The sequence below is a fragment of the Hemiscyllium ocellatum genome, chromosome 29 (assembly GCF_020745735.1).
Source record: "Hemiscyllium ocellatum isolate sHemOce1 chromosome 29, sHemOce1.pat.X.cur, whole genome shotgun sequence".
NCBI lineage: Eukaryota > Metazoa > Chordata > Chondrichthyes > Orectolobiformes > Hemiscylliidae > Hemiscyllium > Hemiscyllium ocellatum.
This window is the reverse complement of record NC_083429.1, coordinates 31,488,938-31,777,295: the sequence shown is the minus strand read 5'-3', so window position 1 is coordinate 31,777,295 and position 288,358 is coordinate 31,488,938. Positions and strand designations below refer to the sequence as shown.

Here is a 288,358-nt window from a genome sequence, read left to right as displayed (position 1 = left end):
ATACAGAGGGACCTGGATGTCCTTGTGCATGAATCACAGAAAGTTGGTCTACAGGCACAGCAAGTAATTAGGAAGGCAAATGGAATTTTGTCCTTCATTGCTAAAGGGGTTGAGTTTAAAAGCAGAGAGGTAATGTTGCAGGTGTATAATGTGCTGGGGAGCCTACACCTCGAGTACTGTGCGCAGTTTTGGTCTTCTTATTTAAGAAAGGATGTACTGGCACTGGACGGGTGCAGAAGAAGTTCACTAGGTTGACTCCAGAGTTGAGGGAGTTGGCTTTTGAGGAGAGACTGGGCAGTTTGGGATCATATTCATTGGCATTCAGAAAATCGAGGGGTGATTTTATAGAAAGATGTAAAATTATGAAGGGAATAGATAAGAACGAAGTAGAGAGGATATTTCCACAGGCGAGTGAAACTAGGGAAAGAGGGCATAGCCTCAAGATTAGGGTCAGCAGATTTAGGACTGAATTGAAAAGGAACTTCTTCACCCAGGGAGTTGTGAATCTATGGAATTCATTGCCCAGTGAAGTCGTTGAGGCTACTTCGTGAAATATTTTTAAAGCTAAGGTAGATATGTTTTTGAACAATAAAGGAATTAAGCGATACTGTGTGAGTTTGGGTAAGTGGAGCTGAGTTCACAAAAAGATCAGCCATGATCTTACTGAATAGCGGAGCAGGCTCAAAGGGCTGCATGGCCTACTCCTGCTCCTAAATCTTATGTTCAGGTGACCATCTTCCAAGGCGGACTTTGGGATACACAACAGCACAGAGTGACCGAGCAGAGGCTGATAACCAAGTTCAGTACCCATGAGGATGGCTCAACTGGGACCTTGGGCTACAGGTGACCCCACTACACTATACATGCTGTCATACACACACACACTCTTACATACTCAAACATGTATGCAGACCCTCTCTCATACACAGACTGTTTCTCATACACACATGCACATTTCTCCCCCAAACACACACACACACACACACACACACACACACACACACACACACACACACACACACACACACACACACACACACACACACACACACACACCTCTCACAGGCTTATACACCACCATGCACACAAACACTTTACCAAGCATGTACATATGCAAATGCATGCTACCTTGCATGCACTCACACTCACACTCTCTCTCTCTTTCTCATGCACGCACACACATATAAGTCAATGGAGTAAATTTGATTTTACAGAAGTATATTTGCAGATACATTCTATTTTGTTCAAAAAGTGTGTAACCTGCAGGCAGTCAATGCAGGCAGTCACTCTATGTAATATTTTATAAGTTCCTACTTTGGCAATAGAACCATCGTGACCCAAAACTGGGGTACAGACAGACTCTAACCTCCCACCTTTAGTGCATTGTCTGGGCTGAGATGTCACCTTTGTTTATGAAATCTTAAGTTATCTCAAAAATGTGACTTTTAAAAAAGTTCTAGCATTTACATATTAATGAACCAAAACCTGCAACTCTTTGTAAAAGATGAAAGACTTAACAGCAATCTATGTTTGTTCAATATATAATTTCAGTTCATGACATTGTAATCTTTTGCTATGAATTCTGTGTCTTATGATCCTTTCCCACAGTTACCTGATGAAGGAGTAGCGCTCTGAAAACTGGTGCTTCCAAATAAACCTATTGGACTATAACCTGGTGTTATATGATTTTTAACTTTGTCCACCCCACTCCAACACCAGCTTCTCCATATCATGTTCCCAAATACTAATTGTTTATTTACCTTCTCCATAGAACTGCTTAACCATCTACAAAATCAACATCGAGAGTATAGTGAAATTCTTTTAAATTGCTGGGATAAGTGCATCTTATCAATACTCAAGAAGTTTAACAAGTATTCAGGAGTCTGCTTGATCAGAAGCTTCTCCATTCTCTTCCTCCACCGTTGATGCAGTGTCAGCAGTGTGTCGCATCTATAGGGTGTACTCCAGTAACTCACCAATGATGCTTCAACAGCATATTTGAAAAATATGACCTCTAATACCTAGAAAGACAAGGATTGCCAACACCACCTGCAAGTTCCCCTCCAACTCACACACCATCCCAACTTGGAAATACAACTTCAGTCTTTCACGGTCATCGGGTCAGAATCCTGGGGCTCCCATCCTCACAGCACTGGCAACTTCTCGACATCCTAATGACTGTGACTGTTCAAAGAGGTAGGGCAACCATCAATTTCTCCATGGCAATGAGAATTAAGTGCTGGCCCAGCCAGGAACAGAGGAACACCCAATGAATGGATAAAGGAAAGTATTATGGCAGAGCCATGAATTGATTATTCTGCATGGATTTGCACCCAAAATACAACAGTTCTTCCTCTACATTGTGGAATCTAATTAACAGTCCACTAATGCATTGTCATGAAAAATGATAGATTGTACAAGAGTGCTGATTAATAATGCACTTTCAAACCCACCCAGAGAGGAAAACAAATGGAAAATGGAACAGTGAGCTTCTTGCCTCTTACTCACTGATTCACAGAGCCATGAACTGTACAGAACTCCTTAATTTACTGTCAGTATAAATAGTAATAAATAAGTAATAGTATATCTGAATGGCAACAAACCAGAATCTGCCATTACAGGAGTAGCATCAATTAATTTGTTTGTACTTTGGGTTATATTCTATAAGGGCTTGAATAACATGGCTGATCATCTTCTAGATGCTAACTGCAAGTGTATAAGGCTGGGACAAGCCCAGGGTGGGTGGGGTCAGTGTCAATTTGTTGAGTGAAATGGCATGATCCACATGTGCTAAGCTCTAGGACATCGATGGGGCATGTATATGAGGCATCTGTTTGTAAACTGCAACTGCATTTAACTTGCAATCAATTCATCAGATATTTACAGTGCACACAGAGCTGGTCAAAGGCAATTTGTACCATTCCATTGAACCCTGCACATTAAATATTGGTATGGGAGGTCCCTGATTTACAAACATGTGGCTTACAAATGCAAGTACTTATGTGCATGATCCCATACAGAAGAGTAATTTTAAAGATCCAATATACAATCCTTTCCTGTCCTTACAAATGGCTTTTTACATTGTCCTACATTGTGTTCTGACCTGCATACAAACCAACTTGTGAATAGACTCCAGAACAGACACATTTACAACCCAGGAACTGCCTGTATCTCAATGAGGTAGAAGTTAATAACCATGACTTAAAAGGATGTGAATGTTACACAAAAGTGACCCATTCATTATGAAACTTTTGATGGTGTAATGGAAGGTGGGGACAATCGTTTCATTATCTGTTTTGTAAGTATTGTGATTGATTCTGTTGAATGAAATGAAAAGTTAGATGATTGATTTGGGTGTGGGAAGGGTAGGCCAGAGGACAGCAGGCATTCCCATTTTGTTGTGTGTTGGTCACTCAGCTGGTGTGGCACCTTCACCAAGCTGGATAAATGATGGCGACATAGCCCTCATTATTGGACTGCTGTATGTGTCACTATGTGGAGGAGTTTGCAGCCCTCATCTACTGGCTATGCCACCATTGACTATTCTCAGAGCTACTAACCTGCTTTGTTCCTTATGTTTCCAATATCGGCCATTATCAGAAAGAGTCATGCACCAATTACTGGTGGGAAGTTGGTCACTGTGACTGCCTTCCTGAGAAGACAAAAGCAGATGCAGATGGACCCGGGCAGTTGGAAAGCCCAGGAGGAAGCAGGCTGACACCAAGTCTGAGAAGCAACCAAAGAAATGTGGCAGCAGCAAGGTACACAGCAGAGTTAGAGATTTTTGTCCCTGGTGATGAGCAAAGTGCAGTGTTAGCACAATCTCTGTTTGTCCCCAAGACATTGTGGAAGATTCTTGAGAGAGTCCTGAGGATGATTTGAGTGGGAGGCCATCCTCTCCCTGTGGCTATGAAAGTGACGACTGCATTGAGCCGTTATGTGACTGGCTCCTTTCAAGGAGTGATGGGTGGCCTGCATGCAGAGTTTTCAGTGATGCACCCACAAATTCATCAGGGCAATGATTGACACCATCTGTGCAAGATCACACCAGTTCACCATTTTCCAATGACAAGATTAGTGCTGCAGCCAGCAAGTTGGATTTGAAACATTAATGAGTCCCCCCCCACAAAGTTCCATTAGTTTACTGCTCCCAGGTGACCCATGATCACTATTACCACTTCCTAGAGGTGTGTGCCTACAACCCTAGCAGCTGCCATGACTCCTACATCTTAAAGCCCTTTCATGTATCTGATACATTTGAGGGTCTAAGTGCCTTAAAGACTGGTTACTGGGAGACTAGGATTACCCTCTGTGACTGAGCTTCATTACACCATTGTGTAACGCCCTGACTGATATGGAATGCAAGTTTAATTAGTGCTTGTACGGTACAACCAATGGCATGGCAGAGTGGACAAAAAGGCTGCTGATGATACAATTTGACCAGCCTATGGCTCTCCAGTTTTGTTCAGACAGATTGTGCTACGTTATCCTGGAGTGCTGTGCTCTGCACAATTGGAGTAAGCATCAACTCAATACATTGGATGCTGAAGATCTGGAGAACAGGAGATCTGAGGAGGATGATAAGGACAATGTGAAGCAGCAAGCTCTCCTTGTGCATGACAAAGCATTGGGTGGTATGAGCCAGACAGGACCTGATTGATACCCAGTTCCAGTAGATGAGAGGTACATGCAGCAGACTACCATGGCATGTAAAATAGTCTGGGAAAACCAATAGAATTGGTTATCATACCAACCTTTGGTTTAATTGTGGGGTGAACTGCAGACACTATTTGTTTTGATCATGCTTACTTTTCCTGACTGTAAACTAAACCTCATCGTTGGGATTGCCTGATTGCTACCCAGATGTGAAGTTCCCTTATTGGACTGTACACCTGCTATATTAGATGCACTTGCATTTGCTGAAGATGAGGCATTATTGATAGTCTAAGTTCAAAAGTTGCAGAAGATATTTATCTTGTGCTGTTAGATTAGAATTACACTGTCATATCAGTAACCATCTAGTCCATGTTTATTTGAAATTAGTTGCCCAACTTCTCTCAAGATAAAGCAAAACAAATGGGTGAAAACTTTTGTTCAAATAGGAATTTTAATAAAGAATTTTAAGCATTGTTCTGAAGTGTTTACCTTAGACAGAATGTTTGAGCACAACATTGAAGATACCAGATCGGATATATTTCAGATTCTACTTGCCCCTCCTCTGGTGAATATAAATCTACTCTCACTATTATTTAGAGAAGAGGAGAGTGGTTCTTCCAGAGACCAAGACAATTTATCATCACCAGACTGTCACTTGAAATTAATTAGGTACAATGATTTCACTATCTTTCCTTCAAACAATGCACTTCATGCAATTCTTTAATAAAAGTGTTTAAAGTTTTGGAAGAAGCAGAGTGTTACTGACAGTGGAGGCTTCCAGAACAAAGGACAGGGATCCAAGGCTAAATGTGAGCTTTAAAGCATGAAACAGAACAAAGCTATCTTACACTGAGTTATAGGGATGAAGAATTCACTGTCAGAGACAAAAGGTCATTCAACATTTGAGATTACATTCGTCAGGTGGATGAAAGAAAGTGATGAAAGGATTAATAAATATGATTAGGACTATTTTCTTATATAACATTAAACTTCAGTATGGAATAGTTTGATCAAATTGCCTGTTCCTGCGTTGTATTTTCTATATTTTTATTTATGTGTCTCACAGCTGAATAGCACTCCTACTGTGTGTAACTTGGTTGGAATGTTTACCTAAAAAACAAGAGTGTGTACACTTCAGAAGTAACCAATTGCCTGTAAAATGGTTCATAAATGTAAAGTGATGTTTCTATCTTGGAGAACAAGAAGCACTGAAAACATTTTAAGAGAGAAGTGGAGAATTCTTTTTTTATTCATTCAAAGGATGTGGGCATTGCTGATTGAGCCATCAGAGACTTTGCTTGAGAATATGTTGCTGAGCTAGTTTTTGGTGTAGATAGGCACACAATGTTGTTACAAAGTGAGTTCTCGGATTTGACCCAGCTACACTAATGGGGTGGCCACGTAGTTCCAAGTCAGGATGGTTATTAGCTTGAAGAGGAACTTGCTCCCATAGACCTACTGTCTTTGTCCTTCTAGATGGTTGGAGATGAAAAAAGAAACTGCAGATGCTAGAATCTAAGGTAGACCGGCAGGAGGCTGGAAGAACACAGCAAGCCAGGCTGCATCAGGAGGTTGAGGAGTCAACATTGCAGGTGTAATCCTTCTTCAGAACTGGGGATGGGTGTAGGGGGAGCTGCAGATAAAGAGAGTGATGGGGGCAGAGTGGTGAAGTGGGGGTAGGTGAAGACAGGAAGAGGGTACGACCTGGTTGGTCAATGGGAGGAATGAATCTGGTTAGTGGCTGAGAGGAGTGGAAGCGTCCAGGAGGGCCTGGGAAGGGAGTCAGGGGCTGGGAAGGAAGCTTATTTGAAATTAGAGAAATTGGCTGTCCAGGCAGAACATGAAATATTGTTTCTCCAATTTGTGGTTTAGTTCATTGTGCCAATGAAGGAGGCCAAGGATGATCATGTTGGAGAGTGAGTGGGAATGGGAATTAAAATGAGCATTGACTGGGAGGTCAGGTTGGCCCTTGGTTGGACCTCCCAGTCACCATCCATTTAATTCCCCTTCCCACTCCCTTTCCGACAGGACCATCCTTGGCCTCCTCCATTGCCATGACAAACCAAACCACAAATTTGAGAAACAACACCTCATCTTCCACTTGGGCAGCCTACAGCCCAGAGGACTCAACCTCGAGTTGTCCAATTTCAAATAACCTCCATTTCCATCTCTGTCTCCTTTCCCAGTCCTTCCCCCTCCCTTCTAGATGGTGGTAGCCAAGGATTTGGGTGATGGTCTATAAGGAGCCTTGACATTTTACAGCACATCTTGTAGTTAGTGCACATTGCTGCAACTGAATGCCGGTGTTGAAGGGGGTAAATATAGTGGATGTGGTGCCTATCAAACAGGTTTCTTTGCCTTATCTAGCTTCCTGAGTGTTGTCAGAGCTGTACTCATCGGGACAAATTGCAAGTATTCCATTGTGCCCCTGACTTATGCCTTGTAGATGGAGACAGGTTTTGGGGAGTCGGGACATGGGTTAAAAATTGCAGGATTCCTAGACTCAAACCTGCTCTTGTAATCCCGGTATTGTATTGTAGTCAATCCAGTTCCATTTCTGATAGCAGGCAATCTCCAGGATGTTGATAGTGGGAGAATCAATGCTCATAATGCAGTTTACTACCCAGAGTGATGATTGAATACCCACTTGTAGGAGATGGAAATTGGTTGGCACTTGTTATCCCTGAATATTATTTGCCACTTGTCAGCTTAAAATTGGATATTGTCCAGATTTTGCTGTATTTGGACATGGACTTCTTCAGTGTCTGTGGAGTCATGAATAGCATTGATCATTGTGCAATTATCAATGAATGTCCCCACTGCTGACCTTTTGGTGGAGGGAAGGTCATTGGTGAAACAGCTGAAAATGGTTGGGCCTGGGACACTACCATGAAGAACATCTGCAGAGGTGTCCTAGAGCTGAGATGGCTGACCTCCAGAAAATAAGCCAACTTCCGTTGTGCCATATATAACTCCAACCAGCAGAGAGTTTCCCCCCGATTCCCATTCATTTTGCTCGGACCTTTTCATACCAAGCCAGATCAAATGCGGTCTTGGTATCAAGGACAGTCGTTCTCACTTAATCGCTGGAATTCCACTCTTTTAGTCCATGTTTGAACCGAGGTTGTCATGAGGTCAGAAACTGAACGGCGCTGCTAGAACTCAAAGTGAGCATAAGTAAATAAATTATGAGGGTGGTTCCTGCCTTAAAATCAGTGGATTTTCTTGTGTCTGCCTTGTTGATTGTTTCAGGTCCATGCAAATTTGGATGGACCCATTAAGTGGGGAAAGAGTAACCATGCCTGAACAGCACTTCTTTAGTTATGTTATCAGTGGAATGGCACTCATTCTGTTCAGCTTGGCAACTTATGTTTTAATTGCTTTCATTAAGGGATGTCTGAAGATGAGTGACTGGACCCAAAATGTTGACACTGTTTTTTGTCCACAGATGCTGCCAGACCTGATGAGTTTCTCCAGCTAGTTTTGTTTTTCTTTCAGATTCCCAGCATCCACAATTTTTTTTATTTTGGATTAATTTTCTTGAGTGTATAGACATATAATGTTTTAGCATCGTTCTTCAGAGTGATGCTGTATTCAGCATTGTGCTTCCTTCATCTGTTGAATCATTCAGGGTATTTCTGTTCGTGAGCTCTTTGTCATCTGTTGTTAAACTGTTTTGACTTTTTGAAAAAAAAACTTAGGACAAGATATGTATTTTTGCATAGGGGTGAGATTTTTTATTTGTGAATTAAGTCTCCACTATCTGACAGTCCTTGTGTTGAAGAATTGCTTGCCAAACACCTTTAATCTTAAGAGCTAAATTTCCTGGAATATGTGTATATGCACTGCTTTGAGAAAGTGAGGACTGCAGATGCTGGAGATCAGAGCTGAAAAATGTGTTGCTGGAAAAGCGCAGCAGGTCAGGCAGCATCCAAGGAGCAGGAGAATCGACATTTCAGGCATAAGCCCTTCTTCAGGAATGAGGAGGATGTGCCAAGCAGGTTAAGATAAAAGGTAGGGAGGAGGGACTTGGGGGAGGGGCATTGGGAATGCGATAGGTGGAAGGAGGTTAAGGTGAGGGTGATAGGCCGGAGAGGGGGTGGGGGCGGAGAGGTGGGGAAGAAGATTGCAGATCAAGAAGGCTGTGCTGAGTCTGAGGGTTGGGACTGAGAAAAGATGGGGGGAGGGGAAATGAGGAAGCTGGAGAAATCTGCATTCGTCCCTTGTGGATGAGGTGCTCTTCCTCCAGGCGTCATGTTGCCATGGTCTGGCGATGGAGGAGGCCAAGGACCTGCATGTCCTTGGCGGAGTGGGAGGGGGAGTTAAAGTGTTCAGCCATGGGGCGGTTGGGTTGGTTGGTACGGGTATCCCAGAGGTGTTCTCTGAAATGTTCCGCAAGTAGGCGGCCTGTCTCCCCAATGTAGAGGAGCTATAATGCTTTGGACAGAATGTTTTCAATCGTGGTTCAGTATCTGATAGTTTAGTAGCCCTGTATCAAGCATAGTATTAGTGAAATACCCATTGACATAAATATCCTTTTCCAAAAGGTTAAACCTAGAACACCTCTTTCCCGGAAACCCTTAAGGTTTTTCTTCTGCTGGTATGATGTGGAGGTGCTGGTGTTGGACTGGTGTGGACAAAGTTAAAAATCACACAGTGCCAGGTTATAATCCATCAGGTTGGACTATAACTTGGTGTTGTAAAATGTTTAACCTTCTACAAGTATATTAGCCTACCTCAGTAACCTCTTTGCATAGATTGCTGTTTGTCTACTTACTTTTCTGCTTCTCTCCTACCTTGGTACATTTCTGAAAGTGATAACTTATATTACAGATTATTTTACCTATTATCACAGAACTGCATCATGAAGAAGAATCATTGGATTCAACACATTAACTCTGTTTTTGTTTTCTCTACAGGTGCTGCCAACATGCTGAGTTCCTCCAGCAACTTCTGTTTTTGTTTGTTATAAGCTCAACTATGCACCAACGCCATCGTTTTATAGCAGAACAAATCCAGAGAAATTATTCTTCCATATCAGTTCTTTAGGTTTAATTACATTGCTTCCCCTCAGTTCTGTCCTGTGAACTTTGAAGTCTTCTTATATGAACACCCAAAAAAAATGAAAGCTTCGACTTTCTCAGTCTTTTAAAACTCTACTGATTTCTAACCAAATACTCTGATCTTTTACACCAAGGTAACTGCATATTCCCTGCACTGACCTCTATTTCTTTCCCAGGTATAAAGTACATTTGCTTCCAACCTGAATGAGTTTACTTCCAAAAACCTGTCCTAGGAGCTTTCACCCTCTGCTTTCCAAAGCTATAATTAATCCTTGGTTATTCTAAACCTAAAGCAAGCTAATATTTTTCAATATTTACTCTCCTATTGCAAACCCTATGATTGTAACAGTAATATTCTATTAACTCACCAAGGTTTCTGAGTACCTATTCCCTGATGCACGCTGGATCAGGCCACTGTTCAAAACGAAAACTCTATAACCTTGACTTCTTTTTAAAACACTTCACAAACGTAACCGACACCCATATGCCACTAGTTTAAAATCTGAACTCAAAACACTATGTCACAAATCTTTCACCATGTATTACTATATATCTTAAGACACTTCACAAAAGTGAATAACTGACCATAGAATTCTAGCTGTGTGGAAGAGGGCCATTCAGTCCATCGAGTCTACACTAACAATCCAAAGAGCATATGCATCCCTGGACAGTATGAGCAATTTAACATAACCAATCTACCTAACCTGCACATCTTTGTACAGTGGGAAGAAGCCAGAAGAGCACTTGGAGGAAACCCATACATACACGAAGAAAACGTGCAAACTCCGCACACAGTCAGTTGCCTGAAGGTAGAATCAAACTCTGGTCTCTGGTGCTGTGAGGCAGCAGTGCTAACCACTGAACCACTATGCTACCTATGATTGATAGCTTAGAGTTTTTCTTGAAATGAATAATGAATGGACCTGATTTTTCAAAAACTGCTTTTAGCACTGTTGCCAGCAGAAGAATTGCAAGTGTGGACCCTTAGTTAAGAAAGAAAAACATGACTGCTAAAGATCTGAAATCAACACAGAATTATTGGAAATGAGCAGCTGTTCAGAAGTAAATTGGAAAGAGTATAAGCTATATTAATGGGCCAGAGTTTAAAGTCGACCAGCTATTGACTGAAACAAATATGCCCATTAAAGCTCTGTGACCATTTCCTAATTTTACTTTAAGACCAAGCTCTAGTCAAGGGAGTTTTCATATAGCTAGGAATGGTAATATCATAATGCAGGGTAAGCAGCTAAAACATTTAAATATTCTCATGGACAGAAAACAACAAATGACTTCTACTTTCAATTACATTTTACACAGAAAGAAATAATCGTTTGGGACATATGCATTAGAAATATACAAAACAAAGCAAAAAAATGTTAAGTAGATCTATCATTAATACATTTGTGAAACTTAACTTTCCACAAGCATAAAATTAGGCTCTCTGAGTGAGTAATTTCTCTTAGCAGTAATGATGAACTTACCATATGATTAAAAACACAATGACAGCTCAGTTAACAAGGAATAACTTTTTCAGGGATTTGTATGTAGAGACAAACAGCATAAAAGGGCTCATTCTCATCAGTTCAGAGATGTTTTCATTGATTACAATCCATAGGGATTTCAAAACCTCACTCCATAGTAAATCACTGCCAGCAACCTCAGGATTTCCACAATTAATCATCCACACTCCAAATCTTGCTGTCAACTTGTGGGAAGGAATGACAGCTAATATTGACAACTTCACAAACTTGACTACTGTAAATTCCAGTTCAAGCATTTGAGAATGATGCTTAAGCAAAATTCAGAATAATGCTTGAATTATTTGTAATTATTATGTAAATTCTGAGATAGTGTCATAGAGATGTACAGCATGGAAACAGACCCTTCAGTCCAACCTATCCATGTCAACCAGACATTCCAACCCAATCTAGTCCCAACTGCCAGCACCCGGCCCATATCCCTCAAAACCCTTCTGACTCATATACCCATCCAAATGCCTCTTAAATGTTGCAATTGTACCAGCCTCCACCACTTCCTCTGGCAGCTCATTCCATACACATACCACCCTCTTGGTAAAAAAGTTGCCCCTGAGGTCTCTTTTATATCTTTCCCCTCTCACCCTAAACCCATGCCCCCTAGTTCTGGACTCCCCAACCTCGGGAAAAGACTTTGTCTATTTATCCTATCCATGCCCCTCATAATTTGGTAAACCTCTATAAGGTCACCCCTCCTACGCTCCAGGGAAAACAGCCCCAGTCTATTCAGCCTCTCCCTGTAGCTCAAATCCTCCAACCCTGGCAACATCCTTGTAAATCTTTTCTGAGCCCTTTCAAGTTTCACAACATGATGTTCACTTCTATTCAGTTTGAACCAAAATATCCAAATTAAAAGCTTATGGATACTTCTGGTGATCCAGCACTTAACTCAATTGCTCTATTTATCATTACTGTTTGACATATATATTTAGATTTTTGTTCTGTTGCTGTATTGATTAGTTAAATTTAATTCAGACTATTAAGATCTTATAGGACCTGTAACTTTAATTGCCTACAAGTGGTTAGGAATGCTTATTTAAAGTTCATGTGCAACCCAAGATGGCAAATTTACTGTGCAGAAACATCAAATGCTTGAACTACTCAACTGTTCTGGCAAAATTGATAGGAAGAGAAATAAAGTGTCCATTCCATGCCTGAGATTGCTCATCACACCTGGAAAAGTTGGAGATTTAACAACGAGCAAAGGGGAAAGGAAACAAAAAGGAGTAAAGGAAAGCAAAATCTGCGAGATTAAATGGAAGACAGGAAAGATCAAATCGCAGAAATGATTGAGCAAGATAAAGTTGCATGGTAATGGGAAATATTAGCTGCATCTAGAGTTATAACCATAGGAACACACAAATTAGAAGCAGAAGTAGACCATTTAGTCATTGGATCTACTCCACCATTTAATAAAATCATGGCTGACCTGATTGTGGCCTCAACTCTACTTTCCTGTCTACTTCAATATACAACATACAATTTAGGAGCAAATGGCTAAATCACTGTCAGCTCTTGTTGTCTGACAAAAATGGGAGCAACTGTTACTTTCTGAAATTATTGCACTTGATGTTGAGATTAGAAAGCTTAAATTGCCTCGTCAAAATATGAAGTGGTATCCTATGAGCATTTTTGAGTTTCACTTGAACAACATTGGAGGCTGTGGATAGAGAGATTGGAGTTAGAGAGAGACAGAAAATTACAATAGCAAGTGACTAGAGACTCACCTGAGTAGAGGTTTTCAGCAAAGGGATGACTCAATTTTCACTTGGCCTTCTGGTGTTTCCCAGAATTCCAAGTCTAGGCATTGACATTTATATTTGTAACTTCAAATTGACTATCTTCTTCACAAAGAAAGAAAGGAAAGAAAATTTGTTGCTTGTTATCATGCGCCATTAGATTCAAATAGAAAAATAGTAAGAGAAGGAGATTTACCTATGAATACTTGTAGATTATGTGCTGAGTATAGTGCAACTTCTAAATTCATTAATGAGAAAATGTTGGTAGTCAGGGTAATCTGTATGCGGAAGACAGTGGTGTCAACTACTGCATGCCATGGAGTATTGCCTAAATAATTGATGAAATAATTATTGCAAGGCACTTTCTACTGACTGCCTTTAATTACAATTCAGTTGCATTAATTGAACCTTGCACTAAAAGCTGTCTGCCCACAGGGGTCTGTAGCCATTAGATGAAATTTGCCTTAAGGTGCTCCTATAGCACACCAGCCTATTAAATGTTACCAAGCATTTATGAGCAGTGGCATTTCCTGGTCATTTATATCTAATTTCCCAAACAAATCAGCAGCACGGTGGGGGGGTTACACCTTCATATTCATCAAGAAGAGTGATGACAGCGTTAAGAGAGTGGAACAAATGTGTGGCCACTTTATAGTGAGTGACAACGTGAAATGTATCTAAGCTCAGCAAAACATGAGGAGGACTTTATTTCCTTTTTCTCTAAAAGCAGAGTCTCACCTCACACAGACAGGACTGACACTTACATTTTACACAGAGTTTATCCTTTGGATTTTTCCCAATAGAGTAATTAGTACCGAAATGGTGGCCAGCAACATAGGTTAGTGTCTGCTACAAAACTGGCCGATTGTGCTGCACAGTGATAGCCCATGAATTCCAAACATTATAACTAGCATGGATTTCTGAGAGATGAGCAGCATGTTGTTTTTACAACAGCTGGCCAGTGGGAACAAAAGGTAAACTTGAATAAATTAATTGCACAACTCATTACCCTGTAGGTAGTGCATACTGTTCATTGTGAGTTTAAATTTCCACACAGTGCATTAAGATTAAAAATTACTCATATATTTAGCTATCAAATTTATTCACTTCCTTTAGTCTACAAATTGGAATGTGTAATATTAACACACAAAGCCTAAAGTTTTCATACTGAATTATTTTGTCTGCTGTTTCACCAGAGGTTTGCAGTTGAAGTAATTGTGTTAATGGATTCACTAAAAATAGCACTGAGAATAATAAAAACTTCCAGCGCTGGCTGACTCATCTGTGTCAACTCTTAGTCAGAGGAATTCAAACCAATCATAGTGTGCTCCTCTCTTCAGTCTATGCACTCTCAGCTTAGCTGTTGATTCATCACATTAGAGGCATGAAGCTTTGACACTAGAGTCACAAACACTAGGCACAATTTTACATTCTCCTATAGGGTAAGAAAGCAGGTAGGAGAAGGGAAATACATTGGGCACAACACCAGTAGCACAGCTCTAATTAGCGACCCAACCTCGCTTGCTCCCACAGAGATTTTACCTTTGGTCGGAAAGGCAATGAGCACTAATCAATTATGGGAAAGGCTGACTTCCAAAGTGGTGAGGGGGTGGGTGTTGTGTCCACCAGGTGAAACCAGCTCAAGTATTGACTGGTCTGGAGAAGGCTAACTCTTTTAGGGTCCTCTCAATCAATCAAAAGCCTGCCCTAAGGAAATCCCTTCCCTTGACAAAGTTTTCCCTCACCTCCCACTCTGATGATCCTGGTCACCTTGCCTTCGCCTGGCAACCTGGTCTGCGCAAGACCCTGATTTACATTCAGCCAGCCTCTCTGTGGCCTTTACCCTTGAGGGAATTGCTATAGGCCTGTCCCCAGTGCCACTGCTGGGACAAAAGAGCTACGTGCATTCAACTGGCCAGCAGTTCTCAGAGGAGATTCTTGATCCCTGATGATGGCAGATGTCCTGCTCACGCCCAATTAATAGCCTGAAAGCTGTTCACTCATTGCAGTGAGTCAGCTCCTTTAGGCTGGAGGGAGGGTGAGAGGTCATTGCATCCCCATGCTAACCTAAACCCACTAAGAGATAAACAGGGAGGGTAGACAATCGAAATTGACCAGATTACTCACTTATCCCAATTCTGCCTGCATATCACTAATCCAAATTTTAGACGACTTAATTGAGCAAATACAAGGAAATTCACCCAAAGCTAATTCTTCTGCCTCTCTACTTTTCTCTCGTTTTGTATTACTTCAGAGAAGCTTTTAGTTACCTGACCGAATTGCACCTTATGTGACCCATTGTTAAATTTTGAGCCATGGAATATCTTACTATGTTAAAAGTAAGATATATTATGTTGTTGATGTTGAGTCTTATATGGCCTCTGATTAGCTTGGGGTTCCATGAAGTAAGCGCAGTTTCCACAACCCTAATGGTGCTCAGGCTGGATGACGATAGGAGGATCTAACATCGGGAGAGGAGTAACAAGTGGGTTTAGCAACTTAAAAAGTGGATAAATGTGCAAGCCTGGATGTTGGTGGAAAAGTAAGGAGATAACTGGGGTACTGGCAATAATTTTCAAACCCTTTTGGGCCATAGGTAAGGTGCCACAGGATTGGAGGACTGCTAACATTGTCCCATTAATTAAAACAAAAGGAGAGAGATTGGGAAAATACAGACCAGTCAGTCTCTCTGAAGGGCAGAATGTAACTGCACTGAGAAAACCATAGATTAATCAGGGATTGTCAGCATAGATTTGTTAAGAGAAAGTCACCTCTGATAAATTTGATTGAATGTTCTGTGGAGGTAACCTGGAGTGTTGATGAGGCTAATTTAATGTAATTTACATGTACTTTAGCAAGACTTTGATACATTAGCTCATTGCAAATTATTCAAGAAAGTAAGATCTCATGGCATCTAAAGACAAGTGGCACATCAGATCCAAAGTTGGCTGAATGGCAGGAAGCAAAGGTACAAGGTTGTTTCTGAGATAGCACTGCCTTTTTTTAAGATTAGATTCCATGCAGTATGGAAACAGGCACTTCGGCCCAACAAGTCCATACTGACCCTCTGAGAAGTAACCCACCCAGACCCATTCCCCTACCCTACATTTGCCCCTGACTAATGCACCTAACACTGTGGGCAATTTAGCATGGCCAATTCACCTGAACTGTGAGGAAACCCACACAGACACAGGGAGAACGTTTAAACACCACACAGACAGTCACCCGAGGTGAGAACCAAACCCAGGTCCCTGGTGCTGTGAGGCAGCAGTGCTAACCATTGAGCCAGTGTTCCTCCATACTTTTGTAGTGGTAATCCACAGGACTCAGTGCTGGGGCCTTTACTGTAGACATGCATATGAATATTTTGGACTTAACAATGTGGTGTGTTGGCTATGATCACAAAGTTCAAGAATGACACAAAAGTTGGTTGATTGGCAAGTATTGAGGAGGATAGCTATAAACTGCAGGAAGTTATCAAAGGACTGGTAAGATGACAGAGCAGTGGAAAATTGAATTCAACTAGGAAAGTATGAGGCATGAACTTGGGGAGTGCTGACAAGCCAAGGAATTATACTGTGAATGCTCGGACCATGGAAAGTATTGGAAATGAGAGGAACTAAAAAGATGTGCATATTCGCAGATTCCTGATGATAGTAGGGCTGTTAGTTTTTTTTATTTGCTCGCTGGCTGGTCAGCATTTATAGTCCATCTCGAATTGCTCTTGAGAAGGAGGTGGTGGTGAGCTGCTTTCTCAAACTGCTGCACTTCACCTGCTCTGGTGCATTGACCTACAATGCTTTAAGGGAGGGAATTCAGAAGTCAGAATTCCAGTGGGTGGCATGGTGGCTCAGTGGTTAGCACTGCTGCCTCACAGTGCCAGGGACCCGGGTTCGATTCCAGCCTCGGGTGACTGTCTGTGTGGAGTTTGCACATTCTCCCTGTGTCTGTATGGGTTTCCTCTGGGTGCTCCAGTTTCCTCCCACAATCCAAAGATGTGCAGGTTCGGTGAATGGGCCATGTTAAATTACCCATAGTGTTCAGGGATGTGTAGGTTAGGTGCATTAGTCAGAGGTAAATGTAGAGTATTAGGGTAGGGGGATGGATGTGGGTGGGTTACTCTTCAGAGGGTCAGTGTGGACTTCTTGGGCTGAAGGGTCTGTTTTCACTCCGTAGGGGTTCTATGAAATACTCTATGAAAAAGTCAGGATGCTGAGTGGCTTAGAGGAGAACTTGCAGGTGGTGATATTCCCATGTATCCGCTGCCCTTGTCCTTCAATGTGGAAATGGTCATGGGTTTGGTAGGTGCTGCCTGAGATGGTAGATAAGAAGGTGTATGTGATATATGTTTTTATTAGCTAAGACATAGAATACAAGAGCATGGAGATTATGTTGGAACTGCATAAAATGCTAGATAGGCAACAACTGGGGTACTGCATAGTGACCAGGTTTGGTCACCACATTACTCGAAATACATGTTCAATTTAGAGTTTGACCAGGATGCTGTCTGGACTAAAGGGTCGGAGCTAGCAGAAAAGGCTGGAGAAACTGGGAATGGTTTCCTTTGTGCAGCTAAAACTGTGATGGGACGTGATACAGATGTACAAGATTATGAGGATTATGAGATTATTGATAGTGTGGATAGGAGGGGACTTTTAGTCACAGAGTAATAGAGATGCACAGCACCAAAACACCCTTCAGTCCAACTTGTCCATGTCAACCAGATATCCCAATCCAACCTAGTCATACCCGCCAGCATCCGGCCCATATACCTCCAAACCCTTCCTATTCATATACCCATCCAGATGCCTTTTTAAATGTTGCAGTATTAGTAGAGAAGTCAATAGCCAAGGGGCATAGACTTAAGGTGAAAGGTGGAAAGCTGAGAAGAGAGTTGAGGATAATTGTTTTTAACTGAGAAAATGGTGGGAATCTGGAACTCAGTTCCTGAAAGTGTGGTTGAGTCAGAAACTCTCATACTATTTAAACAGCATTTGGACATTCACCTGTTTTCCATAGCCTCCAGGCCAATGGGTCAACAACTAAACAATGGGATTAGTGCAGTCAGATGTTTATATTCTGACACAGGCATAATGTACCTTGTGTGCTGTAAATGTCCATGTATCTATGATTCAATGAGTCACACATAGGACCCACATAACCCCCAATCTGCCCAGTCTATTATGTTGAAAACTATTCAAAAAAAGTCCAAGCCAAGGAGTGTGAGCCTGTGCCCGGACAGGATGTTCTCAGCAGGCCTGAGTCCTCTAGTCCTAGCCAATTCTTCCGAGCCAATTGAGCCAGCTATGAAGCAGACTCACTCCATCACAGCTGTAGATGTCAGGACCACACTTAGTGAGAGGGAAAGGATGAAAAACCTATGTGGGCTCACGGGTGATAGATCATTGTAAGGTTTCTTGTAATTTTGTAAATATGTATTGACTTGCAATCTTAAAATTCTACTGTGTTCTTCTGACACTGTCTGACCCGGTGAAGTTGTACCCACATGAAAAAATGCCTTTCTGACATCTCAAGGATGAAAGATGTTGTAATGGCCAGGAACTGTAGACAACATGAGATGTGATGACTACTGCCAAGCTGTTGTACTTCGATGAGGACAACACTGAATCATCAGATTGTTACAGTGAATAAGGGGACTGTGTGTGTGTGTGTGTGTGCGTGTGCGTGTGAAAGGGATATAAGTTTGTGAGAGAGTGCATGTATGAATGTGGGAGTGTATGTGTGAACGTATGAGAAAGGGTCTGCACGTGTGTATGGGTCTGTAGGACAGTGTGCCCCCCACACACTACCAAATTCGTGCACGCGCCCGCACGCGCACACACACACACACACACACAAACACACACACACACACACACACACGTTTGTGGGGTGAATTTGCACTTGCAGAATTACATTTTATTTTGCTCAAAAACTGTATGAATCCATGTAAGATTCTGTAAATCTGTTTTTTGGATTAGAATCAGTCTGAACATTGTGGTACAGTCTCACACAGGGCAACTCAAACCTTAAATGTATTATCTGGGCCTTCATGATGCCAATTGTTAAAGTTTACTTTAGAATATAGCTTTTAAAAAGTTCTGCAATTTACTTATGAAAGAACTGAAACCAACATGTTCATTCTAAAAGGTGAGAGACTTAACAAACAACCCAGGTCTTTTTCAATGTATAATTTCAGTTATATCACACTGTAAACTTTTGCTGTAAATTCTGTGTCTTATGATCTTATATTCCACCTGATGAAGAAGCAGTGCTCCGAAACCCAGTGCTTCTAAATAAACCTCTTGGACTATAACCTAGTGTTGTGTAATTTTTAACTTAGGATTTACAACCTCACCTTAAGGAGGCCAATGATCTGTTCCACTGTTACTGTGGAGGGAGTGTGGGCAGCACTATATCACCATTCTGAACCAGTCAAAATATTTTGTAAAGACATCGCCAGTCATTTTGGAAAGGGAAGCAGTCTTCCAGTTTCCATCCCTATATGGCTTAAGGGCCTAAGAAGGTGGCAGGAACCTAACAGTTCTCCAATATGTACATATCATGAGATATCTGATGATAATCTCCAATGTCTAAAACCTGGCATCATTGCTTACAAACAGGTTGAGCTCTGACAAATCTTTTCAAAAGGTTGATCATTGACGGAGTGGAAGCCTTTTCTGTTAATGAGCTCTGCAGGTTGCTGATTGCACATTCTCAAAGCATACTCTGTATCTGATCGTTTTCATTTTTGCCATTTAAGAACATAAGAACTCAGAGCAAGAGTACATAATTTACACTCTTGATCCTATCATGGCCAATCACCTCAACCTGATTTCCAACTTTCTTGGCATGACCCATACAGCTCAAGGGAACAGAAATTTCCTAGTTTTGCATTTAATATATATATATATATGTACATATTAAAAACATGGGTTACAGTTATAATCTAGTTCAAGTATTTATTGTATTCTAACATGAATTCCATGTGTTTCTGTGAGCAATTTTTCTTTTTCTAAATTCCATTCACTGAACATGGTTTGGAGCTTTCAGATTCACTGAGAAATAATTAGAAGCTGGGAGCAGTTTAGATTAAATCTTCGGTAAATTTCACAGCGTTCTATTGTTATTATGTTGAACAGATGGCAGAGCTAATAGTAGTTTTGTCCAGTTTAACCTTTAAATAATGAAATTACATCCTGATGAGCTACTAACAGGCAGAAATGTCAAAAGGGAATGTTTTGTTTTATGATAAATATGAGTCTAGTGTTGGAGTCAGCAGATTTGGATTACATTGCGAATTCCATAGCCTTCCCTGACTAGGGGAAAATAACGCTCCGTGTGTTTATTGTAAAGGACAGATGGAAAAGAGACAAAGAAAAGTGTCAGCTGGTTCATTCAATCTGTCACTTCCAATCCTATTGGAATGACACAACATCATGATCACAATTCCTCATCCACTAGCAATCATGGATTGTACTGTTGTGAGTGCGATTAAAAATCTTCCTAAAAATATTCAAAGCCAATTCAGGAGAAACAGAAATCTATAAAACCCTCTCTCTCTTGTTTTCTGAAAGTCATCAGAAATGATTCCTAGAAGAATTTTTTAAAATGTTAGTTCTTGGGATATGGGTATCCCTGGTTAGGCCTGCTTTGTTATCGATCCATAATTGCCTGGAGATGGTAGTGTTAAATTGCAATCCTTGACAGCTGGAATCCTTGGAGTATAGGGAATCCCACAGTGCTGTTAAGAAAGAAGTTGTTTGCTATTGTAATTTCCTGTACCTAGGTCAATGTCAGGAGTTATACCTGGTTTCAGGATGGCAGTAAACACAATGTATATCCCCCATCTTATTCTATCTATCTTTTGTGTGCAACTATGTCAGTCTCCTCCAGGAACGTATCCAGTCTCCTAGTGAGTGCTTGTGATAAATTCTTGTTCACTGCATGAACTGGTTGCTTGTTCCAAAGGTTAATAAGCCTCCAGGGGGAGGTAAACTGCCTGACATCTAACCTGCCTCTGTTCCTGTGTCACTCGCACAAATTACCCTCTGTCACCATAAAACAATCTGCTAGATTTGCTTAAATTTTGATATTGACAAAAAAATGCCATTGAGGTTAGTTCTTTGGGTTTTTAAATTAAATAGAAATGATCGTGTATGAACAATATAAGCAAAGGACCATTCTGCATGTTTAAAAATGAAAAGAATTTATAAATTAATATATGTGTGACATATAAGTATTTAAAGAAGAATATGAAAGAGAGAACAATGGCAGAGTAGCAATGATATTCTAATGTGTTGAGCTTTTCCAAAATATATGTTATTAATCATTCAATAAATTAAGTTAGATGTGACCTCTGATAATATTACGTTTGTAATACATGATCATCCTTCATGAAAAGTCCCATGACATATCTTCAAAGGAGTTCTCCTCAATCTCCTGACCAATATTCATCCTGCATCTGGCATATAATAACAGATTTAATTGTCATATCTCAATGTGCATAAGATGGTGGCAATCTTTCCATCATTAAAGTACTTAATTCATGGTAAAGTGCTTTTGCCTGACTTAAGGTCTTTTCTCTTCTTCTTGAACTCACTTACACTTGCTTTTAACTTGATTTTTTTGCAGTAAAAATGCTACATGGTTTCTGGTGGCTGAGGGATTTTGCTGGTTGTATTACTTCAGTGCAACAGATTGGAATGAACCAACTCACATTTTGCTTTGTGTTTTGTACTCCTTTTTCTAGGTGATTTCATGAATCTATCCATGAATTTAGTATAAAACAGATTAGTCAAAGAGAACTAATTAGTCGGGGTGGCACAGTGGCTCAGTGGTTAGCACTGCTGCCTCACAGCATCAGGGTCCCGGGTTCGATTCCAACCGTCTGTGCGGAGTTTGCACATTCTCCCTGTGTCTGTGTGGGTTTCCTCTGGATGCTCCGGTTTGTGGGCGGCACGGTGGCACAGTGGTTAGCACTGCTGCCTCACAGAGCCTGAGACCCGGGTTCAATTCCTGACTCAGGCGACTGACTGTGTGGAGTTTGCACGTTCTCTCCGTGGGTTCTCTGCGTGGGTTTCCTCCGGGTGGTCCAGTTTCCTCCCACAGTCCAAAGATGTGCGGGTCAGGTGAATTGGCCATGCTGAATTGCCCGTAGTGTTCGATAAGGGGTAAATGTAGGGGTATGGGTGGGTTGCGCTTCGGCGGGTCGGTGTGGACTTGTTGGGCTGAAGGGCCTGTTTCCACACTGTAAGTAATCTAATCTAATCTAAAAGCAAGAAATAAAACCTATCTATAGTCTTGACCGTCTTTAAAACACTATTTATAACAAATGAAGGTAGAACACTACAAACATGGTATTCAAAGATATACAATGCACTAATCCTATTATTATATTAATGAAATACTATTCTATCAATGCTATAGTCAGTACTAGTCAGTCACTCCACAAACATATCTGTACGTGATTCCGAAATTCACATAACTAGACTTCAGGCTTTTCTTAGCTTGCCATGTGTTTTGCTCTTTCTTCTTGACTCTGCTCACATTGTACTATTTATGCCCACTGAAGAGCAGCTTTATGACATCATCACAAATTTGCTTTTGACTCCTAGAGTTCTTATACTGCATTTTTTGCCTGTCCATATTTATAAGACCGTACGCATACATGGTGCATTCTTTTTCCATTGTTAGAAAGGACACAGAATTTGTAGGAGTCAGTGAGGTCTGCAGATGCTGGAGATCGGAGTTGAAAGTGTGTTGCTGAAAAAGCATAGCAGGTCAGGCAGCATCCAAGGAGCAATAAAAACGACATTTTGGGCCAGAGCCTGATGAAGGGCTCTGGCCCACAGAGTTTGTAATACAGGTCAGGTCAGCTGACTCCACTGGACTCATATTGAACAAGCAGAAATTACAAAACTGATTAGCAAGCATAATAAGAGCCATTAAAATGTCAATGTTGTAACGATCACAATTTGGATCAAAGAACTAAATTTCTTATGTCCAGAGCATTTGTGATTAAATTTAAATCTGACATAAAAACAAAATTATCATCAACTGAACCAAAATGTCGTATAAATTGCTAATGTAATAATTATTGACTCATTTTATGCTGAGTGGAATAGCAAGGGAATTAATACTCATTCATTGAGCAATTATTCAGATAACAACTTCATGCAACTGCAAATGTTGAGTTAAATGTGTAAATCAAGAAGTTGCTATCCAAGTGCTCCTGCTCCTCCACAAGCTTCTCTACACATGTACCTTGCCAAGAGACAGGCATTCACTCACTTAAAACCATTACGTTGTGCTTCTTACCAGCAGATGTCCATATGCAAGCCAAAGGAAAAGACCTGTCTATTGTAATGTATTTGCAATTTCAATTGTGTGACATAGCTTAATTAATGTCAAAATGATGTTTATGTAGAGTCTCATGCTTTCAAATTTTAATTGCTGTTGGAGACTTCAAAAGCCAAAATAGTTAGGGATTTTTTTTGTTGTTTTTTTTTAATCACTTTGTTGCTCCTTTGTTTTGCTTTGGCATTGAATTAAATAGTCCAACTTACACAAAATCAAAGAAAGAATTGCGGATGCTGAGGACCTGAAGTAAAAACAGAAATTGCTGGAGAAACTCAGCAACTGTTAATGTTTTGCATCCAGTGAACACCTCTTCAGAACTCAAGTTGGTTAAATTTGTTTTCTCTCCACAGATGCTGCGAGGTCTGCAAAGTTTCTCCAGGAATTTCTGGTTTATTTCAACTCACATTTAGCCTCGGTGTGGCTCAGCAAGGATTCTTTCATTTCACTGGTTTAAGAAGCAAAGGTTTCAAATCTCCTGTACATTAACATCTGCTCCTGAGATTGGAGGAGTTTCATCCAAACCATTATAGCTCACTTAAAGCAATTAAAACATGAATAGGTATAATGTGAGACAATATTTGAAGTAACATGAAGCACTGTATCTGTACCTATATCTATATATACAGAAGAACCTCAATTATCCGAATATTGGATTATCCGAAGGAGATCTCAAGGTCCCGATAGAAACAATATACCGGCCACTGCAGCGGACAGCTGGGACTGACAACTGGAAGCGGCAGATTCAAACCACTATAAATGCCGGAGAAAAGATCACAGAAGCGCTTCACAGGAGGCTCCCAAACACTGAGGATGTCACCTAGACAGGGGACGAAACGTCTGCTACACAAATTTCCAGCTCGGCGAACAGAACCACAACAACGAGCAACCGAGCTACAAATCTTTGCACAAACTTAGAAACATTATGTCAAAAAGCTGTTTCAACCTTGATCGTGCCTTTTGTTCACAGGTACAATGATTAAAAACCAACTCGACTCACTGAAATGCTGCCAAGAACAGTCCTGGACAGTCCAGGCACCATTTCTAAATGACTAAGCTCCCGCCTTCTCTCTCTCTCTCTCCCCACACTTTCCTTGGTGTACTACGTAGGGGTGAACTCTAAACCTGACTTCCCCAGATAATCTCTCTAACATTGTCCTGTACAGGGCAGAAATGGAGCTCGTCACAAAAATTGCAGTCAAAGAGTGTGTGCGGGTGTGTGTGTGTGTGTGTTTGTGTGTGTGTATATATACGCACGCTATTTGACTATTATCCCACAAAGGCAGCAGCAGTCTTACTGTTGGTGAACAGTCGGAGGCGGGGGGGGAGGTGTCGGACATGGCGGGGAGGCAGGTTGGCCGGGGCAGGGGAGCGGGGGTGCAGATGTGGGTGGGGGCAGCGGTGTTGGATGGGTTGGAAGTGGATGGGAGGGTGGTTTTGGATGGGGTTGGTGCTGGAAGGGGTAGCGGTGTTGAGCAAGGTTGGGGGCAGACGGGGTTGGGAGGAGGGCGGGGCATGGATGGGGTTGGGGGGCTGGGGTGAGAGCAGACGGGATTAGGTTGGGCAGATGAGATTTGGGGCAGGCGGTGTTTGGGGGAAAGCGGGTTGGGGTGGGGTTGGAAGCCAGGCGTGGTTTGGGAGCAGACGGCGCGGTGTTGGATCGGGTTGGGGGGTGTCTCACTCGTGGTTTGCAGCTGCCTAGTCTTCTGAACAGGGAGCGCATTTAACAGAAAATTCCGAGCCCCAAAGGAAATCAATTAACCAAATAATCAATTATCCGAATGAAATTGTGCCTGCCCATCTCTTTTGGATAATCGAGATTCTTTTATTATTATTTAAAGGATTGAGGTAACTGCTAATCCCCAACCAACTAATACCACTAATTATTATTCAAGTATAACTCTTGACCATGAGTGTTGGAAGGCTATTCAACTGGAGTGATCTTTAGGATTAACTTTTGGAGGGCAATAATACCAGATAAAAAATGTCCATTGTTTATATAAATTCCCTCTGCTTGTGTTTAAGAATGGTTATAACCAGCCATATATGATACAACTTGATTTCACCCTTTGACTGCTGCCAGATGCTGTCATTATTTCTAGGTGACAAGCAAGGTAGGGTGCTATGTTGATTCTATGATAAGTCTCTGGTGGAGTGAAGTATGTAAACTAAGCTGATGATCTAGAGCAGTATTACAGTGTGCTGTACTGTCTGAGGTGAAAAATTGTAACTCCAGAGGGAGAAGGTTCAGGTAAGGGGTTTCAGGCTGCTCGAAGTTCTGACAGCTCAGAAACCAACATGAACCCGCCCACTTCCCATCCAATGGGACACATACTGGAGGCATTTGGGAAATCGCCTTTTATCTTCTGAATAAGTTATTTCAATATTTAAATAGGCAATTAATTGCAGTTTTAATTCACCAGTCAGCAGTCAACAACAGCTAAATGAAAATAACTGTGAACACTGTGACGAGCTATTGGTCAATGGAACTGACAGGCTGGAAAGACTTTAAATAGTGAAACTGCACAGCTGGTGGGTTGCCTGGAGGAAAGGCTTGTATTCACTGCACTTGATGTAAAAATCAGAATTCACCACTTCTTGGGTGCTTTACAACTTTTTTGGAACTGATTTCAGTGATTCTTGTCTTAACTCACCTTGATGTTTCAATTAACAATGTTTCACTGCAGCATGGGAACAGCATACACAGCTCCATTTGGTCATCTCATATTACTTCATTTACTCACAAAAAATGGGCATCACTGGACAGGTAGTGTTTATTGCTTATCTCTGGTTACCCTTGCGAAGGTAGTGGTGAGCTGCTATCTTCAAATTCTGCAGTTCCCACAAAGCTGCTACATGGGGAGATTTTGACCCAATAAGACTGAAGGAACGGTAATACTCTTCTAAGTCTGGATGGTGAGCGCCATGGAGGGGAGTTTACTGGTGGTGCTGATGCCATGTATCTCCTGGTGGTGGTTGTGACTTTGAAAAGTGCTGCTAAAGATCCTTGGTGAATTTCTGCAGTACATCTTACAGATGGTACACACTGCTGTCATTGTGCTTGACTGGTGGAGACATGTTTGTGGATATGCTGTGATCGAAACGGTCTGCTTTATCCTTAATGTTTCAAGGTCCTTGAATGCTGTTGGAGTTGCACTCATCTAGGCAAGCACTGAGTATTCCATCACACATCTGAACTTGTGTCTTGTAGATGGTGGGCAAGTACTTTGGAGACAGAATATGAGTTAAATACAGCAGAATGCCCGACTGCTGACCTACCCTTGTAGATATAGTATTTGAATAGTCAATGTAACAGTGCCAACTTGTGGAATCATGCACCTGGATAGAAAATAGTGGGTATCTAAATCTAAAAGATTTGACCAGACCACTTAAGAAAAAAATTGTCGGCTCAGAATCAAATTCTATATCAGTTGTCGATTCAAAGTCATAACAGTCGGTTTCTAGTTGAAAATCTTTCTCGACCATCTGGGCATATATTTGGTTTTATTGAGTTTGCACCAGGTTTCCAGGATATTGCAAAGCTTTTTATCAGAATGGGCGAGAATTTTTTTTTTGTCCTTCCCAGGCAGTAAGGTTTGACCCATGCAAATTGAACCAGATAGAAATGAAAGTTCTGATTTTTTTTTCACATTGCTGACAGTTGAGACAGAGTTATTTACAGAAATGTCAAGTGAAAAGATCAGGATAAAATACAGACAGAATGAACAACATGTCAACTATAGATTGCAAATTTATGAATAAATACATTTTATCATTGTCCAACATATTGAGTATTATTAGCTGATTGCTCATTCCACTTAAGTGCAAAGTAGAACATTACCTCAATGATCTAAAATTATTGTAATTCATTTCAAGCTAGTTTTAGAACAGATAATCCAATGAATAAAATAATTAATGTTGCAAACTGATCACCCACTTTTTTGACTTAAATTGGAATTTCATTATTTCACACTTTCTTATTGCAGCAGCAGATGTGATAGCAATGCTCCTGGTATACCACTGATGTCAGGAGAGATTTAATGCAATATCTTACTAATTTATTGCTTAGAAAGGCGAGTGCCATTCAAAAGTAGCAATTTTTCACTGCCAAAATAAATAAGCAATTAGGCAAACATAACAGCCTAAAATTGACTAATTCAAAAGCAAAAAAAAAACTCCTGCTGATATGGGAAATCTGAAATGAGTTATGATGCTTAACCATTGATTAAAGCTATGGTCTGGATTGTGTGTTGACCAGACAGTCTTTAATCCAATGATGACAGCTGAGCATGGGGTCCCTGCAGAATCCCCATCAGAACAGACTCTGAAGGAATTCCCCAGGAAACTGAATTTTCTGTTGCGCAATTCCCCTGCACCAGGAATTCTCAAAGTCTCCATTTAAATTGGAGACTTTGGAATGTTCTGCTGAAACTCAGTAAATAGTTACTAAGGAAATGTTAGATTACTAAACGCACAGTCTAACTCCCTGATAAGTACTAAATTGACAGCCCAAAATGCATCTCTCCCTCATCATATTATCCCCATGCCAGGACCCAAATCTTCCCTGCCCAGGGACTCAACACTCAATACCCTAAGAACCCAATGCCACCCTTTCCCTGCTGCCAACAGTGCCTCCAGGCTCAATGCCCAATCACCCATGTCCCATCTCCAACAATCTCTAAAACCACCACATGCCAGACTAGACACCAATCCTTCCTGCCCCCAACACAACCCAATTTCCTCAGCATACACTAGACTGGCTTAAACAGTGCAATCCCCACCTGACCGTCATGTCACTTAACATCCTACCCATTTTCCACTTGACATTCTACCTACTTGGCATCCTATCACTTACTCAGTTATCAATCTCTCCTGTAGCACCCTATTTACCTGGCAGACTACCTATTACTCATCAGGCATCATTCCCGCACTACCCTACTCCTTAACTTAATGGAACCTCACCAACATGATTCCTTACCCATCTGGCACTCAACTTACGCATTAAACTCATTAACTGACACTGTTGCCCTCCCCAGCTGGCAGTCTATCCACTTGATAGACTATTCTCCCAGCATCCTAGCGTCACAGTTACCTCATGAAATTATAATTTGTGAAAGTGGCTGTCAGGACCATTAAACTTCAGAATATAACAACTGACTATTGTGATAGCTTCAAAATTAAAGGGAGCAGATTTAGGACTGAATTGAGAAGGAACTTCTTCATCCAGAGGGTTTTGAACCTAAAGAGTCCCCTGTCCATGGAAGTGGTAGTAAATGTTTTTTAAAGCTAAGATAGATAATCTTTTGTACAGTAAAGGAATTAAGAGTTATGGTGAGAGAGTGGGTAAATGGAGCAGAGGCAATGCAAAGATCAGCCATGTTCTTATTAAATGGTGGAGAAGGCTTGAAGGGCCAAATGGCCTACCCGTGTTCATAGTTCGTATGTTCTTAAAAATGGGCAAGGGTTACCTTTTCTAGTTCTATGACAGGACTATCAGAATGGAAGCACTTGAACAGGATCTCCTCTGAGAAATGTTCAGCCTCTTTCTTTCAAAAAAAAGGAGTGGATGACCAATCTATATGAAATTATCATTCCTCAGAAAATGCAGCCCATTAACTATCCTTCTTCCAACATGATATGCAATCCAACATTTTCTGGTGCTCGCCTAAATATTACTGTTTATGATGTTGGTGTACACAAGCTTAAAATGTTTTGAAGATGTTCATTGCTCAATTATAAGAACAACTAAAGAAAACAGTGTTAATTGATCACAATGCTGAAACCAGAAACAGAAATTCTCAGATTAAGATTTCTTAATTAAGGGATAGCTTGGAATTCTATTGAAAAATTAACTCTCATAAGAGTGATAACATTTATCATTACTGACATGGATCAAAAAGTGCACAGATATGTGATACTGACCCTGTTGTGCATAGTGTTCAATAGAGTTACATGGTACAGAATGGCAAAACATTTGTCCTCACTTTGCAGATGTGCTAGTTGTGCTGTTACCACAGTTAACTGCAGTGGTGAAACAGTGCAAAATAATGAAATGGGAGTTCTTTCATAATTTAGTAAGCAATGTGTTTCAAAAATTAGATGTATCACTTATGTCATTCAACTTTAAACAAATTTTGGAAGTAGGAATATTAGTGTGACTGCACTAATTTTCATAGCTATGTTCCAATGAGAATTGATGATCTTCCAAATTACAAATATCATCTTTGCAGTGCCTGAAAGAGTCTACCACATCTTTATTATTTTGAAATACTGATCGTGAAATGTTTGGTCTCCTCTCTTCTGTCATGTTTAACATAATCATGTGCTATTTATTAATTGAAACATGGACTGTGTCCCTGTGGAAGCTTTAAGAACTGTCTTTATATTTTGAAATGGCACCAATGAACTGTCATGATGACTGACAAGAGTTAAGACCATAAGACCATAAGACATAGGAGTGGAAGTAAGGCCATTCAGCCCATCGAGTCCAGTCCGCCATTCAATCATGGCTGATGGGCATTTCAAGGAGAAAGTGAGGACTGCAGATGCTGGAGATCAGAGCTGAAAATGTGTTGCTGGAAAAGCGCAGCAGGTCAGGCAGCATCCAAGGAGCAGGAGATTCGACATTTCGGGCATAAGGGCATAAGGAATTTCCTGTTCCTTGGATGCTGCCTGACCTGCTGCGCTTTAACCAGCAACACATTTTCAGCTCTGATGGGCATTTCAACTCCACTGACCCGCATTAGATTAGATTTACAGTGTGGAAACAGGCCCTTCGGCCCAACAAGTCCACACCAACCCGCCGAAGCGAAACCCACCATGCCCCTACATTTACCCCTTACCTAACACTACGGGCAATTTAGCATGGCCAATTCACCTGACCCGCACATCTTTGGACTGTGGGAGGAAACCGGAGCACCCGGAGGAAACCCACGCTGACACGGGGAGAACGTGCAAACTCCACACAGTCAGTCGCCTGAGGCGGGAATTGAACCCAGGTCCCTGGCGCTGTGAGGCAGCAGTGCTAACCACTGTGCCACCGTGCCGCCCACATTCTTCCCGTAGCCCTTATTTCCTTGTGACATCAAGAATTTATCAATCTCTGCCTTGGAGACATTTAGCGTCCCGACCTCCACTGCACTCTGCGGCAATGAATTCCACAGGCCCACCACTCTCTGGCTGAAGAAATGTCTCCGCATTTCTGTTCTGAATTTACCCCCTCTAATTCTAAGGCTGTGTCCACGGGACCTAGTGTCCTTGCCTAACGGAAACAATTTCCTAGCGTCCACCCTTTCCAAGCCATGTATTATCTTGTAAGTTTCTGTTAGATCTCCCCTTAATCTTCTAAACTCCAATGAATACAATCCCAGGAGCCTCAGCCATTCCTCATATGTTAGACCTACCATTCCAGGGATCATCTGTGTGAATCTCCGCTGGACACGCTCCAGTACCAGTATGTCCTTCCTGAGGTGTGGGGACCAAAACTGGACACAGTACTCCAAATGGGGCCTAACCAGAGCTTTATAAAGTCTCAGTAGCACAACGGTGCTTTTATATTCCAACCCTCTTGAGATAAATGACAACATTGCATTCACTTTCTTAATCACGGACCTTTGTCTCAACCTTGTGTCAAGCTCCTACTTAACTAACTATGGATGGTGTTGTACAAGGGAATAGGGGTTTGAAAGGGTTAATGCTGAGGAATTCATTGAGTATCGCCCAAATGATAATGTCATATGGACCTGAGCTGGAAAATAGCTTTGGATGTCAAAAGATTAAGACCTATCTTTGAGATCTCCCTCAGCAACAATGATTATAGTATCAATGCCTAATATGGCTTAACATTTTTTCCATTAGAAAATGGTTACCTGAGTGAAGCCCTAATTAAATACCTGGAGTTTTTTCAGGGAGTTGTAGGGTCTATCAAAAGGACCAAGGTTACTTACATCTTGACTAAGGAGCAATTCCATGATTCTGCAAGGGCTGCCATTGCTGTTTGCCATGTGTGTAAAAGTAGAGGCAGAAATCAGGAGGCTGGAGTGCAAAGGAATCATTAAACCAGTCCAGTTCACAGAATGGGCAACACTGGCCATAATGCGAAGCCTGATAGGTCATTTCACCTTTCTGGGGATTTCAGACAAACAGTGAACTACTTTTTGCAGCTGGATAAATACCCACCTTCTTGCATGGCGTATTTATACACAAAACTAGTGCAGGGGTCTGTACTTCGTGAAGTTAGACATGAACCATCCATACCTGGAATTGCGATCAGATGAGGATTCCCAGAAGTATGCTATAATTAATGTCCATAAGGGTTTGTACCAATGTCGAGACTCCCTTTTGAGGTATCACCACATTATGCCATTTTTCAATGGATGATGGAGAACACTTTACAAGGTATACCTTAGATCACCATTTATCTGGATGATGTGCTAAGAAACAGGAAGACCAATAAAGAGCATTTGGAGAACTTGGACATAGTACTTAAACATTTTTCCAAAGCGGGGCTACACTTTAGGAGGGAATAATGTGTGTTTGAGGCACCTAAGTGACTACTTGGGCTTCAGAGTCAAAAAGAGTGGGTTACACCAATTCGAAGATAAAGTGAGGGCAATCAAAGGTGTCCTGGCTTCCATGTCTGTAGGTTTTTCCTTGGGTTGGTGAATTATTATGGCAAATTCATACATAACCTGCTCTCCATTGTGGCACCCTAACATTTGCTATTGATAAAGGGTCAGCCTCAGAAATGGTTTTGAAGGCAAGATATAGTCTTTAGGGAAGTGAAGAAGCAGCTCTCATTGTCTAAAGTGTTGGTACACTACTATCCCAAGTGAGATGTGATGCTGACATGCAATGCCTCCCTGTACAGTCAGGGTATAGTGTTGGCTCCCCGGTGGCCCAATGGAGAGGAACACCTAATAGCATAAGCTTCTCGGACTTTGTCTGTTGCCAAATGAGTATATTTCCTTCCAGGTAGAGAAGGAAAGTTTGGTGGTCATCTTTGGAGTGGGGAAGTTCTACCAATACATTTACAGATGTAAATTTGTAGTATTAGCTGATCACAAATACCTGTAGGGGGCTACTTAAAGAGGAGACGGACATGCCACCACAGCTTCAGGTCGAATTCAGCAGTAGTCTCTTATTCTGAGGATGTCCACTTACAAGTTGGAAACTATCAGAAGGCCAAGTGGCAAATGTGGATGCATCAACAATATCAACTGTGGACACAAACAGGTTTCATCTTGGAGGAGAAAGTGAGGACTGCAAATGTTGGAGATCAAGGGCTTATGCCCGAAATGTCGATCCTCCTGCTCCCTGGATGCTGCCTGACCTGCTGCGCCTATCCAGCAACACATTTTTCAGGTTTCATCTTGGGAAAACTAAAACCACCGGTGGTGGTGGTGAGGGAAATGAAAGAATTGTTGCAACCAGTACCCGGTGAGATCAGATCATCGTAGAGGATGGCATATTATTACGTGGAGTAAGAGTGACTGTCCTGAGCAAAGGTTATTACTATTTACTAGCTGAACTCCATCAGGGTCATCCAGAGTTGTGCAAAATAAAGATGTTGGTGAGAATTTATGTCTGGTGGCAAGGATTGAATGCCAACATAGTCGCATCGGTGGGGCAGTGTCCAGAGTGCCAACGAGAACAAAAATTATTGCCAGCTGCTCCACCACCTTGGTCCTTTCATGGGCTCTATGTCTTTATTAATTGTGGACGTCCATTCAAAGTGGTTGGACATGTATTTGGCCCAAAACATTGATTTTCCTGTTCCTCAGATGCTGCCTAACCTGCTGTGCTTTTCCACTTTGCTTTCGTGAGTCAGCTTTGATTTATGTGCACATGTGAACCTACAAGCTTCTGACTCAGAGCACAGAGTGTGGAAATCTGAGCCATGGCTGACAAATTGATAGGTTTACAGTAGAGTTACAGGACAGAGTAGAAGTCCCAATTCACTGTCACCTCACATAGACAAGAAAACTCAACTTTTAGGTTTTATTGGATGTTCCTTCTAAAAGAACAAGATGGTATTTGGTGAGTCTAATTCTATCCTGCCATGTAAACACATGTTAACTTTATAGCCTCCTCACTGTCTGACTTCATCCAGTGTCATCGATTCCCTGGATGTAACAATATTTAAAATTCTCTCTTCCATTATCCACAGCCATGCTCCTAATCTTCAAAAGCTCCCTTCACCACAGAAAATCCCTAAAACATAGAAAATGGTTAAATGATTTGTCTACACCTGTTATATATACCTTTTACACATTACTCTGTTTTCATATTGCAACAGCGGCACGGTGGCTCAGTGGTTAGCAGTGCTACCTCACAGCACCAGGGTTTCTCCCCATGCCTGCGTGAGTTTGCTCCGGTTTCCTCCCACAGTCCAAAGATGTGCAGGTCAGGTGAATTGGCCATGCTTAATTGCCCATAGGTTACGTGTGTTAGTCAGAGGGAAATGGGGTCTGAGTGGGTTACTCTTCGGAGGGTCGGTGTGGTCTTGTTGGGCCAAAGGGCCTGTTTCCACACTGTAGGGAATCTAAAGAAAAATCTAATGTACTGTCAGCAGCTTATTAATCTACACCAAGAACAAGCAACATGGCAGCATGCTTATATAATACAACATAATGGCTGTGACTTGCAGCAATTTTAAGCTTGATAAACACCATCCTGGATGCTGTTTTGACTGAATAAATGAGATCCTTAAGGTAAAGAGGGAGAATAGATTGGTCATAAAGGTCTTGGATTTCTGTCTCATTCTGCACCACCATGCTGGGTCAAATAGTAATGATGGAGTTTTTGAGGTGCCTGATAACATCAAATGTGCTGTTTTAAAAAAGTGTTATCAGCTTGGGTCAGTGATAACACACTGACCAAGTCACAGAATTTTAGATCCTGAATCTGCCTCAGTACTTCAACATTTATTGTGGGCTGGCACTGTTGGGCATAAGATGAGGAATGCTTCATTAATGAAGATGGTATCTGTTCAGGTAAATGATCACCCAGCAAAAAGCAAAGAGAGTTCCTCTGTTATTTTATATCCCTCACAATGAATAACTAAAACAGATTTACTGGTTAGTTGTCTTGTTTGTTGTAAATGGAACTTCTGATTACATTGGACCTGGGACTGTCCTGGTCTGTAAGTCTCTGCACTTCACTATCTAACAAGTTAAGCCATTGGGAATATTTACCCTGAGAATAAAAAAAAGAACCTAGATTTTCTGGTAGCAACAATAGTCAAACTATCAGTGCTTATTATCAATGCTTCTCTGACACTGACAGCAGATTCCACACATACATCGTTTGTTGCAAAGGTCTAGAAATTGCAGTAAATGGTTTTGTACTTCTTCAGAGAGTGTACGGTTGATGTCGCTCTCTGACTGTAATCTATTGAATAAATCTGAAATGACAAAGTTTCACTCTTATGATATTATATCAGTCTTCTGTAAAAGCCCTTGGAAAAGTTGTTGATTTGTGGTTAAGCAGTTATTCAGTTTTTAGCAAGGTAATGTATGAATATATTGGGATGGGTGATGGCATAGTGGCAATGCCACTGGACAAGTAACCCAGAACTCCAGCATAATGTTCTGGGAACATCAGTTAAACTTTCACTCCAGCAGATGATGAAATTCGAATCCAATTATGGATTCTGGGTAATCCAAGATGGAGGATGGGAAAAACTTCTGGCTGTAACAGACTGCTCTTTTTTATTGTGGTATTTTAGGTGTTGGAGGTGATTTCCTCGAATTCCAGGAGCAGCAATTACTGTTTTATATGTTGTTGCATTGTTTTAGAACTTTGGAGAAAAAAAGAGCAGTAGTGAGAAAAGAGAAATGGCTGAGACTGGAATTAAAATCATCAGGTGCATGGATAAGGTAAATAGACAAGGTCTTTTCCCTGGGTTGGGGGATTCCAGAATGAGAGGGCATAGGTTTAGTGTGAGAGGGGAAAACTTTAAAAGGGACCTAAGAGGCAACATTTTCGTACAGGGGGTAGTGCATTTACCTGTATAGAATGAGCTGCCAGTGGTGGAGGCTGGTACAATAACAACATTTAAAAGGTATCTGGATGGGTATTTGAATCTGAAGAGTTTAGAGGGCTATGGGCAAAGTGCTGGCAAAGGGGACTAGATTAATTTAGGATATCCATTCAGCATGGACAGGTTGGACCAAAGGGTATGTTTCCGCGTTGTATTTCTCAATGCCTCTATGGTACAGTTGTTAAAGGAACCAAGTCTAATAATCAAGGTAGACAAGACTTTGGCATAGAATGAGATAAGAGATAAATCAAACTGCATTGATCTCAATGCAAGAGGACAGGTCAGGAAAATTAACTTAGAGCATGTTTGGGAACATGGGACTGGGAAATCAAGCTATTAGAGAAACGGTGGCTCAGGGATGGACAGGACTGGCAGCTTAATGTTCTGCATGAGAGATGTTATAGGGAGGATAGAAAGGGAGATAAGAGAGGAGGGGGAATGATATTTTTAGTTAGAGATAAGAGCTAGTGTTTTGGGTGGCACAGTGGGTCAGTGGTTAGCACTGCTGCCTCTCAGCACCAGGGACCTGGGTTCAATTCTGCCCTCGGCCAACTGTCTGTGTGGAGTTTGCATTTCTCCCTGTGTCTGCATGGGTTTCCTCCAGGTGCTCAAGTTTCCTTCCACATTTAGGTAAATTGCCCATACTGCTAGGTACATTAGTCAGGGGCAAATATAGCATAAAGGAATGGATCTGGGTGAGTTACTGTTTGGAGGGTTGGTGTGGACTTGTTGGGCTCAAGGGCCTGTTTTCATACTGTAGGGAATCTAATCTAATCTAATAATATTATGGCAGATCTGAGGGAAGATATTCTTAGGTGATTGTCCAGTGAAGTTAAGTGGGTGGAATTGAGAAATAAGAAAGGGATGATCACCCTGTTGGGATTGTATTATAGGTCCCCCAACAGCAGGAAACTGAGAAGCAAATATGTAAGGAGATCTCATATATCTGTAAGAATAATAGGATGTTAATGGTAATGGGTTTTAATTTTCCAAACATAGATTAAGACTGTTACCTTGCTAAGGGCTTGGATGGGGAGGATTTTTTTAAGTGTGCACAAAAAAACTTTCTGTTTAATATGTGGGTGTACTTATTCGAGAAGGAGCAATACTTGAACTACTGGCAGGAAAGGCAGGGCTACTGAGTGATGTGTCACTGTTGGTGCACTTTGGGCAAGAGTTCATTATTCTACTAGTTTTAAAATAGTTATGAAAAAGGATAGAACTTATTAAAAAGTCAAAGTTCTATATTGGAGTAAGGCCAATTTTGACAGTATGAGGGCAGCATGGTGATACAGTGGTTAGAACTGTTGTCTTATAGTGCCAGGGACCGAGTTCAATTCTACCCTCGGGTGACTGTCTGTGTGGTGTTTGCACTTTCTCCCTGTGTCTTTTTGGTTTTTCTGGATGCTTAAGTTTCCTCCTACAGTCCAAAGATGTGCAGGGTAGTTGGATTAGCAATACTAGATTGCCCATCGTATCCAGGGATGTGCAGGCTCGGTGGATTAGCCATGGGAATTGCAGAGGTATGGGGATAAGTTAAGGGGTGTGTCTGGGTCGGATGCTCTTCAAGGGTCAAGGTGGAGTTGACGGACTGAGTGGCCTGCTTCCACATTGTAGGGATTTTATGATTCTATGAACTTTCCAAAGTTTATTGGAGGAGGCTAATCACACATAAAGGAATATTTGGGAAGTGGAGGCCTTTAAAAATGAGATAACAAGAGTCCAGAGACAGCATGTTCCTATTAATGTGAAGGGCAAGACTAGTAGATATAAGGAATGCTGAATGACTAGGGAAATTAAGGTTCTGGTCAAGAAAAAGAAAGAGACATGTATCAGGTTTAGACAGCAATCCCTAGTGGGGTATAGGGCAGTAGGAGTATACTTAACAGGGAAATCAGAAGGGCTGACTTTTAATTCCAGATATTTAGAGTCATAGAGTCACGGAGATATACAACACAGAAACAGACACTTCAGTCCAACTCACCCATGCCGACTAGATATCCCAGCCCAATCTAGTCCCACCTGCCAGCACCTGGCCCATATCCATCCAAACCCTTCCTATTCATATACCCATCCAGATGCCTCTTAAATGTTGTAATTGTACCAGCCTCCACCACTTCCTCTGGCAGCCCATTCCATACACATATCACCTTCTGCATGAAAAGTTTGCCCCTTAGGTCTCTTTCATATCTTTTCCCTCTCACTCTAAACCTATCCCCTCTAGTTCTGGACTCCCCCCACTTGTGGGAAAAGACTTGTTTAATAATCCTATCCATGCCCCTCATGATTTTATAAACCTCTACATGGTCACCTCTCAGCCTCTGATGCTCCAGGGAAAGTAGCCCCAGCCTGCTCAAACCTTCCTACCCTGACAACATCCTTGTAATCTTTTCTGAAACATTTCAAGTTTCACAACATTCTTCCTATAGCAGGGAGACCAGAATAGCATGCAATATTCCAAAAGTGATTTAACCAGCCGCATCATGACCTCCCAACTCCTGTACTCAATATGTTGACCAATAAAGGAAAGCATACCAAACACCTTCTTCACTATCCTGTCTACCTTTGACTCGACTTTCAAGGAGCTATGAACCTGCACTCTAAGGTCTCTTTGTTCAGTAACACTGTCGAGGACCTTACCATTAAGTATATAAGTCCTGCTAAGATTTGTTTTCACAAAATGCAGCACCTCACATTTATCTAAATTAAACTCCATCTGTCACTCCTCAGCCCATTGGCCAATCTGATCAGGATCCATCGTAATCTGGGGTAACCTACTTCACTATCCACTACACCTCCAATTTTGGTGTTATCAGCAAACTTACTAAATGTACTTCTTATGCTCAAAAAGTAGAGGACCCAGCACTGATCCTTGTGGCACTCCACTGGTCACAGGCTTCCAATCTGAAAAACAACCCTCCACCATCATCCGCTGTCTTCTACCTTTAAGCCAATTATGTATTGAAATGGATAGTTCTCCCTGTATTCCATGAGATCTAACCTTGCTAATCAGTCTCCCATGGGGAACCTTGTCAAACGCCTTACTGAAATCCATATAGATCACATCTACTACTCTGCCCTCATAAATTCTCTTTGTTACTTCTTCAAAAAACTCAATCAACATTGTGAGACATGATTTCCCACACACAAAGCCATGTTGACTATCCCAAATCAGTTCTTGTCTTTCCAAATACATGTACATCCTGTCCCTCAAGATTCCCTCCAACAACTTCCACTCTGTAAGTAGTCTAATCTAAACTTGCCCACCATTGACGTCAGACTCACCAGTCTATAGTTCCCTGGTTTGTCCTTATCACCCTTCTTAAACAGTGGCACCACGTTAGCCATCCTCTAGTCTTCCAAACCTCACCTGTGACTATCGATGATACAAATATCTCAGTTTGGGTCCCAGCAATCACTTTTCCACAGTAAACACTGATGCAAAATACTCGTTTAGTATCTCTCCCATCTCCTGCAACTCCACACAAAGGCCACCTTGCTGATCTTTGTGGGGTTCTGGATTAGTGGTGCTGGAAGAGCACAGCAGTTCAGGCAGCATCCAAAGTGCAGTGAATTCAACATTTCGGGCAAAAGCCCTTGCCCGAAACATCGATTTCGCTGCACTTTGGATGCTGCCTGTACTGCTGTGGTCTTCCAGCACCACTAAACCAGAATCTGATTTCCAGCATCTGCAGTCATTGTTTTTACCTCTGATCTTTGAGGGGTCCTATTCACTCCCTAGTTACCATTTTGTCCTTAATGTATTTGCAAAAACCCTTTGGATTCTCCTTAATTCTATTTGCCAAAGCTATCTCATGTCCCCTTTTTGCCCTCCTGATTTCCCTTTTAAGTGTACTCCTACTATCCTTTTACTTTTCTAAGGATTCACTCGATCTCTCTTGTCTATACCTGACATATGCTTCCTTCTTATTCTTAACCAAACCCTCAACTTCTTTAGTCATCCAGCATTCCCTATACCTACCAGCCTTTCCTTTCACCCCAACAGGAATATACTGTCTCTGGACTCTCATCTCATTTCTGAAGGCTTCCCATTTTCCAGCCCTCCCTTTACCTATGAACATCTGCCCCAATCAGCTTTTGAAAGTTCTTGCCTAATACCATCAAAATTAGCCTTCCACCAATTTAGAACTTCAACTTTGAGATCTGGTCTATCCTTTTCTATCACTATTTTAAAACTTATAGAATTATGCTCACTGACCCCAAAGTGCTCCCCCACAGACACTTCAGTCACTTGCCCTTATTTCCCAAGAGTAGATCAAGTTTTGCACCTTCTCTAGTAGGTACATCCACATACTGAATCAGAAAATTTTCTTGTACGCACTTCACAAATGCCTCTCCATCTAAATCCTTAACACTATGACAGTGCCAGTCTATGTTTGGAAAGTTAAAATCACCTACCATAATTATTCTTACAGATAACTGAGATCTCCTTACAAATTTGTTTCTCAATTTCCCTCTGACTATTAGGGGTCTATAATATAATCCCAATAAGGTAATCATCCTTTTCTTATTTCTCAGTTCCACCGAAATAACATACCTGGATGTATTTCCGGGAATATCCTCCCTCAGTACAGCTGTAAGCTATCCGTTTTCAAAAACGCCACTACCCTTCCTCCCTTTCTGACTTTCCTGTAGCATTTGTATCCTGGAACATTAAGCTGCCAGTCCTGTCCATCCCTGAGCCATGTTTTTGTAATTGCTTTGACTGATAAAGGGCTCCTGCCCGAAACGTCGATTCTCCTGCTCCTCAGATATTGCCTGACCTGCTGTGCATTTCCAGCATCAATCTAATCTTGACTGCCTTCCCTGGTAGGCCTCTTGCATTGAAATAAATGCTGTTTAATTTATCAGTCCTACCTTGTTCTCTGCTTTGTTCCAGCCTGTTCTGACTCCCTTGTTTTCTCAACTGTACCAGTCTCAGATTGATCTCTTTCCTCACTATCCTCACTATCTCTCTGGGTTCCACCACCCACTTCCCCCACTCCCCACCACCTTACTAGTTTACATCCTCTTCAGCAGCTCTCGCAAATTTCCCTGCCACTATATTAGTCCCCTTCCAATTCAGGTGCAGTCCCTCTTTCTTGTGCAGGTTACTTCTACCCCAGAAGAGATTCCAATGATCAAAAGATGTGAATCCTTGTCTCATATACCAGCTCCTTAGCCATGCATTCATCCGCTCTGTTCACCTATTCCTGCTCTCACTAGCTCGTGGCACCAGGAGTAATCCAGATATAAGTACTCTCAAGAACCTCCTTTTAAATTTCTACCTTACACTCTGTAGCCTCCCCTCAGAATCTCATCCTTTTCCCTTCCTATATCACTGGTTCCAATGTGTGCAATGACCTCCTGCTGGCCCCTTGTGAACATTCTGCACCTTCTCTAAGACATCCTTGATCCTGTCACCAAGGAGGCAACACACCTTTCTGATTATTTGCTTCTGCCACAGTGACGTCTGTCTGCGCTGTGGGCTGGATACTCCACTAACACAATTGATCTCCTGGAACCCGACATACCCCTCGTTATATTAGAGCTAGTCTCGATATCAGAAACTTGGCTGTTCATGCTACATTCCTCCGAGAATCCTTCACCCCCTATATTTTCCAAAACAGCATTCTTGTTTGAAATGGGGCTAGCCACAGAAGACTCCTGTACTACCTGCTTACCTCTTTTACCTTTCTTGGAGTTAACCCATCTATACGACTGCACCACTCCCTTTCTAGTTATAGCTTCCCGAGTCACACTAGCCAATCTTCCTACCTTCCAATTCAGGTGGAACTCTTCCCTCTTAAATAGGTCAATTCTGCCCTTAAATATATTCCAATGGTCCGACAATGTGAAACCTTACCCCCTGCACCAGTTCCTTGGTCTCGCATTCATCTGTTCTATTCTCCCATTTCTATTCTCACTAGCAGTTGGCACCGGTAATAGTCCAGATATTATTACCCTCAAAGACCTACATTTTATATTCTCTCTGCAGAAACGTATCCCTGTCCTTATCTATATCATTGGTATAATGACCTCCAATTGTTCACTCACCCCTTTCAGAATATTCTGCACCCTCTCCGAGGCGTCTTTTACTCTGGCATCAAGGTGGCAACACACCATGCTGATGTCTCACTGATGACTTAAATCATGTATATATCTTAACCTTTCTTTATCTGTGTGTAAATTTTAAACTCATTCTTCAGTGAAGCAACTCTCGATCCACCTTCTCAAGGACAAGTAGGAAAGGGCAATAAATGCTGGCTGAGCAAGTGATGCCCACATCCCCTGAATGAATAACAAAAAAAGTGAGTGAAAGTTTTCAGTGGTTCTACATCCTGGATTGCAGTCTGTGAGAATACTGCAAAACGATTGGTTATGTTGCTTGGTGATATCATTTTTGCTGATTGCCAGGAGATCTGAGACATATAAGATTATGAAAGGATTGGACACTCTGGCAGCAGGAAACACGTTTCCGCTGACGGGTGAGTGCCGAACCAGAGGACACAGCTTAAAAATACGGGGTAGACCATTTAGGACAGAGATGAGGAGAAACTTCTTCACCCAGAGAATGGTGGCTGTGTGGAATGCTCTGCCCCAGAGGGCAATGGAGGCCCAGTCTCTGGATTCATTTAAGAAAGAGTTGGATAGAGCTCTCAAAGACAGTGGAATAAAGGGTTATGGAGATAAGGCAGGAAGAGGATACTGATTAGGAATGATCAGCCATGATCATATTGAATGGCGGTGCAGGCTCGAAGGGCTGAATGGCCTACTCCTGTACCTATTGTCTATTGTCTATTGTCTATCTCCTTTGAAATGCCTGATGTATACTGACATCAGAAAAGGGCAAGTCCCTGTCACAGCAACAGCCATATCTTTGTGTGCAGTTTTCACTACTCTAGATCAGCAGAGAGTGCCACCTTTAACCATAAAATCCAAACATTCACATAATTTGATTCACTGTTGGCAGACTGCAGTCTGAATTCAGGAAATGTGGCTACCTTTATCTTTTATGTTTTTAGACAGTGACTTACAATGCTGCCATATGGAATGACAGGCACAAACATTAATGCAATTTTGAAAAACACACAGTAACATAGCATTATCCAGGATCTTTGGTATTTATACATAAGAAAAAGAATTATTACAACACAAAAAGAATTAAAGCACCAGCTGTTCCTATCTCAGAAAAGAAAATCCAATATTGAAACTTCCCTTTTACCTAATCTTAGACAGAGCAACTTTGCAGATAAAGCTGATATGGACGATTTCAGTCTTAATCCAGTCTGGAAAATATATTGAAATTAAAGGATATGAGCACAGATTTAATGTGGATACAAATCAGGAGATCGTACCATGAAGCTACATATTATTGCAGCATCATCCTTATTTATATTGCACAGGATCCAAATGTAATGGTTGGATTATGAGATAAAGAAGGGATTTGAGAGGTAAGGCAAGCAACCAATGGAGCTGAAGGTTTGAAAACAAAACGTAAGTTTAATACGTAAACTATTTTCCAGGCTGCCTTTGGAACATGTGAAAGCGAGGATTAACTTGCACAGGTTTAAATATGACATTTTGAAATAGCAATATGCTGTCTTATATCAGCTGCAGGATATTTCCAAAGACCTGCTTATATTACTGGCCACACACGAATAGTAGCCAGAGATATAAGATGCCTTTTGACAGGGTGGTGTATTTTGACAATTGAAGAGTGTTACCTGGAGCAAGTAGTCCCTCTCAACCTTAAGAAATTCCATGGTCTCAAGGAGACCATCAGCGGACATTTTGAAACTTGGCTTTGCACTGGAATGGAGTTATAACTTGAACTCTGTGAGATCACCTATCAGATATAGTTTCAGAACTCATTTTAATGCAATCTAAGGCAAAATTATCAATCTGACTCGAATTATTGTTAACTTTAAAAATAGAAAACAAAGCATCAATGGCAAAGAAACAGGCCATTTAACCCATCTTTCCTGTTCACTGTATATTCACGTTTTTTTAATGGCACAATTAGGTTAATTTCAGATAGTAAAAGGTTCCAGAATTTTATAGAATTCTGTCGAGAGTTTTTAGGCACTTTAAACCACTAATGAAAATCTTTCAGGATTCCAAATGATTGTCAGAGACTAATTACACTAATAGAACCAACTGCTGAAGATGCAGTTTTCATTTTGGCTGCAGTCAAAGGATTGAAAGTGCTGAATATTGCCAAGAAGAAGCATAATAAATGTTTAGGGGTATGAAAAGACAGATTGCTCTCCTGTGTCACAAACTTCTCTACAGTAATGCTAATGTGAACTCAACAACCACTTTAAAATTCATACAGCTCTTGATAAATATTACTTTGTCAAATATCCAAAGTAGTTTCCAAGACATTAGTGCCAGTCTGATCCACAATGGAGATTATAAACAAGATTACAGGACACATTTTATCACATATTTGTGTTTGATACTAAAGAGTGCAACATCACATGGGCAGCAGTAGATTGTGATTGACAATAATATTATTACAAAGTTCCAACAGCCAGTAATAAGATCTTAATTAACCTAAATAATTTAAATATGCTAAACATCTACAGAATGTAAACTAAATAAACAGTGGAACATGCAAAACAAGTTACACGATCTTCAGTTCTAGGTAATCAACAAATTAACAACCTTGAAACTTTGTTGCAATGTGTACATTTGATCTAAAGGGCTCTTGTGGTGCAGTAGTAGAATCCCTCCCTTTCAGTCAGGTGAGTTGCTCCAGAGATATGTTGTAATATTGCTGAACAGGTTGTTTAAAAAATGTCTGTGCACACTTGTTCTTTGTCCATTACGAACATGCTACAGTAAATAGCTTGTTCGAAGCTTTGTGGTTACTCTCACTTGACTTCTAAAATGGTGGTTCTTAAACAGCAGTATAAAAACAGGTCAACTTGCAACTGTAAACAGCAATGGAACAACAGCTTTGAAGAAAGTCCATCAAAGTGAAATATTAACTTAAAATCTCTCTGTCTTTACAGCTGCTGACTGAATTGTTCAATATTTGTTGCAGTTTTTGCTTTCAGAGTCATTGTTATACATCATGGAAAAAAAAACCCTTCAGTTCAACCCATCCATGCCAACCAGATATCCTAAACTGTTATAGTCCCATTTGCCAGCATTTGGCTCATCTCCCTCCAAACTCTTCCTATTCATGTACCCATCTAGATGCCTTTTAAATGTTGTACTTTTAGCATCACTTCCCCTGGCAGATCGTTTCACATATGTACCACCCCCTGTGTGAAAACATTGACCTCCAGGTCCTTTTTTTAAATATTTCCATTCTTATCTTAAACTTATGTCCTCCACTTTTGGACTCCCACACCCTGGGAAAAATTCTGTATCCAAATGGCTAGATTAGATTAGATTACTTATATTGTGGAAACAGGCCCTTCAGCCCAACAAGTCCACACCGACCCGCCGAAGTGAAACCCACCCATACCCCTATATTTACCCCTATTCATGCCCCTCATGATTTTATAAACCTCTGTAAGGTCACACCCCAGTCTCCAATGCTCCAGTGAAAAAAGCCCCAGCCTATTCAGCCTATCCCTATAGTTCAAACCATCCAATCCTGGCAACATTCTTTTAAGTCTTTTCTAAACCTTTGCAAATTTAAGAACATCTTTCCTGTTATAGGGAGACCAGAATTGAATGCAGTATTCCAAAAGTGGCTTAACCAATGTCCTGTACAGCTCCATCATGACATCCCAATTCCTATATTCGTTGCACTGACAATGAAGATAAGCATGTCAAATGCCTTCTTCACCACCCTGTCAACCTGCAAGGAGGTATACTTGCACCCTTAACTTCTCTTTGTTCAGCAACACTCCCCAAATCCCCACAATTAACTGTGTAAGTACTACCTTGCTTCGCTTTACCAAAATGCAACACCTCCAACTTCTGCTCCTCAGCCCAATGGCACATCTGATCAAGGCCCAGGTATTTCCTGAGATAACTAACTTCACTGTCCACTACACCACCAATTTTAGTGTCATCTACAAACTTCCTAATCATACCTACTATACTCACATCCAAATCATTTATAGAAGTAACTAGAAACAGTGGACCCGATTCCGATCCTAGGAGCACACCACTGGTCAAAGGCCTCCTGTCCAAAAAACAACCCTCTACCACTAACCTCTATCTCCTATCTTCAAGCTAATATTGTATCCAATTGGCTAGCTCTCTCTGTATTCCATGTGATCCAATCTTATTAACCGGTCTACCACATGGAACCTTGTTAAATGCAACTGAAGTCCCAATAATCAGCATCCACTACTCTGCCTTCATCAATCTGTGCAGTAAGCATTCCCCAACAGACTTTAAAATGGCAACAATGCCTTTCTTGGATGATATGGGTGAGAGGAGAAGGTATCAATAATCAAACAATGCTTGCAATCTCCTATTGTATGCACATAAATGGCTTGAGCCACATAATAAGGTCCCTGTCTGATCGATCCTTTAGGAAGCATTCTATGGCTCTCCTTGTGACAGGATAGATTGGGTGAATCCTTCAAAGAATATAAAGGCAATAGGAGTATCCCTATGAGGGAAATCAGGAGGGCAAAAGGGGAAATGAGATAGTTTTGGCAAATAGAGTTAAGGAGAATCCAAAGAGTTTTTACAAATGCGTTAAGAACAAAAAGGGTAACTGGGGAGAGAACAGGCCCCCTCAAAGATCAGCAAGGCTGCCTTTGTGTGGAGCTGCAGGAGATGGGAGAGATACTAAATGAGTATGTTGCATCAGTGTTTACAGTGGAAAAGAACAAGAAAGATATAGAATGTAAGGAAATAGATGGTGGCATCTTGAAAAATGTCCATATTGCAGAGGAGGAAGTGCTGGATGACTTGAGATGCATAAAAGTGGATAAATCCCCAGGACCTAATCAGGTGTACCCTAGAACTCTGTGCAAAGTTAGGGGAATGATTACTGGGCCTCTTGCTGAGATATTTATATCATCGATAGTCACAGGTGAGGTGCCAGAAAACTGGAGGTTGGCTAACGTGGTGCCAATTGACTTTTTTGAAGAAGGAACAAAAAGATTGATGAGGGTAGAGCAGTAGACATGATTTATATGGACTTCAGTAAGGTATTCAACAAGGTTAGATCTCATGGAATACAGGGAGAACTAGCCTGGTGGGCGGCATGGTGGCACAGTGGTTAGCACTGCTGCCTCACAGTGCCTGAGACCCGGGTTCAATTCCCGACTCAGGCGACTGACTGTGTGGAGTTTGCACGTTCTCCCCGTGTCTGCGTGGGTTTCCTCCGGGTGCTCCGGTTTCCTCCCACAGTCCAAAGATGTGCGGGTCAGGTGAATTGGCCATGCTAAATTGCCCGTAGTGTTAGGTAAGGGGTAAATATAGGGGTATGGGTGGGTTTCACTTCGGCGGGTCGGTGTGGACTTGTTGGGCCGAAGGGTCTGTTTCCACACTGTAAGTAATCTAATCTAATCTAGCCATTTGGATACAGAATTGGCTTAATGGTAGAAGACAGAGGGTGGTGGTGGACTGGAGGCCTGTGACCAGTGGAGTATCACGATGATTGGTGCTGGGTCCACTATTTTCTGTAATCTATATAAATGATTTTGTTGTGAGCATTAGAGATATAATTAGTAAGTTTGTAGATTACACCAAAATTGGAGGTGTAGTGGACAGCGAAGAAGGTTACCTTGGATCACAACGCGATGGACAACTGGGCTGAGGAGTGGCAGATGGAGTTTGATTTAGATAACTGAAAGGTGCTGCATTTTGGGAAAGCAAATCTCAGCAGGACTTATACACTTAATGGTAAGATCCCAGGGAGTGTTGCTGAATAAAGAGACCTTGGAGTGCAGGTTCATAGCTCCTTGAAAGTAGAGTCACAGGTAGATAGGATAGTGAAAAAGGTGTTTGGTATTCTCTTCTTTATTGGTCAGTGTATTGAGTACAGGAGTTGGGAGGTCATGTTGCAGCTGTATCGGACATTGGTTTGGCCACATTTGGAACATTGTATACAATTCTGATCTCCCTCCTATCAGAAAGATGTTGTGAAACTTTAAAAGGTTCAGAAAAGATTTAAAAGAATGTTGCCAGGGTTGGAGGATTTGAGCTACAGGGAGAGGCTGAACAGGCTGGGGCTGTTTTCTCTGGAGCGTCGAAGGCTGAGGGGTGACCTTATAGAGGTTTATAGAATCATGGACAGGATAAATAGAAAAGGTATTTTCCCTGGTGCGGGTGAGTCCAGAACTGGAGGGCATATGTTTAGGGTGAGAGGGGAATGATGTGAAAGAGACCTAATGGACAACTTTTTCATACAGAGGGTGGTACGTATATGGAATGAGCTGCCAGAGGAGGTGGTAGAGGCTGGTACAATTGCAATGTTTAAAAGACATCTGAATGGGTCTATGAACAAGAAGGGTTTTAAGGGATGTAGATCGAGTGCTGGCAGGTGGGACTAGATTGAGTTGGCATATCTGGTCAGCATGGACAAGTTCAACTGAAGGGTCTGCTTCCATCCTGTATATCTCTATGACTCTATGACATTAAAACATTAGTTGTGTGTGATATGAATGCTTACTGTTTACACTGCTAAGAACATGGTCTATTTTTGAAATTCGTCCCACATGATTGACCATGTTATCATCTTTGGAGCCATGAAGCTATGAAGGTGCAGAGAAATTGAAGAGAAACAAATGCATTGATAAGTCCAAGGTCAGCAGCAACCTCCAGCTGCTAACAAACAGCCTCCAATGAAGAGGTTAGTTCCCCCTCAGGATGCACAGGAGGTCCAGCAGGTCTGGAGTTTTTCATCTTCAATGCCATTTCCTCCAAATGAGCAAAATGTAGTCTTACTCCAGACTGATGATGTCCCAAGACACTGTCAGAGAACTATGCCAACAGCTGCAGCAGGACCAGTAACCTGGTGAAGGGGCAGCCATCCTATTGGATGGGCATCAATGTGCAAACTGTGCCAACCTGTTATGGAATTGGTCACATCCAAGGATCCACTGGAATCTTCTCAGTCCTCAACACATTAATCTCTCAACACACAACCCACAGAGGCTGTTATCAATGCAATTTGTTGTATAGCACACTGCTTCATCTCATTGCTCTTGACAAGGTCAGTGCTGGAGTCTGGGCAGAAGCTTGCCAACATAGTTGGTACTCTCCAAGTACAGGGCCTGCATGGGTTACTCTTCGGAGGGTTGGTGTGGACGTGTTGGGCCGAAGGGCCTGTTTCCACACTCCATTAGGGAATCTAATCAACCTAAGAACAATGCCTTTTCTGTAGAGACTCTAGAATAGTGTTCCTCTACCATCGATTACAACATAGGCTCTAGATAAAGCAAAAACCTGGGAGGACTATTCAGTAACCACCTCAAGAGACCTGTACCTAGTCCTAAATGTTGGTAGAGGTGGCAAATACCACAGTGCCAGTAGAGACATCTTGGAAAATATCACAATCTTCCACTTCATGTTTTGTGATTAATACAGTAGCGCCTTGACTTACAAACTTAATCCATTCCAGGACCCGGTTTGCGAACTGAAAAGTTTGCGAACTGAATCAATTTTTCCCATTGTTCTGATAGCGTAAGAGTACTTGGACGTAGCAGCAAACGCTGTTCACAGCGCACGCACCAAAGACAAACTGAATGAAATCATGCAGTGCCCCAGAGCTTTTGCATTCAACAAGCGTGTAGCAAAGCAGAACAATAAAACCACGTGGTCGCACACGGGCTTTTTGCGTTCGTACCTTCGTTCGTGCCTTGAATTTCGTACGTACGTTGAAGCAAAATTTTACGTACAATCCTGTTCGTAAACCGATTTGTTCGTGAACGGGGTCGTTCGTATGTCAAGGCGCTACTGTACTATTAAAGGAGATTTTCCTGCTGATGGCTTTGTGAGCTGTACTGTTGCCTCTGAGTTATGAGGTTCAAGCTTCAGGTCCCACTTGAGTGATGGAGCCCAGACTAAAGGATAATGCTCTAACACCAAACTAAGGGAACACAGCACTGCCAGAGGTGCTATTTTATTGGATGTGAATTTAAAACAATGCTGAACCTGACTGCCTGGGTCAATATATAAGATGCCATGACACAATTTCAAAGAACTGCTGGGGGGTTATTGATGTGCTGACTCTCAATCAACATGATGAAAATCAGTTACCGTTATTATACTGCTGTTTCTGGGAGCTTGCTGTACACAAATTGGCTGCCGCATCATTGACCTATCATCAATGATTACACTTCAAAAAGAGCCTGTCTGGCTGTACCACCAGTTATACTCCTGCTGTTATCCCCTTTTTGATATAGGATGAACAATGATGATGTTGTATTCTCTTCTCTAGGTGCTGTGTTTGAACATAAACTGGCAGCTAAATATTAAGACGTTCAAGATGTAGAAAGGACAGGATAAAATGAAAAGGAGGTGGTGTTGCACAGATAATAAGAGATGGGATTAATAAAGAAAGATCTCAGATCTAAACACTGAAGAATTTGTACGGGTGGGAATAAGAAACAGCAAAGGGCAACAAAAATCAGTCACAGTTGTTTATAGGTTATCAAACAATAGTGATTGTATGAGACATGGTATTAATCAGGAGATTCGAGAAGTATGTAATGTGGATAATATGGTAATCATGGGTGATATCAATCTGCATACAGACTTAGCAACCTTAATGCTGTGGAAAGTGAATATGTTTTGGAGTATGTTAGGAATCACTTTCTAGAGCAGTATTTTGAGGAGGTGAGAGCAGTATATTTTAGATCTAGTAAGGAGAAAAGGCTAATTAAAAATCTTGTAAAAGAACATTCAGGGATGAATGACCATAACGTGGTATAATTTAACATTCCATTTGAAAATGAGGTAATTGAATCTGATGTTAGGGTGCTAAATGATAAATAGTATGAAGGGAAAGAATCTGAGATTGCCAGTAAAATATATTAAAATTTAAGAAGGTACTGAAATAATGGATTGCTCTTAAATAAATATTACAACATCCACAGCAACTATATGGTTTTTCAAGGTGTGAAAACCAAAAAGGAATATCAGTCATTCTGACTAGTAAAAGAAATTCAGGATTGTATAACATCAAGAGAAGATGCCTTTCACATTGGCTGAAGTAATAGTAAACCTGAGGACTGGAAACACTGTAAAATACTGTAAAAGAGGATATAACAACAGAAGGGAGAATAGAATATGAATGTAAAGCAGATACATGCATAAAAATGTACAGTAAATCAGATAGTCTTATGGTATTGAAATAGCTTTGGCAAATAGGGTTAAGGAAAATCCAAAGAGATTGTATAAATACATTAATGACAAAAGGATAACTAGGGAAAGAATAAGACCCCTCAAAGATCAACAAGGCAGCCTATGTGTGGAATCACAGGAGATTGGAGAGATACTAAATGAACATTTTCCATCAGTGTTTACTATGGAGAAGGACATGGAAGATAGAGAATGTGAAGAAACAGATGGTGACTTCTCGAAATATGTCCACATTACAGAGGTGGATGTGCTGGATGTGTTAAAGTGGTTAAATCCCCAGGACCTGATCAGGTGTACCCGAGAACTCTGTGGGATGCTAGGGAAGTGATTACTGGGCCCCTTGCTGCTTTGGATCATTGATAGTCACAGAAGACTAGAGATTGGCTAATGTGGTACCAGTATTTAAGAAAGATGGTAAGGAAAAGCAAGGGAACTACGGACCGGTGAGCCTGACATTGGTGATTGGCAAGTTGTTGGAGGGAATCCAAACGGACAAAATTTACATATATTCGGATAAGCAAAGATTGATTAGGGATAGTCAACATGGCTTTGTGGGTTGGGAAATCATGTTTCACTAACATGATTGAGTTTTTTTGAAAAAGTAACGAAGAGGATTGATGAGGGTCGAACAGTAGATGTGATCTATACGGACTTTACTAAGGCGTTCAACAAGTTTCCTCATGGTAAACTGGTAAGCAAGGTTGGATCACATGGAATACAGAGAGAACTAGCCACTTGGATTCAGAACTGGCCTGAAGATAGAAGACAGAAGGTGGTGGTGGAGGGTTGCTTTTTCAGACTGGAGGCCTGTGACCAGTGGTGTGCCACAAAGATTGGTGCTGGGTCCATTGATTGTTGTGATTTATATAAATGGTTTGGATGTGAACGTCGAATGTATAACTAGTAAGTTTGCAGAGGACACCAAAATTGGAGGTGTTGTGGACAGTGAAGAAGGTTACCTCAGAATACAATGGGATCTTGAACAGATGGGCCAATAGGCTGAGGAGTGACAGATGGAGTTCAATTTAGTTAAATGTGAGGTGCTGTATTTTGGAAAGGAAAGTCAGGGCAGGACTTATACACTTAATGGTAAGGTCCTGGGGAGTGTTGCTGAACAAAGGGACCTTGGAGTGAAGGTTCATAGTTCCTTGAAATTGGAGTTTCAGATAGGTTGGATAGGATAATGAAAAAGACATTTAGTATGCTTTCCTTTAATCATCAGAGCATTGAGTATACGAGTAGGAAGGTCATGCTGCAGCTGTACAGGGCATTGTTTAGGCCACTTTTGGAATACTGCGTGTAATTCTGGTCTCCGTCTGATCAGAAGGATGTTGTGAAACTTGAAAGAAAGTTCAGAAAATATTTACACAGATGTTGCCAGAGTTGGATGGTTTGAGCTTTAGGCAGAGCCTGAATAGGCTGGGACTGTTCTCCTGGAACCTTGGAGTCTAAGGGGTGACCTTATAGAGGTTTATATATCATGAGGGGCATGGAGAGGATAAATAGACAAAGTTTCTTTCCCCAGAACAAAAATGCATAAGTTTAAGGTGAGAGGAGAAAGATTTAAAAGGGACCTAAAGGGCAATTTTTCACGCAAAAAGTGGTGCACGTGTAGAATGAGTTGCCAGAGTAAGTGATGGAGGCTGATATACTTACAACATTTAAAAGGCTTCTGGATGGATATATGAATAGGAAGGGTTGAAATGAATATGGGGCAAGTGCTGGCAGACGGGACTAGATTTGTTTAGGATATCTGTTCGGCAAGGGCAAGTTGGACTGAAGTGTCTGTTTCTGTGCTATACATCTCTGTGGCTCTATGACTCTAAACACTTCTGTTGGAATGTGAAAAGGAACTGAGACAAATGTGTGTCTATTGTAAGCAATCAGGAGAACGTGCAATGAAAATAGAGAATTGACAAAGATGCTAGATGATTACTTTGGGCTGAATGTTTTTTTCCTTTGACTGAATACAAGTAATGTCAAGTTTCTTGGAGATTCACACTGTGAGACCCAGCGAGACTTTTTGTCATTTTCAGAAATGTCACTCATTGATAATCCAAACTACTCCTCTGGCATTCCTCATCTTCAATCTGTCCCCATTTTATCATGTGCTGTTCACACTCAGCAGTCCTCAGTTGAGGGAGCAGACATCTTGCTGTCAAATGGACTTTATGTGCAGCAAGAAGCAGCCTTCTCTCAATGTCTCAGAGGACTAGGCTCCACAAAATTCCATGGAGATGCCCATCAGTCAGAGGATCCTGGCACAGTACGTTAAGGGTAGCCTGCCACAAACGTCCAGGTGGGTGTTCTCAGTCAGGGGGTCCGTACTTCTGCCGTCCAGGGAATTGTACATGGCCATTCCATAGCTCCATACCAACAAGAGGGTAGGGCTAATACAGCTGGCGAGATATACAGACATCAGTCATGTACTGACATGGTTGTCTGATTAAGTCACTCAAGGATGTAGGCTCCTGTCAATCAGAAAAACTAAGGGGTAAGGGCAGGATTTGGTGAGGAGACACATTCTGGAAGAGTCTGTTTTTTAGGGTTGGGAGCAGTATGCTGAAATGATGAAAATATTGAATGAGAACAATAGTTTCTGAAGGGTAGGGAGGAGGGTAAAGCATGGATTGAAGTGGGATCATGCAGGAGGGGGTTTTGTCCATCATTTGTCCATGACGGTTAGTGTGTGGCCAGAACTGGAAAGGAAATGTTATATCTTATCACATCACATGTGGCCATGGGTTGGGGAACAAGACAAACTGCCTGGTTGTATGATTGCACTACTTGGGATGGCAAGGCCAGACAAGGCTTCTGAAAGTATGCAGGTAGGCACTAAGTGAGCAAGCACGAAGAGAGCAAGAGAGCAGCCCTGAGATGCAGCCTGGTCCAATACACGAGCTGGGTGCCTGTGCCTGCACAAAGACCTTACAGCAGTCTTTCAATGTTCATCGCTGGTGCACTTTGAAATTCAGGAACATATTTCTCACATAGTCTGAAAGCGTATCAGAGAGGTGTCATGATGGTTTTGAGTGGTTGACAAATGTCTAATGCCATTGTTCAATGATGAGGAATATTTGCAGCCGGTGCCCAGTAATGTTGTGTTGGATGCTGTTTGATCCCAAGCAATTCAGAGGCCCATCCAGGCAGCTGTCAGTGAACAGGCCAGGATTCACTCAGATGTCTACATTGATAATTTTGATGACTGGATTGTATGGCATATTTGGTAAGAGAGCAAGTTGCATATTAATTAGTTAATTCTTAGTGTTAAATTAGATGTTTAACAAACTGTAATTCCTCTTAATCAGCAACTCACTGCTACTTGGTGAGAAATTCATCTGGCTCCTTGGAAAAGCATAAAATACCTAGTGCAATGCTCTTTTCATTGAGATAACTCTTGTCAGATTTCTCATCCAATTTTTCCACAAATGTCATCACAGCCCATGTAACCCAGACTGCTATAATGTTCCATCCTTTGAGTTCCTCTCACTGAGGATGATATAAGAACTCTTCCAGAATTACAGATCTAAGGATCTTTACTACAGACTACTATGACTACTAGGACACATAACAGCACACAAACCAACTGCCACTCTCAGACAACAACTGACCAGGACAAAGGACCCGATACCCAGCCTGATCAAAACCAACGTAGTGTACAAAATCCCATGCAAGAACTGCACAAAACACTACATAGGACAAACAGGAAGACAGCTAACGATCTGCATCCATGAACACCAACTAGCCACGAAGCAACATGACCAGCTATCCTTAGTAGCCACATATGCAGATGACAAGCAACATGAATTCAACTGGGACAACACTACTATTATAGGACAAGCCAAACAGAGAACAGCCAAGGAATTCCTAAAGGCATGGCACCCATCCACAGATTCAATCAATAAGCACATCGACCTGGATCCAATATACCAGCCACTGCAGCGGACAGCTGGAACTGACAACCGGAAGCGGCAGATTCAAACCACTACAAATGCCTGAGGAAAGATCACGGAAGCGCTTCACAGGAGGCTCCCAAGCACTGAGGATGTCACCTAGATAGGGGACGAAACATCTGCAACACAAATTCCCAGCTCGGCGAACAGAACCACAACAGATCTAAGGAACTAGGGAGAATAAGCTGTTGAAGGAAATTAGAATGAGTAAGAAGATTGTGTTGTGGAAATTAATGGAACAAAACATAGATAATTCTCCAGGTCCTGATATCCTACAACCCAGAGTGTTGAAAGAGCTCTGCATCTACATAATAAATGTGTTGATGATTATGTTCCAAATTTCTGTAGATTGTGGAATGGCTCCTGCAAATTGGATGGTAGAAAATGTCACCATACTATTTAAGATGGGAGTAAGGGAGAAAACAGTATATTACAGATCTGTTTACCTTACATCATCAGGAGAAGGGTAAGTGCTAAAATCTATTCGAAAGGATGTGATAAATGGGCACTTAGATCGTAATAATCTGATCATGTTTGGTGAACTTGTTGGAGTTTGATGTTACAACGAGGACTAATATAAGCAAATTCATGGACACAGTATACTTGGATCTTCAGAATCCTTTTGATAAAGTTCCCCTCAGGAAGTTATTTAGCAAAAGTAAAACACATGGGATAGACATAATATACTGATATGGTTTGAGGAACGACTAGTTGAAGGAAAATAGAATGGGGATAAAGGTGTCATCTTTGCAATGGGATTTTACCAGGGAGATACCACAAGACTTAGTTATTGAACAACTCTAGTTGTTGAAAACAGATCTCGATAATTTAGGAACTAAATGTAATATGAACACGTTCACAGAAGACTCAAAGTTGGGTGGGAACATGTGCTGTGAAGTGCAAAGTGGTTTCAAATAGATTTGGACAGATTCAGAGAATGGGCAAGAAAATGGCATGTGAAATATAATATATAAAAACATGAGGTTTATTCACTTTGGTAAAAAACAGATGTGCAGACAATTTCATAAGTAGTAAGAGTTGAGAAAGTGCAGATATATAAACAGGCCTGGAGTCCTTGGCAATAAGTTACTGAAGATTAGGATGGTAATGCAGCAGGAAATTAGGAAGGCAAATAATATGCAAGCCTTTATCTCAAGAGGATTTGAACACAGGAGTAGCAAAGACTTGCCAAATTAGATAGAACTTTAGTCACAATGCACCTTGAATATTGTGTGCAGTTTTGGTCCCTTTACTGTAGGAGAGATATAATTGCCATTGAGGGAGGGTAATAAATGTGCAGCTCCTGGGATAGTGGGACACCCTATGAAGAGAGTTTGGTTACACAAACCTGTAGTTCCAGAGTTTCAAAGACTGAGTGGTGACTTCATCAAGAATTACAAAATACTTAAAAGATAAGGCAAGTTCATGAAAGATGCTTCCCTTGATTGGACAGCTCCGAATCATAAGAAGATACATTCAAAATAGGAGGGAAGCCACTTAATACTGAATGTAGGAGACTTTATCTTTATCAGAAGGTGTGAACTTTTGGAATTCTCTGTCCCAATGGGCTTTAGATGCTTCATCATTAAACATGTTTAAGGTAGAGATTGATAGATTTCTGACTACCAATAGCATAAAGGAGTAAGTTGGCAGTGTTGGAAAAAGGCATGGAAGTAGGTGATCAACCATTATGATATTGAATGGCAGAGCTGACTTGATGGGCTAAGCGGCTGACTCCTATTCCTACATTCCTACACTTTTAATGGGATTGATGTCAGATTTCAATAATAATATTCCTTGGGAGAGCACTTCGCGACATTTTCACAATTGAAGATGCTTTTTTATCAGCTCTATCATTACAGCAATACTAATAAATGTAGGCAGAATACAAATGGTTAAAATAGTAGAAGTATATCAGACAGACCGAAGGATTCAGGTACATAATTCTTTGAAGTTAGTGTCACAGACAGACAGGGTGGTTATGAAGAAGTTTAGCATCCTTGCCTTCATTGCTCAGGCCTATGAGTAAATAAGTTGTGACATCATTTTGTGGTTGTACAGGCCATTAGTGAGGCTTTTTCTGAAGTACTGTGTGCAATTCTGGTTGCCCTGTTATAGAAATGTAATATTAAACTGGAGAGGATTCAGAAACGGAATACTATTGGGAATGGAGGGCTTGAAATAAAGAAAAGGACTGGGACTTTTTTCACCGGAGTGTAGGACATCAAGGGGTGGCCTTATTGAGGTTTATAAAACCATAAAAGGCATAGATAAGGTGAATGATAAAGGTAGTTTCCCGAGAATGGAGTCCAAAACAAAATGGTAGATTGTTAAGATGAGAGGACAAAGATTTAAAGTAGACATAAAGGGCAGTCTTTTTTTTATATACATAGGATGGTTCATGTATGGAAGAGCTACCAGCGAAAGTTGGAGATGCGAAGACAGTTACAATATTTACAAGACATTTGCATATGTTCATAAATCAGAAAGGTTCAGATGGTGAAGTGCAGGCAGGTGGGACTGGTTTAGTTTGAGAATATGGTTGGCATGGACTAGTTGGACCAAAGGGTCTGTTTCCATGCTGTATGATTCTTTGACTCTATGGCTATAAGCAGAAAATATGAATGCAGGCAGCAGCTGTGTTAAGGAAAAATAAATCACGTATCACTAATGTAAATATGTCAACTGACTGATGCTGATGGTGGCTTCTGACTCAAGAGATAAAAGAAATAAGAAATAACTAACCTGAAATGGAGTTCTTTAATAAGTTGGGCCTTTACATTGAATATTGCCCAGAAAGAATTCTTTCTAAAATTAGTGTCCCTCTTGACATCATATGACTATGCTGAGGTATGCTGAGCCTCATTGACACAAGAGAAACCATGACCTGAAAATAGCTGAGAGGTGTAAATTAAAATGAAATAATCAAATTTCTCCAGCCAAATGTAAAAAGTATGAGAATTTGCTGACAGAGAAAAAAAGATTAGTGCATGGATATTCAAATTAATTCATCAAAGCCACTGCAGGCTCTAGGAAGTGAGTGAATAATAATTTCTATGCTGCCTGCAATTCGAAGTGTGTATCCCGTTTTGTAAATATATGAGCTCTTTAGCTTTAAATGCTTTAGCAAAGTCTATTGTGCAAACTTTAATGTTGTCACCGAATCTTCTTTTTTCTACCTTTATGCTCCAAGCAGAAATTTGATGTCGCCCTATTTTCTGGATTGAAGTACAGGAAAAAAAGTGCAAGTCAATGCAAACTTGAAAGTTTCATATATATTATCTCCAGAAAGTAAATTCAGTGACCTTGCATTGCCAGTGAAGGGTCTTAGTTTAAGGAAACACACTTGAGAGACTCGATATTGAAGTTATATCATTGAACCATAATTTCTTCGTGAATAGCCTCCAACATTTTTATTGTATTCAGCGGTGAGGGTAGGTTTGCATATGGGGGCTGGAGGATGAGGAGCGGCAGACATGACAGAATAGAATAGTAACAGTTGGGAGTAGAGCAGGATGTATGTGCTGTGCAGAAGATCATACCCACTGCAGGTCTTCAGGGACTTCTACCTCAACATCAAAGCAAGTGACAAAGACCAGAGCTTCACCAGTAAGGCAACCACTATAAGCTTTTTTTGCTGCAACATCAGTGGAAATTGCACACACTAACACTAAGAAATGGATGCTACTGCTGGTAGCTGTTACAATCACTTGTGGCCCTTAGTTTTTATGTTCTGGGCACATATCAGCTGTACTTACCTCTGGAGAGAAGGAGGGAGGAAAGTGACCTGATCGAGGTATACAAGATAATGAGAGGCAATAATAGAGTCAATAGCCAGAGACTTTTCCCCAAAGCAGGATTGATTGGCACGAGGGGTCATAGTTTTAAGATATTAGGAGAAATATATAGAGGAGATGTCAGAGGAAGATTCTTTATGCAGAGAGTTGTGAATGCATGGAATGCGTTGCCAGTGGTGGTGGTGGAAGCAGAGTCAGTAAGGACATTTAAGCGACTGCTGGGCATGTACATGGAAAGCAGTGAATTGCAGGGTGTGTAGGTTAGGTTATTTTATTTTACATTAGGATTAATCCTCAACACAACATCATGGGCCAAAAGGCCTGTTCTGTACTGTACTTTTCTATGTTCTATTTATGTAACACCCAATCTAGCCTCAGGATATCTCACGGTGCCATAAAGCCAATGAAAAATAGACATGGTTGCATGTAAGGAAACCAGTATGCCAATTTGTTTAAAACGAGAACACACAAACATAGAAAGCATAGAAACATTAGGAGCAGGATAAGGCCATTTAGCCCTTCAATCTGCTAAATTCTAAAAATTCTGGCCCAGTCAAACCAATTTCCCTTTATACGACAGTCAGATTTAGATTAGATTAGATTTACAGTGTGGAAACAGGCCCTTCGGCCCAACAAGTACACACCGACCTGCCGAAGCGCAACCCACCCATACCCCTACCTAACACTACGGGCAATTTAGCATGGCCAATTCACCTGACCCGCACATCTTTGGACTGTGGGAGGAAACCGGAGCACCCGGAGGAAACCCACGCAGAGAACTCACGGGGAGAACGTGCAAACTCCACACAGTCAGTTGCCTGAGTCGGGAATTGAACCCGGGTCTCAGGCGCTGTGAGGCAGCAGTGCTAACCACTGAGCCACCATGCCGCCCTCGCTGTGAGGCAGCAGTGCTAACCACTGTGCCACCATGCCGCCCTCGCTGTGAGGTAGCTGTGCTAACCACTGTGCCACCGTGCCGCCCTGTCCTGCCATCCCTAGTATTAGACTAGTGAACCTCTGCTGTGCACCCTGTGTGACAAGTGTGTTCATTATTAGGTCAGGATACCAAAACTGCATGTAGTACTCCTAAAGTGTTCTCATCAAGGCCCTGTATTACTGCAGTAAGGCATTCCTACTCATGATTGAAGGGTGACCTTACTAGAAGTTTATAAATCATGAGGGGCATGGATAGGGTAAATAGCCAATGTCCTTTTCCCAGTGTACGGGAGTCCAAAATTAGATGACATGGGTTTAAGGCGAGAGGTTAAAGATATAAAAAGTACTTAAGGGACATTCCTTTCATGCAGAGGGTGTGTGTGTGTATGTGTACGTAAAGGGCTGGTAGAGAAAGTGGTGGAGGCTAGCACAATGGAGGGATATGGGCCAAATGCTAGTAAATGAGACTAGATTCATTTAGGCTATCTGGTCAGCATGGACAAGTTGAACTGAAGGGTCTGTTTCCATGCTGTACAACTCTATGACTCTATACTCAAATTTTCCTACAATGAAGGCCAATATGCTATTTTCTTCCTTAATTGCTTGCTGCACTTGCCTGTTTTATTTTCATTGGCTGGTGGACAGGACACCCCAACCTCTTTGAACATCCACATTTCCCAAGATATTACCATTTCATATAAACACAAATTCAACAACAACTGGATAATGTGTTTTGTGGATTGTCCATGCCATCACGAAAAATTCACTCACTTTTTAAAATAGTGCCATGCGATATTTCACATGAGTAAGAGAAGGCAGGCAGAACTTTAATTCATTATGTCATTGAAAAAACAGCACCTCCACATGATAGAACTCATTCAGTTTTGCACTGAAATATCAGTCTGAATAATGTGTTTAAGTCAACCTTTCCCAGAAATCCAATTGCCAAGTCAACTTTGGCAAGTGACCATTTTGCAGTCAATTGAATTGAATTTTATTGTCATGTGTTTTGTCATGTGTACGAGGCACCGTGAAAAGATTTGTCTTGTGAGCAATACAGGCAGATCACAGAGTTAAGTAGCATAGATAAGTAACTAATAGGTAAACATTGGCAAAAACAAAAACACAAGCAAGGCGAATGTCAAGAGTTTGTGAGTCCATTCAGTATTCTAACAATATTAGGATAGAAACTGTTTTGAAACTGGTGTGTGTGTTCAGGCTTCTGTACCTTCTCCCCGATGGCAGAGGTTGTAGAGAAACATTGCCAAAGTGGGATGGATCTGGCAGCCTTTCCTTGACAGCAGGCCTGGTAGATGGATTTTATAGATGGGAGGTTGGCCTTTGTGATTGTCCGGGCCAGGTTCGCCACTCTCTGTAACCGTCTCTGATCTTGAATGGTACAGTTGCCATACCAGGTACTGATACATCCAGGCAACATGCTCTCCAGTGCAAACTATAAGGTGAAAATTCTCCTTTTGCTAATTGTAGCCAAGTCATTAACACAGCATTCCCAATCTCTGGTTTGTTATAATTAGATGTTACCCAAATTGCCTCAATTAGATTATTTTTAAAAAAGGAAGTAAATGATAAATAGTAAAATGATTAATTGAATCCAATAATAAGTAAATAAATATGCTCATTTCATGACAAGTTCCTGTCTGAAATAAAACAGAAAATTCTGGGAAAAAATCTACTTGTCTGTCACCAAGGTTTGTTGAGTGAAATAGGGTTGATGAAGGTCACAAATACTTCATCAGAACTGGACACAAGTTTTAAACAAATTTAGATTCAGAGAAAAGGATAGTTTTGAGGTGTGGGTCTTAGTGGAGGAAGAGGAAAGAACAGAGGGAAAGGAATTCAAAAGGAAATTTTTAGGTGATCTTACCTTAGGCTTTCCTTATTTTTACAGCGAACTCTACTTTCAAAGTTGCAAGTTGTTTATTACTTGTTCATCGTGATGTTTCTGTTGCTTTCTATCTATTTCAAACCTCAAGACTATACCTTCTATCTCTGTACTGCTGCACCCGTGTTGGTATTCTGTAAATCATAATTCCTGCTGCTACTGGAAGTTATCCCATGTTGTCTATAGTTTATTACAGACCCAAGAGTGGGACAAAAGCCAAACTTTGCTTTGAGATAAGACCTCAATACTGTTTTATCAACAGTCAGCTCATTATGTTGAGCTGCTGATCCTGATGAAGATTTGCTGCCATTATTGTCTGTAAGCATCAGAAACTCCAGGGCCTGGGTGGTCTAGTGTGATAGAGGAAACCACTTCCTAGTCTAGCTAGAAGCGTCTTTTGTAGTGAACAAGTTATGATTTATTGAATTTTAGTAACTAGTTAAAGATTACAATGATATGACAGACATTGTTACAGAGAATTTGAGGAAAACATGATGTTAGGTCTCACTACTTTGGGATCCCTTTCTGCATGTTCTGCCCACATCATAGTGGGTGACCTGATGGCATTCCATGGTATTCGACCTCTGTATGAAGGTGTGCGTGTACTGTATCTTTAAGGGAATTAAAAGCTAGCAGTGACAGCACAAAGTGTTCAGAATAAAATACTATGTAACACGTGGTCCAGTTATTGGGATAGCTAGGGTAGCTGGTTGCCTGGAGATTCAAATCACGCCAATCAGTTTAAATTATACCCCAAAAAAAACAAATTCCAATCAAGTTTGAATTTAGTTTACTGAGAACTGCCAAGCCAGCTTGTAGAGATTGCCTGAAAAATAGCTCTCTTAAAGGTACCTTTATCAATAAGTAACCTGTGAAGGAGAATCCCTAAGAAAAAGAAAAGAAGACCAGAATACAGAGCAGAACCAAAAGCTGCCTGGTTTTGAAATAAGAAGTTTTGTTTTGTAAATCTTAATTGGGGGGTTTATCAGACGAGTATTGTAGAAAGGGAGGTTAAAGATAGGTTAGAGGAAGGAGTTGTAAATAGTTGTTAGTTAAACATTATCTGTTATACTTTAAGAAATAAAGTTGATAACTTTTACTTTACATAGTTCTTGGCCTATCAAATTTTCACAGATTACTGCCTGGGATAAATCTTTTCTTTGTTGCTGGTTTAAATTAAGCAGGAAAGTTTATCCCATGTTGTAACTGTTTGGAGGCTCGTCCGGGATTTGAACTAGTTTAAACAGATTTGAATACATTTGGAGGTACAAAAATTCCCAGCAGATTTCAACACTTGCAGGTTAGTGTCCGAGATCTTTAAATAAAATGTAGGTGAGGCAATTTGTTTACTTTTGGTGACTTGTGGTTGATTAACTTAAAAGTGAAAGAAATGGCTCTTAAAATTGCTAAAGAGGTTCTGGGATTTGAAGATGATTCATAAATTTGCCAAGAAAGTTTAGAAAGAAAGAAAAAGGCCATTCTTTTAGAGTTAGCAAGTAAGTTAAATTTGGGTTTAACCAAGGACAAAAATAAAGCTGAAATTGTCAGGGAATTACTCAAACACTTAATTGTGACAGAGAAACAGACAAGTGCAACAGAGGTAGGAAAAATTAAATTACGATTGAGGAAAATGAAGTTAGAAGACAAACAAAGAGAGGGAGAGGAAAGAGAGGAGGAGAGAGAGGAAAAAGAAAGCGAGAGAAGGTTCAAATTGCTACTTAGTCAGCAAAGTCAAGTTAACAAGATAGAGAGCAAAAGAGAACATAGTAACATATATAAATATGTCAAAACTCTGCCACATTTTGACGAGAAAGATGTTGAAGCCTTCATTATTTCATTTAAAAATTGGTAAGGCAGATGAATGGTCCAAGGGTTTATTGGTACAGACTAAACTGGTAGGCAGAACTAGTGAGGTATTTCATGCATTATCAAATGAGGGGTCAAGAGATTATGAAGAGGTTAAATAGGCTATTTTAACTGCTTATGAATTGGTGCCAGAAGCATATAGACAGTGGTTCAGAAACACAAAGAAGAACCAGGTCAGACTTATGTTGAGTTCAAGAGGAATAATTGGAGGTGTAGTGGACAGGGAAGAGGGTTACCTCAGATTACAACAGGATCTGGACCAGATGAGCCAATGGGCTGAGAAGTGGCAGATCGAGTTTAATTCAGATAAATGCGAGGTGCTGCATTTTGGGAAAGCAAATCTTAGCAGGACTTATACGCTTAATGGTAGGGTCCTAGGGAGTGTTGCTGAACAAAGAGACCTTGGAGTGCAGGTTCATAGTTCCTTGAAAGTGGAGTTGCAGGTAGATAGGATAGGGAAGAAGGTGTTTGGTATGCTTTCCTTTATTGGTCAGAGTATTGAGTACAGGAGTTGGGAGGTCATGTTGCAGCTGTAAAGGACATTGGTTAGGACACTGTTGGAATATTGCATGCAATTCTGGTCTCCTTCCTTCGGAAAGATGTTGTGAAACTTGAAAGGGTTCAGAAAAGATTTCCAAGGATGTTGCCAGGGTTGGAGGATCTGAGCTACAGGGAAAGGCTGAACAGGCTGGGGCTGTTTTCCCTGGAGTGGAGAATGCTGAGGGGTGACCTTATAGAGGTTTACAAAATTATGAGGGGCATGGATAGGATAAATAGACAAAGTCTTTTCCCTGGGATTGGGGAATAGGTTTAGGGTGAGAGGGGAAAGATATAAAAGAGATTTAAGGGGTAACTTTTTCACGCAGAGGGTGGTACATGTATGGAATGAGCTGCCAGAGGATGTGGTGGAGACTGGTACAATTGCAACATTTAAAAGGCATTTGGATGAGTATACGAATAGGAAGGGTTTGGAGGGATATGGGCTTGGTGCTGGCAGGTGTGACTAGATTGGGTTGAGATATCTGGTCTGCGTGGACAGGTTGGACCGAAGGGTCTGTCTCCATGCTGTACATCTCTATGACTCTATGACCCTAATTAAACATAGTCATTTAAATCAATGGATGCATATTTTGAAAATTGATAAGATATTTGAGGCTCTCAGAGAGATTATTCTGCTGGAGGAGTTTAAAAACTCACTTCCAGAGATGATAAGAATTCACATGGAGGAACACGAATTTCAGGAATTGAGAAGTGCAGCAGAATTAGCAGATGAGTACATGTTCCTACATAAGACAAGCTTCCAGCCAGAATTTCGTCATGTGAGTGATAGAAATTGGAGAAGAGGAGATCCTACACTACTAAACCAAGAGTAGAGAGCACTAGTAAGAATTTACCACAGGATGCAAAAGAGGCCCAAGACGGTGAAAAGGAGGTGAAAGGCATCAGGTGTTTCCACTGTGATAAAATGGGACACGTAAAGTCACAGTGCTGGTCAGTAAAGAAAGGCGCTGTGGGAAAGGATGTGGTAAAAGTAGCTAAGCCAGTGGCATTAGTGAAGGTAGGAAAGGAGACCCCAAGAATACCCAAGGAAATGCAGGAGAGTGCACAGCCTCGACAGGGCTGGGTATGGAGTTAGTACCTGATCTCTACAAAGAATTCATCTCTGTGGGTAAAGTTTACTCAGAAAGAACAGGGAGAGAAGGACAACAAGTTATAATTTTGAGTGATACAGGATCTAACCAGTCGCTGATAGTAAAGAGATGTGTGAATATGCACTCTTTCTAATATGTTACCCAAGAGTGTGGTAATTTGTGGAATAGATGGACAGAAATTTAGCATTCCCCTATGTAAGATCAAGTTGGAGTGCCAACTCAAGACTGGCAAAGTAATGGTGGGAATGATTGACAGAATGTCAGTTCCAGGAATTCAGTTTGTTCTTGGGAATGAGTTGGCAGGATTGAAGGTGGGAGTGACACCCCTTGTTGTGGAGATGCCCAAGGAAGATCAGGAAACGGAGGAGTTTAAGTAGAAATATCCTGGTATTTTCCAAGACTGTGTGGTAACCAGATCCCACTATCATATATCATAGCATGAAATGAAAAGTAAAGAGAAGGATGGAGGACTTGAGTTCAGTTAGCAGATACCCTGTTTGACATAATGGTGCAGGAAAAACCTGAACAGGCAGAGGGTCAGACAGAGGTGTTTAGCCCTGAAAGGCTAAGGGACTTGCAAAAGCAAGACAAGAGAATAAAAGATATATGTGTGGATACGTACTCTGAAAAGGAGGCAGAGAATACTCCAGGGGGTTATTACCTGAAAGATAGAATCCTAAGATGGAAATGGAGACCCTGGCAGGTTAGTGCAGAAAAGAAATGGGTTGAACTGCTCTGGATTGTGTTGCCAAGAGCATACAGACAGGAGGTGTTACGGGTAACACATGAACTACCTGTAAGAGATTGCCTATGGGTACGAAAGACTCAGGCTAAGGTACAAACACATTTTTATTGGCCTGGAAAGCACAAAGATGTGGTTAACTTCTGCCGTGTGTGTCATACATGCCAAAAGGTGGGGAAGCAACAGGCTGTAATAAAACCAACACCTTTGTTGCCAATTCCCACATTTGAAGAACCTTTCACGCGAGTTATAATTGAATGTGCAGGACCCCTCCTGAGAACTAAAAGTGGGAGCTAGTACTTATTAACCATAATCGATGTGTCTACCAGATTTCTGGAGACAATTCCATTATGGAGTATCAAGGCAAAAAATGTGGTAGAGGAGTTAATAGCATTCTTCACATGGTATGGGCTACTCAGAGAGATTCAGTCAGACCAAGGGTCAAATTTTAACGCTAGTCTGTTTAAGGAGGATATGGTTAGCTTAGGTATACAGCGCTTTAAATCTAGTGCACATCATTCTGAATCCCAGGGAGCTTTAGAAAGGTGGCATCAGACGTTGAAGACCATGTTGAGAACATACTGTCAGGATTACCCAACTGATTGGGATAAAGGTATCCCAGTCATATTGTTTGCCATTAGAGATGCTGCAAATGAATCTACTCAGCTCATTCCCTTCGAGTTAATATTCAGGCATGAAATGAGAGGCCCTTTGAAATTAATTAAAGAAAAATTGACAGGACCAAAGTCAACGATCTCACATTTAGATTATGTATTGGAGGTGAGGGAGAGATTAAATAGATTAGATGAGTTAGCTGAACAGCACCTAAAGAGGGTACAGCGTGGAATGAAGCAGGTGGCAGACAAAAGCTCTTAAACTCGCATGTTTTCTCAAGGGAATGATGTGTTGGTACTGTTACCAGTTATAGGACATCCCTTCAAAGCCAGTCTTGGTAGCTCCTTTCAAATAGAGAAAAAGTTGAGTTAGGTAAACTATCTAGTAAAGATGCCAGATAGATAAAAAGAAAGGTATCCGATATGTCATATGAGCATGCTAAAACTGTATTATACTAGAGAGAAAGAACTGGAGAAACAGGTGTTAGTTCCTGCCCGGCAGAGTGAGGAATCAAATCCAGATGATGTGCATTTTGATGTGCTTCAAAATATATTAAAAATGAAGAAGTCCTTGAGGTATAGGATAGATTAGTATGTTGTCTGTCTCAGGAGCATAGAATGCAGTTGAAAGATTTATCACTGCAGTATAAGGACATATGTAAGAATCAGATGGGGAGGACTAATGCTATTGTACAAAAAGTAGATGTAGGGAAATGTAGGGAATACAGCTCCAATAAAACAACATCCCTATTGGCTTCATCCTTTGAAAGTCAGACAGTTCCAGGTGGAGGTGGAGGCTATCATCAACAAGGACATCATCAAACCAAGCCAGAGCAGGTGGAGTTTGACGATCGTCTTAGTTCCCAAACAGGATGGGACTCAAAACTTCCGTGTGGATTATCGGAAGGTCAATGTCATTACAAAATCAGACTCATATCCAATTCCTAGATTGGAGGACAGTATCAAGAGAGTCAGACAAGCCAGTTACATCACCAAGTTGGACTTACTATGCAGTTACTGGCAGGTACCTTTATCAGAAACGGCAAAAGAATTTCTGTGTTTGTAACCACAAATGGGTTTTTTTCAGCTTAAAGTGATGCCCTTTGGATTGAAGAATGCACCTGCCACATTCCAAAGACTCATGAATAGTGTTATGGCTGGGTTAACAAACTGTGCAGTCTATTTGGATGATGTAATGATCTTTAGTAAGTCCTGGAAAGATCACATGGTACAGTTGGCAGACTCTTTGAACACCTACGAGAAGCAAAACTGGTAATTAACTTAAATAAAATGGAATTCACTAAAGCAGAGGTAACGTTCTTGGAACATAAATCGATCATGGAACGTTGACCCTATGGAATACAAAGTCAAAAGCCACCGATGAATTTCCACGACCAACCTCAAAGAAAGAGGTGCTTCAATTCTTTGGACTCAGCAGATTCTCTCGGAAGTTTGTTCCAAACTTCAGCAGTGTAGTGACACCGTTAACTGATTTTCTGAAGAAGAACACAAAGGTTTGGTGGACAGAAAGCATTCAACCATTTGAAATCAATATTAACCACCAAACCAGTTTTAGCTACAGCAAACTTTTCAAAGTCTTTTAAAGTCGCCATCGAATGCTAGTGGCATAGGAGTTGGAGCTGTACTCCAACAGGAAGATGAGGATGGAATTGAACTGCCAGTTAGTTACTTTTCGAAGAAGATCAACATCCACCAGGGGAAATACTCCACAACTGAAAAGGAATTATTGCATTTGGTACTGGCCTTACAACATTTTAATGTCACGAACAATGTGTCGGAGACAGTGGTGTACACGGATCACAATTTGCTTACATTCTTAGAACGTTTTAAAGGCAAGAATATGAGACTATTTCATTGGATTCTTATGGATCAGACTTTTAACTTAAAAATCATACATGTTGCAGGTCGTAAGAATATAACCACAGATGCATTATTGCAGATTTAACTGATAGCGTTTAGATTAGATTATTTGTAGTTTTGTGGGAAGAAGTTGAGGTGAACTTATATTGAAGTTATCTGTATGTTAGCATAATGTGTTTTAAAAAATAGAAAAAAAGGAGCCATCTTTTCATCATGATGGTTCATTTTTTCTTATGGGGGAGATGTTATGAAGGATGTACTGTACCTTTAAGAGAGTTAAAAGCTAGCAATGACAGCACCAAGTGTTCTGAATACGATGCAGTGTAACAGGTGCTCCAGCTACTGGGATAGCTACGGTAGCTGATTGCCAGGAGAGAAAAATAGATTTGACTTAGGCCAATCAGTTTGAATTATACCCCCAAAAATACCAAATTCCAATCAAGTTTGAATTTCGTATATTGACAATCTTAAAAGCCAATGACATAATCTGATGCTTTGGGGGTAAAAGACCAGGGAAACTTGACCAGATGGGAGAAGAATTGCAAAGCCAGCATGTAGAGACTGCCTGAAAAATAGCTCTTTTAAAGGTACCTTTATCAATCAATAACCTGTGAAGCAGAAGCCCCAAGAAGAAGAAAAGAAGACAGGAGCACAGAGAAGCACTGAAAGCTGCCTGGTTTTGAGATAAGAAGTTTTGTTGTGTAAATCTTAACTGGGGGTGGGTGCAGGGTGTTATCAGACTAGCATTGTAGAAGGGGAAGGTAAAAGACAGGTTACAGGAAAGAGTTGTTATTAGTTGTTAGTTAATCATTCTCTGTTGTACTTTAAGTAAAGCTGTCAATTTTTACTTTAGATAGTTCTTTGCCTCTTGAATTTTCACAGATTACTGCATGGGATAAATCTTTTCTGTGTTGCTGGTTTAAATTAAGCAGGAGAGTTTACATCGTGTCGTAACACCTCTTAGACACAAGTACAACAAAGCCTATTCTAAACATCAATTATTTGCATTACATCACTCTGAAATTCCATTTGGTTACCATTCAGCATTGGATTAGGGGTGGGCAGAGTGACAGGTTTGGCTCGCCAGTATCATCAATGAGAATGCCTTGACGGTCTTGCAATATTTTTGTTGAATTGGGATGTTTTTGGAGTATTTGCAAACTCTGCTAGGTAGCTTCCCATCTTGGTTGGGGCTAAAATCCAACGGGAGAGCCAGAGCATGGGGAAGTTCAGAAGTATAAGGGGAGAAAGAGTTAATAGAGATTATTGACAAAAAAGGGCATGAGAGACACAAGGTGAATGCAGTTGAGATAATGCTGAAAGCTCAGAAGTTTCATTAATCAAATTGCTTCAAACTGTCTCTTTAACTACTGCTGGTTATAGCCTTCTGTAGAGCAGATGAAGGCACAAATTAGCATCGAGCTGCTAACTGTGGCATAGACCCCAAATTCCATCCACCATGTTTCTGCTGAGAGGGCTGGCCAGTTGAGGCCTGTGTAAAAGGCCTAGAATGAATAGTCATGGAGAGGTTGTTTCATTCCTTTCTTATTACCTCATGAATGTACCATCCATATTTTTAAAAGAAATAAAGTGGTAGAGAGACAAAAGAGGGGCCCTTGTGTGCTGCAGCTGCACAAACTGATTATGGAAGCAATTGGTTCCTTGTATCCATTAGGGAAGGCATCTCTGAACATCATCTGGCCTGACCTATGCATGATGCCAGCTGTCCACCAGTGGATTGACTCTGAGTACCTTCAAGGCAACTGAAAATGAACAAGAAATGTTGTCTTGCTAGAGTCGCCCATATCACAACAAAAAAAAACACAGAAATTAAAAGAACACAATCATATTGGATAGCTTTCTTTCCAATAATCAGATCATAACGCAGCACACTAACAGAAGAAGCTGGTCCAGTTGCCTTCAAGGTGAGATAACTACAACAACTGAAGACAGGACAGGAATGAATGGAATTGAGAAAATAATTATCACAGCTGTCAGATAGACACAAACACCCAAAACAGAAGTTTGTGTACGACATAGAAATACTTATGAGCTGATGAAAATATTCTTCAAATCTAATTCGTATAAAATCATATGCAAGCAAAGTAAATATATAAAAGTGACTTAAGTCACTTCATAATCTCAGCCCGTGGTTTGGCATAGTGATATTCTCCCTGCATCTCAGTCAATTGAATCCCATTCCATTGAAGAGCTCTGGCCACTCAATGCTGGATCATGTGTCTCAGCCATCAAAAGGGATAATTGTACCTGATATGATTCCCTACTGCCAATTCATCACTACCCCCCACCATGCTCGTTTTAGCAAACCAAATTCCCTAGATCAGGTTAATATGTTCATATAAGTAAGGACTGTTATTGTGGATACAACCCAGAGCACAATGTGAAAGCTGGAGAATGAATGAGTTGTCTCATGTGTCATTTGACATGGCAAAAATAAAATAAACACTATACTGCATTGTGTGAAATTAAGTTATACTTAGTTTGAAACAGATAAATTGACATCCAATGGCATTCCCATCACTGAATCTCCCATTATCAACATCCTGGTGCTTGCGATTGAACAAAATTTGAGCCAGAAGAGACGCCATCCTACAACACATCCACTTCATCTTCAATCATATTGTCTTCATCTTCGACAACCAGTTCTTCATCCAGACACATGGAACAGCTATGGAGACCAGATATGCACCCCAATACATCAACATTTTCATGCACAAATTCATGCAAGACTTCTTTGCTGCACCAAACAAGTTATACACCAGATACATCAACGACATTTTCTTCCTCTGGACTTACAGCGAGAAGTCACTGAAATCAATATCAACAAGTTTCAACCTGCAATCAGATTTACCGTGGACTACTCTTTAGAATCAGTCTCATTCTTGGACACTCACATCTCTATCAAGGATGGACACGTCAGTACCTCACTCTACCACAAGCTCACGGATAACCTCACGCTGCTACAGTTCTTGAGCTTCCACCTTAAACATGTTAAAGAAGCCATCTCTTAAGGACATATATACAGGGAGAAAGTGAGGACTGCAAATGCTGGAGATCAAAGTTGAAAAGTGTGGCACTAGAAAAGCACAGCCAGTCAGACAGCATCCGAGGAGAAGGAGGATCGCGTTTCAGGAATAAGCTCTTCATCAGGAATGAGGGGGTGGCCCAAAGGGGCTAAGAGATAAATAGGAGCAGGGTGGGGCTGGGGGGAGGTAGCTGGGAATGCGATAGGTAGATGGAGATGGGGGGATGACGGTGATAGATTAGAAAGAAGGATGGAGCAGATAGGTGGGAAGGAAGATGAACAGGTAAGACAGTTCAAGAGGGCAGTGCCGAGTTGGAAATTTGGCTCTAGAATAAGGTGGGGTGGAGGGTAAACGTAGAAACTGGTAAAATCTACATTTCTCTAATGTAATTGGAGGATTACAAGGCGGAAGGTGAGGCGTTCTTCCTCCAGGCATCGGGTTGCTAGGGTTGAGCCACTTAACTATCTTCCATCTTTATCCCACCCATCTGCTGCACCCTGCTTTCTGACCTATCACTATCACCCCCTACCTCCATCTACCTGTCACATTCCTAGCTACCCTTCCCCGAGCTCCACATTCTTCCCATTTATCTTTCAGACCCCTTGGACCACCCCCTCATTCCTGATGTAATGTTTAAGCTTGTACATCGATTCTCCTGCTCTGCGGATGCTGCCTGACCAGCTGTACTTTTCCAGCACCACACTTTTTGACTGTGTACATATAGGATCTGCTCAGATAAGGAAGAAAGATGCTTAAAGATACAATACAAGAACAGGATACAATACTCAACTCATCGATCACCAGTTGTGACATGCCATTGCAAACAACCACAATGACCTCCTCAGGTGACAGACACAGGACACAACTAACAGAGTACCCCTTATCATCTAATATTTTCCCAGACCAGAGAAACTATGCCATGTTCTTTGCAGCCTTCAACATGTCATTAATGATGACAAACATCTTGCCAAGATCATCTCATTTCTAGCCTTCAAACAACCACCAAACTGTGAACAGACTATTGTTCACAGCAAACTACCCAGCCTTCGGGCCAAAATCGACTACAACACCCCACAATACTGTCAGGGAAACCTCTGCAAGACATGTCAGATCCTTGACATGGATATCAACGTTGCACATGGGAACGCCATCGACCACGTAAACGGCAAATACTCATGTGTCTCAGCCAATGTTGTGTATCTCATAAGCTGCAGGCAAGGATATCCCAAGGCATGGTGTATTGGCGAAACCATTGGAACGCTACAGCAACAGATGAATGGACACTGCACAGCAATCCCCGTAAAGAAATGTTCCCTCCTAGTTGGGGAACACTTCAGTGGTCAAGGACATTCAGCCTCCATTCAAGTGTCCTCCAAGGTGGCCTTCAAGTTACGCAACAATACAGAATCGCCAAGCAGAAACTGTTAACCAACTTCTGTACCCATGAAAACAATCTCAACTCATCTTGAGTTCATGTTTCACTACATGCAACTCCACCGTACTGTTCTGTATCTATGAAACCTTTCTTACTGTCCTGTTTTAACACCATATCACTGATAATTTGTTATGATCTCTCTGCCTTAATTAGTTTGTACAGTTTTGGATTACTTGTTATTTTGCTTAGACCCTCAGCATGTGATCCTTATACCCATCATGTTATTCCAGCCATTTGGTTTGACTCCAGCATGACCTTATTTTCTGTAATTATCTGTCTGCCTCAATTAATTGGATTATAGGTCATCCCTTTCATTTACTATTCAGCTGTTGACACTTTATTCACAACGTCTAATAATTTTGATCACCTGTAGAGACTTATTACTCAGCCTGTCAACATTCCACTCACACCACTTATATGAAATTTTGGTCTCTCTGCCCATTGGTCTCTCTGCCAATAAATTCTACTAAAAATCACACAACATCAGTTTATAGTCCAACAGGTTAATTTGGAAATACTAGCTATCAAATTGCTACTTCATCATCAGGAAATTAGTGCTTCCAAATAAACCTGTTGGACTATAACCTGATGTGTGATTTTCAACTTTGCTCACTCCAGTCCAACTCTGGTACCTCCAAGTTATAAATTCTGTGTCTGTGTGCTTTTCTTCATTACACTCGATGAAAGGACACTTCTGTGAAAGCTTGTGATTTCAAATAAACCTGTTGGATATCACCTGGAGTTGTATGACTTCTGTTCTTGACTACCCCACTCCAATAACAGCACCTCCACATCATATCACTAGGAGGACAAGGACAGCAGATGCATGGAAACATCATCACCTGCAACTTCCGTGCTAGCCACTCATCATCCTCACTTGGAAATATATGGCTTTTCTTTTATTGTTGCTGAGTTAAGTTCCTTGTACCCAGCACCGTGGAAGAATGTAGACTGCAGCAGTCCAAGGTAAAGATCACCACCCTCTTCTCAAGGGCAATTCGAGACGGGCAACAAATGGTCTCCTAGTTAGTAATACTCCGTAAACATTTCAAAAGATCATAAGATCTATCCACGATTTTATGGAGACTTAGCAAATTCCAGTAGGGTTAATTTGTTTGAAGAGGAGCAAACCTGAATGTGTCTCTGCTTGTTATCTGCTTAGAAAATTTGTATAATTATACACTGAGTGTGATGCCTTCAAAGGCTACATTATCATGCATGAAAAATGCAATCCAGACGAACTGTGCATTGTTAACACCTGCAAAACCGATCCCTAGAATCAGGACAATAGGAGAGGAAAGACAATAAAAGGAAAGATGGAAATGTCTTAAGTTGAAAGCATGAGACTGGCTAGAAAATACAAGGGAAGTTTTACTGGGGATCCCCTTAGAACCTATCTACAGTAAAGATGAAATATTGCAACTTGAGGAGATAGGTTGTAATATGACTTCAAGTCAAAAAGTATTTAATAAAATATAGTGGCAATCATGCAGTGTATTTGATCCACTACTTCATAGGGCAAGTAACTTTAAATGGGGTGTTGATTGTCGCAAAACTGAAAGGGCGGGAAGCCTGAGGCAACATTTCCTAAAACAAAAGCACAGCTGCTGTGTCTGGTTAAATTTAACTGCAACCTCCATCGCTGTCAGAAGTGATCTGTTTAGCAGCAGAATAACGGGCAAGAGATCGATTTGTGCCAAGGGCTATGCATCCACAGTCAAAGGAACGTTTGATTTAGGAACAAGAAACAATCTCCCGAGAGTTTGAAGTTGCTTGTAACTTGTTGAAAGATATCATTGTATGGTACAGCCACATTGAAAGCACCTTAGTTTAAGAGCTGATCTGAATACATCTTTACAATTAGGAATGCTGCTCAATGAAACTGACTTGTGTATCAAAAATCAAAGGATTTCTAACAAGTGTCGGGTTAGTCTTTAAAACAGGGACACAAGATAAAAAGATATTCGGAATGGTGCTTGTACTCAAGCATGTAACTGTCCATTGATGAAGTCCTAAATCCTAAAGTAACAATGTATCTGAGGTGCATCAATGCTCCTTCCTACCTGGTGAATTGTAGAATCATTGAATGGTTGCAGCACAGAAGGCCATCTCTCTGAAAGAATAACCCACCTAATCCCACTCCCCTGTCATTTCCCTGTGGCCCTAAAGTGTTTTTATCTTTAGATGATGATTCAATGCTCCTCGGAAACCCACAGTTGAATTTGCCACCACTCCTAACCTCAGATAGTGTATTCCCTACCAACCACTATGGAAAAGATTCATTTTTCTCATGTTGTCATTGTTTCTTTTGCAAGTTAATCTTTAAATCGATGTCCTGAGGCCATAAAATATTGCAGAAGTAGATGATTCAACCTGGCCATTCACTGAAATCATGGCCGACCTAATAATCTACAACTCCAATTTCCTGATTTATTCCCACACCCCTCAATGACTGATTAAAAATCAGGTTATCTCAGCAATGAATAGACACCAACAACCCAGCCTAGATGGCTAGGCAAAAGTGAGGATTGCAGATGCTGGAAACCCGAGTTTAGAACAGAGTGGTGCTGGAAAAGCACATCAGGTCAGGCAGCATCCGAGGAGCAGGAAAATCAAAGTTTCAGGTAAAAGCCCTTCATCAGGAATAGAGGCAGGAAGCCTCCAGGGTGGAGAGACAAAGGGGGGGGGGGGGGGGGGGTGGGGTTGGGGAGAAGTTAGCAAAGAGTACAATAGGTCAATGGAGGTGGGGATGGAGGTGATAGGTCAGAGGGGAGGGTGGAGCGGATCAGTGGGAAGGGAGATTGGCATTCAAGATGGCTGCCTGTGGTAAAGAATTGCTACATTGTTGAGAGCAAGCAAATCATCTAGTTCTTCATGTTTCTATGATTGGGAACACATTATGCTCATCTTTTTCTCCAGGCTATATATATTGAAATATACCTCAAATGGCCCTGCATCCTCTCAACACCAGCTATTTCCATGTCTATTGGCCCATTACACACTGTACAGAAGTAATGAACATCATAGTAACAGTAGGATGTGAAAAAAAAGGCTTTTTCAATGTTATCAATGAAAGAAGTCAGTCTTTCATTGATAACTTGCCATTATGCTTTCTTAAAAAAAATGAATGTTTGTTACAGCTTAATAAAGTGATAATCATTCCAACTCTTTTAAGTGAAAAAAAAGCTGAAGATGCGAGCACATGAAATCTTGTTCACATAAAGCAAAGCATGTGTAATAAAATTTGTGAAATTGACAGCAGGGATCATCAGAGACCCCCAACCTCAGGCAAGCCGCACTCAGGTGTTTCAATAGTGTGATGGATTTCTGGGCTGTCAAGCAAGCCCGAACAAGTGTCCCTGACTGAATGGGTGAGGGATATAATGGATGACGGCCGAGATCCATTTTCTTTTAATTGTAGGTAGGAGAAAACCCCATAGCGGATAGGTGGTGCTTTTCAATAGCCTCCCTCTGCACTCAGTAACCCATGACATCCTCTGAACATAGTCCTGGGTCAGAAAGCCTGACTTTGGCCCACATTCTGTTCTGGAATTATGAAATTTCCATGATTGTGAGCAATCGCTCTTCATAGAGACACAAACTTTCCTGACCCCAGCTACCATCTCAAGGATGAAGGTGCAGGCCAATGTTGAATTAAGGCCGAACTAATGGTTTATACAGCTTCAACGTAACCTGCTTACTTTGCACTCCATGCCCCTGTTAATAAAGCTCAGAATCCCCTATGTTTTATTAATGGAAGCAATTATTAAATGAAGCTATCTGATGTGCTAATTTTCAGCCTCATTTTAAAAGAATTCCATGTTGACATCTGTGTGCAGCCATGCATAATTAATTTGATTATCTCCACTGTGTTTGCTTTTTTTCTATAACTGTGCTTCCACTTGTTTTTCATTAAAATATTCAGAGTCGTTGGAGAATTCCAGGATTTATGTGGATAAATATCAGTGAGAGGAGAGATCCTGTTTCTGGGGCAAGTGGATGGAATAGTGAATCCACTATTGGCCTTTCAGCTCTGGGGTCGAAGACCAAGTCCGGCCTCAGCTGACGGCTTAATGGGTCCTTGGTGAAATGAATTTGAATGATCTCAATCTAATTCTGAGTAGTTTAGGCCTACAGTACAAAACTGATACTAAATGGTTATCATACCCAAAGGCCATGAAATGACCGGTGTGGGAAATGAACAACAAAGAACCTTCACTATAATTGACCTAAAGATGCTTGATGTTAACACTGAGTGACACTTCCAACACAGGAGGGAAAACATCACAATTTTTTTTAGCAAAGTTGCAATCTCATCATATGTTCTCTGGAGAATAGTCTTCAGAAAATAAAAGAAGATGCTTAACTGTTCCTTCATCCAAACAAAACAAAATCCATTTTATTGCTACATCACTCTATTGTGTGAGATTTTCTGAGCTTTAAAGTGGGTGCTCTAACCACCTACATAATACCAGTTACTACTTTTGTATATGTAGAATGAGCAATATGAATTATGTTATAAAATATTGTATTTTCTCTATTAATTTTAGCAAAATATACACAAGTATACAATATGAAATACAATTTAATATTCAAAGCTACATTTTTACCAATGCATGTTAAATCGATTGTTAATCAGAGATTAACAAGTTAATGTGTGAATGATAAAATGTCAATGTAGAATGAGCAGCCTTTGATTTAGTTTAATTTGATTTGTTATTGTACCAAGATAAAGTGAAAAGTTTTGTTTTGCATGCTAACCAGATAAATTATACCTTACATAGATGTGGTGGCTCAGCGTCACAGCGCCAGGGAGCCGAGTTCGATTCTAGCCTTGGGCGACTCTCAGTGTGGAGTTTGCACATTCTCCCCACATCTGGGTGGATTTCCTCCGGGTGCTCTGGTTTCCTCCCACAATCCAAAGATGTGCAAGTTAAATGAATTGGCCATGCTAAATTGCCCATAGCATTCAGGGATGTGTAGGTTAGGTGCATTAGTCAGGATAATAGGGGAGGGGAATGGGTCTGGGTGAGTTACTCTTCGGAGGATCAGTGTGGACTTGTTGGGCCAAAGGGCCTGTTTCCACACTGTAGGGATTCTATGATTCAGGAATGTAGAACAGAATGCAGAATATAGTGTTACAACTACAAAGATGGTTCAGAGAAAAATCAACTCCAATATATGAGAGGTCCATTCATAAGTCTGATAATAGCAGGCAGGAAGCTGTTTTGAAATCTGTTGGTATGTGCTTTCAAATGTTTATATATTCTGCCTGATAGAAGAGGGTGAAAGAGAGTATTATTAGGGTGGGAGGGGGCTTTTACTATTTTGGTTGATTTCCTAAGGCAGCAGCAAGTGTAGATAGAGTCATTGGAAGGAAGGTTGTTTTTTTGTGATGGACTAGGTTGCATTCACAACTCTCAGTAATTTCTTGTGGTCTTGGGGAGTACAGTTGACAAACCACATTGTGAAGTATTTGAATAGGAGATTTTCTATGAGGCATCTATAAAAACTGGCAAGAGTGTATGTTGTTTATGCATGAATTGAAACATCTTTCATGCATGTGAAGCTAAGAGTATTATATATTCACAAATACTACTGTATTTCACAAATTTTGGTTCAGCAATAATTCTGTATTTCATGGAATCTTATTAAGAGAATGCATGCATGGTTTATTTTGAACTAAAAAAATCTCTGGGTGATTTAAATATGATGATTATGTTGATTGAAATAGTGGATTACATGGATAGATACAAGCATTTTTTTCAACAGTGCTCTCTGGAACAATAAGACACAACATTATGCTTTTGGAATGATATCAGGAAGTATACTCTCTCAAAGTATAGCAAAATCTAATCTAATTATGTGATAGAAAAGGCTCAGGGTGGGTTCAATGACACTAAAGTGAACGATTTAATCACAGTATCATGACAATCTTTGAAGATAATATGTTGTCATCAGAAAGATGCAATGGAAAATGTTAAGTGAAATAACAAAATATGCCTTGCTTATAGATATCAAAGCAATCTAACAGAATCTACTATATACTGTAGTAAGGGACCCCATAGTGATCAGAGCATGGCTTATTAATTCAATCCAATCTTCTATTCACAGATAGAAAGCTGTGCATTATTTATTCAAATTCACTAGACAGTGGGGGCCAATCATTGTGTTCACAATACAAAGCCAGCATTTAGTTCAATAAATTTCAACTTGCAGCACAGGATAGTACTAATTTGAGCTGAAACTAGAAAAACAAAGTGACAAGCAGGTAAAATGCTTTGCCGGAGGAAGGAAGAAAAATTAGGAATTGGTGTCAATAAAATTGATTATGGGATATTTCTCAATGGGAGGCATCTGTCAGCTGGAAGACAATGCATGTGACAAGATCTGTAGAATATGTGGAAGCAAACGGGGAGGAAATCAATGCTAATTGGCTTAAAATAGCATTTGCACAAGGATATCATTGTGATATTTACCAAAATAAAGATATAACAGAATAATTACAAGATATCTGTTAGATATTGTAGATGGTTGCAATTCTCCAATTTTCATTGTACTGCAATGACTATACCTCAAAAGTAGTCATAGAGTCACAGAGACATATAGCATGAAAACAGTCCTTTTGTTCAAAACAGTCCATGCCAACCATAATCCCAAACTAAACTAGTCTCATCTGTCTGCACTTGGCCCATATCCCTCCAGACATTTCGTATTCATGAAATTACTGTAATGCCTTTTAAATGTTGCAACTGTACCTGCATCTACTATTTTCTCTGGAAATTTATTCCACAAGTGAAACCATTCTCTGTGTGAAAAAAAATTGTCCCATCTGTCTTTTTTCAAATCTTTCTCCTCTCATGTTAAAAATATGCCCCTGTTTTTGAAATTCCTCATCCGAGGAAAAAGACTTTTGCTATTCGCCTTATCTATACCTCCCATTGATTTTATAAACCTCTATAAGGCCATCCCTCAAACTCCTATGCTCCAGTGAAAACTGTCCCAGCCTATCCAGTATCTCCTTATAACTCAAACACTCTATTCCCTGTAATATCCTGGTAAATCTTTTTTGAACCTTCTCCACCTTAATAATATCCTTCCTATAACAAAGTGACCAGAACCTTTCACAGAGGCCTCACCAAAGTCTTGTACAACCTCAACATAACGTCCCAACTCCTATACTCAAAAGTCTAAGCAATGAATTCAAGTGTGCTAAACCACCCTATCTATATGTGAAGCAACCTTCAAAGAATTATGTACCTGAACCTCAAGGTCTCTGTGTTCTAGAACACTACCCAAGGCCCTTCTTTTAATTGTGTAAGTCCTGCCCTTGTTTGGTTTACCAAAATGCAATATCTTGCACTTATCCAAATTAAACTCCTTTGATCACTCTTCAGCCTATTGATTCAATTGATCAAGACCTCTTTGCAAACTTAGATGACAATAATAATGCTAATAATCTCTGATAATCTTCATCATAGTTTATAGGCAGTGAAGTGTTCTAGAATGTTGTAGGTCATGAAAAGTACATTGTTAATGCAAAATTCTTCCTGTCCTTCATGACATATCCTTTTATTCCCATTAAAGAGACTGGATTGAACATCACAGAGTGGGAGACCACAGAAACAGAAATGGTAGAATCTTCCCAGGCATGGGATGATGTGATCAACGGTGAGAGAGTTGGGAAATTTGCATGAGATTGGCAATAAGGAAGTTGTCAAGCAATGAGGGCTAGTCCTACTTAGCCAGTTTCCAATTGTCCCATGTACCAGATAGAAACTGGATAGTAACAATGCCCAGCACAAATGGTAATCTGATGAAGCCTAATCAGGCTATGCACACTGGCGTAAACACCATATCTTTTTTATTTTTCTGTGTTTTTGATTGTGTACTGAAATGGGAAAGGGGTTGTGTTTCTTTACAAAAAATTGTTGAAGGATTGTTATACTTTTTAAAAGCAAGTTACTGAAACTAATTGTAAATTAGTTTTGTTCAAGCAGTGGGAATCTATGCTGTTTTGTTCAAGCAGTGGGAAAAGTTGCTTGATGACAGTCTAGCACGTGGTGGGTGTGCATAAAGTCAGATTCAGTTAGCAACAAATAGCTGAGTGTTTTGTGGTGTTGTGACTAGCTGTGGATAACAAAGGCCTTCAGCCTGCCAACAATTACATGCTTGGCATCTGGGTAGCTCTGTTTCCAGAATCTTGGAATGTTGAGAAGGGAGGAGATGTGTATCTTTGCAGTCAATAGCACCCGAAGCCTGAATAATGCCAGTTATCCTCTCCCAGATGCTATAAAGGATTATTTTTGACCTATAAGCAAGAGATTTTATTATTTGTGAACCAGTCACCCAACCAGTTACCTCCTCCAAGGAAATGAAAAGTTACGAAGAAAAAAAATTTAAAACAGCCATTGCAGGAAAGCAAAAGTGTCATCTTAGTGAACCCTATGAATTGGGTAATTGAATCACTTTCCCAGTACTTTTTTCCCCATGACCCAATTTTTGTTTTGTTTTGTCAATGTCTGTCTGTAAGTGTGTTTTATAAAGGGGTTAGAGTGCTGACTATTCGAACACAATTTATAGATGTTTACTTGCAGCTAATAATGATGTCGTCCTTGTTAAGTAGAAAACCATGATCCACAATTTTTTTGTTTGCCAGGGTTGAGTGGGTCTTGATTTCAAGTGCACTACATCAATGAGTTGTGACATTGGCACCAGGTATCAACATCTCAGTACGTGCTCCCCAAACGACTGCACACGTCTTCAGATCCAAAAGAACCTCCATGTCTACATCAAAAAACTGGGGTGCCAATTTTCCTCTAACAGCTCTATGAAAACTGACAGGAACTGTATGAGGTAGCTGCAGAGCCCAGCACTTGATTGACTGGATTTTGAAGATAGTGACGGTACCAAGAATCTTCGGAGGTCCTGGTGGAGAACAATACTTCCACCTGTGACAAGTGAGAGAACATTAATGAGCAGGGTTGGTGCCTAAGTGGTGAAGTGAGTAGCCCTTGCAGAGAGAAACCATCCATAAGACTCATCAAAGGTGACACTTAGCCAATTTGTGGTGAGATTCATTCCAAAGATTTGGATTATAAGTAGGAAGCAAACTTGACGAATGTAATGATTTTCAATAGATAAGTTAGAAACTAGTTTCAAATTATTGAATTAGTCTATGGCATGGTGCTCAGGAATACGAGATGACTCAGGAAAGCTATCATTAAAGAATTATTGAATATAAAGTGGGGATCAAATAGTAGGCAACATGACATCTAAAAATATGTTTCAGATTTAAAAAGGAAACTCAGTTTGGGTTGTAAATTTTAATGCGGTTATTTTATGAATTGGTACAAATTTAGATATTGCTATACGCATATATATGGTATAGTATAGTATTTAAAAGAAATAAAATGCTGTATAACCACTGTAAGGAGTCACAAAAACCTTACAGATTCATGAATGTTTAATTTTCAGAAAAGGGAACAGATGACTCCTACATTGTCTGAACTCCATGAGTCCTCAGTTTACATAATGGGGTTTATACTTAATCTCTATCAAGAAGGACCATCACTTTTCTCATGTAAAAACAAAAGGGGAAAGATACATGGCATCATCAATATCAGCACATCATGCCATCAAATTTAAAGAAATCTCACAACACAGAACTTCATCGATTAGTATTCATGTTGATGGTTTTGATATGTAAAACTACTTGGTAAAATAGACTAGGAAGACCATTGACACAGTATAAATGGGTTAGTGTTTCTTTGCTTGAAAGAAAATGTGTTAAAATCCATGGAAATGAAAATTGACTGGCATTAACTATGGGGTGGTTGATCTGCACTGCCAACTTTATGCCAGGCAGTACATTAAAAAGCTGCCCCCAGGAGCTTGCCAGGTTAGAGCTATTGGTGAACCTAGCTTCCTACCGCACAGAATGTGTTGAACAGAATGTCAGTACATCCCAACTCTAGTGCAACCCTGATATGTACTACTGTTATACAAAGCTGTGTCTCAAGGGCACTAATTTGTAATGTCTAGCTTGCTGTTCCTAATTACAAAATGCAGGCAACTGTAAATTCTTATCTGGGTCAAAAGTAACCTGCAGGGTGTACAATGATGATCGATTTAAATGCCAGTCAGTGGATTAGACACGAGGCAATTTTTTATGACTGAAGAAGTAGAATAATTGCTTGAAAATTCAGTTTGTTTATCTAACTTTTATCATTGTTCTGTACAAACTAGCACCAAAAATCAATATTGGTCTTTTTTTGTAAATTGCAAGAGGTAATATTCATTTAGCTGATGAACTAATGCCTTTCCAGTTGAACAATCATTGTTAAACCCAAAATACATGTTTTGATTCACACTTCCCCCAAAAAAATTTCAAACGACAAATAATACTACCTTAATAGCATTATAAACATTAATAATGATAATTTCTAATCTGCATTTTTCACTTTGTTTTTGTAAAGCTCTACAAAACCAATAGGATTTGCTTGAGGTAAAAAGTGAGGTCTGCAGATGCTGGAGATCACAGTTGAAAATGTGTTGCTGGGATTTGCTTGAGGGTTGTTTACAGGAATATTGGTGTCCACTGGCTCTACAAGTTAACTTTGAGTTTCAAACTTACCAGGTGAAGAGAAGGATGTTCACATATTCCAATGATAGATCAACACTCAACTGAACTCTAAGCATTGTAATATGGTTCCACCATACTCCACGGCCTCATAAATGTAGCCTCTTAATGAATATTATGGAACAGGAAATGAGTGTGAGGGAACAACACTGTTCCTCAAGCCTGGAAATACCAGATGGTCACATAAGAAAATCTAAAAAATGTGATGTTGAACTACTGAAAATGGCAGGTCTCAATTACGCTGAGAAGCTTGGGTTCCCAGAGTCACATTATGACCCACAGAAAAAAAAAGAGTGGCATTTTGTAGACTACTTCAATCAAGGCAAAATACTACACATGCTGGCAATCAATAAACAAGGGAAATAATCAGCTGGTCCACTGACATCTGCCCAGAGTGAAACAGAGTTAATATTTCAGGTCAAGAACCTTTCTTCAAGAATGTTTTTTGAACTCCTTTCCTGTTCTAAGTCAGATTGTGACTTTAAACTCTGAAGTACAAATACAACTTCTGATAATAAGGTAATATCATGAACAGATCCTCTGATAGGAAGATTGTCACTGCTGAAGGGTAGACTGGAGTTGTTTGTTGAGGCCCTGCGGACTTCCTGATACAACTGACTTGGTGAGAATTGCCCACATAGTTGAAACACTCAATGGGCGAAAGTGAGGACTGCAGATGCTGGAGATCAGAGTCAAGATTAGAGTGGTGCTGGAAAAGCACAGCAGGTCAGACAGCATCCAAGGAGCAGGAAAATCAACATTTAGCGCAGAAGCCCTTCATCAGGAATGAGGCTGGGAGCCTCTGGGATGGAGAGATAAATGGGAGGGGATTGAGGCTGGGGAGAAGTTAGCAAAGAGTGCAATACGTGGGTGAGGTGGGGATAAAGGTGATAGGTCGGAGAAGAGGGTGGAGCGGATAGATGGGAAGGAAGATTGGCAGATGGGGATGGGCCATGAGGACTGTTGCTGAGCTGGAAGGTTGGAACTGGAGTAAGGTGGGGGGAGAGGAAATGAGGAAACTGGTGATGTCCACATTGATGCCCTGGGGTTGAAGTTTTCCGAGGCAAAAAATGAGGCGTTCTTCCTCCAGGTATTGGGTGGTGAGGGAATGGTGATGGAGGAGGCCCAGGATCTGCATGTCCTCAGCAGAATGGGAGGGGGAGTTGAAATGTTCAGCCATGGGAAGGTAGGGTTGATTGGTGCGGGTGTCCTGGAAATGTTCCCTAAAGCGCTCTGCAAGAAGGCCACCAGTCTCCCCAATGTAGAGGAGACCACATTGGGAGTAACGGATACAGTAAATGACATTTGTGGAAGTGCAGATGAAACTTTGACGGTGGTGGAAGCCTCCTTTGCAGCCTTGGATGGAGGTGAGGGGAAAGGTGAGGGTGGAGGTGTGGATGCAGGCCTTGCAATTCCTGCGGTGGCAGGGGAAGGTGCCAGCACGAGAGTGTGGGTTGTTGAGGGGCGTGGACCTGACCAGTTAGTCACAGAGGCAACAGTCTTTGTGTAAAGCAGATAGGGGTGGGGAGGGAAATATATCCCTAGTGGTGGGGTCCGTTTTTAGGTGACGGAAAATGTCGGTGGATGGTGGGGTTTATGCTAAGGTTGGTGAGGTGGAAGGTGAGGACCAGAGAGGGTTTTGTCCTTGTGCAACTGGAGGGGTGGGGTTTGAGAGCATAGGTGCAGGACGTGGATGAGATGCGTTGGAGGACGTCTTCAACCATGTGGGAGAGGAAATTATGGACTTGAAAGAAGGAGGTCATCTGGTGTGTTTTGTGGTGGAGTTGGTCCTCCTGGGAGCAGATGCAGTGGAAGTGAAGGTCCTGGAAATACGGGATGGCATTTTTGTAGGAGGTAAGGTGGGGAGAGGTGTAATCCAGTAGCTGTGGGAGTCGGTGGGTTTGTAAAAAATGTCATTGTTGAGTCGGTTGTCATTGATGGAGATGGAGAGGTCTAGGAAGGGCAGGGAGATGTCAGAGATGGTTCATGTGAATTTAAGATCAGGGTGGAATTTGTTAGTGAAATTGATGAACCTCTCGACCTCCTCGTGGGAGCACGAGGTGGCGCCGATGTAGTCATCAATGTAGCAGAAGAAGAGGTGGGGAGCGGTGCCGGTGTAACTACAGAAAATGGACTGTTCTACATAGCCAACAAAGAGACAGGAATAACTGGGGCCCATACGGGTGCCCATGGCTACCACTTTGGTCTGGAGGAAGTGGGATGATTCGAAGGAGAAATTGTTAAGGGTAAGGACCAGTTCAGCCAAACAAATGAGAGTATCAATGGAAGGGTACTGGTGGGGACGTTGGGTGAGGAAGAAATGGAGGGCTTGGAGACCCTGGTCATGGCAGATGGAAGTGTAGAGGGACTGGATGCCTATGGTGAAGATGAGGCGTTGGGGGCCAGGGAAACGGAAGTCTTGGAGGAGGTAGAATGCATGGGTGGTGTCCTGAATATATGTGGGGAGTTCCTGGACGAGGGGAGAATAGGACAGTATCGAGGTATGGCATGCAGATCCTGGGCCTCCTCCATCACCGCTCCCTCACCACCCGACGCCTGGAGGAAGAACACCTCATCTTCCGCCTGGGAACAGTTCAACCTCAGGGCACCAATGTGGATTCACCAGTTTCCTCATTTCCTCTCCCACACATTACCCCAATTCCAACCTTCCAACTCAGCACCATACTCATGACCTGTCCTATCTGCCAATCCATAAATGATATCAGAATAACAGCATACAGCACGCATAAGGCACGTCACTCTTCTCAATTTCTTTCAATCATCCTGCTATCATGGTTATATTTTATTTTCTCCAGCTGTGTAGTTACATTCCCCTCACAAACCCTTCCCAACATTTTATTATAACGAACAAAACTTTCTGGATTAATCCTTTCTTCTTGCCATGAGATCTATTGATAGCTGAATTTCATACATTCCTTCTCCAAGCCAGTTAACTCACCATGTGCTGATCACATTGACAGCCCTGAACACCAAGGTGCTCAAATACTGGAAGTCTGTTCACCACACATTTCAGTGAAGGACACTTACATATCTCTGATACAGAAACAGAAGTTGATAGACAAGCTCAGCAAATCTGGCAGCATCTTTGGAGAGAAATCAGACTTACCATTTCAGGTCGAGTGCCATTTTCTTGGACTGTCAATAATCTGATTACTGAGGATGCCAGTCCTGTCATGATTACCGGCTTTCCAAGTTTATTCAAAAGAATCATTGTAAAGAAGTGAAGACTTTCATTTCTATTTTCTTTTTTGACAGAATAAAATCATTTTGTGTACCAATATGCCTTATAGCTCATACCACTTTACGTTTCTATTCTCCTAATCTTGATACAAAGTGTTTGGTGCAAGATTAAAAAAAGGATAATTTGGTTATTTCAGAGAAGGAAGTTTTAGCATTTATTTTTAATGGATGAATATTTACATTAAATAGCAATCAAAGTTATAAAAGTGCCTACAATATATATTAATTGAAGTCAATAATGACAATCACAAGACTAAGTTCAGTGGATTGTTATTTTTGGAGGGAAAGCGAGATAGCTCTAAAATGAGAAATCCTGGTGAAGTTTCTGCAATACAAAGATTATCTCAGATATAATTAGAAATATAATTAATATTCATGATCTTATCAATCAGGTTTGGTTGCCAGATTGTCGACAGAATCCTTCCAGGAAAACACAACAAGGTAGGGGGTATATTGTTCCACTTGTGTAAAAATTAAAGCAAAAAATAGAAGCAGAGTTGATTTCCCAACAATTATAACTAAACACATATAATGTTCACCCTTGCTTATGAATAGCAATTTACAGTGTCAAATAGCAATGCTGCAGATCATTAAAAGGAATACATGCTACAGGGAGGGAAATTACTGTCTTCTCCTCTCCCCACAAGTCTTCAGATTTGTATGAAACTTGGAATGATTAAAATAAAACTGTTGTCGCATGTCTCCTGTTTTTCACAAAAAAGGAAATGCCATTTATAGAAGATAAAATAATTTTCTCACATTATTTGTACCAAATCAACATTTTTTTCTTCATCAATTAGATTTTAAAAAAAAGGTCTTCAAAATATCCCTGGGTCATTGATGCTTTTTAACTTTTTCTTATGATTAAAAACATACATTTCAGGATATTGAATTTGTGTTGGATAATTATGTGGATGGCACATATTAGCTAAAAGAAAATGTATAATGCCTTGAACTGTTAGTTTAGTGTAGTGTTTGTGTAGGCTAATTAATAAAAATGAAGGAATTAAATTATAGATATTGTGATCTAGTGTATCCTGTGTAAAGAGAAATCCTGTCTAAATATGCACAACCTATGATTTTCTATTAAATTAAAGTGACTAGATCTGTATTGTTAAGGAGCCTCCCCTAGTTAGTGCTTGGGATCAAACTTGTTCCTTAAAAGTGTGATTAGGATTATTGTGGGATTCATTCATTTTGATATAATTGATTAATTGCCTTCTTTATCACTGTAGAATGTAAGTCAACAAGGAGGGAACAATTTCTGCTGTATACTGGGTGTAGCTAAATGAAAAAGCCTTGCCTAACTTGCTATCCATGGTCAGAGAGGAACATTAGCACAAACTTCACAAACCATTATTCAGGGATTTATCCTCGTTTCCACATATTTACATCAGGTGCTTCCACTTGTCATCACAACAAATGCTAGTCACGCTCTTGCTTCAGATGGGTTATTTTACGATGTGGAGGTGTTGGTGTTCAACTGGGGTGGACAAGGTCAGAAGTCACACAATGCCAGGTGAGAGTCCAACAGCTTTATTTGAAATAACAAGATTTTGGAGCATTTCTCTTTCATCAATCAACTCCACCTGAAGAAGGAGCAGTGCTCTCTAAAGGTTTATGATTTCAAGTAAACCTACTGGATTATAATCTGATGGCATGTGACTTGACCAGGGATATGTTAGGAGTAGCATTGTAGATCAAAATTTTTGATTCACATATACTCTATGTAAAGATTGAAGCATCCCAACATGGAAGCAATGTTTCCATTTGTGAGCAATTCCAAAACTAAAAAATTATAAAGATAGAACAGTTGCCAATAAATCCAACAAGGACTTCAGTTGTTCCTTCTTGATGCAGAAGACATTTAACATGTGAAACGTGGAACCACATAGCAGTGGTTAGCACTGCTGCCTCACAGCGCCAGAGACCCGGGTTCAATTCCCACCTCAGTTGACTGACTGTGGGGAGTTTGCACATTCTCCCTGCGTCTGCGTGGGTTTCCTCCGGGTGCTCCGGTTTCCTCCCACAGTCCAAAAACGTGCAGGTTAGGTGAAGGCGTAAATATAGGGGAATGGGTCTGGGTGGTTTGCTCTTTGGCGGGTCGGTGCGGACTTTTTGGGCTGAAGGGCCTGTTTCCACACTGTATCTAATCTAATCTAAAAAAATAGTAGTTGAAATATGAAGCAAAAGATGTGAAAGCAGATAAATGGCTAATGAATGAAATTTACATAAGAGTTAAGAGGTAAGAACATGTTCATTTGGACCATAATCACGAGCTCATTCCAGTGGACTGTACGTCAGTATTGTTCATTCTATGTATTTCTAAGAATTGAACTAGCAAGCCAAACAGTTCAATCGTAAATATGGAAGGTGAGACTAGTATCTTGTCACCAAGTCAGCCTTTATTTACTTCTACATTGGCTGTGGCCAGCCAGCTCAGAGTCAGTCATAAAGACATACAGCACAGAAACAGACCCACCCTCTGCATGCAAAGTTTGCTCCTTAGATGTCATATCTTTCCCCTCTCACCATAAACCTATGCTCTCTAGTTCTGGACTCACCAACGCTAGGAAAAGACTTTGTCTGTTTACCCTATCCATGCCCCTCATGATTTTATAAACCTCTATAAGGTCACCCCTCAGCCTCCTACATTCCAGGGAAAACAGCCCCAGCCTATTCAACCTCTCCCTATAGCTCAAATCCTCCAACCCTGGCAACATCCTTGTAAATCTGTTCTGAATGCTTTCAAGGTTCACAACATCCTTCCAATAGGAAAGAGACCAGAATTGCACGCAATATTCCAACAATGGCCTAACCAATGTCCTGTATAGCCACAACATGACCTCCCAACCCCTGTACTCAGTATTCTGACCAACAAAGGAAAGCATACCAAACACCTTTTTCGCTATCCTATCTACCTGCAATTCCACTATCAAGGAGCTATGAACCTGCACTCCAAGGTGTCTTTGTTCAGCAACACTCCCTAGGACCTTACCATTAAGTGTATAAGTCCTGCTAAGATTTGCTTTCCCAAAATGCAGCACCTCACATTTATCTAAATCCAACACCATCTGCTACTATAGCCCATTGGCCCATTTGATCAAGATCCCATTTTAACCTTCTTCACTATTTACTACGCCTCCAATTTTGGTGTCATCTGTAAACGTACTAACTATACCTCATGCTCACATCCAGATCAACTATATATATGACAAAAGGTAGTGGACTCAACACCAATCCTTGTGATACTCCACTGGTCACAGGCGTCCAGTCTGAAAAACAACCGTCCACTTTTAAGCCAGTTCTGTATCCAAATAGCTAGTTCTCCCTGTATTCCATGAGATCTAATCTTGCTAACCAGTCTTCCATGGGGAATCTTATCGACTGCCTTACTGAGGTCCATATAGATCACATCTACCACTCTGCCCTCAATCCTCTGTTACTTCAACAAATACAAGCTTGAGACATAATTTCCCATGCAAAGCCATGTTGACTATTCCTAATCAGTCCTTTTTTTTTAAACTGAGGAGTTTAAAATATATGAAACCCCAACACTACCACCTAACTGCGGTAGTGCTTATATTTTCCCCAGCACCCATGTTGTGTGTGTGCAGGTGTGAGACACAGTGAAAAGACACAAGGTGCACGAATCTTTATTCAAATTTCCACCACCAGGAAGAAAGGAAACACCTGAGTGGCCAGTGACAAACAGTGTCCTTCACATCAAAGGGTAATGCTGTGTGATCAAACAGTGAAGGGGAGGGAAGGGATTAAATCAAAATAGAGTTGGAGGGGAACATCCTGGTTATTTTTTTACCGAGTCTCCCTTTATTTATACATGGAGAGTCCTTGACACTGGTCCAGCTCCCTCAGAGCCAGCTCTCAGAGTGAACAGGTTGTTTGAAACTCCTGGTTTTTTTTTCTTTCTTTTTCACTCTTTTTTTCTTTTACCGCCTAACTGTGGTAGTCTTATTTTTACTCCACACCCATGTTGTGTGTGTGCAGGTGTGAGACACAGTGAAAGACACAAGGTGCACAAATCTTTATTCAGTTTCCACCACCAGGAAGAAAGGAAACACCCGAGTGGCCAGTGACAAACAGTGCCCTTCACATCAAAGGGCAATGTTGTGTGATCAAAACAGTGAAGGGGAGGGCAGGGACTAAATCAAAATAGAGTTGGAGGGGGAAATGATGCACTCCACTCCCTGCGGCACCCACCTCTCCCTGAACAACTCCAGGGTGTTGGTGGACACCGCGTGCTCCTTCTCAAAGGACACCCGGGCCCTAACATAACCGTGGAAGAGGGGCAGGCAGTAACGTCCTGGTTATTTTTTCTTTTTTTTCGTTTTTTTTTTCTTTTTTTTGCAGGTGTGAGACACAGTGAGAGACACATGCCTGACAAATCAGCTAGCACTCTTTGAGGAAGTAATAAGCAGGTTAGACCAAGGAGGGCCAATGGATGTTATAGGGCCCATGGTGTTAGAGGCAAGATGCTAGCATGGATAGATGCTTATCTGTCTGTCAGGAAGTAGAATGTGGAGAAAAAGGGGTTCTTTTCAAGATGGCAGGAAGTGACAAGTGGTGTTTAGCAAGGCTCAGTGTTGGGATCACAACTATTCATTTTATACATTAATGATCTAGATGAAGGAACTGAGGGCATTCTGGCTAAATTTGCAGATGATACAAAGATAGGTAGAGGGACAAGTAGCATTGAGGAGGTGGGGAGGCTGCAGAAGGATTTGGACAGGTTAGGAGAGTCGGCAAAGATGTGGCTGATGGAGTACAATGTGGGCAAGTGTGGGGTCATGCACATTGGTCAGAAGAATACAAGTATGAACTATTTTCTAAATTGGGAGAAAATTCAGAAGTGTGAAGTGCAAAGAGACTTGGGAGTTTTCGTCCAGGATTCGCTCAAGGTAAACTTGATGGTTGAGACAATAGTTAGGAAGACAAATGCAATGATGGCATTTATTTTGAGAGGACTTGAATATGTACTTATGAGGCTCTATAAGGCACTGGTCAGGCCATATTTGGAGTATTGTGTGCAGTTTTGGGATGTACTCAAGGAAGGATGTACTGACCTTGGAGCGTGTTCAGACAAGGCTCACAAGAATGGTCTTAGGAATGAAAAGCTTAACATATGAGGAACGCTTGAGGACTCTGGGTCGATACTCAATGGAGTTTAGAAGAATGCAGGTAGATCTAATTGAAACTCACAGAATACTGAATGGCCTGGACAGAGTGGATGTTGGGAAGATATTTCCATTGGTAGGAAAGACAAGGACTTGAGGGCACAGCATTAAAGTAAAGGGAAGACCTTTTAGAACAGAACTATGAAGTAACTTCTTCAGGCAGAGACTGGTGACTGTATGGAATTCATTGCCACAAAAGGCTGTGGAAGCTAGGTCAGTGAATGTATTTAGGACTGAGACAAATAGGTTCTTTATTGTGAAGGGGATCAAGAGTTGTGGGAGAATGGGAGAAACTTAACAGCCATGGTTGAATGGACAAGCAAACTAAATGGGCCAAATGGCCTAATTTCAGCTGCTACGTCTTATGTTCTTCTTGACATTAATTATGTTCTGTTTAGTTTGCATTTTGTGCTCATATTGGTTGTTCACACTTAACAGTATTTACTAAACTTCATCCATGATAACTTTATCTGGCTTAATTTCCCATTACTTAATGATATTTTTATCTCTTTCTCTTTAACACAAAATATTGCCATGTATGTTGCACAAAATCAATCTCTCCACTAGGTTTGCTTTATGTGTTAATCATTTCATTTGCAGTTTTTGTACCCTGGTTCTCTTGCACCATCTAAGTTTGTCTCATTATCTCATATTCTGTAGATCTTGCATTCCAAGTACTCAAAACTTCTCTCAGTTGATTAAAGCTAGTAAAGAAATTTGTCAAGATCACTAAATTCTCACACATTAGTTGATAATTATTTGCTAGCTGTGTCTCTGAGCTAGTTATTTCACAGTGATTTTTCAAAGACTGCCAGGTCTTGGAAATTATCCAAGATGTCATTTGAATGCAGCAGTCCAAGTATACCTGGTTCACTGGATTTTCTTTGCTCCTTCACTTTTATCCCATTTAAGCACAGATCTTAAGTCCATTGGCTAAAATAGGTGTTTTTTATTCAGAATTCAAGGAAAAATGTAACAACCTTCATCTGTTTGTCTGAACTTAAAAAGCCAGCATTGTCAATAGTTCTATCAAATATTTTCAAATAGCAAAAGACTGGTAATATTCAGACGTCATCCATTAGCTGTGTTAGGGCAACCACCAATAAGATAGCAAAATATACAAACCTGTGGGAAGTTGGTTTTGTCTGATGAATGCATTATTACAATTATATTTCTTTTACATCTTTGCTTGATTGCTAAAATTGTTAACTTCTATCACAGAAAATTAACCTTAGATTACCCAATCATTAACCCGAAAAATTAAGGAGTGATTCTCCTGTGTACATCACACAGTGGTAAAGTGTTAATTCTCAATCAAAATCAGTTATTTCTGTGTTCAGGACATTTATTCAATTGTTCACACACCATCTTGTGTCTTGTTATATTGATCAATTCACAGTATATATGTACCACAGGAGAACATTCCACCCATCAGACTGTACCAGCTCTTTGAAGCAGCCTGGAATTCACTCCCGAAAACAGTCAGCCATGCTTCAATTCTCTTGCCCTCTTTCCTTACTCCACTCTTCCAGTGTTCACAGTCAAATCCTGCTACAGAAAGCAGACTTTTTTATTGTGTGACAAGATGATTAGATGCATACTTGTGGCATTTTGATACATTCATTGTTTATTTAATCTCCTGAATGATGTGACAGGAAATAAGAGAGGCTGCTATGGGAGTGATTGAATCCAGAAGACCCTTCCGCTTTTCTCAGCACATTAACACACCTGAGTTAAAGAGGGTTTCTGCAATCTCGTCAAGATAAGTCAGGGTACAATTACTCACCTTTCACTCTACAACAGTCCCAGTTGTGTCTTCAAAACAATCATTTTAAGTGAAACAATATTAAGTGAATCAGATTTTCCATGTAAAATCTAAATGAAGTTAAGTTCTCCAGTGAGCCCCTCCTCCAATCTCAGCCAGTTTCTCCTCAGTCCTCTGTTACCTCGATGAATTTTGAATGAATTAAATCCAATTCGATTGGTTTTTGGAAACTTAAGGGAATCAAGCAATGTGGGAATAGCATGAGATGGTAGAAAAGCATCCACAATTTTACTGAATGGCAGAGTAAGATCAAGGAGCTAATTGCCTCTCCCTGCTCTAAGTCCTATGCTGAAGACACAGTCTGGTTTATAAAAGACACGAGATTCACTGAAGTGAATATTCAAGGCAACAGAACCTGAGCCTACACAGTGTGACTAACGTGGTAAAAACAATGACTGCAGATGCTGGAAGCCAGATTCTGGATTAGTGGTGCTGGAAGAGCACAGCAGTTCAGGCAGCATCCAAGAAGCAGCGAAATCGACGTTTCGGGTAAAAGCCCTTCATCAGGAATAAAGGCAGTGAGCCTGAAGCATGGCAGTGGGAGAGGGACTCCCTGAGATTCTTGTAGAGAAGGAGGAAAACTTTTTCAAGGCAGGCAGTGTGACGAACATCCAGTGTTAGCTATGGCTCAGCTCGGACTGCCCTCATGTCTCTGTGGTATGGCAGGTCCTACTTCAGGGCTTAAGCACGATGATCAAGGCTGATACTCAAGTGTTGAACTGAAAAGAATGCTGTACACTGGCAGATGAAATGTTAAACCAAGGCCTGAGATGCCTGCTTAAGTTTAAGATCCAATAGCATTCATTCAAGAAAGAGCAATGGAGTTATCTCTGTTGTCCTGGTCAATATTTATCCTCAATAAGCTTCACAAGAACAAATTTATTGATCATAATTAGTGGTTGTTTGTGAGAAAATTGACTACCATACTTCTCATATTTCAAGGAGAAAGTGAGGTCTGCAGATGCTGGAGATCAGAGCTGAAAATGTGTTGCTGGAAAAGCACAGCAGGTCAGGCAGCATCCAAGGAACAGGAAATTCGACATTTCGGGCATAAGCCCTTCTTATGCCCGAAACGTCGAATTTCCTGTTCCTTGGATGCTGCCTGACCTGCTGTGCTTCTCATATTTCAACACTGGCTGCCATAATGATTGTCTGATGGTGGTGAACATTTCTATATAAGTACAAGTCTTTCATAGAATCATGGAATGTTGCAGTACAGAAGGAGGCCATATGACCCATCATGTATAGATCAGTTCCCAAAAGAGCTACCCAGCTAGTTGGTTAGTTGCTCTCTAGTCTCTTCTAACAACTTAACCACTTTCAAATACATATGTAGTTCTCTTTTGAAACCTGCTATGGAAACATTAGTAGACATTCATTCCCTAAAATATATTACTGAGCCAGATGGGTTTTTACAGCAATTAGCAATGGTTTCAAAGTTACTTTTACATGTTTTTAGAACCATGAATATATCTCTGCTTAATGTTTCCTACTCTAATTTCACTTTCTCCAGTCCATCCAGACAATTGAAACCCCCCATTTCTGGACTCATTCTAATTAATATCTCCAATTAAAGTTGTTATAGGTATCTAATCAAGTTAGTCAGATAGCCAAGAAAATACATGGACCTTGGTTCTAAAAATACAGGCAGAGCGTTAAAAACAAAATGTGTATGTGGCCAATGTTTATTAGGTGGGAACACGTTCACCGAAGCAAATAACATAACGGAAAAGAGATACATGATATGATGTCATGATTAACTCGTCACTGTGACATAACTGTCAGTGGGTTTGGCTGTTAGTAAAAGGGTGGTGTTTCAAGACTATTTTAGGGATTTTTATTGTTCTTAATGAACCAACTTCTGGGCCAAGACATCTGGATTCAAGTCCCACCTGCTCCAGAGATGTGTACAACATGTCTGAACAGGTTGTTTAAAAATATCAATATTATCATGACAATAATCATAACCTCAATCACTTGTAGTCAAATTAAACTTGTAAACAAGACCCTTTTTCCTTTTTTCTTTTCCTCTTAGCAGACAACATGTCAAACCTTGGAATTCACAGACAAATCCCTTCAGGCATAAAAATGGACAAAAATTTATTTATTCTGGCTAGTAAAATGTAAAGCTGTATCAAAAGTTTACATTTGGTAAGTACTCCAAATAGATCGAATACTGCAATTAAAAAGTGAACAAATCAAATTAACTATTTCAGTTGAGGTTCTTTACAGCAGTCCCTAACAACGAGGCCTTATCTTAAATGTTCAGATAACAACCTCCTTAAAAGAAGACATTTTAGCACACTTGCGTTCAATGCTCAGACTTTAGAGTAAAGGAGTTGGGATGTCATACTGAGCTTCGTGAAGCCTCTTCTGGAGTACTACGTTGTAGTTCTGGTTGCCCTGCTATAAGAAGGATATTATTAAATTGGAGAAGGTTCAGAATAGATTCACATCTATGTTGCCAGGAATGGAGGGTTTGAATTATAACAATAGGCTGAATAGGCATGGACGTTTTACACTGGAGCATGGGTGATTGAGGATTCACCTTATAGAAGTTTATAAAATCATGAGGGGCATTGATAAGTTGAATAGCAAAGTTTTTTTCTGTAGGGTAGGGGACATCAAAAGTAGGGGATTTTTTTAAAAGGGAGTGGCGCAAGTTTTAAAAAGGACATGAGGAGCAATTTTTTACACTGAGAGTGGTTCATGTGTGGAATGAACTGTCAGAGGAAGTGATAGGTTTAGGTACAGTTGCTTCGTGTAAAAGGCATTTAGATAAGTACATGAATAAGAAAGCTTTGGAGGGATATGAAACAAATGCAGGCAAATGGGGCTAGCTTAGTTCGGAAAACTTGGTCAGCATGGACTAGTTGGACCAAAGACCTGTTTACATGCTGTATGACTCTATGACTCAATGGTTATTATACTCCAACTGACAACATTTTAATCTTAAAGAAAACATAGCCAGACTCTCTTAGTCAAACTGCAAATCCAACTGTCTTGTGTTATGCCTTTTGTAATCTTGAAACACTGAAAAATTTTATCTAACACAACTAAAAATGGGATAAAGTTAATCAATTTAGCTATATATTGATAAATCTTTTGAGACTGAATACAAAAATCTGTTGGCCTGAAAGAAGAAGTCACATTGGTCAAAGTTTAGATATCCTTATCATAGTATGATTTTTAATGTTGTAAAGATCCAAATTGTAGCTGACATACATCGTACCTGAGCTGAAGCAATCAGATATTGACGGAGGTGGGAAAAAGAGGAAGTTTCATTTACATTGTTCAATCAGCTCCTTTATTGAGCAGATGTACTTACAATGCTTTCATTGTAGTTCTTTCAACTCATTAGAGAAGATTGTAATAAAATGTGAATTGGATGATTTCTGTCAGGTCACATCCATTTTATTGAATCATAGTTTAATAAATGTATTCAAAAGCATCTGATCTAAAGTTAGTTTCTCATATCCATATAATCTGCTACAACTGAAACTAAAATATCAAGATGTACAATTCAGTGAATAATACAAATATAAGCTTATCATGCAAAGTAATGAATTGATAACCAATTTAATTTATGGAATTGAATATATCACGTTAAAAGTAATACACTGTTTAAGAGAGTCCCATAAAGCATATTGTTGATGGGAACAGCATCATCTCTCTCTTTCTCTATTGCCTCCACAGCATACATATACTTTGAAAGAACATAAATCAGATGGGATTAATGGAAGCTGTTGAACTATGAAAAGGGCCATTTAGACAGTGAAAATTTAATGAAAACTTGACTAGCAATAAAATAGATCAAAATGCATTACAATGAATGGCACTATTCAGTTAAATGTTTGAAATCAGACTGTTCTGATCCTGCAATCTCATGGCAAAATGATGCTGGGATGATTTGATTTATATTTCAACTATGTCATCTAGTTTTATAAACTTGCCCCTTCCTAGTTGCTAAATAGGGATGACAGATGTCAGATGTCAGGTACCCTTAAAATAAATCATATATAGCATTGTGCAGTCAGTCAGGGAGGATACCACAGTCTACAAATCGCATGCTTACAACGTCATTTAGAAAGAAATCTGAATTTTAACCCATAGTGTGGAGATCAGGTCTTCTAGCTCCTATTTATTAGCCACATTACAAACATAACAAAAATACTTTAATCATTAGTTATTATAAGCAAAGTCACTAAATATCTTCTTTTAAAATACTTTGAGTCGTAATATTGGCTTACAGCAGCAGAACAGAATGCACTCCACATGAATTATCAACTCACTCTCAACATTAAGATTTTGCTTTCCATTAATTGAAAAATATCATGAACATTCTTATTGACAAACCCAATAAAATTAACAATGAGACAAGAGAAGATATTTGCAAAAATGTTGAACAAACATGCTGTGAACGTCAGTGAAATGAAGATCTCGCCCAACGAAACATCAGTCATTTCTTTACTGTTGGGAAAGACCAATTTCATGACCTATAATATCTTACCAGAAGTAATGAGAACAGGAAATTTGAAGTATTGAAAACAAGTAGCAACTAGAGATCTCACACTTTCATCTGAATATTTAAAAATACTTTCAAGATTAGAAAACAACTCACTTTCAGCTGAAGAATGCTCAAGTACAAAATAGAATAAATATTAGAAGATAATTAAGGACAAACAAAACAATTTCCTTTAATTCTTCTGATAAAGTAGGAAATGCTATATGTGTGTGCTTAGAATTTAAAAGCTTCAGTACACTATGCAGAAGAACATAAAGGTCTGGGACTCAGTAAAATTGCAAATGCGAGGTCTAACACTTTGGAAAAAAGAATACAAGCATGGACTACTTTCTAAACAGTGAGAAAATTCATAAAGCCAAAGTACAAAGGGATCTGGGAGTGCTAGTCAAGGATTCTCTAAAGGTAAACATGCAGATTCAGTCCGTGATTAAGAAAGCGAATGCAATGTTGTCATTTATCTCAAGAGGGTTGGAATATAAAAGCACCGTTGTGCTACTGAGACTTTATAAAGCTCTGGTTAGGCCCCATTTGGAGTACTGTGTCCAGTTTTGGTCCCCACACTTCAGGCAGGGCATACTGGCACTGGAGCATGTCCAGCAGAGATTCATAAGGATGATCCCTGGAATGGTAGGTTTAACATACCGAGGAACAGCTGAGGATCCTGGGAATGTATTCATTGGAGTTTAGAAGATTAAGGGGAGATCTAATAGAAACTTACAAGATAATACATGGCTTGGAAAGGGTGGATGCTAGGAAATTGTTTCCATTAGGCGAGGAGACTAGGACCCGTGGACACAGCCTTAGAATTAGAGGCGGTAACTTCAGAACAGAAATGCGGAGACATTTCTTCAGCCAGAGAATGGTGGGCCTGTGGAATTCATTGCCGCAGAGTGCAATGGAGGTCGGAACGCTAAATATCTTCAAGGCAAAGATTGATAAATTCTTGATGTCACAAGGAATTGAGGGCTACGGGAAGAATGCAGGTAAGTGGAGTTGAAATGCCCATCAGCAGAGTGGCGGAGTGGACTCGATGGGCCGAATGGCCTTACTTCCACTCCTATGTCTTATGGTCTTATAATTATCTTCTTAAATCAAAATAAGAAATATTTCCAATAGGCAATAGATGGAAAAACTAAATAATGCATTATTAAAGCCTACTTTATCAAGCCAACTTAAAAATAATATCAACTTCATAATCTCCACGAGATTTAGGAACTGGTTAAAAGCTTTGTTGAAAACTAATTGTAAGGCTTGAAACAAAAAGGTAGACATGAGTGTTCACTGCCTGAATAGTAACAGGGTGCAATAGATATTTTCTAACCAACCTGTTCAGAGATGTCATTACACTCCTCTGGAGTAGGCGGGATTTTAATCCTTGCCTCTTGGCTCAAAGGTCTATTACTGACCACAAGAGAGAATTATCTGGTATTTAAATAATTCACCTGTTCTTAATTCTTAATTTCATTGAAACCACTATAATGAGAATCAATCCAGTTAAATATATTTTCTTTTGCTTTCTTTTTATTTTCTTTTATTTTCCAGTCTATCCAGAAATACTCATAACACAAAATTGAATGATTTTTTTTATTCCACATCACCAAATCAACCCTGATACATTTTTTCCCCCTATCTATTAACCACCAGCAGCAAATCATTCGTGTTTTCCAATTACTTAATTTAAGACCAAAGCCCATTAAGGGCAATGCCGGCCATCAAATATGAGGAAGAGATAGGGAGAGGAGAAGGGGACTAAATCTAGATGGAGTTGGAAGCATGGATGAAGCACTGTAGTGCCTACCTCTCTCTAAAGACATCACAAATATTGGTGGACATCGTGTAATCCCTCTATAAGGCAATGCAAGCAAAAGCATAGCCATGAACTATGGGCCGACAGTCAGCAACTATGACCAACCATCAAACCAAGTTATATAATCGATGTGTTACTGACATAAGCTGATTGCTGTTCAGATGGTAAAGTATCCACCACAAAGGGAGGGAATTAAGACAACTGTTGGATAATATTAAATTATAAAGTACAGAACTAAAGGCGCCGTCCACGCTTTAGATTTGTACAGGCAGCAGAGGCTACAATTTGGTGTTAAAGGTGACTCATTTGAAAATAACTTCAGTGGGGCCTAGCTTTAGCAAGACTGATAAACTTGACATACTTGGACTGAAGAGGTTAAGACAGCCCTAATGCGAATTAAAAGTAAAATACTGTGAATGTTGCAAAGCTGAAATAGAAACAGGAAGTGCTAAAGAAACTCAACAGGTCTGGCAGGATCTGTGGAGAGAGAAACAGAGATATTTGAGTTCAATGGGTTTTTCAGAATAGAATCTGTTTCAAAGAACAATCGTTGGACTTGAAGTATTAATTTTGTTTCTCTCTGGAGGCTTTTAGGTAATAAGAGTGGAATGAAAATTAGATATGTACCTGCAAGGTACCATATTCTTGGATTCTAAATTCAAGCATAATCTTAATTCATTGATGAGTATTTAGGAACAGCCATGAGGGAAAATAAGGCTAACAGTCTTGTATCATTCCTTTCCACTATTCATACATTCTTTTATAGAAAAATCATTCATTAAAAAGATTCTGAAATACATTATTTATGAAATACAATCTTTCTCCATTCTGGGATTACCAAATTTTCTAAAGTGATAATTTTCATAAGATCTAAGTCCAACTGTATTCAGTTTTGTTAAAGATTGTCAACATTTAAAATTTGCAATACATTACTCAGAAATTCAAATAACAATTGTTCTGTCTCTTTTGTTTCATCCAACCATTGCCTGTTTCATTCTCCATCCCTACAACCCTCAAATACCTATGCTCTTAATATTGGACTCTTGTACATCACTAATATTCACCACCGCCACCATCCCCCACCCCTCCATTGACAAGAAGCGTCTTCAACTAAATTTATCCATCTCCTCCTTGCTCTTTAAGATGGTCCTGAAAATCTCTGGTATTGACTAGGCTTTGTGTCATCTGCCAAACAGCTACTAATTTGGGCGATACTTGGTATGAAATGTTATTTGATAACACTATCATGAAGCACCTTGGTTTGTTCCACTACATTACAAGTGCTATACAAATGCAAGTTGTTTTTGTCGTTATCACGTCACAGCGGTTGTGTTCTACATAACACTTCTATTGTTATTCTTCTTCCCAGGAATTCAGAAAATCAACAATTGCATAAAAGAGTCATCTAAGGTGGTAATGTCCATTGAGGTAATATTCTGAACCCATTCATTTGTTGTCATTTTATATAATTCCAGACTTTCTGACATGACCATCCTGATGTATTGTGTAATGGAATGTTCCCTGAGCTTTCATCCAGTGTAGCAGCCACTGAATTTGACATATTGATATCATGGAAAGTATATGTCCCTCCACAAGTAGGGAAGCCAAAATGTGTGCAATACTCTAAATGTGGTCTCATAAATACCTTCTGAAGTTGTAGCAATAAATGCCAGGTTTGCTCGATGAAGCCAATGTTTATGATTCATGTGGAAAAACACCTGTGTCCATTTGTACAGTATGCATTTAAATAACATACGTGCCAACTTCCATTGAGCCGTCTCTGAATTCATTTGAAACTGGAGACAAAGTATCTATTTTGCAGCTTGTCATGTTCAGACTCTGAAAAGAATAAACTACTTCAGTCCAATCCATGTCTTTGCCACAGCCTACAATACCAAGAGAAATGTCAATATTAAAGCAATAGTAACAAAAGCCACTGTTTGAAGTAGCTGTTTCACTCCTCATGTATATCCCAGTGAGATGGAGAAATCAATGCTTTGAACTGAAATGCTAGCTTATCTCAGCCACTGACAACATCGATGAAGAACACTGGTCCAATTACTCCCCCAAACCCCTACAAAACATTTGGCTGCTGTCCCTCAGGTGGTAAGGCATTGGGAAAATTTTAACTCCCAAAAAAGGTGTAAGTGGGTCAGATGGAAAGTTATCATGTTAAAATGTCATCAATCCACCATCTTGGAACCCTTCCACATTTAACAGAGATGGCAATGAGTCTTCACTCAGGAAGTAGTTAGGCTTCAAACTTCCATTTTAACATGCTTTAATTACTGTTGGCTGGGCTTCCTAGATGTCAGAAAAGAAAGAGGCAAAGTGCAAGTAGGGGAATCTGTATCCATAAGATCAGAGTATTTCTGCCATTGCTAGTAGGTTAGGAGGAGGAAGGCTTTCCTCGAGCAAATTTGCCCAGCACTCTCAAGATTACTTGTCTGATCTCTCAACAAAACTCCATCACAAACTCCACCCTACCGACATCCTCTCTCACTATTCTCCCTTCCTGCCTTACGATCTAATTCCTTCAATTTTTCCTTGTATGATCTGTCATACGTCATCTGTCAGCCTCTCTCACCTGAACTCCACTGCACAACCACGAGACCTTAGCCATGGCCTTTAGAATTATAGCATCCCCACAGCGTGGAAACAGCCCATTTGGCCCAACGTTATCAGTCAACTTCCTGGTCCACCAGGTAGCTAAGCCTGCCAATCAAGCTGCTTGTCAGACATAACGTATGGACCACAATCAACAAAAACAAAAAAAAAATCGCATGTATCTTGAAGATCCACACCATTTCTCCTCCAGCCTGCAGCTCAAAAACACTGCCTCAGTAATTAACCTGATGATTGCCTCTGCGCTCTTTTGGGAGGAAATGATTGTTGGTGTTTTAACCTGCTTGTCTTCACAATCCCTGCTGAGTTACAGGTAGCTAAAAATCTGTCTTCCCAGGTGACTGTGTCCCATGATAACTTACGCAGGCTTGCAGTTATGTTGTCACATCCTTCATTTCATCTTTATGAAAATGTAATTCTCAAATTGGAAAACGAAATCTCTGAATCTTTTACCAGTTAAAGATGAGAGAAAACTATGGGCCTTGTTTCTAATCAGATGATGAGGGATCAGGCAGTTCCCTTATTTTCCCTTTCCTTCTTTGGCCACAACAGGTATTTTAATATAGAATATAATTGCCAAATCTTTGTTTGTTTAAGTACTTAGATGCTGTGACCATAAAAAACATAGTCAGTCAGGTTTTTTGGAGTTTTATTAAATAGGAAAAAGAAATAATTTATTATACTTTACACCCACATATTATATGTTTTATTTTTTAAAGCTGGGTAAAATTAAAAAGGCAAAAAAATCCTGGAAAGTTGGTAAATTGGCTAGTTTCAGGCAGCATGTTGCCGATGTTTTGACAAATTATTTATCTGTTCTTCTGGAGTTAGTAGTGTTGGGTTGAATTATTCTAAAATCTCAGCACCAAAGTAATCAAAATTAGCAGACAGGATTCAACAACTTGTAATTTAAATTGGGGGGGGGAGAGAGAGAGAGAGAGAGAGAGAGAGAATAGGAAGAAATCCATCCAAAGTCTTGTTCTTTCAGTGCCTCAAGTGCTTGTTCTGGCTTGCAGAGGAAACAGGTGCTTAAACACTTGAAGTTAAATGATGACATGAACTTCTTTCTTCAAATGCCCAGTAACCTAAATATGATCATGGGGTACAGCATTTCAATGTTAACTTGATTCGATAAACCAGGGTCCGGTTATTCATGGTTAGTCTAACTGTTGTCAACACACAGTAGAGTATCCAAGATTATCTGGTCACCTTGCTGACAGGTTCGGAAATGGCTCACATTGGTCCACTTTTATGGTTGTTGTTCCAGTTGTGACTTGCCTTATAAGATGTAGTAATTTCAGTGGCTATTGGAATTTAGATGTGTAGCCATCTTTGATTGTACAGTAATCCCTGGTGTCTGGAATGTGACTTCAGTCTATTTTTAAAATTCCATTAATGGTTTCTTGCCAGTTGATTCAATTTTATATATTTATCAGCATAATTTCAGAACAGATAGAAATGGCAATTCATGCTAACAATACTGTTTGTTGCTGTTAGAATTTTTTCCATTCAGGTTAAGATGGAGAATTTAAATGGGAATTCATCAGAAAAAAGAAAGGAAATATGCAAGTGTAGGAAATCAATTTAAATGAAAAGTAAGATTAGATTTTATCAGTTTATTGTTACAAATATGTGACGAAAATAGGCCAAGTACTCACCTCATAAAAATCTTTCAATTGAAGGAAGAAGAAATATTTTATTTCTTGCACATTGCAATTTTTGAACATTGTTCAATGTATTGTGTAAATAGTGTCAAATAAACTTTTGTTGCTACTTCTTTACTCTTTACCACTCATTGTCTTACCACCATAGAATATACTATTGCCTAATTGTGCTGTGTTGTATACTGCAGCTTTCAACAAGACAGTTTAAAAAAGATACAATGTCATTGCTGTGTAATTCTGAAATCATAATAAGCTGTAAAATCTGATTTTTCCAGCTAATGGGTGATAAACATCTCACCTGAAAACATCCTCCATCAAGTGATCCTTAGTTTTACACTTCTACAGCTAAAGTCACATTAGATAGATTAAGTATCTGATAAACCAATAAACTCATTGTAGAAATTGATTACTATTAATAACAGATTTATATAAAAAAAACCATAACACACTTTCACCAATGGAAATTCATGGAGGGAGAATCTGATATAAGCCACATATTAGAGAAAGTTCCATATCAAAGGCCACAGTCTATCACCAAACACTGAAAGTGAGAGGTTTTTGTAATTAGCAAAGACTTGACTGTTAAGAAACTGACACTTCCAGACAAGCATGTATATTTTCCATTTGATAAAAAAGATTAGGAGGCTATTCAAATTTCTGTGGAATCAAAGACACTTTTTGAAAGAGGCTATCTGGTATCTTGTGTTGCTGTTTGGTCCGTATCAGAGCTATCTATCCTAGTGCTGTTTTTCTGCTTTTCCTCATACCCTTCCTCAGGCACTTATCTAATTCACTCCTAAATGTGATTGTCACAGCTTCACCAGTCAGTTCTTCCATATGCTGACAACCATCTGTGTGAAAAATCATCCAAACTCCTTTCATCATTCTATTAGTCATTGTAAATTTATGGACCTTTTTGTCAATGCATCAACCACTGTTAATAATCTTTCAATATTTACACTGTCAAGGTCTTTCACAATTGTAAACACCTATGTTAAAATCCCCTTGACCTTCTTTGCCTTAGTAAATGCAACTTTATTCAAATCTGTCATCATGGCTATATCCTCTTATCATTAATACCAGCTTAATGAACTTATAGGTTCTACATGGCTCCACTTTCTATTTAAATTAAAGGGGGCAGAATATTACAGCTTGTGGCCTATTCAATGTTTTAGCACAGGTTCTCATCGTCTTGTAGCTTCTGTATTCAATATTGCCATTTTTAAAATCACAGAAATGCATTTTTCCTTTAAAAAGGCACAACATCTTATATTATTGCTATTTTTTTCTGGGAGGCAAATAGTAAAGTTTAATCTCTATTAGTTGAATTAAGCGCAGAAATGCAACCTTGATCTCAAAGGAATCTAATTTGTAGGTGCTGTTGTCTTGTATACAATTATCAGGTGACACTGTCTTCAGCAGCAGTGCCACAAGCGAAGAGTCAAACTTAATAAAGAAACTATAATATGAATGTTGACAACATTTTGTATTGTCTAATGTGCAATGGAGTCGTTTGGGCCAAGTATATTCAGTTTCTATTGAGTGATATATCAGTTAACAACGATATAGTTAGCCTAAAGAGAGTATGGAATACAAAATTCACCGGGGTTCTAGTTCTAACACAACCCAGTGACCCCTGCTGGTCAGTGTGTGTGTCTCATTATATGATAAGGAAATATCTGGGTTCACGCATGATTCTTCCTGTGTCATAACTTTTCTGTACATCACTTACGCATGTGTGCTTATCCATACTTATGCATTCACACACCCTAGTAGACACAATCTAACGCTGAGATACACACACACAGCCACACCATTCACATGCGTGCGGTTCATTGTACAGTACCGTGCTACAAATGAAGGACTCTGATTTGGGCATTACACCAAGGGGTTGCTGCCTTTTCATGTCACTGCCTTTGGGTAAACTAAATTGGAGGAAATATATTGATTGTTTCTGACCCGTATAACTAAAGTACTGAATCACATCTTACGTATGTGTGAGATATTTGACAGAGACAGAGCGGATGAGAGGGCGACCACTGGTTCTATTGAAGTTTGCTTTTCAGGGTTTTAAAATGTTCATAAAACTCATCACCAGTACAATGAACACGTAATGCTTGAATTGCAGATACTGCTACATTAAATATAAAATCTCTGTATTTGTGTAATATAGAAGTCAACAGATTAAAAACAGCACATGCCAACATCATAGTACTTAGTGCATTTTCTTTTTATTGATAATCATCATTTCACTATTCCAGGGAAATAACAGCCAAAATGATGCAGCGTTCAATAAAGCTGCAGTATCAGACATTGTTGCTCCTACAAGAACGAAGCACATTTTGTGGATTTATATTGCAACTAGGTGAACTGTTTCCTGTTAGGTGGTAGGAACCATTCTTTCTCGGGGATAATTGAGAAAGACTTCACTGATTTGCATGCAGCTGTTACTGTGAGGGTACTAGCAGCCCACCCTGGATACTTGTTTCCTTTGGTACGGACCATTCGCTGGATAAGTCCCATGCCCCCATGGGGGTGGGCTCTCGGGGTACCAGGACTGGTTTCTCTATTCAAAAACACACAGATGTTACTCCACGCTTCAGATCATTTTGCTGCTGCTGGGCAGTTTCATTCGCTGAGCTGGATTGAAGGAACTGTGGGGTGGCTGGGTTTATGTAGAGCGCTTTTTCATGGGCTGCATTAACTTGGGGGGGACTGAAAGCAGCTGCAGGATTAGATACAGAGATGCTTTGAATTCTGCTTCTATGCTTAAAGAAAGGGATTATGATTGAATGGAAGTCAGCTAACAGCATGTGGTGGGAATCTCAGACCATTCACTCTCCAGACCTGAGGTACCTTATTCTTTTTTCAAAGTCTCTATGATTTGTATACCGTTTATGAGACTGCTTGTGCAGCTTTAGAACCGTGGTATTAGATGTTTAAGTAAGTCTTTCAGTCAAACGACTGCAGTATATATTGCCACGGATATATTGTATGTGTGTGTGTGTGTGTGTGAATGGAGCTCATCGCTAATCCTTAACTCTTTGAAGGGCTTATTTTCTTTCTAAGCAGCAAATGCACCTTCCTTTACATTGTACAAAATTAACTGTTTGTCAAATCATACTGGACAAAAGACAGGGAAAACGGGACCAAGGAACATTTCTCAGAGGTATCTTGATGAGAAGCTGATTTGGAATCATTGAGCATTATAATGCAAAATTTACATTTGCAGCTATTAAACTGTTAAAATATCTCTTCCCCCCCCCCCCCCCCCCCCCACGTTTTTGATGAGGTGCTGAAGCAATTGCTACCGCCTGTATTCCTAGTTATCGCTCTGAATTGCAAAGTTGGAGTGTTCCGAGTATTGTGCTCCCGAGTGAACCGCAGTATCTTGTTTGGAATGGACGGTAACAGTCTGAAAACAAGAGCTTTCTTTCAGTGTGAGAGCCTTTCTATTAGCTGATTTTAATGGGTAACGAGGGATTTACCAAGGCTTCCTCGTGCTGAAACCACAGATACCCAGATCTCCCACACCAAATATCTCGAGCATTTTTTTTCTTTCAAGTCTCTTTTACATAAAAGCTTTTCCCACTAACGAGTGAAATGATTCGCATAAGGTTTAACCTTTTCACCACCGCTTTTTTCCCCCATTGCAACTTTCCAAAATAAATGTTGGATCAATTTGGAAAAAAAACTCTCTGCAGGCACAGGCCACTCAACTCTGTTTCTCTGAAGAGTGATGTGAAAACATACTGCTTTCAAAGGTTTGCCTGTATATTTTGATGCAACTCGCTGATTGAACAGTGAATGTGCCCAGTTGCTTTAATCTATCGGCATCATTACCAGATTAAAGCTGTGTTTGAGATACATTACAGTATGAGGTTGCAGAGCATCTGGATGAACTTAATTGCCAGTAGCCAGTACCACAGTTACCAGCTAGTGACCCACTATATGGCATTTTGCACTCATTAAGGGCAGCTGTTATCCTATCTCAATTCATGGTTGGATATCCGTTGCCTGATTCCGGCATGCTATTTTCTTTTACTTGCAATTTTCCGTCAATGCCTCACAATGGTTTCCTCTCATCTGTTTAAGAATCTACATTTAGGGCACTTAAACTGCACATGAGAAGTTGTATTTCCCCGCATTTCTTATGATATATTTTATGCAACTCATCGCGAAGCCACTGAGTACGGTCTACAGGATATGAAAAAGATTTTGTTTTGGACAGTGTGAAAATCAAATGAGCCACAGTGCACTAACACAAATGTGTGCAGGGTTTCCTTCAAATGAAACTTGTGGTGTGAGTGGGCAAGTAAACGAGGAAAATGTATGGACAAAAATATCCATCAATATTTGATTCTATAGAAAAACAAATCTATTTGTTAAACTGTCCACTCACAGCAATAGTCACATTGTTGTTATGCAGTATATTATGCTCACTGTTTCTCAATTAGCATTTTGTAATCAATAAATAAACACCATATAAATCTCTCATGTAAGTGTTTCAGGAGCTGCTGTTATGGGAATTTATTTAAAAAGTGCAATAACACTCATCTGGTCATTCAGACCGGACTAGTCTATATTGCATGGCAAAAGTAGAAAAGGGTGAAATATGCAACTTATATGTCATTGGGTGAGCAGTTGTAAGCTTATTTAGATGCATGGTTAGATCTACTTCTATAATTGATAATAAAAATGGAACTATAACCAATAAAATGAAATTGAAGAGGTGCTATATTATGGTCTATCTTGAACAGAACTATTAGAGGGAATCTGGACCATTGCCAATTCTTGTCATTGTCAGGGGCGAAACTTCTTTCCAAGATATTGACACATGAAGATTAGTTCTGCTGATTTACTTTTTAATTTACCCTGCTAAGTATTTTACTAGTTGACAGAGAGCACTCATTGTCTTGCAATTAGGGCTCTCACACAGGAAAAGGTGACTGTGGTTTGATGATATTTTTCTATCCTTTTCAATAGAAATTGGATTGTATGAAAATCCCAGTATCAGGCACAACCTGTTATAAATGTTAAATATCGATGGCTGGTTTGATGTCTTGAGTGAAGATTTATAAATAGAAAGAAATGTCCAAGCAACCTCCAACCATGACTATTAAATCTATTATAATAATATTGTGCCATTTATTCTAAGAACTCATAACAAACGATTGGGTAAGCCACAGGTCACCACTGATCGGCTTGCTCTATCATTGAAAAGCTGCAACTTCAACTTCATCAGACAGCATATGGTGCAGTATTCTATGCAGCAGCTTGTTAATACCAAAACTTATATTAGTTACTGTGAATTGTTAATAGTGTTATTACTTTCGTCAAGTCATGCTTTTAAACCTTCACTTGAAGAATATGCTATTGACTTATCTTCCAACTTGACACAGCATGTTTCCATTGATTTCCCATTTCACATTAACCCATCCCTAATGCAATCCCCTGTTTAGAGATCTCAGTATCCTGCTCCTCTTTTTATCCTCAACAGATTTGAAAAGCAATACATTCTTACCAGTTTTATTTTGCTCTTCCAGAAGGGGTGATATATGCTGGGATTCTAGACCCTTGGTGATGAGCACACCTACCCCGACTGTCTCATCCGACTGGCCTCCCTTCACATTTGAGCTGGCAAAATTGTAAATAACAGTGGTGCAGCTGGACTGCTAGTACATCAGATACCCCTTTTATACTGCACTCAGTAAGATTGATAGAGAGAGAAAATATCAGGCATGGTGTAAAACCCACTTGCAAGTCACTATCAGCTTCTTTAATTTTACCAGCTTTGGAAATATTACTAAATTGCTCAATTGCGGGATGTTCACAGTCCCACGCCAATTTACTACTAAGTCAACAGTGAGATATGCTCAATTTTCAACGGGTTCACTGGATAGTGAAGAATTGCAGAAACCTGGCCAGTTTTACTCTCCGTGGACCAGAAATGTTGACGTGAATCAGAAAACCTTCATCATGTATAAATATTTAGCCACAGGCATTGACTCTGTCTGTGATGGGATATAGCTATCCTTTGTTAGCCAAATATTTAGCATTGTTTCTGGAAATATGGAATGAAATTAGAAAATTTAAATTTTTGGGGGGGACGTGCGTGTTGCAGCATTTCATATCACCCCTTTGCCCTTGAGAAGATGGTGCTGAGCTACCTTTTAGAACAGCTGTGGTTGTTATGATTTAGAAATGCTCTCAATGTCATGTTTGTTATAACACGTTGATATAAGAATCCAATATTTCTCATCATGTTTTGTGCCATCAGTTGTTTTTTATGACTTTGTTTCTTGAAACTAATGATAAAATAAGAAAATGTCTTTGGTTTCCTTATTCCAACATCTAACTTGTTTTCAGTAAGATTTCAAATGTCCCTGTTTTTCTGAGTTATTCCATAGTGTAATTGGGTAAGCTCCCAGAATAGGAAATGGTCCTAGCCTGGCTCCGTTTGTTCTCAATTGATCATAGTGTGCTCCATTCTTTATTCTCAGATTTTAAAAAAATACTGTACATGGATTTGCAAATGAAAATTGTCCTTTGACACATGTATCAATCATGGAGATCTCTATCATTTGAACCAGGAGTTGGATGACAATTAAGAGCTCCAGTTTGAACCGGAAACTAAGCTAGGATGTTTCTTTACTCTGACCTCTGCTGTATAATGTCAAAAATGGAATATGTCACATGTACCTACTGCTGTGTTTGAACATCCCAACTGGTGCAAATGAACCAAACAAGCCAAACTTTTTGTCGCTCAGCAATCCAATTTTTGACTTTCTGGTGAAGAGCTAGGTATTGGAGGTTTACTCGTCTGATACCTGGGATAGCAAACTGTCCTCTGAGGACAGATTAGAGTGGTTGAGCCTAAATTCTCCGCAGCTTAGAAGGTGGAGAAGGAATCCGATTGAAGTATATAAAATTGCAAGATGGCTGGACAGACTAGATGCAGGGATGACATTTTGCTTGGAAATAAGCCAGACAGCCTCAGGATTAGGGATAGATCATTTGGGACTAAGCTATAGCAAGATTGTTTTCATCAGTGGGTAGTGAGCCTGTGGCATTCTCTACTGCAGAAGGTTGTGGATGCAAACTCATTGAATATATTCAAGAAAACAGTGTTTTTTTTTTAAGATCTTTTTAAGCACCTCAATGAGTATGGGGAGAAAGCAGGAATATAATATTGCAACCGAGCATCAGCCGTGGTCATACTGAATTGTGGAGCAGGATCAAAGGGATAAATGGCCTACTCTTGCTCCTAGTTGCTCTGTTTCCATCTGACAACAACCAATATTAAGCAAAGTGTCAGTAGTTATTTTTAAAATCTGTTTCTGATGGAATATGTGCAAATTAATGTATCCTTGTTATGGGACTTGATGCTTTCGTGTCAGGTTAACCAATCCTGGTATTAGCGCAATTATTGGCCATTGTCATAAAAAACAGCATCTTCCTGCATATTATACCTGCAATTTTTATTGTGTGTCAGTGTGTGCTTTCCTTCAGTGTAGGCATTTCACAAATGGCTCCACCAATCCAGAGTGGCCGAATTCGTGGGGAATAGGGACAAGGAAAGGGTAGTATGTGTCACAGAGTTATCAAAATAAAGGTAAAACCAAGGACAAAGATGAGTCAGTTGGTAAATTCAAGATCCAGCTTGTCATAGTGGAATTCTGATCCAGTAACTATGGACAAAATATATATATGAGATCCTTGTCACATCCCCATTGCTCAGTAACTTTTGCTGCTAGGCATGTCAAACAGAGTGAACATCTACAGTCAGAGTAGCTTTATGCAGCTTCATTATCCATATTTAAGGGAATTAAGTCAGAACAAGATTCTCATTCTTTATCAATATCCAACCAAATAAAACATGAAGGGATGATTCTTTGCTCAGTGAGGATTAGTTTTGATCATGCTTCCACCCATAATCAAATACCTTGGCACAATTTGCATTTATATAGTGTTTGTAATTTGACACCAAGGCATATAATGCAATATTAAGGTAAATAAGAAAGATTTGCATTGATATAACATATTTCGTGACTTCATGAGGTCCACAGTCATTTTAAAGCAGATAAGTTACTTCTGAGTGTAGTAAATAGTGTAATTTAAGAAACTGGACAATAAATCTGCTCACACCAAGCTCTCAGAAACAGCAATGTGCTAATAACTAGTTAGTTTGATTTTTCAATGTTGATTTGAGAGATAAATATGAGTCACAACACAAGGGATGACTGTCCTGCTCCTCTGCCATTGGGATCTTTTGTGTTGACCTTAGAGATCAGATGGGATCTTTGTGAAACACTTCACTCTAAAAGCTGGCATCCGTGACAGTGTGTCATTGGTGGTCAGGCTAGAGTTTTGTGCTTAAGTCTCTGAAGTGAGACTTAATCCCACAATTTTCTGATTTGTGGGTATGCATACCACAAAGTGAAACATAAAAAGATAGGCTTTAAGGAACATTGCAAAGGAGGTAGAGAATTGGAGAGCTTGGGGAGGGAATTCCATCGTCTAGGACCTTGGCAGCTGAACGTATAGTCAGTATCAGTGGACAAATTTAAATTGGGATTAAAAGGGCAGACATAGCACAGATATCTTGGAGAGTTGTAGAGCTGGAGGAGGAAGAGGAATACAGAGATGGGGCTGGCAAGTCATAAGGATTGGAAATATGGATCAGAATTTCACAGTCAAGACATTGCAAACCAGAAGATCAATTAGCACAGAGAGGATAGATGAACAGGATTCTGTGTATATTAGGATATGAGTGACAGTTTTGAATTAGCTTAAATTTAGGGTGGTCAGGGGCTTGGGTGTTGGCCTGTAATACATTAGAAAAGACAAGTCCATGGTGTGAATTTGCCTCCAACAGGCTGTTGCTACCTGATGTGGCAATGCTAATATTAGTTGCCATAATTAAGAATCAGGCCATGAAAATGGATATTGAAGAATCTGTCAAATATTTGTGAGAACTGACTTCAATGATCAAACATTATATTCTTCAGGCACATGTCCATCCTATTAATAAGCTATTAGTTTGCAACAGAGGAACTACCAGTAGAGTGTCATGCTTCAAGTCATATGACATTTCAATTTGCTCAAGTCACAGCCATGATACAGTGATGATATATTGCATGTTCCTTAAACATATATTGACCATGAGACCTAATGCAACATTCCCCTTTTTCCAGAGATAAAACGTATCCAAATTAGATATACATAGCTATACAATGACTTGTCAATTCAATAATTGTCCAAATAGAGAAAATATATATTAGAAAACTACTATTTCAAACTTCACTTTAATGATTTTAAGGTTTGACAACCCTCCCAATGTGGTGATCATATACCCCTCTGGAGAGATATAAATTGTTCTCATGAGGTACTGCATTTTGGAAAGTCAAATCAGGGCAGTACTAATACACTTAATGGTAAGGTCCTGGGTGGTGTTGCTGAACAAAGAGATCTTGGATTACAGGTTCATAGTTCCTTGAAAGTGGAGTCGCAAGTAGATAAGGTAGTGAAGAAGGCATTTGGTAGGCTCTCCTTTATTGGTCAGAGCATTGAATATTGGAGTTGGGAGGCCATGTTGTAGCTGTACAAGACATTGGTGAGGCCACTTTTGCAATATTGTGTGTGATTCTAGTCTCCCTGCTACAGGAAGAATGTTGTGAAACTTGAAAGGGTGCAGAAAAGATTTACAGGAATGTTGCCAGGGTTAGAAGATTTGAGCTATAAGAAGAAGCTGAATAGGCTGGGACTGCTTCCTTGGAGCGTCGGAGGCTGAGGGGTAACCTTATGAAGTTTTATAAAATCATGAGGGGCATGGTCACGGTAAATAGACAAGATCTTTTCCCTGGGGTGGGGGAGTCCAGAACTCGAGGACATAAGTTTTGCGTGAGAGGGGAAAGATTTGAAAAGGACCTAAGGGGCAACTTCTTCATACAAATGGTGGTGAGTGTATGGAATGAGAGGAAGTGGTAGAGGCTGGTAAAATTATAACATTTGAAAGGTGTCTGGATGGGTATATGAATAAGAAGGGTTTACAGGGATATGGGCCAAGTGTTGACAAATGTGATTAATTTAGGATATCTGGTTGGCATGAATGAGTTAGACTGAAGGGTCTTTTTCCATGCTGTACATCTCTATGACTTTATGCCTCTTGAGTGACATTTTGGTCGTATTGCTGCTGGCTGCTATCACTCAACATCAGCAGATAATTAGAATGTTCTTCCACCTTCTCTTCATGCATGATAGGTGTGCTATACATCGATCTGAGCTGGATTCTGGTCCTTTGTAATGCAGCACCATGATCAGTGATAACTTTGTATGATTTGGGTTAATTGCATATTTTAGAAATCTTTATGTTATTCAACATATGTCTTTGTATTTATAATACAAACTTGCATCTTAGTACACAATTTTGGCAGTATTTTTTTAACCTGCTCACTCATCATTGTCTCTTTAATTTTCCTCTGTCTTTGAAAACAAGATGTCCTATGGTTAGACAATTGGTTGGTGGGCAGGTCATTGGAGTTACCTTCTGTGTAGGAATTGTGCTGGTAATGGTTATCACTCCTGCTAGTGGTGCTGTATTAAAATATAGCAATGCAATGTGAAAATTTTGCTTGCTGCTCATTACTTGATATTCATTGATTTTGCGGTACCAATCATATTTTGCTAGATCGGTAAGTGTGGATGGGTCACTCCAGCGATGACCAGTAAAATGGGTCATTTCCCATTCAATATACATGTTTTGAAATTGATTGCCAGTGTACTTTTGGCCATTGTCAGGTGCTATTTGATCAAAGACACGGAATAAACGGAAAATAGCACTTCTCATATAAAATATGATCATTGTGCTAAGTTGTTGAATAATGGGAAACGTAGAAAAGTAATCCATCACAAGGATGTAATCTTCCATATGCACTGTGAATAGGTTTACCACTTTCATCTAAGGAATGGCTGGAACATTGTGTGGATGTAGAGGTTCTCGCTATTGTTGGAAATATTTGTCAAGCCTCACATGTATTCACAGGTCATTAAATATCCTGACTCTCCCCCGGACTTTGTGCATTCGATATCATGTGTCCCTTGTATAACATGAGAGTAATATCTTATTGTAAAGCTGTTTATATTAGGACTTCTTTGCCCTTGAAAATGACTTGCTATGACAAACAAAGCTTGTCTCTGTATGGTCAAAAAGAACAAATCTTCTCAGGTATTTCTTTAATAAGGTGAGACCATATTTGGATGGTCTTTTGCAACTCTTATAGTTTATCTTCAGAAGGTGCCAATTGCGACTGTTCACACTGACTCTGGCCAACGTGTAACAGATCAACCGTAAAAATCTCTTCAACCTCATAGTCCAGGGAATAAACATAAAAATCATAAGGAATATCCAACTGGCTTTTGTGTAAATTGGGTAACCTGCTCAGTGTAACATCCTGGTACCTGGCTTATATGTCACTTCAAAGTCATATCCTTGGACCATGATAAGTAGACGCTGCAAATATGGTGATGCACTCATTAGCAGTTTGTAGCTTATCACTGCCAGTGGCTTATGATCTATTCAACAGTACGTTTCTTGCCAAATGAGTATGTGTGAAACTGCTTGATGCCAAATACCAGAGGTCATGTCTCTCACTATAATGGAACAGTTGGTTTGTGCAGGTGGCAGGTATTCAAACCAAAGGCAATAGATTTTTCATCTTGCAAAATATACACACTTAGGCCTTTTAGCAACATATCCACATCAAGAATTATGCATAATCTTAGAATTGTGATATTATGGTAAGTAGATGTGGCTGACAGAACCTGCATGAGGCAATCGAAGGTGTATTAAGGATCATGCTCACAAACATAGTGGATGTTCTTCTTGAGCAAGTTTCTCAGCAGAGATACCTTGCCCATTAAATCAGGAATCTATGGTAATAGGAAATTTTAAAATGGAATGTAATGTCACAGATCCTCTTTGTCATCGTGGTTGACATTTTTAAAAATATCTCAAGTCTTTCCAGGATTGGGACAGTTGATCTGCCTGACATTGACCTGGCACTTCACACTTCACACTGTTAAACCAATCCTTGTTAGTGTTCTACTATCATCAATAGGTGAAGGTTATGCTCATGACCTGCCTTTACCTTATTCAAGACTACAGTATTGTCAGTTATACAAATACAGCTAGGTATATTCCCATTAATCCCATCCCTGTATTGCTGACTGAGAAGCCAAATGGTAATTTCTGGATAAAGTACTATATAAATGATTCCTTGATTTCTCTTGGTATTCTTCTGCCAAATGGACAGAAGACAGCCTATGCTTTGCACCCAGCTTGGAGAGAATCTTGCTCCTAAAATTTAGGATTTAAATTTTACAGCATCGGTATTTTGTGTGGGCATCTTTTTAAGTGAAAGGTTGAGGCACCTTAAGTCTAGGCACACTCCAGAGTGTCATTTATCCTTAAGACATATATTACAGAGCACTACCAATTTGTGTGGTTGTTGACCATCCAAATTATATCATTTCACTTCATCTTGTTCAGTTCCACTATTCTTCCCTTGATGATCAGTAAATAGGATTGCATCATTTTTAAGATGTAATACTGTATCACCCTTAAAATTATCAAATACATCCGGATACTGGTAAATTGAGATCATTGACTGATTCAATAGCATCATTTTGTTTTGTTCTGCCACAGTGAGTATGTTTTGAATTTCATGAATTGTGACTATACTGAGATGTGTGCATACTTGTAGTACAGCCTTTGCTGGACCCTTGATATCTACCAGGTAAAATAGTTTGAAAACCAAGATAAAGTTGCACATTGGCTCAGTTGTGTGATTCTGCCAAAGCACAGAATTGGTAATCCCATTAAATGTTGTGAGATAATCTCTTGTTGGCTGCATCATTGAGTACCTTTGCTCAGGTACATGTCTTTCACAATGTATTGTGGTATTATGTTGGCACTAGTACCCGTGTTGATTTTAACTTTTAATGTGTACTGTCCTGTCTTTCAGGTCATAAAATATTAATGGATGTAAAAACTTTATTACCAACAACATGGTGTGTGAGCTTAACAATATGATAAGCTTGGTCATCCTCTGAACTTTGCCTTTCACTTGGTTGACCCTATATGTAATTTATAGTTTTGCATTTGCAAATCTTCTTAACACTTTTCTTGCTGCTAGTCTTGTGGTGTTCATCACCTGGCTTTTATTCTGGGATATGGCTTGGCCTTTAGAACCAGATTTCTTGCATGTGTGTGTCCAATGACCTTATTGCCAAACATTTAACAGACATCAAGAAATGCTGCACAGTTGTTGGTACATGCAACAAAACCTTGCACAGTTGCTAAGGCATCAGATTTCCCAATATTTAATAAAATTAAATTTCTGTTTACTGGGTACTTATTGTTGGATAGGCAAACTAATAATTGAGGAGTTAATTGAGATACTGATGAGGTATAGCTGGATGTTGTCAATGTGTGTGTAAAAACTGATGTGTTTTCAGATGATATTGTCAAAAGGCAGCATGACCTTGGTAGATTGAGGTCAAGGTTATATACTTGGATGAAACAGGAGGTAACAATTGTGGGAAGAGGGTCATGTTTGACTAGCTGTGAAAGGACATACAACAAGGGACGTTGAATGCAACACCACTCAGCTGGACATTGGAGGAGCAGAAGGCACTCTAGTCAACCGGGTTAAAGACTGTAGACAGGATGAGATTGATGAGGAGCAATAGTTTCCCACATCACATGGATGCCACTTGTAACTTTGTTAAGAGCTATTTTGGCAAGGAGAGAATCGATAAGAAGGATTCTAAAACAAAGAAACAAAAGGTATGTGCAATTTAGGAAGATGATAGCACATTCAAACCTAGAAATTATTGATGGCAAAATTAGTGAAAGAGTATACAATTGCTACTCTTGTTTTATCATGACTGTGTTGATACCTTCACAAATAACATACATTGACAATATTTCACTATCCAGCACACATGAAGAAGGGTGACAAGAATGAAGTGGCAGAGTTTGCTTACACCTTTGAAAGCAAATTCCAGGACAAGGATGGAAAGAGAAACAAAACTAGAAGTTAACCTTTGGTTTAACATTTCCATTGCTATTGTCCCTTCTCCAGGGACTTTTGCATGTTTTAAGCCATTTTTTTAAGTTAATTTGCAGGACTAATTGTAATTACCACCCTATAAATCTTTCCGATTTCTGTACAATTAGTCTTGATTGAGAATTATTGCTCTTTGTCATTCCCTGCCAAAAAAATATCGTAACTAGTTCATCTATTTTTCAAAGCACTTCCTTAAATATTGTGCAACTAAAACTTAAAGATTCTGAAGTAAAATGTTTTAAATGTATAAATGTCTTAAAACATCAAAATGCGTGAGCAGTGATGGTTTTGCACATAACAATATTGACAGATAACTGAGATTACTTGATAACATAACAATGTAGAACAAACCAGGCCTCATTGCAATGTTTCATGAGTTTTATATTGTTGGTGAGGAAAGATATTGCCAGCTATCTAATAAGACATATGGGAATACCCTAGTAGGAGTTTGAGCTGTGTCTGAACTGAATAAATGACAATATAGAATTCAGCCCAGTCTCATGTTGGCAAAAATAATGCATTGGAGTCTAGAATTCAATCTATGCAGAAAGTCTCAATTGACTGGAGGGAGCAGAGAGCTCACAGACTAACTGGTTGATGTGTGGAGTATTTCAAAAGAGAGACCATGACAGCACGCAGTGATTCTTTCATTTTCATTTTCTAGAAATGAAGCAATAACTGAAACGTCTCTCTCTACTTGCACCAGTTGACATTAATTCTTTGTTTCAGCACTTAAACATTGTGCATTACTTTTGTCAATTCTGTTCCAAAACACGTACATTTTATTATCTCAAAAGCTACAATTTTTAATGTAAAATTCATACAATCCCTACAGTGCAGAAAGAGGCCATTTGGTCCATCAAGTCTACATTGATCTTCCAAAGAGTATCCCATCCATACACCTCATAACAATGCATTTACCATGGCTAAACCACCTAACTTGCACATCCCTGGACTTTGAGGGCAAATTAGCATGGCCAATCCACCCTAACCTGCACATCTTTGGGCTGTGGGAGGAAAGCAGAGCAGCTGGTGGAAACCCACACAGGTACGGGGAGAGTGTGCAAACTCCACACAGACAGGCGCACAAGGCTGGAATTGAACCCAGGTTCCTAGCAAAGTGAGGCAGCAGTGCTAACCACTTTGCCACATTGCAACCTTTTTCTTTCTGTTTGTAATCCCTCCTGGATGCACCGAACAAATTCTGCCCTACTTAAGCCCCTGGCACTAAGGGAGTCCCAGTCATTACTGGGGAAATTAAAATCACTCACTCCAACAACCCAGATGATTTTATATCTTTCCATGATCTGCTTACATATTTATTCCTCTAATTCTAGCTGGCTTTTGGGAGGCCTATAGGCCCAGAGATGGTACTTGAGACTCGACACCCTAAATTCCATTGAAGACCCTAGTTTTCACGTCTTAACAGTGGCTTACAGTTAATAATTCAGTTGTTAAACTGTGTATAATGCAATACTTTGTGTTCTTAAACTTGGTAACAGATAACTGATGTAATAGATAGTGGTAGAATGACAGCACGGTACCATCAGAGGTGATGGTGTCATGATATACAGTCGGGAGGGAGTTATACTGGAAGTCCTCAACAATGATTCCAAATCCAAAGTAACGTTCATGCCAAACAAGTGCAAGGCAAAGATTATCTCCAATGACAAAATCTTTTTTCTTCCCTAGACTTGCAATGGAATTACCATCCTTGAATTCCCCCATTTTCAACATTTTGGACTTACCATTGTTCAGAAGCTGAAATGGACCAGTCATATGACAGTGTTTTTAAAAGAGCAGGTCAGAGACAGGGAATTCTTTGGTGAGGAATTGAATTTCTGACTCCCCAAAGCCTGTCTACCATCTACAAGACACAAGCCAGCAGTATGATTGAATACTGTCCACTTGCCTGAATGAGTCAAATTCTAATTTAGAGGTTCAACACAATCCAAGATAAAATAGTCCCTTTGGCTTGAACCTCATCCACCAACTCCATCATTAAATCCCTCTGCTAGTGGTGCATCATGACAACAGTGTGTACCATCTACAGCATGTACTGTGGTATATCACCAAAGCTCTTTCAATAAGTGCTTTCCAATCTTGCTACCTCTTCCACTTATAAAGACAAAGGCAGCAGATGTATGTCAACACCATCATTTTTAAGCAACACATATGAATTGAAAATATACAATCATTCTTTCACTATTTTCAGGTCACAATCCTGAAATTCCCCATTGGACAACACTGTAAGAACACCCTCACCACAGGGAGAGCAGCCAATGGCTCTTCACCATCTTCAGGGTCATTAGCAATTGGCACTAAAAGTTGTCTCTGCCAGTGACATCCACAACAAATGAGAAAAGAGCCTAGTACGATGATGTGCGTGGGGTATATCAGTGCAGTACAATGAAGGGTAGGGATATATCTGAGGAGTACATATCACACTGCTACAAGTGAGGGATTTGGGACACTCCTGGAGTGATTGGATATTGCTAGGTGTTAAATCAAATTGTAACAATGAGGAGTGAATAGAATTTTAGAGCATTGCAAAGAAAAGGGTGTGGTATATGAGTGCAGTGCATATGACATTGTTATGAACCAGACCAAACTCCCTACAAATATATCCGAGAGTTAGTCTCGACTCTAACTTTTGTTTTATTTAAGTGCAAGAGTAAGGTGCTGTGTTTCAGATACAATTTGATTGGTCACACTACTTGGCTTTAAGCAAAACACACTTTATTCTTTCCTCAAATTAAAATGCAAACAAAAGAAAGAAGAACTGGCATTACTTTAACTCTTTTGGAAAACTAACAGACTATTAGATTAATTAACTACAAAACAGCAACTGTTCCAATATAGTAACATCCCATATAACCGCACCCTTGGCGAAGGAGAAGTCATTAAAACAGATTGCCTCACATGCGATTTTGGCAGCAGAAAGAGAAGCAAGCTTTTAGCTGTAACATTGAAGAAAGATGTATCAGCTTCCACAGCCATCTTCAAAACTCTAGCAACAACTGAAAGGTAAACTGAAACCCTGGTTCTGTGGAACCCTGACTGCACCCATTCATGCTGCTTCTATTGTACCAACCTTTTTAAAAAATCCAATGCCTCACCAGCTGTTTATGTTATTGGATTGGAACAGACCACTCAGCAATTCTGTCTCAATTTCTCTTCATTAAAAAAGAGGATACAATGCTCCTTTTTAAAGCCATAGCCTTGCCATAAGGGGTATGGAGCATATCCATGTGTTATTGTGTGGAGTGCAGGGTATTATACTGTGTTACAGTGAGGGTGTGCTAAATATCACTGTGGTACAGTTAGCAATGTGTGAGGTAAATAACTCCCCTCTTCAGCCAAAGAGAGAATGGGGCAAAACTGCAGAAACTGTGGGAATTGTGGTTTAGGTGGTAGGAAGTGTCTGAAAAGTCATGGATTTAGGGTTCAGAGATGTATGACAACTTGGATTAAATTACCCAGTGAATGCTTATTTTTCATTCACAGGAAAGTTTATAAACAGTAATAAACTTTTTTTTATGAGACTAGATGGAAAGATGATTTTTAAAAGGTGCTAATGCAAACTATGGAAAAAGTTTGACTCCAAAGTTGGACTTCAAAATTATGCAAAATAAATGCAGCAGCAATTGGAAGGTCAGTAAGGAAGACACTCACAATTCATAACTCAGCACAGATTTGAGCAGGTGAAACATCCTTGATTTTATTAATGGTCTTCAAGTTGAATGATAATCTGATAAAAAGCCTGCTTGTCTTTCTTCAGGAGAACTGCTGGCAGACAAAGAGCAGCTCTGTCTTCCTTCTTCATTCTTTATGGTCACTAAGCAGACCTTTCCGTGATATGACTTTTCTCTAAACATGCGTACCTCCACCCCTCCTGCCTGCCCACCCCAGCATTACCACTTACCTCTGTAGACACTCACACATATGTATGCTGGTGTAGAAATGATTACTGCTGAGATCCTTGTGGGATGACTACAAATATCACTTCTTCAATCTTGAAATTATGATTACTTCAAAGTAGGCAGGTAGTGAAAAGCACTGCAAAATCACAAAGCGCATTATTGTCCTATTACTGTGAAACTCATATTGCCGTCACTCGATCCAGAATAGAGAGAGCTTCTTCACATTATCCAGGGATGGTTATGTCTTTATGTAGTGTGTTCTTGTGAGTGCCTAAATTGACAAAATAAGAATAAAACAGTCATGAATGAGTGATTCATTTCCTCCCAATTAAGGAACAATCTGCAAATATCTTAGTTTATATTTAACATATGTATGTATGTATGTGTATATATATATATAGTATATATAGACAGGTAGAAAAAGACCTGCAATCCCTGTGAGCCTTGCGTACATGATGATATCAGTACCTTCACAGCTAAACTCTTCTTCCCACCCCCCCCACCCCCCCACAGGGCCAATGTTCTAGATCATTCCTCACCAACTCCCTCAGCCTTACTTTCTCATACCTTCAGCAAGAGATTGAAAGAGTTTAAGGAGCTAGCAACAAATAAGGAATTGAAAGACTTAAATAGACTCAATGCCACCTTCCTAAGGTAATTAAGAGTGAGTGATAAATGTGGAATGGCAGCATCACCCAGTTCTTGAAATTAAATTTACAATGCAGCAGGACCCACTCTTTTATCACGACAAAATGCATTTCTTTCTGACGGCAGGCTGAATGCTCAGCAGACTGATCATACATCTTCATCTAAACCATCAAATGTTTCATAATCCTTCAGTTTGCTGCATTTGAAAGTAACATAAATTACTTAAATACAATTGACACTGTAATACTCCCCCAATAAATGAGCCAGAAACATATGAAAAATATTGCTTCCAGTAGCATTTCAGCTTCTTTGATGCCCTTGTAAGTTATGTAAGTTCTGTGTTATGTAAGACCACCTGTCGAGATCAGAGAAGTCATTAGGATGAAGGAGCCGCACTGCATTTTAATTGGCATTCATATACCAACCCGGTTTATGGTTTGCTTTACAATTTATTCTGGAGATGTGAGTAATTTTAGGAAGGTTAGTTTAGGTCTTCTGTCCCTAATTGAGAATTTGCTGGTAAGTTTTTTTTTCTTAACTACCTCAGTCCATACAGCTAAGGCTCCCCACAATACTGTGAGGTTTGACATTCCTGATTTTTAACCTTGTGATAATGGAATAATGGTGATATATGTCAATGTCAGAAGGGTGCATGCCTTATATATGTTAGTATGGATCTTATATATGGTAGCACTCCATTTTTTTGTTTCCTTTGTCCTTCCAGCATTATGGTTGTCATATGTTTGAAGAAGAATTGTGAACTTACTGTCAAGTGACTGATCTCCATTAAAAACATTAGGGAAATTGTTCATGCAGTAACCAATTAAGTCTCAACTTATAAATTGTCCCAACATATGCCAGTGTCTGGCAACAAGATCAGGAGAGGATGCTGGATACCCACACGATGGAAAGAAATGGGAGCCTCTATACCAGCCAGAACTCCAGACTGCAATATTCAGGTAAAAATACATGTTGCCACAGCAACTCAGGATCTTCTGAGGGTGGTGTAGTGGAATATTTGGTTCAGTTAGTTACAGAGCAGGTGTGGACTAGTTTGGCACCAACAGCACAGATTCAATTAGCTGATCCCTGTGGTATCCCACTAGTCATTAGCTGCCACTTGGAAAGGACCCATTTATTCCTGTTCTTTGTACCTGTCTCTGAACCAATTCTCCACCTATGTCAATATTCTACCTCAATCCCATGAGCTTTAAATTTACATGTTAGTTGTTATGTAAGACCTGATTATAAAGCCTTCTGAAAGTCCAAGTAAAGGACATCCACTGGATCCCCCTTATCAACTACATTCTTGAAAAAAATCAGTAGAATGTTTTCCTTTTCATACATCCATGCTGACTCTCTCCAATCCTGTCACTGTTTTCCAAGTGCGTTGCTATTTAATCTTTTATAATGGACTCTTGCATTTTCCCTATTACTGATATCAGTCTAACCAGTTTTTAATTACCTGTTTTCTCTCTACCTCCTTTTTTAAATAGTGGGGTTACATTAACTCCCCTTCAATCCATGGGAACTGTTCCAGATTGTATAGAATCTTGAAAAGTGACCGCCAATGTATCCATAATTTCCAGGCCCATTTCCTTAAATACTTTGGGTTATAGATCATTAGGCCCTTGGGATTTATTGGCCTTTATTCCCATTAATATTTCCAATTCTACTTCCTTGCTAATATTGATTTCCTTCCGTTTCTCCCTCTTACAACTTCACCAATATTTTTGGGATGTTATCTGCATCTTCCTTTCTGAAGACAGAACCAAAGTATGTATTCAACTGTCCTTTCACCTCTTTGTTCTCCATTATGACCTCCTCTGTTTGACCCCTATTGAGATGATTGGAATCAGATTTCACCTTTTTTTAAAGATTAAATCAATAGGAATGCTAACACTGGAGTCAAATCTCAATGAAAAGATTAAAAATTTAACAAGTTGGAACAGAGACGATTTATGGAGTTAGAAGGATTTTACAGGGAGTGTTCCATGGATTGCACCTGCGATAGCTAAAGGTTTCACTCCTGTTGGTGAAATAGAGATGGAGGGACACACAGAAGACCAAGAGGTAAAGAGGTTTGCAGTGGAAGGATAGGTGAGGCTGTGGCAAACCTATGAAAGAGAAACACTCTAGAGCCTTGAGAATGAGCTAAAGAATTTTGACACTAAATTACTCTGAAGTGTATCATCGGCCAACACAGTAGCCATTTTGTACACTCACCAGATCGCACAAGTATAAGTAAACGAATCACCAAATGATCTGTTTTGACAGTGTTATTTCTGGGAGTTAGCGTGGCCAGGCACCAGGAGGATACTTGGCCTTTCTTCAGATAGTGCCATGCTGTTCTTTTTGTCAACTTGAGCAGACAAATGGAGGCCTCGGTTTTATATGTGAGCTGAAAGATGGCATCTCCAGCAATGCAACACTCCCCCTGTATAAAATTTATTATCAGGAGGGAAAACAGATTCTGAACCTTCTGACTTAGAAGCTGTCGAGGAGAAAGAAAGAGAGAAAGATAAGCGTTATCATAAAAATAAAGTATAAGACAATAAAAGGATTGTAAAATAATGACAAAGCATTGTAAAATGCAGGTCTGTTTTTGTGCAGAATAAATTGAATGGTCGACTATAGTTTGCATTTTATATTAAAGCGCATGAATCCTATGTTGACAGATTGAATTCAATACATTCTCAGTCATTTGCGTACTATTGATGAGTTTTATAAAGCAGTGGATTGAGCGATCTTGTACAGTATTCGGTACATATGTTATTTGTTCTTCTCCTTAATTTCAAAAAACTAGGGTGTGATTTTGAGTTCAGTACATCGGAGGAAACACAGCCAATGTCAGTCAAAAAGTACAAAGGTAATGGGTAAGAAAGACAAAAGACAATAACAGAGGAGAAAGTGAGGACTGCAGATGCTGGAGATCAGAGCCCAAAAGAAGGGCTTATGCCCGAAACGTCGGATCTCCTGTTCCTTGGATGCTGCCTGACCTGCTGCGCTTTTCCAGCAACACATTTTCAGAAAAGACAATAACAACCTACATTTATGTAGCTGCTTTTGTATGCATTCACAGGATGTTGTTGTCAATGGCTAGACTGAAATTTATTGCCCATTCCCAATTACACTGGAGAAAGTGGTGGTGACTTATTGAAAAATTGTAGTCCATTTGATGTTGATATACCCACAGTCCTGTTAGGAAGGGTGTTGGTGGATTTTGACTGGGCGACAGTGAAATAATGGCAATATATTTCCAAGTCCGGATGGGAAGTGACTTGGAGCAGAACATGGTGGTGATGGTGATCCCATATTTCTGCTGCCCTTGTCCTTTTAGATGACGAAGGTCACAGGTTTGGAAGGTGCTGGTGAAGGCAGGTTCATGTATTTCTGAAGTGCATCTTGCAGCTGTACATCAGTAATGGAGAAAGTGAATGTTTAAGGTGGTGGATGTGATACCAATCAAGTGGCTGTTTCGTCCTGGATAATGTCAAGCTTCTTGACAGCAGCACTCATCAAGAAACTAGATAATATTTCATTCACACTCCTGACTCATACCTTGTAGATGGTCAACAGGCTGTGGGGAGTCAGGGTGTGAGTTACTCACCTGAGAGCTACACTACTGTTTAATTTCACTGTCTTTGGCTAAAAAGACAATTTTAGTGCAGATGAATTTTCTATGTTTCACACTGGTTTCACAAAGCCCATCTCAATCTGCTACCAGGTAATCATATCGGTAGTTGTCATTTATTGACTAACTATTTTACTTCATGAAGGCATCAGCTAATAAAATCAAATGGCACAAGTTGAATATCAATAGTCCATTCATTAAAAAGTCCTTTCACATGATGAGGGTATTGCTGTCAAGGTCAGCATTTATTGCCCAGAAGACAGTTAAGATTTAACCACATAGCTGTGGGTCTGAAGTCACGTGTAGGCCAGACCAGGTAAGGATTGTAGTTTCCTTCCTCTAAAGGACATTAATGAAGCAAATGTGTTTTTTCTAACATGGATTCATGGCCATCGTTAGACTCTTAATTCCAGATTCTTTTCCAATGGAATTCAAATTCCACCATTTGCTGTCGTGGGATTCAAACCCAAATTGCTAGAACGTTATCTGGTTCTCTGGATTAACAGTCCAGCAATAATACCACGAGGCCATTACCTCTCCAGTTTACCATTGTCATAACACATATGGCAGCTGGTGGGAACCAATTTTAAAGCACTAGCATGGCATGCACTTTCATTAAAGATTCAGATTCAGTTGTATATTTACAAATAAATCAGCAGCAAATGGAAAGCACATGCATTCAGTTTCACACAGCAGTGAGATGGCCTTCCTGGTGGATCAGGAGTGAAGATACGAGCAATGCTTGATGTATAGGAATCTGTTGAACCAGTGAAGACGAGGCAGAACTGTTGCATTAAGCTCAGTTGATGAGTACCAGAAGGCCAGGGCATGGCCTTCCAAGGCAAGGAGCATCTTAGTGAAGAAGGTCATAGTGGGCAGAAAGAGGGAGCTACTCAAGACAGTTAAGAGCAATCTCTACCAACAGCCAAAATGTGTTGGGGGGAGATCAACAGCAGTTGAGGACAGGTAAAGGTGGGGCTGGGAAAGTCAAGATTAACTGAGGCGAAGGGGTGATATAGTGAAGATTGAGCATGATTGGTCACGAATGCTGAGAGACTGGACTAGGATGCTGAGAGGCTGCTTTCGGTTTACTGAAAAACTCAATCAAAGGGTCACAGAAGGCAAGGATACAATTAGAGATGGAATGTTAAGCTTGATGCAGGAAAGATCATAGATGACAGAAGGAGGGCAGAAGGGTGACAGAGGGTAATGGCTTGCAGCTCCTCTTATCTAAATGTGGCAGGTCTGGAGGAAACATCAAGTTCAGAATCCTGCTTGCAAATAGGCAGAATGATGCTGTTGGCTTGCCACAGATGGTACTTGTCTGGATACTATTTATCTATGAAGGTGCATGTTCGACCACTGTGAGGAAGTTGATGAGTATTTCTGTGGCTATGCTGCACAATTGGCCAAGCCCCTCAACTGCGGCTAGTGATCAGGTGATTGGTTGTGAGCAACCATCCTACCTCAGAGTGAAGGTCCTGCTAGTTTTACTTTACAATTAGGTCACATAGAAAGCTAGTACAAAGATGCAGCAGGTACTCAGAAGGCTAATGGAATGTTGGCCCTTACTTCATGAGGATTGGCATATCAGAGTAAGGAGGTCTTATTGCAACTGTACAATATTGTTGCGGTTGTGGGTGTGTTCGCTGAGCTGGGAAGTTGATTTGTAGACGTTTTATCCCCTGTCTCGGTGACACCTTCAGTGCTTTGCAGCCTCCCTTGAAGCACTGCTGCACTGTGCTTTTTGGAATTTTTTTTGGTTCCGTTTTTGTTGCTTCCTATTACTGACTCATGTGGTTCATTGTAGTGACTGGTATATTGGGTCTAGGTCGTGCTTGTTGATGGATGAGTGCCATGCTTCTAGGAATTCTCTGGATGTCCTCTGTTTGATTCGCTTTATGATTGTTGTGCTGTCCCAGTCAAATTTGTGGTCCATGTCATCTGTGTGTGTGGCTACTAGTGATAGCTGGTCATGGCGTTTAATGGCTAATTGGAGTTCATGGATGTGGATTGCAAGATAGGGAATGAAACCTCTGCAAATCAACTTCCCAGATTCTAGATTCAAGTGGTGCTGGAAAAACACAGCAGTTCAGGCAGCATCCGAGGAACAGGAAAATCAACATTTTGGGCAAAAGCCCTTTATCAGGAATAGAGGCAGAGTGATGTCTGATGAAGGGCTTTTGCCCAAAACATCGATTTTCCTGCTCCTCGGATGCTACCTGAACTGTTGTGTTTTTCCAGCACCACTCTAATCTAGAATCTGGTTTCCAGAATCTGCAGCCCTTGTTTTTACCTAAATCAACTTCCCAGCTCAGTGAACATCCCCACAACTATGATAAGTGGTACCCAAGCTACAAATCTTTATACAAACTTTGAACTGTACAAGATGCTGGTGGGATCACATCAGGATTACTGTGAGCAGTTCTGGTCCTCTTATTTAAAGAAAAATATAATTTCATTAGAGGTAATTCAAAGGAAGTTCACTATGATAATCCCTGGTATGGAGGAATTGTCTTATCAGCAATAGGTTGGGATTCTGTTCACTGAAGTTTAGAAGAATAAGAGGTGATCTCCCTGAGGCATAAGGGATTCTTAAAGGACTAGACAGAGTAAATGCTGAAAGAATGCTTCCCCCTATGGGAGAGTCTAGGACAAGAAGGCATACTTTCCAAACAAAGGGACGCCAATTTAAGACTGAGAGGAAGAAGAATTTCCTCTCTCCGAAGTTGAGTTTTTGGAACTCCTTGCCATAGAGAGTGGTGGGGTCAGAACCCTTGTGTACATTTGAGGCTGAGATAGATTCTTAATCAATAGGGGAATCAAGGGTCATGGGGATAGGGCTGGGAAGTGGACAAGAGGAATGTTGGATCAACCATGATCCTATTGAAAGAAGCAGAGACTTGAGGGGCCAGAGAGCCTGCTCCTCTACCTGTTTTCTATACGGCCTTATTGCCTTATACCCATCAGAACCAAATGAGATGCCTTGGGTTGATCCACTGCCATTAATCCTTCTTATTAATATTGGCTTAAGTTATGATACCAAATAAACAAAGGTACTCCGAGCAGAAGATAGGTTCAGTCATGATAAACAGAATAGGTTTATTGCTTAGTACTTCATAGCTACTTACATTATGTCTGAGATAGATGAGATTCCATGTTAGTCCATGGGCTATACTTTAGTGTAACTACACATTAACACAACTGAAACACACTCGTAGAACCTAAAAACAACTACTACCCAAAAGCTATTCCAGGAACAAAGTTAAAAATCACACAACACCAGGTTATAGATCAACAGGTTTATTTGGAAGCACTGCTCCTTCATCAGTTGGTTATCCAGGAACAGTTCCGAATCTCCTGATGGTTGGAGCTTATCTCATGATGCAGTTAATGCTTTCACGTGTAACTGTCTTATCCATTATCATTCACTCTTGTCTCACTGTAGGGACACATGCCTCTATTTTGACAGGGTTCCCATCAATCTTCAGATAAAATTTTGACAGCAGATGAGAAGAATTCTGACAAAATTATAGACCTTCATGTTTTGGATAGATAAATATAATTATTGACATCTCCCTTCTATGGCTCTTCCTGGATAGGACAGTATTCTCAGGCACCATCTTCTAATGAGTCCTCCTCGGCATTAAACGGAGTTGAGGTTAGAGTGGTGCTGAAAAAGCACAGCAGGTCAGGTGGCATCCGAGGAGCAGGAAAATCGACATTTCGGGCAAAAGCCCTTCATCAGGAATCATAAACTGAGTTGGTCAGCAGAATGGAATAGTTCAACAGGGACAAGGACAGTCACAGGAAGCCATAGCAGAACTGAAATTTAGCCTTGATGTACATCAGCAAACATTGATATGGGACCAACTTTACAAAAGCTGACATCGTGAAGTGCTGTGTGAATGCTTTAACCTCAATCTCCTTGTAGTAGCGGTAGAATATTTCCATTGCTTATACCACATTTTGTTGTATATCGCACTTTTCTGCTGAGTTGTATTGATTTTATGACAGCATCATATTGTGACCAAGTAGCAAGTGAGAACTAGATCCATGACCAATGCGACTTGTTTCAAACTGAAATCATTTTTTTTTCAATTTCTATCTCATCCTGATGAAGTCTCATTGCAACAGCATTGTCATCAGGGAGATTGGCAAACTTCTTCCAATTTCACTTTACATTCTTCATTAGAAGGCAATTGATTCACTCACTGGGAAACATTTGCTTTCATTGCTCAGTGTCTCCTCTACTTCTAAAATTAAGAACTAACTAAATGGGGTAGAAATCGAGGCCTGTGATCTGAATCTGTGACTCTGTAATGCAGAGTACCAGAATGCTAATACCAATGCCATCTAGTTACCAATATTTAGACATTTAAAAACAACTATTTTCATATTCATTAGTAGGCTAATACCCAAGGTAAAAAAGGAACACATAGCCAATGGATAGAACAATATATTGTCAGAGTGAATTGCACAGCATGTGTCAAGGCAGGCTTGAAGACTTAAAGTTATCGAGTCAGAGAGAAGTACAGCACGGACCCTTCTCTCCAACTCGTCCATGCTGACCAGATATCCTAACCTAATCTAGTCCCATTTGCCAGCGCTTAACCTATATCCCTTTCTATTCATAAACTCATCCGGATGCCTTTTTAAATGTTGTAAATTTACCAACACCCACCACTTCCTGCGACAGCTCATTCCATACATGCACCACCCTCTGAAAAATAAATTGCCCCTTAGATCTCTGTCAAATTTTTCACCTTTGCCCTCTAGTTCTGGACTCCCCAATTCTAGGGAAAAGAGCTTGTCTATTTATCCTATACCTGCCCCTCATGATTTTATAGACCACTTTAAGGTCACCGCTCAGCCTCTGGCACTCTAGGGAAAACAGCCCCAGCCTGTTCAGCCTCTCCCTGTCGCTCAAATCCTCCAACCCTGGCAACATCCTTGTAAATCATTTCTGAACCCTTTCGAGTTTCACATCACCCTTCCAATAGGAGGGAAACCAGATCTGCACACAATATTTCAAAAGTGGCTTAACCAATGTCCTGTAGAGCCACAACATGACCTCCCAACTCCTGTACTCAATGCTTTGACCAATAAAGGAAAGCATACCAAACGCCTTCTTAACTATCCCATCTGCCTGCTACTCCGCTGGTATACTGGATGACAATGGAGATGACGTAATATTCAAACAGTTCCATCTGGATGATGGTAATGCACTAGACAAGTAATTCAGCAGCCCACAATAATGCTGTGAGGATGTGTCAGCTAATGAAGTTCAATTCATAAGAATTTGGACCTAACATCCAGCTTGTGCAATAATGCAATTTAGCTAGCAACATGGTTGTGAAAATCTCTTTTTAAGGAAAGAATTCTGTCATCCTTACCTGGTCTGGCTTGCCTGCATATGACTTGAGCTGCACAGCAATGAGGTAAAAATCGACCATGACCCCACCCCCCATCACCAAACCATTATCTCCCAGACCATACAGAACTTTATCACCTCAAGAGATCTCCCACCTACAGCTTCCAACTTCATAGTCCGGGAACCCCGCACTGCCCGGTTCTACCTCCTTCCCAAGATCCACAAGCCTGACCACCCTGGCCGACCCATTGTCTCAGCATGCTCCTGCCCCACTGAACTCATTTCTACCTACCTTGACACTGTCCTATCCCCCCTAGTCCAGGAACTCCCCACATACGTTCGAGACACCACCCACACCCTCCACCTCCTCCAAGATTTCTGTTTCCCTGGCTCCCAATGCCTCATCTTCACCATGGATATCCAATCCCTCTACACCTCCATCCGCCATGACCAGCTCCAAGCCCTCCGTTTTTTCCCCTCTCGACGTCCCCAACAGTAGCCTTCCACCAACACTCACATTCGTTTGGCCGAACTGGTCCTCACCCTTAACAATTTCTCCTTCGAATCCTCCCACTTCCTCCAGACCAAAGGGGTAGCCATGAGCACACGTATGGGCCCCAGCTATGCCTGTCTCTTTGTTGGCTACGTAGAATAGTCGATCTTCCATAATTACGCTGGCACCACTCCCCACCTCTTCCTCCGCTACATTGATGGCTGCATTGGCGCCACCTCATGCTCCCGCAAGGAGGTTGAGCAATTCATCAACTTCACCAACACATTCCACCCTGACCTTAAATTTACCTGGACCATCTCTGACACCTCCCTCCCCTTCCTGGACCTCTTCATCTCCTTTAATGACAACCGACTTGACACTGACATTTTTTACAAACCCACCAACTCCCACAGCTACCTGGATTACACCTCTTCCCACCCTACCTCTTGCAAAAATGCCATCCTGTATTCCCAATTCCTTTGCCTCTGCCGTATCTGCTCCCAGGAGGACCAGTTCCACCACAGAACACACCAGATGGCCTCCTTCTTTAGAGACTGCAATTTCCCTTCACACGTGGTTACAGATGCCCTCCAACGCATCTCGTCCACACCCCGCACCTCCGCCCTCAGACCCCACCCCTCCAACCGTAACAAGGACAGAACGCCCCTGGTGCTCACCTTCCACCCAACAAACTTTCGCATAAACCAAATCATCTGCCGAAATTTCCGCCACCTCCAAAAAGACCACACCACCAGGGATATATTTCCCTCCCCACCCCTTTCCGCCTTCCGCAAAGACAGTTCCCTCTGTGACTACCTAGTCAGGTCCACGCTCACCTACAACCCACCCTCCCATCCTGGCACCTTCCCCTGCCATCGCAAGAATTGCAAAACCTGCACCCACACCTCCTCCTTCACCTCCATCCAAGGCCCTAAAGGAGCCTTCCATCAAAGTTTTATGCGCACATCCACCAATATCATTTATTGTATCCGTTGCTCCCGATGCGGTTTCCTCTACATTGGGGAGGCTGGACGCCTCCTAGCAGAGCACTTTAGGGAACATCTCCGGGACACCCGCACCAATCAACCACACCGCCCTGTGGCCCAACATTTCAACTCCCCCTCCGCCGAAGACATGGAGGTCCTGGGCCTCCTTCATTGCTGCTCCCTCACCACCAGACGCCTGGAGGAAGAATGCCTCATCTTCCGCCTCGGAACACTTTAACCCCAGGGCATCAATATGGACTTCAACAGTTTCCTCATTTCCCCTTCCCCCACCTCACCCTCGTTCCAAACTTCCAGCTCAGCACTGTCCCCATGACTTGTCCAGACCTGTCCTACCTGCCTATCTCCTTTTCCACCTATCCACTCCACCCTCCTCCTTGACCTATCACCTTCATCCCCTCCCCCGCTCACCTATTGTACTCTATGCTACTTTCTCCCCAACCCCTCCCTCCTCTAGCTTATCTCTCCATCCTTCAGGCTCTCTGCCTTTATTCCTGATGAAGGGCTTTTGCCCGAAACATCGATTTTACTGCTCCTCGGATGCTGCCTGAACTGCTGTGCTCTTCCAGCACCACTAATCCGAACCTGCACAGCAATGAGGTTACTGTTAATTGGCCTCAGTAATGACTTAGACAGACATTCAGTTCAAGGGCCATTTAGGGATCAACAACAAATTAAGATCTTGTCATTTACACCCACATTCCAGCAAGGAGTAAGTAAGTAAGCCATGTAGGCACAACAATAAGCTTTTCTCTTGCACTTCTGAGCACTGAATACTAGTAATCTCAATGAGGTAACAACCACTTCCTCTGCATTGGATACTGGGTGCTCATACTAGGCTACATATACAAGAGAGATTATTCACTTTATATGATTAGTAACAGGAAGGATGAGCTTGCAATCCTGTACAGTTTAAGAGCACTGTTAATCAACATTCTGTAAATTTTGTTTGCGAGCTTCCATACCTCTTTCTTCAATGATACAAAGATCAACCAATGTCCTGCAGAAAATCAGCTCCTTTGGTCACGTAAATTTTTTTTTAACGTGGTGTTGAGTTAAAATTCAAAAAAGAGTAGCATTTTCCTTTGTTAATTTAGTTGATCTCCAAATTCTATCAGCTAAAGCAACTGCATGGTTTTATTCTGTAGGTGTGTCAGCATCAGAGACAGACATAATTATCCCACCAACACCTTTTTAAAATGAATATGTTTAACGATGACAAGGTGACCAGCTTTTATTCTAAGATGATGCTTGAGGGTTAGGATTAGCCAGGATAGAGGACATCTCTCTTAGTTTTCTTCAAATTATTGCTTTGGGATCTTTTACATTCACTTGCAACAGGTAAATGGGACTTTGCTTTACAATCTCATCTAAAACATGCACTTCGGGAAGTGTGGCTGATCCTCAATATTTCACTGGAGCATTAACCTTTGCTTTTATGTACTCAAACACTGTAGTGGGATTTGAACCAGGTACCATCTTCTGGTTTAGAAGTGACAGTGCTGCCAGTTGAAACCACAATATATAGCTTATCTTATGTATTGAAATGATGTATATAAATATATATGTTATAATAGCATTTAAAATAAAAAGTCATCTGACGAAGTAAAGTCATCCATGTTAACCTATAGTGGGTTATATGCCCTCTGCAATTTTCAGTACAGGCATGCTATCTGCTTAAAAGCATCTGCACAAAATAATTTCCATGTATTCGTAATCCTTAATATACAATAAAAGTGGAGCTGCACAGTGGGTCTTCATTGACACTGACTATAATCTTCTTACATATAGTATTTCAATCTGGTAAAATAATGTTGTCTTGCCTCTAAAGGTCAGTTTTGTTCAATGATGTAGACTTTGCAAGTGCACATGCAGATAACATTGTCAAAACAGGCTGCTTTGCTGCAAACCACAAACAAAATCTAGTCCTCCAAGGATTCTGTAGACTACATTAAATTTGTTTCTGCCATATACCACTGGTTTGAGTGTCATGCTGCTGCTGAATCATTAAACAGTGTAGAGAGGCTCAGACAAGTAAACTGAACAGAATGTGAGGCTTGAGAACATTACAAATTGTCCTAATCTTTGACAAGTCCCATCTGTGGACTTAAAACCATTGAGCAGATGCTGGATAAATTATACTGTTGTCTGGGAGGAAGCCTGAGAATACAGCAAAGAGTGAGCAGATTACCCATGACACAAACCGCGGCTTGAGGCCACTGACACGAAGCTGTACTTCACAACAGCTTTTCAGAGTCACTGGCAGAATGGTTACCTCCTTCGGGAGGCATTTAACCCCAGCACCATGCCTAATGTCATGAAACAAAGATGCCATCTCTGAAATATAAAAGCAGCAATTTAGTGTTCGGGGTGAGCAGGGTTGCAGTGTGGGGGAGGGGTCATTCTGTTTTCATAAATCAAGGCTGATAATGACTAGAGACCGTGCAAACATTGTCACCATTCTGAGGAGAATAAAACCTCAACTTTCCAAATTAATGAGGAAAGTAAATGAACTATTCCGCTTCTTTTCTACAAAATAAACAGTACTACAGACCTATCATCGACAGTTTGATATATTTTCATGCAACCTAAGTCCCTACAAAAGCCAGATTACAGATGAATTGAAAAAAATTCAGACAGTGCATGGTCTGCTGTGAGACATTTATGCAATTAAAATGTCTCTAATTCAATTATCATTTTGGAAGTCTTATTTGTATCTTTAATTTCAAGTTGAAATGATTGAATCAACAAAAAGAATTGGAGATGCAAAAATTTTACAGCAGTATTGATCATTCCATATGTTTTGTTGCTTTCAGACCTTCCCACATTTAGATTAGTTTACTTACAGTGTGGAAACAGGCCCTTCAGCCCAGCAAGTCCACACCATCCCTCCAAAGAGCAACACACCCAGACCCATTCCCCTACACTTACCCCTTCACCTAGCACAACGGGGCAATTTAGCATGGCCAATTCACCTAACCTGCACATTTTTGGACTGTGGGAGGAAACCGGAGCAAACCCACACAGACACGGGGAGGATGTGTAAATTCCACACAGACAGTTGCCTGAGGCGGGACTCGAACCCAGGTCTCTGGCACTGTGAGGCAGCAGTGCTAACCACTGTGCCAGATTTCTTGCAAGATTCTAGGAAAAATAATAATTTGGTTGTAATCAGATAATATTCAGAATCTTAATCCAACCTGCATTCACTCAGTAAACAAGAGTTGTCAATGTCTACTTCTAATCTCATCACAAAATCATTAGAGAATTTGACACTGCAGGTAGCATCTTCAAAGTACAATCCTTTTACCACAGTGGGAACAGTTAGAAGATGTGTAATAACAACTCAGAAAGGCTGCCCTAGACAGGACTTTCCAAACTTTCAGCCTCTACTATCTAGAAGCATAAGGGTAGCAAATACATGGGAACACTACCTCCTACAAGTTCCCTTCCAAAAAACTCACCTGGATCTATATCGACATTCTTTCAAACTTCCTCCTTAGCAATGGTTCAGGTAGACAGCTCACCACCACCCACACAAAGGTAGCTGGGGGTGGGCAACAATAGTTGGCCTAGCCAGCAATGCCCACGTCACATGAAAAAAAACACTCAGCCCATGCAAACAAATACTGAGACTATGGAGGAAGTTTTACTCACAGAAGAGGCCAGCACTAGGACAGCTGTCCCACTAAGGACAGCAGCTGCCTCTTAGAGCTGTAATTCCAATCCACGCATTGTCAGCTTAATAGCCTCGGCAGTGTTACCAATCAGGGTGGCTGTTACTGAAGCTACAGCAAGAACAAGGCGGGGGGGCAACATGTTTAGTCACCATCAAAAAGCAGGCAGTGGTTTTTAAAATATGCTGATATCTGGAATCTTTAATAACTATTAAAATGACCACTAACTTAGCTCACATTGCCCCAATTATATCTCCCCCTGATTCCCTAAATCCCCTTACATCGGACTCGGACTGGACAGCCTCCCAACCCTGCTGGGATCCAATATTCCCCTCTCCGGATCTCATAGGTTCTGGTCCATATGTGACATTCCTGCATTATAGACTCAATCGCTCCCCCACTCACTCCTTCTTCCCCACCCCTTGTTCTGGGCGTCCCTTCCAAACTACCATTCTCCTGTGATCCAAAATCAAAACTCCTGTCTTGAGACCCAACCATCCACCATCACAACTTTTCTTCCAGGACCAAACACCCAACCCATCTGAACTGAACACTACCCCTCCACTCTGGACCAGACCTCAGACTCCTAAATGAACCTGACAACCCCCATCATTCAGAACCTGACACCACCTCCATACCTCCTGCTGGACCTGAGATCTCCCGCCTAACCCCAACTACCCTGTACATACCATTGCTTAAGTGGACCTCTTGCCACATTGTCAACCATATCCACCTGGCACCTTCACCCTTATACACTTGTCACCATACCTATCTTGCAACTTACCTCAGCACATCCTATAAGTGCATTACTCCTACCCACCTGACACTTTATATACCCACACTGCCCTCCTGTCATCTGAATCTCACATACTGTGTGTAATTAGACTTGATAGTAGACATCAAAACTGGCCTGCCTGAGCTGCTGGACCTTTCAATTACAGAATAAAGCAATGGAGTGCTAAAGAGGAGGGCATGGCTTGCCTTCCCCCAATTGTTCTATGCTATGGGGCAACCTGACAGAACGGAATAACAGCTCCACATTTCTGAAGGAGTCCTGGCCAGAATCTCCTGTCAGAAATGTGAAGCTCTTTCATGTTAAAATTAAAGGAGCAGAGTGACCATCTGTGTGCAATTGCCACTCCTGGGAAAATCCAGTCCACTGTGTCCATTTCTTGAATTGATAACTCTCAATCCGTTGATCAATCATATTTGGTGGATCATCAAATCAGGTATTCCCATTACTTTGGTATTTAGGTGTGTGTGTTTACGTTCCACAAACTGAATCTTTTTAAAATTTCTGGCGTGTGTTTTTGGAGCTTGTTTAAGGTTTCAGCTTTTTTCCACCTATACAGATCAAACTTTAATTATACCACTGACACTAATTGAGGGAGGTGGGGCTGAGATTGTTAACTTTTCATTTTGACAGGTGTTATTGCTTGTTTTGACATGATTTAGATTTATGTTCATTAATTAATAACAAGTCATAAATTAAAATTGCATGCACCCCATATCATCATTTTTCACATCAAGTTTTTCCATTAGCCAATTAATTAAGTTTGCATCTTTAATTCCCTTAATGGTAAGAAGTGAACAGATTCTTCATGTTTGTCACATTCTCCACAATGATGAGTTTGAGAAGGGGACATTCTTATTTAAATAATTATTATTTTACTGCTGGTACTGACTGTCAGACGTGACACAGCTACAAGAATGCAAATTATTGTCCATTGTCAACTGAGCGTAACAACCACAAGGATTTCACATTCTACTCTTATCCTGCATGGAGTCTCTTCTGTTCAGTAGTGTGCATGAGTTACAAATGGTCTCTTGACTAGCACAAGAGACAACTGGCTTCCTATTGTACATTCTTGTTTAGTATGTATAGAAAGTATTGGGTCTAGAAATGGTGCCACTCAATGTCAGATACCATTCCCATTCTCAAAAATAATAAATAGTAACTTGGATGAAGTATTGGAAAGTCAAGGCTTGCTGAAAAAAATGAAGAAATCTAGACCTGCAATCATACATGCCTTTTACAACTTCAGGACATCTCAGGTTTTTTTTTACAGAATGGGGCTTCGTCAACCAGGCCCAGCTTCTAGTGCCCATCTTTAATTCCTTGGGAGAAGGAAATGGTGAGCTCCCTTCTTGAACCACCACAATCCAAGACATGTCGGGACATCCATAGTGCTAATAGGAAGGGAGTTTCAGGATTTTGACGTCATGACAATGAAGGAGCAGCAATATTTTTCCAAGTTAGGGTGGTGTGTGGTTTGCAAGTGGATTTGCAGGTGCTGTATTCCCATTTGTCAGCTGCCCTGGTCCTCCTAATTGGTAGATGTCAGAAGTTTGGAAGATGCTGCCTAAGGAGCCTTGGTGATTTGTTGAACAAGTGTAGATATTTGAAGTTGGTGGATGGGATGCCAATCAAATTGCCCAAATTGGCCTGGACAATGGCACAATTGAGTTTTCTTGCTTTGCAATGGTGCGCATTTGAAAGTTCCTAATGAGGGCAGGGTGAGGTTCCACAAACCAGATACAGGATAAATACAGGATAATCTGTTTTTGGGCTGTTGTTTGATGGATAGGAATTGGTCAGAACAGTAATGACAATTCACTTCACAAATAGTGTAGTGGGATCATAGGCCTGATTGAGCGGGGAGAAGGAGCCAAATTTAGAAAAGCTGGCATCCCCATGAAAACCATAGTCTCTTAATGTTGCACTGCAGTATCAGGCTAGATTTTGAATAGGACTAATGTCATGTCTCTTACAAGAATTGAGGATCACACCATGCTCTTTCACGTTTTCAGATCAACAGACAAAAGATTGCACATTGATCGACTGTAGTTATTCAAACATAGTGGCATTGTGGTAATATCAGTAGCAATCCAGGCTAATGCTTTGGGAACAGGGTTGCAAATTGCACTACATCAACCAATATTTAATTAATAAAATTCTAGTGACCATAAGTCAATCATTGCATCTTGTAAAATCCTGTTAGGTTTGCTAATGTACTTCAGGAAAAGAAATCCACTTCCTCGCCTGGCCTGGCCTACATGTGACTCCAGATCAACAGAAATGCACTTTATTCCTAACTGCCCTCAGTAGGTTAGCAGATTACAGAAGTTTAGGACAATTGGAATGGATAATAAAATCCGGTCTTGCCAGCGACTCTCACATCCCATGAAAGAATAAATAGGTTAAAAAAGACTCACAGCGAGCACTGTCCTCTGGTGGTTGCACAATAATATTGAGTTTGTATTCAGGACACAGAGAAAGAAACAAAGCCAAAACATGTCATATTATTTAGATGCCTTTTAATGAATCTATAAGGATAACATGCAGGAGAATTTACAGTCAGTGCAATTGTATGGTAAGCCACAATTGTGTAGCAATATATTTGAATCCAGCAGTGAGTACTGCAGTAAGATCTCAATATCTACTAGCTTGTGTGCCTGTGCATTCAGAAATACATACCAGAAATGTAATATGCAGATGTACTGTATATTAAATGTAAGAAATGGTAACATTTGGCATTTTTCTCTGTACTTGTTCTCAACTGTTTTTGCACAGACAAAATTCACTATTCAGTGATGTAGAGCTGCCCGGTATTGGAATGGGGTGGACAAAATTAAAAATCACACAACATCAGGTTATAGTCCAACAGATTTATTTGGAAGTACAAGCTTTTGGAGTGCTGCTCCTTCATCAGGTAACTAGTCACCTGGTGAAGGAACAGCAGTCTGAAAGCTTGTACTTCCAAATAAATCTGTTGGATTATAACCTGGTGTTGTGTAATTTTTACCAATGACTATCAATGCACCCTAAAGCACAATAGTATGCTTCAAAAGAGGAAGTATGTTTCAGTACAAAAGTATAAGATTACAGTGCCGGTCTTTTTTTTCTTCTTATTTGCACAGGTTGGTAATGTCAGATTGTACTAAGGTAAATGCCTTATGACTCCGACAAAGTCAATACTTACAGCTTGGGCTATTTTTCAAGTACAAATTCAAAATAGATCTCTGTTCCTACTCTACCTTCCACTTCAACAATGCAACATTGTCCATTGCCCCATGACCCTAATTTAAAAATGAAAGACAGTGAACAGAAGCTTCGGAAATTGGAGTAAATCCAAATGGATCAAGGACTGAGTTTAGCTAGTATGAAATTCTGATCAGGAACAGAATCTGGCCCTGGTATAGTGAATTAACAGTTGAAGTTCATTCTTTAGCTTAGTGTAGGCTAAATACCTTGTTATGCTAGGTGAACAATTACCTGATTTTACTATCCAGTTCAATGCGTTTTTCCAAATAGCCAAAAACAAGACATCAATAAACTAGTTACCCCCAAATACAGATTACTCTGATAATGTTTCATTTAAAATAAAATGAGGATTAGCAATGCTTTTAATTCTCGTGTTAATAATGTTCTTTTGATTCACAATTTGTTTTCAAATTCCAAGATTTTATGTTAACAATAACACTGGGGCTAACAGTGTTCACCATTATTGTGGACAGCAGCCTCTGGCAGCCATGAATGGGCTTTTTATGCATGAAAATTTATGAGATGTTATCAGAGATACCCAGTCCTCCACAGGATGCATTATATTAGACCTCACTTACACACTCAGCACTAAAACACATGTAATGTCATCAACATTGGATTCCTATCCACTAGTTATAGAGTCATAGAGTTGTGCAGCACATGAATGGGCCCTTCAGTCCAACTCATCCATGCCGACAAAATATCCGAAGTTAATCTAGTCATGTTTGTCAGCATTTGGCCTGTATCTCTCTGAACCCTTCCTATTCATGTAGCCATCCAGATGCCTTTTAAATGTTGTAATTGTACCAGCCTCCACAATTTCCTTCAGCAACTTATTCTATACACACACCACCATCTGCATGAAAATGTTGCCCCTTTGATCAGTTTTATATCTTTCCCCTCTCACCTTAAACTTATGCCGTCTACTTTTGGAGTCCCTTATCCCTGGAAAAAGAACTTGGCTAGTCACTCTATCCATGCCCCTCATGATTTTATAAACCTCTATAAGGTTACCCCTCAATTCCATGTTCCAGAGAAAATAGCCCCAGCCTAGTCAGCTCTCCCTGTAGCTCAAACCCTCCAATACCAGCAAACCCTTGTCAATATTCTCTGCAGCCTTTCAAGTTTAACAATATCCTTCCCATAGCTGGGAGACCAGAACTGAATGCAGTATTCCAGAGGTGGCCAAACCAATGTCCTATATAGTCGCAACATGGCACCCCAACTCCTTTATTCAATGCACAGACCAATAAATGCAAAAGTACCAAATGCCTTCTTCACTACCCTATCTACTGTGATACCACTTTCAAGGAACTATGCAGTTGTACACCAAGGTCTCTTTGTTCTGCAACACTCCCCAAGATCTTACCAGTAAGTGTGTAAGCCCTGCCTTGATTTACCTTTCTGAATGTCATGGTATGGAGGAGCTGGTGTTGAAAAAGTTAAAAAACACACACCAGTTTATAGTCCAATATATTTGGAAGCACAAGCTTTCAGAGTGCTGCTCCTTCATCAGGTGGTTGTGGAGCAAGACAATCAGACACAGAATTTATAGCAAAAGATTACAGTGTCGTGCTACTGAAATGATATATTGAACAAACCTAGATTTTTGTTAAGTTTTTTATCTTTTAGAATGGAAAGCAGGTTTTGGTTCATTAATATGTAAATCCCAGTACTTCTTTTAAGTCACTTTCTCGAGATAACTTAAGGTTTTATAAAATAAGGTGATAACTCAGCTCAGACAATGCATAAGGTGAGGTCTGTATCCTAATCTTGAGTCAGACTGGTTCTATTTCCAAAGTGGGATTTACAAAGTATTACATGTATTAACTGCCTGCAATTACTGCCTGCAGATTATGCATTTTTGAGCACAATAAAACGTAGCTGCAAATATAATTCTGCAAATACAAATTCGCCCCATAGACTTATATGTGTGTGCACATGCACAAGAGAGAAAAAAAAGAGAGTAAGTGTCTGCATGTGTGTGTGTGAGTGTGAGTGCACATGAAAGAATGTGTGTTTGTATCTGTTTAAGCTTGGTAAAGTATGTGTGTAAGTGTGGTGGAGTTTAAGACTCTGAGAGGGTACATGCATGGGTGTGAGTGTGGGTGGTGTATGTGTGTGAGAGGGAACATGTGTATGAGAGTGTGAATATGTAAGTGTGTGTGTGTATGTGTGTGAGAGAGAATGTATACAGTAGTGGAGTCACCTGTAGTGTGACATAAACCCAAGGTCCCAGTTGAAACTATCCTCATGGATACCAAACTTGTCTATCAGCCTCTGCTTGGCCACTTAGCGTTGTTGCCTGTCCTGAAGTCCGCCTTGGAGGATGGTCAACCAAAGATCCAAGGCCAAATGTCAGTGACCACGGAAGTGGTCCCCGACTGGGAGGGAACACCCCTGTCTGGTGATTTGTTATGTGGTATCCATTCATCTACTGTCGTGGTGTCTGCTTGGTCTCGCCAATGTACCATGCCTTGAGGCATCCTTGCCAATAAACCTATTGGACTATAATCTAGTGTTGTGTGATTTGTAACTTTTTCCAGAATGCAACACCTCACATTTATCTAAATTAAACTCCATCTTCCACTCCTTGGCCTATCTGCCCATCTGATCAAGGTCCCATTATACTCTGAGATAACCTTCTTCACTATTCACTACATCACCAAGTTTGATGCTATCTGCAAACTTACTAACCATTCCTTCTATATCTGTATCCAAAACATTTAGATAAATGACATAAAGTAGTGGATCCATCACTAATCCTTGCGGCAAACCTCTGGTCACAGGTCTCCTGTCCAAAAAACAACCCTCCACCACCATCCTCTGTCTCCCAATTTCAAGCCAATTTTGCATCCAAATGATTAGCTCTCCCTGGATTCTGTGTGATCTAATCTTGCTAACCAGTTTACCATATGACACCCTGTCGAATGCTTTGCTAAAGTCCATACAGACAATATCCACCACTCTGCCTTCATTAATCTTGTCACTTCTTCAAAAAAACTCAATCAGGCTAGTTAGTTAATTTGGCAAGTTAGTTTGATGATGTTATAAATAGTTAGGACTGGTATTCAGAAGAAAGTGAAATGTTAACAACGTGGCAATTAATAATTATTGCAACATAACTTCATTGTCTCTTTTTTCGGATGTTGATTAGTGGTGAACAGACTTCTAAATTCACAAATGGAAGGAGTTGTTTTTACTTTGTCTATCTCTATTCTCACTCTAGCACATTGCTTTTTTAATCACAATCTTTATTTAGTTTATAAATTCAGTTTTTATATTCACTTTGTATTTTTTGGTTTGGACTCCATTTGAGTGAAGATTCCTCAATTTGCTTGATCGAGGAGTCTCACTGCTACTCTCTAACTCATAGATTCCCTGTAAATGGTGCAACATGGAATCAAACAACAACTGAAGCACATCTTTGTTCTTAAACCCATGAAATCTGTATTGATAATTATCAGCAAGGTAAATGGTAAGAGCCATTCCTTTACTACAGCTCACAAAATCCAAGCCATTTTCAATTTCAGATCTCTTCTGTTGTTCATGTGATAAATGTACTTCATTTTTCTTGTTTAATTGCACATATCTCTTTTTTTTTTAACTTTGAAGAATTTTGAACAGTTAACACACAGTGAAATCTTTGTATACGGGGCATATTACTTTGAATCAAATTGTCAAGTGCCGACTCATTAGATCCGGTTGCATGGGTTTATGTTTGTTCAATACCACTAATCTTTGTATTAACAAGAAACACAAATTAAAAGCTCAAACTTTTTTTTGAGGTACATCTTCATGATCTGTTTAAGAAACCCAGAGCCAGAGTTTCAGAAAAGGTCCTGTGAGAATTCAGCAGAATGAAAACAGAAAAATGAAAAGGCAAAATTTTTTAAAAATATAGAAACGATCAAACATACTGGTTTAGGAAAGTAAATTGTTAAGTTGATGACATTCTTGTCCGGCCTGACTTTTGCCATAGAAATGGAATGTGTCCATCGGACAGTTCCAGATAGTCTCACACTGATTAAAATATCTTGCAATCACCATAAAATCTGTACCACTAGCTCAAAATGCCATAACAATTTACAAAAGTTCCTTTGATGCTGGTCAACCTTGAAAGGTGAAACTGAACAATTACTGCAGTGATAGAATATGGAAAAATAAATTATCTTGCACCTTTCTATTTCTTATTTAATTTATTTCATCAAACATTGGTTTGAATCAATAAAAAGTATACATTTCATTTCGAAGACCAGTGAAAAATGTGGTATCTGCCTAATCCAGTTTAATGAACCACTGGTTTGAATTATTTAGGGCTGTGTCTTACATTCACCATAGGCGAATAAATTAGGCAATAAACTAAGGACATGAGAACTTCAGAACATGTCAAATTTATCTTCATCAGCTACATCATTGAACACTGGAAAACAAAATAAGAAGCTGTTACAGTCCCCCTAAAATAGAAAGTTAAGATCACAGCCTGCCGAGAAAAGGCTGGTCATGCACTATTTACCATTGTTTGCCTTCATAGGTTTATTCCCAATGCCCTCACCATTATCTCATTCCTTTGTTGTGTAGATGTTACCCAATGGCTGAATCTACAGTCTACCAATGGAAAGAGCACTTTGTAGAATCACTTTTGATGGAAACTGATAGATAAAGGAGGCATTAATCGACTACTTATTAAAAATCATCAGCATAATACAAAGCACTTCTTACCAATTCAGACTTTTAGCTTGTCACTGATTCTCCTGACTAATTATTTGACTGCCTTGCTTTTCTTGGCTTTAATAAGTAAATTCGGATCAGTGAAAGTAATTACTGGATTTGTAATATGATTTAGTGGTGCAACAGCAGCAATAGAGTGAATATTTTAACAATATTAAGTCATGATTATACTTGCCCTTTGCAATTTTATATCATATTTATTAGAAATTGCATTGCACTTTAACATTGCTTTGGAAAAGCAAATAATTTGTTTGCTATACCTTCCAATGAATCATGTCATCACTGCTTTCTGCATTGATAACATCTCTAAACCATCTTTCAACCTTTAATCAGTGACACAGAAATTCCAGAAGCAGGGAACCTTACTCACCTTCAAATCCTATTACTCTTGATTAGCAAATTGTTCGAATTACTCATTGGCAATGGGGTACTGAGAAATTCAGAGCATCTGGCATCTCTTGAACTCCAACAAGAATGGTCTATCTTTTTAACCTCTGAATTTAAAAGCAGGGAAAGTAGGAGAAGGAAAGGGGAAGACACTAATGAGTGATTCAAAATCAATATAAATGTATAAAGAGAAGGAAATGAACATTGGATTGAGAGAAAGAAACAAACAGGTGAAAGAAAAAGTAAAAAATTAAAATAAAATGTTAATAAAAAACTCCAGGAAAAAGTCATTACCAGGAGTGAAAATCTAGAGCTTCATTTATTTTCCTTTTCAAAAATGAGTATCATGACAGGATCATAAACTAAGTAATTAGTAAGGTCCTCACAACATCAATTAACAATGCTTAAATGTCTTCAAAAGATTCATTTAAATTTATGGTACAAATACAGCAATTGAGACTCACAGGAGGATGTTGGTAAGCTGCAATTTTTTACAAAGCTGATGTAGGAGTGATGTAAATTAGCCAAAAGTGAATGGCAATTGCAACTGAGGCATGACTCTTGTGTATCTGATATTGCTGATTATTGATATGCATTAGCAATGGGTTGGCATAAACTCTCGACAACATTTCTTGTGCCAGTGTTTCGGGGGGTTGTTTAGCCTAGTTGGTTGCATGACTGGTTGGTGATGCAGAGCAATGTTGACAGCATAGAGTCAATTCCCGTACTGACTGAGGTCTCCATGAAAGGCTTTTCTTCTCAACCTCTCTCCTCACCTTAAGTGAATTGATTCTGAAGCTTCTCTTTCTAATGAGAGAACGATCCATAAGGTCTGTTAGGACTATGGTAACTTTACCTTTGATTAATTCAATTTTTATTAATATTAAAGTCACTTTAGTGATACCAAGGTGCAATCTGAAAGAAAAGATTGTAGATGGTAAAAAAAATCAAGTTAAACCTATCATTTTATTGTCAGATTGGAACTTTTTAAGATGTCATCTGACTCTTCTTTGAATGACAACATTATTATTCACTCATAATCATCCATAGTTACTTACAATAGAAACAATAGTCCCAGTGACATGAAAAGCAATAAAGTGAGCTGACTTGACATTGACTGAAGACACAGAGAAACTACAGTGCTGAATAATATCACAGGAGGATTCAACACATAGACTAATGTATGTTTGAACATGAATAACAGCATATAATTTAATTGAGAGCTTCATAAGATGTTACAAGAGAATTTGTGCTGTTTGTGTTTGTTACAAAATCCAGGCACTGATTTGTACAAACACTTGACTGTGAAATTTATTGTCAATATCATTCAATAAATCTGTAGTAATCTTATTACAAACATTAATCCTTGAGGCTGGACATTGTCATACATCAACTGCTTGTAAGTCCCTGGATTCTGGCATCCATCTTAATACAGGAGTCTGACGGAAATAAAAGAGTGAAAATCAAATAAATTAGTCTGACTCCTTGCCCGATATATTCTATAGAATTAATAGATCATAGGGAATGACTTGCAGGCAGTAATTTCATCTTGAGCTGAATGCTTATTAAAGATGAAAAGAAAGCCTTGCATTTGTACAGTATAGAATGTAATACATCTCTAGGCCACACTAAAAAGTAGTTCACATGCAGGAACAGAATTTCTGAATTAATACTACAGGTTAGTGCAAGAGAAGAAAAATAGAAACATTTTAGTACAGAGGTTAATATCCAAATTCCCAATATGCGCTCTCATTACATGCAAGTTCTGAGCTAACAATGCAAAATTGTAAAATCTACTCCATAAGAAATTATCTTGAAATGCAATAATTGGCTGCCATGTTTCCCATTGTAAGATCGCACAATTAGTAAATTGTGGCAGAATCTTCCCAACTCTTGAACAAAATGGCCATTGGCAAGTCATTGGAGAAACTATGGTTAGATCTGCAAAAATGAAATTCTTAACGTAAAGGGGAAAAGGTCAGATTCTCCAACCAATTTGTGAATAATGAGATGAGAATCTTGTTCGTGAGGGGCATTTTTGTGTCCACTTAGATGTATCAGCATGTCAGAATTACCTAACCTCACCTCATTGATGTGCAGTTTTCCCATTCTCATAACTGCTAGATAGAAATGAGATGGTGAAAATCATGAATGTCAAGGAAGATACCTGACGACTGGAGATCACTGTGGCTCCTCCTGGTCTCCATCTTGGTCACTAGTCCCCAACATCTTAGCGAATGAGTAATGACCATTCCTATTCACAGATGTTGACATAGGACACATAGGCACATCTCTGACCCACTTATACCAATGGATCTGCACAAGTGCAGTGGTACCTTTCATTGTAATGCTGCTACCAGGACATTGTATATAGGGTAAAACACCCATTTCATAGATGAGTAGTATGCACCTCAGGCCATCTTATTGACTCTCATTGTGAATACTTTAACACTCACAGCACCTCTGTCTTACTTTGTCTTTTTTAGATTTTGCCTCTTCAGCCAAAGTTTTAAGGTTCACAGCACATCTGTCTTGTTTCGCAGTTTAGCACAAACACAATGCCGGGCAACTGATCGTGGTTGTCAGCAATGATCAGTCAAAGGGAGTGGACATGTTCCTGTATGGCACCATGCTACATCAAACTCACATCTGCAGCAAGTGCCAACAACACTCCATATGTGTTTCAGACAACAGGTATGTCTCAAAGTCTACAGGAAATAGTTTTCAGTCCGGCTAAGGGAGACAGCCTTCAGTTAGGGTGTCCTGATCTGATCAAGATATTTAAATGATACAACGATTTGAAAGGTTAGGTTTAGGGAAAACGGTGGGTGGCACTGCTGCCTCACAGTGCCAGAGACCCTGGTTCAATTCCCACAACGGTCTGTGTGGAGTTTGCACATTCTCCCCGTGTCTGTGTGGGTTTCCTCTGAGTGCCCTGGTTTCCTCCCACTGTCCAAAAATGTGTAGGTTAGCTGAATTGGCCAGGCTAAATTGCCTGTAGTGTTAGGTGAAGGGGTAAATGTAGGGGAATGAGCCTGGGTGGGTCGGTGTGGACGTGTTGGGCCAAAGGGCCTGTTTCCACACTGTAGGGAATCTAACCTAATCTAATTCTTGACTTGGGGAAAGTACAAAGTGAGACAATTTTACTATTAGATTTGTACCGTTTAGAAGGAAAATCATGAAGTCCGTTTTCTACACAAAGTATAGACAAAACTTGTAGCTCTTTCCCTGGGACTGTGGTGCTGTGTCAGTCAGACCTTTATGATTGAGGTAGATATATTTCTTTTAGCAAGGGTATCTTGATACACACCAAAGTGGGAAAGATACGGTTGAGGTGCAGATCAGTAAAAGTCTAACTGTATGGTGGAATAAGTTTGAGGAATTGAATGTTGTTAGCCTTTCCTTATGTTCTGAATGCTTCTATTAAAATAAAAGTCAATTTCAAGACACTGGAAGAACCCATCAGTCATGCTGACTTAGCTTTATTTATATAATGTATGCTACCTCAACCTTTTATGAAACTTCTGAGAGAAGATCACAGCTCCTTAATATGCATTTTAAAGTGGTGTTTCCCATTCTTGTTTTGGAATATCAACGATAGGTTTTGAAGTGTAGGAATTACAGATTGACGTTAGAATTGGACTAGTCAATTGACAGTTGGTTACATTAGCACAGGCATTCTATTGATTAAATAGTCCAACTGGCTGTCACAACATAATGGAGTTATTATTTTCACAGCTGTAAACCAGTATTATGAGTAATTTAGGAAATCCAGTATGTATCACATATCTTAGATGGCATAGCTTCAAAAACCACAGTGGTACAATATGCTAAAACTATCAGTTTCCATTTACACTGCTCCTGTAATACAGATTATCAATGCTCTGTGTGAAATGTGAGTTCTTGACTCTAACTAGACACAAGGGCACTCATTAACGTTTTACTGAGGGCCATATTCATATGTGGTAACTTAATCAAGCTGCTCTTCATAAATCTATGAGAAAGATGTAATTCTTTTAATTCAGCTTTCCCACTAACACAGGCCTCAGTGTTAACACTCAAATATATCCTTGGAGAGAAGGCTCAACAAACTTTACCTTTCTCACCTAATGACTGTTGGAAATTATGGGGTTCACACATTGTTCTGCTACCTGTGGTAAATGAGTTTGAGTTTGTGTCAAACAACTGAAATGAAATGTTTACATTCATGTAAAAGTCCTACATAAAGCCAATGGTTTTGATAGCTTTAATATGGAGACGTAGATGTACAACATAAATATTGCCTGTTACTTCATGCAAATTGCCACTAGATAGGCAATTCTCTCAATGCTAGACATGTTCCTGATCTATGTGCTAATATATATAAAATATAGTATTGACTGAAGGGTTTTTTTTCACTTTATTTTGTAATATTGTAAATAACAATATTTTTTTTCGATTCATTCTTGGGATGAGGGCAACACTGACAAGACCAGCTTTTATCATCCATTCCTAATTGATCTCTGAATAGCTTATTGGTTCAACTGACGTTTACAAAATAATGGCAGGTATAAATAGAGTTGATGGTAGTTGTCTTTTTCCCTCGGTTGGGGACTTTCAAGACTGGAGTGCATATTTTTGAGGTGAGAGAAGAGAAATTTACAAAAGATATAGGAGGCAAATTTTTGATACAGAAGGTGGTTCATGTATGGAATAAACTTTGAGGAAATGATGGATGCAGTTACAATTGCAATGTTTACAAGACATTTGGCTAGATATATGAATAGAAAAGGTTTGGAGGGATATGGGCCAAGCGCAGGCAGGTAGGAGTAATTTAGTCTGGGATTATGTTCAGTGTGGACAGGTTGGATCGAAGGACCTGTCTCCATGCTGTATGACTTTATGATACTCTGACTCTATGCGTTGTGATGTGGTAGGCATCACAGAGACTTGGTTACAGGGGGGTCAGGACTGGCAGTTAAACCTCCATGGTTTTTCAACTTATCGAAAAGACAGGGAGGTGGGCAGAGGGGGTGGGGTTGCCTAGTTAGTTAAGAACAAAATTAAATCTATGGCATTGAATGACATAGCGTCGGATGATGTGGAATCTGTGTGGGTGGAATTGAGGAACCACAAAGGCAAAAAAACCATAATTGGAGTTGTGTATAGACCTCCTAACAGTGGTCAGGACCAGGGACACAACATGTACTGGGAAATAGAGAAGGCATGTCAGAAAGGCAAGGTCACAGTGATCATGGGAGACTTCAATATGCAGGTGGACTGGGTAAATAATGTTGCTAGTGGATCCAAAGAAAGGGAATTCATGGAATGCTTATAGGATGGCTTTTTGGAACAGCTTGTCATGGAGCCCACAAGGGAGCAGGCTATTCTGGATCTCGTGCTTTGCAATGAACCAGACTCTCTAAAAGATCTTAAAGTAAGGGAACCCTTAGGAAGTAGCGATCATAATATGGTAGAGTTCAGTCTGGAGTTTGAAAGAGAGAAGGCAAAATCGGATGTAATGGTGTTACAGTTAAATAAAGGTAATTATGAGGGCATGAGAGAGGAACTGACAAAAATAGACTGGAAGCAGAGGCTAACCGGGAAGACAGTAGAGCAAAAATAGCAGGAGTTTGTGGGTATAATTGAGGACATTATACAGAGGTTCATCCCCAAGGAAAGAAAGATTATCTGGGGAGGGATTAGACAACCGTGGCTGACAAAGGAAGTCAGGAAATGTATTAAAGAAAAGGAGAGATCCTATAAAGTGGCTAAGAACAGTGGGAAATCAGAAGATTGGGAAGGATACAAAAACAAACAGAGGATAACAAAGAGTGTAATAAGAAATGAGAGGATCAAATATGAAGGTAGGCTAGCCAGTAATATTAGAAATGATAGTAAAAGTTTCTTTCAGTACATAAGAAACAAACGACAGGCAAAAGTAGACATTGGGCCACTTCAAATTGATTCAGGAAGCCTAGTGATGGGAGATAAGGAAATAGCAGGAGAACTTAACAAGTACTTTGCGTCAGTTTTCACAGTGGAAGACATGAGTAATATCCCAAAAATTAAAGGGAGTCACAGGGCTGAGTTGAGTATGGTTGCCGTTACGAAAGAGAGAGTGCTAAAAAAGTTAAAAAGTCTTAAAATTGATAAATCTCCTGGTCCTGATGGGATACACCCTAGAGTTCTGAGAGAGGTAGCTAAGGAAATAGCGGAGGCATTGGTTGAGATCTTTCAAGAGTCACTGGAGTCAGGAAAGGTCCCGGATGATTGGAAGATGGCTGTTGTAACCCCCTTGTTCAAGAAAGGATCAAGACAAAAGATGGAAAATTATAGGCCAATTAGCTTAACCTCGGTTGTTGGTAAAATTCTAGAATCCATCATTAAGGATGAGGTTTCTAAATTCTTGGAAGAGCAGAGTCTGATTAGAACAAGTCAACATGGTTTTAGTAAGGGGAGGTCATGCCTGACAAACCTGTTGGAATTCTTTGAAGAGGTGACAAGTAGGTTAGACCAGGGAAACCCAGTGGATGTGGTCTAACTAGACTTTCAAAAGGCCTTTGATAAGGTGCCACACGGGAGGCTGCTGAGCAAGATGAGGGCCCATGGTGTTCGAGGTGAGCTGCTGGGATGGATTGAGGATTGGCTGCCTAACAGAAGGTAGAGAGTTGGGATAAAAGGTTATTTTTCAGAATGGCAGCTGGTGACGAGCGGTGTCCCGCAGGGTTCAGTGTTGGGGCCACAGCTATTCGCATTATATATAAATGATTTGGATGAGGGGACTGGGGGCATTCTAGCGAAGTTTGCAGATGATACGAAGTTAGGTGGACAGGCAGGTAGTACTGAGGAAGTGGGGAGGCTACAGAAGGATCTAGACAGGTTGGGAGAGTGGTCCAGGAAATGGCTGATGGAATTTAACGTGAGCAAGTGCGAGGTCTTGCACTTTGGCAAAAAGAATAAAAGCATAGACTACTTTCTAAATGGTGAGAAAATTAGTAAAGCCAAAGTACAAAGGGATCTGGGAATGCTAGTCGAGGATTCTCTAAAGGTAAACATGCAGGTTGAGTCCGTGATTAAGAAAGCGAATGCAATATTGTCTCTTATCTCAAGAGGGTTGGAATATAAAAGCAGAGATGTGCTACTGAGACTTTATAAAGCTCTGGTTAGGCCCCATTTGGAGTACTGTGTCCAGTTTTGGTCCCCACACCTCAGGAAGGACATACTGGCACTGGAACGTGTCCAGCAGAGATTCACACGGATGATCCCTGGAATGGTAGGTCTAACATATGAGGAACAGCTGAGGATCCTGGGATTGTATTCATTGGAGTTTAGAAGATTAAGAGGAGACTTAATAGAGACGTACAAGATAATCCATGGCTTGGAAAGGGTGGACGCTAGGAAATTGTTTCCATTAGGCGAGGAGACTAGGACCCGTGGACACAGCCTTAGAATTAGAGGGGGTAAATTGAGAACAGAAATGCGGAGACATTTCTTCAGCCAGAGAGTGGTGGGCCTGTGGAATTCATTGCCGCAGAGTGCAGTGGAGGCCGGGACGCTAAATGTCTACGAGGCAGAGATTGATAGATTCTTGTTGTCTCGAGGAATTAAGGGCTACCGGGAGAACACTGGTAAGTGGAGTTGAAATGCCCATCAGCCATGATTGAATGGCGGAGTGGACTCGATGGGCCGAATGGCCTTACTTCCACTCCTATGTCTTATGGTCTTAAGCTGTTGAGAGAAGGGTGTCATCCTGGACCAATTGTAGCTGGCTGAATTTGTTTTTTTCTCAAAATAGTAGTATAGATCTTGAATTTTCCTTGAGTACTCTCCACTTGTGGTGATGAGGTCTTCCAGTTTTTTCAACTCATACATTTGATGGATGGTGCTTCAGGGAAAGAGAAAGGCAAGGTCCTTTGCTCCTAAATTAAGTTATGAGACTGATTTTCTGCATTCACAACCAATATTTTTTATTGCTCTCAACTGGAACATGTGACTTCCCTCTGAAAGTGTTGTAGATTTAGCATCACAATCTAAACAGTTTGTACCTTACAAATGCAATGTTGTTTCTGCTGTTCATGGCATATTTTGCTTTGCAAATAATTCTTCCCAGAAAGTTCAAGAGGTGTATAATATATAATGTTTAGTCAATAATGTTATTAATTCATATTTTGTTTAACACAGTTTTATAGCTATAATAAAGAATGGTTTGGAGTCACATATAAAGCATATAAAGTGAGGACTGCAGATTTCCTTCCCTAAGGACGTTAGCAAACAAGTTGGATTTTTGTGCTAAATTGAATATTGGTTATCAAATTATAGCTCTTATCTGATTAATTTATGTGTTCAAGTTGACTTTCTTTACCCAGCTACAACTAAATGTAATCAGTTAATTTAACAGATGTGGGGATTGTGATATGTGATTAATCTGCACCAATTTACGGTGAAACAGACAGTGCATCAGATTTGTGCAGCCTACTGTCCTAATCTGTCGGAGACAAGGGGAGATGCAGTGTAGCTGGCAACATTGCTGAGTGTTTCACGAAAAAATGAAATCTAAAGAATAGTTGATCATGTGAGCAACAACGGGAATTACCGATAATCTGCTGTAGGAGACACAGTGTAAGAGCTAGAGGGAAGTAGATACACCTTTTATCCTCCATGGGGTGATGCAGAGGGACTCTGGAGGCCCTCCAGGCATGTTTTCCAAGAAGATGTTGCAGTGCAGGAAGGAACTCAGAGATCTGACAGGTGTTGTCAAAGTGAGTGACTTCATCTTCAAGTAACATATTCTGGACAGAGATGAGGTTTCCTTTGGGTGGCATGGTGGCTCAGTGGTTAGCACTGCTGCCTCACAGCACTAGGGACCCAGGTTCACTTCCAGCCTTGGGTGACTGTCTATATATATTTTGCGCGTTCTCCCCATGTCTGCATGGGTTTCCTCCCACAATCCAAAAATGGTTATGCTAAATTGCCCATAGTGTCAGGTGCATTAGTTGGAGGGAAATGGGTGTGGGTGGATTACTCTTCGGAGGGTTGGTGTGGACTGGTTGGGCCGAAGTGCCTGTTTCCACACTGTAGGGAATCTTTTCTTTTCTCTTGGAAAATTGTGAGCCTGTGGAACTTTGTTTCCCAGGAAGCAGTGGAGGCAGGGTCATTGAATATTTTGAAGGCAGTGGGTAGATAGATTCTTGACTAAACCGAGAGTCATGAAGTATTGGAGGTCAGCAGAAAAGTGGAATTAAGGCCACAGTTAGATCAAACGTAGTCTTATTGAACAGTGGAGCAGACCTGTGAGGTCAATTAGCTACCTCCTGCTTCTAATCAGTTCTGCAAGAAAAAGGGATCTGTGTAATTGATTGCTGTTCAATATGTTTTAGTGATGTGATTGTCATGTTTGAATAATTGGTACAATGCATGAACATGTGGGTGTATGAGACAAAATACATGAATTGAAGAGGTGCATACTGATTAATAGAGATTGCTGTTAGTTGAGTGAGGGGAGCACAATGACTTAAACGATTGACGTGTTAAGTTGTGCAGGTGATGGGTTCTGCTATTTGCTGATAGAGCAGGTTATATGAAATAATTAAACTTCTTCCTGGCACAGCAGCATGTTCTTGGAGCTGTAGCCATGGTACCAGCCTTTGCCCTTTTTGCTTCTCATACCTTCTTGAGCAAGTGCGTCCTGTCGACATGTGAGTTTTGAATTTCTCTCCTTCTCTCCATCATTTCCATTAACATCACTAGTGGATTATCTTTACATGTTCTTCCATCCTTCAAAGGATCAGATTCAGCTTCCAAAGCACTCACACAACTTTTTGCACTCACAATGAACTGTCCACTAAGAGCTGTACGGAGCCTTTAATGAGTCACTTACATTATTGGGCCCGTTTCTGATTTTTCCAGCCTCAGTGCAAGTAGAGGAATCACCTGCAGCATAGTGTGCACCAACCTTATCGAAGGCCACCTGCCTCATCTATGGCCAAGCCTATGGCTCCAAAATTAGACCATTCAACTACCACAGAACCCACCCCACCCCCTCTAGATTGGAAGAAAGTCATCCTCCTCCCTGAGAGACTGCTAAGGAAGAATAATGTGTGTTAAACATAGACAATGATGCTGATTTCCAGGACATTATCCAATTTGACTCTCTATACCTGTATAGGAACTGACCCAATTTCTAACAGTAGTTTAAATGGAGAGCAAGTGGATGTGTTTCTTTGCAGCCATGTACTCTGATCTGCCTGACTTATCACTGCATTCACTGCACTGAGAAGATCCTCTGTTCTGTGTATAAGAAAAAAAATCTCCATTTAAAACACTTTCAACATTTTTTCAGCTGTTTCCTAGTGTCTGAAAACCTATTCTTCTCACCTTTCTGTTTTATCTTCTCACAGAGTATCTGCTTTCCATTTTCTCTGGTTGCTTTGAATGGGTTTTGACTTGCTTTTCTTCCTCATCTGGAGCTCCCATCTGTCTGGTTTTGACGACGGTCTGTTTTTTTGGTCTGGCTAAAAATTTGCAACATGCTAACCAGACACCAGTTGTCTGATTTTTAAAAACGTAGTTCCTTTTCCTATTGTCGCAGGTTATGATTATTAAAACTATTTAGTTCTTTATAATAATTTTCAGCAACAGGACACAAGACTTCAGTGAACAGATTATTTGATCAGCTGCTAGAAAATTATTGGGAAACTGGTCAGGTCGATAATATGAAGTCTCGCATCTGATTCCTTTACTTCGGATTTTCCATCTAGTTATGCCATTGCATCTGACCCCAATTACATATTGCAATCTCAGTAAAATCCCAGAAGTCATAAAAAAATTTAAATGAACATATGGTGGAATTTTCCTACCTTTTTGTATCAGGATTGTGCTTTTAGTCTTCAAAGCCCCCTTTTTTGAATATACAGGGGGAGGACCCTGTGTGAAATGGAGCTTTAATAGTAAAAAGAACCTTTTTAATTAGTCTTTGAAATATTTCCCATCCCTATTTGGCACTGTGTTGCATGATCAGAAGGTTTTTGTCAATAATTCTTCGATAGTTATTAAGAATATAATGATTTTTTGATGGACAATTTTAATTTTGTGATTAAATTTGTTGTACATGTTGCTTACAAAGGAGTTCATCGTTGTCCATTGCTAAGCGAGAAGCATTATGTATTTACATGACTACATGGAAATAGAAGCAGATGTAAATATTTTTTCTAATCTTCAATTTTAAGGTAACTGAAAGTATCCCAAGACCTTACAGGTCCAAGTTGCATAGTTAATTTCTGGAAAAGTAATTGACTTCATTTCTCCTCTACTGTTCCCACAAATCCTCTGAATACTTTACCCAAATATATGATCAATAAGTTTAAAAGTAAATTTATACATTGATTAAATAGCATTTTAATTTTTCCAACAGCTACCAAACCTTTGACCTTTACCTGATCATTGCTCTTTGATCCGTGCCACGAGGGGTAATATTCTAAATCTGCACCAATAGTGAGGAACCTTGCCCCTCATCAGCGCACACTGACAAATTGCAAGTTACAATGTTTTGATGCACCCTGGTGTTGAGGAAGGCTGGATGATACCAACCGAGACAAAGATGATTACTGCCAGTACTCAATTTGTATTTTTTTTAATGTTTTTGACAACGTTTGTATCCATTTTTTCCAAAGTTTGTGTCACAGCACTTACTTTAAATGTCAAATTATCTCCAAACTTGCCTTTGTATTTTTTGTTTATTCTCAGATTGGTCATTAGTCATCACCACTAGCGATCGGTTCAATAAAATAGGCCTCTTCCTCATGACGGCATTTGGTCTGGTCCCCAGTGTTTTGCTGACTAAAACATTTTAAACACTCTGCAAAAAACTGGGAGTTTAAAGGGCTGAAGAGCACCGAAATGTAGGAATTACACCATAAGAGGAGACTACACAGTCCATTTTTAATGTGACACCATTAACTGCTCATTGGGGATACCCAGTGCATCTCATTTCATGCCTTCTATCTTTTATACATATTTTTAATCAACCTGTTTAGAAATATTATGATACACCTTTGAGACAACTTTAATCTGGACCTTTTTTTCTGAGAGGTACAGACACTACCACTGTGCAACAAGACTCATTCCTCTATATGTTTATATTCTTAGTATTACTAATCCTGATCCATTTTAACTGCTGCTCTAATACTTGGCTAAATATCCCCTTTGTGATAAAAATGTTTTCATTTAATAACCTTTTATGTACAGATTCCTTTTAGTTTTTGTTTTGATTATGTTCCTTACAGATCAATGCTGATGCACAGCCCCTTCCACCCACATTATTATTTGCCAAATATTGGATGCAATTGATCACTGTTTACCTTCTCAAAGCACTTCAGAAAATCTGAAGCATCCATCATATGATGGCTTAATCTTTCTTCTTTCAGTGAGAGAAGATTTTTTTCTTTCATAACCATAACTCTTCATTATAATTACGTTGCATTTTTGTTACTCCTTTTCCATATCTTTAATATCCTTCCTATAATGGGGTCACTCAATGTTAATCAATAATGGCAGTGTTAAACCAAGCAGACATTTCTGGCTCCCACTGTCCCAGTTTTTGACCTAATTTCCAGGTTCCTCAGCTCCCGTTCCTGTTATTGCATTTTCCATACCTATTCTCAATGTCCTGCCCACAATCAGTTAAATTCAAACTCTTAACATCTGTAACACTGGCACATTTGAGCCACACATAACTAACTGACAATATAGCATTCTTCAACTGGATCTATTTTCTTCACCACTTCTTTGAAAAAAAAATCTACTATTCAGAAGGGAATAAAACAGAACACCAAGGAGAAGCTCAATGTAAGTTATGGTAATGTGAAAAAGATATTATCGCACTCCAGTTTGCAAAAGAAAGTCAGTTCTAATTGAAGTAAAGCTGAGAGGCTAAGTGTAGCATGTCTCCCGTGTCCTCTCAGTTACGTACATTTTTGGTTGCAGGATCATTTTGCGCTAAGCAGACAATATTGCGTCTGTTTTTCCGACAGTTGGGATACTTAGTGTTACCCGAGCAGAGGGGCTTCAGTTTCACTGCATGACTCTTAGGGAAATTCAATTTTTCAGAAGAAAAATCAGAGCTTCTTTCTTCAATTCCCAGTGGGTTGACATTTGGTTGATTTCAGGCTTGACAAATATTTAACTCCTCAGGTTAAGTTTTGTTTGAAATAACCCACTGCTCATATTTTTTGGAAATAAAGTTAGAAAAGTGGATAATTTGCAAATGTTACTGAGGCAGCCATGCTCAGTCGGTTGCATTCTCATCGCTCAGTGACTTTATTGTGAGTTCATGTCCCATTCCAGAGACTCAAGTACTAAATCACAGATCACACACCAATGTTGTACAATTGGAGCGTTGCACTGTGGGAGTTGCTACTTTTTAGATGGCATGCTAAACTGTGGCTCCGTCTCAGGTGTTTGTAAAAGATCCCAGAGAACCATTTGAAGAAGAGTAGCAGAGTCACTTTGGTGTCCTGGCCAAAATCTATTCCTCAAATAACATTATCTAGCCACTATCTCAGCGCTGTTTATGGGAACTTGCTGTGCACAATTGAGTTGCCTCCATTAGTTTCCTAAATCACAACAGCTATTACACTTCAAAAGTACTTCATGGTCTGTGAAACGTGTGAAAAATGCAAATTCCTCATTTTTTAGTATTGCTCATTAAATTTAACCTGATGGAGCCCTTTATATCCCAGGGCTTATGAGGGGAGCAGTCAATCAGGGCCCTGACTTCTACCCACTATCCAGTGATCCCTGGTTGGAAAATAAAACTGATGAACATTGGGTAACAATAACATTTAGGGAGCTGATTTCATTGATTGAGTTCATTGTTTGGGGTCAGACTTGGAAGTGATAACTCGGCTATACCACTGAGAAGCACTTGGCATCCATGAAATCACATTGCAGAATGAGAACTTTCAGCAGACGACAGAAGTCAATTGAAAGGTATAGGACTTTTTTCAGAGAAGCATATTTTTCGATCAGCATGGATTGACGTTGAGTGGAGGTCAATGGAGGTTCTCCATTGTGGAGGAAAAATATAATGTCAGACACCTGGGTTCACTGTTCAATGTTTTTGCTTGCTTGGAATGAAATTTTTGTAACAGGTACACAGCTCATAATCTATGATTCACAGGTGAGTGGTATATTGATACGAGGGATGGAGAAATACTTGTTTATTTGCTCAATCAGGCCATTTAGTGGCTCTTATTAGGGGACCCCACTTGACACTAGTGAGCATCCCTGACTGGGATTACTTTTCTCAAATGGGGAGGCCCTGTTTGCCATTGGATAAATCCAGTACTTTCTGAATGGGGCTCTTAAATTAGTGTTAATTGCCCACTTAAAGGTCTCAATAGTGGTGGGATGGGAAGGCCATCCACAGACCATGCCACTGATCCTGCCATAGTGGAGAAAACTAAATTAGATTTACACATGTTGACAGCACAGAGGGAGGCCATTCAGCCCACTTACCTGTCATCAAAGATCTAACTACACCAATCCCAATCTCCAGCTTTTTCCCCTCGTCCTGGATGCTACGGCAACACAAGTGAATGTCTAAAAGTTACTTAAATGTTACGAGAATTTCAAACTCAACCACACATTCATGGAGTGAATTCCAGACTTTCACCACTTACCATTCTCCCCAACATTTTGTTCTGCAGCAGTGGTTTCCAGAATCAGAAATTGATGTCTTTGCACAGCAACTCTGTGCGTTGGCACTGAGAACAAGTAACCTCTAAATGGTTGTACAACTACATAGCTTCAAATAAATACTGCCCACCACTCTCTGGTGAAAACATTTCTCCTCACATCTCCTCTTAGCCTTCTATCCCTTACTTTACATCCATGCTCCCTGATTATGGATTCCTTTACTAACAGAAAAAGTGCCTTCCTATCCACCCAATTAAATCACCTCATAATCTTATACCCCTCTTTGTATTCCCAATCTCTGTTGCTCCAAAGAAAATAACGCCAGACTATCTAATGTTTCTGCATGGTTCATATGCTCCAGCCCAAGCAGCATCCTAATAAATCTCCTCTGCATGTTCTCCAATGCAATCAGATCCTTCCTACAATATGATGAGAGGAACTGCACACTGTACTTCAGTTCTGGCCTAACCATTATTTTACCATTCTAGCATTTTATTGTATGTAATTCACTTTTGTTGCTGCACGTGTATTCTTTGCCCTGGCTAATAAAAACAAGTATTCCACGGGCTTTCTTAACCTACCTGCCTGCTACCTTCAAGGATTTAATAAAGTACACACCAAGGTCCTTCTGATCTTCAGTGCTTTCCAGGGTCCTACTCTTCACAGTGTAATCCTTAACTTGTTAGTCCTCCCAAGTGTATTACCTCACACTTTTCCAGACTGGATTCCACATCATTAATATACGTCACAAACATCATGTGCCCCAGCACCAAGCCCTGCTGAACCCACTGGAAACAGACTTCCAGTCACGAAAACATCCCTCTATCATCCTCCTATGCTTTCAACCAATACTGGATCCAAAGTGCCACTTCACTTTGGATCCCATGGGTTCTTACTTTTTTGACCAGTCAACCTTATCAAAACCATATCAATACTCCTGGTTACCCCCTCAAAAAATTCAATCAAAGCTGTCAAAAATTTAGCAAATCCATGCTGATTATTCCTGATTAATCCATGTGCCTCCAAATGCAGATATGTTCTATCATTCGGAATTCTTTCTAACCAACTTCCAACCATCAAAGCTAAATTTTGACCTATGACTCTAACACAATTAGATTTTAATGTTGGTACAGAAAAATCTCATTAGAATTCAAATTACTTATGAGTCACTAGTCAGTAGAGATTCACATTGAGCAAACTAGTTAGAGCACATTGTTTGAAAGTTTGCTGAACAGGCAGCATTTACATTATTAAAAAAATAATTTACCCATCTCTCAAAAACATTCTCATTACAGATGTATTGTGTATTTGAGTTTTTGTAGTAGATCAATTGTTCAGTAAGTAATTCTAGATTGTTTTTGGTCTCCCTGAAATATTTTTTCACGTGCCATCAATTGTGGCGAAATGTTAAGTTTTAAATATTTGGTCCTTTTTTACTAATGTTCTGTTACAACTCAATATGTTTTTAATATATTTGCACCTTTTATTTGCTGAAAGATATCTGTGGGGTCCATTTTCTTGTAAGGTTTCGATAGGCAAAATGTTTCCTTAACCTCCATCTGCCCTCTGGGTATCTGATGAATCATAAATCCGTTCGAGAAACATTTGATCCTTTGACAGTTGCCTTGGCAGCTTTGGCCCTCTTATACATCAAAAGAAGTGACTGTAGTTATTGATTATTGAACTTCTCTCATTTTTTTGTGATTTTTTTTATGTTCGCAGGGGTGATATTAGTCATGGAAAATAGATCATTGTGCACCCATGTGTCAAAATCAAATAACCACATTGAATTTTTTAAAAATCGAAAGAACTGTGGATGCTGGAAATCAGAAACAAAAACAGAAATTGCTAGGAAAACACAGCAAGTCTGGCAACATCTGTGGAGAGAAATCAGAGTTAACAATTTGGGTCCAATGACCCAGCGACAATAAGGCCTGGAACGTGAACTCTGATTTCTCTCTACAGAAGCCGCCAGATCTGCTGAGTTTTTCCAGCAATTTCTGATTTTTAATCACATTGAATGGTTTAATGGATGCTTTCTACTCCGTTCCAATAATGTGCTTCAGCCAGATTGTCCAGTTCTCCATTGTGATATTTTTCCATTAATCAAACCAACCATCCTGTGTTTCCGAGTGAGATTCACAGTGTGCACATTGACCTGTACTCTCCTGTACCCGTGCAAATATCAGGCAAATAAGACTTTCACCCTGTCTGCCTGAGATAGATTTGAACTAAGATTCTGGAGGTAAAAACACCAGGGGCTAACACAGAATGGCCAATGCCCAACTGGGATTCCATGTAACCTGTGTGGAGGATAGCCATATTATCTAATGCAAAACATGTTCCAATATGTATGGACACTCTGCAGTGCTGCATTCCCAATGTAGAGCTTTATAGGATTAGGGCATGGGTGGTAGATTCATGGTTACAATATTGAAGTCCTGTCTAATAAACGGTCTGATGCTGGCAGTGCAGAATTGGTAAATTGAACTGAAGTAGTAATTATGAGTACAGTAAAACAGGATGAGACCAATGTGCAGAATATAGGAAATCTAAAATATATTACTTTTTAAAATATATTGCTTTTTAATGAGGCAGTCAAAATTCACACTTGAACAAAAGTGTACCCAAATTAATTTAAAGGTCAGTCAATTTCATTCACTTTATCACATGATCATCAATGCTTGAGTGAAAGCAGTAATATTTTACACTACATCTAATAATATACTTTAATTATAGTTTTCATTTTGAGCGCATTGTGAATAAAGAAATGTGTATGCTCAGTGATTTGGCCTTATTCTGTTCCTGTGACAGTCGGTCTCCATTTATTTCATTTGGCAGTGAAGAAACAGCAATGAGGAAACATGAAGTCATCTGTTGTATATCATGTTTGAGCATTAGGCAGTTGACAAGCAAACTCCAGATCTGAGTCTCAGTCTCAACTGGTATTCACACTTACTTCTCTCAAGAATTAGTGCTGAAAAGAGCCCTTATTGAAAGGAAGAGAAGAAAATTGCCTCATAGAAAACTTGCTCAGTGCTCTGAGCTTGAATCTTCCTGATCTACATAAGAACAATATTACTTCCTGGATTATAATCCTGCCATATGTTTTCAGATGACTATAAATAGTTCTTGTGCTCCCAATTCCTGTTCAAACTATTTCTTTTTCTAAACTTTCTAATGCATTTTCTGTATTACCACAGCTAAATCTAAAAGAATGAAGACCCAGATAGGAAGGAATTTATTCTCGAAGGAGCTTTTTGAATAATAAAGATATAACTCTGCCATTATTGAGCAATTGCAGAGCTTGTGGTGCAATGGTTAGTAATACTGCCTCTAAACCAGGAAGTTTTATGTTCAAATCCCATGCCAGGGCTAGATGGCTAAGGGAGGTATTTGCATGTTTTTGCCAAACAGGATGAGTATTAGCTTGGAAATCCTTTCAACACACACCAATGACAGGCAATTAAAGTTTCCTGTATAGGAATGTGAAAATTTAAAGCTTCTAAAATCACTGTCTATGGATCCAGACTACAACACATAGAGTGCACGTTCCCAGCAGTTGGCTACATGGCTACATTGATGATCTGCCTCTGTGTCCAACCTGTGCTTGGAGGCTGCAGTGTCACAGCTCATATATGTCAATATTATGCTTTAAAACTGAGCATGTGGTCAAGTAATCATGTCAGAGGAGTTAACACTCAAAAGCAAGTAGCAATCTCTAACTGTGGAAGTCACAGCTGGACTTAAAATATTAATACCACTTATGTAATAAAAAATGGCTTATAAATAGCAACGTCAATCTCAGTTCACAGCCCCAGAAGTTACTGAGGGTGGGTTGACCCTCATCACGTCTGAGGTCATGTGGCAGTCTTTTGGAAATGGAAGACTGAAGGGTGATCTATAGATGTATTTAAAACTATGAAATGTTTTGGTGGAGTGGATACAGAGAGAATGTTTCCTTTTGTGAAGAAGAGCATAACTAGAGGCATCAATATAAGACAGTCTCAAAAAATTGCAGTAGGTAATTCAAAAGAAACATCTTTACTAAAATTGGAACTCCCAATTATAGTGATTGAAACAAATAGTAAAGGTGCATTTAAGAGGATGTTAGGCAAGCATCTGTAAGAGAAGAAAATAAGTGATTACATTAATAACTTAGATCAGGAAAGGCAAGACGCTGCTCAAGTAAAGTATAAATACCAGCAACTACATGTTCGGCCAAAAGATTTGATTATGTATCACAACCCTATGTAAGTCTAAGTAATTTGTGCAATAGTGTATAAGTATTGATTAAATACAATATGCTCAAGATCTAGTGTGGTGTTGTAATTCACATTGTATTTAACCTCTGTCAAGCTGCACAAATCTGAGCTCTCATGTGCCAATATATGGCCCTGGAATTGGTACTGTCATGTGTCAATTTAGCAAGCAATCGATATGCTAAAGCAGAGTACCACTACAGTGGGAACCTGTCTTCTCGGGCACGGAGATGTTTTGCCTTTCCAGAGGCACTTTGATTGTAGAACGTGCCCTGTATGTTGAAAGCAAAGTGACTAGATGCTCCTCTTCTACTCCATAAGGGTTATATATAAAAAGGTTACATAAGAAATGGAGATGCTTGGGGTTAAATTGGCTGATACTGTATCTGTGTTCAGGCTCTGCACAGCCTCCCATGACGCAAAGTGGCAGGCATGAAGCATACCTCCAATCAAGTTAGAGCAGGAAAAATAAGAGATGTCTTTTACCCAGGCATAAACCAAGTAATGTACCATTTATTGCTGTAATGGTGATTTGCCTGCAAGACATGAAACTTATGCGTTATTGATTTTATTTTAAGAAGTGCCCAACAGCATCACTTGAACCCACTGTAGGTACTACTAGACACCCCCCACCTACCCCCATCCCACCCCAATCCTATCTATTGCCGTCCCCCTTCCCATTTCTCTTTTTCTGTAAAAATTTTTATTGAGGAAAAGATTTTTTTTTACAAAATTACAAAATCACGACAAAAAGTATAACAATCTTATGATATTATAATAACAGTGAACAAATCACTACGCTTCTCCATAAACCAGTGAGGAGAGAGGTAAAATAACCAATGAAAACAACAATTCAATAAATAACTAAAAAAAACTAGATTAAACCAACTTGAATCAAGGTAAATTAAATTACATTCAGTTAAGTTACCACACTTAGCACAACGTCACCAAAGCTATCTCACTACCGGCAGGCAAACCCGTATTTGTTTGGAATTCTTCCTCTCAGGGCCCCTGGACCACCAGACACAGCCGTCATGGCTGCACAAAGGCCCTGACCAGTCTGCGTGTATATAGTTCAGAAAGGGCCGCCAATTCTATGAAACAGTTCAGTTTTCTGGTGCACCATACTCGTAAGGACGTCGAGGGGATGTGCTCCATAACGAATCTACAAGACCCTGAGAATCCCAGGGGGATTCTCTGATACCCAGCTCATTCAAATGTTTTTCCTGTCTCAGAATGAAAGAATATTAAACAGTTTCTTCCCATGTGCATTCAAAGAAGGGAGATTTAGCAAACTCAAGAAGAAGGACCCCAGATCCACCTTGACCTCCGTTCCCAAGACCCCTTCCAAAACGCTCGCTGTGGCACCACAATACCAACGAAGCTTATGGCATAACCATAAACAATGAGTAAAAGTGTCAACCTCTGTCTTACATTTGGGGCACATTGGGGATTCTTAAATTTTGGAAGCTGCTCTGGTGCCAAAAGAGCCCTGTACAGTACCTTCAATTGCATAGCCGCCAAATTGAAATCTTCCTTATGTTCTGCCAAATACCCTCCCGTGCCTCTGATGAGATCTCCACCCCCAATTCTTGAGTCCAAAATCCACACAGCCGCTCAATGTCTTTCAAGACATTACCTCCCAACAAATGATAGAGGGTGTTGACTGAGAGAGTGACCATGGACCGGAGCGCACTCCTCTCCATATCTGACTCCAGTACATAAAAGAGGTATAGCCAATCCACCCGGTCAAACGCTTTCTCTGCATCTAAGGAGACTACTAAGCCCGGAATCGACCTTGCTGGCATACATGTTTAACACTCTTCTAATATTATTAGCAGACCTACAAGCCTTAACAAAACCTGTCTGATCTTTCTTTACAACGGAGGGCAAAACCCTCTCCAACCTCAACGCCAGCATTTTTGACAGAATTTTAAAATCCATGTTCAGTAACCATATGGGCCTATACAAAGCACAATCTTCTGTGGCTTTCCCTTTCTTGAGAACAAGAGAAATATTTGCTTCTGTCAGAGAGGATAGGAGGCAGTCCTGACTATACAGGTAATTGTACATATCCAACAATAGCCCAGCCAGCGGGTCTATAAACTCCTTGTAAAACTCACTTTGAAGTCTGTCTGGGCCAGGTGCCTTACGACTCTGGAGTTGCCTCACCACCTTTTGTATCTCGTGGATTGTCCGAGGGACATTCAAAAGAGACACTTGCTCTGAAGTTACACCTGGATGGTCCAGGGTCTTAGAAAAGAACTCCATCTTTGCCAGTCTGTCCTCACAGCCCTCTTACCGGTTCAGCTCAGAATGGAACTTCCTAAATACTGCATTTATCTTTTTGGCATCGCAAGTAAGAGTACCAGCACTCTCTCTGATGGATGTGATAGATTGGGGGGCATTCTTCTTTCTGGCCAGGTACGCTAGATATCTACTCAGTTCATCACCATATCGAGTAACCTCTGTTTTGCAAAGGAGATTTCCCTCTTTGTTGTCTGGGTGAGCGCAGCATTCAAAGTAGCCCTGAGGGCTGTAATCCACTGTAACTTAGTTACAGACGGTCTGTCAAAGTATGCTGTCTCAAGCACTGCTGCTATCCCTTCTGCCACTTCCATGTCTCTGAGTAAGAAATATTCAAACCCCTTGCGTAGGCTTTGGCAGTCTCCCAGAGCACCGATGGATTACTGGCTGTACCCAAATTAATGGCCCGAAAAATGTTTAAATTCCCGCAAAAACATACACAATAAACTTGCTATCCTTCAAGAGGAAAGGGTCCATGTGCCGTGACCCTGTCCCATTACCACTGGCCTTGACCTCCATGTACACTGCCGCATGATCAGAAATGGCTATGTTTCCGATTCTGCAAGACAGCATTGAATTCAAAAAGGTCAATGGGGCAAAAAGACATGTCAATCCTAGCATAGCAATTACGTGGTTTAGAGAAAAAAGTGAAATCCCTACCCTCAGGGTGAAGACATCTCCACACATCCACCAACCCCAACTCCCTGCTCAGCTCTGCCAGCTGCCTGGATTGTGGGGCATGCCCGCAAGGTCCCTAAGCATCTTGTCCACTTTGGGGTCAATAAGTCGGTTAAAGCCTCCCCCTATAATTGTAGGCTGCATCCCAAGGGCCATCGACCTGGAAAGTGCATCTGTTAAAAATTTGAGGGAATGTGCTGGGGGCAATATACATTCCAGATCCCATACTCCTCTCCATATATTAAAGCTCTAAGGATCATAAACTGCCCATATTCATCATTAATTTGGTCTAACAGTTGAAATGGGATATTCTTCTGGATAAGTATAGCATTTTTTCTACTTTTCGAGTTAAAGGATGAGAAAAACACCCATCCGTACCCTCCCTGCTGTAATTTCAAGTGCTCCTTATTGATTAGATGTGTTTCTTGCAACAAGGCTACATCGACCCCCTCTTCTTTTTAAGGCTTGAAAGTGTCTTTTTTCTCTTAATTGGTGAATGACTCCCCTTAACATTCCAGGTGCACCATTTAAATAAACAGTTAGCCATAGCCGTCCAAAATAGTCCATGACCCTCTGAGAGGAAGAACCCCACTCATAATGCTCAGAGTGAAAACAGCAAACAGTTCATATGAACTTAAAAATACAACTGCCAAAGCTACCAAATGAAAACTTCTAACAACTACTTCTACAACAAACCAACATGTAACACAAATGAAAGGAGACTTTCCCCCCTTGCCCACAGGGGGCGTTCATACTACCCACTAACCCTTCCATGGCTCCTTCTAGCTGAAGCCACGCCCCCACCCCAGACAACACAAAGTAAGAAAAGTTACACGCGTTGTATACCAAGAAAATTAAAAGTGGGCACTCAACCTGCCCTATCCATACATTAACACTAGGCACTCCTTGTAGAGAAAAAAACATGTAACCCTCCCTCCGCCTTTCCAACCGCTCCCCCACTGCATCCCATCCCATACAAAAGGAGGGAAACGAAGAGAAAGAAAAACAAAGGATAACAGAAAGGGAGAGAGAAGGGAGGGGAGAGAGAAAAAGAAAAAACAATTAAGACCCCCACATATTAAAATAAAACCTGACAACCAATTAAACCAGGCAAACTACAGAGAAATAAAAAGTAAACATTATTGGCCATATTATTTGAGCCAGCCAGTCTGCTTTAAGGTATGCAGGTCCTTTGCCTTTTCCAATAGGTAAAAGTTAAACACGGACCCTCCGTGGCTGAAACGTAATATTGCCAGATATTTTACGGAGAAGTGAATATTCAAGTCCCTCAGCTGCCTTTTTAATCTCATCAAAGGCGTTCCTCTTGTGAATTGTGACCACAGAAAAGTCTTGGAAAAGCATAATTCGTGACCCTTTGTATATCAGAGCCTGTGGATCCTTTCCCAGTGCTCTAGAGGTTTCCATCACCATCTGCTTATCTCTGTCGTGCTCTAGTCACACTTGCACTGGACTGGGGCGCAGGTCCGACCGGGCCTACGCACTGCCACCCAATGGGTCCGCTCGACCCATACCCAGCCTGCCTCAACTTCCAGCTTCAAAAACTGCGGGAGCCATTGCTCTAAGAAGCTGATGAGCTGGCCTTCCTCCTCCCATTCCGGCAGCCCAACCAGGCTGATATTCTTCAGATGGCCTCGATTTTCGAGGTCGTCGACCTGCTCTTCCAGGGCCCATACCTGCCGCTCCAGGGCTTGGACCCGACCGACGAAATTCTGCCATGGTTTCGGAGACTGCAGTTCATTGTTCCACCTCCACAATGTGCTGTCTGAGATGCTGGATCTCCTGGCCATGCTTTTGCAGCATGCCCAAGATCAGTTCCAGCCTGATCCGGGTCTCCTTCTTTGCTGAATCGATCTTCCCTCGGAGTTTCACGAACTCAGAGTCCAGGCTTTGCTCCACAGGTAAGTCCTCTGGGATATTCACAGACGTTGACACCACAGCCGCGGGCATGTCTGGTACTACACAGGAACGCCTTGCTTGTTGCGATCCTCGCAGTTCTTTCCCTTTAATCATTTTTCTAACACACAGTAATTCTGGGCATCGAGAACTAACAACTTCTACCAGAATGGGTAATACAAGGAGGGTGAGTGCACCACTTTGTCTGGGTTCTGGTGCAGAGCTCAGCAGGGCAGACCCACTGGATCGCTGCAATCTCGAATCCCTCCCTCTTCCCATTTCTGATAATTACAACCCTTCAGTGTCCTGAGACTCCGATGTCCCTCCAAGACTGCGATCCTTTAATCCCCTAATTTAATTACCTGATGTTGCATTCTCCTATAATGTGCCTTTAATGTGTTGAGATCTGAAGTCCAATGGTTGGGGCCCCTTCAATGTCCCAGTTTGTGGTCAGGGGAATACGTCTGTACTTTAGGGGAATGGGGTAATATGTCCTAAACTAGATGCTCCCTAATTTAGCCAATACATATTCTGTAAGATATTCACCTTCCAAGTATACACTACTGTTTTCCGGTAATAAAGTTCTTGCATTGTAAACACGTTTCTTATTAAGTAAATCTATTCTTGTCACACTGTGTATAATCTTCGAGGAGAAAGTGAGGTCTGCAGATGCTGGAGATCAGAGCTGAAAATGTGTTGCTGGAAAAGCGCAGCAGGTCAGGCAGCATCCAAGGACCAGGAGATTCGACGTTTCGGGCATAAGCCCTTCTTCAGGAATCTGACCTGCTGCGCTTTTCCAGCAACACATTTCAACACTGTGTATAATATCACACTTGTATTCATTGCATTCTTATCCAATTTCAATGAACTTTGTCTCAGTTACACAGATGTTAATCTTCATCACTGAAGAAGAAACCACATCAAGTTTTGTCTTGGTGTTTACCGTTGCCTTGCTTCCACGATTATTTCCTTCTCGGGGCTGCAGTGTTCATGATATGTAGGATGTAGGCTGAGGCTGCACAGTGTATTCATAAAAGGGATAATGGCATTTCCAACTCAGTGATGTGTACAACTTAATTGGGATTAATTAGAGCACCATCCTTAGATGGAACAATTTAATTGGATCAAAATTTATTTTAATCACAAAATTAAGCTTTTGCACATCAATACTATCTCATAAAAATGAATGATATTTTAGTTATAATTAAATGATTTGGCTGGGGGCTCAACCTGGCCTTATTATCCACTAGAAATAACTTTTCATTTTTTATGTAATCATGGGTTGGGTCATGAGTGTGTCTTTGACCTTCACTGAATTATTGTATCTTAATTGTAATTGCAAGTTAAGAACTGCAAAGGTAAAACTACTTCTGTGAGATCAAAACAGAGGTGAAAGCAAGGCAGCAGAAACTACTTTGTCGGGACTTTGTCTCTTTTTACGTAGGCTAAAACTTTTTCTGTTCCCCAACTCAGAGGCGAGATGCAAGACCTGTGCTTGCAGTCCAGTTAGATAACAGATTAGACAAAGCTGTCACCCAGCTCATTTCTCCAATCCACTGAGTGCACCCATTGAAGAACAGTCAAAGAATGCCGCCATTATGTAGGCAGCTCGCTACCATCTTCTTAAGAGCAGTTAGGAATGTTAAGTGCTGATGAGTGATGCTCCCATCACAAGAATTCATTTAACAAATTGTAGTTGGTGCCTAGCTCCTGCTGGTAAAAGAAATCCGTACCGGTCCCAGTATTGTCCAACTCTGAGGATGCAAGACATTGTCCTTCCCCATTTGTGATCTAACAATATTTAGACGCCTCAAAGAATGTGTGTCTGTGCTCTACCAATTGTCATAAGGTTTAATTCTGGTAGCCAGAGACTTGTTCACATCAGTTGCGTACTTCTCTATTTCTCCTGGTTTCACAGTACTTATGGCATTTTGGAGATGGATCTACATTAGGGGTGCTCCTGAGCTATATGACTCAAGGCAGGAAATTTGATACCCTGTTCAGGTGTCGCACGCTTTCCACTCCTGTATGGTGCAGCCATAGTAGAAATAATTTTAAAAAGTACATATCATAAATCATGGAATAGAAGTCAACCTGATATGTAGGACAAATTCAATTGTCTGCCCCTAAAGATCATGTTTTTCACATGTTCTTGTCATATATGTTGGCTGCCCTAAGCCATAATGTGGTATACATGCATTAGTTGTCAGCTTCAATATTTCACATCACAAATAAATGTTTTACTTTCCAATACCTCAGAACTAAGTTCAGAGATCAAGTAGGTGTTACACTTAAGATGTGAAGATACAGGGACGTTCAGAATGGATGTGTTCATTGCACCAGAAGCTGATTACATTTCAAAATGGCAACTACGCACAATGATACTAGTGATTCACTTTTATGGCTGACCTCCATTTTTTGGAAGGATTTTTAAAATCTTTAACGGTCAACTTAGGCACTGACAAGCACTGATAGGACTTCATTGGTCCATATCAGGCATTGTCCTCCTGTATATAACTGCCCTTGTTGTCAATTAACTACTTCTACATCATTCCCGATAGAAAGAAATATTTTTTTTTCATTCACAGGACATGGCATTTAATGTCTATCCCTAGTTCCCTTAAGAAGGTGGTAGGAAGCTGCCTTCATGAACCATTGCACCCCACTTCCTATAGATTGACCCTAAAACACTGAAGACAGTTCCAGGGTTTTGACTCAGAGTATTGGAGAAAAGACGATGTATTTCCAAATCAATGTGGTGAATTGGCTTGAAGTAGAAATTGCAGGCGATTGTATTCCCATTTATCTACTGTCCTTGGCATTCTAGATGGAAGTGGTCATGGGTTTGGCAGGTGCTGTTTATGGAATCTTGGTAATTTTCTGCAGTGCATCTTGTAGATTGTACATGCTGTTGTTAATGAAGGTCAGTAGTGGAGGGATTGAATATTTATCGATGTGATCCAATCAAGTGGGCTGCTATATCCTGAATGATGTCAAGCTTCTTAAGCTGCACTAATCCACGCAAGTGAGGAGTATGCCATCACATTCCTGACAGGCTTTAGGAGTCAGGGGGTGAGTTACTCACTGTATGTTTCTTAGCATCTGAACTGCTTTGTAACAACTGTGTTTAAATCGCAAGTCAATGTAAACTCCACAAGTTGAAAAAGGGTCTCTAGTGAATGTCAAGGGGCAATGGTTTAATGCTCTTTTGTTGGTGATGGTCATTTTCTGGCCATTTTTATGGTGTGAATGTTAGGTGCCACTTGTTAGCTCAGGCCTGGATGTAGTCCAGATTTTGTTGCATTTGGACATTGCCTGCTTCAGTATAGAATGAATCACAGATAGTGCTGAACATTTTGTAATCATAAGCAAATATCCCCACTTCAGATGGAATGAAGGTCATTGTTGAAGCAGCTGAAGATGGTTAGACCTAGGACACTACGCTGAGGAATTCTTTCAGGGATTCCTGGCATCATACAATGTTTAAAAAAGCCACTGTGCACCCAACCAAAAGCTGACAGTTAGTTGGTTCGTAGCTTTCGTCCCAGACATGGCAGAGCAGGGGGAATTGGTAAACAACTTTATGGACAGGAAACTGATGGTCAGAATGGTGCAGAGAAGGGATATTCTCTTCCCCCAGGATTGGGAAAGGAAGTCACATACCAGAAATTGCCAGCCTGCGTTGAGGTCCAGAAAAATACCCAACATTGCCAGATGGATGTCAATGGCCTTCTACATTCCACCAGGGTAAGTCCCAAAACTTTTTCCCTGCTACCTCAGTAACGCTGTATCTCTGCCACTGCACCTACTTTCAACTCATGCTCAAACCCTACCACTCTGCTTTATATGCAACATATTTTCTCACTCACTTTTCCCCACTCCAAACTTCCACATTACTAACCCTTCATTGTCGCTGCAACTCCTACTCAGTCACATGACACATCTTACCAACATTTCCCCATATTCACCAGCAGAAACAGCTGTGACACACACTTTCCTCTCACTCAGTCCCTCCTTTTCACATATTCCAGGAACAAATGGCCTCAAATATGGCTGATAGAGTGAAGACAAACGGTGGGATGTTCATTTTACTTGACTGAGTAGTACTCCTCTTCAACTTTGGGACATGGCCATTTCATTGATGCGCATACCATGTCTTTGCTGGATAGGTTTCTGGCTTATGCTGTAGGTGTGCCTTTGAGATAGGACAGTGCCATTTAGCAATAGGTCCACCCGCTTGACTGATGACTGCTGGCAACCATGACATGCTGCTGGGCTTTGTGTCTGCTCTGAGCAGCAAGCCATGTCAGAAGTATCATAAACCTTTAAGTCCTGGTGGAGGGGGAAATGCACAGAAAGGCAAGACAAGACAAGAAATGGCAAGGCAGGGACACAGTAAGCATCAAAGTAGGCACAAAGTGAATGGGTACTACAACAGCAATCGAGCAACCCTCAGATGCAGCATGAAACAAATAGTGAGCTAGGTGCCTTCTCTTGTTCTCAATATGTCCTTGCAGCAGCATTCCACTGAAAGGTGTCAGTGTCCCCCAAGGTGCAAAGTAAAAGTAGAGAACTGTATTGTCGTTTGATCAGAAATGTGTCACGATGATGAAGAGGTGTCCAGTGGAGCAGCTGTGTGTGAAGTGTGTCCTGTGCTACTAGCACCAGTCCAAAGTGGATCTTCAGAGGAGCGCACAGCGAGTTGGACTCACCAGGTATTTAGAGTTAAAAAATGTGGTGCTGGAAAAACACAGCGGGCCAGGCAGCATCCGAGGAGCAGGAAAATTGACGTTTCGGTCATAAGCCCTTCTTCCTGAAGAAGGGATTATGCCCGAAATGCTGATTCTCCTGCTCCACGGATGCTGCCTGGCCCACTGTGTTTTTCCAGCACCACATTTTTCAACTCTGGTGTCCAGCATCTGCAGTCCTCACTTTCTCCTCACCAGGTATTTACTCAGAATTTCATGTTGGGAATTGTCGGCACCTAGTTTCTGCCTGACAGATGGGGAGTTGGGAGATTGCGTAACCATGAGGTGAGATTAAGTATTACTGAAGATGATACTGAGTGATAATCCATATGAATAGTCCACTGAGTGCTCACAAGTGACAATCTCTTCTCAACATGCAGAACCCGGTTGAAAAATGCAAAGGTTTGGTATCAGCATTGAGAAGGACCTTGCTGGACATCTCACCCAATTTTCCAAAATTTCTCGAATAACCCTCACCATGAAGTTTCCGCACATCAGAATTTTACACAGAATAACAGTGAAATCCACTTGTTTGGAGACCTGGACCTTCAACCTGAAATTTCCTAGCTGTTAGAGGTGAGGATTCCCATTGCTATTCATGTGGTAATTGCGAAAATATGAGGTAATGTGGAAGAGTAATTTGACAAGGTAACTAGTCAGAAATCTCACCCATTCACTTGATTTATAGCAATGTAAGGAATGTTACGATGAGTTGAGCTTCTTGATTGCTTTAGCTATCACTGCCTGTGCACAAAGATCAATACTAATCCTCTGATCTGATCAGGCCCGTGTCTAAGGGTTAGTTGCTTCTTATTGATTGGTGAATCAAGGTGAAAGTGCATGACGGATATAGTTATTAAGACACTCATGGAAGTGCTCGTACACATTGTGACTCGTATATTATTTCTAAATGCCTTCATGCTACACATAGCATGTCAACCTGAATCAAAACCAGTCGGTGAATTAGAAATCAAGACACCTTTCTTTGTGAGTAAAAAATGAGGTCTGCAGATGCTGGAGATCACAGCTGCAAATGTGTTGCTGGTCAAAGCACAGCAGGTTAGGCAGCATCTCAGGAATAGAGAATTCGACGTTTCGAGCATAAGCCCTTCATCAGGAATAAGAGAGAGAGAGCCAAGCAGGCTGAGATAAAAGGTAGGGAGGAGGGACTAGGGGGAGGGGCGATGGAGGTGGGATAGGTGGAAGGAGGTCAAGGTGAGGGTGATAGGCCGGAGTGGGGTGGGGGCGGAGAGGTCAGGAAGAGGATTGCAGGTTAGGAGGGCGGTGCTGAGTTGAGGGAACCGACTGAGACAAGGTGGGGGGAGGGGAAATGAGGAAGCTGGAGAAATCGGAATTCATACCTTGTGGTTGGAGGGTTCCCAGGCGGAAGATGAGGCGCTCCTCCTCCAGCCGTCGTGTAGTTGTGTTCTGCCGGTGGAGGAGTCCAAGGACCTGCATGTCCTCGGTGGAGTGGGAGGGGGAGTTAAAGTGTTGAGCCACGGGGTGATTGGGAACCAACCCAATCACCCCGTGGCTCAACACTTTAACTCCCCCTCCCACTCCACCGAGGACATGCAGGTCCTTGGACTCCTCCACCGGCAGAACACAACTACACGACGGCTGGAGGAGGAGCGCCTCATCTTCCACCTGGGAACCCTCCAACCACAAGGTATGAATTCAGATTTCTCCAGCTTCCTCATTTCCCCTCCCCCCACCTTGTCTCAGTCGGTTCCCTCAACTCAGCACCGCCCTCCTAACCTGCAATCCTCTTCCTGACCTCTCCGCCCCCACCCCACTCCGGCCTATCACCCTCACCTTGACCTCCTTTCACCTTTCTTTGTGAACAGTGTTTATTAACTACTCAGTCTTACAGCTCCTTCCATCCACAAGTCCCAATTATTGCTGCTATCCAGGTAGTTAATTAATTAACCACAATTTTCTGCTTAACTATTTGCAATATTAACTTAGCACAGCAATTTATATTGAATTGTTATAAGTGTAGTTTTGTAATGAGTTAAAGAAGGGTGAAACTATGCATGGTAACCATCCTCAAAAGTTTAGATTTATAAAAACATTGTAAAGTGAGAGGTGGGAAAACCAAATGTTGGCAAATGGATATCCAACTGAAACAAAATTGTTTATTTATTTTTAATCTCCAAATATTCAGTGAACGGTATTCATATGTTCCATCACAGAATGAATAGGAACCATTGATTTTTGTGCATTTCTGTTGGGATGTTGTTATCTGGCATCAAATCATGAGAGAAGAAGTTAAGAGGGAAAACTCATATGGCCAACACAGCATTATTGCTTCATAATTGATGTCGATTAAGACAGTCAAGTTTCACTTAAGTTGGACTTCCATTTCCTTTTGAATAGTGTAGTACTTTTGGAAAATACCAGCAAAATGTAACTAATGAATTGGATTAAGCAACTAGTTCACAATCCCAAGGTGAACAGAACTACAATTCAGGCCCCGAATGCCTCCAGTCTCGTGAACAAAGCACTGAAACACTTTCTCAATTCACTGAGACATTCTTAGTAATGCCATATTCAAGCTCAATGCAAAAATTATCATTGAATTAAGGTCTGTTATATGGCCTCTTCACTGATGAAAGAGCCATAAAGAATTACTGAAAAATAAAGGGTTGACAGGGAGTTATTAAATGGTAATTCAATTGAGCTATTCAGAGGAATTTGCAAATTGAGGTTTATGATCAACAATGGAACTGTGAAGGATTAAATTACTATTTTGAACATTTGTTCATTTAATTTGGGTGTTTCTTTCTTTCAAAAATCTTTAAGTAATTTGCAAATAGATGTGAGTTCACAATACAGGAATTACCCTGATTGGGTACTTATTGAAATAAAAGTGTTAATTATTGAATCAGGCCAGTGCAATGACTCATGTTGGGAAATGGAAACACTCACATGAAGCAAAGACATCCATTCTTCATAGAAAACATGGAAAATTGGACATCACTTAAAAGGATAACATTTAACTTTGGCAGCATTGACAATCCATTATGCATGGTGCCTACTGTTCTTTTCCATTAAAATCAATGATAAGAACATTAAGCAGCTTGGCTAATCCACAAATGAGCTATTGGTCAGCTATCGTAATCTTAGCAATTTCTAGTCCAGATTCATCAAATTCCAACATGACAAACCAACAGAAAAGAAACACAGCAGCAAAAAAAAATCAGTTTCTGGTTCCAAAGAAGCTGCTTCAGCAAAGCAAAAATGAATGGAAACATGGACTGTAAATTTGAAATGCACCTCTCAGGGCTCCATGCTACGGACCGTGTAAAAAGGTTATGTATCCCTTTTCTATATAAGAATGATTTTTTTTTCATTTTCCAGATAAGTCATCCTTTTGGTCTCGAATTCAATTACGAATTATCTTGCCTTAGCTTTTTGTTTACAATGAAAGGAAGTGCAAGCACGCAATGTTGCATATTTGGTTTAAACAATGAAACAGAAGTTGATTATGCAAAATAAATTAAGAAAATAGAACAAATGAAACCATTTACATGGAACGGAAGTTTAAAGATTCTGAATCAAATCGTAAAATACAATACATTAATCCCAACAGAACTCCTTCATGGTGTTCCCACCAGAGAGAAGTGTCTTCTCTATCACATCTATAACATTCAATTTAACAGTGCTTCAGAATCTGATAGCCTCTTCCTTGAGTCTCCATTCAGCTAACTCAGATTTTCTCCACTGTAGAACCAGACTTTTTCATACTCAAATAATCCCTTCAGGAATTTAACCAACCCTTTCCAGTCTAGAACTTACAAAATAAACTTCTTACACTAAAGTAACATAATTAGTAATAGTTCTAAACTGTCTCCCTTGTTCAGGAGCAACTGACTTACATATCCATCTCGTGAAGACTTCTGCAAACCTGAAACCTGAAGGGTTTTCTTCAGCAATGGTTGTTTTCTTTAAACCAAAAAACAATTCCAAACATCCTAACAGAGGCCAATTGTAATGTAGGGTTTTTATGAGTTCACTTGTGAAACTCACCCAATGGAATCAAGGCTACTTAATTCTCCATTTCTTTCATTCTGTGAATTTTACAGGCAATTGCAATGGCTACAGGTTATTTAGAAGTTAATCATTTAAACCCCATCATAAACTAAGACCAAACACACATGCCACCAGTTCAAAATTCAAACCCAAAATTAAATTATATTACATACTTTACATCACATTGGGATAATAGCTGTATAATGGACAAAGAAAGAAATAGTTTCTTAAAGTGCTCAGGTGAACTTTCTGGATCAGTAGGAGAACATCTAAGAGACAGTGATTTGTGGTTAAGGCAATCCTGGTTTAGGTTAGTCAGGGAAAAGTACAAGCAACTATCTGGAATGAAATTGGAGGTGAGTCAATTTAAGTAGGGTGAAAACAGCTTTTTCTCAGTTATGTTGGAATCAAGTTTTAAAAGCTCCAATTGGAACAAAGCTTTATGCAGCCTTTAAAAAGGAGTCTGTTCAGGTATAGTTGAAATGCATTCCCACAAGGGAGCAGAGCTCCCTGAATGGTAAAATAGCTTGCGAATAGAATGAAGCAGGAAAGTAGAAGTCTTATGGTCGGTGTCATATTGATGATCCATGAAAAATGATCTGAAAATAAAAGGCTCAAAGAGGAAGTGAAAAATAGAATGAAAGAGTTTGAAAAGAGCCTGGCAACTAATATTAAAGAGAACCCAATATTCTTCGATAGGCATATCAATAATACAAGGATAGTGGAAGCAGTGATGGGACCAATTTGCGACTAAAAATGAATCTACATATGGAGACAGAGGAGCATTGTTCACAAGCTTTGCATCTGTTCTTGTCAAGGAAGAAGATTCTGCCAAAGTCATAGAAGAAAAACAATTCTTTGAGATGCTTTTATTTGGCTGAAAAGAGATATTTATAAAATGAATGTGTAAAGCTAACTCTGCTTCAAATTGATCAGAGACCAGAACCTAAGACATAATACAAGATGCTAAGCATTGAAATTGCAATAGCACTGGTCCTAATTTATTGTTCCCCTTTAGATATGGATTGGAGGCAGAGGATTGTCATGATTGTTATACTGCTGTCGAAAAAGAATGTAAGGATAAACCGTAGGTCAGTTAGTTTAACCTTGGTGCTTTTAGAATTGATAATCCAATATATATTTCGTCATCACTTGGGCAACTGTGGATACTGAAGGAAAATCAGGAAGGCAAATTACATTTGACTCATTTAATTAAATTTACGAGGTAACCAAGAGGAGTAATGGGCACAATTCAGTTAATGTGATGTGGTTATTTTATGCCACATAGCTGAGACTGGTAGGACCTGAACCTGGACCTTTCTACCCAGAGATAGGGACACTGCCACTGTATCACAAGAACCCTTGTTTTCTGTGGTGCATATAATCTTCCTGAAGGTGTTTGATAAAGTGTCTCATAGTAGACTTCCCAACAAAATTGAAATGCATGGAATAAGAGGGAAAGTGGCTGTATGGAGACAAAATTGGCTGGATGATACGAAACAGCAACTAATGGTGAATAGTTACTTTGCAGATTGGAAGAAACAATGGGGTTCCATGGAATTATTGCTTTTCTGGATATATATTAATGACTTAGACTTGGATATATTGACATAATTCCAAAATTTACAGATAGCACATAACTTGGAAGAATTATGAATTATGAGGGTGGATATTGATAGACTTCTGTAAGGCAATCTGGGGGAGTAGGCAGACATGTGACAGGTAAAAATTAATACAGATAAGTCTGAAGTGATATATTTGGCAGGAAGACTGACGATGTGCGATGTACAATAGGCAATACAGATAAAAGGCTGGGAATTCTGTGGGAGTTAGCTCACCTCTTTAAAGCCTCTCCATCATGTACAAGGCACAAACAAGGAACATTTTGGAATATAACCCAAGATATCCAAATCATTGCAGCTCCAAAAATACTCAAGAAGCATGACAAAGCTGATTCTTAAATATGTTTCAGAATATTATATACAATATGGATACTAATATATTGGTGGTAAATCAGTAATGCAGCTAAAACGTTCAATATTCACTGTCTCCATTATTGACACAGAGTGGTAACCATGTGACACCTTTACAAGGTACACTGCAAGAAATCACCAAGGATCCTTCGACAATATCTTCCAAACCCAAGTTCTGTGCCATCTGGGAGGTGTAGAGAGATGGGAACACCATCACCCACTCATCCCTCTCCAAGTCATGCACACTATCTTTGCCATAAAACTTTGGATCTCCCGCTCGAATAGCATTGTGGGTATACTTACAGTGGACTGCAAGGGACTGCAGTGGTTGAAGAATAAATGTATATGAGCTAATCATTGAAAGTGGCAGTGCAATTTGAGAAAATGGTTTAAAAGGCACATGGCATATTAGCCCTTATAAAAAGAGGCACTGAGCACAAAAGCGGGAAAGAAGTCATGAACCTTTATAAAAAATAAGGAAAGCCTCAAATGGAGTATTGCGTCTTGTTCATGAGGCCACACTTTAGAAATATGGGTGAAGAAAAGGTTTATGAGAATTCTTCCAGGAATGAGGGTCTGGATTTATAAGGATATCTTCAAAAAGATATAGTTATTTTGAAGAGAAAGAGGTGAGGAAATTTGAAAGCGATGTTCAAAATCCTGAGTAGATAACGACAAATTCTTCCCTTTGGCAGAGGAGTAGAAAAACAAAGGGTAGTGACTTAAGGTAAATGACAAAATAACCAATGGCGACATGAGGGTAACCTATTTTTTAAGATTAGTATTTGGATTGCACTGTCTGAGAATGTGATAGAGGCAGATTCAATTGTGGTTTTAAAAAGCAAATTGACAGGAACATGGAGAGAATAGATTTTCAGGAATTTAGGGAAATGATAAGCAAGTGGAAACAGCTGAGTTGTTTTTGCAGAGAGCCAGGAAGGACAGAATGACCACCTTCTGTGTAGTAATCATTCTATGACTCTGATTATAACTGTCAGGGTTGAAGAGGTTCATCTGAATTCCTTACGTATACTCATGCTGTGAAAGATGCTCTCCATAAGGCTTGGGTTAAGCCACTGCATTGGAACAGAGTAAGGGAGCTTTACTTTGAAGCTCATTATACTTGCCTGGCCTGGGAACACTGCATTCGTGATCCCCTGTTACAAATTGATAAAAGCATTCTGCTTGTAATATTGACGTCCTTCACCCATATGAGCAGAAACTTTGACCTTAAATACTGGAAAGTGACACAGATGCTATAACGTTGCGTTTAAAAATCCATTGAAGCTCTGTTTAAAAAAAAAGCTGATTCTTAAATACGTTTCAGAATATTATATACAATATAGATACTAATATATTGGTGGTAAATCAGTAAGCCTTGTGTAAACAGATACATGGTCTGAATATTAACAGCAACATAATAATTGAATCATTGAAATTTGATAACATCATAAAACAAATGAACTGTTATTGATGAATAGTTATTGATTGTTATTTTTAGTATTTAAACAAAGTGAAATTTGGCTTTTTAAAATAAATGCTAATGATCATCGGGATTGTACAAACTAGTGAATTGTCCATTATGATCAAAAGAAGTGGTACATCACGGAGTCAGGAGTTGAAAAGGAAAGAAACAAAATAAAAACAGGATGTAATACAAGATATTGTGAATAAAGTGCCTTCCACTGACTGGACTTCAGAGGCCATACAATTGAAGAAAATGTCAATTGTCTTTTTGCTTCATTATAATCTAAATTTATTTTAGACATGCCATTGTCATGCATTTACACTTAGCAATGTATACGTTTTTAGGACTAAGGCACTGAATTTTGGAAAAAAAAAATGCAGATTAAATACATCATCTCTACCTTTTACTTAAAATAATTTATTAAATATATTTAAATTAATGCATCAACTAAATGCATCAAGAGCAAACGCTTCTTAATTACTTTATCGTCACCAGTTAAAATAATTGCAAATGACTCTGATGAGTGCAGAGAATTATTTTGGTAAGATGTAAGTTATATTTTTGAGAAGTTGTAATAGAGCAAATGCATTTCCTTTAAGGTAAAAATAATATTTTTTTTAAGCAATTGATAGCTGAAACAAGATGCTATGAAACTGTTGGTCCACTACTGAAGTCTTAGGAAATGACACAATAAAAATCGCTGGCCTTATGATTGTGACAGGTTACTGTAAATAGATTAATCAATATTTACAACATAGTTATTTATATTTGTCACACCACAGTACACAGTTTTACTGCTTGGGGTGACACTAAATGAGGGTTAAGCAGGAAGGGGCAGAGAATATTGCAATAGATGGTAGTTGTTCGATTTGTCACATTCTCCATACGTACCAGCACCTTAATGATCAATCCCAGGCATGACAAAAGACAAAATGTCAACAAGAATTTCTCATGTTACACAGTGATATCAAGTAAATATTTGTGAAATTAACTAAATTAAACTATGAAAAAAGAAAATGCGAAAAATGTATTGTGTTTTAAAAATAAAGTGCTAGAATTTACAAAAATGAAGAAAGTAGAAAGTAATAAATACTTGAGAAACAGGTAGATTATCATCATTTTCAAGAACCTGACCAATTAATCTTGACAATCACCTCAAACCTTCCATCCCTTTCGGCTCTCCAACTGTTGTGTTTCATAAGTTTCTTGAGTATGTCTCCCTCAGGCATATGGGAAACGGGATGGAAAAGTAGATTTGAGGTAGAGGATTCCTCTTACTTTATTGTGGCAGAGCTGGGTCAAGGAGTTGAATGGCTTGTTTCTGCTCCTCATTCAGAAGTGATCTTGCAAAATATTTTTAAATTTCTTTTGCCATAAAAAGTATGGTTGTTGCTGTAAGCAGGACATATCCTTATCCTCTTTACCAATCTGTGTCATTTCCCTGGGTGAAAATAGGAGAAAATTCACCCACTCCTTGGCCTGTCATACTCTGGAACCACATGCAGGAGCAGCAGAGAAGAGTATGAGGTGAAGTCATTCAGCTTGTAATTTCCCCTGTCACTTGATTGAGAAGTACTGGGCATCCTTTAGGAATGGATATTGTCAGGTGAATTACCATCACTGCTCATCATATTTGTATGATCCATCGGGTAAATTTGCTGCTGCAATCCTCTTTCCTCGTAGGCATCGACTGGGCTTGTTTAGTCTAATGTGGTACAGGAAAACCATTTGACAATTGAATGTGGAGAGGCACTTGTCTTAAACATGATGCGTGATACCACCGAGGTAAATGATGGGGATAATATGATGGGGATAACCCAGATGTGGAGGTTCTTACTTCTTCAAGATCTTAAGCTGTTCTTCCACCAATTTTGTACAAAATCACCATACAAGATGGCCCTTAAGGCACTTCTCGGTATTAACCCTTTCAGACTCTCACACTATTGTACAATGGATTAGATTCCAAATGATAAGTCCATGTAGAAGAAAATTAGTCCTTTGACATATCATTTTTGTTAGTGTAATACACATTTATGGGAATGAGTGCAATAATGGATTTATCTTTTTGTTAATTTTTTCAGATATTTTATGCAGTTATCCAAACAGAAATTATACAAATGGGCTGTACTAACGTGTGGTTTATAATTATAATTCCAAGTGATGAACATGTGGAAGGACAGTTCCTGGTTGACCTGTACCATAACTGCTTCAAAAGAAAATTCTGATCTAATGAATGTAATTTTTCCTGTTGCACTGTTGAGTATCGCTTCCTCCTCCAGGGCTTTCTCTATTAAAATGAATTACCATTTTCCTGATAGATGATATGTTCACATGATTAATTGATTTCAAAGACAAAATGAGGAATTTAAAGGTCACATTAATGCAAAAGTAATTTCTAGGGGTGAAACTGGTCTCTAGAAGCAGTGCAAGACAAGTTCTTGGTGAACTACCAGTTGATTTTTCATTACAATAATTTTTATTTTCCACTGATTTGTAGAACATTGCAAAGATTTTTAACTTCAAAGCAAGTCATTTAATGGTAAGACCAGGATATGAGTCTCCAAAAGGGGGTTGAACTGTGGAAAGACTAATTGTGGTGAAAAACCAACCACAAATTGTCACAGATCCACTCTATACTGCTGGTGTAGACAATTTCATCGCCTTTATGTTTGTTCTCAGGGCTCAATCTGACAGTTTTTTTGGTGAAATGAAAGCCATGTTGAGTTTGGTGGAATGATTCTCTCTGCAAGGCAGAGCAATTTTATCACTTTATTTTACCAAACTCGTTACATAAATTGGTGCATCAATCCACAAGGCAAGTATCATGCCTAATAATCACTCCATCCCTTATTATGCTTCGTTCCCAGAAAAATTCACCACTCACAGAAGATCCTGGAATTGACTGGTATTCCTGGCACTGCCAGCAGATTTAAAACGTCATTGTGTTCCAGGTCAAACACTATTAGTCTGGAGCTGCCCTGCATAGTTCCTGACATGAACATGGCAAATAGGGGGAGATCAGCTTTGCAAGCGTGGTCCTGGAACTCCTACTTAGTGAGACAATGCACAGACTTTCTCTTCCCCCAGGATCAACAGAGGAGGCCACAATACCAAACCTTGCCAGCCTACCTTCAGCTTGTCATCCAACAGTCTCAGTTGCCTAGACATATACACAGCATTGTAGGAAGAAGATCAATGTCCTTCTGCACTCTGCCAGGGTAAGGTTTTCCCTCCACTACCTCACAGTCTCTGTCTCTGCCACTAGACCCATCTCTCACCAAGGCTCATGTTCCACAACCTGCACTAATGTGTGCAACATCTTCCCTACTTGCTGTCACCCATTTCAATCTGTGACACCACTAACCCTTGTATGTCCTCTGCATGTTCACTCAGGAAAGTCACTCAGGAAACATCCCCACTGTTACTAATAGCTGTGTCGTCCACTTTTGTCTTCTGTAATACCTCCCTCTCTCTCATTCCAGGACCACTGTAGCCCACAATAGGGCAGAAAGAATCAAGACTAGTGATGTGCTGGTGTCATCTTGATGTGCTGGTGTCATCTTGATGTGCACCCTTCATCAGCAGAGGATCCTAACTTTGATCACACAGGGCTGGTCTTGAATTGGCATTGGATGCTGACCTTGGCTTATTGTGTCAGAACTCTCTGTTCACCTTGACTGAACTGAGGCCTTCTGGCAATTGTGACAAACTGCTGGCTTTGTGTCTGTGCTTGATGGCATGGTGAGATAGTATTAATAACCTGGCAGTTCTGGCTGAGGAGAAAGTGAGGACTGCAGATGCTGGGGATCAGAGTGGTGCTGAAAAAGCACAGCTGGTCAGGCAGCATCTGAGCAGCAGGAGGGTTGACATTTCGAGCATAAGTTCTTCATCAGGAATGTCACACTTTTAAAGTTCTGGCTGAGAGGACAGTGTGCAAAAAGACAAGGCAGTGCAATGCATGGCAGGGATGCTATGAGCATCCAGATAGGCTCAGAGTGAGTGAATACTATGAGAGCAAGTGAAGAACCTGAAGATGCAACCTGGTCCAGTCCATGAATTGGGTGTGGATCCCTGAATACAAAGTGTCCATGCTAAAGCATTACAATGAGTGTTGCCAATGCAGACCAAAGTACAATATTGAAGTTCAGAAGCATTCTATAAGTGGATCATAGAGTGATAGAGACATAGAAATGTACAGTATGGAAACAGATCCTTCGGTCCAACTTGTCCGTGCCGACCAGATATCCCACCCCAATCTAGCCCCACCTGCCAGGACCCTCTCCATATCCCTCCAAACCCTTCCTATTCATTTACCCATCCAGATGCCTTTTAAATGTTGAAAACATGTGCCATGAGGGTTCATAAAGAATGGCACATATTGATGGCCAATGTCCATGGATGTCACATGCGTGTGTTGTATGACTGAGATGTTGGTAACTGATGTCCAGTTTGAATCTACTAGGAACCCGCTAAGAACGATCTCTGATTTCTATGTCCGATGGCTAGTTTGTATGGCAAGATTGGTGAGATCACAACCAGTGGAGAGTTGAGAAGTTAACAAGGTATTTAATAAACAATAATCTGAGTCAAAGGGACCTTTCCGGTTGGATACATCTCAAACCTTAGTAGATTCCCTTTGATTTTTTGGTGCTGCCAGTTTTCACCTAAAGGTTAACATGGGAATAACCTTTGTTTTATTTTAAACCGCTATTTTGAATAGCAATAAATTTACTGCATGTGTTAAAAGTGATTATTGATGAGGAGGGAAGAAAATTAGGCAGAAACATTTTTTCTTCCTCTGAGGAGCAATCTGAGCACAGTCTGCAAGACTAGTTTTCTGCATGTAATGAAAACCAATGCATCAATCTTGCAAGTTGTCCCTGCACAGTGAGTAAAAAAACCATTGCACAAATTTACTTTTAGGTATCAGAGTGAAAAGGGCTGGATAATTCTACTCAGCAGCATTTTAATGCAAACACCGAGGTTACCCCTGAAACAAGTTTGAATACAAAACTATGTTGGAGATTTATTCTTTTACTATAAATCAAATATCCTGCTTGTCTGATGCAAGCATTTGAACAAGCAACATTTGAAGTAAATGTTATTTAAATTTATTTTAAAAATTATTATTAACAATTTGTTTTTTTTCTGTACGATAGTATCTTTGTAATATTCATTCTGAGTGTTGCTTTTGAGAATTCTAATTGCACTCTCTGTGTAGCACTGCACAAATGTATTACCTCTGTGTGTGTCTGTGACTAAATCATCACTTTAAGTTGATGCTGGAGATTGAAAATTAATATGCATGTGTGAGATGAGCAAAATTGGTCATGCTAGCAATAACATCCAAGATGATCATTCTGTGAAGGTTGGGTTAGCAGTTTGAGTCCAGTTTCCCTGCTGTGTCCAATTCATTCATAAGCCAAGGTAGTGTGTAGAATTTTTAGCCACTAACCTTTTCCTTTGATACTTGCAGTTTTTGAGACCTGATTTTGTTATTTTCTGCTTGAATTTGTGACCTTTCAACACTCCTGTCCTTGCAGGCAGTAACTCAGGTGATGCTTCTGGTACAGAACTCCTTTGGTAGTTGCCCTAGTTGTCATTTGGACAGTAAGAGTCGACAATGTATTTGACTGCGATTAGCAGCACAGCTGAACCTGAACCTGTTTACACCTGATGTCTGCACTCATTCCCTGCCAAGAATCAGTGGAGAGCAATCAGGGATCCTGGCCAATATTGTCTTTTTCCGAGTCTGGTGTTGTTCCAGTCTGTTGAGGGATGGGTGGAAGAACGGAGAAACTGGGACATTTTCTGGCACCAGAAGTGAGAGAAGCAAAATTCTGCAGCATGATGTTTTGTGCCAGAAGTATGCTGGAATTATGCACGACACCACTTTGGTCCAAGTGCCAGATATATATCATAGTAAATGTAAAAATGAGGCTTCTGCATTTTTGCTGAAATCCCAACATGTTTGAAATGTCATTTCCCTTATACTTATTGATCAATGTGTTATTACACACTTCAAGGGCAGGTGGAATGTGAATGCAGGTCTCCTGGCTCAGAGTTAGGGGTACCACAAAAGCCCTACAAATTACAGTTAAAACAATTTTCTGAAGTATTTTTACTTAGTATGTGATTGGTCATTAAAGGTTTCTTGATTATTCCAATCGCCACCAGGACAGACCCCACTGGTCCTCACCTACCACCCCACCAACCTCCATATACATCGTATCATCCGTCGTCATATCCGCCACCTCCAAATGGATCCCATCACCAGGGATATATTTCCCTCCCCTCCCCATCAACGTTCCGAAAAGACCACTCCCTCCGTGACTCCCTCGTCAGGTCCACACCCCCCACCAACCCAACCTCCACTCCTGGCACCTTCTCCTGCATCCAAAAGAAATGCAAAACTTGCGCCCACACCTCCCCCCTTACTTCCCTCCAAGGCCCCAAGGGATCCTTCCATATCTGCCACAAATTCACCTGCATCTCAACACACATCATTTACTACATCCGCTGCACCCGATGTGGCCTCCTCTATATTGGGGAGACAGGCCGCCTACTTGCGGAACGTTTCAGAGAACACCTCTGGGACACCCAGACCAACCAACCCAACCACCCAGTGGCTCAACACTTTAACTCCCCCTCCCACTCCACCAAGGACATGCAGCTCCTTGGACTCCTCCATCGCCAGACCATAGCAACACGACAGCTGGAGAAAGAGCACCTCATCTTCTGCCTAGGAACCCTCCAATCACAAGGGATGAACTCAAGATTTCTCTAGTTTCCTCATTTCCCCTCCCTCCATCTTGTCTCAGTCCCAACCCTCGAACACAGCACCACCTTCCTAACCTGCAATCTTCTTCCTGACCTCTCCGCCCCCACCCCCACTCCGGCCTATCACCCTCACCTTAACCTCCTTCCACCTATCGCATTTCCAACACCCCTCCCCCAAGTCCCTCCTCCCTACCTTTTATCTTAGCCTGCTTGGCACACCTTCCTCATTCCTGAAGAAGGGCTCATGCCCGAAATGTTGATTCTGCTGCTCCTTGGATGCTGCCTGACCTGCTGTGCTTTTCCAGCAACATATTATCAGCACTGATCTCCAGCATCTGCAGTCCTCACTTTCTCCTTGATTATTTCTGAGCCAAGGTTTGGACAAATGTTAGATACATTTCAGAGTGAGTTTATGGAGGATAAGTGTTTCACAGTGAATTTTCTTGTTCTGAATTGGAATTCTGTGGAGCTTATCCTTAAGGCTCTGAAGCTTGGAGGTATAGCAGGAAGACAGACAGCAAGAGCTGACGCAGGAAGGTGATGGAGACAAAGGTGAAGGAGGTCTCTGTCCAGCTACTAAAGCTGTGTTTCTGAGTTCATTGTTATCCCATTGGAGATGCATAAGTAAAAGGAAAGAGCTAGGAATTTTTCAACAATGCTGGGATCCCTAATATCATGGATGGTACACATTCTCAACTGGAAGGACAACCATTCACTTCATTCTTAAACTGTTAGAAATCACAGATAAGACACATATCTGTGTCTTATCCAGGCAGAAGCTGTGATATTTTCATATGATTATCCTTGCAGGTTCCCTTCCCATTCCTTGCTTCAGAGTCAAATGTCCAAATGACAGTTAGCCTTTATGACACAGGTTCCTTTCATTAGAAACCCTCTCATGGACAGATCCAACTCATCCCATCCACATTCCTGGAAATGGGATGCTTCAATCTCCATGAATGAGTCTCAATTAAAAACCTGTTCCTCAACCATTTGCGTCCCTGACCCACAAACTGTCCCATTGTTAAGGCAGAGCACAAGTGTTGAAAAGTCTACCTGATGGTTCCATTGTTTGGATGTCTCAGGATATCCAGTATCCCTCAGAGTGTGTGTCAAGATTTATTGATGTTGACTGTACATTCCACAATTCACAATTCAATTTCACAACTTAGAGGGGAGTTGCCTTTGAGCTTCCTGAGACAAAAGATATGGACCAGAAAAATAATAAAGTGAATAAAAAAGTAAACAATAGAGAAAAGAATATGTAGGAATACTGTGACTTGACAGAGGAAGAAGGCAGCAAATTCTAACAGAGAGATTTTCCTGAACAGTCCCTCTCCAGCCCAGAGCACCATCATTTTCTCTTTCCATTTGATACTGATTCCTTAAATACCTTAACTCAGAACAGCAAAGCATTAAAATAAATTTCTACTCAGTCATTCTCAACCTATCAAAGTGATCACTGCCTAGCTGCACAATGAGTTGACCCTTGGATCTCTGGTCTCTAGAGTTTCTGAGTAAGGACATAGGGCATGTCAAAGCCAATATCAATTCCAAAGTAAACTAAACTAGTTCAGTATGAACTTGGTCTTAGTTCCCTCTCAAAAGCGAAAGAAAAACTGCTCCCAGCAAGGGTCAGATTCAGAAAATGTTTAACTGCTGAGGATAGCATTACATCTCACAAACTCAAACAGATGTGTGATATCTCTACTTATTCTGACACCCTGATGGATAATTGATTTATGTGCTGTCTTGTTAAAGAGCATTTAAAGGGCAGCCCATCAGTTTGAGCAGACTACCATCAATCAAATTTGAACGCATCATGATAACCAGTCTGGGCAACCTTCTTTCAAATGTACTCTGCTAACAACTTAGGTGAGGGCTTTGGTTAGTTGCCTCAAGTTGTAAAATAACAAGAAAAGAAAGAGAAACAGAGAAAGTTCAAATAAATTTTTAAGGGTTAACAATGGTAAGGTTCCCATTTCCAAATCAGGATATCAGAGATCACAAACATCTCCATTGCATCCAACACTGACTGGCTAGCTGGAATTACACGCTCTATCTAATGTTGTTTCCACTTTCACAATGGGGTTTTGTACTGCCTCACGTTACCTCATCCAATGAATTAAATAATTATTGTCACCCAAATGAACAATTCCAATGTGGCACATGAAGTTTTGATTCAAATGCCAATTGAACATCACTGTTAGTGGTAGTGAAAAGTGAAATAGATACATTTTCTCCAGAGAGAAAATTACATCTCAGCAATTAAATGCTGGGCAGGAAAATTCAATATGGCAACAATTTAAGTCTTTAATTAAATAATTAATAGCCAGCTAAGGACCTCAGCTCACCATCTCCTCAAGCATCTATCTCCCTAATGGGGAAGAAAACTGGCTAGTTTCCAAATTTGGAAACCTGCAATGGGGTTAGGGTTAAGGTTATGGTGAAGCTTATGGTTAAGATTACAGTTCGGGTTAGGGTTAAGTTTAGTGACCAGCCTAGTTGGGGTGTGGCCCTCATTCTGTTGAGAGCCAGAGGCATGGGTGGCAGGCAAGGAGACGGTGTCTGAAAGCCACAGTCTTCCAATGCCTCCCATCCTCCGAGTCCTTTTGTGAACTTTACAATACAAGAAGGAAAGTAACTTAACCCTCTCAGCACTGGATCCTCTGATTAGCTAGTATCTTCTGATGATCTGGTTGAGAAGGCAAAGATATTAATCCTTACTCACCCCACAACTCTCAATGAGTTGTTGGGTGGGCAATCTAGTGACTTACCTCACTGATTAAATGTCACCTAAAACACTTGTCCCCACATCTTATGAGAAAGGAAAATCACATCAAATGGGTCAAAAATTAATGCAACCATGAAAATTTGTCCTTGTCCAGTTAAATTGTTGGAAACTGCATGGTGCTACAAACATCAAAACAGCATTCCCAATCCACTAAAAATATGGAAATCATATGAAAGGGCATGTAAGTGGGCATCTCATTAACCAGGGAGCAGGAGAATTGACGTTTCCGGCATGAGCCCTTCTTCAGGAATGAGGAAAGTGTGCCAAGCAGGCTAAGATAAAAGTAGGGAGGAGGGACTTGCGGGAGGGGCATTGGAAATGTGATAGGTGGAAGGAAGTTAAGGTGAGGGTGATAGGCCGGAGTTGGTTGGTCCGGGTGTCCCAGAGGTGTTCTCTGAAACGTTCCGCAAGTAGGCGGCCTGTCTCCCCAATATAAAGGAGGCCACATCGGGTGCAGCGGATGCGGTAAATGATGTGTGTGGAGGTGCAGATGAATTCAACCCAACCACCCCGTGGCTCAACATTTCAATTCCCCCTCCCACTCCACCAAGGACATGCAGGTCCTTGGACTCCTCCATCGCCAGACCATAGCAACACGATACTTCCTCTCCACCCCCCCACTCCGGCCTATCACCCTCACCTTAACCTCTTTCCACTTATCGCATTTCCAAAGCCCCTCCTCCAAGTCCTTCCTCCCTTTATCTTAACCTGCTTGGCACACTTTCCTCATTCCGGAAGAAGTGCCCGTGCCCGGAACGTTGATTCTCTCGCTCCTTGAATCCTGCCTGACCTGTTGCGCTTTTCCAGCAACACATTTTCAGCTCTGATCTCCAGCATCTGCAGTCCTCACTTTCTCCTATCTCATTAACCAACCAACTGAAGAATTGTTAATAGGTCGTATAGCGCCTGAATTAGGAAATTGAAATTGGATTAGTGCATTCAAACCTGACAAGTCCAATATAGAAAATGAAACAAGAAAAAGGAGAAAAGGATCAAATTAAGAGCCAGATATCGTAGATAGAAAGAATGCTTTTTTAAATGTCTTAGATTTCCAATATGAATAGATGGTCACTATTGAAAGTTTCTTTTAGCTTTAAATAGGTTGTTTAGCAGTATTTAAGGATTATCACATAATTAGAAAGGCCACTTACGCAGACAGCTTATCTTTCCATGGCAATTGTAGTCTGGATCTATAATGACAGAATAGGTTATAGGTCACCTCTTTCGATATGAATAGGGAGAATGGGCAAGATGCCATTTTTGTGTGCTTTACAATGGATTGACACATCTTGGGTAGTCATTTCCAGATTTTCATGCTGAGCTATGCATGAGGGCTTTGCTTACAGGAAGGTGTTTGATTTAAAGAGAAATAAGTGAGTGCTGTCAGTCCTGTGTTTCATCATTATTATGACAGTAATGTATGTCCCATTAACCATAGCTCAGGTTCTCAGCAAAATCTCCAGCAAAAAAAGTAAGGAAATTCTTTGGATGAGAAGTCAAGGAATATTTAAAACTTGTTATAGAAAGGTCAAATATCTCTCAGGTTATCATGTTTATTTATATCATGTTTAATCCCCCTGCTTTATGAAATTTCAGAATGACTTTAGCTCTTTTAACAGTACATTTAATTGAATACTTTTGAAATACAGCATTTTTCTCTCAGGACAAAGATGCAAATGATCTCAGTGAAAATAAAACCATCTCTGTAGTACTTCAGAGCCCAAAATCAATGGTTCCGCACATGTGCCAGCATTTCTGTTATCAAAATAACCCTTGTAGCAAGCTAGAAATTCTGCTTCATCATTGTGGCAGATATTACCTTGCACAAAAATGCTATTATATTACTTTGCATTAATTATCCCTCCCCCAAACCAGTTCTGATCCATGCTATGTGAATCAAAGCATATTGATGTGAAGATTTTCAGGTCTTATTAGTTCCAATGCATAGATGAGGAATTGAATGTTAGACTTCAATCCAACTCTTAGTTGGTAATCGATCTGCTACTCTCTGGCCCACTTAAATATCTTTCAGTTCCTAATCTGCTCTGTCAGGCAGAAAGACAACAGATGCTTGCAATGATTCTGGGAGGGAATGGCAGCTTTTCACATTGTACAAGGGCCACAAATCTTCCTTTGTATTGTGAAAGCCTAGCTATTTGCACATGCTAAATTGCCAGGAAAATGAAGCATCAGCCAAAACAGATTTGACAGCAAGCTGAGGTAAAGCTGGAAATATGTTGTATCAGTTTGGTGACAATCTGGGTTCAGTGGAATACAGAATGGATAAAAACAAGGGCTGCAGATGCTGGAAACCAGATTCTAGATTAGAGTGGTGCTGGAAAAGTACAGCAGTTCAGGCAGCGCCTGAGGAGCAGGAAAATTGACATTTCAGGCAAAAGCCCTTCATCAGGAATAGAGGCAGGGTGCCTGCAGGTGGAGAGATAAATGAGAGGAGGGTGGGGGTGGAGAGGAAATCGCATAGAGTACAATAAGTGAGTGGGGGTGGGGATGGAGGTGATAGGTCAGGGAGGAGGGTGGGGGAAGGTAGCAAAGTGTACAATAGGTAAATGGGGGTGGGAATGGAGGTGATAGGTCAGTGAGGAGGGTGGAATGGATAGGTGGAAAGGAAGATAGGCAGGTAGGACAGTTCATGGGGACAGTGCTGAGCTGGAAATTTGCAGCTGGGGTGAGGTGGTGGAAGGGGAAATGAGGAAACTGGTGAAGTCCACATTGACGCCCTGAGGTTGAAGTGTTCCGAGACGGAAGATGAGGTGTTCTTCCTCCAGGCGTCGGGTGGTGAGGGAACGGCGGTGAAGGAGGCCCAGGACCTGCATGCCCTTGGCAGAGTGGGAGGGGAGTTGAAATGTTGGGCCACAGGGTGGTGTAGTTGATTGGTGTGGGTGTCCCAGAGATGTTCCCTAAAGCACTCTGCTAGGAGGCATCCAGTCTCCCCAATGTAGAGGAGACCGCATCAGGAACAACAGATACAATAACTGATATTGGTGGATGTGCAGGTAAAACTTTGATGGATGTGGAAGGCACCTTTGGGGCCTTGGATGGAGGTGAGGGATGAGGTGTGGGCAGATGCTTTGCAATTCCTGCAATGGCAGGGGAAGATGCCAGGACGGGAGGGTGGGTTGTTGGGGGGCGTGGACCTGACCAGGTAGTCAAGGAGAGAATGGTCTTTGCGGAAGGTGGAAAGGGGTGGGGAGGGAAATATATCCGTGGTGGTGGGGTCCGTTTGGAGGTGGCAGAAATGACGTCAGATTATTTGGTTTATGCGAAGGTTGGTAGGATGGAAGGTGAGCACCACGGGGGTTCTGTCCTTGTTACGGTTTGAGGGATGGGATCTGAGGGCGGAGGTGGGGCGTGTGGACGAGATGCATTGGAGGGCATCTTTGATCATGTGGGAAGGGAAATTATGGTCTCTAAAGAAGTAGTAGAGAATGGCCATTCTTTCAGAGGGACCCCCATCTCTGACCTCAATTTGCTGTTTTCTCATATTGTAATGCACAGCACACATATCCAATGCCTATTTGAAAGCAAATTTCTTTTTGTAATCATTTACACCAGTGAAGACATGCTTTTGAAGTGAAATCTTTTCAGCTTCATTACTACCAGGAGATAGCAATGCAACGTCAATCTCTGGTGACATGTACCTTCCAATAATCTCACCATAGCAATCAGTGCTGTAGTCAGTGATTGACAAATAGCCACTTTGAAACTTCTTTTTTCTCTCAGTACAGATGAGGTAACACAAGCAAATTGATTTAAAGATTGAAGCAATTCCTTTGTTTTAGGACTCCTCACAGCTGAAGAGAGCCTAACCAATTGCAGGATGAGAACCTTCTGGGTAGAATGCATTTTTCCCCCAATAGCGTGCAATTAATTATAGTACAGTGACTTAATCAAACATATGTCTGAGTCCAACCTTTTGAAAATATTGCAGAAATATTTCAGTGAATTGATGTTGGCCTGGAGAACTGTATTTAAGTACAACTGCAGTTACATTCTGTAATTTCCCTTTCAAAAATAAACAAGTCAGTAAATCATCATTGTACGAATAAAACTAGTCATCAGAGTGAATCCATTAAAGAAAAGTAATAGTAAGAAATGTTTCAGTGTTGATGTTGCTTTAGCATTTTTCAATCTGCTGCAGCTTCTGTTTCCCATGATATCAGTTAAACGCAACTGCAGAGCTCATAATTCCATAGTCACTTTAAAACAAAACAAGTTGTGTGATCTTCAATGAGTGTTTGTTACTGCAGAATGAATGGTACCTCAGGGAGGTCTTGCAAGTCCTGGTTGACCATTACATATTGACAATCAGCCAAAAGGAAGCTGCAAAGGGAAATCAGGTGAGGATCAAGGACATCCTTTTGCCCACGTTTTATCAATGTTTCAGACAGACATTTAAATGGACTTGCAATCCAACCCTCCCACCCAAACAGATGGCTGTTTAAATATATAACTCACTCCCCACTCTCATCATTGAGCAATTGTCATTGCTGTGGAGAAACGGTTGGAACATGCAAATCACATTTTTGTCCTACCTTGTCCGATTTTTGCGCAGTAAAGAGCAGTGATGAATGATTGGTAAAATTATCAGGAAAGATTCAAAACATGAAACTTTTCATTTGTTAAAGCAGCTTTGTGAGGCCAAGAGTAATATTCATCCATCCTTTTTGCTGCAAAATCCACCCATCATACTGCCAGCTTTTCATTGATTCCCTTGAACCTGCTTTCAACATCCCACCTCATCTGGTAGATATGTACTCATTTACCAGTTTTTAAAGATGGGCTTCAGTGAATTACCCAATTATCTCATTGCAAATATTTAAATTAAGTCCAAATTAAAATATTGCAAGCATAACTTTACCATGAGTCCTTTTCTGAATATTTATTGCAGATCTTTGCTCTGAAAGACCATCCCATCCACTACACTTTCCTACTTCCTCTTTCTGTAATTCTTTGAAAAGGATTCAGTTGTAGAAGTGGGTCTTTCCCTCAAAGCCTTTCTTTCCAGATTCCCTCCAGTATGGAAACAAGATCTTCGGCCCAATAAGTCCACACCAACCCTCCGGAGAGTAACCCACCTCCACCCATTCCCCTATCCTATATTTACCCCGACTATAGGCAATTTAGCACGGCCAATTCACCTAACCTGCACATCTTTGTGATGTGAGGGAGGAAACCCATGCAGACGTAGGGAGAACATGCAAACTCCACACAGACAATCACCCAAGGTGGGAATTGAACCCAGGTCCCTAGTACTGTGCGGCAGCAGTGCTAACCACTGGGCCACCATGCCACCCAGATAACAGCTATCTCTTTCTAAACCTTTAACTGTTTTACTTCCTAAAGTTGTACTTATATTTTTCATTAGAATCTTGGCCTAATTTGGCAAAAGTGTCTCTTTTACATTGGTGAGACCCAACACAGATTGGGTGACCACTTTGCGGAACATCTCCACTCTGTCCATTAGACTGACCCTGGCCAGTTGTTTACCATTTCAATAAACCACCTTGCTCCCATGCTAACTTTTCTGTCTTGGGTCTCTCACAGTGTTCTGACGCAGCCGAATACAATCTGGAGGTATCACATTTTCAACTTTGGCACTTCAAAGTCTTCGGGACTCAACATTTAATTCAATGACCTCAGAGCATGGATATTGACCTTCATTTTTATAACCACCACCACTTAGCCTTCTTTGTGCCATCTTGGCTTTGCTCTCAGCTGAGCTCAGCAATTTTCTTTTTTATTCAAATCTACCATTCACACCTATCTTGTATCCTAATCACTTCTCCAACACTCCCTTTTTTCCTTTTGCTTTGGTTACCCTCGCTATCTGTTACACTCCCTTCTGTGAAAAGCATAAAACTATCACTTTCCAGCATTTTGCAGTTCTGAACAAGGGTCTTTGGCCTCAGAATGTTAACTGTATTTGTCTATCTACTGATGCTGCTAGACCTGCTGAGTTCCTCCAACACTCTGTTTTCAGTGCAATTGAAGTATTGGAAGAATCCCCTTATTAATTGATCAATATTCAACTCTTAGCTTGAGCAAGATTGGGCCAAGGTTCTAATGGAAAGGATAAGCAGGACTGCAGTAGAAGTAGAACAATTAAAGATTTGGCAAGACGTGGCAGTTAACTGAGGAAAGGAAAGAAAGGTTTTGAGGAAAAAGTTACATGGACTCCTTTCTGCAACAGAATTATTTCAAAGGAATCACAGGAAGAGTAAGTGGGAAAAGGATAGTGGGTGTGGTATAGATGGTCTTTCAGAGCAAGGGACTGCAAAAAACATTCAGAAAGGGATCATTTATGTAGGTTTGCTTTCCAGTCACGTAACAAAATGGAACAAAAATGGTTTCATTTCACTTTTACTGATACCAGTACTTTACTTTAGAATTCTTTATCTATTTAAATTTCCAACCACCATGATGAAATTTTGATCCAGGTTCTTTAGCTTACTCGTACGCAACATAAGCACAATGCTCCCACACACCAGATTAGGACAACCACTAACAATTCTAATAAAAAAATTAGGATGTGTTTTGTTCTACAGAGTGGTGAGAAGGTGTAATTCAGTGCTATGAGATTGATGTTGATAATAGTGATGCAGTTAAGGGGAGGCCTGATGATTAAAATAGAAATAAATAAAACCAGTGAGAGAGATAGAGTTAGAGAAAGAGAAGGCTTATGTAGCTTATAAGGGCTGACAGCATCTAGTTGGGCTAAATAGTCAGTTTGTATGTATGGACGTGATGTAATTCTAGACAAGGTAGGAAATCAAATTCAGTATGTTCTGATATTTACAAGCATAGTGCCTGGAGCATTGCTGGTGTGCCATACCAGGTCTGGACCAAGGCTACTTCAAAATATCAAAGGTCACGGTGATTTATTTTATAATTGAGATTTATACACCTTTTCCTGAATTATTTCAAGTTATGGTTTCCCAGGAAAAAAACAACTCTATTGAGGTGACTTTGCAGTTTGTGTTAGGATCGATCTGATAAACATTAGCCTCCTTGAATAGACATTGGTAAAAGGTCTTCTGCTTTTCCAGCTCTTGGCTTTGTTAATTATTCTTGGCTCCAGGATAAAAAGCAGTGTTATCTTTCTTCTCCTTCATTGTTTGATCTTTATTATAAACCCTAGAGGGGGAGGACAAATTAAGATCATGCCACTTCCAAAATGTCAGAAAGGAATTGGCATTCACCTAGTGATTACGAGAAGCACTTGACCTGTGTGATTTAGTTTGATTTGTACAAGACTCAGAATCAATAAAGAACAATAAAGATGATAGTGGCCATGTAGCTAAACCAAAATATCAGATAGGAGCACTAGCATTTGTAAGACTCAGTATTGTTGTGGCAATAGAAAAATGACATGTATCATTATTTAACAAGAACTGGTGTCAATTATTTCAGCACAAGGACTTGCGGTTAAGGCTAATAAAAGCTGGAAAGTTTTCTTAATTCATTGTAGATTACCAATTTATTCAAAGTCACATAAAAGTTGTCCATTTATTTAAATGAAATCTGTTTGGGTGCCATGGCATTTTGTTAAATATTTTTCTCATGTTACTTTTGACCTCCACAAATCATCTGTGGGTCTGATACTAAACTATAATTTGACGCATGAGCCACAACCACCTTTTTGTAAATTGTCTAGTTAGAAATCCTTTATATCATAATTTTAGTGATCTGGTAATCCATGGACACTGACACCTTGAACAAAAGACTTTAGTGGATAGCACCAAGGAGTGTAGTCTGTGGTTCATCTTCTTTATCCAAAATCAGTTACCTTTCATTTCCCTTATGAAAATCCTTTACTTCAACAAAATCTTGGAACTGGACATAACATCTTCTGGCCAGTACTGTGCAAGTCCACAATAAGTGGTACATTGATGCAACTAACCATCAAGGGTAACAAGCTGCCTTTCATTTGAGGCCCTCTGTTGTGTTGCATCTTATAAACTGTCCCACCTTTGATCCACAGAAGTAACGTCCAATCCATGCTTAACATGAAGCAAGTTCAGTTTCAGCTTCACTTGAATGTAGCTGATGAGCTGTTTGTGCTCCAAGCAGATGGTCCCAAGCAAGCTGGTCACAGGAGTATGGGAAATTAAGTCACCTCCTACACAGAGCTAATGATTAGGTCAAAAAACAGAGTTAATGTTTCAGTTCCAATTACCCTTTTTCAGCGTAGTTTTAATTTTGTTTCCGATTTTCAACATCCGTGGTCCTTTAATTTTATGTTTAACCAATAGGTCAAGCAGCAGTAGCCGGTATAGTGACAAAAACAGAAATTACAGAGAAAAATTCAGCAGGCCTGGCAGCCTCTCTGAAGACAAAGCAGAGTTAGTGTTTCAAATTCAGTGACCCTTCATTGAAAGGGGGTGTAGTGGGTGGGTGCAGTCAATTCTTAGGGAGGACAGCACCAGCTAGCAGGGGGTTGTAGTAATTCTGATGAAGCCTGAAGGAGCATACTGGATTTTTTTGTGGGTTTTTTTTGTATCCTTCACAATATTTGATTTACTTAAGAGATGTCATCAGTATCTAAGAATGTGACATGTTTATTTACAATGATTTAAAGCATCCATTTGACCATAAAGTTGCACCTATGCTGATCCCAGCTCAACTCCTTGAACTTTCTCTGTTCAGTCAAGATCTGAGACAATGCCTAGGCTTAACCAATCAAGCACAGTGAGCATAGATTAAAGACCAAATCAAAACAATCAATTAAACCATTAAATAATATAGAGCATTCCCGTGGAGACTACAAAAATATAGTTAAAAGTTTACGAATCACTGCCAACCTACTTATTATTTGGTACAACTGGATGCGTCCTGCATGCTGCTTGCTCTATCCATTCGAACTTCAAAATTGCAACTGGGTTCTTTGGCAATTTTCAACTGCAAAGTATATTTTTCCAGTGAGAAACAGATGGCTGAAAATCTAAAAATTGACAAAACCGCATGAAAGACATGATTTTATGAGGGAGCACGTTAAGTGACAACTAATACACCGCTCCACCACCAAGAAAACCCATTGCACTGTGGACCAACCAGCTTATTGAGAGCTCATAGAAAAGTATGGGTTGAGTTTTTCAGCCAGTTACAGGATTCAACACTGGCATTCCGTGTTGCCAGAAATTGCTGGCCAAGAGACGATGGCAGCTTCTGGGTCCTAAAGACTTCTAACGCAGGCCTACTCCTTGGTGAATCCATCAGTGGGAAGACAGTATAGTATTTATACACTTTTTGCATGGCAGGACTCACAGTAGGAGGATGTTTTGGGCACTGTAATCAAGTACAGGGGGAAGGTTTCCAGATCACCCCTCATACGCACATCCCCCTCCCCACCTCATCCATGCCTCTGATTGCATCCATAAAATTGGAGCCCCCAACCCTTCAACCTGGCAGGTCATCCAGGTTTCCCAATGGGGAAGCTAGACACCTTTCTTGTCAACTGGGAAGGCAGATAGTTGAGGAGATGGCTACTTGTGTTCTTTAGTGGCCATTAATTGAACACAATAGGGCCAAGAAGGTGAGTCAAGGAGTTCACCCAAGGATCTTCCCTAACAGAACTTAATTATTGAGTTAGATGACTATCTCATCAGCGAAAGTTCATCAAATTATTACCCTTAAAATCCTTCCTGTAGAAAAAGAACCTAAATAAAACATCCATGTATTAATAGACTCAAAAACAATTCACATTTTTATTTGGAGTATTTTATGAATATGTTACAATGTGATTCATTATGCAATTGTCAGGAAAAATTGCATGATCATTAAAAAAAAGTAATACTTTGACTATGTATTCAGATCACACTTTTAGAAATGTTAATAATGCCTGTCAGAATTTATGATAAAAGGCAATAATTAGCTGATGCAATATTTTACTTTAATGGCACATGGTTTTGTAGATTTTTTTTCTCATGCTGTGTGCATCATCTACATAATTTAAAACGTTTGGCATTTTACAGTGTCACAAAGTATTTCTACTTAGTTCAAAATGTTTTGACCAATCAAATGGAGAGGCAAAATCAAACCCAAAATTAAGAAGTCGTTATATGTTAACAAAGGTTTACTGATGTATCCTGTCCCTGTGTCTAATAACACTGGAGGCACTGAAAATCAAGGGATAAACTCTCCACTGGTTGTAATCATATCTGGCACAAAGGAAGATGTTTGCGGTGGTTGGAGGTCAGTCATCTCTGCTCCATGATATTTCTACAGGTGTTCCTCAAGTCAGTAATCTATGCCCAACTATCTTCAACGATCTCATCATCAACCTTCCCTCGACCATACAGTCAGAAGTGGGATGATTGCTGATGATTTCATAATGTTCAGCATCATACTTGACTCATCAGAAGCTATCAATAACCAAATACAGCAAGACCTGTCAAATACAAGCAAGAAGAGGCAAGCAACATTTGTGCCACACTACTAGGCAATGACTACCTCCAATAAGAGAGAATCTAACCATCATTCTTGAGATTCAATGTCATTGCCTTTGCAGAAAACTCTACTTACAACATCCTGGGGATTACTATTAACCAGAAACTGAACAGGACCAGCCTGTGGCTACAAGCAGGTCAGAGACTAGGAATCCTGCAGCAGGTAACACACCTTCTGAAGACCCAAAGTCTTTCTTCTATCTAAAAGACACTATTCAGGAATGCAATGGAACACTCTACACTTGCCTGGATGATTGCAGCTCCAACAAGACTCAAGAAGCTTGACACCATCCAGGACAAAGCAGCCTGCTTAATTATAACCACATCCACTAACATTCAATCCCTCCATCATCAATCCTCAGTAAAGGCAGTCTGTACCATCTTCAAGGTGCAGTGCAGAAATTACCAAAGTGCCCCAGAAGTACCTTCCAACCCACGACCAGTACCACCTAGAAGGACAAGATTAGCAGATATGTAGAAACACCATCAGATGAGGTTTTCCTCCAAGCCACTTATTAGCCTGGCTTGGAAATACATCATCCTCCCATCAGCAATGGCAGTTGCTGACAATAGCAAATAGAAGTGGTTCAAGAAGGCAGCTCACTGTAATCTTATAAAGGAAAACTAAGTGATATCCACATCCCATGAACAAATGAAGAATAATTAGACATGCGTGTGCACTGGGCCCAAAAAAAGTAAAATGAATCATTTGCTACAAATGCATAGTGTGGTTCAGTTAGAAAACTACTACTTTAAAAATGAGCAATGTCAAAACCAAAGTGATTCAAAGTGAAGATGAGGTGAATCAAAAAGGAATCCAAAAATCTCAGTTTTAAAAGTGAGCAAAATTTCACATGAAGAGTTTCACGTTGGTCCTGGGAACCAAACACTGATTGCTAATGGAAGATTCACTGCCACCAATTTTCTGAATCAGCATGTTATGACACACCTTTGGAGCAGATAGAACTTGCACCCAGGTCTCCTGGCCCAGAGGTAGGGGCAGCATTATTGCTAAACAAGAGCCCCATCAATCTTCCTTCCAAATGTGACTATAGATATAAATTATGTGGCTGGATGGTGAGAGATTATATGGAATGTCACACCAACAGGCAAAAAAGAAACTTCAAACAACAGCCCTTCAAAGGGAGGAATGGGAGAAAAGAGATTGAGTGTGATCTCTTGTGGCTACAAAGGTAACAAGGGATTGATGACAATAAGCTAACCTTACTGATTATGTTCCAAACAGTAGTCAATAGTCCGACGAGGGAAGGGGCCATATTGGACCTGGTATTGTGGAATGAGCCAAGACAGGTGGTAGAAGTTGTGGTGGGGGATTTCTTTGGGAACAGTGACCACAATTCTGTAAGTTTTAGAATACTCATAAACAAAGATGAGAGTGGTCCTAAGGGAAGAGTACTAAACTGGGCCAAGGCCAATTATATCAAAATTGGGCAGGAGCTGGGAAATATGGATTGGACATAGCTATTTGAAGGGAAGTCCACAATTGATATGTGGGAGGCTTTCAAAGATAGGTTAAAGATAGTGCAAGGTAGGCATGTCCCGTTTTAGGCAAAGGTTAGGAAGGGCAAGATTCATGAACTATGGGTGACAGGAGAAATAGTACAACTAGCCAAGAGGAAAAGGGAAGCGTACATAAGGTACAGGCAGCTAAGAACAGAATGGGCCCTGGAGGAATATCAGAAAAGTAGGACCAGTCTTAAACAAGGAATCAAGTGGGCTAAAAGGAGTCATGAAATAACTTTAGCGAACAGAATTAAGGAGAATCCCAAAGACTTTTATTCTTATGTAAGAAGCAAGTGGGTAACTAGAGAAAGGATTGGTCCACTAAAGGATAATGAAGGAAGTCTATGTGTCAAACCTGAGAGAATGGGTGAGATTCTGAATGATTACTTTGTATCAGTGTTCACTGAGGAGAGGAGCATGATGAATGTTGAGATTAGAGATAGAAGTTTGATTAGTCTGTATCAAGTTGACGTAAGTAGGGAAGATATTATGGCAAGGCTAGAGGTTATTAAGATGGACAAATCCCCAGGACCGGATATGATCTAGCCCAGGTTGCTGAGGGAGGTGAGAGAGGAAATAGCTGGGGCCCTAACAGATATCTTTGTCACATCCTTAAACACAGGTGAGGTGCCAGAGGACTAGACGGTTGCTCATATTGTCCTCCTGTACAAGAAGGGTGGTAGGGATATTCCGGGCAACTACAGACCAGTGAGCCTGACGTCAATGGTGGGAAAGTTGCTAGAGAAGGTACTGAGGGATAAGATCTATTTATATTTAGAAAAGAATGGGCTTATCAGTGAAAGGCAACATGGTTTGTGCGGGGTAGATCATGCCTTACCAACTTAATAGAGTTCTTTGTGGAAGTGGCCAAGTTGATAGATGAAGGAAGGGCTGTTGATAAAGAACTGTTTGACCAAAAGAAGACAGTGAGTAGTAATTGAAGGGAGTTTCTCGAAATGGAGAAAGGTGACCACTGGTGTTCCACAGGGGTCAGTGCTGGGGTCACTATTGTTTGTGATATAAATAAATGATCTGGAAGAGGGCACTGTTAGTATGGTCAGCAAGTTTGCAGATGACACGAAGATTGGTGGAGTAGCAGAAAGCATAGGAGACTGTCAGAGATTACAGGAGAATATAGCTAGACTGGAGAGTTGGACAGAAAAGTGGCAGATGGTTTTCAATCCAGACAAATGTGAGGCGATGCATTTAGGCAAGTCTAATTCTAGAGCGAATTATACAATGAACGGAAGAGCCTTGACGAGTTGACGAGCAGAGAGATGTGGGAGTGCAGGTCCATTGTACACTGAAGGCATCTGCATAGGTGGATAGAGTGGTCAAGAAGGCATATGGTATGCTTGTCTTCATTGGATGGTGTATTGAATATAAAAGCTGGCAGGTCATGTTAAAATTGTACAAGACATTGGTTCGGCCGCAGTTAGAATACTCTGTACTGTTCTGGTTGCCACATTACCAAAAGGATGTGGATGCTTTGGAGAGGGTGCAGAGAAGGTTTATGAGGATGTTGCCTGGTTTGGAAGGTGCTAGCTATGAAGAGAGGTTGAGTAGGTTAGGATTGTTTTCATTAGAAAAAAGGAGATTGAGGGGGGACCTGATTGAGGTCTACAAAATCATGAAGGGTATAGACAGGGTGGATAGAGATAAGCTTTTTCTGAAGGTGAAGGATTCAATAACAAGAGGTCACGCATTCAAGGTGAGAGATGAAAGGTTTAAAGGGGGATACACACAGAAAGTACTTTACACAGAAGGTAGTAGATGCCTGGAACATGTTGCCAGCAGAGATAGTAGAGGTAGGCACGGTAGATTCATTTAAGATGCACCTGGACAGATGCATGAGTAGGTGGGGCGCAGAGGGATACAGATGCTTAGGAATTGGGCGACTTGTTTAAATAGTAGATTTGGATCAGCTCAGGCTTGAAGGGCCGAAGGGCCTGTTCCTGGGCAGTAAATTTTCTTTGTTGGTTCTTTGTAGCACACATCTTGTGTTGTTAGAATCTTGTATATTTTGCTCTCCGTCAAGAGGACCAATTTTCCCGCTTCCACACTTCCATTTACACCTTTTTACACCTCTATTTCACATTTACCACAATGAGAAACCCTACCGTCCTTTACACTGGGTTCTGCACTCTCAGGTCCCCTAGCTTCTCCTCTATCAAAAATATGAAAAGCATTATTTTTCAATCCCTTTCAGTTCTGAAAAAGAGTTATATCAGACTTGAAATGTTAACTAGGTGTGTCTCTCCGTAGATGCTGCCAGACTACTGCATTTCTCCAGCAGTTTCTGTGTTTGTTTCAGATTTTGTGTCTTTTTTCCTTTGAATAATTCACAAATAAAAAGGTTAAAATGTCAATTTCAACTCTACTGAATTGTGCGAATGGTATTAAACATTCTCGTGTGTACCAGCCTACACCTGAGTATTAGTATGCTGCAAAGGTCACAGTCAAAGGATTATTTCCCTGGTCACCCTTAGGTTGCAAGCAAAGAAGCTCCTCACTCTGAGTGCTGCAAACCAGTTAAAAAGGGTGAGCCAGACAATATAAGGAAACTGTCTAATTCTGAATGCTGGAATTCAATCACAGTCATAAAGAATCAAAACTATGGAATTTCAGCCAATATCAATGCTATGAGCAACATTCATAGAATCCCTACAGTATGCAAACAGGCCATTTGGCCCAACAAGTTCACACCAACCCCTGAAGAGTAACCCACCAAGACCCATTCTGCTACCCTATTACTCTACATTTACCCCTGACTAATGCACCTAACGTACACATCCCTGAATATTAGGGGCAACTTAGCACGGCCAATTCACCTAACATGCACATCTTTGGATTATGGGAGGAAACCAGAGTATACTCATGCAGACGCAAGGGGAACATGTAAACTCCACACATACAGTCACCCAAGGCTGGAATTGAACCTGGGTCTCTGGTGCTGTGAGAGCTGATCCACTGTCTGGATCAGCTGCCTGCTCTTCACAAACATTTCAGAAACTGATCTATATATCTGACTTACTTTTTGTAATTGCTGCTTACTTCTAGTCTATATGTGTATTTGTTAGTTTTGTATTTCTCATGTGTTATAATTAATAAACTCACACTTTTTGTTAATTTGGGAGCCAGAATAAATTGGCTCATTTTAAAACCTAAGTTTATTTGGATTGGAAAGAGAGGTATCCACAAGGGATGAGATCCTTTTATAGTTAACATTATTGCAAACAACTGAAGGGGTAGTAAATAAAGACAGGAAATCAGTGCACCTCTCCTCACCCAAAGAGCTTGACATTTTGGGATATAACATCTGGAGTTGAATTGAATTGGGGATCCTTGCTAGGATCTGGTTATAAGAATATTTAACATTAAATGATTCATTAATATTGATATAATATACTCCATATTTTTAAAAAAATGAGGCTTCCCTGACGTCATGAAGGAAATATACCTCAAGCAGAGGCATTAGTGGTACTCATCCTTGTGCAGACTCTCCAGAGGGAAGTTTATAAAATGGTTGGACAGCAATCAATTAAAATTTGATACCTGTTGCCAGCTATGGAGCAGGGTTTTACTTGCACTACCACAATCCAATTGCTTTTAAAATGAGTTACCTTAAGTAGTAATGGCAGGCATGCAACATAATTAGATCTTGATACAGCACAAAAAAGGACACTTACAAGCTTTGCAGTAAGTATCAGAAGTCAATACCAGTGTACTGAAGCAAGTGAAAGTTTCAGAAAATTAACTATCACTTCACAAAGGATTTTTAGATTAGGGAGAAGAAAAATAAACGTTTGGGAAAGTATTATAAAAAGTGTGGTGAGATGAAACATTACAAAAATCTCCATCATTCTCAACACACAGGTGTTGGATAATGACGGAATGGACAGGAGTGGGGAACTCAAGGGAATCCTTGGTATAGTGCCTTGAATTGAAAATCATTCACAATGAACAAACAAATAATTATCCTGGCATGACCAGTGACCACAAATTAGCTGCTGAAGGATTTCCTTTCATGAGGGCAACATACTAAAATTCCAACGAATGGTGCACTCATCGTGTTAAATTAAATTTCAGACTGTTGCCATAGTCGCATTGAAAAGTGAGAAGGACACATTTATCACATTGTGTAAAGATTGCCATGTCCACTTGCCAGCCTTTCTTCAAGAAGGCAGCCATCCACTTCCTGGCTTCTAGCGTTGCTGTAAAAACTGCTCTTCAACAAGGCTTGTTTTTTTTTTGTTTTAACCAATAAAAAAAGAAAAAGCATGTCTGATTCTTAAAAAGAAAGCATTTTGTTCACGAGAGCTGAACATCTTTGGAAAAGTAGGCATTTACCACCCAAAAGAAGGCAAGGGTGAAGATTTCCTGAATGCAGCAGAGTTGCTTGCTTGGCCATTTCAGGTATGAGTCATTGCTGATCTGGATTCATATATACTGGCCAGATCAGGGAAGGACAGAATTATTTCTTCCCTCACGATATTAACAAACCAAATAGGATTTTACAATCATTTCATGACTGCTATTGCTAACACAAGCTTTTTATTCCAGATTCATTTATTTAACTGCGTTTAAATTCTCTAACTGTCAAAAGTGAGATGATGAACACATATCTCAAGTCATTAGGCAAATCGTATGGATTTTGAATCCAATAAGACTAATACTAATGAATCACAGAATGACATAGCACCATACTGACCAGCAACATGTCTACCCCCATTGACTAATGACTGTTGACAGCCACGATAGACTTCATGTCTGTGCTAAAATGCTGGTCAAGATAAAAATATTGTAAACTTTATCTGCAGCAGAGTACCAACAGGCAAAGTAAGGCAGGAATGGTGTGAAGACCAACGTGGGTGCAAAGTGAATGAGTGCTAAGTGATAGAGCTTAAGCAGCACTGAGATGCAGCCTGGTCCACACTAAGTGCTGGGTGCCTGCCCCTACATCCTGACATTTCTAATTAACGATACCAGTTCACTCCAAAGTGCAGCACTGAAACACAGAATGATACAGCAAGTGGATCACAAATATACCAGGGTGATGTAGTGGAACTGGTAGCAATCATGTAGCCAGGTCCAAAGACGAGATTGTGCACTGCCCAAGGTGCATGCCCTGAGATGTTGACACCTTGTGTCCAAGATAGAGGTCCAGAGGAGCAAGCAGCAAGTTAGATTTACCAAGTGACTACTCATGTTGGCAATTGTCTACTTTCAAGTAACTGTCTAGTTTCAATCCAATGGAGGGGAGGCTGGGAAACTGGATATTAATGAGGCAAGCTTAGGGAATAATGAGATGTTAAAAGATGCTATTATATGCAAATACTCCTCACTGCTCATGGTCGAGAAAGTCGTGTCGCCATTGAACACATCATTGGAAAATGGGATATTTTCCTCTCAATGTCAAGACGTTCCTCATTGGCCATCTCATGATTTTCCAAACTTTCTTGCCATGGTCCAGATTGTTCAAAAGCTTGGAAGAGTAGGAGTTGGGAAGTCAAGTTGAGATTGTATAGGACATTGCTGAGGCCACTTCTGGAATACTGTGTCCACTTTGAGATGCTGGAAAAGCGCAGCAGGTCAGGCAGCATCCAAGGAACAGGAGATTCGACATTTCGGGCATAAGCCCTTCTTCAGGAAGGGCTTATGCCCGAAACATCGAATCTCCTGTTCCTTGGATGCTGCCTGACCTGCTGCGCTTTTCCAGCAACACATTTTCAGCTCTGATCTCCAGCATCTGCAGACCTCACTTTCTCCTCCATTTTGGGATGCCTAGTTATGGGATGTTGTCAAGCTGGAGAAGGTTCAGAAGAGATTTACCAGGATGTTGCCAGGGTGTGGAATATCTGATTTGTAAAGAAAGACTTGGTAGGCTGGGACTTCTATCACTTGAGCCTGGAGGTTGAGAGGCGACCTTATAGAAGTTTATAAAATAATGAGATGTACAGGTAGAGTTAATGGTAGTTGTCTTTCCCCTAAGATGGGGAGTTTCAAGATGAGGGGGCACATTTTTAAGGTGAGAGGAGAGAGATTTTAAAAAGACCCATAACAGGCAATTTCTTTTCACAGAAGGTGGTTCTCTTGTGAAAGGAACTTTCTGAGGACATGGTGGATGCAGATACAATGAGAATGTTTAGAAATATTTGGATAGATACATGAACAGGAAAGTTCAGGAGTGATATGGGCCAGGAGCAGGCAGTGGCGACTTCTTTAGTTTGGGATTATATTCAGCATGGACTCATTGGACCGAAGGGTCTGCTTCTGTGCTGCATGGCTCGATGACTCTATTGTGTTTCTCATCAAAGGAAGAACAAGAAAAAAGCCTCTCTTGGATTTTAATGTGTTTTTATTTTGTTTCATTCTCATAAACATACAACACTCATCTTAATGACATTGTCTTCCTTGGGCGATAACATTCAGGGTATGTACTGAGTTTTGACAAATTTAATATGTTGGAATAATTTATTTTCGTGACTGTTTAAAAATGTTAAATTATGTTTTTTATGTGACATCAACTGTTAATATCAACAACTTTTAATTCTTAAAACTCAATATTTCTTGAAGTGTTTAATCAGTTCATGAAATGATAGTATAGCTTTAGATACATGTCACAAAAACACATTACCTGTGTGCAAATTAAGTTTTTAATTTTGTTTCTTCAATTCAAGGACTTATTGTCAGTACTTACAAAGCCATGTTGGTTAGCAATGTAGGCAGTCAGTGATCATTTGATTCAATACTACTACCAAATTGAAAAGGACAGAAACAAAATAATTTAGTGAGAATGGACCATCGAGGCTCTTCAGTACAAAATAGGCATAGAATAAAACATGGGCCTTGGCTACAGTAAACCAATTAAGATCCAAAAATATACTGTCACTCAACCTTATTGAAAGACTGCTTAGAAATTAAAGAGAGAATGAGAGAGTCTAATTAAAACTTAGGATATTCTCGAGTAGACATCCAATCTTCCTAAAGAGACCTTTGGCTAAATAAACCAGCCTGATCTTTACCTAGGTGAAGCTTCTGATCCAATAAAGCTTCGTAAATATCATGAATACCTCACGGCCTTGTGCAAAGTGATTTCTGTGTGCGGTAATCTACAACCATATCATCCATTCCTTAAATATGGTTAAATAACGTCCTTCTGGATCAGAGGCCGGCGGCTGAATGCTAACATTTGGGATTGAAATAGGGGTTCTGGATTAGTGGTGCTGGAAGAGCACAGCAGTTCAGGCAGCATCCAAAGTGCAGAGAAATCGACGTTTTGGGCAAAAGCCCTTCATCAGGAATAAAGGCAGAGAGTCTGAATCATGGAGAGATAAGCTAGGGTGGCAGGCAGCAGTTCACATGTTGAAAGATTTAGATACAAGTACTTTTTGTGGATTTAAAGACCATAAGCCCGTAAGACATAGGAGCAGCAATTAGGCCATTCAACCCATCAGGTCTGTTCTGCAATTCAATCATGGCCAATAAGTTTCTCAGAGGTAAAAACAATGACTGCAGATGCTGGAAACCAGATTCTGGATCAGTGGTGCTGGAAGAGCACAGCAATTCAGGCAGCATCCAAAGTGCAGCGAAATCGACGTTTCGGGCAAAAGCCCCGAAACGTCGATTTCGCTGCACTTTGGATGCTGCCTGAACTGCTATGCACTTCCAGCACCACTGATCCACAATAAGTTTCTCAACCTCATTCTCCCACTTTCTCACGGTATTCCTTGATCCCTTGATTCTCAAGAACCTATCTATCTCAGTCTTAAATATACTCAATGACCTGGCCTCCACAGCCTTCTGTGGCAAAGAATTCTATAGATTGACCATTCTCTTGCTGAAGAAGATTCTCTTTACATTTGTTCTAAAAGGTCTTTCCTTTACTTTAAGGCTGTGCCCTCGGGTCCTGATCTGTCCTACCAATGGAAACATCTTCCCAACATCTTGTCCAGGCCATTCCAAATTTATTATGTTTCAATTAAATTGCCCCCTCAACATTCTAAATTCCAATGAGTATAAATCCAGAATTCTCAAGCATTCCTCATGTGTTAAGCTTTTCATTCCTGGGTCCATTCTTGTGAATCTCCTCTGAATATGCTTCAGGGCCAGTACATCTTTCCTGAGATATAAAGCCCAAAACTGTGCTTCACACTCCAACTGTGGCCTGACCAGAACCTAATAGAGTCTCAGAAGTACATCCCTGCTTTTATATTCAAGTCTTCTCAAAATAAATGCCATTATTGCATTTGCATTCCTAATTACGGACTTAATCTGCAAGTTTACCTTGAGGGAATCCTGGACTATAACTCCCAAGTCTCTTTGCACTTCAGACTTCTGAATTTTCTCCTCATTTAGAACATAGTTCATGCCTCTATTCTTCCTACCAAAGTACATGACCTTAAACTTTCCCACATTGCACTCCATCTGCCACCTTTTTGCTCACTCTCCTAACCTGTCCAAATCCTTCTGTAGCCTCCCCACCTTCTCAATTCTACCTGTCCCTCTACCTATTAATGATACCTTTGTATTGTCCACAAACTTAGCCAGAGTGCCCCAGCTCCTTCATCCAAATCATTAATGTATAGAGTGAAGAGTTGTAGTCCCAAATCTGAGCTTTGCAGAACACCACTTGTCACTGGCTGCCATCCTGAGAAGGACCCTTCTCTCCCCACTCTCTGCTTACTGCCAGACAGCCAAGTTCTATCCATACTAGCACCTCACCTCTAACACCATGGGCCCTTATCTTACTCAGTAGCCTCCTGTGTGGCAACTTGTCAAAGGCCTTTTCGACATTCAGGTAGATAACATCCATTGACTCTCCTTGGTCTAACCTACTCGTTACTTGCTTAAATAATTCTAGCAGATTTGTCAGGCAATAACCTTCCCTTGATGAACCATGCTGACTTTTTCTATTTTATCATACACTTCCAAGTATTCAGAAATCTTCACAATAGTTTCCAGGATATTACTCACAACCAAGTTTAGGCTAATCATTCTGTAATTTTCCATCATTTGCCTTACTCCCTTTTCAAACAGGGTGACACATTCACAAATTTCCCGTCCTCTGGGACCCTCCTTGACCCTAGAGATTCCTAAAAGATCACCACTAATGCCCCGCTAACACTTCAGCTATCTGCTTTAGAACTCTGGGCTGTAGTCCATCTGGTCCAAGTAATTTATCCACCTGCAGGTCATTCAGTTATCCTAGCACCTTCTCCCTGGTGATGGCAACCATACTCAGCTCTGCCACTTCACTCACTTGAACCTTCAGAGGATGGTAGATGGGGTTCAAATCAATGTGTTTATTGATGGAGTTCCAGTTAGAATACCAGACCATTAGGAATTCCTGTGCCTGTCTCTGTTTAGCCTGCCCTACGATGTATGTGTTCGCCCCATCAAAGTGGTGTCCTTCTTTGTCTGTATGTAAGGATATTAGTGATAGTGGGTCATGTCTTTTGGCAGATAGTTGGTGTTCATGTATCCTGGTGGCTAATTTTCTGCCTGTTTGTCCGATGTAGTGTTTGAAAAGTCCTTGTATATTATTTTGTAATTGACATTCATTTTTCTGGTTATTTGTTAGGGTCCTTTAGGTTCATTAGCTGCTGTTTAAGTATCTTGGTAGGTTTGTGGGCTACCATGATGCCAAGGGATCTGAGTAGTCTGGAAGTAATTTCAGAGAAGTCTCTGATGTAAGGTAATGTGACTAGTAAAGAAACTCTTACAGACTTCCTTTATATTACTGGCGAGTTTACCCTCATATTTAATCTTCTGCCTCCTTTCTTTGTTGTCCTCTGTTGGCCTTTGTAAGCTTCTCAATCCCCTGGTTTCCCACTGCCCTTTGCCACATTATAGAACATAGAAAATAGAACATAGAACAGTACAGCACAATGCAGGCGCTTTGGCCCTCGATGTACTGTCGACCTTTTATCCTACGTCAGATCAAACTGAACTACGTACCCTTCATTTTACAATTATCCATGCGCCTGTCCAAGAGTCACTTAAATGCTCCTAATGTATCTGCCTTTGCTACCACCGCTGGCAGTGCCTTCCACCCACCCACCATTCTCTGTATAAAGAAACTACCTCTGACATCTCCCCTAAACATTCCTCCAATCACCCTAAAATTATGCCCCCTCATTGTAGCCATTTCTACCCTGAGAAAATGTCTCTAGCTATTTACTCTATCCGATGCCTCTTATCAGCTTGTTCACCTCTATCAAGTCATATCTCCTCCTTTTTCGCTCCAATGAGAAAGCTCTAGCTATGGCTCAGTGGTTAGCACTGCTGCCTCACAGCACCAGGGTCCCAGGTACAATTCTAGCCTCTGGCGACTGTCTGTGTGGAGTTTGCACATTCTCTCCGTGTCTGCATGGGGTTCCTCTAGGTGCTCTGGTTTCTTCCCACAGTCCAAAGATGCGCAGGTCAGGTGAATTGGCCATGCTAAATTGCCCATAGTGTTAGTTGCATTAGTCAGAGGGAAATGAGTCTGGATGGGTTACTCTTCGGAGGGTCAGTATGGATCGGTTGGGCCAAAGGGCCTGTTTCCACGCTTTAGGGAATCCAAAATCTAAAAGAAAATCCATCAACCTTGTTTCATAAGACATGCCCTCCAGGCAGCATCCTGGTAAATCTCCTCTGCACACTCTTGAAAGCTTCCACATCCTTCCTATAATGAGGCAACCAGAATTGAACACAATACTCCAAGTGTGACCTAACCAGGACTTTATAGAGCTGCTGTATAACCTCACAGCTCTTAAACTCAGAGCCCATGCTAATGAAAGCCAACACACCATAAGCCTTCTTAACAACCCTATAAACTTGGGTGGCAACTTTGAGGGATTTATGGACATGGACCCCAAGATCCCTCTGTTCCATACTGCCATGAGTCCTGCTTTTAACCCTGTATTCTCCATTCAAATTCAACCTTCCAAAATGAATGATTTCACACTTTCCGAGGTTGAACTCTATCTGCCACTTAAAAGCCTAATTCTGCATCCTGGCAATGTCCTATTGTAACCTACAATAGCTCTCCACATTATCTGCCAGTCTACCAACATTTATGTCATTGGCAAACTTACTAACCTACCCTTCCACTTCCTCATCCAAGTAATTTATAAAAATCACAAAGATCAGAGGTCCCAGAACAGATCCCTATGGAACACCACTGGTCACAGAGCTCCAGGCTGAATACTTTCCATCTATTACCACCTTCTGTATCCAGACAGCCAATTTTCCCTGTAGCCCATGCCTCCTTACTTTTTGAATGAACCTATGATGTGGAACCTTCTTAAACATCTTGCTAAAATCCATACACACCACATCCACTGCTCTACCTTCACCAATGCGTTTTGTCACATCCTCAAAGAATTCAATAAGGCTTTTGAGGCTTGACCTGCCCCCACAATGCTATGCTAACTATATCTAATCAAACTATGCTTTTCCAAGTAATCATAGATGCTGTCCTCTCCAATAACTTGCCCACAGCAAATGTATGAGTGACTGGTTCATAATTCCCAGGATTATCCCTATTCCGTTTCTTGAACAAGGAAATATCATTTGCCACCCTACAATCATGTGGCACTACTCCAGTGGACAGTGAGGACACAAAGATCATCGCCAAAGGTGCAGTAACCTCTTCCCTTACTACCTGTAGTTACCTTGGGTATATCCCATCTGGGCCAGGGGACTTATCTATCTTTATGTTTTTCAAAATTTTCAGCACTTCCTCCGACTTAACATCAACCTGTTCGAGCATATCAGTGTATTTCACGTGGTCCTCACAACGTCAACGTCCCTCTCAATGGTGAATAGTGTAGCAAAGTATTCATTGAGGGCCTCCTCTACCTCCTCTGACTCCAGGCACAAGTTCCCTCTACTATCCCTGACTGGCTCTATCCTCACTCTGGCCAGCCATCCTTTTGTTTCTCACATTAATGTAGAATGCCTTAAGTTTTTCCTTAATCCTGTTTGCTAAAGCTTTTTCATGCCCCCTTCTAGCTCTCCTAAACCCATCCTTCAGCTCCTTCTTGGCTACCTTGAAACCCTCCAGAACCCTGTCTGATTTTTACTTCCTCAACCTTAAGTTAGCTCCCTTCTTTCTCTTGACTAGACATTCTACATTCCTTGTCACTTCCTTCGCCCTTCCATCCCTTGCCTCAGTGAGACAAACCTATCCAGCACTATCAGTAACTGCTCCCTAAACAACCTCCACATTTCTGATGTGCATTTCCCTCAGAATATCTGCTCCCAATTTAGGTGCCCCAGCTCCTGTCTTATAGCATTATAATTTCCCCTCCGCCAATTAAATACTTTCTCATACCATCTGCTCCTATCCCTCTCCATGAGTAAAGGTCAGGGAGTTGTGATCACACTGTAAGTCTAATCTAATCTAATCATTGAAATGCTCTCCCACCAAGAGATCGGACATCTGGCCTGGTTCATTGTCAAGCACCAAATCCAATATGGCCTCCCTTCTAGTCAGCTTATCCACATTATATTCTTTCTCTTTTGCTTTTTAAACTATATTTGACTTCTCTTGTCAGACATGGTTGCCCCATCCTCCCTGTACCATGCTTTTTTTTCTCATGATGAATCTCTGCTCTGTCTCCTGAGTTACTCCCAGAGACTCCTGCCATTGCTATTTTACTGCCTTTCCTGCTAGGCTCCTCTTCCAGTTATTTCTTCCCAGCTCCTCCCTCATGCTTCTGTACTTGCCATTTTCAGCTGTAATACCATCACCTCTGATTCTGTCTTCTCCCTTTTGAATTGCAGAGTAAACTCAATCATATTATGATCATTGCTTCCTAAAGGAGCCAGTGGGAACAGGGTACTGGGTTGGATGGTCAGCCATGATTTTATTGAATGGGGGAGGAGGCTCACAGGGCCGAAAGGCCAATTTTTGCTCCATTATTTTTGTGATCCATTCTGCAGCTGGACGTGTCCCAAAAGTCTGCAAATGTCAGCAATAGGCTCTTCTGTAATTTAAGCCTCCTGACACATTTCTGCTCAGTCATGTCCAGAAAGTTAATCTTCTGCCTCTGTGCTCAATGGCAAGGATATTGTCTCCTGTCATTCTGTGCTTATCGCCCCCATCGGTGGTCATAGAGCATGTGGTTATAGAGAAGGCTGCTGCTGCTGTTGTTGTTGTTGTTCCTCTTTCTCCTTGCCAATGAGCTGCATAAGAGGGCTGAAAGCTGGGAAGTTCAGATCAAAGTCAGAAAATGTCTGGCTTCCACTTGCAAATCTCTTCCAAAACAGCAACAATGCATTTTCTAAACAGAGAGGATACACATGTAAGTCTTTCTCCTTTGCAAAGAAACATCTGTCCGACCTCATTAAGGGTTTTCCATCTTAGTAATTGCTCAATCCTACCAAATCCAACTGTTCCCTTGCTTTAGTCAAACTTATGTGTGCAAGCAGCTTGTATTGGCAGCAAAAGCTTGAATCCAAGGTTAAATATTCAGCCAATTGACTTGCAATATGCTGTTAATCACATACCCACATGTCTCACTCCACATGCTATAAGAAACATAGAAACTTAAGGCCCCGCTTTATGGACTATTGCCAGTTTCTTGAAACACTGGCCCTTTTTCCTTCTTTAATTTTATGCATGTGTCTATCTAGTAGCTTAAAATTCAAATCCATGGTATTGGGGGTGAAAAATGAAATTGTATACGTCCTTTTACAGTTTCTACTCAAATGCCACCTGGTACTGAATAGGCTTATTATATTTTCACATCATTTATTTCCAGCTGTATTAGGACATAGTTTCCCTTATACAAATTAGATCCATTTAACTTAGCCTCTGCTATTGTTCCCTACACTGGAAAGTCTTTGTCTGCATTCTCTGTAAATCTTTGACTTAATCCGGATAAATGGAAGGATATTACCTATCAAATGCACAATCACTTTCTTCTTGTCTCTGCATTTGGAATACCAATACAGGAGTGATCTCACTAAATCTGTTTTCAATCCTTTACAGATGGATTAAGAGATAACTTTTGGTGAATTTACCTGAGTCCACTCCAAAGCCAGAAATTAAAGATCTCCACAAAGAGTCCATTGAACCTCTGTAATGAGGAGAGATTTCATCAAACATATTATTTTTTGTGCAAAATGTGGTAAAATTTAGCTTGAGGAGTATATCCTGTGGTTCAGGCCTGTGATTACTTTGCACTTGCTGTGTCCCTCAAACAAGTGAGTCATTATAATTCCTCTCAAACTACTTTAGTTCCCATTTTTGTTGGAACTGTTACATTCAAATTCCTGTTTCAAAAAAATCCCACTCTAGAAGAATCAACAATGAAACCAAAAGAAAAAATGCTGGAAAATCTCAGCAGGTCTGACAGCATCTGTAAGGAGAGAAAAGAGCTAACATTTCGAGTCTAACTGACCCTTTGTCAAAGCTAAATAAAGGGAGAAATAGGGAGGTGCTGAAACTAGGTTGAGAGAAGGCGAGTCATGGCTTCAGAAGCAACAATGAAAGGTGATTATGATGGGTCTAGTTTTCCTCTGAATATTCTCTTGTTAGACAGGCCAGATTTGAAATTATTATGGCAATATTATGCTGATGACACTATCAATGACAACTTATATTACTTTGCTGCTAATTGAGAGTAGACTGAAGAGGTGGTAATTGGCTGGGTCATTATACTCAAAATGTTAATTATGTTTCTTTCTCTGCAGATTCTGCCAGACCAGTTGTGTTTCTCCAGATCTTTCTGTATCCGATTTATAATTGGCTGCATTGAATTTCTCCTGCTTTTTGTGTACTGGACATTCATGGGCCACTTTCACATTGTTATGAAGATAGTAGCGTTGAAGCTATATTAGAACAGGTATGGGTGTGGTTAATTCTGGACCCGAAATGTTTAGTACTATTGCAATATTGTTGTCAGATCCATAGTCATTGGACGGCACAGTGCTTTATGCCTATTCTTAATATTATGTGGAGTGAATGAAAGTGGCTGACAACAGACATCTGTGATGCTGAGTGTTTCAGTAGGAAGCCAAGATGAAACACTCACTTGGCAGTTCTGGCTAAAGATTGTTGCAACTGTTTTAATCTTACCTTTTGAAGTGATATTTTTGGCTCCCTTATCATTGAGAAAAAAGGTATTTGTGGAGTCTCCTCCTCTTATTACTTGTTTTAATATGAAGGAACCTTCCTGGTTGGAATTGGCAGAACTGCAGAACTTAAATCTGATCCTTTGGTCATTGTGGGATTATTTGGCTCTGCTTATTCCTTGGCATTCAGATAGTCCTGTGTTCTAATATCATCAGCATCGTTTCTTTCAGAGTAGGCGGCACAGTGGCTCAGTGGCTAGTACTGCCTGACAGCACCAGGTCCCAGGTTCAATTCCAGCCTCAGGCAATTGTCTGTGTGGAGTTTGCACATTCACCCCATGTCTGTGTAGGTTTCCTCTGGGTGCTCTGGTTTCCTCCCATAGTCCAAAGATGTACAGGTCAGGTGAATTGGCCATGTTAAATTGTCCATAGTGTTAGGTACATTGGTCAGAGGGGGGTGGGTTGCTCTTCGGAGGTTCAGTGTGGACTTGTTGGGCTGAAGTGCCTGTTTCCACACTAGGGAATCTAATCTAAACTTGGATGATTCTATGGAAATAATTTATTTAAGTTAGATGTTTAAGTAAGACCTCTGAAGGATCTCTCAATAGGATTCAATCTTTTCAAATACACTTTTAAATGTTATTCAAATGTACAGTTTGAAAAATGTTGATAATATACAAAAATACTATATACACCACTAGCAAAATCAAATATGAGCAAACCAACAGAAAATATGTTTTATGAAGATTTGCTCATCTTATTGGTTTTCAGAAATATTGTCCATTTGGTGAGATTTTGTCAAATGTAAGAGTGGATTCATAGTGAACTTATTCAAATTTTAAAGTATCTTTGCCATTTCTGTTGATTGATTCATGAGCTATTTATACCAACATACCAACCTGATTTGGGAATCTAATAGACCAGCATTGTTTCTCTTTTATTAAACTCAAGTATGAAAATTCAGCCATTGCAAAAGATGTTTGTGGTCAGTTCAGTAAACCGATCACATTGAATAAAATTTTTTTTGCATTGATATTTGTAGTATCCAAGTTTGGAAAGCCAAATTGGACTTACAATCAAATAACAATAATATTAATTGCAATTGCACTTGCAATTTCCGTAGTACCTTGCCATTTATTGCTTTAAAGTTTTATAGACAGTAAATTATTTTTTGAAGTGCAGTCATTGTAAAAGATGGAACTTCCATCTTTCATTTCTTACTATAGCTGTTTAATCACAATTGCAAAGCCAAAAAGCACAGCATCCAATTGACACTCAGCAAGGTCCAACTAAATAAAGGTAATGATATAGTCACTACAGGCTGCTTGCATGTTCAACAGAGACAGTTGGTGGTGGTATGACCTGAAGGTCACCATATCTCAGGGGTGGCGAGAGATTGAAAAGGAAAGTCCTTCATGCTAACCTTAGCCAGTTTAGGAATTTAACCCATGCTGTTGGTATCAGTCTGCATTACAAATGTGCTATCCAGCCAACCGAGCTAAAAACAAACCTGAAGTAAATATATAACCTTTTAGTCTATGTAGCGAACATTGCCCAAGTGAGAAAGTTGAAACCATATGAGCACCATCAAATCACCAAAATAGAAACTTTGTTTTTCCCTGAAACCAAAGTTGAAATTGGTATTTGTTGAAAATCATTGGCTACCATTAAATACCCAACATATACAAATTTCCCCAAACACATGACAATTGAGTCACACACCATCTTCCACTGATGTAGCTCAACTCAAACTTTTGGTATATTGCATTAGAAGGAAATAGGGTGTTAGGTTCAGCACTACAATTCCCGGCAATCTAAAAATACTGTTCAAAATACTATCCAAAAATACAAACAACTCTATTCCAGCAAAGACTTCCTATTCATTTATCTGAAAATACATTATTATTCCTGTTGCATGTAGCCCATGTCCAGTTTAGATTCCCAACAGTGTGGAAACAGGCCCTTCAGCCCAACCAGTCCACACTGACCCTCCAAAGAGTAACCCCCCTAGACCCATCTCCCTCTGACTAATGCACCTAAGACTGTGGGCAATTTAGCATAGCCAATTCATCTGACCTGAACATCTTTGGATTGTGGGAGGAAACCAGAACATCCGGAGGAAACCCATGCAGAGAATGTGCAAACTCCACACAGACAGTCACCCAAGGCTGGAATTAAACCTGGAATCCTAGTGCTATGAAGCTGCAGTGCCAGCCACTGAGCCAGTTCTGGAATAATGTGTGTTGCCAGATTTATGTCATTACAGTTCAAAACCTACTGAACAACAAGTATGTCAGTCAAACCAAATAATCCGTAATATATTAACTGTGTAATTCTCCCTAATATTAATGGCATTTTGATTATTAAATACTTTGTGTAGACAATTTGGAAGTTAATTGGAAATGACAAAATACAAGAGAGGCAAGGAAAATGTAATTATTCTGTAAACCTCAGTAATTCTAATAATTAGATTCAATTTGTTTCTCATTTAATAGTTTTCTGTGCGTTGTATATTTTGTCAACGTGCATGCCAATTTTTTCATAATGTACCATGAAAATGAGTTTTTTAATTTCATCTGTTGGACATCAAACAGATTGTCAGTATCAAATTTTCCATTTTTCTGCTGTCATGTTTCACGTGCGTCAATCAGTTTTTACTTCTAATAATGCCAGTCCTTGAAATGGAACTCCCCAACAACAGTTCAAAGACTATTCACGTGGTCTAGTAATGTGCTGATGGACCAGGAAAGGTGGGAGATTCAAGCTGCACTCCTGTTTGCATTGCTTGATATAGCAGATGTGCCTTTAACTCAATTAGCAGCACACGCGCACAAGGCAAAAGGTTACAAGTTCAATCCATGACTCAAACACATAATCCAGACTGTATTTAGCCCTGTACATGGTATTGTTAGAGGTATTTCAGTTGGGCTGTAAAACTGAAGCAATATCTGCAGATGTAAGATTTACCATGGTACTATGTTACATAGTGCAAATATTCATTCTTCCAACTAAAACAGATTCCCTCATATTAAATCTTCTGATGTTTGTGAGGCCCTTGCTAAAGGTAAATCTGCTGACCTTTGTGTCTGCATAGCAACAGTGACTACATCTCAATTGCTATGAAAGGTTTTGGGCTATCCTGACAATGTGAAAGGTGCAGAATAAATGCAAGTTTGCTCTTTTTCAGCCGAGTTACTACTTTATCCAGAGCAAGAGAAAGAAAATCATGTGTGCTTCTCATTCCTGTACTGTGGCTGAGAAGACTGTCTGTGGCACAATTGCCTGAGGACAAGATCAGATTCACAATTGATGACATCTGCAATTAACTAATCTGCAGAAACACTATGCGGCAGATAGACAGGAGGTTCTACCCTCCATTCATTTCTTTCTTCCAATTGGCTGCTTTGCCTAAGATTAGTTTATAGGTAAAAATAAGGGCTGCAGATGCTGGAAACCAGATTCTAGATTAGAGTGTGCTGGAAAAGCACAGCAGTTCAGGCAGCATCCGAGGAGCAGGAAAATCAACATTTCGGGCAAAAGCCCTTCATCAGCAACAGAGCTATATTCCTGATGAAGAGCTTTTGACCGAAACATCGATTTTCCTGCTCCTCAGATGCTGCCCGAACCGCTGTGCTTTTCCAGCACCACTCTAATCTAGAACAAGATTAATTTATAATCAATTGCACATATTCACAAGTGAAAATTAGTAACTATGGACAAGGCCAAAGCATTGTCACACATGGCATCATACGTCAGACACAATGGGGTAGACTATCAACTTGTTGTGGAATTGGGTCACTTTCTAGAGACCATACATTGGCTATCTTACAAATATCTTCAAAAGAATGGGGCTAAGAACTTTAAAAAATATTAAAAATGTATGAGTAGGATTATTCTTCTGGCTATCAGTGCTTGAGGTAATCAAATCAAGTGGTAAAACTGATGATTTCTAACTGATGACAATCAATTTGAGCATCTTATCTTAAGCAACTATGCTATCTTTAAATTGCTACCAAGTTTTATTATTTCCAGCAAAATGTGCTGACCTTCCATTTCTTGCCCTTGCATTGTTTCTTGGATTTGATGTGAAGGTTTTGTGCCTGTGATGTAGTGCAAAATGTCTAACGGTATCCTTGATTTTATGAACCAGGGAATTAGGTTAGGTTGGATCACATGGCAGATTCTGTTTTTCCACAGTGTAATTTCTCTTGCAAAAGGTATTTCCCACTGTTTGGGATAGCATAGCGTACTTCAGTCTGAATGCTTTCCAAAATTCCATGATTTCCAAAGCAGCATGCTTTATGGGCTCAGCTGTGCTTTCAAAGTGAAACATTAGCTGAATTATTAGAGCTTTCTAACACTGGAGGAAAATTATAGAAATACACGCAAAGGGCTCTGTTTGTGTAGCCCCTTGTGGCCTGTTAAGGTATGGCATTGAGAGGAAAATAAGAGAAATGTCAGTCATCCATGGTAGTAAGAAAGGGGCAGAAACACTTCAAAGGAAAGGAAGTAAGAAACTCCTGAAATTATATCCCATAGAATTTAAAGCATGAACAGCACTTCCAATGCAAAGAATCTATGCTAGTGTTTATGTTCTCACCCAATCAACATACACTTTCATTTCTTTTTTTCTCTAAGTTTATCTAGCTTCCCCTGAAATGTTTCTATTCTATTCATGTGGTAGTGAGATTCACATTCTAGCCACCCTTTCTAGATAATTCTATTGTATTTTCTTTTGGATTTATTAGTTACTATGGTCCCTAATTCTAGTTCTCTCTACACATGGAGGCATCTTCTTTATTCCTACTCTATCAAAACCTTACATAATCTTAAACAGCTTTGTCAGTACTTCCATTAGTCTTCCATTTATGTTTCCTGATAAGTATAACCTCTGGCAACATTACATTGAGTCTTTATCTTCATTAATCCTATTGAGACCAGATACATATGGGTGATTCTATCTCTTTCTGAATTCTTTTAATTTATGCAGATGCAATCCACCTACTGGGGTAATGTTCTCTCAATGTTTGACTAATTTATTTATTTTGCCTCCCCATCCAATTTCAACGTTATTACAATTTTTTTAATCTTTTTCTGTAATATCATGTTGATGTTAGTCTCCTTGCTAAATACAGAAGGAAGGCAATTATTTTAAAATTCTGCCATTGTGCTGTCATTGCTTGTGAATTTATTGCATTTATATCTACTTTCCATATCTTGATCTTTCTTTTTCTTACTTACCTACCTGTAGAATCTTTTACTTTTCATTTTAATATTCCTGATCAATTTTGTTTCACAATAATTTTTGTTCTACTCAATTGCACTTGCAGACATGAATCCAGTGTCGCATTTTTCATTTGTTGAGATGTCATTGCTGCAGTCACCAGTTCCTTACCTGAGCCACTGAATGGTTGTACACAAGACGTTTCTGATAGGTGAGCATTAATAAGGATAAAATAGCACAATGCTGCATTGCAACCAACAGATGTGGAGGACATGGATTGAATTTGTTATCTCCCAATTACTGATCTAAGTTGCCAAGTTGTGAGGATGTATCTGTTCCCTGTCTGTGGCTGAGCTGAGAATATTGATATGACATTCTTCCTCATGGCACTTTCACACATCTACTGGTCAAAAGCTCAATATATAATGGCAGAAACAAGAGAGAGCAAGTAAACAAATGAAAACAAATTAAATTTTGTAATGTTACATTTTAAAAAAACATTTCTACGAAAAAAATCAAACCATGAATGTGTATGCAAAAGAGCTTAATTGGGAGTAATTCCCAATGATCTTCCAATGCAAAGAATCTGTGCCAGTATTTATGTTCTCACCCTATCAACATACGCTTTCATTTCTTTTCGATTAAAAGGCTGATTAAGTACTAGCCATAAATTCTGTGGTAATTTTAGTTCAACATACAAATACAAATGCCATTCAATGTTACTCAGACAACAAAATGCTGACTTTACAAAATGAATGATGAAGTGATACTACCTGAACATAACTTTTTGTTAATTATGGTTGAACTGCTCATCACCTGAAGCTGTTCAACCAAGTACACACAAAATACAGCAGGTGCAGCTAGCTTCACCGTGATGTTGACAGCAAGATTTGATCCAATTTTCTTATCACAAAGATTCAGTACAGTCATAGAGTCATGGCAGCCTATAGCACTGAAAAAGGCCCTTCAACCTAGCAAGTCTACACTGGTCAAAAACAAGAGCCTAATTATTCTAATCCAATTTCCAGCATTCGGTTCATAGCCTTGTATGCCTTGGCATCGCAAGTGCACATCTGTATACTTTATTAAATATTATAAGAGTTTCTGCCTCTACCACCCATACAGGCAGTGAGTTTCAGATTCCCACTAATTTCTGGGTGAAAAAATATTTCCTGTCATATCCTCTAAATCTTCCCCCATCCCTCACCTTAAATCTTTGTCCCTTGGCCATTTATCCCTCCATCAAGGGGAATCATTTTTCCTTGTCTACTCTGTCTATGCCGCCCATAATTTCATATATCTCAATTATGTTCCCATCGAACTCCTCTGTTCCAAGGAAAATGAGTCCAGTCTACCTAATCTCTCTTCAGAATTAAAACTCTTCATCCCAGGCAACATCCTGATAAATACCTTCTGCACCCTCCTCGGTCTAATCACATCTCTCCTATAATTCGAATCCCAGAACTGCATATAAAACTCTAAGTGTGGCCTAAAAAACTTTACCTCCACAGCAGCACAACCTCTCTGCTCTTAAACTCTACGTTGAGGCTAATAAATGCAAGTAACCCAGTGGCCTTCTTAACCACTGTATCTACCTCTCCCACTACCTTAAGAGGTAGTTGGACATGCATCAGTGCTTCCCACAGTTCTACTGTTGGTAATGTATTCCGTTGCCTTGTTTGTCCTGCGTAAGTGCATCACCTCACACATTATATTGTGAGAAATTTCAGGCTAACTATAAATACTGGAAGTCTGAATATCTGAAGGTACTTCATTGCTGCAGGGAATCGGTTCTGCTTTTTTTAATTAAAAGCAAATTACATTCGTTGAGTTATTACTGCAGTTTAAATGGTATAAAGGGAGACATCTGTACATTTATTGGTTCTCATTTTTCTTTTGTTCCTGTGATTTATTTTCTAATTCTGTTAGTTAGAGGCTATGCAGGAACAGAAAGCATATGTATGCATAAGTTGCTCTTGATGGATTGAAACTTCTTACGGGCATTAGGAACCACATGTCAGGATCTTAAAATTGAGACCATTTCCAGGTTCTGAGTGAACAATCTTTGATCACAACTACTAATGTTATTGTTACAGGAGGCAACTAATTAATAGGCTGCCTCTGTCATTGCCTATTAGAGACAGCAGTTGATCTGATCATAGGATTGCTTTGCTACACCCTATTTCAGCATAGTTTGGCAGGAAAACCAAATATCTTTAGCCTTTTTTGCAAGGTTACCAACAATATCAGTCATATAGTACATAGCAATCCCACCATGTCTCCTGACCTGTGTAGTAGACTATTGGTAGAACATCATTAGCTAATTTCTCAAGGAAGATTTTGAGGAAAAAGAGCTGACTTGACTGTTGCATTTAAAGTCCAATCATTCTTTAAATGTAGAAACATAAGGCTAAATTTCACAAAGAGCAGGAAGATAACTGACCAGATAATAAGATTTTTTTGATGTTGCTTCAGATAAAAATATTAGTCAGAAATGAAGCAGAACTCCCCTTTGAGATAATGCCACGGATCGTTTATGCCTATCTTTCTCAGTAATTGTCCATGGAATGTGGGCATCACTGGCTACGTCAGCTGTTGTTGCCCATCCTAGAACTGAATGGCTTAGTTTCAGAGGGCAGTTAAGAGTCAACCATGGTGCTGTGAGTCTGATGTCACATTTAAAGCAGGCCAAGTAAGGACAGCCTATAACTATTTAGCGAACGAGTTGGGTTTTTATGATAATCAGTGACAGCTTCATGGCACCATTACTGAGAATAATTTTCAATTCCTTATTTATTAATTAATTGAATTGAAATTCCATCAGCTGCTCTGGTGAAATTTAAAGCCATGTCCTCATAGCATAACCCTGGGTCTCTGAATACTAGTCCAGTGACACTGCCATAGAATCACCATCTTCCTCATCCAGGAGGTGCAAATAGGGTTTGGTTCAGCATCCCACCCAAAAGAGACCTCTTAGAGTTGAGAATTCATTAGCACAGGGTGTTAGTTAACTCAGTTGGCTGAATGGTTTGTTTATACTGAAGAGTAATGCCAACAGTATGAGTTCAATTTCCTGCATTGATTGACATTACAATGAAGTACTCTTCTTCTCCAATCTCTCCCCTCACAATGTGTGGCCACCCTCAAGTTGCTATCTCTAATGAGAGAGCAGTCCTATGGTCTGATAGGAGGGAATCGAGAGAGAGAGAGAGACAGGCATCACAGTTCCTCATCAGATCTTTAGATCTTCTCTATATCTATTTCCAATAAAGTGCTCACATTGGAAACCTCTCTTGTTTTAAATGGACTGAAAAACTCATTGTCCTATTTCATTCCCCATAATTTATACAGCAAGGCAATTTATAAGACGGTATTGAAAGCCAAGAAATCCAAGAGCTAGAGATGATACTGCTAGGAATTATATTGCTGATGCATTACAAATACTCACAGTGTTTAAATTCAATCTAATTGCCAGTGGCAATACAGGGTCTGCAACTCTCTTGAGACCTGCTGTGCTGAAGCTAAAACAAAAATGAAATATGTATGTGAGAAGTACAAATAAGTGCATTTGATCTCACCAACATATATCATTTATGATGCAATTTTAAATGTACTTTGGGACTCTGGGAGAAAATGAAGTGTTGGACCAAAATCAAATGAATGTTTAATTCTCTACATTTTGTCTTGGATGTCAAGCTGTTCTCTTATCTGTTTTGAGGTTTGGGACTGTTAACTAAAAGCTTTTGCATCATATTAATTATATGGATATGTTGTATAAGCCTGTTTGTAAAGGTTTTAATAATTTCTGTGATGTCCGTTAGTTCATTCTTAACTAACTCAGCACACACAAAAAACAATTATTTTGTCAAGATTAAACAAAGTGATATAACTTTGAAATTGTTATATCTCATTCTTCTGTGATACTGCAATCATTCTTTGGCATTAGTATCTGTTTTGCACTTCCTGAAGAAGGGCTTATGCCCGAAACGTCGATTCTCCTGCTCCTCAGATGCTGCCTGGCCTGCTGTGTTTTTCCAGCACCACATTTTTCAACGCAGGGAGTGTATTGCCAACTGTGCTGTATTGTACTTATACAATGTAAAGATACATTCTTTACCAGTGCTTCATCTTGAATTGTTTTCTTTCGTAATGCCTTGCCATGGCTGCCAGTGTCAGTGGGAGGTCAAGGAGGCCTATGTTTACTGCAGCCAGAACAGGAATCATACTTGAGCCACTACTCTTATTCTGAGCTATTTTAGCGTATGTTATTTTAGACTTGCCCTGTATCGAATGTATTGGAATTCATTACTTTAGAAGGGTTATGGGGAATGAATTTTATGTTCCTTCGAGTGAGGAAAATAATACTGGGGAAGAAAAAAGATTTTGTCATCTTGCACCAAAAATCTAAATCAACACTGATAGGTTTATATAGATCATAAATTCGAGTATCTCTGTTCTGTGCCAAAATGTACCTCAATCAACATTGAACAAGCAGCTTTGCTGGATATAACATTTATTGGCTTTAATTGTCATTGAGTTTGGTGCCTTGTCATCCTACTTTAATCTCTTTTAATATATTTATACAGAGATAAAAGCATTTGTCTTTAAATGAATCATGTTGTAATGTATTTGTGAGTGATTCTTGTCTTTAATCCTTCCATGCTTGGTATCATTCATGGAATCTTAATTGTAACATATAACATGAAAACATCAAGTTCACAAATTGAATATTTCCTAACATCATAATCAGAAGTTCTACACTTAGAAAACTAACATTAATCCTACCTTTAACAAAGCTGTCAAGAACACAGAATAACAGATACTCAAATTTTAATATTGCCTTGTGAATGATTATTAATGGCAGAGTAATATCTACTCAAAGTTGCCACAAAATTAATAAATAAGCATGTTTTAAATTCTTTGAGTGATCTTGTTGATAAGATCTTTTCTGTTTATTTCAATATTAATTTGTAACAGGAGTCTTTATGAACCCAAAACATTTATTATTCAAATTTGAGAGATCTAAGATCACTTCTCTCTTTTTCCCCCCTCCATTTTTCTCTATTTCTTTGACCAGAGATGTTGAATCTTATGCCTGTATCTGTGCCCAAATGAATTTCCTTCATGTGTGGGGAAGGAAGCAACTCCTGGCAAAGTACAAAAGCTATAAAAGCATTAAACTAAGATTTCATCCTTTACTCACCAGCTCTCAAAACGTGGAGAACATGTGATAGGTGGTAATGGATATCGATTCTGAACCAGTTTTCCCTTTGATGGTTAAGACCATAAGACTATGCGAAAGAGGAACAGGAGTAAGTCAACCAGCCTCTTGAACCTGCTCTGCTTTTCAATAGGATTGCAGCTAATCTGATATTCCTCACGTCCAATTTCCTGCATTTTCTCCATAACCCTTGACTCTCCTACTGATCAAAAATCTATCTACCTCAGCCTTAAAAATATACACCAGGACCCTGCTTTCACAGCTCGTTGCAGCAAGAACTCTAATGAAACATAACCCTCTTAGAAATAAATTCCTCCTCATCTCAGTCTTAAATTGGTACCCCTTTGCTCTGAGATTGTGCCTTCTGGTCCTAGACTCTCCCAAAGTGGGTGGAGGCGAAACATCCTGTCAACATTTACTCTGTCAGGTCCTTTAAGAGTCACATGTGCCTTACTGAGATCACCCCTCATTCTTCAAAACTCCAGTGAGTAGAGTCCCAACTTGGTTAACCTACTATCACAAGACAATCCTTCCAAACCTGGGATCATCCTAGTGAATCTTAGTTTCTGGTTATTGAGGTCATTTACAGAATCATTACCACTGGCTGGCTTACTATGCTTGTCACACACCACAGATCTGGCATAGTTTTCCATGGTTTGTATTGCTTGATTTCTGAGTTTGCATGAATTGAAATGTCACTACTGCTACTATGTTACATTTCTCTTCAGTTAACACAAAAAAAATCCATGATTCATTTATTGAGTAGAGAAATTACTAATAGTACGACAAAGTTGGAGAATTTAAACTTATTTCTGACCTTCTTTGGGTCTCACAGCATACTGAACTTGAATCACGTAACACATTATATCTTTTCCCCTCTAGTATTGTATTCACACAACATAACCACATCCATTTATAGGTGTTCCATAACACATATTACTGTGGATGGTGAGTGTTTCCACTGAAACAGAGATGTAGTGAAAAATCAGTTCAGTGAGCAATCATTCCAGATTTGGCTATAATCTCATGTGACCATGCTTCTTAAAAATGAAATCTGCTTTTAGTTTCATAACTATTTCGTGAATACAAATTGGAACTGATGTGAGCAATCTGAAAGTCCTTTCTGATTATCACAAAATATGCTGGCTGATTGCTTCTATGATTTATTTTTCAAGGATTTTCTCAACCAGTTATAATTTGGTAGTGACCTGTATGACATTGCTTTATTGGAAATTTGCCCCCCTATCACTTGTGAAGGACATGGACAGATAATAGAAAATAAGGGTTACAATTCATAAGAGGAGCACGAGCATGCGTACCTGCATGTATATGTGCATAGATGATTGAAAGTGGTATTACAAGTGGAGATAGCAGTTAATAAGGCAGTTTCATCGGCTTTCTTAATAAGGAAATAGAGTGCAAAAACAAGGAAATTATTCTGAGTTTATACAAAGACAGTTGTTAGACCACAGTTTGCTTTAATTCATTTGTGCGACAAGGGCATTGCTGGCTGGGCCAGCATATGTTGCCCATCCCTAGTTGCCCTTGAGTAGGTGGTATTGAACCACTGCAGTTCACCTGCTGTGGGTTGACCCACAATACTGTTAGGGAGGGAATTCCAGGATTTAGACCCAACGACATTGAAGAAATTGCAATATATTTCCAAGTCAGGATGGTGAGTGACTTGGAGGGGAACTTGAAGGAAGTCCTGTTCCTATGTATCTGCTGCCCTTTTCCTTTCAGATGGAAGTAGGCATCAGTTTGGAAGGTGCTGTCTGAGGATCTTTGGTGAATTTCTGCAGGTCATCATGTAAATAGTACACACTGCTTCGCTTGAGAATTGATGGTGGAGAGAGTGGATGCTTGTAGTTATAGTGCCAATCAAGTAGGCTGCTTTGTCCTGGATGGTGTCAAGCTTCTTAAGTATTGTTGGGGTTGCACTCATCCAGGCAAGTGGGGAGTATTCCATCACACTCCTGACTTGTGTCTTGTAGATGCTGGACAGGTTGACTATAGTGTACAATTTGGAGCATTACACAATAGGAAGGATGTGTGAATGCATTGGAGGAAGTGCAGAAGAGGTTTACAAGAAGGAGCCCAGGGACGAGAGACTTTAGGAATGAGAAAAAATTGGAAAAGTTGGAATTGATTTCCTTGGAGAGGAAAAGACAAAGAGGAGATGTGAGAGATGTTTTCAAAGGCATAAAAGGTGTCCTCAAAGAATATAGGCAGGAAGTAATTCTGCTCATAAAAGGATTGAGAAAAAGAACACAGATTTGAAATAATTTGCAAACACCAAATGTCAGATTAGAAAAAGATTTTTCACACAAAGAGTGGTTCCAATTTGGAATGCACTGTCTGCAAATAAAATGGAGGCAGGTTCAACTGAGGCACTCAAGCGGGCATTGCGTGATTATTTAAACAGAGACAATGTGCAAGGTATGAGGAAAGGGCAGGAAAAAGGCACCATGATAATACACATTTGAAGAGCCGGTGCTGGTACTATGGGCTAAATGGTCTCCTTTTTCACCATAACATTTCGGTGATTCGGTGAAATGTTAGAGGACAAAAAGATGTATTTCAACAAGCTTTACCATTTCCTTTGAATTAATTTTGTTTTTAGCCATTCATATATAGTGACAGAAAGAAAAGTGCAAAAGAGCAGAATACAGATCAAAATGTTCCCTATCACTTATTAGAAATAAATAGAGGACCCTTACTCCCAGTTGAAACATTTTTATCTCTGTATTGATGTTTTTGAATGTTTTGATAGTCTCAATGACTGGTTTAGTTTGGCTGATTCACGTATTCTTCGCATCTTCTCTAAGTGCTGTTTGTGCTAATATTGTGTAAACATGTGTGTGTATGCCTGTTTGTGTCTGTGTGTCTCCAATCTCAGAGAAGTGCCTCCATGATGGTCACCATCTTTGCAACAAAACAAAAGGAATAGTAGAGCCATAGAGGATAGATAACAACTTAATGGAAGTTAAGGCTGTGATTCAATTCTGCACTGAATTGGTGACAACATATATTGTTAAAATTCCCTATTGATATCACATGAGATATTATCACTTCAGGGACCACAGCAGTTCAAGAAAAAGACACACACTACTCAAGCAGATAAATGCAGCTTTTATTAATATTTTCCATGTGCCAAGACAGAATTATAAAAAAAGATTTTGAATTGCATTCACTTTTCATAGACAAATGTTTGTGTTTGTCCTGATTTATCGAGCAAAAAGAAAATTGATCTCCATGCATTCCGAGATTCGCATGTGTTTACCCTGTGATCTATTTTCTGTTCTTAGGGAAATGTAAAAACATGTTTTCTTTTTTACAATTGGTTACCTGAAAAACAGAAATGTTTGGACCTTGCATGTATGGTAGTTACATTGTAATATGAAACACAAAGTGTTATTTGCAGGAAAATGCACAATAGAGGAATGTAAAGAAAAATCTTTAGATTCAGATTGACAATTATAGATGCTTCCAAAATGAGCAGAAAGTAGACAAGATGATACTTAGCTTGTCAATTCTAGTGGGACAAAATTCCAGAGGATTCTATCAAATGATCTCCCACTTCCAACCGTACAACCAGCACATTCCTGCCATTGGTCTTCTGCCACATTTATCCTCACAGCACAACAACTCTTCATGTTATCTGGATTCCAACAGACTCTTTCCCGACCTGACTGGATAATTTCTGACTATCAGCAAAGCATCTCTTTTCCATTTTCCTATGTTTATATTATATCCAATGTTCAGTCACGTACATCACAGTCTTCAAGAATCAATTCAAAGATCCCAATCAATACAATTTAATGGATTTTTAATCTTCAGGCATTGAAATGTTCTGCACTGAATGGCTAAAACTAGTCGATGGGAAGTCACATGGAGCACATCCCTTTATTCCCATTACATTTCTCTGGTGTACAAAGCTATCTACTGCTATCAGTCCTCAAAGCAACACAGACAAAAACTTGTCCCTCCCTGCCTGACAGCCCTCACACTCTCTAGTTCCACAAGCGCCAATTTTCAGAGTTGATGTTAAATTATGTAAATTTAAGAACATAAAATGTCACAGTTATCAAATGTTACTCTCAGAGATAATCTTTCACAAATTGAACCTGACTTGTTTAATCACTTCGGCAAAAAAATTGATCCCTCATGTGTGACCAAAGACTGCTGCTTCATCATTGGTTGCAGTCACTTGACATATACCATCTATTTAAGCATGTCAATGCTTAACTACTCCTCCAACAACTCAACTGTAATGTTGTTAACTAAAATCAGGAACTGACACTAGCAATGTCAAAAATTAACAATGTTTTAAACATGTACCCAAGGCATGTGAAATATGTGAAATTGTAAATAATACTACAAGATTTCCAACCTAGCATGCTTGGGACAAGGTCACTTCAGGACAAATTTTCTGGATAATAAATTAATGTTAGATTGCCTAACTACAAGAATGTGAACTGGAAAATCCCATGCATCATCCCATATATCAACTTGATGATTTTCACATTTTAATTTTAATTTTAATTTTGCCACATTTTCAGCTTCTCTTGTTCAAATTTGGATCACCATTATGCTGAATAATTACCCTCTTCCTACTCCTCCCATCAGCCACCCATCCCTTTCTCTGTTGTTCTGTGTTTAAGGTTCTCAATAATGCCTCTTTCCACCTGATTTTAGACCTTACATATCTCCTTTTTCCTGGCAGCCCTATATACATCAGCCAACCACCTAATTTCCCCTCCCTCCCCGCAATAAATGACCATACCATTTCAATCACTTCTTGGCTATTTTCTTTGATGCTCCCACAATCTTTGCTAATCTCCTGATGTGCTGGTTCCTGACCTTGTCACTTTCCCACACATCCATCTCAGCAGCCACATCTCAATTGTTATCCATTTCTTCATGTTGTTGGCCAAATTTCCACACTGTATGACAAGGCTAGTCTCAAAATTGTCTTGTCAAATCTATTCAGTTTTAATGATACATTTCTATCAGTTAACACTTGATTGCTGGCACCTTAGCGGGCAGGCCAATGCAGATCATTGCCAGTCCCAAGACCAAATTCATTGAGATAGTTAGGGCAGGAATGACATTGGGCCTTAATCAGAGAAAATAGAAGCAGGGGTAGGCCATTTGGCCTGTTGAGTCTGCTCTGTCTTTCAGTGTGGTCATAACTGATCAGTACTTTGTTATTGCTTTCTGCGTAAAGATTTTCATCACTTCAGCTCTAAGAACTGTATTTAATTCTATTATGAAAAAGCTTTGGTCTCAACCACTTTCTACGGCAGAGAAAACAACTACTCTCTGAGCGAAGAAATTCTGTCTATCATTTGAATATTTTTGCTGCGTGCTCAGTGTTGGCACAATTTTTAAAAAATCAGGTCCTTTTGCAACCTGATAAAATTTGACTTATCTCCAGAGCATTTGAGTCTGGCACTGCAAGGAAGATAAATGCAATAATGCAATGTAAAGCCTGTGTCACACAATGCTTAGGAGCCCACCTGATGTTGAGTTAACTATGTAATAAAGTAGAGAGCTCACCTGTGTAGACTCTGCACATAAAGTTTTAACTGGTGCAGGAAGGATTCTGCACATACATTGCTGCATTCTGCAGGTTGATTGAAGTTCCAGTCGGTAAATGTAAAGAGAACCCTGCCTTCCTGAAGTCTAGTGAAAGCCCAGTTAGTGTAAAGCAAAACCAACCTCAGTCAATATGTTTCTTTGGTTTTGTAACAAACATCTCAGTTTCCTCACCCCAGATTCTAAATATCCTCCTGTTCCTGTGTTTTGTACTTGCACAGGGAGCAGAGATGTTCATGTAGTTGTTAGTGTCCGCAGTATGTAATAATTCTGCTTGTGGAGAAAAGAATGTGCAGTATTACCCAGCAGTGCCTGTGACTGTAGTTGAAGCTAGCTGTGTGTTACTGATGTAGACACACAAGAGTGTCTCACATTTATTGCTAACTTTGGCAGCCATACAGAAAGCTTATTATGGCAAAGCACAAATTGCAGAACGGGTGTATTTTTTGATGTGGTGAGTGACCTATGTGTAATTTGTATTATAGGAAAGGGGCCAAGGTATTTCAGAACATCATTGTGATAGGGCAGAGTGTATTCATTTGGTTCCAAAAAATCCAAAATGAAATCCTTTCATTATCCCATTTGTTCTATTCATGATGCTATATAATTCACCTGCCATTTCCCCATAACATATTTTTCCGTTCAATTCAATCCAATTCCCTTTTGATGGGTACAGCGGAACCTCCTTTTTCTGTCTTTGTAAGGAGTGCTTTCCGGGTTGTAATAATTTTTTTTAGATTACAGTATGGAAACAGGCCATTTGGCCCAACAAGTACACACCGACCCTCTGAAGAGTAACCCACCTAGACCCATTCCCAATATTTACCCCTGACTGATGCACCTAACAATTTAGCATGGCCAATTCACCTGACCGAAACATCTTTGAATTGTGGGAGGAAACCGGAGCACCTGGAGGAAACCCACACAGACACGGGGAGAATGTGCAAACTCCACACAGACAATCACCCGAAGAGGAAATCGAACCTGGATCCCTGGTACTGTGAGGCAGCAGTGTTAACCACTCAGCCACCATGCCACCAACTTGTTGAGCAATAAAAAACACTTTCCTCAGTTTGTTTCTGGTGCTTGAAGCAATTACCAATTGAAAAGTAAAATTTGATTTGCATAGCTGCCATGCTTACACGGATGCAGCCTGTGGTATTAGCTGGCTCTGAGGAGATAGGCTGCAGAAAGCATCTACGCATGTGCCGTTGATGAGATGTGCAGTTGATGTTATCGTCAGGGCATGTGGTGCTGACAAAGGGCTAGGAGAGCAAGGCCTGAACAATTATATGGAATACTGTTTCAGAGTCTCAGTAATGGGGGTTAGATTTTCATGGTCAAATTTTAAAAGACACAGATCAGAGAGAAGGATATGAAAATGGTTTATGCCCATGTTATCCTCATGAGATAGCAGGATGTGACCGGCAGGTTGGAGTTGGTCTCACTTTGTGTGTACTTTGGATGTAAAAAGAAAGAAACAAATGTTGGGCCAGTAATTGTTGGGCATTGAGTCAATATGAGATGGGTCAGAAGGCGAATTCGAGAATGTAACTGTTTACCATAATCTTTTGTGATAATCTGCAGTAATCAGGTACAATCGAATTTAGGCCAGGCCTTTAGACTTGTTTACAAGTAGACCTAGCACTGATTTCAGTTGGGCTGCCAGGGGACACTGGGGTATTCTCACGAACTAGGTAAACAGTGCTCCATTGGTGCAGAACAAGTTTGTGACAATTAGATGCTTCAGCTTCTGTTGTTACCACCTTAGAACAAGTGCTATGTCACCCAATTTCTAAATCAAGATATTCAAGGAAATATTGCAGCATAGTCAAGATATAAGGGAGTAACATAAGGAAATTATAAAGGTGATTAACAGGAGATCTGTTTTAAATTGTATTTCAAGATTCGTGATTAGCGGTCAAAGATTTGCTGAATTGTAACTTACAATATATTTTAGGGTTTGCCAAATGTTAGTTACAAATCATCAGGACAAACAAGAAGTAATTTAATATTTGAAATATGATCAGAATAGATTGTGTGCCCAGTAATGATTGATCTTGTGTATAAGTTGACCCCTGAATTTAGTTAAAAATCCAAACACTTTCCACTTACCACCCATTCACCACCAAAGTCAAACTCATTATAGAGCTATAGAGTCATACAGCACTGAAACAGACCCTTCAGTCCAAACAGTCCATGCCAACCATAATGCCAAGCTAAACTAGTTCCACTTGCTGCACTAGGCCCACATCACTCCAAATATATCTAATTCATGTACTTATCAAAATGCCTCTTAAATGTTATAACTGTACCCGCATCCACCACTTCCTCTGGACATTTGTTCCATGCACGAACAACTCTCTGTGTAAAACATTTGCCTCCCATGTCTTTTTAAAATTGTTCTTCATTCACCTTAAAAATATGACCCCTTCTTGATACATGTCTGCTAATTCACAGAATCAAAACATAGCACACTATCAAAGATAATTGTTCAGGTCCTCATGTCTGTGATCATCAGCTCATGGCATTACAGTGACTAATTCACTTCACGTTCTGATCCTTTCAATTCCACTCTATAGTACAACAATGCAGTATGAAAGAGAGATATCATATACCAACCCATTTCAAACTTAAATTCACTGAGATTGCAGAGCATTCAAATTTTTATGGATGAGCTACAGAAGTTCAAAATTCAGATAGGAATGTTTGAGATTGGAAGATGCTGTGTACATGGCTTTGGCGGATCTATCTGAATTTACACCCAGAAAGAAGAAAAAAGATGTGTGCATTGCAAATTTCAGAGTCAGTCTCAGAGGGTGTACCGCGTGTGTGAAGAAAACCAATTTTTTATTGTGACAGGAGATTAAGATCTTACCTAATTTGAAATAACAATTTAAAAATCAAACTATCATTTGGCCCTCTTTGCATGGTTTGTTGTGGCAGAGTTGACCTGAACAGGTTCTGATCCACAAACCCGACAACAGCGAGATGATAGGAGAAGGTTGATCTCAACACTTAAAGTCATAAAGATGTACAGCACAGAAACATACCCTTTAGTCCAACCCGTCCATGCCGACCAGATATCCCAACCCAAATTTAGTCCCACCTACCAACACCAGGCCCATATCCCTCCAAACCCTTCCTATTCATATACCCCAGATGCCTTTTAAATGTTGCAATTGAACTAGCATCCGCCACTTCCTCTGGCAGCTTATTCCACACATGCACCAAGCTCTGAGTGAAAAAGTTGCCCCTTAGATCCCTTTGCCAACCATCTACTTCTTAGCTAAATGTTTAGTCTTAGAAATTGACTTTTACACAGCTACAAACAGTAATCCTATCATTGTTTCTAAATGGTCATTGTGTCAAACCTGCAATTCATTGCTTTGTAATAGCCTGATATATGTATGATATAATTGAATGGATATGATAATGTCATGGTGATATGTAGCAAGGCATTATGGGATATCAGCAGCTATGTGCAACGGGCTGAATAAAGGGTAGAACTGTTTACACTAGTAGGAGATGTACTTACAGAGCAGTACTATACACAATAATGGAAATACAAGAGTTGCAGAAGCCTAGCAGAGTCAGACAACAGTCACTCGTAGGTAAGAAAAAACTATGAGAAGCTACAAACTATCAGAAGAGACAAGGATAGGCATTTCTTCATTGTGCAGAATAGAACACTTAAACCTTGTTACAACAAAAAATAATATGCTTGATGATTTTCTTCATACACTAGGAAATGTGATGAAATGCTTGGGACTAGATTCTTATTAGAACATGTGCACAGGTTTGAGAGGAATTTATACACCCAGCACTGCAAAGCACTGCATCTTACTGTTGATAGTGGTGGAGCCTACCAAGGGTTAACTTATCATTTGCATTCTACTCAATAAGCTGCTTATCCAGCGCACGTTTCAGTGACAATAATGTGTATCACATTGTAGTGATTGTAATGAGCTCAGCCAGCTGGATCACATAGAATATGAGTTCCCTGATTGACGGTGTTAATCTGTTCCAGCCAGGGAGCCCTGACTGACAAATAAGAACAAGAGGGCAGAGGTGGGTACTGCAGATGCTGGAGATTAGAGTCAAGATTAGAGGGGTACTGAAAAAGCACAGCAGGTCAGGCAGCAGGAAAATTGGTGTTTCGGGCAAAAGCCCTTCATCAGGAAAGATTAAAAAGAGGAGTGTCAGACATCCAGTTCACTCTGAGAGCTGGCTCTGAGGAATCTGGATCAGTGTCAAGGAATCTCTACATGTAATTAAAGGGTGACTTGGTGATGGGATGCTGGCCTCTGTGGAGTCATTTCACACACCACTGCACAAAATTAAATGATAGGTTTTGAATATCATTCAAAAATACAACCTGACCAGTCAGTAATATGAAAAAGTTTGTGCAATAGATCTGCCAACCCTGTGCATCATTTTTTTAAAAAAGTAGAATAGCATTGACTGTTTTCCAGTTTTGTAATATCACATCTGTCACAAAGAAACATTGCATAAATAGTTCTGCATTGATCTGCACTGAAACTATGCCATTCCACGTTCAGTACACTTCTCTGAATTACTTTATTGCCATTTTTAGCGACAGTTAGGGTTCAGATGTGGATTGACACATACAGACACCCATTTATGATTAGCACTTGCATCAATCCTTTTGACTCATCTAATGCCTGCCTGAGTCACTGAAAGTCCCAACAACAAAAACACTAGTGTCACCTCTAAGAAGCACAGGTCATTGTTGAACGAATACACAGAAATGGAGTGCTGTAGTGCATTTTTAATTTAGCTCTTTGGATATGCCAGCACATCCATTAGTTTGGGCAAAGAAAAGGCAAGGCTCAATGAAGTACATAATGAAGAAATTGGAACTCTTTGAATTGTTTGCTCTGTTTGCTTGGGAGAAGGTGCCTCTTTCTGGGTAGATTTTTATGTGACCTAAGACTGTTGCTATGGTGACGAGCACAGCTAACTCTTTTAGCCAAAGTTGCATAAAGAGTCATTTTTGGCAGGATGAAAAGTAATATGCCATCATTTACTTCATAGGCACGGAAGTTGAATGTGGCCACATAACCCAGTTTTAGCTCACAAGTCACGGAAAGAACTTGCTTATGTCACATCGTTGGACAAAATTCCTGCAGCAGCCATTTCATCAGGCACAGGTGACAGACAACCCTGTTAGCTGCTGAAAATTACCTGAACTAATAGAAGATTAAGGAAAGAAAGTTATGTTCTTAAGAGGTTTCCTTTGACCATCATTGAGAGTTCCAGCCTATTCTCTAGTCTCAAGTGATAAATGTACAATTGGAATAAAATGACCCTTGGGGAGGAAGAGACAGAATTTCTCCGTGCACTGTATCTAATGAAGTTGCAAAATCACTTATATAAGAGCTGAATTGTAATTGCATCACAGAGTGTAGGGAGAAACTTTTACCCACAGGTTGGGGAATAATTTGAATGCAATGCTCCTGATGTTTTAGTGAGCTATTATCATTTCTGATTTGTGAGGGCCTCAGGGAAAATGGGAAGGGCAGTGTGAGTTTGGACATTGAATGAGGACAGGTTTGATGATCGACTATTGCTGGGACATTTGAGGAGAGATGGTTATACAGTAATAATGTCACTGGACTAATAATCCAGAATCCCAAGATACTGTTCTGGGGACATGGGTTTGAATTCCACCATAACAAATGGTGAAATTTGAAATCAACAAACAAAACACTAGCCTGGCAAGCATGTTACTACTGTGGATTCTTGTGAAAACCTTTTTGTCACATTCTTTAGAAAAGGAAATCTGTCATCCTTACCAATGATGGTCTACATGTGATTCACCAGACCCACAGCAAAGTGGTTAACCCTTAAGTTCCCTCTGAGAAGTTAGGGATGGGCAATAAATATGGCCCAGCCAGTGACACCCATTTCTCAATTTTACATGACTCTCATAGTAGAATCCCTACAGTGCAGAAACAGACCATTCAGTCCATCAATTCTGCACTGACCCTCCAACAAACATCACACTTCCCATCCCTGTGACCCTGCATTTCCCATGGCTAATCAACCTAGCTGCACATCCCTGGACATCTAGCATGGCCAACCAACCTAACCTGCACAGCTTTGGACTGCGGGAAGAAACCAGAGAACGTGAAGGAAACCCATGTGGATACAAGGAGAACATGCAAAGTCTACATAGACAGTCATCCAAAGCTAGAATCGAGCTCAGGTCCTGGTGTTGTAAGGCAGCAGTGCTAACCACTGAGCCATTGTGCCATACACCCATGAGCAGGTTTTAAGAAATCACTGTTTAAGTCTCTCCATGAAGGAGGAGGCTAGCCTTCAGTGCAATTCACTGGGAAGAACAATAAGGAATGAAATCTGCAAATTTAGCAGTTCTTAACAGCTGCTGGCTATCCTTGAAGCAGAGGGGATGGGGAGGGGAGTGACATTACAAATTCATCTTTTAGTGGTGATCTTTTGCCTTTCACAATAAGTAGGTAATTCGCTGTGTTTGACATTGAGTAAGTCTTCGAGAATGGACTACTGCTTGTTATAAAGGCAAAAACAAGGACTGCAGATGCTGGAAACCCGAGTCTGGATTAGAGTGGTGCTGGAAAAGCACAGCAGGTCAGGCAGCATCCAAGGAGCAGGAAAATTGGCATTTCGGGCAAAAGCCCTTCATCAGGAATACAGGCAAGGAGCCTGCAGGGTGAAGAGATAAAATGTTATATATCCAATTCCAAACCAAGGATATTTTGCTTGATTTATGCCGCACATTTACCACCATCAAAATGTTGCTGTGGAGATGTCTGTATTTCATACCACTGGAGAAACGTACAGCTAATAATCAGATGTTTGCAAATCTGCTGTTCCAGAACATTGGGAAAAGGATCTAACTGAAGCTGGATAGATTGAGTTCGCGTATTGTCAGGGCAGGTGCTGTTTGTAGGCCATCATTAACAATAATAAAATGTAGTTTTCCAAATTTCAGATCTGCTCCCAAAAACTTTTCTGATTCAACCTTTTTAATCAGCCCAGTCAGTGGTTCCCATGTCACTTTACTGAGGAATGTCTAATCCTAAATAGCATGACCGAGAAACAAGTTACATTTATATAGCATCTTTAATATTGTAGAAATATTCAAAGGTACTTCACAGAAATATAATCAGACAAAATTTGTTACTCATCCAATTAAAGCAAGGAGCTGAGGCAGAGATGGGCGAAATGTGATCCAGGACCAGAACAGTAAAGGTCCTTTGTTAAATAAAAGGTCCTAACCTTTTTAAAGATAGACTAATTCCATTTCAGTGAGATAAGGCCAAAAACAAGTCATGGACTCATAAGGACAGACGCCATTCAGCCCAAAGTCTTTTGCCAGTTTGTTGAAAGGTGTTCAGTTCATCCCTTTTCCCTGACTGTCATCCAATCAACATCAATTAATTGGTTTGTTTGGTGATTTTTAAGAGCATACAATGAAATTTCCGTTATATCCCAATGAGCTCCTCCCTGATTCTAGCAGATAAAATGCTGCTAAGATCTTAATCACAGGCTAAAGATCTGCTTTTCTTCTCAGCCATTTCTCGGAATCTGGCAGACTCTACATTCAGGGAACAAGACTCAGTCCTGGTCTGGTTGGGTTTCTTTCTCACAGCACACCTCCTGAATAGACATCGGGCTGTGTGTTTGTCATGATTGATCTTCACTGGGAAGTTTGACCCTGTCTGTCTCCAGGCTGGCCAAGAGGACTGTCTGTGAAGCTGGTTACTATGCCTCTAGGTGGAAGCTCCCTTAGAAAATATCTCCTGCTGTTCTCAAATTAATAACATCATTCAGACATAATGAGCAATGATAGCTTAGAGAAAAGAAGTTAAATCAGCATAATCACCCAATCTCTTATCTGGAATGAGTTAATGATCCTACTTTCTCAGAGAGGAATAACACATAAGTATCATTGCTCCACACACTGGTTCACTTAGCTTTCCATGCATACATCTCAGCCTTCCTATACAGGACATTAACTATTTAAGAACAAATATACACTTAGGAGTAATATTCTAATCAAAACAAAACATGCAGTTTTAATCTTGTCTGATAGGTCCTTTCATGATTGCTAATATTTAGAGTGGTCTTTACCATACAAGGGTAAGACCAGAGCTGAGAAATTCTAATTATCTAGGGCTGCTCTCTTCAGGAAGACAAAGTTATGATCTTATAGATATCCTTAGAATTATGAAACAATTTCATACGTAAACATAGCTTCCACATGTGGGAGAGATCAGAACTAGGGTGTCACAAATATTAGGTAGTTAATATCAAGTGCTATCAGGATTTGAAGACCAACTAGTGATTCTTTTTTGTCTGTGGAACTCTTTGTGATGCAGACCATTTCCAGTATTCTGTGACAATCTAAATGAACATGCAACTCCAAAAATCAACAGATGGCAACATTCAATGGGATGGTATTACAAGTTTTTTCAGGTAGGACACTCAGGACAGTTAGGGTTCAGAGGAGAAATAGGTGGGCTGAAGGCTAATACGTCTGTGAAAGAGTGAGCTCTAGACTCCATTTTAGGAATGCAATTAATTTCTATTACTGGGAAGGCAGCTGACAAACACAGATACTGAGTAGGGGGACTCAGTGAGGAGTCAAAAGCAGCTAAGTGGTTCTATAATGTTAAAATGATATCATTGAAAAGTCCAAGGAATTAATACGAATTATAGATAGGAATTGGAAACAGGACTCAGTGGAGTTTCTGGGGAGCTGAGAAAGTTGAAAAATCATTTTGGGTTCGGTAAAACATCAGGGCTTGAAGTTAATACAACATTAATACCTCAATGCAATGAGAGAATGTGACTTGAAAGCTGACAAACAGTATTTTTTTGATGTAACTGAGCAAGATTAAAGCCCAAGGTCAGGACTGTCTCAGTGCAACTAATTTTTGGTGACGAGTAGGAGGAGGTGATGGCCTAATGTTATTATTGCTGCACTGTTAATCCAGCGACCCAGGAATGTCCTGGGGATCTGAGCTCAATTCCTTCCATGACAATCCACTAAAAGATAATCTGGAATTAAGAGTCAATGATAATCATCAATCCATTGTCGATTGTCAGGAAAATCCATCTGGCTCACTAAATGCCCTTTAGAGAAGGAAGTCTGTCATCCTTACCTGGTCTGGACTACATGTGATTCCAGACACACAGCAATGTCGTTGACTCTTAAGTGCCCTCTGGGCAATTATGAATGGGCAATAAATGCTGGCCTAGCCTGTGACACCCTCATCCTGTGAATGAATAAAATGAAAGTTATGCTCATGAATAACTTCTGAGCAGTTTCAGAGTCTGCGGAATGTGAATCCAGGACAGAAGGATGATTCACCAGAAAAGGAGTAATTATTGATTTGGTCCGTGACAGAAGAGTTCCCAACCTGAAGTTCAAAAACCAGACTAACAGAAGTGAAAAACTGTAACCCTTTGTGAATTTAATTGAGATTTGATGACTCATCATGTATTAACTTCTACAATGATTGCTGAGAAATCCATGGAACTTGTGTGGATCACATTTCATGTTTAGTGTGTGCCATGAGGTGTTTGTTCATAGTATATTACACATAGTGTCATAGAATCATACAGCATGGAAACAGATCCTTCAATCCAACTAGTCCATGCCGAACATAATTCCAAACTAAACTCATCTCACCTGCCTACTCCTGGCTCATATCCCAACAAACCTTTCCTGGTCATATACTTATCCAAACAACTTTTAAACATTGTAATTGTGTTCAAATTCCCCACTTCCACGGAAAGTTCATTCCACACATAAACAACCCTCTGTATAAATAGTGTGCCCCTCATTTCTTGTTTAGATCTCTCTGCCCTCACCTTAAAAATGTGTCCCCTTGTCTTGAACTTGCCCAGCCTCTGGAAAAGATATGATCACCTCTCAACCTCCTATGCTGCAGTGCAAAAAGTCCCAGACAATGCAGCCTTTCTTTATAACTTAAACCTTCCATACCCAGCAATATCCTGATAAATCACTTTTGAACCCTGTCCAGCTTAATAATATCCTTCCTATAATTGGGAGACCAGAATTGGACGCAATATTTCAGAAGAGACTTCACCAATATCTTGCACAACCTCAACGTGACTTCCCAACTCCCATACTTAAAGGACTGAACAATGAAGGCAATGTTTACCACATATTATTTCTGGGTGTTAGACTAAATTTAACATACGTTGCACTGTATTCATAATTCAAATTTAAAGTAAAGATTGATTATTTATTCAAAGCAGTGGAATATTGTGGCTTATTGAGGTCCTGTATCTGAACTTTTGTCTACTTTTAAAAAAGTGGTTACAATCCCTAACTAGATTGTAACATAATTTGGAGAGCTCATCAGGGATCGCAATATAAATTTGTCCCTCCTGTGATTATAATAAATGGCATGAGGTAGTTGGGACCAAAGCACAGGTGGGTTTAAAGCGAAGCTAAGTAACTACATGAGGCTGAGAGAAATAATAAAATTAAGTTAACTGAAGGAAAATTGGAATGGGGACTGATGCAGAGAATAAACAATGACATTTTTCTTTTGGACTAAGTAACTTGTTTCAGTAAATTGCCTTGATATAATATTACATGATCATGTGAATGCCTCTGTGGTAAAAATGGTTTGGAATAACAAAACTTAGAAGCTTCCCAGCAGTTTGACAGCTTTCCAATGATCATTGGCCTTGTTTGCACCAGCAAAGTCAGACTCAATCAACAAGCCATTCAACTTTGATTGAGCTCTTCTGCCTATTGGCTCAATATTCAATCAACACAGAAAAAGCTGCATTGCTTAACGTAACCATGGTAAACATGATCTGTCTTGGAAGTTAATAGATCTCAGCACAGAGTGGAGCGACATGATATTGTGAAGCATGATTTTTAAAATTACTTAATATAATTTGAAATGAAAGGGTTGATTTTCTGACAAGGCACACCTGGTGAAGAGGTTTAATTGTGGAGAGGAAGCATGTATCCCGAATGATTGGGAACTAATGGGTATTACAGATCTGAATTTGAATAGCCCCAGTAGGCAAGGCTCCCTGCCAACTGCTATGTCGGGAAATGTACCTTGAAGTTTCTCTGTAAAACTACAAGGCTAATCTTCACAGTACAACAGAAATAACATCTAGCGTGGTGGAGCTTTTATTACAGCCTTTAAGCCAGATTTCTGTGTCTGGCTCCTCCAGGAATTGTAAAAGAAACTTGCTTTTATAACCAAACAAACCCAGTGAGATGACAATCTCTCTTTAACACCTTAAAATTACCTCCTCATTAAAACAAAGTCAAAGTCAATTAAAACCATTACTCACAATGCACAAACTAATTATAAGGGGAACCTTATTATGGCAAAACCTGTCACACACACGCATTTCCCAAGTACCAAACATTTCCTGGGTTCTTGCTGTAAACAGTGGATAGATTTCAATTTCAATAAAGCTGATTAAGAATGCCTTACCAGTCCCCAGAGCTAATAATAATCTAATTTCAGTGTGATGTAGCAAATAATATAATTGACTTCCTATTAGCTGGTGTCATCTTGGTCTCACTGCAGAAACAGATAAACACAACAGAGTGCTGCTTTGTCAGAGGTACTTAAAATGTTAAACCCATCTACCAGTTCTATTGATTCAGATGGAAATGAAAGGTTCCATTAACTTCAATTCCCTTAATAGCACCACAGAAACAACATGTGATTTCATCAGAAGTCAACTATAAAGCCCTACGAGCCTTCACCATCATTCAGTCAGATTCTGCTGATCTTTTACCTCAAATCTTATCCCTTGATTCTCTTGGTATCTAAACATTTGAGGATGGCTATATAATACAAATTCATTTTCTCACCAGCAATATGATACAATTTGTACAAAAAATGATTCCAGTCACAGTAGAATTTGTTCTTTCATGTTATGTTTGAGGCTCTCACTGAACTCGAGATGCTGTCATTTCTCATTACAACAAAGTTTGAAGGACCTGAGAACAATACATGCAGTAAAGCATTTTTCAGAGGATTATGAGAGGTTTGAAGGGCTAACCACCTTCTCTGCTGAGCATAACTCAGATTAGTAATAACAGCTTCTTTCCCGAAATGACACAGCACAGACAGGGGCCTCGTGGCCAATCTTATCTACCTTCTGGGGGGGAGCCATAGCAAAGTGGTAACATCATTAAACTCACAATGCAGGGGCTAATCACTATGTCTGGCATCATGTTTTAAAACAAATAAGGAAAGCAGTTTGGTGAAATTAAATTCATAGACAAAAATCCAGGATTGAGAGCTAGTCTTGTTCATGAATGGTCTTCAGAGAAAGCAGTCTCCCACCTATGCCCAGTCCAGCCGACATGTGGCTACAGGCTCACAGCAGTGTGGTTGACTTTTACCTGTCCTCAGAAATAGTCCAAACAAACCATTCAGCCCAAGCACAATTTAAAATGATTGCGTGTACTATAGAACCAGATAGCAGAGTTTAAAGTGTTCTGCAAATGGAGCAAACGTGAGGTGAGAAAACCCTTTGTTGTATGGTTCTGAAATGCACAACCTTGAAGTGTGATGGAGGCAGGTTCAATTGAGGATTCAAGATGGCATTGGCTAATTATTTAAGTAGAAGCAATGTAATGAGAAAATGCAGGAATTTGGCATTTAGTCAAAATGCTCTGACAGCTGGTATAGACATGATGGGCCAAATGGCCCTGTTGTGCACCATAACAATTTTGTGATTCTACAATAAAGTGTCTGTTTAATTTTTATATATATCAATCATTACAGATGAGATAAGATACAAGCAGAACCAGTCAGCTACTGAAATAGTACATTGCTAACATATCTCTATGCACAGATTAAACATTGCACTCTAGTGTATATCTCAGTGTATAAACTATAAAATTATCAATCTAGAATGTAGAATTACACAATATGAAATGAAGCTATTTATTTTATTTGTGTACTGTGGAAACTACTTACTTCTGCAGATGAGTAATGTGATCCCACAGAGCATTTGCTTCTATGCTCTCTGTAAACCATGATGTGAGAGACTCAGCTATTTGTGGGAATTGAAGAGGGCTAGGAGTCGGAGTAGTTCATGCATTCATAGATTCATATAGTGCAGAAAAGACCCTTTGGCCCATCGAATCTGCACTGACATAACTACCACTAAAAGTGCACCAATCCCAATTTCCTGCACTGGTCCCACCTCATTGAATGTTATAGATGAGATGAAAAGGTTCCTGCTCAAAGAAATGTTGCTTCAGAATCGAACTGAATCAGCTTTTAATGATTCTGAAAACTGCGCTAATGCCAAAGCCCACGCAAATTCCACACAAGATAATCTTCAATAAACTCAAGAGTACCTGCATTAATTTCCATGAATGGAATTTGTTTGGATTGAACTTCAAACAACCAGTAGAAGAGTTGATTATTACTGTCTGAAAAAAAAACTCAGCACCATATATTTATTTTCATGAATATTACTGAAATATTCACATTTTGTTGGCACTTTTTTATCTCCCAATCATCAGAACAATTTGTAAAAATACCAATCCAAGGGGAAAGCAGCAGTTCTGCTGAATGAGAGGAGAGCACTCCTTGGCAGAGACATTGTGATAGAGAATGTAATAGTTAATGATGATTGATACTTAACAGCCATTATTTAAAATTTAAACCAAATTGGTTAACTCTGATTAGACAGTGCATGGCCCTGAGAGAAAAAAAACAAACAAATTGCTATTACGGATTTTTTTTGAGTTGGAATAGGTGCAGAATGTGCAGCACATATGTAACACATATCCTCACTATTTCTCTACGAGAGTTATGGGTTTAGCTGTATCCCATGAACTGCAACAGTTCAGGAAGGCATTTCTTCACCACTGCAGTACGTACATATGTTCTTTCTGTTTGCAAATAACAGGGCTCTGTATATACAGTACATGTAGTTTCCTATATACAGTACATGCAGTTTCCAGTTAATGCAAGTGTGACATAATGTGATCCCAGGTGACAATCCTACATTGGTTGTCAATGTAATCCTTTGCACACTCAGTATTACGCAGCAATTATTGGCCAATTGCAGAATCACATCCTGTAGAGTCACAGAGTCATGCAGCACAGAAACAGACCCTTTGATCCAACTTAGTTTCCCAAACTAGTGCCATTTGCCTGTGTTTGACTCATCTTCCTCTAAACCTTGTTCCTGTCCAAATGCCTTTTAAATGTTGTAATTGTACCAGCATCTACCACTTCCTCTGCCATTTCAATTACATATACATACCACCCTGTACATGGAAATGTTGCCCCTCAGAAAGTTTTTAAATCTTTCCCCTTTCACGTCAAAACTATGCCCTCTAGTTTTGAATTCCCCTACCTTAAGATAAAAAAAACCTTAGTTATTCACTTTACCTATGCCCCTCATGATTACATAAACTTCTATAAGGTCACACCTCAACCTCTATGCTCCAGGGAATGAAGTCCCAGCCTATCCAGCCTCTCCTTGGAAACTGTTGCAAGTGTTGCCAGTGCAGGCTGCTTCAGTACATTTGATAACTTGCTTGTTGCAAGCAGCAAAAAGAACATCCCATTTGCTAAGATCTGCCAATATTTGGGATTAGAATCTGGCATCACAATGGAAAATGAATTGGCACACATCATTACTAATTTATTTGATAGGAAGTATTTTTGATAGAGAGCTATTATTCTCTTAGTGATGAATAGCACTCACATTGCTACTTGATAATAGCTGTGTGGAATAGTTAACTTCAACTGTTGCTCAAATGTTTGACATGCCTTATCCATCAAGGGTAATCTGAAGTAGGCTGGCCACTTTTCAAGGCCAGTGAGAAATCTACAGTGAAATTGTCACCCAGGATGGTTCTGGTTTGCTCTATTTCAATATCAACTTAGCAGTTTCTGAATTGTGAGCTGATAATTGCTTGGCAAGGTCAAAGAGATCGCTGGGATTTCAATGAATGGTGGTGTATCATTGACTAGCATGAGTTCATGGTTGAGAAGTTAACAGGGGAACAACTGAGATAAGGTGTGAATTGAATCGGGTGAAATAAATTCAACTAGGAGAAACTGAGGGCTGCAGATGCTGGAGATCTGAGTCAAAGAATGTGGTGCTGGAAAAGCACAACCAATCAGGCAGCATCCGAGGAGCAGGAGAATCGACGTTTCTTGCATAAGCTCTTCATCAGGAATGAGGAATGCCATGAAATGCAACAGTTTCCAGCACACACTCTTCGACCAAAATAAATTCAAGTTAGGTGTGGAAATAGAAATCAAGAAAGAAGAAAGGTTGGATTAAGAGAATGAGAATGAAAGAAAGAAGCAAAAGTGAGAACTTCAAAAAGATTATTATTCCAGCAGTAGCAGGCATACAGTGCTGAAAACCATTTAGCCGGACTAAGACAAGTAATTCGGGAACACATTTGTTCGTCTGAGTACAACCAAATAATCAGCCTGTTCTCATCAAGCAGTAGAATTAAAATAGAACCCAATAATATTACTTGCTCTTGGCTTTGAAGGAGTGAAAAATCATATTTTTGCTTTAAAAGCCTGTCAGATTTAGTTCAGTTGCTGTGTGCTGCTGCCATGTGTGTTGTAACAGTGATGACTCAGTGATATGTGAAAATGTAATGTTTAGACAATCAGAGCATTGTACTCAACCCTGACTGATTGAGTTTGAAATGTTTTATTGGCAACAGAGTCAGAAATGAAAAGGTCTGCGCATTGAATGTAATTTCTTATCTGAATGAAGGTGATATTTGCTAAGCTCTGATGACAACAGGTACAGTGCATTCCTTTAAGAGATGTAACATATTTTACATTGGTTCACTAAGTCTATTGTATTCTAAATCTTCCAATAAACATAAAATCATAAATAAATCAAAACAGAAAATTCTGGAAATGCTCGGCAGCTCTGACTGCGTCCATCTGGAGGGAGAGAAAATATAGTTAATGTTTAAGGTCAATGACCTGTTATTAGGACTCTGCTAACCTTATTTCCTTCTCAACAAACCTGCTGAGTATTTCCAACATTTTCTGTTGCTATTTTAAAGTTCCAACATCTACAATATTTTGCCTCTGCATCATGTTGCACAAACTATCTATATGTTATGATGTGGAGGTGTCGGTGTTGGACTGGGGTGGACAAGGTTAAAAATGATACGACATCAGGTTACAATCCAACAGGTTTATTTGAAAGTACAAGTTTCAGAGCACTACTCCTTCATCAGGTAGCTGCCTGACGAAGGAGCAGTGCTCCGAAAGCTTGTATTTTCAAATAAACATGTTAGACTATAACCTGGTGTCGTGTCATTTTTAACTTTGTCTGTTTGTTAGTTCATTCAAACACTTTTGAAAATAACATGCAGGTACTCCTTTTCAATTATTTCTTTATAATCATGTCCAGAAAACCCAAAATTGATAAGTATGAAACTCATCATCTTCTAATACTTGAGAATATTGATTCTTTAAGACACACACCCTCCTGAGTTATTTCCGAGCTGATTTTGATTTGGAATTAGTCCAGGTTGAGATTTCATCTTTACTTTTCTACACCCACCACCCCTTACATGCAGACACACACATTCTTCTAAGCTCACCCCATCCTTCTAAGGTATTTTTGCCCAAATGGGCACAGAATGTAGAGAACAACAGAGCATGCATGGCCTAAAATTCCATCACTGTTTCTTTAAAGTGAGCTCTGGAAATGCACACAGCAGTTCTTGCTCTGATCAACTTGCTTCTAACAGCACCGTTGGAACCAATGATGCAGCAACATGTGGGTGGAAGATTAAGCCCCAGCTTTTCCTCAGATGCACTGCACTATCATTGTTTGTCCCAAAGGCAATATCTCACCTCTCTGAAACAGGGACTGCTGTAATTGTAGTCTTCCATCAAATTGAAGCAGGAATGTCATGTGTAACTTCTGTAGAGCATTATGAACTCTATTTTCCATTGAATGTGCTGTAGCCCTAAACATTTTGGGATTTGTGGTAGGTGATGAAGAAATGTAGGACCAACCTTGGAGATGCCGAAGAGACGGGACATCCTCGCAATTGTATTGATTGTTTTACCTTGGACTCTGCTTATTACAGTTTGGCACCAAAACGCCATCTCACCCCTGCTAGCCCTGAGAAAGGGTAAGTGATGACAACTTTACAAGTTACCCAAACTATTCATTGTTTGTAAAATGATTCTTGAAAGGAACACGATTTTCTACAATTGTCCTCTAAATATAGAAACATCAGGGTTGGAAAAATATAATCCATTGATGAAATACGAGAATTCAAAAAGATACCTTGTCCATGTAATATTTCTGTGAGGTGTTAATAAGCTAATAAATGTTCTGTAAATGCCAATATTGTGATGCCATTTCCAGGCAATTGAAAAGTGTTAACAGCCATCATTTTTCATTTAGATGAAAATTTGAAATAGTTAATGAAATATTTCTGAACTGAAAGTTATAGAAATTTCATTAAACTTTTTTTGGGTGCTTTGCTTTCAGTCATTTGTTTTCTCAATTATTTAAAATTATCTTCCTATACACATTCTAGTTGTGCAGATTTTTGTCTCTATTGTGTGGCTGATGAAATGTAGTGATAAAATTTGACCGCCTTCCATGAACATTTTCCTTCTGCTTAGATTTTAGAAGAAATGTTAGACAGTTCCAGTAACAAGTGAGAGATCCTGACTTTTGGACTTTCCTCTACATGCTTCAGGATGGTGAAAGTATGAGGCAGATGATTGTTTAATTGAAAGGAGAGATTGAATTGAATATGAACAGTAATTAAATGTGAAAAAGGAAGTACTATTGGAGTATAAATGTAACTGAATACACTGGAAAATAAATAACAGATCATCAGTGTGAGGAACAGTTAATTAGAAAATTAATCAACACCAGTCAACAACTGAATGAAACAAGACAGCAGTGCAGCAAAAATTCTGGTAGATGAAAGAATATTGGAGCATAGAAAGACAAAAAGGACAAGCTGGACCAACAATCTGTCCTATCCTGCCATATAACAGAACTTCAGTTCACCATCATCCCCATCCATCCATATCCCCTCAACAACCAGGTAATCTCCCTTGAGGAACTAGTCATCAGTGATAATTAAGAGAGTTGAAGCAAATGATTGAGAAAACTTCTGTGGAAATTCAACTGCAGTGTTCTGGGTGAGGTCAGACTGAAGCCTTGTACAAGAATGAAATATATTTCCTCAATTATCTTGCAAATATTTTCTAATGTCTCACTTGCCTTTTCAATAGCCTCATGGAATCCCAAATCTATTAATCTGATAGAACTAAAGACTATTTACCAGTTTTAAATTAATGAATATTAACCACCTTGAGGTATATAGAAGAATTGTGCATTGATTGCAATTAATCCACTAATTTAATTAACTCTTAAGGTAACACCGGGTGTGCTTTGTACAGTATTTCAAGGTTAATAATTTGCATCACATTTTCAGGCCATCCTTTTGCTGTTCAATTGTGGCCAGTTGATGGTCTGGCTTGCTTGATGTTGTGTCTATTTGATATGCTCCTCCTCAGCCATTGGTAGGTCCTTGACTCATTGTTTGCTGATGCTCTATCTTGAGCTGGTTTTGTCAATGGTGACTTATCATTGCCCTCCACACTCAGGGGCAGGGCCAGAAGGCAGGTCCCAAATCTACATTGATCAGACTAGTAACTGAACCTTTACTATTGGATTTATTCTAATCATGTTAGCCATCTAGGCAACTGAGCTATCCAACCCAAATCTAATAAATAAATTATATTTAATTTGTCATTAAATCTCAGGCTCTCTTGTCTCAAGCTCTCTTATCTAAATAATGTGCAATTTAGTTAACGAGTTCACACAAAAATATTTTGAAGCTGACTGACTTCCACCTTGCTGTAGATTAGAGTGGTGCTGGAAAAGCACAGCAGTTCAGGCAGCATCTGAGGAGCAGGAAAATCGACATTTCAGGCAAAAACCCTGGTCATCCACATCCAGCACCATCGCCTTCAGACCCCACCCTTCCAACCGTAACAAGGACAGAACGCCTCTGGTGCTCACCTTCCACCCTACCAACCTTCGCATAAACCAAATCATCTGCCGACATTTCCGCGAGCTCCAAACGGACCCCACCACCAGGGATATATTTCCCTCCCCACCCCTTTCCGCCTTCCGTAAAGTCCATTCCCTCCGTGACTACCTGGTCAGGTCCACGCCCCCCTACAACCTACCCTCCCGTCCTGGCACCTTTCCCTGCCATAGCAGGAATTGCAAAACCTGCACCCACACCTCCTCCCTCACCTCCATCCAAGGCCATAAAGGAGCCTTCCACATCTATCAAAGTTGTATCTGCACATCCACCAATATAATTTATTGTATCCATTGCACCCGATGCGGTCTCCTCTACATTTGGGAGACTGGACGCCTCCTTGCAGAGCGCTTTAGGGAACATCTCTGGGACACCCACACCAATCAATCACACCGCCCTGTGGCCCAACATTTCAACTCCCCCTCCCACTCAGCCGAGAACATGGAGGGCCTGGGCCTCCTTCACCGCCGCTACCCTCACCACCAGACGCCTGGAGGAAGAACGCCTCATCTTCTGCCTCAGAACCCCAGGGCATCAATATGGACTTCAACAGTTTCCTCATTTCCCCTTCCCCCACCTCACTCTAGTTCCAAACTTCCAGCTCAGCACTGTCCGCATGACTTGTCCTACCTGCCTATCTTCTTTTCCACCTATCCATTCCACCCTTCCCCCCCGACCTATCATCTTCATCCCCTCCCCCACTCACCTATTGTACTTTATGCCACTTTCTCCCCACCCCCACCTCCTCTCATTTATCTCTCCACCCTTCAGGCTGTCTGCCTGTATTTCTGATAAAGGGCTTTTGCCCGAAATGTCGATTTTTCTGCTCCTCAGATGCTGCCTGAACTGCTGTACTTTTCCAGCACCACTCTAATCTAGAATCTGGTTTCCAGCATCTGCAGTCCTTGTTTTTACCAACCTGACTTCCACCATGCAATTGATTCAGCTACACACATCTCTCACTTATTTTGCAAATTTCCTCAGGGATATTAGTTATGTCATAGGTATAACCAGAATATTCAAGTTTTGGTCAGCTTCTTGAATTGAGCTAATAACCAAATCTAATTTCTAATAACCACTTAAAGTCTAATTTTTAAACAAATGTAAATTCAATATTTACATATTACGTTAGAAGCATTTAAAAGACTCATGATTTTAATTTGAATTAACCCTTCAACTAATCTATTATTACATTAGCATGGTCATGAAATCACATTATTGTCACAACTCGCCAGACTGAAAATGTAATTTGCATAATGTTCCATTGCCAGACAACATAGTTGTAAAATGTCGGTATTCATACCTGGTTGGGACAGTGGGGCTCAGCCATCAATTATTGGATACTCAAATGCATATGTTGGAAACGGGCTGGTGGTGAGAAGGGCTCTGCCTGTGAGATCCTTTATGCATGCCCGGACTCTCAGCCGCACCGCACGCTGCCCTCAAAGCGGCTGCGGGGGGGACGGGACTGTCACACACCTCCTTCTGGAATGTGCCTATTTTAGAGGAAGTCTGGAGAGGAGTGCAGTGGTGTTTGTCGAGATTCGTCCCGAGCAGCGCGTGACGCTGGACTCCGTGCTCTACGGCCTGTTCCCCAGGACGCACACCGAGACGAACATCAACTGTGCCTGGAGGATCATCAACTCGATGAAGGACGCTCTCTGGGCGGTCCAAAACCTGTTGATCTTCCAGCTGAAGGAGTTGACGCCGACTGAGTGTTGCAGACTGGCACATTCCAAGGTTCAGGACTACGTGTTGAGGGACGCGCTGAAGCTTGGGGTAGCTGCTGCCAAGGCACGGTGGGGAAAGACCACCGTGTAACATCTGCTTGCCTAAAGAAGAACAGGGGGCCCGTGCAGTCATTTGGGCTCTGCCTCAGCTAAATATATGGGCATATGATTGAAAAATGTACAGACCTGTATATAACAATGATAAATCCCGATCTGTGTATGTAAATGTTTACATATGTATGGCATGACCAACTGTACAGACCATCAAATTATTTTATGAATAAAGTATATTTTTGAAATTAAAAAAAAATTGCAACAGTTAAGTGTAGAGAATCAGTGTTAAGACATGTTGGGTGGCATGGTGGCACAGTGGTTAGCACTGCTGCCTCACAGCGCCTGAGACCCAGGTTCAATTCCTGACTCAGGCGACTGACTGTGTGGAGTTTGCACGTTCTCCCCGTGTCTGCGTGGGTTTCCTCCCACAGTCCAAAGATGTGTGGGTCAGGTGAATTGACCATGCTAAATTGCCTGTAGTGTTAGGTAAGGGGTATGGGTGGGTCGGTGTGGACTTGTTGGGCTGAAGGGCCTGTTTCCACACTGTAAGTAATCTAATCTAAAAAAAATTGTTTTGCTTTGTATAATCATATGAACATAGCATTTGTAAAAATATGTTTCGTATAAAACTATCTTCTACAATGGAATATTCCATAAATTTACAAAAATTAAATGTTTTTTTTTATAAACAAGCAACACATTTTCCTGCCTTCTCGTCAATAAATCCAAGTTGTAGCCTTTGATCAATGAGGTAGGAAATTTGATCTGGAACTTTTCAATGATGTTCTGTAATCATGACTCCATGGGACTCCAATCAGTTCATTGTTTTATCACCTCTCTGTTTAGGGTGGCACTCCATGAAAAGGAAGATCAAGTCAGATACCAGTGAAGTGCAGAATTGTGATTGTGAATCCATGATCCTGCAATCTTTGATGCCCAAATTTACTTTTTGCACTTCCTGACTATTAAATATCTTAGACATATCATTGTGTGTCATTTTAGCTCCATAACTATCAGTTATGTGCTGACAAGAACTCATAAAGTGAGCTGACATTGCTATGCAGTGCAAACTGAGTGCTGCACTGTCATGGATACCATCCCCTGGCTGGGTTATAGCGTCACGAATCTTACAGTGCAGAAGAGGTCCTTTGGCCATTGAGTCTGCACTGTCAAAGACTATAAATCTATTCTTTTCCTTCTTTCTAGCACTGGGCCTTGAATGTTATGACATTTCAAGTGCTCATCCACCTACCTTTTTAAGATTGTGAGGTTTGCCCCCTCCCTCCACCCCGGGGGATACATTCCAGGTTCCCATCACCTTCTGCGTGCAAGTAATTTTCCTCCAAACGGCCACTGAAACTGCCAGCTTTCTCTTTAAATTTCTGCCAACTTGTTATTGACCCTGCAGCTAAAGAAAACAGCTGCTTTCTATCACCCTGTCTGTAATGACAATCTATACAACCCATAATCTTATCCACCTCAGTCAAACCCCCTCTCAGCCTTCTCCACTCTGAAGAAAAACAACTGAAGCTTATTCACCCTCTCTTCATAGCTAAACTGCAGCATCCCAGGCTACGTCCTAGTGAATCCGGTCAGCATCCCCTCCAATGCATCTCCATCCTTCCAAGAGTGTGATGACCAGGACTGCACATAGCATTCCAGCTGTGGCCTAACCAACATGTTTCTTATCAGCTCCCTGCTTTTATAATCTATATCATGATTGATAAAGGCAAGTATGCCTTCTTAACTATCCCTCGACCTATCCTGTCACCTTCGGGGATCTGTGGACAAGCACCCAAGATCCATTGCTTCCTCTGAGATTCTCATTGATCTGCCATTCATTGAGAAGTTCCTTCTCTTGCTACCTCTTCCAAAGTGCACCACCTCACACTTATCAGGGTTAAATTTCGTTTGCCACTGACCTGCCCACCTGATCTCTCCATCTAGATCCGCCTGTAACCTAAGACCTTTTTCCTCACTGTCAATCATCTTAACAGTGGGGGCAATAAGGCAAAGTCCAATCTGGTCATTCAGGTTGATGTTAAAGATCCTATTCTATTACTGAGAAGATGGAGTTCTCCTGATATACAAGTCAATATCACCACATTAAAGTGATATCCAGCCCCTTATCCAGAATAGCTACTGCTATTAGTCATAAAATAAAGAAGTGCAGGAGAAATTCAGCAAGTCTGGCACTACCTGTCAAAAGAAAAAAGAAGCAATTAATATTTTGACTCCAATATGAATCTTCTTGGGACCTGCTGAGTTTCTCCAATACTTTATCTTTTTCAGATATCCAGACCAACAATAATTTTACTGTTACTGCTTTTAGAATTGCATTTCAAAAATAATTCCTTTGCTGAAGTGGTTTGATTTATTTTGATCTGATAATATGCAACATAAGTGTAAGTGTAATCATGATATATCATATTGCACAGAAATATGACACGTACGACACAACTAATGGATGGCATAATGTGGAGTGCCATCTAGTGGTAGAGTCTGAGTTCACGTTTTGCTGTGAGCAAAATACATAGATGAATGATCAAAAACTCATGTATTCAGTCATTTTAAAGTTTACAAAAACATAACCATGAATTACCTTTTTCAGATGATGGGAGTGAGAATGGCAACCGCAGAGATCTTGGTCAATCATCAGGTTCCAAGGAATATTGTCCGTCAGATAAGGATATTGTGGAGGTGATTAGGACAGAGTATGTTTACACACGGCCTCCTCCCTGGTCGGATATCCTCCCCACAATTCATGTCATCACTCCAACTTATAGCAGGCCTGTACAGAAAGCAGAACTGACAAGGGTTGCTAACACCCTACTTCATGTGCCTAATCTCCACTGGATAGTGGTGGAGGATGCACAGAGAAGAACAACACTGGTGACCCAACTCCTCAAGGAGACGGGCCTTAACTACACACACTTGAATGTAGAGACACCACGCAGTTACAAGTTGAGAGGAGATATTCGAGATCCTCGTTTCCCACGTGGCACAATGCAAAGAAACCTGGCACTGAGATGGCTTCGGGAAATGTTCAATTTAAACAACACGCAGCAAGGGATCATATATTTCGCAGACGATGACAACACTTACAGTTTAGAGTTGTTTGAAGAGGTAAGCTCAATGTCTTAATATTGCCTGATTGTAATTAGAACAAGTGACAAGTTTGTGCCCTGGGTTTACATAGAATATAGAACGTTACAGCGCAGTACAGGCCCTTCGGCCCGCGATGATGCACCAACCTGTGACATTAATCTGATACCCATCTAATTTACACCATTCCATTATTATTCATATTTATGTCCAATGCCCATTTAAATGCCCGTAACGTCGGTGAGTCTGTTACGGTCGCAGGCAGGCCATTCCCTGCCTATTGCTATTGTAAATATAACCAAATTATGGTCACTATCGCCAAAGTGCTCACCTACCTCCAAATCTTGCTGGGTTGATTCACCAGTACCAAATCCAATGTAGCATCATCCCTTGTTGGCCTGTCTACATATTGTCTCAGAAAACCCTCCTGCACACGTTGAACAAAAACTGACCCATCTAAACTACTTGAACTATAGTATTCCCAGTCAATATTGGGGAAGTTAAAGTACCCCATAACAATTATTCTGTTACTCTCGCTCCAATCGAGGATCATGTTTAGATTCTGATTATGTCCAAGCCTTGGCAGAAATTAAGTTGTTTAAAAACATCAGCTGAACCCCCTGTTTACAGACTTAAATATTCCTGTCTGTTGTGCAGCACATACTGTATCCATTTCCAGTCTTTATTTGCTTATGTTCTCCCTCAGCTGCAAACAATCGCTGTACACCTGGCATGTGTCTGTTGTGTAAATTAGATGATTATCTCCTATAAGCTGCACTCTCTAGTGTACACACTCTGAGGAGTAATTTTCTATGCACACAATAATGGCAGAAAACCTTGTCATCTCTATGAGTCTATGACTAGAGAAGGGTTCTGTACCAATTGTACATATTTATAAAATATCTCCCATTTTACACTTATGCCATTGTTATGTGTCTTTCCACATTTGCCCATTGATTTAAAAATACATTACACATCAGTATCTAGTAAATGTAGTTTACTTGAATTTTCAAAGGCATTCAGTGAAGTTTGATGTCTGAGACTAGTTAGGATTGTCAATGAGTATGAGTAAATTCCACTTTATCCAGAGATAAAGTCTATTAATGAAGGGACAAAATAACTAAGGAACATTAACAAACTTGCCCTGAGTTTTCTGACCAAATTATTTGTAAATTATATGGAGTAGGGATGGGCGAAGTAGTTTAACTAAGTTTGGAGATGATACGAAGCTGTAGGGATGGTTAAGAAGGGGGAAGTTTATTGATTCTCTTCAAAGAGTCTTGGTTCAATTACACTGAAGGACTGAAATAATGTGGACACATGTAGACAATGCTTAGGCATTGCCAGAAAGTGAGTATTTTACTGAACTATTTGTCCAGAGATGAGATTTCAAATGCCACATGGCAGCTAGGGAATTTAAGTTTGGTTAATTAAATAGATCTGGGATAAAAATGTTAGTATCATGATTCTAAAACTACTGAATAATTTGAAAGAAACATAATCTAATTCATTAATTACCTAAGGGAGAGGAAACATGCTGTCCTTATCTGTTTGACCTATATGTCACTCTGGTCATCAATAGACTCCTACTCACTCTGCAGTAAGCCATTAAATTGTATCAAACTGCTTTCTGTAGTTCAAGAAGTTGGCTTACTACCAGTTTCTCAAGGGCAATTGAGGATATTCAATAAATACTGGTCTTGTTGTTGATACCCACATCTAATAAATGAATAAAAAAATTAAATGTATGCAAAAATTAAATGTATGCAACATGAAAGAGTGGTTGAACAAAGAAAATAGCCTATCAGTATGAATCCATTGATAAACTCAAATTACATCCACAAACCATTGGATCTCAATCTGAACCAGGTTATATAATTTTGTGTATGTACGTGCTGCATTCTGGAGAATGGTAGGTAGATCAAGTTCAAGACATTCAATTCACATTTTCCTGGAGAAAAGGCTGAAAGGAAACATGATGCAGTCTTCAAAATAGTGGAACTTAAGAATGAATTATGAACCTTAATAATGAACAAAGGGCCACAGGAGAGAATAAAACATCTACAGGCTGAATTTGAGAAAGTATCTTCTGCCTGCCCTTGCCCTTACAACCCTGCCATAAGCTATAGGACAAATGATACATGCAAGGGTATCGAAGATCAGGTTACTAATTCAACGTTGATTTCTAAGAGGGTCAAGAGTGATATCTGTTAGGAAAGGAAACATATGGTCACAGAAATGTTAGCAACAATACTTGATTTGCCTCAAGGGAGGCAGCAGTATGAACTCAACATTGCTTACAGTCATGTGATAGTGGGTCATGTTAGAATAATGGTATATGTTGCCTAGATGGAAAGCTCTGCTGGTCCAAATGACCACTAGTTAATCAGAATAGCTTACATGTTCTTTCAAAATGTCTGTCATTTTGATTTTATTCATTTGGACAGAGAAACAATAGATCAGTGTACTTGCTAGATGGTATGAAGTTCAATATAGTGGATATCCAAAGAAACTTGGGAGTTTTGATGCATAGATGCATTTAAAATACCATGAACAGAAAATAATCAAAACAGCTAATGGAAAGCTGGTATTTACATCTGGAGGATAGAAGTATAAGAATGCAAACCCTGGTAAGACCCCACCTGAGTGCTCTGAATAGATCTAGGCGTCACACCATTAAGAACGATAACCAAAAGAGAAAATGCTGGAAAATCTCAGTAGGCCTTGCAGCATCTGTAAGGAGAGAAAAGAGCTGATGTTTCGAGTCTAACTGACCCTTTGTCAAGAACGATATATTGGTCTTAGAGGGAGTACAATATAGGTTTACAAGAATGATATCTGGACTTCAGTGGTTGAGTTATGAGGAGAGATTATACAAATTAAGAAGGTTAAGAGGTGATTTTGATTAAAGTTTTCCAAATATTAACAGGAAAAGACAAGAGTCAATAAAGATAAACTATTTCCATGGGGTGAGGATTCTAGAACTAGGGGACATTGTCTGAGAATTGAGATGAGACCATTGTGGAAAAAGTGTTAGGCAGAACTTCTACACACAAAGGGTGGTAGACATATGGAACTCTCTTTCACAAAAGACAGTGGCTGCTGGATCAAATTTTAAATCCGAGCAAATAAATGTTTGTTAAGCAAAGACATGAAAGGATATGGACCAAAGGCAGGGATATGGGGTTAGACCATAGATCAGCCATGATCTCAATGAATGGGGGAACAGGTTCAAGGGGCTGAATGTTCTACTCTTGTTCCTATGTTCCTATGATTTTGCTATTTCAACAAAAGTGGGCTTATTAGTGCATCAACATGACATGAAACATTCCGGTTGATCCAGGATTGGCTAGGTAACAAATTTAATTTCTGACTGTTTTCTTTAAATGTACAGCCGATCTTTATGATGCCACTTCTTAATGTCTCCTCATTCATCCATTAACATTCCAATCTTTTTTTAAAGCTTGTACCTTTTACATCAGCTTATCTCTCTTTTCCTAGACTGTAACAACGATACATTGGAATCATTTTTACATCTGCCTAGATAATGTGGTGTCACCACCCAGTGATTAGTTGTCATCACAAATTCCCCAAATAATACGACTAAGAAAATTAAAAACCATAAGATTATAAACTAAGTAGAGAGCATATTCCCAAGTATATATTACAAACTTAAGCCATTTTAAAACATAGCTATGTCTTTGAGTAAAAGCTTTTATTCCCTTAAAACATATTTCCTATGTTTAGCCTGGCTTTATATTAGTTTGAGTCATCAAACAGTAACCATAAAACAATAAACCAATATCCTTACTTTTGATCTGTCCATATAGCTTCTTCCCTCCAAAACCTGTTTTATACCCAGCCATAATTAAGCAAAATATAATTTAATTCCTCACTTGCTTTTTCAGGTCAGAGGTACCAATTACTGAAAATAACTTAATTTTACACAGCTTTTATAATAATCTACTTAGAGTTGTGATACCTCCCTTGACTTTGATGTTAAATTAATGCATTTGCTATACTTTTCTGCTTAAATATTAAGAAACTGTTCTTTTCCAGTGACATTCATTGAGATTTATTATTTTCAAGCTAGACATAAACTATAATTTATTTCTTGATTAACCTTGTTATCTCAACTCTTTCTTTTATCATTGTTAATGTCCTCTACTTTGCCATTGTTATTCCTTTAGATTTCTCAATAAAAGAACAAATGCATTTTTCCAACGACAGCAAAGTGCAGTCTACATATAAGGTCATTATGGAAAATCCCGTGGGAGCATTAACTTGAATGCAATTCCTGATTGGTGCTTTAAGCACACACAACTACATAAAACTGATCTTCTGGGTCCACTTTATGATTCCAGTATCTGCCATCTATATCAACATTTAAACGTTAGAAGCCCTTTGATATATTTTCTGAAGCTTGGATGTGCAGATGATTTTTACTTTATGATGACATGCAGTTTTTACCTCAAAACAATAGCCAAGTCAGGAATAATGTTGTAAGGCTAGCTTTCACAAGCTCATCTACACTTTGAGCAGGACATGCACCATTATGCCTCAACTTGAAAGACAATGTTCAACACATTAGGATCATAACAATATGTAATGTAGCTTGAATAAATCACAATGCTTTATGGTCCACAATGCCAGGATAATGACAAATATGGTAATGAGACAGTGACAAATGTATCATATTCTCATCATTTGTTTTTCACTAATATTGCACCTAACTTTGCATCATTGACAGTTATCATGCCCTTTCATGAGAGTCTGGTCATCAAAGCTGAACCTATTGACTCTTCTTGTTTATATTTTAACAATATACCTTCAATAATGTAAGGATTCCTCAAAACAACAAAATAGATAATCTTCGAGCCTGATGTTAAATCTGTGTAAGTGAATGGATTTTCATTGAGTTGTAGTATCACCCCTTTAGCTGCAGTACCTTACACTGGATAACTAGACTGTGAAACTCTAATCAACTGGATCAAGATCTTGAAGCAGAATATCACTTAGTTGGTTAAGATGAAAACTTGACCAGAAAGCAAGTTGTTGTTATGAAAGTGATGGAAGTGAATTATTTACACACAACAAATTACACAAACAGAAAATGAAATGGAAGTTTAGGTGTTTTGAACTGAGGAGAGAATGCTAGTCAGATCATGTGGAGAATTCTGAGCTCTTCTGCTGTGTACAGCCGGAGCAGATCCTCATTAAGAGGGATAACAGAAACAAAATTGCTCTTGGTTACCATGTGCAAGGACAAAAACATATCAACAACACATTGTATACCCTGTAATTTTATTTTCCACAAACTGTAATGAAGAGAAAAGCTGGTATTCTGTGCAGTTTCATCCCCAAAGCATTAAACATTGTGGCTAACCCTGAGTATTGATTTAGATTGTCAATTCAGATGGAATGCTCAAATCTTGATTTGTGACTTTCATGTTTTGTATCACCTCAGATTGTTAGTATGATTGACCCATGCATAGTTTGCCAGTATCCATTGAACAGAATGTTAGTTTGGTCATTTCAGGTTTTTGTGGCGTTCAAGGAATAGATTTTAGACTGGGCACCTCTTCCAAGCCCAGAAATCATGAGGATCGATGGAAAATCTTCCTCGGATACAAGAATATGTGGGTAGAGCTGCAATGCTAGTTAGGCATCCACTGGAATGTGTTGGAGCAAAGACATCAACATTGGGTCACCTGCCACGACTCGGCAGAATTAGGCCTGTCTCCAGCTTTTGTTTTTGGAAGTGGGCTTACTTCAACTTTACCAACATCAGGACAGAAATCCTGTCCCCTCTGAATGCACTTCCATAAAATATAAAACCATTTTCTTACACCTTTTGTTATGTGTTTTATGTTTAAATTAAAATTCTCAGATAGACAGATTTTTAATCAGTAATTGAAGATTCTTCAAGAATGAGTCTCAACAGCTCTCTGAGGTAGAAAATTCCAAAGAATTCACTCCCATTTGTGAATACTCCTTATGTCTGTCTTAGATGGGCAATCCCTTACTCTAAGATTATGCTCTCTGGTCAATTGCTGACATATTGTTACAGATTCCTATATAAGTTTCAGCAAAGGAAATAAATTATGTGATTTAACGTTTAAAGACTGAGGTAGAGCAGTGCTGAGTGAACTCAAGGAAGGGCAAAATGCCTATGTTACAGATACATAAAAACAAATAAATAGGATAATAAAAAATACAATGTTGACTGCATCACATTGCAACTTAATGTATATGGGTTTGTGTTTTCTACAATTATTTTCATACCAACACTGTTATCTTAAGTAGTCATTTTGCACTCAAATCCCACAATGGCAGAATTTAAATCCAACTGATATGTGTGTATATAAAGCTATGCTCAATAATGGTGTCATGAAACCACCAATTATCTGAAAAAGTAACCGGATAATTTATATTTTATTCAGGGAAGGAAATCGGCAATGTTCACCTGATCTGTGCTACATGCAGTTCCAGACTGAGAATAATGTGGTTCACTTTGTACTGACCTCTGAAAAGGCTCTTTCAGTTCAAGGGCAATTAGGAATGGGCAACACATGCTGGCCTTTCCAGTGATACCCGTATTGCATATGGATTAAATAAAGTTCATAAATACAATGAGTTATTGTCATCTGGATAACTGTAAATGTGAAAACCTTTACTGATATTACATGGTTTGTGACATTAAACAGAAGATAAAACATATCCAAAATGAAAGTATTCTGATCTTGAGTCACATCTTTCAATCATGCTAACTAAATAGAGATTCATTTTGATTGAAGTTTTGATTGCATATTACATGCTATTAAAATACATAAAGGACTAACCTTTTAAATACATTTTGATGGTAATTCTGTTGACTTGATTTCCATGAACAGAACATGTCACCACTTTTTTTTTCCCTCACTTTCCATTAGATGCGTGCCACAAGGAAAGTCTCAGTCTGGCCTGTTGCCTTTGTGGGTGGACTCCGTTATGAATCTCCAAAAGTGAATGCAATGGGAAAAGTTTATGGATGGAAAACAGTGTTTGATCCACACAGACCATTTGCCATTGATATGGCAGGGTTTGCAATAAACCTTCGATTAATCCTGCAGAGACCTCAAGCTTACTTCAAGCTGCGTGGAGTAAAGGGTGGCTATCAAGAAAGTAGTCTTCTACGAGAGTTAGTGACACTAAATGACCTGGAACCTAAAGCAGCCAATTGCACTAAGGTAGATCCTATATATATATATAAATCACACCTACTGTTGAGGTTGTAGAAAAGAATGTATATTTGCAAAGGAAAGCTTTACACCATTTTTACCCAAAGGATGTCCAAAGCATTTTACAAACAAGTGATTATTTATTGAAATATAGTCACTGTTGTTTTGTAGGCAAACACAGCAGCCAGTTGGCACACAATGAAGGTCTTCATTGTGATGATAGGCAAGTTAATTTAACTTTTAAAGTAATATCTGAATGATAAATATTGGACAGGACCCTGGCAGAGCTCACCTGCTATTTTTTTAAATATTGGCATGTGATTTTCCTATTTCGTTTTTTATTCATGGGACATGGGTATCACTGTCTAGGCCAGCATTTATTGTCATCTCTAATTGCCCAGAGGGCAGTTAAGAGACAACCACATTGCTGTGGGTCAGGAGTCACATATAAGCCAGGGCAGATGAAGGATGATAGATTCCTCTTCTCAAGGACATTAGTGAACCTTATGGGTTTTAATGATAGTGAGGAGGTCACATGGTCACTGTTAGGTTAGCTTATTTTTAATTCTGTATTTTTAATGTATTCACATGTCACCACCTCCAAAGGTGGTATTCAAACCCATTTGGTCTCAGAACATTAGATGCCGTTCTGGCCTCCCAGATCAGTTACATGACCTTCACCCCACCGCTTCTCCAAATTCACCCGAGAGTGCAGCTTGACCCTTGGTTTAACAAGTGTATTTGTCAGTGAGGACTGGGTAATGTGTTGCTTTCGAACACAATCAATAATCTGGCTCAAAATGTGGCCAAAATTGCAGTACTTTTGAGAAGAGCTTTTCTTAAATTCTCTCACATTTCCACTCAAACTCATTTGCTTATCACCAGACTTAAAATGTGCCAAGAAGTGGCATAATCAAGTAAATTATTAGTATACATTTTTCTTTCTAAGTTTTGCTTTAATGAATGTTTCCTGATATGTAAGGTCTTGGCTCAATTAGGTACTTTTAATCCCAGTGTCTAGAAAACAGCATGTATGTAATTTGGCATCAAGCACCTGAAAGTACTGCAATTTTGGCCACATTTTGAGCCAAATTATTGATTGTGTTCCAAAGTGAAACATTACCCAGTCCTGAGTGACAAATACACTTGTTAAACCAAGGGCCAAGCTGCACTCTCAGGTGGATTTGGGGAAGTGATGGGGTAGTGATCATGTAACTGGTTGAGGAGGCCAGAACGACATCAAACTACTTAAAAAAGAAAAGAAGTTTAGATTAGATTAGACTTACAGTGTGGAAACAGGCCCTTCGGCCCAACAAGTCCACACCGACCCGCCGAAGCGAAACCCACCCATACCCCTACATTTACCCCTTACCTAACACTACGGGCAATTTAGCATGGCCAATTCACCTGACCTGCACATCTTTGGACTGTGGGAGGAAACCGGAGCACCCGGAGGAAACCCACGCAGACACGGGGAGAACGTGCAAACTCCACACAGTCAGTCACCTGAGTCGGGAATTGAACCCGGGTCTGAGGTGCTGTGAGGCAGCAGTGCTAACCACTGTGCCACCGTGCTGCCCACCGTGCAGAACCATTTGCTGTTATTTTGGTATTCATAGTCACACAATCATGGAAAAGTTATAGAATCATAGTCAGTGTCTTTACATCCCCTTGCACCCAAACGAATCAGCTTTGGACCAAAGCGTCTGTTTCTGTGCTGCACAGCTCTATGACTCTAAAAGCCTCCTCAAGGGCCCAGAAGTGTTTGCTTAATGGGAATATATCATGGTGATTGTGATCCAGGAGGTGGGAGTAGTGGTCAGTTTTGTGGGTAGGGTCATATTGTATTTTTTTAAGTTAGTGCGAAAATAGCAAAAACTTCAATTTACAACAGCTGCTTACAATTTGTGCTTACAATTCTGCAATCCTTGCCGAAGGTTGGCTAATTTTAGGTGGACTGTGCAGAAACGTGTAGCACTACACAATGGATAATCCTGGCCAGCACCTTGAATAATATAGTAGTCCCTGAATACAATGCTGAGACATTGGAGGGAGATTTGAACTTATGATCATGTGATTAGGCAAGAATGCTACCACTGAACTAAAGCTAAATCAATTATATATACATCTCTACACTCAAAGCAATGCCATTCAGTCCAACTGTGTCTAGAAAATGTAGTATCAATTTGTGCTATCATGAGGGGTTTATGGAGTTAGCAATTATTATTATTGGTCCATAAGTTGACAAGTGTGTTATAATTGGTTAACAATTAATGTACCTCAGATACCTCATATCATTTTTAATAGTATCAGAATATTTCTCGGCGATTTATCTAATAAAACCTTAAATCAATTTATAGTTAATATCATGTAATACTAAAAAGTCATCAATGCAAAGTAATCTCAAGAATTTTAACTTCCAAAATACAAGCGCACACAATGCATGTGACTACAAAAAACTATTTTTAGATAGGCTCAAAAACAGCAGCATTATTTTCTATACCGAAAATCCATAACTGAGAATGTTTGCTTTATTAAAGTTCATGATCTTCCCTTTTCTAGGTTAGCTGCTAGATGGATGGTCACAGGAAGAAATATGAGATGGTTCATATTCTGATTCTTTCCTTCCTAATGAAATAATGGACTGGTCTCAGTGATGATGTATTTACGTTGTTTGGAAAAATGGAAGAGTCAAAGCGCAGGCTGCCAGTTTTTTCATGATTTATTGCCAAACGCTCCATGAGAGCATAAAGAAAAATGGAATGATATATTTGTGGCAATTTGATATATGCAACTACATTAAAATTTAGTTGACCATACAGACTGCTGAAATGATGCAGCAAGCCACTTAGTTCAAGGGCAATTAGGGATGGGTAACAAATGCTAGTTCTGGCTGTAATACCCACAGAAAGAATGAAGAGAAAAATGGTAGGGGAAGGGGTTTCATTAACACAGTGCTAATTTAAGTTACGAGCATTCCTTGAATAAACTATAAGGATCTAATAAGGATGCTGACAAGCTATTGATGTTTGGAAGGTGAGAGCATCAATTTTGACAGTACAATCTTGCATCACTTCGTAGGGCATAAAGGAAAATATAATTTTTCAGGAGATAAATAGGTGCTTATAAATCAGTACTTAGAATGCCTGTCAACTTTTCAATCATTTACCTGAAACAAAGGAGATGATTGCAGCCAAACACTGGGTTGCTTTAAACTTCTGCAGAAAATTGCATGGTTTATTCTCTTCACTGTGCCATTGTCTTCTCTGAAAACTCCTATTGCTGCCATACAGGCTGCTGTCAAGTCAAGCTCAAGTTTAATTGTTCATAACATTTTATTCCCTGCAGAAATTTCTTACAGCTTATCATAGAATCATTGACTCCCTACAATGCAGAAGCAGGCCATTCAGCCCATTGAGTCCACACCATTCCTCTGAAGAGCATCCCACCTAGACCCACTCCCATTGTACTCTATCCCTGTAACCCTGCATTTCCCATGGCTAGCCTGCACATCTCTAGACACTATGGGCAATATAGCAATTGGCCAATCCACCTAACCTTATATCCTGCTATATCTGTTGGCATGTTTCTGTTTGCTCACTTGGTTTACTGAAGTTGTGGTCACAAACTTGTACCTCACTTAATTGACAGTCTGCTCTAAATGTTCATTGTATTTATATTTGTGAATATCTGATAAAATATGCAGCAACCATGATATTATACCAATCCAAACAGTTCTAACAGGGAAGGGTAACCTGTAAGGCTCAACATAAGTATGAGAAATGACATCCCCTGAGCAAGTGAGCAAACAGAGAAAACCTTGAAAGTAGAAGAGATCAGCTCGTGGCTCAGCTTATGAAGCAGTGTTTCAGGCATGTTCACAAGGACATTCAACTATTTCCAAATGGAAGATTCTTACTCATAATGAAACATCTGAATGAACAGTCAAGATGCATTGTACAGAAGAAGATAGGAAATAGACCCTTTTTTATGCTGTTTATCAACACTGAGACAGTTATATCAAATAAATGCTGGTACGCCCAATCATGCAAAGATGCACTAAGATTGCACATTTTGTTTCATGTGAAAATGCAGTATTAGAAGCACAGAAAATGAATGATCTCTAATCTCCATTTGGAAAGTTATCTGTCATACTAAAAGATGTTCCAATTCAGACATCATGCTTTAGTTTTGCTATGTTACTGGCAGATTGACTATACATGCAGAAGTTCCAAAAGAAGCTAGAGTCCATCACAGAGAAAGTCAATAATTGTGAACATTCCAGATAATAACATTGCACTCACACATTGCCTGTGGCTACAACACCCATTAGGTGTTGCCTCTGTGAAAATATTTGGAGCACTTTCCTAGCTAAGGCAGTAAATAACGGTGCTGTTCAGAGGAGGCAGGTTGTGTGTCTGCGTTACCTGATCTCATCTGTCAATGCCAGTAAGGCAACAATTGGCTCTAGTGTTTACGGATAGGAAAGTTGAGTCAGATTTCCACTGCCAATTGCCAAAATCAATTGATGAAAGTGCACCTTTGAGAATACCAGTAGAGATTGAGCACCTTTGCCTCCTATAGGCAAGCAGATGTAGGCTCAGAAATGAAGAATAACATTTTGGATGACTCCAGTACAAAATGAGTAGCCTTGAGAGAGAGAGAGAGAGAGAGATGGAAAAAAATTAGGGGAAAATAGCATACTGGAAAGGAAATTTTGCATACTGGTTCCACAATGCCATATGCCTGTAACATTACTTATTCATCAAAAGATGGACTGCTATTCTTATCACTCTCTACATAGTCAGTTCAGCCAATAAGTTGCCTTTCTCTGACCTTTGTACTAATTTAATTCTAGCTTGTCTCTCCAATCTCAATACAGACAGAATCATTGCAGAGAAGAAAAAAGAGATTATGGTGACTTTGGGAAAGATGATGTGTGGAAAATAAGTTAGTGATTTTAAAGATTTATATCAAATGCTGTGCTTTAATTTGTTCTTTTACTGTTCACATGCATGATGTAATTTCCAGCAGAATACTACAGTGATTCATTCTGCCACTTTATACTGACGTACACAGTATAAATCAGAGCAACATTGCCTCAGTATCATCAACCATCTTTTTGGTATCAAACATCACCTTTCCCCTTGCTCACCTTTCCACTGCAACAAATACTTTAAAGTTTGTGTCATATTTCCTCCAATTCTGTGTTCAAAGCACCAACCTCCTGGATTTAGGAGCCTGGGAACATTCATTTTCATCACACTATAATTTGTCAAAGTGAAATTGTCCAGACTGTGGTGGTGCATACAATGTGAATAAGAAACAAATTACTCTGTATGTCCCTGGTGAATACAAAGCCATTTAGCTCAGTTAAAATCTAGTGGCATTAATACATTCTAAAATTGGCATTATTCGTGTCTGCTCTCTTTCTACAATATCACATTCCTGGTTTCCTTTTTATCTGCTGTAATATTTAACATTCGAAATCATTTTCCAAATGAACTTCAATTCTATTTCCAGAACATTGTGTACCCCGACAGCATATAAAAGAAAGATACCTGTTTTGCAGGGCTCTTTTACTTGAACATTCTGAGAAAGGATTTTCCACAAATTTGTCAATTTCCTCATCCTGATTAACCTGTCCTATGTTTATAGTCTTTGAAACATTTAAAAAAAATAAAACACATTCACTTTTTTTCACTTTCAAAGGTTTTTATCCAATAAAAGAAATCAGACGAATGCACGAATAAATTTATAACTCATTCCTGTGGGAGGTAAGAGTAAACCAGAGATACAGGCTAACATTATCAGGACCAGTATTTGAATCCCACCTTGTTAGAGTTTGAATTCAATAAAAATATGGAATAAAAAGTTAGCCTAATAGTGATCCATACCCATGTGGTTGACTGGCAACTGCCTCCTGGTAGTTAGGGATTGGCAATGAGTGCTGGACCAGTTAGTGACATCCCATTTTAAAAAAAGTGAATATATAGAATGTTCAAGTCCTAATATTGGGCAAGAGATTTATCTTAATTTATGGTCATAGAATCAGAGATTTACAGCACAGAAACAGACCCTTTGGTCCAACTAACACATGCCAACTAGATATCCAAGATAAAACTAGTCTCATTTGCCAGCATTTGGCCCATATCCCTCTCAACCCTTCCTATTCATATACCCATCCAGATATCTTTTACATGTTGTAATTGTACCAGCTTCCATCACTCCCTTTGGCAGTTCATTCCATACACGCACAACACTCTGCATGAAAAGGTTGCTCCTTAGGTCCCTTTTAAATCTTCCCTCCTCATCCTAAACCTACACCCTCCAGTTTTGGACTCCCCACCCTTGGGTAAAGACCTTGTCTATTTACCCTATCCATGCTCCTCATAATTTTGTAAACCTCTATCGGGTCACCACTCAGCCTCCAACACTCCAGGGAAAACAACCCCAGCATTTTCACCCTCTCCCTATAGATCAATCCCTTCAACCCAGGTAACATCCTTGTAAACCTTTTTAGAACCCTTTCAGGTTTCACCACATCCTTCCTTTAGCGGGGAATTTAGATTTACGTTTTCTTCTAAATATAATCTTGCAGATTGTTACAGATGCAGTGACTTTGTGTATTTTTTCTCTCTTCAACCTTTTATCCTTTTACAGTATGATCCTGTGACATGATGTCACACACATTTCCCATAATTGTATAATTTTAGTAATTTACTTTTCTTCTGTGTTTGGTTTAGTTCAAGCAAGAATAGCCTGCTGCAACAAGTCCAAATACACCCTAAAACACCCCAAAATATCACTGACATTCAAATGAAAGATGTGTGACAGTGACTTTAAATGATAGAAAGAAAGAGAAATAGCCATCAATTTGTGCAAAGCAAACTCATACAAAAAGGGATATGGCAAAGACCAAATAATCTGTTTCATTGAGGTTAATTGAGGGATAGATAATAGCCAAGACACTAAGGATTACAACTGTGGTCATCTTCAAAATAATATTATGGGATCGACTCAGCTGAAAGTCTTGTGTAAAAGATGGGGTAGCTTAGTTACCGTATTGATATATTGGATGCAAACCTTTTATAATTCATTTGCATTAGGCTATTGATGACGGGGCTGTATGTTTTCTTTTGAAAGCAAAGGTTAAAAGCTGCTGAAGGGTCATGCACATGTTGTTTCAAAACAAAACTTAAGTTATTTCGTTATTAGATTATAGAGTTGCTGCAATGAAAACAAAAATGAAATTTTCCTAGAGAAAAGAAGTTGACAATCTCCAATAGGTTTCACATGTGGCCTTTTCTTACTGTATGCTCAAAGATCACAAAGTTTCTTGGTTTTGAGTATCTATGTCTTCAGGGGTGCAGAGGAAAAGATTTGCCTGCACATAATACCTCCTTTGGGTGTCCAGGCAATTATAAGAACCCGTAACCTATCACTGTATGACAATCACGTTGGTACGGCAGGTTGTTGTATCAAACCATTGATACATGGAAGACAATGTACCTTATTGGATCTCACTAAGTAATGCTGGTGACCTAATAATGTCAAATTATTCCACAAATTGCTTATTATTAATGCATCATAAGGTTGTTAACCAAAGGATACAGTTGGAAGATAATTGGCAATTGGGAAGAATGAGCTAAAAAATAAATTATGCAGTGAGTTGTTATGATCTAGAATGCATTGCCTGAAGGGGTTGTGGAAACATCTTGAATGATAACTTCCAAAAGGGAGTTGGATTCACACTTGCAAAGGAGAAATTGTCAAGGCTATAAGAAAAGAGTAGAGAAGTGAGACTAATTGGAAAGCTCTCTCAAAGAGCTGTCACAGAGACAATGCGTTATATGATTTTAGGACTGTATTGCCTTTGCTTTTTCAGAAGACAAATGAAGCTTCATTTTAAATGGATCCCTCATGTCCAGAAACCTGCACAATGTTTCAAAGAGAAAATACACAACTTAGTTTTTGCAACCCACACTGTTGGCATACTTCAACACTTCTACACGACTTTGAATAGGAGCAGGCATCAAACTCAGTGCTTCAAAGCAAGATTTTCTATTGGGCTTTGTGTTGTTATGGAGTCTATTCTGACCTCCATATTGTTTTCTTCCCATAGATTCTAGTTTGGCACACAAGAACTGAGAAACCTGTACTGGTGAATGAAGGCAAAAAAGGCTTCACAGATCCCAACGTGGAAATATAAATGCACAGGTAAAAATTCACAAATCCTTGAAAAAGGCAAGGCAAGTTGATGAAACTAATGGAAAGAACAGAAAAGTTGGAGTTGTACTGATACAGTGAAAACATGAACAAGAAAGCCATCCATGCTTCGTCTTTAAATTCACTGCTTAGCTCTGAGCAGGAGAACTCTAGACAATTCTGAAACCATACTTTACGAGAAATGACAAAGCCAGGAAGAGCTTTACCAGATGATGCCAGGGATGTAGAAATTCAATAGCAGCCAGAGATTGGAGTATCTGAAAATGTTCTCTTTTCAATTTTGGAGAAAATTTGTAGCTCATGTTGTGGATCAGGTTGTAAGTTTGCTCACTGAGCTGGTGTGTTTGTTCTCAGACATTTCACCACCAGGCTAGGTAACATCATCAGTGAGCCTCCAGTGAAGCGCTGGTGTTCTGTCCCACTTACTATTTATCTGTCTCATCTCGTTGTGGTGGGTGATATCACTTCCTGTTCTTTTTCTGAGAGGTTGGTAAATGAGGTCCAAATCAATATGCTTGTTAATGGAGTTTCGGTTTGAATGCCAGGCCTCTAGGAATTCCCGTGCGTATCTTTGTTTAGCCTGTCCCAGAATGGATGCATTGTCCCAGTCGATTTGATGTCCCTCATCATCTGTGTGCATGGATACCAGTGATAGTTGGTCATATCTTTTGGTTACTAGTTGGTGCTCATGTATATTAGTGGCGAATTTCCTGCCCATCTGTCCAAGGTAATGTTTGTTGCAGTCCTTGCAGGATATTTTGTATATGATGTTTGTTCTGTTGGTTGTTGGTACAGGGTTCTTTAAATCCTTTAAACAGGAGTTGTTTCAGTGGGGTGTTAGGTTTGTGGGCTACCAGAATACCTGGGGGCTGGAGTAGTCTATTCATCATGTCCGAGATGTCTTTAACATATGCCAGGGTGGCTAGAGTCTCTGGGAATGCTGTGTCTTCCTGTTTAGGTTTGTTGTGTAAGAATTGGCAGACTACACTTATCAGGCACCCATTGTTCCTGAATACATTGTACAGGTGTTTTTTTTTCTCTCAGCTTCTCTTGGTTCCTGGGTGCTGCAGTGTGTTGTGGCTTGTTAAATAATGTCCTGATGCAGCTCCATTTGTGGATGCTGGGATGATTGCTCCTGTAGTTGAATATCAGTCATCAGTATCCATACACACAAACAAAGAGGGAAACCAGTTCAACTGGACAATACATCCATCCTGGGACAGGCTAAACAAAGACATGCATGGCATTCAAACCGGAACTCCATTAGCAAACATATTGTTTCGGATCTCATTTACCAACCTCTCAGAAAAAGAACCAGAAATGATATGACCCACCACAAACGAAGCGAGACAGATAAATAGTAAGTGGGACAGAACACCAGCGCTTCACTGGAGGCTCACTGATGATGTTACTTAGCCTGGTGGTGAAACATCTGAGAACAAATCTACCAGTTCAGCGAGCAACTTTACAGCCTGATTGTTCTCTTTAGCGTGGAGATAATTAAAGGAAGACATAATAGAGTTATCCAAAATTATAATGAGTCTTCCAACAATTAGAAATAAACTAATTCCTCATTTACTAATATCTTGCCAATACAGAAACAGGAAAGCAATAAAAATAATACATCAAATGCTGGTAATCTGAAATAAAAGCAGAAAGTGCTGTTGAAGTTTAGTGGTCTGGCAGCATCTGTGGAGAGAGAAGCACAATTAATGCTTTGAGACTGTTATGACTGGAGGGAGATTGAAAGCAATGAAGGGGAACAAGCTGGAGGATTTAAACGGAAATGCTGTCAGAGGGAAGACCAGAATCTCATCAAGGTCGACATACCAAGAAGAGTAGTGGCACTGAATTAAACACCCAAATAAAAATTGAATACTGTGGATGCTGGAAATCTAAAGAAGAGTCTTTTTCCACAGACGTGCCAGACCTGATGAATTTCTCGGTTTGTTCCATGTATGAAAGCATTTTGAGAGAAGGATAGAATACATTTCCAAAAGGATATAGATACCTCAAATAAACTATAAAGTAAGATAAAGATAGACTATAAAGTAAGAAAATATGATTTGTCCATTTTGGCAGGAAGAATAGAAAAGCAGGATCTTATTTAAAAGGAAAGAGATTACAGAATTCTGTAGCAGAGAAGGGGTTTGAATGTATTTGCACATAGAATCGTAGTCATAAAGATGTATAGCACAGAAACACACTCTTCAGTCTAACTATTGCATGGTGACCAGATATCCTAAATTAATTTAGTCCCATTTCCCAGCATTTGGCCCATATCCCTCTAAAGTCTTCCTATTCATATACCCATCCAGATATCTTTTAAATATTGTAATTGTACAAGCCTCTATCACTTCCTCTGGCAGATCATTCCATACACTCACAGCCTCTGCATGAAAAGTTTCCCCTTTGGTCCCTTTTAAATCTTTTCCCTCTCACCCTAAACCTATGCCCTCTTGTTTTAGACTCCCCTACCCTGGGGAAAAGACCTTGGCTATTCACCCCATCCATGCTCCTCATGATTTTATAAACCTCTTTAAGGTCACCCCTCAGCCTCCAATCTATAGCTCAAACCTTCCAACCCTGGCAACATCCTTGTAAATCTTTTCTGAAATCCAGCAAGTTTCACAATGTCCTTCCTATAGCAGGGAGACCAAAATTACATGCAGTATTCCAAAAGTGGTCTAACCATTGTCCTATACAGCTGCAACATGACCTCCCAATTCCTATATTCAGTGCACTGACCAATAAAGGCAAGCATACCAAATGCCTTCTTCACTATTCTACCTACCTGCAACTCCAATTTCAAGGAACTATGAACTCGCACTGAAGCAGAAATGATTAGCACACTGGTGCAGCAAGTGATCAGAAAAAAAACAAATAGGATGCTGACCTTTTTTGCAAGGGAGTTGGAGGACAAAAGTAAAGACATCTTGCTCCGATATAAAGGATGTTGGTGAGAGCACACCTAGATTACTGCATCCAGTTTTCATTTCCATGTTCAAGGAGGCATGGACTTGCATTGGAGGCAGTTCTGGGAAGGTTCCCTCAGCTGATTCCTGTGACAAAGGAGTTATCTTTCAAGGAAAAAGCTGAGCAGGTTACCCAGCATTCTTTGCAGTTTGGAAGAAAACTACAATGTTAAAGGTTTTAAAGATAATTTTATTGAAAAATTTTGAGGTAACTTGACAAGGTAGATGCTGAGAGAATGTGATAATCTAGAATTAAGGTGCACAGTTTAAGAATGAGGGATATTCCATTTGAGATGGAGATGAGAGAAGTATTTCTTCTTTCAGATAGTCATTATCCTTTGGGATTCTCTATCCCAGGGAGCAGTGGAGATTGGAGTCTTGAATTTATATGAGATTAAGTCAGACCGATTTTTGATCCAAAAGGGATCAAGAGTTATGGATAAGGCAAGAAAGTGAAGTCCTGGAGTCATGTTAATATAACTTTATTGATTGGCGAAGCAGGCTTGAGGACCCATGTGGCACTCACCTGCTCTTAATTCTAAGGTCCTCAGACAAGTGCTTCAGTAATCACAGAAGTTATGGTTTAAAATAATTTATGAAAGATCGAGAAGCAAAATGAAAAGACTCTCCACAGAGAGATCTTTAATGAATAGAAGCTGTGATGGAAATACAGAGGACAATCACGAGTAATCAACAAAGAACTTATAGCAGAGAGGGCAGACTGCCAATCAAGAATGATGAAATTGAGTCAGTTGACCAAAGCCACTGTCGAAGAAATGGATTTGGAAAGACTTGTAAAGGAAACTATGGTAGTGATGTTTAGCAAGGTGATTTTCAAGATTTGGAACTTAAAAGTTTACAGATGAAAAAAAGTACAGGCAAGTGGAATATAGGTGGAAATATTCAAAAAATGGTGAAACAAGCCCATAAAGTGGGATTACAATGTTTTAAATTTGATGCACTGGAAGAAGTATGTATCAGTGAGGACAGGGTTCATGGGAGAGTGGGACTCTGAGGACAGGATGCACAACACTAGATTATTTTTTGTTGTCTTCTTCCAAAAATTCTCTATTTCTGTGACATATTTCAATGTGCCTCAGAAATTAAAATGTTTGCTCAGTTAGTTTATTACACGTGTTAAAGAGAGGTGAATCAATCACACAGTTGGCCACAACACAGGTTTAAGTTCACCTTAGCACCCTTGTGTTCCTTTCTCCAGTAAGAGTGCAGTTATCTAATTTTTACTGTAACATGAAAGAACCAATTACAAAGTTTTCTTGAAATTTTAAAATAGCAAGTTTATTGCCAGATGACATGAAAGAAATTAAACATGTGACAAGCTTTGCCAATCACTCTCACTCATGTACACAGGTACAAATTGAAAGGTATTAAAGGAAGATAAAATAACAGAATTTAAGTATTTTTGTCTGTCATTGAGGTGCAAAGACTTAATCTGAGGCCATGAGTGGTTAATTAATTTCTGGGGCAGTCAGCAGTACAGAGTCTTAGTTATTATTCAAGTTCTTGGTGTTCAGGTGTTCCAATTAGGATTGTCATTGGGCTCATTTTCTTTTTGACAGGCAGGGACAGAGTCATCAGTCTTTAGTGCTCCATCCTATTGGTTCATTTTTCTTGTCTGACAAAGATTTTTAGAATAGAACTTTATTTGTATATTCCCTTAATTCAGCAATTATGTTTTTAGGCTTTCTAGTTGTCAGTGAGGTTTCATCACCAACATGAACATTCTGTTGAAGATGTAACATGAGGTAGAGATGAAGGCCTTTTGCTGGCTGATTTCATTGCCTTTACATAGATTGTTAATCTCAGTTTGGCTGTCTCGTGTCTAATCCACGCTGATTTCCTGAAATGGAGCCACTTGAGTGGTCAGGTAATATCTGTGATCATTTTAAGCCAGTGTTTTTAGTTCCTTTTCAAAACCATCTCAACGCAAGCCCCATGTATTAAATCATGTGATGGAATTTTAACATTGCTAATATACATTTTATATAATTGTAACAAGATTTACTTAGTGAGAACTAACATTAACCTTTTTGTCATGATTTGGAGATGCCGGTGTTGGACTGGGGTGTACAAAGTTAAAAATCACACAACACCAGGTTATAGTCCAACAGGTTTAATTGGAAGCACTAGCTTTTGGAGTGCTGCTCCTTCATCAGGTAGTTGCACCTTCATTAAGTGACAACCACCTGATGAAGGAGCAAAGCTCTGGAAGCTAGTGTTTCCAATTAAACCTGTTGGACTATAACCTGGTGTTGTGTGATTTTTAACTTCATTAACTTTTTCATTCGACATATTAATTAATATTTGAAGCAAATTCATGGGTACTTGCTTTCAACCTCTCTGACATTTTCTTTCTTGCAGAGAAATTGACCTTAAACCTGGCTACAAGTTGATTGCTCCATTCTCTCACCACACGTACAATGGATAAAATGGTAGTGGTTCTACTTTTTGGAAAAGCAACAATGTAGATTGTGTACTTATGTGACAAGACAAAGGACAGGTCGTGTCACCAGATAATTAAATGGACAAAGCACAGAAGAGATTTCTGACAAATGAACTACAATAATTAGAGAATGTGTTCTGTGATGTCATTTAACAAGGCTCTGTGACTTATGATAAGGATAGGTTCCTTTGTATGTGTGAGTAAGGTGGCTCCATTGCAATGCATTATGTTGCATGGGAAAAGGAAGATGCATGCACTCAGTGTGAATACCAAACCAGAAATAAATACTGGCCTTAAAAAGCTCTCTACAAAAGACATAGAGAAGCAGTGAAGAGGATTGGGCCGTAATTGTGAGGTGCTGCAATGAACCTTTTCTACCATTTACCTGAAAAGACCTAAGGAATGGAATGTTCTGGTTTACATACCTCGTGAGCCTGCACCTATTTGTTTATTCTTTAAGTGTATGAATAATGTACTCCACCTTCATTTAGACACATGGACATTGACTCGACTTTACCACGAAGTGTGTAACACTCTGTCAATTTGTAGTGTTCATCCTTTTTTGCAAGGGCTCTTTCATCAGGTGGTCCACCTTAAGCTTAGTTCCAATAATACATGTTCATAATTTTAAGATCAATGCAGTATGAGAGGTGCTTAGCCAGTTTAACCCACTGGACCAGATTAGTAAAATAACAGTTTATGAATGAGATTTTATTTTCAGCCCAGCTGAGTCATCTACATTTAAAAGGAATGCATCAAAGATTTTATTGACAAAGGCCATATTTACTAAATGTGATACATGTAGACAGGTAGAGCAATGCTTTTTATTAAGTGAACCTAACTATTGTTAGGATGACTTTATTTTTACTGCCATTTGTGAGTGATCGAAAATTATGGAAGACACAGATTTAGGTACGCAAGCCAAGATTTCAGAAGATTCAGGTTTAGTTAGGTTGTATCTGCTGCACATATGGAAAGGTAGCTGATGGGAACTGCCTAGATTACCCTGCTCAGTGCAAAAGGATCCTAATTTAAGGTTATTGCATAATTATAGCACAGAGAAGGACTCCGAATACATCCAAGCCAAGACGAACAATAAATAAATAAAATGTGCTGAAAGTAGTAATGTAATCATTAGCAGGAAGAGAAGCTTCAAATATGATGCAATTTTGGAACTGATTCAGATCTAATGAAGAGTCCCACCTACAGTGTTAACTCTTTAAATTCTCCTTACACACTGGCTACCTGCTATGCCAAGTTTCTGATATTCATAGATATTCCATTTGTCTCTGACTTGTGACATGCTTAACTTTCAGTTCAGGATACTCATACCAGAAGTATTTCATTCATCCAACAGTGGTTCCTTCATATTCATGAGTTCAAATTCCTTGACATTTTGTTTTGTTCATTTCAAAGTTGAATTCCTTTCCTAGTACCTTGCATGGAGAACATCTCATTCAATGTACTTTTGAGGTTGCAATGTCATTATAACTGTGTAATAATATTGCCTAGATCAGCAGAACTAGCTCAGAAAAACATAGATCAGAAAGTTCACCAAGGGTACCTCAGAATCTTTAATACTATCGGTGTGTAGCAGAATTTTTGTGTGCCTTTGTTCAGTTAAAATTAGTGAACGGAACCATACGAAAGATGCCCTGTAATGAGTGTAGCAAATGGGTTCAAGGTTGGAATTGCTGCAAATTTGTTTGCTTCAAATATTTTTGTGAATATTTAAATTGAGGCTCTAAAGTTGTTAATGCCCATGGAGATCTGCAAAATGGATTCTGAATGAAGAAAGAAATTCTGGTCACATGATGAGATAAGGATTTTCAGATTTCTAAGTTGATAATTAGTAATAAACATATCAGCTCATGTGCTAAATTCTTTGGTCCTATATCATAAAGAGGTTGATAATTTGATAACAATTATGACAGTGTGATTTCAGTTCCATCATGACTTACTAATTGCATGTGGTTTGCTTATGTAACCATGAATTAAGTGGGTTTCTCCCTGTTCATTCTGAAACTCATCCAGTTTCAGTAATCCTAGAGCACTGATTATGGTTAGTCTAGCTGAAAGTTATGGGCCGAATGGCCTTTCTTCCACTCCTATGTCTTATGGTCTTATATAAGGAAAATTCCTCCATCAGTATGTCTTTGAATGAATGCAGCAGCTTTTCTGCATGAAGCCAGTATCCAGGTGAAGCATTCTCAGTATCTATGTGTGAAAGATAAAGCATAAAAAATACAGAATCAATCAGTTTAGATGTAAATATGTTTCAAATCACATATCCATGTGTTTATGTATTATTTTCAGCAGAGAGAAGCCAAAGACATCTTGTAATGTCAGCTTGGCTTAGTGGTGGCATTCTTGATTGTGAGTTGAACTGGTACGTTGAAACACCACCTGTGGAGCAAAGCACTTAAGATTGTAGACACTTCTTTGTAATACTGTAGGAGTCTTGCACTGTTGAAGGTTCTGGGTTTTGGTGAGACTTTCATTCAGTGCCTTTTCTTCCTGGTGCAGTGACTCAGATGGATGTTAATACACCATGTGATGCACTTCATTTCTGCTTGCCCCTTCTTGCTGTTTGCTGACTGAGTGAACTAGTGATCTATGTAACAAAAATTGTGCTTCAAAATAATTCCTAGTGTTTGAATATGGTCTTAAGGAGGTTGACTGTGCCTATGGTGGTCTGGAATTGGGCAGAGGATCTCTGAGTGAAAGGTAGGCCATTTAGGATTGAGATGAGAAGGACTTTACTGAGAGAGTCATGAATCTTTGGAATTTTCTACCCTAAAGGGCTGTGTAGGCTCAGCCATTGCATATATATGAGATAGATCAATAGATTTCTAGACCTAAAATAATAGGGATATGTGGATAATGTAGGAAAATGGTTTTAGTGCAGAAAAATGTTGTTGAATTAGAAGATCAGCCATGATGTTGTTAATTAGTGGAATAGATTCGAGGGGCTTAGTGATATACTCCTATTCCTATTTCCCATATTCTTATGGAATGTTGACCAGGAGCTGTACATCAAAAGGTTTCTTTCAAGTTCTTCTTTTTAATGGACAGTTGTAAAGTGCGTTTAAGAGATACTTTCAATCTTGTGCTGCCAAAATGGAACCTGACCTGATGACAGGGCCTATGAGAAGTAAGTTCATAGTATTCATACCATTGATTTCAATCATTAGAAAATCAAATTCCACATCCGCTTATAGCTCCTAACCAGACTCTTGGCAGGCCAGGATACCCACTGGGAATTAGAGTTCGAAAACCATCTGTTACGCTGTCACTATAAACCAGTCCTTCCCTCAAGTATTGCAAAACTTGTGCATTGCCTAACCTGTGTTAGTCAAGCTTTCAGCGAAATCTCTGGTCATGCTTGAAAAGAAGGTTGCACTCAATTTTGATTGCAACTTATGTTAATGCAGGTTGTTTACTCAAACTAAAACCTTCTTTTCTCGTCAGCAGAACCCCATTCATAAAGGATCTTCTTCCTCATTTTATTGTTGTGTTAAAACAGAGCACTTTAACATATTAGTGGAACGTAAGTTATTTGAACTGTACTGCCCAGAGGCAATATAAGGCCAGTAGCACATAAAAATATTTCATCATAACCAATGCTTCAGAAATACATCAATGATAGCCCATTTCCAAGTTCAAAGATTATTTTCCTGAATGAAAACGAGGAATCTCAGTCCATTCAGTCAAAATAATAAACAATAAGGAAGGGCACAATAAATCCTTGAATCACAGATTGCTTTACTACAATTTTCTAACTTCTAGTTTCTCAGCTATCCAAATGTACCTTTACAAGATCAGCGACAGCAAAGCCCTTTTGTTGTATCATAATTGAGTGCCCTACAATAAAAAGGTCATATGGATTATCAAACAGTCATAACCAATACCCATTATATGAGGAAGACTTATATTGTACTTGATTATCATCATGTTGAATGAAGTAGGTCTTATCAAGGTTCAGCAGTTTATATTCAGACTCTTACATTTAAGCAATAATGGATGAGGTAAAGTCTTTATAGCAATACATTCTTTTGTGGAGTATTTGCTGCCATCTCTCTGGTTCAGAACTTATTCACTTTTTAAACCACGGCTTTTTCACAAGATTTTTACTAACTTAGAGAGAATAAGCTTTCGCGTGGAATGAAATATATTACATTACAGCAAAGCTTATATTCCCAGGAAGTTGAAAATTGGTTAAAAAATAGCTTTCCCTCCTGCCTCCACCAGCTGATGAGTCAATCAATAAATTCTGTGACTTTAAGCCATGTTGACCAGGAAAGATGTTGGTAAGAGTCATGCTATGTCATTTAATCTCTGTCGGAATAGCAATGTCAGTATTACAATTGACTTCAGGCCTTCGACCAAAGGGCAAAGAACAAATTCAACCAGAATTTCTATTCTGTATCACTATTTAACAATCTGGTGGGTGCTCATTATTAGCTGAGTTGCTTTTCAAATCGAGTCCACATGCATGGGCAACCGACCTTTGGTCAAGGTAGCAAAGAGTTGATAACTTTGAAATGATATCCCAGCAGGAAATCATCTCTTCAGGACGCAAAGAATATTGGCAGAAAATCAGAAGGACATTTTTAAGAGAAAGAAGTATCTGTGGAAAAGGTAATTCAGATTAGTAGAATCAATTCAGAAGAAATTGGTTGTAATATTTTTACCATTAGGAGAATGAAAGAGCTATAATAGCTCAATGAGGATTGGTTCATCCTGCATTATGAATCCATCCTCACCTCATCTGACCTGAATGTTATTCCATTCCCATAAGAATGCGACTGATATTTTATTGTCTTTTACAGCCTTCCAACTAATTATTCAGTTGGCTTGCCATGACCTTCTCATAGTAACAAGAAATGGGTAATAAATGCCTACCCTGCCAGCAATATCCACATTACAAGTTTTCTTCTAAAGACTGTATTACCCACTGGAACCATATATTATAAAATTGGTTGACTCTCATTCTAAATGCTATATCTTTATAGGATACAATACAAAGAACAAGCAGACAAATCACTAATAGTAAATAATCTTTCTTAAAGTGATATTTCACATCCTTTCATCAAGATAGAGCCATTCTTGGCCAGCAAATAATTACTTGTGCCAAATAATCCCTAATTGTGTGTATCATTCTGAGGAACAATTACACAGTGCATAGGTTTATTACATTGACTGAAAGGTGCTGCGTGTGATAGGAAATCAAGTACTTTGGACTGCATGGTCTTTGAATTGTGCAAGTAATTAAGATAGGCAACCATCTTGTGTCCTAAATGAATCTGTATGTGGGTAGAGCCTCAGGATGACATTACAATAACTGATGTTTACACACCTACTGGGGAGTTAGAGCAGCGTCTGGACAAACATAGCATGCTACAGACAATGCTGTGGCATTAAATTTGAAAATGTGAAGCACAATTTTATTAATGTAATCCTCAGCACTTGACAAGTTACAGCTTTTTCTTCTATCCTCTTCGTAAAACTGATCGATTTATTCTTGTTTTACATGCTTACTGAAGAATTAACTAAAGTTATCTAACACACTACTGTTTGCTAATATCTGCTGTTTAATTTATTTCTATTTATAATTTAAGAAAATGGTTTAATGAAATCCTTCTTTTGTTTAAAAAAGAAACATTTCTTGGTTAACACCATATGTTACCCTGTAATTCATACATACTGGAATATATATGCAGCCCCTGTGACAGGGCAGAAATGATTAAGTTACTAAACATGTTATTGCCATTGTATAGACAACTTCCAGAGAAAGTGAAGCATGTATAATTAAGACATGTACCAAAGCCAACAATTAGCTACTCTCTGACATTGTTTCAATACCACTGACAAAAAAAATGGGGCCTGAAGTAATCAACAGCACAGAAGAAGACATCACTGAACAATCATTCTCCAAAAGCAAGGTTCAGTACTACTCTATAGCTCTCAATAACTCTCAAGGTATAGGAGATGTCCAGAGGAAGAATGTGCAAACACATTAATGGTTTCATTTTTGTGTCTGAAAGAAATGTTATTTTCATTAAGGGAATCTGCTTAATTTCCAATCCTTCCACAACGGTATATATTTAAAATCACTCTTCTAGTTTATGATTGTTTTCTTGCTAACAAGTTGATTGTCTTATCAAAGACACCAAAATAGTTGCACTGTATTTTTAATGTATTAATAGTGAAATTACTGTTACTTTTGCCAGAAACTTAAGTGACCCAGTAATAGTGCACACATTAGCACCAGTGACATTGAGGACTGGTTAGATGCTCCAAATAACATTAATGCTAGTTTGCCAATCACTTTTACTCAATGAAGACACTTCTGTTGCTTAGTTCAGAATGGCTCAATGTAATTATGTAATGGCCTGGTATGTTCCGTTATCCTTTGACTAACATGATCAGACATAGTTATCTTACAAATAAAAGCAGGTTAGAACATAAAAAAGACAGAATCTTAACAATTAATAAATTGTATCCAGTAGCAAAAGTGAAAAAGGAAGAGACTACAGAGAATTCAGTGACAGTGCCATGTTCTTGTTACCAACAAAACTAACAGCTGGACAAGACTTGATCATTAATTGTAAAACATTATCTTAACTCTGCAAAGCATTGGCAAGATTTACACTTTGAATGCTGTGTGCAGTTCTGGATGCTCCACATTTGAAGTTTAGAAAAGAGCTGAGTATAGAGTTCGGATTTATGAAGAGAGTGTCACGGAACTGGATTTAATATTCAAATGAAAGAACACTGTGAGGAAGTCTGATAAAAATGCCACAAAACATTATTACTGTCAAAGTAAACAGTTATTTGCTTGTAATTGTAGGATGGGATGGGAGAGGGTAAAACAAGTAGAAAAGCAATGAAACTTGATATGGGTCCAACAGCCTGAAGAATATCTCTCCACATTGAATGATGGATGTGACTGATAGACTCCCAGCTGAATAAGAACATAATAAAAGGAAAGGAAAAGCTATTTACTCTGTTGAAACTCATCTCTTTCAATTCTGTTGTCGAGAACCACCTTGCAAATAGCTTAATATAGAAGGGCTAGAATTATATAATTTACACCATAGATCTCATGTATACCCATTACTGACTCTTGAATCCAAGTTTTCTACTTCGATCGCATTTCCTTACTTTTGCCCCCAGAGACACAAATACACTCGGGACATGATGCTGTCAGGACCAGTGAGATAAATGCAGAATACCACTGAGCAAAGTTTTGAGAGTTGTGAGGCTGGATTAATATTCTGTGTGATTATTTTTAAAGGTCAGTGAGTTATTTCAATCTAAGCCATTTACAGGATTCCCTACAGTTCATGTGTCTCTGTTGATGATTGTTTATGATCCCTGGCAGGACAAATGCCAGGTGGCATGTGGAGAAAATGGGTTTGAAAATTATTCTGAGTGGCATTTTATGGAACTCATTTTCTGTACAGACCAGGCCAGAGACTGATCTGCAGGTCACAGATTCTCCATTTAATATATTGTTAATGTCTTTTGTCATCTGTCTCAACTATGCATACTACAGAAATCGCATTTGATATAAAAAACAGAAAATGCTGTAGGTGCATGACAACTCCACCTTCTGATATGTTATTATCTGTATAAGAGTTACATTAAGGATGCTCAATCTCAACAATGTTCAAGGTAGATGGATTAAATTCTTAAATGCAGCAGAAGCCAGTTAGCGTGGTTAGGGATTGTGATTCACCAACACATAGTATACAACATGCAGCTTAATTATCCTCAGTGCTCACAAGGTTACAGCTGGATGATTCAAAAGGCCAATTCCTACACAGTACCAATACTGTTCTCCTTTCCATAAAACACACAATGGCTGCATTTCTGTTTACAGTTTGCACAAGTGCAAGACTACATTCACATTCTTCTTCAAAAGTAGCTCAGACAATTGATGTTGCATGCCTGAATCCATTAGGTGAGACTGATTTGTGTTAACTTGCCCCTTCCAGCTGGCAATTTAGAAACAGGATTTATAGTTGCTGATGCGAAACCAGATTTGGCATTAGAATTACTTGGATACTTGCATCAATTACAGCCAGAAAAAGTTCTTCTTGATGCCATTCTGAACACGTATAGTGCAAACAATTCAAACCAATTCCAACATGCTGTTTTTTGTAGTCGGTGAGCTATGATGATGAGAACAAGTGCAGGAGTGAGGAAGAACAACAGCTCCCTCAACCTGTGACAGAAAAGTAATTCTTCAGAAGAAATATCACAGATAGAATGTATTCAGACACTCAAATAAACAGGTATTTATATCACCTGTCCAAACCTCAGAAAGTACACATTATATGACAATTACCTCTGCCATATATGGGGAGGGCTTTCTGGTAGCTTTCTCGAAATCCTAAATGAGATGTAAAGCTTAAAATACAGATTTTGTGTTATCCACTTTCTCCTTCAACAAAGTTCTCAACCTAATTAACACTTATGTATTAGATCGTGAACTTTAATTTGCATGTCATATTTGCAACATGCACTGTATACTTTACATAACCCATACAACAACACTTTGTTTTGGAGTCCCAGAGTAAGACACTCAGCTGTAACT

General features: G+C 39.9%; 1 protein-coding gene across 1 annotated transcript; it reads left to right on the top strand.

The window, feature by feature from the left end:
- Window positions 1-106,862: 106,862 nt before the first annotated feature.
- LOC132829542 (galactosylgalactosylxylosylprotein 3-beta-glucuronosyltransferase 1-like) lies at window positions 106,863-274,297 on the top strand. Its single transcript, XM_060846774.1, has 5 exons — window positions 106,863-106,908; window positions 251,887-252,029; window positions 258,372-258,886; window positions 265,798-266,094; window positions 274,211-274,297. Exons 2-5 carry the CDS (start codon window positions 251,918-251,920, stop codon window positions 274,295-274,297), a joined length of 1,011 nt encoding a protein of 336 aa, XP_060702757.1. The 5' UTR covers window positions 106,863-106,908; window positions 251,887-251,917.
- The last annotated feature ends 14,061 nt before the right edge of the window (window positions 274,298-288,358 follow it).

Coding starts and splice junctions, on each gene's coding strand:
- LOC132829542 (XM_060846774.1), top strand. CDS start 251,918: ATGCCGAAGAGACGGGACATCCTCGCAATTGTATTGATTGTTTTACCT. Junction 258,887..265,797: donor GTTTAGAGTTGTTTGAAGAG/GTAAGCTCAATG, acceptor ACTTTCCATTAG/ATGCGTGCCACAAGGAAAGT. Junction 266,095..274,210: donor AAGCAGCCAATTGCACTAAG/GTAGATCCTATA, acceptor TTCTTCCCATAG/ATTCTAGTTTGGCACACAAG.